We start from the raw sequence: 288,358 nt of genomic DNA on the forward strand, positions 1-288,358 counted from the left end.
TCTTTACATGTAAATTAATGTTTTTGTACAAATAATATTGCAGTAAAGTCCTTGCTGAGTAAAAAGCATCACTGTAGGAATTATTATTTGTGGCTTTATTTATAACCGGAATATTTGAATTGAATTCAGGAACTTTGGGACTGGTTTTGGGTTATAATTGCGTATAATTTAATAGATAACAGAATGTGATGCATTGCTTGTGTTGGAGTATAAAGGGCAGCCTCACGGCTTTTCTCTCAGACATGAATTAATTGGATTTACATTAATATATGGGTTTATTCTGACATTATAGTGAGAAAGAGGGAGCGCCTTTCAGCGTATTTCCGTAGTTTTCAGGCATATTGGGCAGTGGCATAAACGGCAGCAGCCCACAGAACACACACACAGCCTGGAGCCAATTATTATACCAGGTCGTGGATTTTGACATGAGTTCACTAGCTTGTGATCCAACAGCTTTAAAGAACCTTAAAGCTATGTAGTATATTACGTATATCGTCTGTCTTCACATGAACTTAAAAACAAGAACACAAAATTCTACATTGTCTTTTTATTTTCCAAATCATCATCAGCTACATTTCTTTATGCATTGAGTGGTTGTTGGTGTCACTGCAGTACTACCTGTTGTCCTCCAGGTGTGCAAAAAGAAGTGGTACGCTGACAACCCACTGTGACAAACTCTCAAAGAGGTACACAAACGTGTTGCCAGCAATCCTGACGTACAAGAAGGCCGAATGCAAATCTGACCTGGACGAGCTCAGGTAACTCCTCCACCGACATGCAAAGCAGGGGATGAGGAGATGCACCTGAAACCTGAACGTCAGCTTCTCATCCGGCACTCCCAGCAGGAGGGCCACCACTTCCAGGCTCAGTGGAGCGATATTGAATGTGTGAATGAATAGACGGTTACATAAACATAAGAGTGTGTGAAATAGGGCTTTTCCTCTTCTGTAGGTCAGGATAACTTATTGTACTCTGTCTTTGGTTTCCATGGAAACCACGTCGGCCATCACTGTCTCACACTGGACCTGTGAAGATGGGAGGGAGAGTTTCGTCATGTAAATATCTTCTCATTTTAATAATTACATTATTGTTATTTAATATATTTGTTCTACATGTTTGTGTGACCTTGCACCCTGTTCAACATTTACTGTCCCCGTTGTGTTTAACACATTTCATGACTTTATGTTTACCCGTCTCATTATTAAGTGAATCATTTTGTGAAGAGTAAAGACATATTTAAGTGAAGTATTAAAATAATTGCAATTCAAATGTTCATAAGTAGGAAATCTAATGCAATACAAGTTTGTTATTATGTCCATTAAAGTTTTAACAGAGTTGTTTACAAAGGCTTGAAGGAGTGAAAGATCTTTCCACAAAGTAACAATTTATAATAATGATTTATGAGCCTATTATGTATTGTGTACTTTTAAAATAATCCAATGTAAATCCCCTCCAGCCTTTTTATTTTTGACAAACGTTCACGTTCAAGTACTTTATGATTCAAACATGTTTCTACCAAGGACTTATTATACTACACGCACCAATCATATGAACTACGTTATTTTGCAGAATATCTGTTATATCTAACTCTACTTTTTTCTTGCCGAGGCTTCTGGTTAGCGGTCTTCTTTCATGCTCATATTTCTGACAGTAAGATAAAATGTTATATTGTTTCCTCTTGTGCACAATAGTCACATTTTCTTGTATCATGTTTCCCTTTTGTTTTGAGCGCACCGTCAAGCCAGTGTGTCTAAATCCAAGTCTTCATATCAGTTTCCTCTCCGGTTCCTTCTTGCACATCTCATTTCTCCCACTTTCCTCTGGACTCTGAACCATCGTCAGTTTCTGTCCTCCTCCCATCGCTTCTGCCACCTTTCCTCTAGCCTCTTTTAAATAATGCTTTAGCTTTCTGCTTTACGGAAATTAAATGCAACATTTCTGCAGCTGCGTTCACAAACTACACGTGACCCTGAAGTTAACGTGTTCACCACATGGGGATAATAATGCTGATTAATGTATTTTGGAGGGTTTGCTCATCAATGACCAACTCAAACATCAAGTGACATCATTGAACGCGTTTATCCTTCATGTGTTCATAAAGTAACACTGGACTTAAAATCTGCTAGTCAGGAAACACACAGCACGGTGCCGATTATTCTGACTGACCCTGAATGCATCTCCTCGTCAGCGTTTCCGTAGTGTAGTGGTTATCACGTTCGCCTCACACGCGAAAGGTCCCCGGTTCGAGACCGGGCGGAAACAATTTTTTTTTTCCCGCCACGTGATTAATTGATTATATTGGATAGATTTCCAATATTGGTGGTCTAATGCCGTGTTCACACCGGACGCGGCACGAATTTGCGGCGCGACCAGATTACATGTAAAGTCAATCCACAGACGCGCTGCGACGCGAATGGCGATTTATTCGCGCCGCGGCGAGATAGATGCGTTGGAGGCGGCGCGAACAGAAAGTTTGACCTGGGGCGAACAAAGCGAAGGACGCGGCGCGAATTCGCGTGAGTTGAATTCTCCCAACTCTGGCGGAGAAATCGCGTGACGCAAAGTTGCGGCAGCCAATCAGCGTTGAGAATCAGCGTTGAGAAGCTCCGCCCGTCACCACCGCCGTCTCCCCGTTTCTGAATGAAACTGCTGCTGCTCCGCCTGAACCAGCGCTGACAGCGGCTTCATTGAGACGCTGTTGTGGGACTACGGATAATATTATGAACCCAGACACCATGGAGTTTAATGTTCCAACATGTGGAGTTTACACAAAAAGTATAAAGCAGAACTAGTGGTTATTTCCATGGTGGATGGCATAATCGGTATCGTTTTACGGAGATACGCGAGACGCAGTTCCTGGAGGAGTCGGTGAAATTCACCAAGCTGTGTGCGGCTACGGATGATGTTATGAACCCAAATACGAGGGCGTTTCATGTTCCGACATGTTTGGGACTTCCACAACAAGTATAAAGCAGAACTAGTGGTTATTTATTCCATGGTCGATAGCGGAAATGAAAGCTTCGTCGCTTGTCTCTCACAGAGGCAAGCGACAGAGCTAAGCCACGCCCCCTTCTCGCCGCGATTTTTTGCGTTTGGTGTGAACACCCTCGTTTCACTCACGCGAGTAAACTTCCGCGGTGGACGCGGCGCGAAATTTCGCCGCGTCCGGTGTGAACACGGCATTAGGGGGAAGAAAAAGTAGAGGCAGGAAGGAAAGCGTGTGTTTGAACTCCACCTCTGGTCCTAACAGGGAGGGTCTTGCTGCTCATCTCACCCGGAAAGCTGAATGAAGCTGCAGCCACAGCAGCGGCTGAACTCCTCCAGGCTCAGCCTGTTTGGAAGACGACAACAACAAATAAGAATTACGTTTATGCATAAAAGAAGGCTACACAAAATATGACTGATAATAAAGCCAGACCAATCAAGTAATGCTGTATAGTACTAACACAAGCAACTGTTAGTTAAACAAACTACACTGATAACATGTTGTCAGTTATTTATACATGGTATTTACACACATATATATATATATATATATATATATATATATATATATATAAATAAAAGTTATACATATATACATATATATATATATATATATATATATATATATATATATATATATATATATATATATATATATATACACACACACACACATACATATATAATACAGGGCTCTCAAGTGTCACGCATTGAGCGTGACTGTCACGCATTTCGGTCTTAAGTCACGCCCTCCCGCCACACATAGTATTTCTCAAGCTGAAAAAAAACTCTAGGCTATTTAATGTGCCGCAGCGCACAAACATGACCTGGTCGCGCTGCCCTCACCATGGAGGAATCAAGCACGTCTGCCCCGAATCCCCTGCCAATCAATAAAATGAAATGGGCTACACGAATAGCCAATCAGAAAAACGGATCTGTATCTGGGTGAAATGCCGCGCCTATATATATTATTCACATTTATACTTTGTAATTATACTTTGTCTTGCGCTCGTGATTTAGCTAACATTAGTTCACATTAGCTAACGTTAGCTCACATTAGCTCATGTCAGCTCGCGTAAGCTAACGTTAGCTCGCGTAAGTTAACGTTAGCTCGCGTAAGCTAACGTTAGCTCGCGTAAGCTAACGTTAGCTCGCGTAAGCTAACGTTAGCTCGCGTAAGCTAACGTTAGCTCGCGTAAGCTAACGTTAGCTCGCGTAAGTTTACGTTAGCTCGCGTAAGCTAACGTTAGCTCGCTAGGCAAATGTACAGATGACAACAAATGACTTGATGGAAATACAAAGTGTATGACTATCGGAGAAGAGAATAAAAACGTTCAGTGTAACGGACGAGTTGTCGTGTTTGCGTGACCACTGACTGTTACACCGTTTCTCCAACATGTTATTACATGTAACCGACTTCCGGTACTTCTAGCGTAAGGTAACAACGGACGAGACATAAGTTACATAGATACGTTTACTGCTATAGAATAATACAATACACGTGCATATAATGTCAGGATATCTTACCTTTGACAGGCTGTGTCCGTCGTACGTCCAATGTCACGTGGCAGCGTGATCGTGCACGTGCTACGTCCCCCAGCTTCCTGCGCGAGACTTGGACATTGAGGTCAACTCGGCAGACACTGAAATGTCAGTGCTCCTATATGCTGACATTCACGGTAAATGCATTCAACCGACCCACATCGGGAGCGAGCGAGGGTCTTTACGAAGTTAGCGGAAAGAGCCAAGTCACACATCATCCGGTTTTCAAAATAAGATGTCGACAAATCATAATGCTTAAATTCAAACAGCTTGTATCTGATTATTTGAGGGCTTGTAAATATACTTTCTTCTTTGAGTTCCAGGAAATGACTGATACAGATGTGTTCATGACATCCCTGACGTCCACTCCACTGGCAATCAATCACTTTTACTGTACCAATTAGGATATATTTCAAAGTAAAGGTCCTACATTTTTTTCTTCTAGTCTGTTGTGTAATCTTCCAATGAGGGCTTAACCAGCATATATGGCAATGATTTGCAGTATTCGTTTGGCATTAACTCCAACAAAGAAAAATACATGCGCAAGCTTAATATTTAATCATGGTGATGATATATGAGAAAGTACCCAGAGTACAGCCGAGCACATACAAGCACAATGGTTTACATTATTACATAACTTGAAGCTTAGCAGGGCACATTGGTATAAGAAAGTTATAACATTTCATTTAATTTATTATATTATAAAATATATATTTACAGTACATTGTGTTTTTTGGTAGATTTGAAAATGTATTTAACATTTGTTTTGGTCATTAAGGACGTCATTTCTGCTCCTTGCATTAACTCAGGATACTTAAACTTAAGTAAGGATTAAGGATTTCAGAACGTGTAGAATGACTTCTTGTCGACAGGCTGCAGTTTGTTCTGCACCTTTATATTGAACTTTTCACAAAGAATTTGCTCTATCTCATCATCCGCTATGTTTTTTATGTCTAAGGCGTCAACTCCTTCGTCGGGTTTGTAGGTGGCTTCACCGTAGGTCCAGCCAATCAGGGCTCTGAATCCTGTCGGTGTTTGCAAAGAGCAGATGGACTTATTGGTGAACAGTGAAGTCTCCGTCTGAAGTTTGTTGTTGATCGCAAAGAAGTGGTCAGCCTCACGAGGCACCAAGGTGAAGCAGTAGATCAGATTGGTTTCCTTTCTGTTTACCAGACTTGAGTTGGCAAACTCTGGATTGAGAACCTGTGGCTTTCTTCCAGTTTTCTCCAGCACCCAGACGTCCCCTTTGTCTAGGAGGCGAAAGACACCCGCTGCCTGAGGTTGGTCCTTTCCAGAAACGAGCTCCAAGGGCTCCCACACTTGGAAAGACACCCCAAAGCTTACATCTGCTATATAAGCCTTTCCATCAATGACAACCTTATTGAGGAAATGACTATCAATGGGGCCAAAATCATTGAGCATACTGTTGAAAACTCTGGAGCCCAACGTTGTAGTTTCGTAGCCCATTTCTCTCAGCACCCAGCCAAACAGGTGGTTGTTCTCAAGGCACCAGCCTCCACGGCTGCTCCTCACTATCTTGTTGAAAGTGGCATCAAGGTCCATGGTGTTCCTCTCACCGCTGTGCATGCTGAGGTTTTCAAATGGGATTGACATGACATGCCGTTTGTGGATCAACTGCAGTGTTGCGAGATCAGGTTTATCAAAAGAGCCGTGGAAACCGATTCTTTGAAAGTATTCTTCCAAATTCATCTTGCCTGTGAATAAAAAAAAACAATATATGATGTCCCTTCTTAAAAAAGCCCTTATAGCTAAATAAAGCCAGTAGTTGAAGCTTAAAACCCTTATAACAGATGATGATGCCGACTAATTTAGAGGTCCCATCCACCAGTTTTATACAAAGTTGCACTACATTTTGTCATCGTTATTGTCTTTATTTTCAAACTTATGTCCATTTCCCTTAAAAGGAAAATGACAAAACGAGTTTACACTGGCACCATTGAATAATTCGGAAAAAGGGGGTAATGAAGGTACAAGATAAGATAAGATATTTCTATGCACAAAACAAAATGGCACCAGTAACCTTTACAGACTCTTACATTTGTTTTATATATATATGTTTTTTTTTAATCTTGTATTTTGTGTTTCATGTTTAAATGCTGTTTGCACCGGGGATAAGAGGGAAACGTAATTTAAATTTTCTGTATGTCTTGCACATATGGTATTTTTGATAAATAAAGTTGATTTGACTTATTAGTTGCAGTGGACATTTGCAGGATTACAGCAGCAGATGGTAAAATGCACACAAGAGGCACATAGTAAACATTAAAAGTAATATAAATAAACAGTCAAAAGAGTAATAAGAAAACTAGTTATTTATTTGTGAGAGCTTTATCGAGTTTTATCAATTGTCTTTTAGCAAACTGATTTTTTAATGTTTGTTGTTCTTCAGTAAACAATAGATACATTTTTGGAATGCAACACTAAGTCATCGTAAAACGATGGTCAAACACGGGCTGAAACCTGTGATCCTGTTTGATCGCAGTGTCCCACTGAAAATAATAAATGCACATCTAGAAATGAAAGATGCATAAGCAGTACCGAGTGACTTCCATGTTGGGGAGTATTTGAGGAAACGCTTGAAAGAAGTGAAACCTGGGTATTTCCTTCAGAGCTGTAAGCCAAATGTAGCCTCTATCAGAAATAAAACCTACTTTAACCGGAACTGAACTTAACCCTGATCCCTTATTAGATCGATCCTATGGTGAATCACCCTGGAGCAGACTTAAAACAACACTCTTACCTAAACTTCAACCGACCCACAGCGAGCAAGGGTCTTTACAAAGTTAGCGGAAAGAGCCAAGTAACACAACATCCGGTTTTCAAAATAAGATGTCGACAAATCATTATGCTTAAATTCAAACAGCTTGTATCTGATTATTTGGGGGGGGGAGGGCTTTGGTGGGCCAGCCAGTGGCAGAACTTTTTTTCAATCTACGCACATAAATAACTTGAGCGTTTACATTATACAAGCGTACAAATTTGTGTTAAATTAAAGAAAATGTATTTATGATTCCACTTTCATCATGTAAAACAAAGTGTACCTATGCTTTAAGAATACAGGTGCAGTACTTGTTTGTTTTTTTGTATTACACAATGTGCTGAATTTATTATGTGTTCTTTTTTTAATGTAATGTTATTATTAAATTGTAAAACATTATTACATTAAGCTCCAAACTGTTACATTTTAAATGACAAAACACCATGTAACCTTGCTCATGTTAAAGGTAGTTAATTTTTCCTTTTTGTTTTAGAATCAGTGTGAAGCTGTTCACACTGGTTCCACAGCCAGTGCCTAGGAATGGACACAGCAAACCTTCAAAAAGGAACAACTTCCAACTGGTATTGCTGTCTGTGTCGATAATTATTGCACAAAAAGCATGTGCAAGTCATTTTTCCATTTATTATTTTTCATTTATTGTAATTTGTGCTATATAAATTTGTTTTGGTAATTGCACTTTAAATAATCTGTAATGGACATAATTCACTGCAAAATGTGTCACTTTAATGTTCTAAAATAATTTTACTTCAATATCTTTACTTCATAACTTCATTTCCTGGAACTCAAGGGGAAACGTATATTTACAGCACCTCAAACATTTAAAAATTACTCGTTTGTCGCTAAGAAATGTAGGACCTTTACTTTGAAATATCTCTAATTGGTACAGTAAAAGTGATTGATTGCCAGTGGAGTGGGAGTCAGGGACGCCCTGAACACATCTGTATCAGTCATTCCCTGGAACTCATGGGGAACATATATTTACATGTTTATTATTTATTTTGCTCTTTGTTAAAGAGAAAGGTTTGTCTCTACACACTATACAATATTACATACACACTTTCCACTGCATGAGATTCATCAGGCCAGGAGACGTCTCACAGAGGTCACATACATCCTGTAAATCTGCCTCTGGTTCCACGACTAGAATACAGAACCTGAGCGTCTACACGTAGCTTCCGGATTACTTATCCGTGACTTGGAGACCGTAAAGTCTGAGTTCTCAATGCGGTCCTGAACGCAGCCTCAAGGCGGCGTGTTGCGGCTGCAGTGAGACGTTCCGGTCCGAAAGAACTTCCCCAAGCGACCGATTTGAGCTCCGGTGTTCGGTAAGAGCTCATATTCAGCTGAAGATCACGTTCACTTTAACCTTCACTGATCATGACTGATGAACCTGCTAGTTATGTGCGTTTTAAAAACTTCAATGCAGGACTTTCTGTGATTCAGCTCTCTAGTAAGCAGTGTGTGTTTCTGGGGCTTTTGTTGTGAAGGGACAAACGGAAAGAGAATTAATGTCCTAGTGACGAGAATACAAGTGGTTGCCATCGAGTGCAAACTACAGAGCATCATGTTGTTTTCTTAATAATGTGAAGTAAAGGCGCAAGATAAACCCTCGGCTACACTTGTGGGAAACCCATCGGGTGATAACAGCTAACGTTAAGTGTAGAAAGCGGTTCGCCGAAGTGAGCTAGTTAGCATTCACGTTAGCCACGGCTAACGGTAATGCTAACACGTTAGCCACTGCTAACACGCGCTTAGCTTAACTTGGCACAGTGTTCAGATAGTACGAGTCGGAGATTCCGAGCTGCGTCTGCCTGGAAACATCTCATACGTCATCACCTTCGTTTTTACAGAAGAGAAGAAGAAACGACAGGATGAGGTTCACAATGTGCGGAGAGGAGAGCGGCCGTTTGCCAGCAAGGTCGACCTGCCGCCGCCCTTTGCCGGGAGGAAGAACACAGCTTCCCCTGCTGGGCAGACGGTGAAGGAGGTGATTGTGAGAATGAACTGATCTTAAGGCTGTTTTCTCTTGTGGGACAGCCTAGTGTCAGCTATGTGTCTGATGTAGCGGGGCATAGAGGCTGTGACGAGAATAAACGTGGTTGCTGTCTTGTGCGAACTACAGAGCATCGAGTTGTCTTAATAATGTGACGTATAGACGCAGGATAAACCCTCAGCTACACTTTATTTATCTTAAATGAACTTTTTTTTAATGACTAACTCGTTGGTGCTGCAGCTCTTGGTGACGTGTCTGAAATGAGTGTGGTCTGATCTTTAGAAATACAGGGTTTAAACTACAATAAATGGACAAAAGCAGCATTCACATTTAGATTAATAATTAAAATGTCAACACAGCCCTAACACATATGTTGAATACATGTGATTTAAAATGAATGAAGCATCAGGAGCTCCTGTTGAGTTGTAGGATCATAAACTGTGTTCACTAACTGGAGCTTGTTGTGTTTCCTGGCAGACGAGAGAAGGGCAGCAGCAGGTGTCTGATCCTGGATACTGAGACGTTGGCCTGGAGACGGACAGGAAGTGGCCTGGAGACGGACAGGAAGTGGTCTGGAGACGGACAGGAAGTGGTCTGGAGACGGACATGAAGTGGCCTGGAGACGGACATGAAGTGGCCTGGAGACGGACAGGAAGTGGTCAGGAGACGGACATGAAGTGGCCTGGAGACGGACATGAAGTGGCCTGGAGACGGACAGGAAGTGGACTGGAGACGGACAGGAAGTGGTCTGGAGACGGACAGGAAGTGGACTGGAGACGGACAGGCACAGCACCGCCTCCACCTTGAGGTCTGGAATCAGACGGGCGGTCTGGAGTTCAGGTGAAAGGAGGAAGAGTTGATCTGTTTCTGCAGAAGAAGAGTGACGTGAGTCGAGACCAGCGGCTCCAGAACTTCTCTGGACCGGAGTTCCTCCAACGTCACACCTGGAGACGTGTCGACTTGTAACGCAGTACTTTTACTCAAGTACTGCACAATTTGAGGTACTTGTACTTTACTGGAGTCTTGTCCTGCTCCACTAGATTTATCTGACGGCTTTAGTTACTTTACAAACGTATTATGAAACACAAAACATAGTGTATAGAACGCGTTTAGTCATAAATTAATCTCAGACAGTAAATCCAAGTATGCCTGGAAATATTAGTCAATTTATCGATTTACTGAAAATGTGATGGTTGAAGTGATTTTTTTTTTCTTTCTTTCTTTTCTTCAAAAACTTAGCTGGTTACATATGTAATTAATTTTTATTAGTAATGTTGAAGGTTTTGAGTCGACTAACATTGTGACGGTATTTTTTACAAATCAATTAATGATCATTTAAAATCTGTTTTAATCCATAATGAAAATAAAATAATAAAAACAAACATTTATTGATTCCAGCGGAGAAATACAGTTGTTGTTGCAGCTCTAAATTATAAATGAATAATTAAATAAAACAATCTAGATATTAACTATAAGCACAATACAGGCTTTATCCAATCATATTTACATTTATTCTCATGCACTAATTATAATATAAGTTAAATAATGACTCTTCCTCCAGCTCAACCAGCTACAAGTGGAGCCACTGGGCTCCTGAAATAAAGTATCAGTATGGCACCTTTTGGACGTAGAAGTGATGCAGGACGTCTTCTCCCCTCTGCAGCGCTCTGGGCTGTGGCAGCTTCCTCCTGGGTCGAACCCGGCCCTAACAACACAAAGGTCATCATTTCAACCAGAGCATTTTATAATTCAGTGAAAAAAAGGTTTTTATTTTGTTGAAATAGAGATTCCTGACAAAGTCAAAAAGCCTTGATGCAATAAACACATGTGGTTCTTTTATGCATTTAAAACCTAAAACGGGTCGGCGCCGACCCTAACACAAGAGGAAGGTTAAAACATCTCACAATTTATTGAGTACAAATTCAGCCTAAATATATTTTACAGGATTAAATAATGAACCTGAAGTTTTCCATCTATTTGTATTTTTTCATTCAGATTAGACTATAGCATGAGCAAATAAAAGACGACAAACAAAACTTTAACGGCCAAGTTAAAAACTAAAAATGCTGTTATTGTATTTGGGAAACTGCAAATTAAGTAAACTCTTAATAATTAAATATTCTGTTTGTCACAGCCATTACATCTCCATCTTGCATGTGTACTGTAAAATAGTAGTGTTTTTGTAATTTTAAATACTTTTTATTCTCTGTATATAATACAGCTATTTTAGATTCTTTACTATTTTAGATTCATGTGTGTGTGTGTATATATATATTTAACGTATTTATACTTGTATGTATGTATGTATGCATGCATACATACTAATAATACATATATTAATTATACACACTAATAATGCAGATTAATGTATTTGAGGGTTTGCTCAACTCAAACATCGGTGACGTCATTGAGCAGGTTTATCTTTCATGTGTTCATAAAGTAAGTTTGTGTGTTGTCCATGAACACACCTTACCACACAGTTTCCGTAGTGTAGTGGTTATCACGTTCGCCTAACACGCGAAAGGTCCCCGGTTCGAGACCGGGCGGAAACAGTTTTTGTTTTTCAACAGAAGTCAGGATATAATATTAGTACGAACCAACGGGTTGAAATTTAAATTAAATGTTATCTGAAAATTGTGTAAAGAGACAAGTTATTTTACAACTGTAGTGACTAAACTAATTACTCCCCGTCTGGAAAAATGAGTCTCTTTTGCTTTGACATGTCTTTGTCAGGAGAACGTGATAACCACCACACTACAGGTAGAAAGACATGGTGCGTTCAGGGACCGTGGGAAAACTTGCATACAGACTCAGTGGTATGTATGAGAGCAAAACATTCATGAAGCCCATTAATTGGCTCTGATCAGTCACATGGTGGTTCTACCTCTTCCTCGTTAGTATAGTGGACAGTATCTCCGCCTGTCACGCGGAAGACCGGGGTTCGATTCCCCGACGGGGAGTACATTATTCATTTTTTGTCGTGTTTTCAGCACATTTGAATGTTTAAGACAATAACCAGGAAGCTGCTGAGCCTGTGGTGAAGGCTGGCATCTCAGTGTAAGAGCCATTTTGTTTGACATCCCACCACAAGGGGGCGTAGGGCCGCTGTCAAGTATGCATGTGTTACTAACACCTGATTACATGTGTTTGAAGTGTGTTTTGGTGTCATGTTGCTTCCCCTGCTTAGGTTAAATCTTAATGACTGGCTACTGAATATGAACCCATTCCAACATAAACACATGTGTATGAATGACGTATATTCTTTATATAATATTGTTAGAAACAGTCTGTTTCATTGGATTTGGCTGAGAAAAGCAGGTGAAATAAAGATACTTTATGCCTTTACTAACAGTAGTGTTTGTGTATTGTTAAAATATAAATAACAATTTCCGTGTGCGCGCGTGCAAGAGAGAGACTGGTGAAATTCAAAACGGCTCCACTGCGCCACTAGTGGCCAAAGATATATTACATTGGCGGCTCGCAGCACCGCCATAGACAATGAATGGAGGATCTGTTTAGAGTGTTTAGCTAAAGAAGAAAACAGCGAAACATTCATGAAGCCCATTGATTGGCTCTGATCAGTCACATGGTGGTTCTACCTCCTCCTCGTTAGTATAGTGGACAGTATCTCCGCCTGTCACGCGGAAGACCGGGGTTCGATTCCCCGACGGGGAGTACATTTATTAATTTTTGTCGTGTTTTCATTAAGTTTGAATGTTTAAGACGATAATCAGAAAGCTGTCGAGTCTGTAGTGAAGACTGACAGGAGATTGAAGCAGCAATGTTGCCGCTTTACACTAAATACACAACAAAGTGCACATGCAGCATGTTGTGTAACTGAGTTTAAACCTTGTATATACATATGTGTATATACACAGTATGTCCGTGTGTGTATATATATATATATATATATATGCACATATACACACACACACGTAAATAAACCAGCTGGCAGGTCTGTAGTCGTTTGTTGTGTCGGTGATATTCAGATCATTTAATTCAGTGAAAGTAGCAGAATATACAAATACACAATTACAAGTAAAAGTCCTGCATTAAAAATTTTCCTTATGTAAAAGTATAACAGTTTTGTGTACTGACTATCAAAAGCCAGAGTACTCATACTGAGTCTTCTATTATAGCATCCTTTGTATTTGGTGTATTAATACACAAGCAGTACCTTACTGTGGAACTTGATCGAGGTGGTGGGAATTTTAAATACTTCATACATTGCTGGGTATTTCATTCTTTAATAATCATAAACTGGTCTCATAAGAAAGTAATTAGTAACTATGGCCTTAATGACAGCTTTTAATTTTTTTTTTTTTTAATGTTGCCTAGTTTATAGATTTCATAAACCATTTGAATCCAAGTTTCCAAGTCAGTGAAGTGCTGACGTGACTTTAAAGGTTCTGTTCTCCTGAACCTGAAGGCTCTGGTGACCTGTAGAACGTAGAACCCTGAGAGACTGCTAGCTGAAGGTAGGGAACGTCATGTAGTTCCTCCCGCTGCGTCGCAGAATGAGCGCCTCCCCGTTCTTCGTCTCGTCGATCAGCAGCTCCAGGACGCCCTCGGACGCACTGGAACCAGAAGCACCGTGTTTTAACGGAAGAACCCGTAAAACGCCTGTTTGACTCTAAATGACCATCGTTTACTAAATGAACATCATGCTGTATTGAAGACTTGAAACTAGAGATTGAGACATAAACTCATGTTTACAATGTTTACTGAGGGAATAAATCAAGAGAAGTAGAGCCATTTATATAGACTTCTATACAACCAGAGGAGTCACCCCCTGGTGGTCAGGAGAGAGAATGCAGCTTTAACACATACTAATAATAAGTTTATTTATAAAGCACAGTACTATTTAAGTACAAGTGCTGTACAGGAGTCAGGAAAAAACGTGTTAGAACCAGACTGACAACAGGGGCCAAAAAACATTTCAACAGTTAAAAAACACATTAAAAGATGGAGCAGTAAAAAAAAAAAAAACACAAAACAAATGGTTAAAAAATTAATAAAAACAGATTAAAAAGCAGGTATTTAGCCAAACGCCAGTGTAAACAGGTAAGTCTTTAGTTGTTTTTTAAAAGACGTGTATGATCATCTTTTTAAAATGTACTGCTGTCCAGTCCTTAATAGCATTGACACAATCTAGCGTCGCGCCCTGGTGGTCAGGAGAGAGAATGCAGCATTAACACATGAAGCATAGACTTCTATACAACCAGAGAAGCTCACAGCTAAACAATTAAAACCATACAAATCCTCAACTCACTTCATCACCCCTTTGTCCACATATTTTTGGGTATCGGCAGCCAGTTGGGAAAATTGACCCATTCTGTCATAGATGTTGGCCAAGAGGTCGGTTTGGACGACAAACGGCGTTGAACTGAATGCCGTAGCCCGAGGCGGTGGAGGCAGCCTGGTCAACCACAAACACACACACAAAGTGAACGAAAAAAGGATGAAAAGGTCAAGCTGTTGACTAACAGCCGTCCTTACCGCCATGGCCCGAGTGAAGCCGACCACCCCGTGCTTCGTGGCCGTGTAGACCGGACAGCTCAGCAGAGGGCCGAGACCTGCAGGACGGGGGTCGGATTAGCCGCCATCTTTGTTTTGTTTTGGTTTTCGTGCCGTAATTTACCTTTAAATATAATATTCTTGCTAACTGACAAACGTGTTAAAACCTGACAGTGAGATGAAATTCGTCACGTTTGCAAATGAAAAGCTGATCTTCCTTTTTGTAAAATAATAACTATATTATAAGCCTATATTCACATCATACCAGAATGAGTCCTCGAGCTCCGCCTCCGAGCGTCACCTTTGGTTTCGCCTCCGATTCAACGCTGCAGCGGAGGAACAGAGAGTCCTGGGCTCCGTACTGCCGGTCCAGGGCTTCCTTCAAACTCTGGCCTGCAGAGTCATTCACATCCAGGAGGGCGACCTGCACAGGCAGAGCACCAGATAGAGATATATACACACACACACGGGCGTTTCCATGAATGCATTGTTTTTGGACGCCTTCCAGAGATACATTTACTGAACAGTCGACATTAATTGTCTTTTTATGACTTAAATTTAAAGAATATGTTACATATGTCACATAAAGAAATGCAGATAAATAAAGTAAAATCACGACTAACTGCCAAAAATACATTAAATAAAAGTATAATCTCATGATTTTATCTGTGTGTAGCTAGACATTGTTGAATGTTATTGACTGAAAAATACAGATTTGTAAATCAGCTCTGCTCTTTTACTCTTCACACACACTAAACTTGACCCCGTTCTGCAGCAGGATCTCCTTGATGACTCTCCCGATCCCCATCGCCGCTCACCACTGCGGTTTGACCACTTAATGCCATGTCAGCTGTTTGGTAACAAGAGGAGGAAGAGGTGGTCAGCTCTGCAGGATCTCTGCTGGAAGAACAAACAATGGCCAGAGTGAGAGGAGTTAGTGGGCTTTTTAAACGCCCGCCTCATGGGCAGAGCCGTCTGACCCACCAAGCGACCACTGATTGGCTCAATGTGGTCACGTGACTCTCTCTGCCTCTTGTCTTTATGTTTTATGTCCAACCCTAAATGCCCTCCAGGCTCTTGTCTTATGAGGTGATGTTTTATTAATAAAGTGACGCACATTGTCCATTAATGACGCAGCATCCCGTCATGAGCGTATTTACGTAAACAATGTCAGACGGCACTGAAGGCCCAGGTCCAAAATGCATGGCCCGCCACTGAAGTATATAAATGCTTATTCTTTTAATAAAACTATTGTCTCATCTTTATCATGTTGAAAGAAGTGAGTGTTTGAAAGTTTTCTGAAACCTATTCTACAATGCATAAATAAATGCATCTGATGATTTTGGAAAATAAAAGACAACGTAGAATTGTGTGTTCTTGTTTTCAAGTGCATGTACAGACAAACAATATGTTATATACTGCATAGCTTTAAGGTCTGATATAGCTGTTGGATCACAAGCTAGTGAACTTATGCCAAAATCCACTACCTGGTATAATAATTTACAGGATGCGTTTGTATTCTGTGGGCTGCTGCCGGCACCCAGATGGAAAACTGGGTCTTTATGTGCCATGAAATCCCGTTTGTGGCCAAGAAACACATGACACTGCAATCTGACTGCCCAATATGCCTGAAAACTACAGAAATACACTGAAAGACTCCCTTACTATAATGTCAGAATAAAACCATATATTAATGCAAATCCAATTAATTCATGTCCGAGAGAAAATAAATAAATAATGTATACTCTATGATGACACAAAACCAGTCCTAAAGTTGCTGAATTAAATGTAAATAGTCCAGAGATAACTAAGGCCAAAAATAATAGTATCAACAGTGATGCGTTTTACTCAGCAAGGACTTTACTGCAATCTTCTTTATCTTCAACATGGAGGACTTGAAGAGGAGCTCCTCGTTGGCATCTTTTGCGACATAGAAGTGATGCAGGACGTCCCATAAAAGCTGCTCCTTGGTGTAGGGCCCTGAAGGCAGCACAGCAGTCCCTAAAACATGGGAAATAAATTCACAGCTAAAACATCTCACAATTTATAGTGTACAAATTCACTCTAAATATGTTTTACAGTATAAAATAATCAACCTGAATGAGTTAAACGTGGTCACAACAGTCAAAAAGCTTAGTGGATTAATATACACTATGCAATGTTAGCATAAAAAACATATTTTGGAGGTTCAGAACGTCTCTGGTAAAATACATTGAACACTAGTCTAGAAAGTGAATAAAACTCATTTTTGCAAGAAGTCGTCAGGTTTGACTGGAGGTCACAAGCAGGCCATGGCGCAAAAACTTAGTTGTCTTCTTTTTTTATGTTGTCGAGAGAAGGTAGAAATGGTTAAGTGAATGTTGGATGAGCATATCAGTCTAACTTTATGGGCATGACTTGGTCCTTGAGGCGCTGGTGTTTACAGTTTTCCACACGTTGCCTTTGAGGTCCTCCAGCAGTCCCATGAAAGCTGCTCCAGCCTCTAGGACCCTGAAGGCAGCACAGCAGTCCTAAAAAAAAAAAAAAAAAAAAAAAAAAACCTGGCAAATAAATTCATGGCAGAAAACATCTCACAATTTATTGAATACAAATTCAGTCTTAATATATTTTCATATATTTTCATTTAGTATAAAATAGTCAACATGAAGTTTTCCATCTATTTTACGTGACAGATATTTGCACAAAACAGACTGCACATTCATTACGTGTTATTTGTAACAACTTTATTTCAAAGGAAAGGCAATTTGCTGACTTCCTGTTTCAACACATAAATAACAAGCGACGTTTCCACTCGCGTGGATTATTTCCCTGAAAAGACTCAACAACGTCTAGTCCGGTATGTTTTGACCAGAGACTTTAGACGAGAAGGTTAGACGTTGAACTGCAGAATTAAACAATGCGGCATTCACGAGGACAGCTACGTGTTCTCTTGCTATTCTCAACATCTGCTGCAACGACGACAACAGGAGACGCGTTCGGCCGAAAGTCGCCAGTTAACATGGTCGCCTGTTAAACCGTAACACCGGTCAGTTTCTCCTTTACTGCAGAATAGTCGGCCTCTAGCAGGCTGTCCCACAAGAGAAAAACAGCCTTAAGATCAGTTCATTCTCACAGTCACCTTCAATCACCTCCTTCACCGTCTGCCCAGCAGGGGAAGCTGTGTTCTTCCTCCCGGCAAAGGGCGGCGGCAGGTCGACCTTGCTGGCAAACGGCCGCTCTCCTCTCCGCACATTGTGAACCTCATCCTGTCGTTTCTTCTTCTCTTCTGTAAAAACGAAGGTGGTGACGTATGAGATGTTTCCAGGCAGACGCAGCTCGGAATCTCCGACTCGTACCATCTAAACACTGTACCACGTTAAGCTAGGTGCGTGTTAGCAGTGGCTAACGTGTTAGCATTAGCAGTGGCTATCGTTAGCTAACTAAGTTAGCTCACTTTGGCGAACCGCCTTCTACACTTAGCTGTCATCTCGCATCTCTCGGTTTATCTCGCACCTATACTTCACAATAATAAAACATGATGCTCTCTGTAGTTTGCACAAGATGGCAACCACGTTTATTCTCGTCACACACCCGTCACTAGAACATAAATATTTTTTTCCGTTTGTCCATTCACAATAAAAGCCCCAGAAACACACACCAGAACACTGCATCATAGAGAGCTGTTTAAGTACACAATATAATAGCTTACAAAAGACCAACAAATGTATTCTGACACAAATTTGGGTCATATCTTTTGGCATATTTTTTTAAAACGTTAAAGTACTAATACAACGCTGTAAAAATGACACAACTGTACGATTACGTACAAAGACGTTACATTACTCTGACGTCACTGAAACAGAAATAGAGAAAGTATCGTCGCCATCTGTTGGACCTTGAGTTCTATCATAAGACCGGATGTAGCTACGTGTACACATGCAGATGAATAAACCATAACGCAACTGCTGTATTTATGCCTGGATAACATGTTGATGGAGCCGTTACAATGTTAGCTTAGCACTGAGCGAACCGGACTCCATTACGAAAACAAGCATTTTAAAAGTTGATTTATTGTAGTCTTGTGGAGAAATCGGATAAAGTCTCAATTCAAACTTCTTACAAATCAGCATCATTACGTTGTTCTGCATTATTCTGTTTGAAGTGAGTTCAGTCTGTTTGCGATTAAGTCACAGAAAGTCCTGCATTGAAGTTTTTAAAAAGCACATATCTAGCAGGTTCATTAGTCATGAACAGTGAAGGTTAAAGCGAACGTTGTCTTCAGCTGAATATGAGCTCTTACCGAACACCGGAGCACAAATCGGTCACTTGGTGAAGTTCTTTCGGACCGGAACTTCTCACTGCAGCCGCAACACGCCGCCCTCGGTTTAATCACTGCAACAAAGGGAAAAAACAAACTTAAATAATTTGTCAAATGTACAAAGGTACACTATTGTTAGAAGACTGTGACCAATTTCCATCACACCAGGGCCACAGTAACTCTTCAATTAAGAGATAATAGAATGACAATTTCTATATCAATACTATCTCAGTTCTCTGAGTTCATGTTCAAATTATGGATAGAGTCAATACCTTGAGTAAACAAGGGAAGCTTGATTTAAAACCTGTGTATTAACAGGTAGTTGCATTGGATAAGGCTTTTCAGTCACCATCATAAGTAAAGTAGGGAAATTGTATTTGATACTAATATAACAACCGATAATTGCATCGAACAAGTCAATATCTTGAATAAATTCAAACAGACACGGGCCACATGAGCACTTTTTTAATTTGAATATCATAAACCTTAATCTGCCGGGGTCGGGATTTTTTTTTCTCACTTCCTTTCCCCCCCCATCTTTTTTTCTTTTCCTTCTACCCCTCTACTTTTTCTTCCCCCTAAGACCACCAATATTGGAAATCTATCCAATCTAATCAATTAATCACGTGGCGGAAATAAAAGAATTGTTTCCGCCCGGTCTCGAACCGGGGACCTTTCGCGTGTGAGGCGAACGTGATAACCACTACACTACGGAAACGCTGATGAGGAGATGTGTTCAGGGTCAGTCAGAATAATTGGCACCGCTTTGTGTGTTTCCTGACGAGCAGATTTTAAGTCCAGTGTTACTTTATGAACACATGAAAGATAAACTCGCTCAATGACATCACTTGATGTTTGAGTTGGTCATTGATGAGCAAACCCTCAAATACATTAATCAGCATTATTATCCCCATGTGGTGAACACGTTAACTTCAGGGTCACGTGTAGTTTGTGAACGCAGCTGCAGAAATGTTGCATTCAATTTCCGTAAAGCAGAAAGCTAAAGCATTATTTAAAAGAGGCTAGAGGAAAGGTGGCAGAAGCGATGGGAGGAGGACAGAAACTGACGATGGTTCAGAGTCCAGAGGAAAGTGGGAGAAATGAGATGTGCAAGAAGGAACCGGAGAGGAAACTGATATGAAGACTTGGATTTAGACACACTGGCTTGACGGTACACTCAAAACAAAAGGGAAACATGATACAAGAAAATGTGACTATTGTGCACAAGAGGAAACAATATAACATTTTATCTTACTGTCAGAAATATGAGCATGAAAGAAGACCGCTAACCAGAAGCCTCGGCAAGAAAAAAGTAGAGTTAGATATAACAGATATTCTGCAAAATAACGTAGTTCATATTATTGGTGCGTGTAGTATAATAAGTCCTTGGTAGAAACATGTTTAAATCATAAAGTACTTGAACGTGAACGTTTGTCAAAAATAAAAAGGCTGGAGGGGATTTACATTGGATTATTTTAAAAGTACACAGTACATAATAGGCTCATAAATCATTATTATAAATTGTTACTTTGTGGAAAGATCTTTCACTCCTTCAAGCCTTTGTAAACAACTCTGTTAAAACTTTAATGGACATAATAACAAACTTGTATTGCATTAGATTTCCTACTTATGAACATTTGAATTGCAATTATTTTAATACTTCACTTAAATATGTCTTTACTCTTCACAAAATGATTCACTTAATAATGAGACGGGTAAACATAAAGTCATGAAATGTGTTAAACACAACGGGGACAGTAAATGTTGAACAGGGTGCAAGGTCACACAAACACAACACAAACATGTAGAACAAATATATTAAATAACAATAGTGTAATTATTAAAATGAGAAGATATTTACATGACGAAACTCTCCCTCCCATCTTCACAGGTCCAGTGTGAGACAGCGATGGCCGACGTGGTTTCCATGGAAACCAAAGACAGAGTACAATAAGTTATCCTGACCTACAGAAGAGGAAAAGCCCTATTTCACACACTCTTATGTTTATGTAGCCGTCTATTCATTCACACATTCAATATCGCTCCACTGAGCCTGGAAGTGGTGGCCCTCCTGCTGGGAGTGCCGGATGAGAAGCTGACGTTCAGGTTTCAGGTGCATCTCCTCATCCCCTGCTTTGCATGTCGGTGGAGGAGTTACCTGAGCTCGTCCAGGACAGATTTGCATTCGGCCTTCTTGTACGTCAGGATTGCTGGCAACACGTTGGTGTACCTCTTTGAGAGTTTGTCACAGTGGGTTGTCAGCGTACCACTTCTTTTTGCACACCTGGAGGACAACAGGTAGTACTGCAGTGACACCAACAACCACTCGAGGCCTACCAACACCTGCAGAGGCCGCTGGAGGCCGGCACGACCTTCAATACACGGCAGAGTCGTCGTTCCTCATTCTGTCCACAAGGCTCTCGTTCTCTGGCTTCCATATGGGAAATGGATGGAGTTGAACGCACTTTGGGGACGGAAGATCAGAGATGCTGTCAATTAATTCTGTCTGGAAGAGGAAAACGCCACAAAGACACCTTCTTCATGAGGTTGCTCACAGCAATGTTGCCTCTTTGCACAAAATACACACAACAAAGTGCACATGCAGTATGTTGTCTAACTGAGTTTGAACCTTGGCTCTGTTTTCCAGGACTGTCTTGCTTCTCCTGTCCCCCAGCATTGCTCCAGTCACATTTAAACACTGAAAATCTTGTTTGCTGTGGGAAAACAGGAAATCTAATGTTGCATCTTTATCAAGTTTAAAGAAGTGAGTGTTTGCACATTTTCTGAAGCTCATTCTACAATGCATAAAGAAATGTAGCTGATGATAATTTTTGAAAATAAAAGACGATGTAGAATTTTGTGTTCTTGTTTTTAAGTTCATGTGAAGACAGACGATATACGTTATATACTACATAGCTTTAAGGTTCTTTAAAGCTGTTGGATCACAAGTTAGTGAACTTATGTTACTCTTCATGAGAAGCGGAGTTAATTATTTGTACAAAAATTTACAAAATGTACATGTAAAGAGATCCACAGGAGAGTAGAGAGTACATTCCTATTTTACCTTACAAACTGTATTTAAAGTATTACTGGATTTCAAATGTTCTCATTATATTCCAAAACACAAAATAACTTAATCTTGGTGTAAGAGCCATTTATTTTGTTTTGTTTGACATCCCACCACTAGGTCAGAGGTCAATATAATCAGGAGGAGCCAGATGACCTGCAGCAAACCGTCTGTGATAACAGTTGAAATGTGCAAATTCATACCGACATGTTACCTCCGTTCATAGTCACCAACGTACCTGAAAAGGAGGATAAATAATAATAAAATAAAATATATCAGTTGATTGATGGAGAAATAAAATCAGAAGATTAATGAATAGTTCAACATGAGCTCCATCAGTGGAATCCTGCTTTTACATTAATAATAATCTAATGGTGTATTATATAATTGCTAGAAGTCACAGGGGAGAATTTTATATTTTTAATATATTTCCTTATTATACTGACATACCCTTACTTAAATAACATATTCAATGCAGGACTAATAACAGAGTATTTTACAGTGTTGTAATATTACTTTTACTAAAGAAAAGGATCTAAATGCTTCCGCCAACGCTGGTTTTAAGACTCAAAACAAGTTGCTCGGCTTTATACAAATTAAAAAGGACAAGAAACCCACACATTTACATTTGATTTACACCAACCAAGTTGTATTTGTTTCCTGTTCTATTGTGTCTAATCTATTTAATTTAACTTTAGTGGTGAATTTAACTACATTTTGAAATATGATCATGTTTTAGTCTTGATTTCCCACATGAAGTTCCTTGTACCTTTTGCTTTGAAAGATCTTTTTGGGAACTTCTTTGCCTTTATTTGACTGTACAGCTGAAAGCAAAAGCCTCTATTAAAACTCCAATAGCACACATTCATTAGTAACTTATTAACACCAGTTAGCAAACACATCAAATTAATTCAAGATTATCAAACACCATTAAATACAATTAAACTACCGTACATGTGGGCCACACATAAACCAAATAAAGGCAACAAATACATAATAAATAAAATGCAAACTTTACAGCATGGAACACTGGTGGTGTGGTCACTAATCGTATCATGAACAATCTTCAGGCTGTGATTGCCATTTTACATTTCAATATCAAGCACAATATGCATGTTCTATTTGAGTTAATATTAGGCACTGTTGTTTTTATTACTGCTTATACACTTTATATTTGTACGTTTGTTTTTAATCTTATGTTATCCAAATGTACTTTTTTTTAAATGCAAGTTAAAATGATGTTGACCTCACTCTTATTGCTATTCTTTTTTGCACTGGCAACTACAAAACCACTTAATCCCTATTACTATACATTATGCACAATATATAAGAGTATTTTAACTATTGTAATATTTCATAAATCTCTGGCACAATCAGTACAATCATTTCTATAAAAATCGATTAGTAATGATTGCAACATCTGTCTTAGTAACGCTCCTGAGCCTCATTGACTGCGGCACAGCGCCCCCAAGCGGCGGGAGGTTCAACAGAACAGAAAGATGCTCCTTCTGCTGGCAGCTTCCTGTTACTGAAGGAGCTCTTTTTATAGAGTTTAATTATAATCACAATATGCTTTTTGTAGTCCGACTTTGTACTTTCAGGGTGTCAGCACAGTACTGTCTGGTCGCAGCTCTGGCCATGACCATTCTGATGGGCGTTATTTACGACACTTCACATCGGAAGCCGGCCCAGGATGCCAGCGTGCTCGCAAACTTCGGCATGGGGTCTTATTTTGATGGAAGTTCTCTGCAGAAGGAGACAGCATTTCCTCGGGCACAGCAAGGCGGCCTTTCATGCACACTGCAGCGGCCTTGTGTCCCAAAGCGTTCCGTTTAGTCGTAAAATAAACCCATTAGGAGCTGCGTTCAGGTGTCCAGGAGCTACCGTGCAGCTGTCCAGGAGCTGCGTTCAGGTGTCCAGGCAAATGAGCATGTCGTCCTCCGCGATGTCTCAGAGGATGGTTTGGGTGGACCTCGAGGCAAGTCCTAGTCCTAAATAATTTAGAAGGCTACTTGATAAATTTGCTAACATAAGCTAACACATGTAGCACCCCGAGCTAACCACCCTTAGACCACGTGATGCTGGTGGGTATCCGCGTTACGTTGCATGTGTCTTGTGGGGACTGGAGCTGAAAAACGCATGCAAACTATTTTGTAGCAACGCAGCGTTAATGATGGCGAACACACAACACCAGCTGCAACTGGCCTCTTTAGCATGTTTAATATCTGCTTATGAATACTGACGTGTACACATGTGTTAGTCCATGTGGCCTATCAACTAATATGTGTTTCACTCCAATAAACTATCCAAATGTCACGTTATGTGTGACCGCAGGCTCAGAGTTCACGTGGTAGAACAAATGGTAGATGCAGGCATACTGCTGCAAAATACTACTCATGTTATAATTATCCTCAGGGTCTCTGCCAGTTGATGCTGTTTAAAAAGGAGACGAGAAGTAAAGTGATGCTGCTGCTGAGGACCAGATGCATGTTGCAGATCTATCTTTGAGAACCACGTCTGTGTGTTTCAGATGACGGGTCTGGACGTTGAGAAGGACCGCATCATTGAGATGGCCTGCATCATCACAGATGCTGACCTGAACGTTTTGGCTGAGGTAATATGACATAAACACAATTAGACTTCTGCCTGCAGGGTCCTTACAGTCATGGCATTTTAAAATGGTTATTTCCAGGCCTGGAAAAGTCCTTTAAAATCCCCCAAATTTTAGGAAAAGTCATGTAAATGTGTTATATTCATGTGTTCATGTCGTTCATTTATGCCGGGTTTGAAATAATTAATATGCTTTTAAAAGAAAGACGCTGAAAATATAAGCAGGTATATCTATACATGTTTACACCCATATTTCACAAAATGTTTGGTCATGGAAATCCGTTGGTCAGAACGTGTATGAACCCTGCGGCTGCCATGTTAATGAAACTCGTTGTTCTCCGTCCGCAGGGTCCCAACTTGATCATTAACCAGCCAACCGAGCTGCTGGAAGGGATGTCCGAGTGGTGCAAAGAGCATCATGGAAAGGTGAGCTTTCTTTGTGCTCGGTGGCTTGGAAGAATAACAATGTCAAATATTTATCTGTGCACAGATCTCTGGGTTTGTGAATGGCACATATTTTGCACTTTTGACAACAAAGAAAGTATTCTGGCCGTGACAACTGACAGGAAGCGACTGCATTTGCTTCCACTGTCCAAAGGACTCGTTTATCCATCATCCATCTTCTATGCCAGTTTACTCATGTTGACAGTCAGCTGGAAACTACCTGACATACAATGAGTGGAAGTCTGTTGGCAGATTAATGCAGAGCCAACACAGTGCTGACAGTCGAGTGCTGAACGAGGGAAACTGAACGACTGTGAATGTGCTTTTTCCTTTTTGAATGTTGTTTCTATTCTGCTGTGGTTAATGCAAACAAACTTGTCTAATTAATTGGAATATAAATCTTTGGTGGCTTCCCATTATAACTACATATCTTCACAACACTTATACAAGTGCAATATATATAATACATTTAATTACTTTCATATACTGTTTTTACTCCGTCTGTATATTTAATATTGCTATTGTATTCTTTACAGTTTTTATTACTGTTTTACTGTTTATTATATTACTTGATTTGTACTTGCTGTGTGCACTGCTGCAGGACTAATAAAGGATTATCTTATCTCATCTATCAGAACTTAAAGAGGGGGGTTTTAGCCACTAGATGGAGTAAGAAACTCAATTTAAGATAAATCTATCATTTTGTTTGTATGGATTTAACAAGGTACACGTGTTTTAGCTGTGTTTTTTTTTTTGAGATCCCGTCTCCTTGAACTCACTCATTTCTGCTCACTACCATAGTTTGCCTCAGTTGAATCCAATAAGTTGTGGGTTGTCGTTGTCATGTTGTAACCTTCAGTGTTTCCTATTAGTTAGACAGACGTCTCGGCCCGCCACAGTTTCATAATTAACTGACAATATTTTCACACTTTAATCTCCCCTCATGGAACCGTGCAATACACATTCCTACCAATGTGTTCACACTAGTCTGATGATTCACAGGTGACAGTAGTGTGCCAGCAAAGGCAGACAAGAAGATGTCTAACAAGTGTTTTATAGACTGTATCTGTTAAAAGTATCCCATGGTGTGTCTCAGTCAGGACTGACGCAGGCTGTGCAGGACAGTAAAATCTCCCTGCAGCAGGCGGAGTACGAGTTCCTGTCCTTCGTCAGACTGCACACCCCACCTGGACAGTGTCCTCTTGCCGGTGAGTTACCTTTGAGCATTATCTGCAGAATTGTGCTTTTACTTGCCTAAGTCGGCTCCTACATGAAGTCCTTTGATGCCCTTCCTGCAGGTAACTCTGTGCATGCGGACAAGGGGTTCCTGGACAAGTACATGCCACAGTTTATGTACCACCTCCACTACAGAATCATTGATGTTAGCACCATTAAGGAGCTTTGCAGGTCAGTATGTGTGTGGCTGTTTCCCAAAGTTGCATAAGGATTTGTATATTTCTTTCCCCTGTACTATTTTCTTCAGTCAGGGGACATGTCATCAAAGCCTTGTTATTTACACAACCCCCACTAATCAAATTAAAGGCCTAGTTTTAATATTGCAGTGCTGAGTAGCTTTTGTAACTCAGGGATTGTGTCTCTACTTCTCGGTACATTCAAACATGTGGTGTAGTATTCTCATTCAATGTGACTATTTGAGGTAAATGTGGGTTTGTTTTTGTTCTGTAAATACTTTCAGACGGTGGTTTCCAGAGGAATACAAAATGGTGCCTCACAAGAAAGGAGCCCACAGGTAAACAAGGTTCACAACAACAAAGTCAGACAGTCAACTTGAGTACAGTTAACAGTGCAAGTACATTTTATACAAACATTTTATTTCCTCTTTTTAATATCAGTTAAAATATCCTGGGGCTTCGTTTAAATCCTGTCTGGTTATGTTTCTCGCCTCAGCTGACTGGCTTTTAGTGATATTGTCATGTCCTAAGATTTCAGTGACTAAGCTCAAGGTTTTTATTTTGCCATTTTGTGCATAGACCAACAGTCCAGACACATTGGATTTGTTTGTGCAGAGTCCAGTTTAGGAAATAAAAACACACTATAATAAGAGAAAAAATATGAAAACACTATACATACGGTGGTATATGTATGTATGTACCAGAAAGGTATTAGATACAGTTTTTTAAAGTGTTAAACAACAGTAATAAATAGGCTGGTCCCGCGTGCTGATCCTGGATTGTGAAAAGAGTTATATGGGAATATTGCACATTTTGAGAGGTGGAAGAAAGTAATATGTGGGGATATTGCAGTTAGAATAGTTAGAATACACTTTTATCAGAAGGTATATGACACGTGACTTCACAGACAAAATATGTGAAGTGAGGTAATGTTTGGTTATTGTTACACATATTTCAACAGCTGTTAAGTATAATGCACATTTCTGATATCAAAAACTTGCGAAAATAAGTTCCAAGTTCAAAATGATCCTTTCAGCTTAGTTTTAGGGTTGAAAGGAATATAAATAATTCGATGAAGTGTGGTTTCCTCCCCAGAGCCCTGGATGACATCCAGGAGAGCATTAAGGAGCTGCAGTACTACAGAGCCAGCGTCTTCAAAGCCTCGCAGGAGAAGAAGCCCAAGATGGTAGAAAGCACAGGCAGCAGTACCAGTTAGCACTTCTGAAGGAGGCCATGGAGCCTTCAGTGTTGCGTTCCCTTATTTCTTCAAGAACGCAGTTTTCTCAGTCAATTCAGTTCATGTGGTTGTTTGATTTTAGTTTTCATTTATATTTTACTGCCCAATAATCCTTTGTTAAAGTATTGGCCAATGACTTAAATGTAGAAGATTCTTAAATGCAAGATTCTTATATAGAAGTTGGTAAAGCGTCAGGTTTTCATTAAAATTACATTACTGATTACTGGAAAATCAGCTGTTCTGACTATCTTTTTTTTCTTCTTTTAATCAAATCTTGGAAACTGTATTTTTTCACAAAATCCAGCAATGAGCAATTCTCGGCCTGAGACGTCTGTTGGAGCCTAAAAGGTGAACATGTAGCTGTAAACTATGTTTTCTTCCACAAAATACATTTCAGCTATTCTCAGCCTGAAACGTCTTTTGGAAGCTGTAACGGGTGTGTATGGAGAACATGGTAACAGTCTTTAATAAAGTAACACAAACAACTGGAAACCTAGCTCAATTTATTTTGTGTTGCCCAAAATTACAAATGACCCCCAGAAGGCTTTACAATCTGTACACATAGACATCCTCTGACCTTTGACCCTCACATCGGATCAGGAAAAACTCCCCAAAAAAACCTTTAAGGGGAGAAGAAACCTTCGGGAGAGCAACAGAGGAGGATCCTCTATCAGGATGGACAGAAGTACAACAGATGTCATGTGACCACAATGAACAACGTAACAGAGTTACAACACATCCAATGCATATAACAGAAATTATTCATATGAGTAGTAGGCATGATGAAACGGTTACAACTACCAACTAATAGCATTGTAACTAATAAAACAATCTCTGGTGGTCCTGCTGGGGTTGGGGTCTCTGGTGGTCCGGTTGGGGTCTCTGGTGGTCCGGTTGGGGTCTCTGGTGGTCCTGCTGGCCCCCCAGGTGAGCAGGTCCCTTCTGGAGATGTAGTTTTCACCCCCACTAGAGCCTTCCACCAGACCAGGTGGTGACCCAATTAGTCTTCCTTTTAATCTGTATATCCCCCACTTAAAGAAATGTGGCCCCATGTTTGTGTATCAGGATTCCACTTAATGTAGGTCTTTATTCTGCCTAATTGCTTGTGCCAGATGCTCTATAAAAATTGCAAATAGAGTCGGTGAAGACAACATCCTGCCTGGTGGACCGCTCTCGTGATATACTATCAGTCAGTTTATTTTTTATCCTTGCTGTTGGATTTTGGTAAAGTGTTTTAACACATTGAATAGCTTGATAGAAGTAGTTCACTAAACGTTTTGTACCACTCTGATGGTAAACCATCAGTGCCTGGGGATTTATGTGTTTTCAGTCTACTCATGGCCTTCTCTATTTCTATTTTTGTAATGGGTGAAGTCAAAAGCTCATTCTGATCTTTCCCAATTACTGGTAGGTCCAGTGTCTCTGAAAAAAATTCTAATTTGGTCCTCGTCAGCAGATGCAGGTTGGCTTTACAAATTTAGATAAAACTAAATGTTTTCAATCTCCTTGGGTTCATAGGCTATTTGATTTGTAGCTATATCCCTTATCTTATGGATTGATTGATTGGTAAGAATGTCAAATCCCGGGTATTTTTGTGTTGTTGTTCGAGTTCAAGCAATTTTTCCTTCTTTATTTCTTCTTTAACTCTCTTAATAGCTGCTGTCTTAGCAATATGTTTCCCGCTCATAACTGCTTTAAGAGTGTCCCCATTATCATTTTCTTTTTGGTATGTTTTATCTGTTTTAATCTCCTCAACAATTGATTTGTAATTTAGTAATCCAACATTTAACCTCCATCAGGTTGTTTTCTCTTGTGGTTTAAGCTTGACATTAAGATAAACTGCACAGTGGTCTGACACGTCTGCTGCTCCAATTTCACACTCCATAACTCTGTCTATGTCCTTTTTATTCATAACAAAATAATCAATTCTAGCATAACTTTTGTTAGGTGCCGAGTAGTGTGTATAGTCCCTTTTGGTGGGATGTAGCTCTCTTCAAATATCAACTATACCACATTTTTGAATACGGTATTGATTGTTTTTGTGACATGGTTAGGGGTTTTCTTATGGTTTGTTGTGTCTAGACTACTATTCATAACAATGTTAAAGTCACCTCCACATATTAGTATTCCCTCCGTTTCAATAATGCTATAAAATAAAGTTTTAAAGAAGGACTTTCTTTTTACAATGATATATCTGCCTTCTTTATCGCTGATTTCTTTAATACATTCAAATTGCACTGAGTTAGATATGAGAATAGTCACACCCCTTCTGAAATGAACTATAAAATGTATTCATTTAACCAAACCTCTTAAGCTTCTCATGTTCCTGCCTAGAGAAGTGTGTCTCCTGTAGATATATAATCAGTGCCTTATCCTTACTTAATTTTGAGGGAGGAGGGTAAAGTCCCTCTCTGCTGTAGGGGCCTCCCTCGTGGTGAAAGAATACCCACTAACCGGTATTCCACCTATACTAGAAGTGTCCAACATTCAGCGCAGACATAACGTGCTTCCTCCATCGGTTTCCTATACATATCACACTTCTACACTAAAAAATATACTAAATTCTTCAGTCAGTCTGCTGGTTAAACACACAAAGTCGGGGCCTGAGAAAACCCTTTCACAATAAAATCCCTTCCTCTTACCGTCAGAGCTTAGTCTGTGCATTTCTCAAATAAAAAATATCTTGTGTACTGTTTTGACCACATGCTTCTGTTCTGGTCTCCTCTCCAGTCATTACATCAGAGGGGGTTATTGTGTCTTTAAAAATATAAAACACATTCTAGGGCGACTTGAAATATGTGTCCCCAATCTGCATAGCCCTGGAGCAAAAGAACTCACAAATCACATCAATAGCGTAAACAGTCACAGCATAAACATAACAGATGAATTAAAGCACATTAGCTTTAACGTAAGTGTTAAACTCCTAAACAGATTTCTTGGCCTCTTGTAAACAAGGTATATATGGTATACTATATGATTCAGATTAGTCATGAGTTATTTTCAAAAAATGTAGGGGTTGCAGAATTAATATTCCTTAGGTTATGTTAATCTACTTGACCATAGAGAGGCGAAGTCCCGTAATAAGTATAATACTCAATGACAAGGGACAAATAATGATTTCATCTCGTTTTAATTGTATCATGTCCAAATAATGTTTGTCAGTTTAATTAAAAGATAACTTTGCGAGTCAAGAAAGTTGCATTTTGTCATACAGCTGTTGGAATATAAGACTTTGAAAATATGAAATTAGAAAAACACACACAAAAGTCTCGTTGGGGACATTTCTCTGAAGCATCCCTCAGTCTTGCATGCCAAGGTAACGGCTGTGCTGATGTGCATTGTGTGAGATGAGAGATTTAGTTCTGATTGGTTTCACTCTGAACTAAATAATACAACGACGAGCTGACTTAGCCTCTCTGGGAGACGGACATTAACAGTTATGTGTATGCATATATGTGCTATTAATTCATGTGTTAGGATGTTATTAGAAGAATATTAATGCATACAAAAAAAGTCCACACACCTAAGATATGTACCCTCGTTAAAAAGGAACTGTCAGCTTAAACGCATTAAGGAATAGTAAGGCGACGTTAGCTAGCTAGAGCGGAACTGTTTGAGTGCATAGCTAACGTCAGATTATCAGTCTTTTTTCTCAGAAAGGAGAGAACAAGCATGTGCTGTGATTATAATGTTACCCAGTAGTTACAGAAAAGTTAAAATAATAGACACCGTGTCAAATTCGGTTCTGCAGACAGTGTCGAGTTCACACTTTCTTTGTCCTTCGAAGAGTCTCATCAGGATACACGTCTGAGCCTCGCCTTAAGAGCTAACTTCTGTATTCATCAAGTATCTAGGAGAATTTAAATCTAAAGCATTTATTTTCAAGTCAGCTAGCCCGGCTTCCAGCACTTAATGCCTGTAGACAACTTTGCCATACCATAACCAGCAGAAATATGAATGTGATGTGATACAGTTTTATAATACAGTTTTCTGCAGTTTTGCATATAAAAAATAAGTGAGGAAAAGACAGGACGCCATTTTGTTTAACCATTCCATCGCGGACTCAGGGTTGGGAGTGAGGAGTACAGCTGAGAGAGTAGAGGAGTGGATAGCTGGCTGATTGGAGAAAGGGGGAGTCTGGGGGTGGCGGGTGAGAGGTAGGAAGGAGGATGGGGTAATAGCAGGGTAGGACATTGACATATTTTTTAGGGGGTAATTTTTGCCCCCACTGACTGAAATCCAGTGGCATTTAAAAAATAATTGGGGACACTTTTTGAAACTTGTGAAATAACATTAAACATTGTTCAAAATAATAACTATACTTTTTTCGGCTTACAGTATATGAGTAATTGTCATCAAATGGCAATAATAAGACTATTAGGCAGTAGTCTACAGATTCAAAGTGTTTTTATTAGATTTTTTTGAACAAAATAAACATAAATCAGAAAATCATATTCAATTTGATTCTTATTTCTTTGTGGTTATTTATTTTTATTAAATTTTTTAAACTACTATCAACAATTATAACTTTTTTCTTTCTTTTTATATAATTCAAAATTATGATTTTTTTTGTTGTTACCTTATTCACGTTGTACCTACTAGTAAAGGAAATACAGATAGGACAGACAAAACGAAGAACAAAAACAAACCGCAAACTGCAGTTTGATTGTATTAAGTGTGAACTGGACCAGACCAGTTCACACTGGTGAACCTATTAAAAAACAGGTTGGGAAAGATTGAATGGGGTAACATGACAAAAATATTACGACACACAACTTAGATGGCGGGTCGTTCGTATCGCCGGTAACTTCAACTTTGAGTGAAAGGATAAAAAGTTGGAGGGACGCTGTAGACATCTTAACGCTGATTGGCCAAGACTCGACACGTCACATCAAAGATGTTTTATTGCGGTGATCACGACATCAGGGGCAAAATTATATTTCTTAGGGTCAGTTTTGCTCTTTGCCCTCGTGTATTTCCGACGCTGGGTAATAGTGGGGATGGGTGACGAGAAGAGAAAGGATATTGCTTCTCCCTCTACTCACTTTCCTGATCTCTCAACTCCTTTTGTCACAACCAGGTGTGAGAAGCAGAGACTCAGGAGCAGTGGAAACAGACAGGATGCCAGGTGGAGGGGGAAATCCAAAAGGTATTTTACTAAACAAAGCCACAAATAAAGATAAAGACTGGTACAGGAAAACAAACACTAGAAAACTACAGCTTGAACGCGAAGTACATACATGGGAGACAAAGAAGTCCTTAACACCCCCATTGATCCCCAATGTCATAATATTTAATGTTCAAATTCAGTTCTGCAGAGAGGACGCCGTTTTAAAAACATTTATTACGATGTCTGAAAGCCATCATCATCCATAATTTTGGAGTTTACGCTTTGGTGCTAACGGTCAACGTCATTAGTTGTCCTGATTATTTTAGTCCACTACTGAATTAAACAGTTTCTTATACATATATACAAATCAGCTTATATTATCACTCACACTGGCGACATTCTACACATTCACACAACTGCAGGGTTCTCAAGTTTTTAAGACAGGTAAGAGTGACATGTCCTCCTTTAATTGGCTGATGAGTGGCACCGCGGCAGAACTCCAGGGGATTCGGGGGAGACGTGCTTGATTCCTCCATGGTGAGGGCAGCGCGACCAGGTCATGTTTGTGCGCTGCGGCACATTAAATAGCCTAGAGGTTTGTTTCAGCGTGAGAAATACGATGTGTGGCGGGAGGGCGTGACTTAAGACCGAAATGCGTGACACTTGAGAGCCCTGCAACTGTCATTCTCACAGGCTACAGGTGGTACTACGGTGTTTTCCCGGGCGCTAGCTAGCTAGCTAAGTGATTCATTATATCCCGACATCATGACGTTTAACTTCCAAACTGACATACATTCATATTTGCCTTCCTACATTTATACCATTTCATCACTTTAGTCTTTCACCCACCTGAAAGTACAGAAAGACACTGATCAGCCGCACCGCATACTACAGGCTATTTTAGTCCACTACTGAATAGCGCGAGCGCAACTTTTTCCCTCGCTTTCTCCCAAAGGACCCCTGAGCTGACCAATGTACCTGCCTGAACTTTAATCCTCGTAACCAACACTATCCTCTCAAATCATTCAAACCTCCCTTGCAGATAAACAAACAGATGCCAGGCGAACAAACAAAACAATTAACAATCAATAAAAATAATAAACAAATGAGAATATGGGTGGGGTTCATGTCCAGTTCTTATTACAGTGTGCAATGTTAATGTGGGTCCCACAATATTCCTGAATGAAAGTTTAAAACAATAGTTTTAAGTTTCTGATAACTGCTACAGACTATTAATAGATAGTAAAAAATGCCCAAAACGTGCAGGACACTGCAGGGAATCGAACCCCAATCCAGGAAACCAGGAGTTTAAGTTTTAAATTATTGCCTTATACGGCAAATGTTGTCAACAAATGTTTAAGTTATTCACGCGCTTGTAATGCACTACATTTGGAGATTTATCACCATGTCGTACAGTAAACTTTCTAAATTGACATCTAGTACTTTCAGAAAGTTGTTTGTCAAACTGTCTGCACTATACATGCCAACACCACGATGTTGTTGGTCCAATGTGGGGTTGTTGTTGCTGTAAGATGAACTGCAGGGACAATTATCAAATGTACAACATCCCTCCATGAACCTGAAGTGGGCAAGGAAGATTGTACCAGACCGCTCTCACCCTGGACACAAACTGTGTGAGTCCCTTCCCTCGTGCTTGGAAAATAAACGATTCTGATAAAAGCTGATTATTGGAAGGCCATCTCTTGTCTGAGTCGTTTCTAAGTCAGCAGTTTTCAAGGGTTTTATTTTGAAATGTTACATTTTTAAATCATGTATCTTCTAGCAGTGTCATACTGTAAATATACATTCTACAGTACTGTCAATTCTACGGTAATGAACTGTTTATGAACATTGCAGTAGGAACACTAAAATAACAGCATAACGTCTGTTCTATACAGTATTGTACTGTAATCATTTTTACAGTATTAAGCCGTTGTAAATTACAGGAGGTAGTGATGGCGAGATGAAGCTTCCTGAAGCATTGAAGCTTTCCATCCAATTGGTTCGCTCATGTGCTGGAGCTTCATGGAGCTTCATTTGCTCTACTGCGCCACCAAGTGGACAATAGATGTAAAACAGGCAGAGTGATCATAACGACACCATGGCTTTGGTGTGTGAAGCTTTAAATTGAATAAATTATGTTTGTGACGCCAATACATCAGTTATAAACTTATTAATATTGTGTCTATCTTTATGATATAATGGCGGGGTCAAAATCAAAACTCGAAACAAATTGGGAGAGGGTTGTGATGTGACTGTGGGTCAGTGGTTAGAATATCCGACTTTCAGTCAGAGGATCGGTGTTTTGAGCCTCGGCTCCGCTAGTCCATGTTGATGTGTCAAATTTTTTTAAAGTAAAAATATGAACTTTTCCACAGTGCTGGGCTTTTTGAGACTATATTTTGAGACTATATTTTGATAACATAAAACATATTAGAGTTATTAACCACTGGAGGGTGGCATATCTATGTCTGGAAAACCTTGCATTTGCCTCAGGCATTATTGAAAACAAATGAAATACTTTATGTACATGTGACCTCAGATAAGCACTGAAGTAGCAACACTGACTGAACAAATAGTGTTACATTCTTTAACAGAAATGCGCTCTCCACAGATGTGTTGATGTCATTTTTCATATTTCCCAGCTGTTTCCACACATACATATTCCATTCTGCATAAATGGATCCGTATGATTTACAGGGATCATTCTCATGGCTACGTGACGCTGTTGCAGAGCAGTCAGGTACTCTGTCTCCCAGACGTAAGATAACACACACAATCTGATTTATTAGTCATAGCAGACATGTAACTCTACTGCCGTCTCTGTGGGCTTTGAAAAGCTCCAGCGGCGAATCACAACGTAAAGAGAACATGATGCTCCACCACTATACGTAACGAGTGTACTTATTTTACATTCAATTCAGTTTATTTTGCATAGCCCAAAATCACAAATTTATCTCGGAGGGCTTTACGATTTGTACACAAACGACATCCCTGTCCCAGGACCTCACATCGGATCAGCAAAAACTCCCTAAAAAGTAGAAAAAAAACCTTTTAGAGGGAAAAAAGAAGAAGAACCCTTCAGGAGAGCAACAGAGGAGGATCCCTCTCCCCGGATGGACAGAAGCAATAGATGTCATGTGACCAGAATGAACAACGTAACAGAGTTACAGCACATTACATGAATATGAGAGGAATTATTCATATAATGAGTAGTAGGCATGGACCACGATCCAGATAACCACGAAGTAGAGAGGAGGGGCATCAGCAGGGCCGCCATGGCAGGAGGTAGGAGGTAGGAAGTAGGAGGCAGGAGACAGGAGACAGGACCGGCTCCAGACACAGTCACGATCCATGGAAACTTGTGGCAAATTTAGTTGGCATTTTCTTCTGATTTTCAACAAAACTAATTGTAATGACTTCACCTAATGTTGCGGGCTTGTTTTGAAAAGATACAAACAGAGTTAGATTTGGTATGTATGGATTATGCACAAAGGTTGGGACGGCTGTTTACATGTGAATAATATGTTAATAATAAGAGTTAATTATTACATGGTTTTGTTTGTTTTTGTTCTCTGTTTTTTTCCCCACATGCTTTGTATATATATATAGGACCAGATGCTATCCCATATGGGATGGCATGACAAAAAAAACATCTTTTCCCACTGGTATGTACATTGATGTAAGGCAGTAGGCCTGAGGAGGCCACTAGGTATCACTGTTGAGCTGTCTGTTTCACAGATAATTTTGTGAATCCAGCTGTTTGTCCCTTACAAATTTCTAAGAATTACAAAATTGTCTGTGAAATTTCATTTTGTAGGTTGCCATGTTTTTTACACCTCACTCTACACTACCGCATACGATCACTCATCCACTCATCCCCATTGTATTCTTTGGTTTTGGTGCTGTATTCTTATGATTGTGATCATAAATCCTTTGAAAGTTGTGCATGCTTTATTGATCCGGTTTTGAAAATCTTACCCCATCATGGTAAAATGGTGCTTCCCAGGTGTGAAATCGACCTGTTTCTCTTTTGTTATCAGTGTTGTTGTATTGATGTTGGTGGATAAGAGAAACATGTATGTGTGTATCTACTATTATAGACGTGTTGGCAATAACCATGGTTAGCATGTAGGAGAGCAGGATGAGTCATTAGCTTTTCAGTTGTCTTAACAATTAATTTGACAATTCATTGATCATTTATCGAAAGGTAAATTACATTGGTCAATTACATTGATTTGTAGTCCAAATATGTTCTTTAATTAACAGCAGTATCATGTATGAATAGCATTAGATATAACTATTGTTTCCGAGCAGCAAAGGCAAAGTTTACAAAAGCAAAGTCACCATATAAAGTATTCATTTCTCACTTGAAACCAATCTAAAATGTAAAGAAAATTAATAACGTTCCTGAGTGAAGTTAATAAAAAAATCAATCAGTTCTTTGTCCTCTGTCCTCCTCCCTCTGCTGATATACTGCTTGCAGGTACTGCTGGGAGAGAAAAGACGGCCTTTGTCTCAGCCAGCAGAGAAGTTTACGAAAGCAACAGACAGTCATCTTTTGTTTAAGCTAATAAATTAAGTACTGTTAAAAATCTCCAGTGACACCAGAGCTCCGGTCTTTAATAATTTAGGCTGTTTAATACCAGGTTTCGGTAGCCATTCCTACCGTCAGCACTCTGGAGTCAGTGTTTGGTTTGTCCATTCCGGGCTACTGTAGAAATATGGCGGTGCAAGATAGCGGACTCAGTAGAAGCTCCCTTTGTAGATTAAGCTAAAGAAGACACAACAATTCTTAGCTTCAGGTGATTGTAAACCAATGAAAGCATCGGCATGAATAATATATTCCATTTCTGGCTATAAATGCCGAAATGATACACACTGTTCCTTTAATGGTCATACAGTAGGATTAATAATATTATCATTTAACTCTCAGCAAGAAAGCAAATAAGGACATTTCCCAAAATGTCAACCTATTCATTCAACCAGATTGTTGGAGATTTTCCTCTCAGCCTGATGTGTCGTGTGATTACCCTTTAGACCACAACATGTCTGGATGCACATACACGGCTGATAACAAGGGGGCCCCTCTTTTTTGTGCCAAAGTTGTAATCTTTATGTCAAGATTCAGCTGCCACCTCAAACCTTTAATTAATCGGATTCCATAAACATGTGTCATGCACAGGCATATAACCCGTCCCGAACAAGCCGGAGCAAGACAGTAAGAACAGAGATGTCCCCTCATAACTCTGATTCCAGATCAAAATGTGCCGTGCCCTTCTTCTCACTGTGGTGAAGCTTGGCTGATCCCAGATTGGCAGCCAGAGCCAGCTATGTAGGCAGACTTCTTAGTGCAGCAACAAATCAAACTCCATAATTACACTCTGATAGAAGGCAGCTGAATTACTGCAATTAACAGGTAAAAGCCAGTGATTATCCTGCTGCTTCATGGAAAAGTATTTTTCACTGTACCTTATAATCCTGAATTAAGTTTGCTTTTACACTCTGAAAGAAGCAAGTCTGAGCTTTACTGTTTAGTGCACTTAGCCAATACCGAGGAAGAAAGGTCAGATTACATCCCCTAATTGTCTTGGCAAATGTAACCACAGACATAATTGCATCCCAAACACAAAGGGTACTACTGCATTTGCTTTTGCTAAGTCAGTGGTGTACAGTATTTGTTGGTTATGGTGATGGACTACCGGTGGTTTAGTCAGTGGATGTCTGGATGTCCATGGGGTGACCACCCGAGAGAGGTCAAGCTCAAATCGTGGCACCGGCACCTCGTTGAGGCATTTCTGGTGGCACGTCTCAGATGCCGGGGCACCTCCGAGCTGCCGGAGCAGTCGCCACTAGTTTAGAGGCAGCACTCCCGGCACGCGTTGCCGCTCATGTGCCACTAGTTTTTGAGGCAGATTCTACTATTTGAGGCAGCTGCCTCTGTTTGGGAGACAGGTGCCGCAACTTGCTTAAGGTCCTGAGAAAATCGCTGCCAAAGACCAAGGGTGCAACACAGCAATTTCTCTTGGATTCGAAAAGCTCTTACAGTAACAAGCGCTTCGTGAAAGGATTCAGAAAGAATGGCTTGTTTGATGTTCTTTGATGTTCTTTGATAGCTCTTGCGTTAGCTCATTAGTTGTTAGGGACAATACGAGTTGGTTTGGAAGAGGCAGCCTGGGAAAGCAAGATTAGCATTCATGTAGAGTAATATCTCTGGCCATCTAATGAATGTTTTATTATATATTTTTCTTTTAAAGCCTCCTGTGGACAGGTGTTGGAAATTAGCATTTTGCTATATACACTTAACACAGTGCATCTGTTTTTTTGTGTGCATAGATGTATGCTATGGATTCTATTGCCACTGTGAAATAATATATTTGCCACATCAAATAAATAAAGTCAAGTAAGTCCAATAATCACTCTTTATTGGCTCCTCTTAGCTCTGAGTGAAAAATACCTCTGGAGCTCCTAAAAGCTCTGTTCTCAAGCTAGTCACCATCTTTGTCGCGGTAGCATACATTGAGCTTTTTTTACTGAGAAGAGAAAGGGGTGAAGATGGTAAAACATTATTAAAACAATATTAATTATTGCAGCTTAAAACGTGTATGCATTGATTGTTTGCCATCAAGGGGCAATGCGACAAGTTGAAAACACAATATTGAAAAGTGAACATGGCGACAAACGATTGCATGGGGCAACATTAGCGTTCATTTGGACTCCAGGGAGGCCAATAATCACCCTTTTTTAAGCTATATTTTGGTTTCAACCAAAATATCTGTAATGTACAGTGGCTTTATCAGAACCAGGCAGCAACCTGCGGAAGTGTCTTAAACCTGCATTTGCTCTACTGACCACCAGGGGGCGACTCCTCTGGTTGTATTGAAGTCTGAGAAAATGACTCTACTTTTCTCTTGATCTATTTCCTCAGTAAACATTGTAAACATTAGTTTTAAGTCTTCTTCAATACAGCATGATGTTCATTTATTAAATGATGGTCCATTTAGAGTCAAACAGACCATAAACTGCTTTACATTGGCACTGTGATTGACAGGTCGCTGCCGCTATCAGAGAACTACACGCCGTCTCTACGTCACTCCTCTGCATTTCAAATATTGGTAAATATATGTGGTCAAGCTGTAATCCAAGTTGGCGGCGGTGAAATGGCCAAACTCGATGCTTCAAAACAGAAGTCCACAAACCAATGGGTGGCGTCACGATGACTACGTAAAAAAGTGACTAGTGCAGCTTTAAACAGAGGATTTAGAGGCATTTAGACAATTTAGGAAATGCTCAAAGTTTGATGTTCAGTAAGTGTTTTCCCCAAACTCTAATGTAACCAGGAATCTAAAGTGAAATGTAACATGATCTGCAGTGATGCCACACTGCTTAGTGAGACTCCATACTGTATATACAGGTAAGGAATAAATTGACTTTGACATGCAGTGCGTTTTTTCATAAGTATGAGCCACAAGGTCAAATTCTTGAGCTCTGCACACATGCTGACATCCGCTCGACTTGGCGCTTTGCGAAACACAAGCCAGAAGCCGACTGTCATCTGATCCTGTCAAACAATAAGCCTGAAAAAAAGTTTCCACTGCCAGCCTAATTAAAAACGTAAATGAACTGTTCCCTCCATACCTTTTAAGATGAAACAAGATAAATACCCACTGCTGTCATTTCCCCTCTGTTGCAAAGTGAATGCATCATGTTGTGCATGAGTTCCCTCTGCAGTGGATGCCACAGATCTTTAGTGGAGGATGACTCATTGACACATTGGCAGACAAGCAGCAAAGTGAGGAGCTCTGAGTGAAAGGTTAGTATTAAGAGCAGCTCATTATTTGATGAATCCTTTCTGAGAGCTGCTAATTCCACATGAATAATTTCACAGGCTTTAACAAAATACCGCCTCAGCAGATTTTGCCTGGTTGTGCAACTTAGCCTTGTAACCCTTGTTACAGAGTTTTTAGGATGTTGTATTGAAGTGTACGTAACCAATAAAACATGATAGTGTTTCTTTCTTTTCTTTTTCAAGAAAAGGACTTGTGCATAACATTTCTAGCATAAATACATACGTAACTAGGTGCACTCAGTAGAGGACAGATCTCCACCAGGTGTGTCACTGCTGTATTGTGGGATTGAATGAATACAACCAGGGCGGTAAAGCGTTGTCAAACTAACTTAATTCAAACTCAAAAACGTGGCATTGTAACATTATACAAGCTTGAAGTGGTCGTATAATACACTTTATACAATCGTGCCAGAACACAAAGGTAAACTCACCAAGCTGATTGGCTGCTTGGCAGCGGCGCTAACCAAACACACCTGTTAAAAGATAAAGGTGAGCCGCAGCGCAGCGGCCAAGAGGTACTCAGCAGAGTGTGCACTGATAGTTCTGTTTGCGGTTAGCCAAACACATGGTCCAAAAATCAAGAACAGTGAGGTGCAGAGCAGCAGCAAAGAGGTACTCAGCAGTGTGTGCACCGTTAGCTGTTGGCTAAACACGGCACCCACAACAATAACAGTGTGCCACATGTTCCCGTCCCACTGTGACTCTGGGCCCAGAGTGGCGGCTGGGGGTCGTAGACGCACTCAGCTGAGTTATGGCCCCTAGAAAAGACCATAGAGGACATAATTGCACATATTAATGAAGCACCATTTACCATGTTGGGAACCACAGTCACACACACAAGCAAGAGGAAGGCTATTACTATTCTGGAAATCTTGAAAACAACCTTCCTTTTCAATCAGGCTGAATGCTGTGATGTTTTTTTTTTGGGATAATGCGTTGATAAAATCTTAGTAGTTTCTCGTCCAAAACTTTGATAGCATGGTTGTAAAGGGTTGTTAGTGGTTTAATGGCGGCTACGGATGCCTGAGACCAAGAGGCTATGCAGTAGGACAAATGAGAGAAAATCATTGCAAGCATAACTGTTGGTGCCGTATTAAATGGTAGTGTCTGCTGGCCTTGAGGTTTGGAGGTTAGTAACTTACAGTTCTACGTTACTTTTTTTGGTGCAAAGTGTGGAAAAGCTTTTATATTCTTCATTTCAGGAACAACTGAACAAACAAAACAACAGAATTTGGTGAGTTGGAATGTGGTACTAGGTTGCAAATTAGCCCGCTTTGCAGAGTTATTTCTCTGCACAGGAATGTAGTTAATTTGAGATGAGGTGTGTGTTGATGGGGGTTGCATGTAGTTCTGCTGGAGACTGGCAGTCTGTCTTCCAGTGTTGTACTGCTGTCAGAAGGTGGTGTGGCTCTAGGCAGGAGAAGTGTGTGGGACGGGGGACGGGGGGCTGTTTGAGCTCGTTTGTGTTTTCTTTTTGCTCGTCCCCTCCCTCCCTCCCTCCCCCCTGCTCCTCTTAGGGTCAGGTAGCAGGCGTAACACACTTTCACACACACTTACACACCCTCTCGCTCTCTCTCTCTCTCTCTCTCTCTCTCTCTCCCACATACACTCCCACAGCCACAAGAGAGCACACACACACACACATGCCTCACTTCCTCCCCAGAGCCCGCTTGGGTGAAGATAACATGGACAGCTGTGAGCTGTGAGGATGGAGAAGAGAGTGTGTGTGATCCAGACTGACTTCCACCAGTACAGACCCACCATCGCTCTGCACAGCAGACCCCTGGCACATGTAAGAAGTCTGCCTCTCTTCCTCTCACACTCCCTTTGTCTCCCTTTATTTCTCTGTGTTCTTAACCTCCACTCTTCTTCTCAAGCTCCATCTTTATTTATCTTTTCATCCTGTCGAATACACTCTCCTTCAGTCTCTGTGTCACTGTGTTCTCCAGCATGGAGCGGGGCTCATCCTCCCTGCAGGCCCTCCTCTTACAATGAGGATCTGCTTATTCAACAGGGGGCGACAGAGGGCGTGTGATCAGGCATTTGTACTGATGTGGCTGTTGGATGTGATGGTGAGGTTAAATTGGCTTCAAATTTCACTTTTCCATATCTTGGAGAAGGATATTTCCTACAGTTTTCACAATTTTGAGTCTTTGGTAGAAACTGCTCACATTTCTCCATGTCAAACTTTGTGAGACAGTTATGTTTTTTTCCGACACGCCTCGCATGAACGCACAGACGGACGGACGGACGGACAGCCAGACATGCCACGGACACGTCAAGCACACACGGACATGTCACACACACACAGACACGTCACACACGCACAGACGGACAGACACGTCATGGACATGTCACGCATACACAGACACGTCACACACACACAGACACGTCACACACACACAGACACGTCACGCACGCACAGACACGTCACACACACACAGACACATCACACACGCACAGACATGTCACACACACACAGACACGTCATGGACACATCACACACGCACAGACACGTCACACACACACAGACACGTCACGCACACACAGACGGACAGATACGTCATGGACACGTCACACACGCACAGGCGGACAGACACCTCACGCATGCACGGACGGAAACCTGCATGCATGCATAGACACGTCACACACACACAGACACGTCATGGACACGTCACGCACTCACAGACATGTCACACACACACAGACACGTCACACACACACAGACACGTCATGGACATGTCACACACACACAGACACGTCATGGACACGTCACGCACTCACAGACACGTCACACACACACAGACACGTCACACACACACAGACACATCACACACACAGGCGGACAGACACGTCATGGACACGTCACGCACTCACAGACACGTCACACACACAGACACGTCACACACACACAGACACATCACACACACACAGGCGGACAGACACGTCACGGACATGTCACGCACAGACAGACACGTCACACACACACAGACACGTCACACACTCAGAGACACGTCACACACTCAGAGACACGTCACACACACACAGACACGTCTCACACACACAGACACATCACACACACACAGGCGGACAGACACCTCACGCACGGACGGAAACCTGCATGCATGCACAGACACGTCACACACAGACGGACACACACACACACACACACACACACACACACACACACACACACACACACACACACACACACACACACACTGCTTCAGCCAACAAAGACTTGAAAAGCTGTGTGGTTTTCTCCTTTGATGATGCTGTGAGCGGGTCGTCATTACACTTGTTTTCAAGGGTCAGAGAAAATCCTTTGAACCCTTTTGTGTGCGTTTTTTTTCTTATAATACATTCAAAGGTGTGAAATTGAAAGGAATTTAGTGATAATAGTATGTTAGGTCTGTTCAATTTTACATAACCTCTGTCAGTGTCTTTCATCTGCTTGCTCTGTCAGGTATTTCAATCAGCCCTCTCCGGACAGAAACTACATTGAACAGAAACCCTTCACTACTGCTATCTCCTGAAAACAATCATGTCCCCAATATGATTTATAAGCCGGTGTTATTGTACCTGACCTGCAGCCAATCAACCACATGGCTGTAAGTGAACTGTGAGGAGCTTCAGAGATCAAAGGCTGGCTGTGCCTTCCTCTGTGGCTCCAGAGTTCAGCCAGAGGCCAGGCGTCCCCCTGCAGTCCGTTCACCTGGAGCACTTTGCCCCCGACAGTTTGAACTTACTGTGCACAGTCAAACACACTCCTCTGCAGAAAAATGCAGAACGGTAACTCTGTGATCGATACGATGCACTCAAAACCAGGTCGAGCCCATTTCACAGCTAAACGCTGAACCTCTAGCGCAGGAGTGTCAAACATACAGGGAATACTGTGACGGATAGGATTTGCAATCTTTCAGCAGATTTGGAGCCAAAAGAAGCATGAAGTAAAGTCATTTGTAACCTATTCAGTTGCAATTGATGAGAGCACTGACATTACTAAAGATGTTGCTCAACTGGCCGTATTCATTCATGGTGTTGATGAGATTTTGGCGGTCACCGAGGAGTTCCTTGAGTTTATACCCATGACAGACATCACTACAGCCAATTATATTGTTAGCGCTCTCGTTGAAGCGCTGGACCCGGTCGGAGTGGCGTCACAAAGCGAGGGAATCTGCAGAGGAGAACCCAGGCAAATAAACAGTGGGCTGATGTCTGAATTTTTGGTCTTTATGTTTCTAGTTTATTGTTAAAAGACCTTAAAATGGGGCTTATCATCCAAAAACCTTCACCAATGATTTAATCATAGCGAAATATTGTCGTTATGTATGCGTTATTATGCGTTGATTTTACTGGTCTGGCCGACTTGAGATCAAAATGGGCAGAATGTGGCGCAGAACTGAAATGAGTTTGACACCCCTGCTCACCTACAGGCATGACAAGCAACAGCTGTTCAGACACTTTTATATAAGATTCCTTTTAGGGGTCTTGCCAGCAAACTAAAGGACAGTTTGCAAGCCAGTTAGCTTAAAGCTATTGTGACTGACTGCTCCCACCATGCTATCGGTTTGCTTCATATTAGCATTGAGCTTGTCAGCTGCAGTAAGTAAACTTATTCGACCTTGTGAATAGCTACTATGTCACCAAGCTTCTCACACCACCTCTCTTTCACTTTCGTCTTTGTTAAATGTGAAACCACAAACACAGACAGAGTAATCAGCAGATAGACATTTAGCTAGAGCACTCCTTGCTTGTGTCTGCAGCAACTATTCGGCTACTTTCTTTGTCTGTCGGTGGCAATATCACCATGTTTCCATCTGCGTGATTAAACCAAAGATTCTCTCCAGCAAAGATGCCGCATTGCATGCTCTGCCAATGGTTTGAAATGGTATCCACTTCCTGTCTCATAACTGGGTATGCTCATAATGTGCTTTTTGAAGTAACTAAAGGTGCCAGAGAAATGTAGTGGAGTAAAAAGTACAATATGTATCTCTGACATGCAGTGGAGGAGTGTTTAGTTTATTTTTATGGTGGATTGCAAGCTATCTTTATACCACCACCTGTTAGTCGCGTTCAAAGTATGGCTTTCTCCCAGTGGCGGGCCGTGGGTTTTCTACCTGGGCCTTCAGTGTTGCGGTGAAAAACGGGTCCAATATGAAGCCAGTCTTTGAAGCAAAGTTTACATAGAGATCAAACATTGAAATGACATATTCTGGGTTTTGACACTTAATGAATAAATAATTTATGTGAGCATCAAGACAGTTTCTGCCTCAAAACCAACGCCACCAGAAGTGAACATTTTGCAAAGCTCTGAACCAGGATACAGACTTGCGAAGGCTGTCACAGTCACATGTTAGTAGAGACTTGACACTGAATGAGTACAATGCACAGGGAGCCTGTAGCCACTAGCAGGCGGGAATATAGAGGTCGAAATGATGAAAAGCTGCTCAAATAAAAGAAAGCATCCTATTTTATACTCACTAGAAACAGTTTAAACAGAACTGTGCTTCAGACAGACAGTCGGAAAGTGTGTGTCAGTGCAGTGTGTCTGTTTCACCCGGCCAAACGTCTCTGAGCTTCAAGTCAAAACACGAAAACTTTGCGAAAGTTGTAACTCACATTCATCATGCAAAGAGGGATTGTGCTGACACAAAGAGAGCATTGCATTTGTGAATTCTCAACAACAGCGCTGGCTTAAGAGGTTGAGCCCTGTGATCATGCTAAAGGTGAACCATTGATGTGTCACATTTATCTTCTGCTGCTTTTTTGGAATCAGTGTGCATGTTGATGTTGAGTGCGACGGTAAATCCTGCACTGACAGCTCAATATATTGTGTGTTTAAAACTGACTTCATGCAAGGGAAGTTCAGGTGTGTCAGCAGGTAGATCCTGATGGCAGTTAAAACACACATGTCCTAAATCTTATTTGGACAACATGGCAATTACCACTGCACACTTAAGAAAGACGACACCTCGTTTCCCCGCTGACAAACGTTTGAGAGGTAAACTCACTGTCAGGGTTCAGAGAGATGCGCTAACGATAGTTCTCTTTGCAACGGCACTGATGCCAGCGCTCAAGCAGCAAGAAGTTGTTCTGTGTGTGTGTGTGTGTGTGTGTGTGTGTGTGTGTCTTCCTTACAGGGATTCACAAAAAAAGATACAATTGATCTTGAAGGCTGTTTGATTTGTAAAATGCAATGTGGGTGTTTAAGGCCTCTTAACGTTACTTTGAGGATCTTTTAACTGGTTATGAAGCAGTTTCAATTTAATACTGGTGCGTCTACATGACCTATAAGTAAACGAGAGAAGATTGGCTCTTTCTATATAGTTATTCTTCATGCTTGTCATCGGTGCCACCGGGTCGATTATGTGTGAAATCAGATGAGATATGTAGAAACTACTTCAGCTCAGACTCCATCGGGGTCCAGCCTGCCGGAGTTAGACCCGGATGCATCCTTCGCCCTGCTCACCGGCAAGCTTTCCAGATATCCCCCCACCTGTGTTAAATAACCCAGTACATTATTCACAACATGTGATAAATGTCTATTTTAGCACCATCATTGATGTGTTTCATCGCAGTACAGAATGCCCAAATCTGTTTCAGGTTGGTTTTTCATCGAATGAACTGCGAACTGCCCAAGCTAGATTCTGTCATTGTTTTTTATGAATCCTGTAAGTTATATTAATAATTATATTTGTTCCTTGATTTTTGGTTGTCTATGCATTTTCCGCTATGCTGGTTGTGTTGTTGACAATACAATTTTCTTGTTCTCGCATATCTCTTTTAAAAAGAGATCAAATTCCCAATTAGACAACCTGGCTCACTAAAGTTACAGTACATAACGCTGCAAATATAAGCATTAGCACTATACCACAAAACCTCATCAGTTAGACTTACTAACTCACTGAGCGCATCGGTTAGGGTTTCATAAACAACCCCCTATCAGCTGTTTTGGATATTCTCTCATTGCTTGCAATTGAATCCCACTGTAAAAGTCCAGATGTGGTTCATGTCCCAGTGTGTACAGAACATTATTGTGTTTACATGAGCGTGTCGGGGGTTGACAGACATCTGTTTAGCTTTTGAGTCTGGTTCAATGAGGTGGACTGCTGAGGTGCTGCTGACAGGGAGAAGGAAACGCATACCAACAGCATCTTTACATTACTGTCTGCCTCTGATCAACCAAACACTGCTGGTTGACCTCTACCTTTGATCTCTGGCCGCTGTACCACGTAGTGATCGGGTCTGGGAGTAGGAGTACTTACAGTTCATAGTGCTTGTTTTAACTGGCTCAAGGTGCCGGAGTATTAACTGCAAGGAAATGCTTTAAAATGGTTCATGTGATTCAAGATAATTGTATCAAATAGATTTTCAAACTGCGAGGCTGGTTGTTTAAATGTCTCTGCATTATTTTTCCCGTCCTATTTGGAAAACCATGGTTCATCTGGTATTCAGATGAACCTGAATATTATTCTGGCACCAGCTGAAAGGTTTGGGTTAAAATGAACCGTCGACTTTTAAAAGAGTCTGATATTACAGTACCAGATTAGGGGTTTGTTAGCCATTTGGAGCGAAATACATAGTGAAACCGTTAGTGTTGGTCCTGTTTACATATTGATAATGCTTCTTTTAAATTCACTTGGAAGTGTTGTCAGAACAAAAAGATCTTTAGCACAAACCTGCAACAAGACGCTTTAGGGTGAATTACATTCTGTACATGCACTAATTTTCTTATTCATAATGAAAACATGTTGATATAATTGGGATTTTAGATTAGAACATGCAGGTTATAGAGAAATCCTTAAGATCTGTTGGTGTAAGCAGCACAAATAACATGAAATCTGACCTTTTCAATTCTGAGTACTTTCACATGTGCTCGTAAATCAGATCCAGGTCATTGCAACCTCAGTCTGAGCAGCCACATGGGAATTCATGCAACTTTTTACGTCACTCTGAATCAACATTTGTCACAATTGTCTGCTGGCGGGAGTATAAAGCCAATATCAATGACAGGTTGTGAAATAGCCATGAAAAGCAATCTTTTTCAATTAGTTTCGTGTACAGAGACACGAATTATCAGTCTTTTTTCGGACGAAAATATGGCCAAGCGCCGTAGTATTTAATATGCAAAGTGTGGATGGGTCCAACAAACACAGAACACCTTTAACCGGAGGACTGTGTTCAACACCGAGTTGTGATTTGCGTGAAACCGTAAACGCTGACTTCAGTGGCCTCCATGTTTACTTCTGTACGACAGCTTTGACCCGAACCCTTTACCGTGACGAGTTCACAGAGCCAAACAAAAACAATTTGAATTGAGCACTAAAGCTTGGACTGAAAGTAGCCATAATGAATGTATCATTGACATATTTACATTACAATGCCTTATGTTGCATTAAAACAGAAATGGCGCTTGTCATCTACCTGGCCCAACTGAAGGTGAAAAATGTAGTTTCCTCTCAGCAGCTATGCAGCAGCACAGGAAGAAAGTATCATATGTTTCAGGCCAGCAGGAGGCCGGGGGGAGGATACGTTGGCAATGTGCAATACAGTGTGTATTCATACACGCACATGGATGTCTGTCAGAGGGCAAAGTGTTGGTGGTGTGTGTGCCTGTGAGTGTCTGTCAGATGTGGATGGAGGTGGGGGGGGGAGGGGTACAGTGCAGACTCCACACAGAAGGGAACAAAAGTCAGAGACTCAGTCAGAGAGCAGTCAGAGCTGAAATATCTGTCTTTCTGTATGTGCGAGTGTTGTTCCAGGTCAGGTCTCTGCCATTACAGCAGCACATTCATACACAGCAGGCAGGGATGAGGGCGAAAGAGGAGCTGAGGAGAGCCATAGAGCAGAGTGACCGGCTCCTCTCCAAGGTCCGTGAGCTAGAGGAGCAGAACACCCATCTTAACAAGGACAGGAGTGAGGCGGCCACTCAGTACCGAGCTGTAAGTCTGCTGCTCTGCTCATCGCTCTTTGCTTCTCCTTCTCTGTTCTCATTTTTTCCCTTTACACAAGTTATTACGCTTTTGTTTCACTAACTTGATACTTTAGAACTCACAGGATTTGTGATTCAGTCTAACTTTCTGCTTGATAAGGGATTTTGTACGTGGTCATTATACCAACCCTTGATGGATGAAATTAAGTGGATAATGATACCCCAGCAGAGGCTGAGGGAGAGCGATGCAGCCACCGCAGCAGGCGCTGTGCTCAAGCTCGTTTTAATGCTGCGTGTCTTTCTGTGGGTTTTTACTGCTGTGTTGACCATTTTCCAGCTGATCGTTTTATTGAGAGAGCAGAGTGTGTTTTTTACTAAGACTGCTGTCATAGTTCCTTGGGGCACCAAGCTGTTTCCTGGCCTGAGGTGCGCTGTGTGATTGATTGGTTCACTGGCGACGACGACTGTTTGAGTGGCACATCCCGTTTGGGTGGAAGGAGGTGTTACCACAAGTCTTAGTGTGTGAAATACAATCCCACATTGTTCTCACAGCGTTCCACAAGGTCCTGATACATCCACTGCATACCACCAAATGGCAGACAGATGCGTTTAGAGACTAGCTTGTGAGCAGTGTAGCATCTAGTAGCTTAGGAGCCAGACATTTCCCTCAGCGGTTGGTAGGGACCAAAGCAGAGCTAAAGGGAGGGAGAGCATTGGACTTGGATCTTCCACAAACATGAGTCTAAATTAATGTTAATGTTTCATGTTTATGTGTTAATATCAGTGGTGTATAAAGTACCCAAAAACCATACTTGAGTAAAAGTAAAGATACCTTAATGTAAAAGTGAAAGTCACCTATTAGAATACTACTTGAGTAAAAGTCTTAAAGTATCTGATATTTACTGTACTTAAGTATCAAAAGTAATTTTCTGATATTAAATGTACTTCAGTATTGAAAGTAAAAGTACAAGTAAATGCTTTTAATGAAAAAGCAAAGGGTCAGAATTTTGAGAAATATGAAGTTTATTCTTTTAAGTCCTGTGGCCACCATGACCAAGGACAAGAAGTTGTGTTGGCTGTGATCATCCAGGAGCTTTCTCTGAAACAGTGAGAGAAATACATTTTGTTAGCATAAAAACCTTAGCTAGCCCCATTTGCTACACACGCTTGCATGCATCTCCAACATCGACCCGGTTCAAATCGTATTGCTGCACTCTCGCGACTGCAGTCAATCCTATGATGCGGTGGCTAGCTAACATTAAGTTAGCTAACGTTAGCCAACTAGTGCTGCAATTATTATAGCTAAGATGACTCAAATCAACAAAATCTCACAACTGTCAACACGTCCTCAGCTCACTAACTCACTGGCAATCTGTCTACTACACTAAATGTCTCATTTGATTTATGATAGCTAGTGAACGTTAGCCTAACATAAACTATGTATAGCTAAATAAGAAGATCAGACACCTGTCTCCTCCCCTGCCAAATATATATTCCAATCCTGTGGGAAACACTGCTAGATATCTTAACAGGTTTATGCTAATTATGATAGCAAAACATTAACGTTGCGGCTCATGTGATTAATCTTAATTTACCTCAATGTATTTCCTGAGGTTGGATGGCTAGTTTTTGAATGTCAATATTTCAGTCGCTTTGGGTAAGCATAAGAGGCACTCCAACATGAGAAAATATTTCTCGCAAATGTCCACGGGTGTTGGTCTTCGTCACCACCGTCGTTTGTTGCGGGAGTATCAGTCATCGTAGAGTCATGTAGTTGCTAGCTAGCTAGCTAGCATCCAGACTTAAGTACAGTAACGAAGTATTTCTACTTTGTTACAAAACACCACCGGTTAATATGAAACCGTTTACTCACACATTTCCCCCAAGTTTATGATAATGTCTTAATATGTCAATATTGAGTTACACTTTTTTTTTTACTGCCCAAAAGTGACCAAATGGTATAAATAAATGCAGCTTGAGCGTATTATTAAATATATATGTGCTATATGACGGTGTTTAACTGTTTTTGTAAATGATTTGTGACTGAACAGATGGGCTTGGAGATGAGTACCACAGACAGGATGCCAATGTCAGAAGTGATGAGGGACTTGAAACGAGCACTGTTTGTTTTGCTTGGTGAAGCAAGTTCACACTACACTACTTCCAAAGTCGTCACAGTGCACAACGTTGTCGTGTTTTTCACACTGCATGACTGACCTGTTAGCACCGCTAGGTGCGAGCCACCTGCTCAGCCGTATTGATAGCCGAGGATAGGCAATAGAAATGCTCCCAATCTTATATTTAGCGCCTTAAAAAAATATATTTATATGACCATTTAACATACATAAAAAACTAACTTCAAGGAAAGTGAAATTAAGATAATTTCTACGGTGATGATAAGGATACGCTTTTTTTTCAAAAGTGAGTGAATCTCCCATTTTAGAGTGCATCTCTCCAGAAGGCAGAGGATTTAGTGTGAAGCGAGGAGCAGCACTGCTGTGGTCAGTGTTTGTGGAGAGCGCTCCAGTGTTGCCCACGGGATTTGGTCATGATGCTGAGTGTCTTAGCAGACTCTTCAGATGGCTTTGAACTAAATAAAATCGCCTCGAGGAGTTGGACTGCTGCTCGTCCCGCTGCATTTCACTGCTGTCTGGATATGGCAAATTCATGTGTCACGGTTGATTTGTCTGAATGTGCCTTTGTATTATCTGCACTGACAGTTTATTTCATCAGATTTATAGTGAAGTATGTGATTCTGGACAAAGTCATTTAGGTGATGATCATAAACCAAACAACTACTGTACTTTCAAAAGTCACTTAACTTAAGCGTCTACCTTACTGGCATTATAAAAAGTGAGTCTAAAATGTGGATTAATAGATGTTTGCTAATCAGTTTTTCTTCTACAACCTACACTCATCCAGATACTTATTTTATACGTACAGTCTTTTGTTTCAAGAGAGGTCAATTGATTACTCCTCATTCCTTTTTTAGTCCTCTTTTTTTCACACCAGGTGTGCTCTGTCTCCGACTGTGTATTTTCATCACTGCTTCGATTAGCCAACCATAAATCATGAAGTTCATTTGTGGAGGAGACAGATCAGTCGGCATAATTCATACCTTGGAGCCCTTCTGATTTTATTCGAGTGAGAAATGTGACCCCTTGTCAGAGCTATTTAGTGCTGCCTGTAGGAAGCCTTCCAGCTTTCCAGGGGAAACAATTAGCACACCTCACACATCTTTCATCAGGGGTAGGATGAATTCCTACCTCTTAATCACCCTTAATGCACTTCTGCACTGCTAGATCAACACTGTCCTGACAGACCAACGTTCTTTTGATTTACTTTTTTTTTTTTAAATGTGCTCAAAGTTATTAATTCTATCTCCAAGGAAGAGATAGAATATAACAAAATAAAATGTTTTCACATAGCTACTCCCAGTCTCGGTCCCTAGGTGTTATGTAGTAGTAGAAGTAGATATGTCGCTCTCTGGTTTACTCAAAGCATCACATTTTTCTATTTTTGTATTTCGAAAAGAAGAGGTGGGTAGTTAACATAACATGCTTTAAATTAAATGCCAACACTAAAGCAACATCCTTGCAGTGCTCATACCTTTCCGTCCATAGTTGTTGAGAAACAATTGCAAAAGTCATCAGAATACACAATGCCTGACTACCATTGCAATCCCAACTATGAAAAAAAAGATGTGTCAGTACCACCCACTCTGTGCAGTGAAAAAACACCATTAAAAGCAATTAGAGGAATTACAGGATTAGCACTACAAGAAGGGGAAAAGAACATATTTTAATTTGCTTCAACTAACTTCAACCCACTTTAGTTCAAATGAATATAAAGAGAGAAAAGTCCACTATTTACCCCTCAATTACTGCTAATGGGAAATAAATGTGGAACCTTCCTGCAGAGCTATCCAGATGCCCGAGTTCTGCATGTGGAAAAACTTTCAGTCTGGACCGGCTCTGAAGTTTCTGGGGCCCAAGGCATGCTGTGGGACAAAAGACTGGCAGGGAGAGATGAATGAGGGTGGAGAGGGGATAGAGACAAGGGTGAAGAGAGGCTAGGGAATGGAAGACTGATCTGATGTTCAAGGGCAAGGCGAAGGAAGCAAATGAATGTATGTACAAATTGGTCTTGAGAGATTCATTTTGAGGTGAGCATCTGGTAACAGTCTGTCAGATTGACCGCGTGGGTAATAGGACGCTACTGACAGCTATGTGGTTCAAATAACCAAACGTTTTATATTCTCTCCTGTGCCCTGCTTTGGGCTTTAGTGGGGTCATAAAAATAGAAGCGTTCTTGCTCAGATGGTGCTTTGTTGAGTATCTAGTTTTTTATGTTTTTTTGCCATGCCACCATGACATATGTTATTTGTTTTTCGATATGGCTCATGTCCGTTTGGATAATCTGAATTATGCTGTTTTCCGACTAAAACAAGAGGGATATGCCGATATTATTTGGGTTTTAGGAACATTTTTCGGACAAGTATACAATACAGCACATTCGAAATATGCGTCTCGATCAGGTTTTTTATGCCACAACAGCTCTGTATGTTGTACACAAACAACAAGCCAGGAGTTTGCAAAGCTGGAGTAGAGTTGCATGACCAAAATAAAAGCCCACATTTCTGGTGGGATGGAGAAACACACCTATTTTTAAGCGTTATGTTGCCGCCACAAGGGCTATTTGAATAAGTTCAAAAGGTATTATATAAAGAAAACACTTGTGATACTAGTTTAGAGGTTCATATAGCAGTATATGTGTTAGTGGTTTATTGGTTGATGATAGAACACAGGAAAGGAAAAAATTTAAAATAAATTCCAGAATGATTTCCTCATTCAAATGATGCATATATATAGTATTTATACTATATATAGCACTATGTGTTAACAGTATCTCTGCAAAGTTTGACTTTGATTAAGTGAAGTTAAATATTTTGAGTAATTCATTTAGTGCACATTTCGTGAACCGTAGTTTTAGATCCGCTGAGAGCCAAAATGCCCTAACTTTCTTCCTGGACATTGAACGCCTCTTGTTCCACAACAGAGGGGCTCTGCTCAAGCAGATGCACCAATATATACCAAGCAAGGCCGTGTGGAATATCGGCCTTGGAATATAACGTCACCCATTGGTTTGTGGACTGATTCTTTGAAGCTCCGAGTTCTGCGTTTTGGATGTTGCCATCTTGGCTTTTTTACGATTGAACACAAGTGACCACCGGCAGAGGAGTGACGCACAGACGCCCTATATAGCTCTGTTAGGGTAGTGACCTGTCAATCCCAAGGTAGTCCCGCCCTAAAGCATACTCCGCTTTATGAGTCTATTTTACTCTAAATGGAACCATAATTTTACTCGGCAGAACCAGAGTTTGCCTCCTGGGCTGGACCAAGGGCTGGGAGGCGGGGTTAAAGGAAACACTAGCACGCATATGCAATTCAATTTGATTTATTTTGTATAGCCCAAAATCACAAATTACAAATTTGCTTCAGTGGGCTTTACAATCGGTATACAACATCCCTGCCTCGGGACCTAATCGAGACCTAATCGGATCAGGAAAAACACCACCCAAAAAAACACCTTTCACTGGGAGAAAAAGGGAAGAAACCTTAGGGAGAGCAACAGAAGATGATCCCTCTATCAGGATGGACAGAAGTACAATAGATGTCATGTGTACCCAATGAACAACAGAGTTACAGCACATCCAATGAATATGAAAGAAATGATTCATATAATGAGAGTAGTAGGCATGATGAAAAAGTTACAACTACCAAAAGTAGCAGCAACAGTGGATGTAAACAAATGATACAATTAGCAGTATTGGAAATACTAATAGCAATGCAAATAATGCTAATAATTTGCATTGGCCCATGGATGCAAAAGATTGTTGGAAATGTTGGTATTTCGTCTGAATTCTACATTTTAAAACTGCGCCACAGCAATTTTCCTAGGCATGAACAATGCTGTATCTAGTTTTCTGTACAAAACCATACGGTATTATACCGAGGCAACGCTGGAACTATGCCACACTAGAACTAGTGACATTCCCCTCAACCTGATCTGTACTTTGTGTGATAGCAAACAAAGACAGAGAACATGCTAAACATCAGAATGTTGACTTCACCAATGTAAGCAAGTTGCTTTAGTAGCATTAGCATTTAGCTCAAAAGCACTGTGTCTAAGTACAGCCTCACAGAGCTTCTAGCATGACAGCAGACTCTTAGTCTTGTCTTTACAAGACTCCATGGTAGTTATCATACTATGGGCTAAAAACATCCGGCTGCTGAACCCGCAACCTCCTCTCCCCCTGTGTTATCACTCATCTCTCCTTTAGGATGTTAAAAGGCAGCCGGCAATTAAATGGCAGGTTTGGAAGGCGTTCTACCTCATAGGGGTACTTTGACTCTCTGAATATGGGTTGCTTTTGACATGGAGCAGCCAAACATAATCTAATCTTTTCTGTGTAACCGAAGGGCTTTCCTGCAATGCCTTCATCTCCAGTAACTATGTTGTTTTGTTACCTCATTAACTGCAATCATCTTGGTAAATTAATGAATTAAAAACAGCAGTGTAAACATGAAACTGGCCTTCATAGCGTCTCGTGGTTCCAAGCCTTAGAGTTGGTATGATGAGAATCTGATGAGTACGCAACTTTGTGCATATCTGAATCCCTGGCAACCTTCCTGTCAGATATGAGTGTTAGTGTTGGACGTAAGTGGTGTCTGGAGAAGCAGCTCTGCGTCTCCGGCTTCTCCAGCTCACGTGGGAGTTACATGAACAGATATCTCTGTGCTGCCTCGCCACACAAGAACCCAGACCACATTGTCCAAAAATGAATTCTCAGAAATCTTATGTTTTTTTGTTGTTTTTTTGGGCTGGATGTCTTCTACGGCTCAGTGGCACTGGCGGAGTGCTTATCCTTGCTCATATAACTGTGTCCTCTTTTGGGCAGATTTAGAATCAGTGTTATTCTAGCTTTATGTATTTTGGAAAGGTCATGTATGGTTGCTTTTCCACAGCCTCTTGGTCCTCATCAGCAGACGACGTGTATTCTGTTGTCATACTTAGGTCACATGCATCCATCATGTAAAGGCATGATGAAGGCCAGAAGGTGTGGGGAAAACCCCTGAAAATGGTAGTGAGGGGATGTTGAATGGAGATGTTTTATTTATTTATGTTGACAAAAATTCCCAACAAAATCTACATCATGACATCAGAGCGAACTCTATCTGACAATGAAGACCGTGTGATATGGTTTTCTTATTTAAAGAAAGTTTTCAGAGGTCAGGGACGAACTTTCAGAAGCAAGAATGTTCAAATACCTCTATATAATTAGTTCATATTGTAATGGACATATTTCCTATGAGATCCATCCCTGAATTATCGGCATATTATGTAAAGCGGGCGCGCTTCATTTCAGACCGCGATAATAAATACATATTTTTGTAATCATCAGGCCATCTGTGACCCTGCTTGATGTTAACTCTAGATATGGAAATGCTTTGACCAGTCTTTGTGCGTCTTCATTCAAGAAAAACATCCACACTTGTATCTAAAGCACAATATGCCTCATTATTCTTGCTGGAATGAATGCTGTGGCATTGTGGGGGACTGTGTGGGCGTGGTTGCACGAGACATTTATGTCAATTACAATGTAGACCGAGAGAAGAAAAGGCATTTTTGACTCTGGAGCACTGCCCTTGTTTTCTTGTCTTTCTGTGGCGTGGCTTTGATTGCACAGCTGAGGGTTGTGTTTCTGTGAAAGAACGGCACAACGCTCTATGCTTTTCTCTGGATCTGACATGCTACACCAACCACCATCCCTGTGGGACACCTTTGGATCCCCTGAGAGTTGGGAGAGCCACCTGTTTCTGGGGGGAGGAGACTACATTGAAGAAAGAAGGCTGGAGAGGTTTTCGCTGTGGTAAAACTCAGTCAAGAGTGGACAGAGCTACCTGCATCGGGTTACTAGCAGCAGTAGGAGGCTGTGAGCAAACTCGGAGTACGTCCGGAGGAATCTTTGGATTTCAGTAGCGTATACCAGCGCATCCTAAAATGAAACATAAATGAAAGCTTGGTTGAGAGGAGAGAGAGAGCAAAAAAAGTCTCACAGAGAGGATTAGGGGAAAAAAAGACTCTTAATAGGGAAAGGAAGGCAAGAAAAGAAAGGTGAGCAGAGCAGCTTATTGCAAAACAGAGAATCTGCTGGGAGAGTACAGACTGGAGCGCCATCAGTGGGTTGATTCACTTCCTCCTGCTGAAACCCACCTGGGACAGAGCAGGCGGGCAAGTTGCTGCATCGTCAAACAGGTGAAGTCTGTGAAGAGACTGGAGGAATGATGTCTGCTCAGCGCCACCAGCGTTGCCACTCCCTCTCTGATGACTCTGAGGAAGCCAATGGGAACCATGCAGATCCTGGACCAGAACCGGAACCTGAAGAACTTGATTGGGATAGCTATAGCACCACACTGGAGCACAGATTAGCAGCTGTGGGTAACTCTTGCTAACTTATAATTACTAGTATCTACATACTGTGTATTTCTCAGAAGCTCAATTGGTCTTTTTACAGCAGACATTTTGATTTAGGAAAAGCAGGTAACAGTAATTAACGATGGTTCTTTAAGCTCTGTAAGCTGTGATAGTGTGACCCAAGCTAAATGGAATACAGCCATTCATTTAGTTATTTTCTCCACCAGAAAGTGCCGGTGTCTGTCCACGGTTAATCTCTCATTCTGCTGCAACAAACTGCATACTATTGTGGGTGGCCAGTTATGGCTGTGGGCTCAAGGACCTCTCGTATAGCTGGTGCCAAAACGGCCAAACATTTGAGTATGAATGCTGAAATGTTGAAAAAGTTATGGATATTTCAACTAATTTATTACAATGACATACATTATCTAAAGATTGAGACTCCTAAATTGCATTCATCTATCTTTATGTTATTGATTCCCCTGCATTTACTTTGCTAAGAGCGGGAAAATAGCAAAAAAATAGCATCAGCGCTGACACCTCAGTGTTTACCTGACCTGCCGTGGGTCGCTGTCTGAGAGCAGTGCAGAGCGGTGGGCACTAGCTAGCCAATGGGCACGCTCACATGCACTAACATGCACTAAAGCATGTGGGCCCGGCTCCATCAACAAGGCGCAGAGAAGCTCTGAGAACAACACACACAGAGGGAGAGAGACTCCAGTTGCTGCTCATGGAGACATTGCTCCACTTTATCTTTCAGTAAGTGTGTAATTTAGTTAACATGTGTGTGCAGGTGAGTCATCTTCTTGTCATACCTGCCAGCAACTGCTCAGTTATCACCAGGTGAAAGTGATAAAGGTGCAAATAACTTGACACCAGAATGAAAATGATGTGGTGGTTTCAGAAAAGGAAAGGAAAGAGCTCAAACCAAGTGCTGTTATGGAAATATGCAGATGGAAATGTGGTGGTCTGATCATTTCTCAAATGCCCAGTTATTTGGGTATGCTATTATATTAGCTCACGCCAAATGCCTTGCCCATGATGACTGGTCCATAAGAAAGTAACCAGAGCAGGTTCTCACAATCGGGTCTTTTCAGTCCTGTTCTGGATGGCTGTTGAATAAGTCATCTGCTGTTTGGTAGAACTTGCTTATCAAGTCATACTGTACGTCACTGTGTTGCCTCTTCAGCTGTGATATTATAAGGGAACTGCAAATGAACAAAGGGAAGGTTTCTTCTGACTTGAGGGAAGATAAGTTTCATCTTGTGGCGGTAAGATCCTCTTTCTATGAACAAATTGCCTCTCAGTGCTTCAGACGCTTTTATTCAGCTAATCCTTTAGGATTAATGCTTTATCCATCAGCCTTTTACTCCTTTTTACAAATATGTTTTTTTCACTCTCTTTCCTTTAACGGTTAGGTTTGTCAACCCACTAAAAATACAGTATATTTACAGGTTGTTAGAGTCGTGTTAGTGCTTTTAAAAAGCTGACAAGCTAAATATTAATATTTTATCAATGGTAATTACTCATAAAGAAAAGGTTTTAAAGATGGAAATGTTTTTTCTAAGCCTGTGAGAGATATCTATCATAAACACAGATAAGCAGGAACTCGATGGGCTCCACAGATTCACAGAAAGTTGTGCAAAATACAACGGGATATCTGATAAAGAATCACGAATATGTCCACCACAAATTAATTCTTGACAAACCAAAATCTGATATATATGGATCAAGAAAATAAGAAAAATAATTAGGAAAACAAAAACAAAAGTACTGTTTGACATGAACACAGCTGTATCTCTACCTCTCTTTGTGTTTGTGTACCTCCAGGAGCAGGAGAGTGCCCAGGCATCCGAGCAGCGCAGCGTCCAGCTGGATAAGGCCCGGCACGAGCTGGAGCGGCAGCTGTCCGGCCTGTCCGGCCGTCTGGAGGACGAGGAGGTCTGCTCAGCCCAGCTGGCCCTCCACAGGGACAGACTGGAGGCGGAGTGCAGCAGCCTCAGGAGAGACCTGGACGACTTGGAGAGCAGCCTGACCGTGGCTGATCGAGATAAACAGGTAGAGCATCATGTGATCCTCCTGGCCGACGGTTGCTACTTAAAAGGCACTGAGAGTGTTATGTCAACCGGGACTCTTGGTTTCACGTGGGACACGTACAGGGGTCTCCTGTGTGAAAGTCCAGCCGCCACCCCAAACAGGCTTTGTGGCAGCTCACCTGACTTCATGCTCATAGTTATCACGGCCAGTAGAGAGGGAAGTTGTTCCATTCATAGACTGATGGCAGCGGTTAAGGAGCCACCTGCTTATTCAGACACACACTACGGGTGCAATTAGAGGTTAAGTGTCTTGCCCAAGGACTCATCGTCATGGGCTAGCGGGGATCGAACCGCCGATCCTCTGATTGAAGGACGATCCTGCTCACCACTGAGCCACAGTCAGTCAATGAGAGTAGTAGGTATGATGAAAAAGTTACAACTACCAAAAAGGATCAAGGAGTTGATTGCAGTGCTAGCTAGCTAGTGTGCAATATGTCTAAGTTGAAAATATGTCTACTTCCGCAGCTGGCACAACCCAACGTTATTTTATCACAATCTCATGAATATGTATTGGCTTGGCACGAATACATAAACTGGTACAGCCCGATAAACTACGGAAGGTAGTATCATAAACATGGGTTCCCTGGGATATCTGTGTTTGATAATTCCAGCTTGAACTCCTGAAGGAGGACCTTTTCCATGTCGCCTCTCTCTTCTGTGTAGACACTAAACGCAGAGGCGGCTCTGACATCTCCGTTACCCCACCTCACAAACCCCTTTATCTGTTTAATTGAGGTGCCTTAAAGGATTAAGATGCTATCTTTGTTCAGGAATGCCACAAGAATGTACTGTACTCACAACACTGCAGATTGTGACAAAGAGAAGCAGGGTGGAGTAGATTTAACCTCGACAACTTCACACTGATTAATTTGATCTGGGTCATGGTGTTAACGGTTCTACTTATGCTTCAGAGCATTAGTATAGCAGCAAGCTATTTGAAGTGTAAATGTATAGCGGTGTGATGTCTGCCAGCGCAGAGAATTAAGTTGTTGTTGTTGATCCGAGCTTCTCTGTGCTTTGTTTAAATCTGGAATTGTAGGTCTCTTTGTTGTGTACTCATTCGGCAGTTACCGCTGATGTCATCCCGACCCACGGTGTCCACGCAGAAGCACGTCTGGTTCCTCGCTCAGGGAAACACTGTGCATGCTGTTAGCGCCGCTAGTGGTTATTTACATGGTGGATAGCGGAAACGGTAACTGTTTTCACGGAGTTAAGCCACGGGAAAGCCACGCCCCCTTTTCACCGCGAAAAGGCGAATGACATAACCACATAAAGTCGAGCGAATAAACTCAGGCGAAAAAGCATTGCGAAAAATTCGTTTTTTGCAACCATTTGCATCTGTGCATTGACTTACATGTAATCTACTCAAGCAAATTTTCACAACGCTTTTGGTGTGAACGCAGCATCAGCTGTGTTGAGAGCCGCGTGGAAGCAATAGATCTGCTCTAAATACCACACTGAGCACCTTTAAGGACTTGATCCTCTGGCTTCATGAAGAATGTCTTGACTAATTGGTCTCCCACGTTGTGAAGTGTGAGAAGAGTGGAGGCAACAAGACCAGACCCGTGTTATGAGTTAACACAGGGCTTTAAAAAAAAAATGACGTGACCGTGTCTAATATTTGCGGAATGCTGTCATAACATTCATTAAAACTGAACATGATGTGTTTGATCCAAAGCAGCAGAAGTTTACCGCAGAATTAACTCATCTGTCCGTTCTGAAATAATTGTATAACAAACTGACTCCATAATATATCTTTCCTCCAGTCTGCTGGGTCACATTTGCAGTCCATTACCAGAGCCAGGATTTCACATGCAAATACAGCTTTGATGTCCATAAGAGAGAGGCAGAAATAATGACGTCTGTTTCGGTCATGTAAGGCGATAAAGCAAAGTCAGAGCTGCAGATGGAAACCGCTGTATTCACGAGCCATCATGGCGGCTTGCCCAAGAGGAACTCCTTCATAACCACAGAAAGAAGGCTTTCAGCGGCGATCAGATCAGCATCTTGAAAATGAAGACAAACGTTATGCTTAACATGCTTTGTGATTAATTTGGTGATTCAGAATGTCACAGCAATGATATATTTCTAAAATTGAATTTTTGTGTATGACCCTTGTTCTCTCTATTCAGACAAAAGACCGTGAGGTGAGCAGGCTGTTGGAAGAGCTTTTTCAGAAGGACGAGGCTGTGCAGAAGCTCCAGCAGGAGAAAGACCATCTGGTGGAGCTCAGCCAGGTGAGAGCTCACTGAGTGCTGTTCAGGTTCAGGGTAGGATGTTGGTGTTCAGTATGAGACCAAAGCTATGTTTACATGCAGTGTTTCTCACCACACAATGTACGTGTCATTGAAGTCTAACAAATCTCTTGAAAAAATGCATTTTGTCCTCCAGAATTAAAACATATATTTTTGAATGATGCACATACCACACAATACAAAAACAATACAAAAACAAAGACTGTATATAAGAAGTGGACAGAGTCATATTCACGTCACCCATTTGTGGACTTCCGTTTTAAAGCCTTGACTTCGCAATCTTGGCTTTACTGCAACCAGTGAACAGGAAGTGACCATATTTGGATGACGGAGGAGTGCCGTATACGTCTCTGGCCTGTCAATAACCTGGTAGCCCCGCCCTAAAGCGTCCCCTGCTTTATGGTCTGTTTGACTCTAAATGACCATAATTTACTAAATGAACATCATGCTGTATTGAAGAAGACTTGAAACTAGAGATTGAAACATAAACTCATGCTTACAATGTTTACTGAGGGACTAAATCAAGAGAAGTAGAGTCATTTTCTCATCGTCTTCTATACAATCAGACTTGATGGACGATTGTCAGCTGAGAGAGTGCAGGTTTAAGACACTTCTCTCTAACTCTTCAGAACTGGAGTTTGTTGCCTGGTTTAATACCCTAATAGCCAGAAACTCCACATAATACTGTACAATATCTTTTATTACAATAATTAAAAACTCTTTTTTTTTTTATGTGTGAGATATCACAGCATGCACAAAACAAGTTATTTTCAGTCAGGAGGTTTTGACTGGCTCAAGTCATTCGTTCCATAAACTTTGACATGAACAGTTTCAGTCCATGCTCATCAGTCTTATTCCAGTTCCAGGGACTGTGGTGACTCGAATGTCTCAAACATATACATGTAGAGATTTCAATCAAGTTTGAGTCTTGCTTCAAACTGTGATTTTGTTTTTGTTGCTACATAGTCGTCGACCCCCCTGAGAACGAAGCATCAGTTTAGAAGAACAGAACCATATGGCCTGTGGACCTGCCAAAAGTGGCACTCATGATAAATGTGCTCCCCATCAGACACACTTTGAAAAGTGAAACAGATGCTTTGAAATCTAAATGAATCTTAACCCTCAACAACCTCATCATACCCTATGGCAGAAGGGATTTCTCCCAGATGCTTTGACCAACAGTAGCAGTCTGCATCATTGCGTATTCTGTGGGAGCAATTTCTCTTCAGGCCTCCCTATCGTCCTGCTATTCGGTGAACATGTTCTCGATTATGGATTTAGTCTGGACTACAAAGAAAAAGAGGAAGATGAATTGCCTTAGAATTAGATCCGTTCCAGTATGTTCAGGCACAGAGGCACTGGTGTTTCAAGGCTTGTATTCCCAGTTGACGGGAAGACGGAGAGAAAATGTCTGATCCAATAGATCAAACTGGGGATCACTTTTGACATTTTCTTTCGCAACCAAACAACTATTATTCCCGAGCCCCAATGTGGCAGACAGATGGAGGTGAGGCAACGCCTCAGTGATGAAGGGACATGTGCAGCCCAGCCTCAAACGTCTTGTTTCGCCCCGACAGCAGACCATCGAGGACCTGCAGAGTGAAGAGGAGAAGGTGAACCTGCTGACCAAAGAGAAAGCCAAGCTACTGATGCAAGCTGAAGATGTAAGTTCATATGCACGGACTACATTTCTCACACTGTGTACAATAATTATTTTTTCTGCACATGTTTATGTCAACAAAGGATCAAGTTCATAGGGTGTGTTATGTGGAAAGGGAGGCCCCTAGTGACCCACTATTTTCAATTAAGTCAATTAAAAGTAGTATTGATCTAACCTTTGCATCCAAAGGAAGAATGAATGCTGCTCACATTAAATAATGTATTAATGTTAAGGTCATGAACCAACTATTTGACAATAATATTAAGGAATGGAAACTTAAGGTTATTGGACTTAATTGTAACCCAGTCAGCCAAGACGCCTCGGCATATCTGTGGAAACATTGAATACATGTAATTTCATGCATCAATTCAGTTCAGTTTATTCACAAACAGTTAAAATACTCCTCAAGTATAATACATTGTCAACAAAAAAGAGATAGATTACTAGCACAACATGTCAGTGGATACGATCCACTATTTTACAGTTAAACGCTACTTCCAACTAAACCTTTTGCAGCTGTTACATTATGGCTGTATTGTGTGGATTGTCCATCATGTTACGTTGTCCGTGTGCAGTTGGAGTACCAGCTGGAGCAGGAGCGCTGTCAGCGTGGTGATCTGGAGAAGAGCCGGAGGAAGCTGGAGGGTGACACCAGATCTACACAGGAGAGTCTGGGAGAGATGGAGAAGAACAGGAGTGGACTGGAAGACCTCATCAAAAGGTGAAAGACTCGCCCACTAACGTCATAGATTTTACAGTATGTGAAAAAATCAAGTGTTGTTATTAAGCCGCATAACAAAATGGGGCGGCAAAAGATAAGATAAGAACCTGGCAGCCAGCTCAACTACTATTAGGGCCGACACAGCAAAATTAAATTGTGGTTTCGGCCAATGTGAAAGCATTTGTTAGCTCGCGATTGCAGTATCGGTTCGTCAACAATTAGATTTCGTCCAGTTATCTCTATCCTGGAGGATGTGTGCTAATGACTTTGCTGATCAACTGGCTTTGCAAGTTTTTACAAACAGCAATGGTTCCCAAACAGTGGATTCTCATAGTGCTTTTCATGAGGTCGGCATTTTTTGTACTACTTGATGGATTTCCGTGAAATGTGGTTCAGACATTTATGTTCCCCTCGGGATGAATTGACATAACTTTGGGCATTACTAAACTTTTCATCATCATGTCAAAATAGCAGCAAAACAAATGATCTTCCCATCAGCTGAACATTCTAACATGTTAACATGCTAACATGCTAAATGACCATGGTGACCTGCATGTTAGATAGATAGATAGATAGATTGAAATTGCACGTATGTGCAACTTACAGAGCTGCTAGCACTCTCAGTCTCCCTTTTCACTTTGAAATTCTTTGCTATTAAATGATAACAGATTGTAAACAATAGCCTGCTGCGTATGATTTACTCAGCCACATTAATCGATGTCTTTTCTTTTCTTTTTTCTGAGGTTCACGTCATCATTATTCTGGGGAATTCTCTGTAACTTGTAATCAGTCATGAAGTGGTAAAAGAAAGACGAGCACCCAGCAGTCAGTGGTCATACGTGACCAACAGAAACACTGACATTTTCAGGTCGACATTTATGCCGACTATGATCTATGCTTTAAAGTTACCCCATAAACATTTATATCAGTCTACAAAAAACACACAGTGAAATGATTTTCATGAGCTTTTCCTCAGTAATACTAGAGCTCATGCATGTGACGACAGGCCTTATCCACAGCCGCCTGAAATCTGAGCTGCTGTGATCATACGTAGAGGCAAAGTGATAGACTCCAAAATGTTCTTGACATTGTGATTTGATGCTGGGCCAGAAGGGCTGCACTGTGAGGCTGAAACATGTAATATACCTGCCGCACGGTCCAGTTAACTCCACTTTGAATGTGCGGACCCCCAGGCATCCAATAACATCCTAACATGTTGCTGTCTGCCCTCAGTAAGATGAGAGCAAATCATTCACTGTACTTTACCTTGCAGCAACAATCAAATGGAGACAAGAACCAACACACACACACACAATAAGCACACTGATCCCTGAATAATTCTTTCTCCAATATGAAGTTTTATTTGGCAGTAATATTTGCATTTCTCAGTGAGCATCAATAATGTGAGTGACTCACCTTGTTGCTTAGGCGCTGTGTTTTCCAAACAATCAGTAGAGAATATTAAGTCTGTCACTCAAAAGAAGCTTTATTCACATCATGTTTTGATTAAAAAGCATATAGACTACGATGCAATGAATACGTAAATAATTGTGAAGTACAATCTATGGAATGAAATAACTGGTTACTGATAACATATAAAAACATCCTGCATGACTTGTTTCTTGGGATTGATGACATTGTCTTTGAAGTGTATTTGTTTGATCGCATTGGTTAAATGAACGTAGAGTTGAATATCTGCTTCTCTCTGAAGGAAGGACACGGAGATCAGCAGTACCAGCTCCAAGCTGGAAGCAGAAGAGGCCCTCAACATTGGGCTGCAGAGAAAGAGCAAGGAGCAGCAGGTCAGACCCTTTTATCTGTGTACATGTACTGCTTAGTACAGTAAACATAGTATCAGGTGTGTGTATTACTCCGGCTGAACAAAGACCAGTTTACCTGCACCAAACATTTATTTTATTTACATTCAAGTTACAGTTGGGCAACACATGATACAAAGACAGGAGGAAACGGGGCATTTGCTGCTCTATGGAACAGAAGAAGAAGATATATCAGGCTTTGGATACACACACAATACTTGTAAGGACTCCTTGTCATTTGAAGCTGTTTATAAAATGCACAGTCCTTCTCTTTTTGTATGATAGTCATCTACTAGGTATGTGCCTTCCATCTGCAGCCTCTAATTTCAGAGACGTGAACACTCTCAATGAGCTGTGCAGTTACATACATCACATCCAATACCCGTACCTTGATACAATCTTGCTCGACCTGCAGCTGGCTTTCGAGGTTAATCAGTGCAATCCATCAGGAGTACCGATAGTTGTGTCTGGAGGATATATTGGACACAGCTTCATGGAAAGAAAACACAAAAGTAGCATGTATAGTGACAGCGCAAAGGTTGTTTCTTTCCCCTCAATCCGAAAGGAATAACAAATCAGTAATTATTACATTTGGCTTGAAGGACAACCAAGATTGGTTTCTTAAAAGCACATGCAGGGATGTCAGCTGTAGCTCACGGCAGAGAGAGATGCATTCCTGCCTTTCAACAGAGCGGCTGGGCTCTGCTCCGTGATTGGAGCAGTCCCTCCAAGCAGGAGACGGTCAAACATACCTGCTACACCCAGGCTGATAACATCTCCTGCTTCCCTCTGATGGAGGAGCTGGGAGCAGTCGGGTTAGCTGCAGTCAGCATTCCTGTTGCTTTGACAGTTGTTACCACTCTGAACATCTTCAGGTCTGTGGTTCTATTTCTCTTTTTAACATGGAAGTTTCTAGCTCAAAGGATGAGTGGGTGTTGGTGTCAGCCTTATATGACCATGTGACATGCTTAGTGTGTTTTAGTATTAATTCCACTGTGAGTTTAGTTAGTGATGAGATGGCTGCTGCCTGTTAATCGGGAACATTTTGCAGTAACATGACGTATGTGAGCTTTCTAGAGACAGAGATAATCGTATGAATTGAAGCAATTGAGGATGAACTACATTTTAGACCCAAAGTATGAGTTGATAAACCCTTTTCTTACCTTTAGCTTGATCATGTTTTCACCGTTGTCTCCTGGCAACAAGTCACATGAAACAATAGCAAACAGGAAGTGAAGGTAAGGACTAATATTGCATTTCTCTCTAGGGTTCTTTCCTTATAATAACAATTTGAGCCAGTCAGTGCAGAACATTACTGCCTGACGTCTGCAGCGTTCTCCCTCAATACGGCAACCTATTTAAAACATTATTGTCCCCATTAGTCTCTCAGACTGAAAAACATCCAGGTCTAAAATGACCGACGTTACCGTTTCCTTTTTCCCTCCCTGACATCATCGTTGGGAAAGCTCCTCCAGAGCCACAGAAGACATTGTACAACTGTTTGCACTGGCGGTTCTCATGAGGAGTGAGCTGAACTTCATGTGGAGTTTCCCCCACCACCCACTGCAGTAGTGGCCACACATTATAAAGAAGTCATTTTTGGTGTGTGCAGTGGAAAAACACAGCAACGACCGCCTGCCAACAAAGATAAGATAAGATAAGATAACCCTTTATTAGTCCCGCAGTGGGGAAATTGCAGGATTATAGCAGCAGTGCACACAGAGACACATAGTAGTAAAAAAATCAAGTAATATAAATAAACATTAAAACACTAAAGAAGAATGCAATAGCAATATTAAATATACAGATGGAGTAAAAACATATATGAAAAGTATTTAAATGTATTATATATTGCACCAGATGATGAACGTAATTAAAGTGGCCTAAAGTGATTAAAGTGTTTAAGTGTTTCTGGTCTACTGCGAGCTCAGCTTGTTATGTGGCTTATTATGCAGCCTGACAGCAGCGGGAAGGAAGGACTTTTCTGTACCTCTCCTTAAGACACCGGGGATGAATCAGCTATCTTCACGATTACGCTTTTGAACAGCACATAGTCGCTGTTTCATTTCGATCAGGGGAGCATTAAGTCCACCACTTACTGGTGTTTAGTCTGCCTGTGGACGGAGCGCTGACGAGACTGTGAAGTTCATACTGAGGTTTCCCAGTGTCGTCCAGATAGAATCAAACGGAGAGCGTTAATGTGTGCAGATCATGTGTTGTGTCTGCCCTCCGATGGAGCGAGTGAGATGAGAGGCTGCTGGGAGTGAGACATGCTATCAAAGTTCAGGTGGGGCTTCTTGGCTCTGCGGTTGCCTCAGGGAGCCTGATGTTTCCTCCAGTGGTTTGGAAGAGGAACGATAAAGAGCGCCTTTGTCTCTGACAGGAGGGGGGAAAGACGATCCGTGTGTTTTATGGGCATGTTGTCACGTTTACTGTAGCTTTGGCATTCTCCCTATCTCACAATGAGGCCATTATACGCGTCCCTCTGTGTGCCTGCATGGTCTGGACTGAGCTGCAGGTGGACAGGCAGCCAGCTGACTCCTCTTTCACCCACTCACTGTTGGTTGTGACGTAAAGGTCACATGAATGCGTCCACAAACTTGAGTGGAATCAAAGCGATAGCTTTGTCCATCTGTAATGATGCAGCCGCCTCTTCCTCCCCAGTGTTCTGTGAGTTAAAGCAGTTGGCTTGAAGGGAGAGGATTGGGGGTCGCACGCCTGCAGTGCTGATATCCTAGTGGTTTTATTACATGGTTGTAAAGCAGTTATACTCAGACTCAAAGGGTCATCGCTATCTGAGCGGATGAAGCTCCGTCTTGGCCTGCGGTCTGTTTGGTTGATGCCAGATGTTTTACCGGAGGTGTTAGAAGACTTCTGCTTTCTCCCCAAACAGATGGAGGTGAATTCTGTTGGTGTTGCTCATGGCCATAAATCCAGCACCAGATGATCCATCACCAGCTTTTGTAGGGACTATTTATTTGATAGGAAGTTTGTCAATTACAATGTTTACATTTTTTCTAATTAGGATGAATTTGCGTTAAAACTGGATCTTTTTTTTCTTCTATTTGAGATAAGCACAGCAAGATATAATCTCAACACTTACATTTATCTCTACAGAAGAGTTTATTTGTATACAAGACCAAATGTTATTCAGAAAACAGCATATTTGACATTTTCTTTCCAGTAATTGTACTCTCGACAATACAAATGTAAGAGTGGGTGAATTTATACTTGGACTGAGTTAAAGGTGCCATGTGCAGGGTTCGTACCATCATGGAAAACCTGGAAAAGTCATGGAATTTTAAAATTGTTATTTCCAGGCCTGGAAAAGTCCTTTGAAAAAAATGGAATCCCCAAAGTTTTGGAAAAGTCATGTAAATGTGTTATATTCATGTGTTCAGGTCGTTCATTTGCGCTGAGTTTTGAAATAATGAATATGCTTTGAAAAGAAAGAACAGCATACTCGCGGCGCAAATTATTCGCGCTGCGAGTAGTTTAAATACTACATTTTCTCACTTTTTCATGTATACATGAAAAAAGGAAAGTTTGGTCATGGAAATTTGGTTTAAAGTCATGGAAAAGTCATGAAAAAGTCATGGAAATCCATTGGTCAAAATGTGTATGAACCCTGCATGTGTATGATTTAGGAGGATCTATTCGCAGAAATCATATATCAGTATGTACCGTAAAAGTCGGGTTACAAGCCGCTCCTACCACCGGTCAGTGTCCCCGCTGTAGCTAGCTAGCAGCAGCGCAAGCTAGCTCACCGCTGCTGCTGCTACTGCCCGCGTCCCCGCTGCCCACGTCGGATGTCGAGTCGGGGCTGGTCCCGCTACCTTCGGTGGTTGTCGAGGAGCTAGCGGAACGCTAGCTGGAACGCTAGCTGGAGCGCTAGCTGGAGCGCTAGCTGGCTACAGTGGGGAGCTAACGGGGACACTGACCGAAGGTAGTAGCGGCTTGTAACCCAACTTTTACGGTAGTACCGTATGGTCAACTGAAAATAAGAATGGTGTCTTCGTTACCCCAGAATGTGCTGCTTATATCTACATATGCAGCGGCTCGTCTTCACCGAGCTGCTCGCTGCGTTTCTACCGAAGCCCTGAACGGACAAACCAAACACTGCTCGAGCGAAAGCCTTTTGCCTTTTTGTGTTTCCATGTCGGCCCCCGTAGTTCTCCTTGGCACACGGTCAGGAGAAGTTTCAGATGGAGGCAATCTGCAATCTGATTGCTCGACGCCACCAAGTCCGACCCAACAGACCTTTAGAAGAACGGATGGAAGCACCAATCTCCACCTCTGAGCCACAGCCGCTGGAAGCAGAGGAACTGCTATTATTTTAGTTTGAAGGGTAGCTGCCTGCTGAGACTCTTTGCAGATAAACATCAACTAGACAGAGCCAGACCAGCTGTTTCCCCATGCTTCCAGTCTTTATGCTAAGCTAAGCTAATTGCTTCTGACTCTGGAGTTGTTTCAGGCGCATTTTTCAGTTTTCCGCCTCACAAAAATAATCAGAGTTTCCAAAACAGCGAGCCGTCCACGCAGCTCTGGACCGGACCATCAGAAACACCCCCTGGTTTTATTCAACCCTCAATACTGTCCCGAAATGACCAAATTTCCTCTCTGTTGCTGTTTTTAACCTCATCTGTGTGCAATGTGCTCCAGTGACCTGGGAGGAGCACTGGGATCTGTAACACATTTAAGGAGTGTATTGTAATGATGCATTTCCTGCAGTTGATTTTTGAAAACTTTTGAAGACAATGTGAAACTTGATTTTCTGTAATCACGCTGCCAAGTCATGTGTATCTCATCCAAAACATCTTCATCTCTCTTGTACAACCATCAGGGATCACATATTTTTTTTGAATACCACTGATTTGACCTTGCGTCATCCTCAGCATAGAGCTCTGACCGGGTCAACAGGACCTGTCACCACCCGGCCAGTCAAACCGCCGTAACTTTCACTGTTCAAAGCTGCACTCGGCCATCTGAAGGCATTTAGGAAGAACAAAGCAGCAGGGCCCTGAAGAATGTGAGCATGTGTGGACAGTGTGGTGGACCGGCAGCAGCAGGGGGTCTGGTGCAGAGGCAGGGCTTGAAATGGTTTGGCCCTTGTTTTCCCTTTCAGATGACACGGGGGTCACAGGATATAACTGCCCACGTTGCTGAATATCCCCTCAGACACAAGGGACGAGACATCGGCTTATGAGGCCACATCTGACTGCAATTTATGGTCGATTATTATATTTTCAGTGTGCAGAAGGAAAGAATAACTTTAGGCACTTGCAATTATGGAGATACAACCCTGCAACCCTTCTCAGCAATGATGGACTCATTGTGTTACTCCATCTGTGCTCCTCAATAGAACGCTAGTGTGGATCATTTAATTTAGGAGAATGCACAAAGTCATTGTATAAACTCTTTTTCTGCCATCCGGCCGTCCACATTGTGTTAATCCGTGCAGTCTGGCTCCGACATCTTAACACTGTTAGTGCACTCTGCTTTCTACAATTGTATTAGAGCCACAATATTTATTTTGAGGCTGTGGAAAGTAGGAATTTAACAAGAAACAGATATCTGAGTGGGAAACTGAGAGAAAAAAGGCTGTGCATGCACAAGGGGGTGTGGACAGTAGAATGCCGCAGGGGATCAACAGTGAAGCTGTGTGTGTGTGTGAGTGTGTGTGTGTGTGTGTGTGTGTGTGTGTGTGTGTGTGAGAGCGTGTGTGTGTGGGACAGTCAGTCAGTCAGTCAGTTGGGCTGCTGCTGCCTCACCATGGCTGTTCTCTCTGCAGAGGTCCTACGCTGGCATGTGAGTTTTTATTCCACTTTTTATGGCTCTCTGGTTGTGCTGCACATTTAAAAATCCTGTGGAGAAATGTATGAAGTTAGTTGTTGCATCGGGGTATGAGTATTTGGGACATTTCTGAGAGATTTAGACAAACCTCCCTTGCATTAATAATGAATCAAAGAGGGTACAACGGCAGGATGATTCCCTGTCCGTGTGTGTTCCTTTTGTCCTTAATATGTGATAGTGTTGGGGAGCTTTGGGAGCCGGTGAGCCGGTGAGCCGGTGAGCGGCTTTCACCACGTCCCTGAGTGGAGGTGTTGTTGCTGTGGATGGCTCTGGGCCACATGCCATGTCAGACACACTTCCTGACATAGATAGAAGCTGCAGATAGCGCAGAACATGACACAACTTGGAAGGCTTCTGCCATGTCGGGGAACTGAACGGAAATGTATGGGAGATTTATTAATGTTACATCTTTCTCATTGTTTTTGATGGTTGGAGCAGAATTAATCAGATTAATATGAGGAGCATTTAACACATATAGGGCTGTGCTATTCCTATACCCATCAAGTAAATGTAGGAGCACATGAGGAAATGTACTTAGAGTATGATAACCACCAGCAGTGTATTTTTGATTTGCAAGGCTGAAAAATGTGTTTTCTCATTTGGTTTATAAAAATATAGAAAACAAGGTATTATAACCCCACTATTTGCCATTTAACATCAATGTATTAACACTGAATTAATGCTTTATAACATGTTTAAGTTATCAAGTGTTAAACAATGTATTTGTCAACTATATATATATGTGTGTGTATATATATATATATATATATATATATATATATATATATATATATATATATATATGCATATATGTATATATATATATATATTTATACATGTTTATATATACATATATATGTGTGTGTGTATATATATATGTATATATGTGTATATATTTATATATATATATACATATGTATATGTGTGTGTATATATGTGTATATTTATTTATACATATTTATATATACATATGTATATATATATACTGTATATATAAATATATATAAAATAAATTGTATAACACTTGATGTAACTTGTCATGTGAATTGAATGCGTGTGAAATGACAATCATTTGAACCCCCACCGTGCTGCTGCTTGTGAAACTCTCGCTGACCTCCAGGCCAGGAGCCAGGACTGTGAAACCAAGAAAAAGCAAAAACACAACACAAATTCCTCGAATGTCATGCAAACGGCCCCCGGTGCGTCCTGCTCTCTGCAGCGGACCGGCCCGGGTCAGAACGCAGATAATGACGGTGGCTTTGGACATTCTTGCTCTAAAATTGCTACCTGAGGAAAAAGCCCGGGGCGTTCCAAATCCCTGGAGCGAGGAGGGAATGGAACTCACCGCCACACAAGCGCTGCAGCCCTGAAATAGCAAACACTCTGCGGAGGGCTCGCCTCATCTGTCCTCTGTCAGAATGATACGGGCGCTGTGGAAGCACAGGATATTCAGTTGTCATATTTCATACTCTAGCGAAAGCAGACTGTTATTCTTGTATCCGTCCCACTGAAACCATGTGGACTTTCTCTCTCTCTCTTCAGGCTCGCATTGAGGAGCTGGAGGAGGAGCTGGAAGCTGAGCGGGCCATCAGAGCCAAGGTAGGGTCCACACTGAAGGCCCGGTACCACATCTCCCTCTCCCTGAAACACGGTACCACATCTCCCTCTCCCTGAAACACGGTACCACATCTCCCTCTCCCTGAAACACGGTACCACATCTCCCTCTCCCTGAAACACGGTACCACATCTCCCTCTCCCTGAAACACGGTACCACATCTCCCTCTCCCTGAAACACGGTACCACATCTCCCTCTCCCTGAAACACGGTACCACATCTCCCTCTCCCTGAAACACGGTACCACATCTCCCTCTCCCTGAAACACGGTACCACATCTCCCTCTCCCTGAAACACGGTACCACATCTCCCTCTCCCTGAAACACGGTACCACATCTCCCTCTCCCTGAAACACGGTACCACATCTCCCTCTCCCTGAAACACGGTACCACATCTCCCTCTCCCTGAAACACGGTACCACATCTCCCTCTCCGTGAAACACGGTACCACATCTCCCTCTCCCTGAAACACGGTACCACATCTCCCTCTCCCTGAAACACGGAGCAGATGAGCCTCGCGAGGCAGATAAGAGGAGGCCAAGCAGCTCTGGGACGAGCTCGGCTCGGCTCCACTTTCAGGCCCGTGGTGTTGAGAGCCTTTTTTCTGTTGAGGACTGAACGAGAGGAAAAAGAAAGAAAAAAGATTGCTGATCTGTTGGCAGCCGGTGGGATGTGTGTGTTGCTGCTGCGCCTCTGGTCACCCCAAACTATCTGCACCTGTGATAATAAACTTAGGGGGGAAGGACCTTGTGTTAGTAGTTAGTAACACACGGGGCAACCCGGAGGCTGAGAGGGAGCTCAGCACACACACACACACACACACAAACACACACGCACACACACACACACACACACACACACACACACACACACACACACACACACGCACACGCACACACAGACACACACATACACACACACACACACACAAAGACACACACATACACACACACATACACACAAAGACACACATACACACACACACATAGACACACACACACACATAGACACACGCACACACACATACACACACATATACACACACACACCCACATACACATAGACACACGCGCGCGCACACACACACACAGTCACACACATAGACACACATACAGACAGACACGCACACACACGTGCGCACACGCACACAAACACACATAGACACACACACACAGACACACGCACACACACACGCATAGACACACACACATAGACACAAACGCACGCACACACACACACATATATACACACACAGGCACACACACGCATGCACACACACACACACGCATGCACACACACACACAGACACAAACGCACACACACGCACGCGCACACAAACACACACGCACATAGACACACACAGACACACACACACACGCATAGACACATGCACATAGACACACACACACACACACACACACACACACACACACACACACACACACACACACACACACACACACACCTCACTTTTAGAAGCAAATGGAGACGTCTTTGTTTGTTCCCGTCCTCTTCGGCTCAGCAGCGTTTCCAGGACGTCTCCTCTGTAAAGTGAAGCGTTTGGAACGGCATGCCTGCTTCACATGAAGCTAATCTGCCGGTGGGCGCTTTAAGTGCTTGTTGTTTCAAACCAGACGCTCTTAAAGCGTGTGTGCATAAGCCACAGAACCTGGTTGCCCCTCTTAAGACCCGTTACAGTAGGCAGAACTGCACAGGGACATATTTCACCTGAGTGTTGAATGGAGGGACAGTGGGCCCGAGGGCGTGTTTTGCACAGTTCTCCCCGCTCTGGGTGGCATTCCTAATGGTCCTAAAGCCACAGAGCAATGAAAGAGGCAGGCAGAGACATGCAGGTCTTTATCTGCGTCTTCAGGAGCTCACACACAACATACCTGTGCTGCAGACAGGCCCGCCATTGTTTGACTCCTCAGGTCGCACAGGGGAGATATCATCAGCAGGTACAGGCTGACAGACGGCACTATTTTCCACGGGATCTTCTCCCAGCTGGAATGTCACACACACACACACACACACACACACACACACACACACACACACACACACACACACACACACACACACACACACACACACAGTATGTCATCTTTAGGACAAATACACACGTTTACATAAAGACATGCAGAGAGCGGAACATGTCACACACACACTTGTCTAACTTGATGATGATTTAGTGCCATATATATATTGAAGTAGCCTAGCAGTTGTATTCACATATCTTTATAGTCAACTACTGATTAACAAATAAACATTTTAAAAGTTAAATTTAATCACATTTCAAAATATTTATTGTCAGATTTCAAACTGGTTCCATGAGCTTTGGTGTACAGTATTTACAGTAGTCATGGTTAAATGCAACTTAATGGACAATTATAATGGATGTTTTTTTCACACATTCATAGTTATTTTAGGGTAGGATACCCAACCTTATGAACCTTAATAAACCTGGGTGTTTTTGATAAATGGGGACAGTGCACATTAATACAAACATTTATGTTAAATAATGAGTTATCCAAGAGGCTATTTTCCATCTGTAGTCCTAGAGGCAGATGTTAAATAACTAAAACAAACCTAAAAACAGAAAGAAAATTAAATATACAAGGATTATAAAATGTTGACGCTTTTACAATACGTGCACAACAATCAAACACAGCTAAAAAAACAATAAAAGACATGCAGGTAGATGCTGGTCGACCAGAGAAGAACCTCCATCCCGCTGGAGGCAGAGGACACGGAAGCTTCCTCCAGAGCGCTCATGCAAACACACATTGGCATGTATGCACAGGCTGAGCAGAGGCACACTCCTGCTCCTTCACACAAACCAAGAGGACCTCCCTCCTGCAGCACGGCCCGGCTGGGAGCATGTGAATGGGAGCGAGTGGGGTTGAGTGGTGCTGACCCGGAGGAGCTGTTGACTCAGTCAGTCGGGCCGAGGAGAGCGACGAGTGAGCCGAGCGCTAGGTGTCTCTACGCAGAGCCAGGCTGTAGACACACAGGGTGTGGTGTGTGTGTGTGTGTGTGTGTGTGTGTGTGTGTGTGTGTGTGTGTGTGTGTGTGTGTGTGTGTGTGTTGGGGGGGGTGAAAGAGGAGCCCCCCAGTGAGTATCATCTGTTTCCCCTTGTTCTGCCTGAGGTGTGCTGACGGCTGTGGCTCATTGCTGCTATCAGGGAGGCCGAGACTCCGGCGTTCACGGACCAGTCTCAACATCTACGGCTTCCTTAAGAACAGCTGTAAAAGATCGGTGTAAAAAACAACAAGTGCTTTTAAGTACAGAGCGCTGGCTGTTGGTCGTGTAATGGCCCCGCATTATAAACTCTCTCCATGTGTGTGTACCACGTTTGAGCGTGAGAAGGGTCTCGCTGATGACTTTGCTGAGCGGTTTATCATTCATACATTTCTGAAGCTTTACGCATGTATTTCATGCATTTATATGCAACACGTGTTGTTGGTCATTCTTCTAATGTAAGGTATAACGTTGGATTATGCTGCGTATCAAATCTTATTATACTAAGTTAGCCAGTGTGGATTTGTAGTGTGATTAGTTTGTTTTTTATTTCTTCTGAAACAGTATTGCATTCATGAGATTTCAACACATTGATTTAACTGTTATATTTGAGTGGTTAGTGTTAAAATAAAGCATACAATTGTGAGATATTTAGATATTTTTCTCTGGTGGAGACCCAGCCAGAGTTAATAGGAACAGGAAATATGCTAGCATGTTAGCCATAACGACTTAATGCTGTGATTATGACAATGTGGTGTTTACAGCTTGTTGAGCTGGAGGATGTTTATCAGTGAACGGAGTACTGGATAACTTCCACAGGAAACAGGAGTTCACAGATAATATTTGGACTGTGTGACAGCAGCTCACCCCTGCACCGCTCTGATTGGATACCAGTTACTCTGCTGGCCTCTGACCTCCAGAAAGATCCCTTCCCCTTGTGGGCTGTCAATCATGCTGATCCCCTGATGGGTAAATATCCTGTCTGAGGAGGTCGGGCTGCTTCAGGGCCAGAACAGATAAAGTCTTCTGCCTGAAGTTTGATAGTCAAACTTCATCAACAGGAATGTTACTGCATAATTAGATGCAGGGTTTTCACAGAAAGACGTATTAAAACACTATGACTTTCTCTCTATTGGAGTAATATTCATTATTGTGACTCCAGATAGAGGATCAGTCAACTCATGGATACATTGTGATCTCACATACTGACATAAATCATAATGGTTTGAACATATCACCCTAAATTTTCCATTAAGCTCCTTAAATAACAGTTAATAACCATTCTTGAACTGCTGTTTGTGGCAGGTGGAGAAGCAGAGAGCAGATCTCACCAGAGAGCTGGATGACCTCACTGACCGACTGGAGGAAGCAGGAGGGGTCACCGCCTCACAGGTAAAATATACCTGTGAAGTATATATATATATATATATATATATATATATATATATATATATATATATATATATATATATATATACATTCTAACAGATGTACACACACTCTTTGTTTTTTTAAGCTGCACTAGATTCTACACTAGATGCTTTTTTGCCAAAAGGTAGACGACAAGATCACCTTTAGCTCTCAGCTAGGCACACATAATTGTGTAAAACATGCACATACCAGCATGTGACACCAGCTAGCAATATTATTGTAACGAGTTCCCCCCAGCACCAATGACATATTGTCATATGCACATGCTGGCAGACTGTGCCTCTGCTCTCCTCTTTCCCCACAAGACAGACACCTAAACAGTTTCAGCTTGAGGCCAATTCGGCCTCATCCTGGCACCTGTTCCCTGAGCCGCTCCTCCCCTCCCCCTCCGCAGCTGAGCATAACCACACCCCTGCCACCACAATTATTTTCTGTTGATTTTAGAAATCCAAAGAAACCCGGCAATCAGAATTAGTAAATGAGGACATTTTTGGCATTCTGGTTAGGAAAATCCCTCAAAACAGAGGACTGCCAATAATTTATATACTAACAAAAAGGAAAAACCCCACCACATCTACGTCCCTGTGGGTGCCTCAGGGCATTATGCGCAGCCTTAAAAACAGAACTTGACAACCAGCCTGTGTGTGATTTACAGATGGAGGTGAACAAGAAGCGAGAGGCGGAGCTGCAGCGTCTGAGGCGAGACCTGGAGGAGACCTCCGTCCAGTCGGAAGCGCTGGCCGCATCTTTGAGGAAACGGCACGGTGACGCCATGGCAGAGCTGAGCGAGCAGTGTGAGGCTCTGCAGCGGACCAGAGCCAAGCTGGAGAAGGAGAAGCAGAACCTGAGGATGGAGGTGGATGAGCTGGCGGCTTCGCTGGAGAATCTGCAGAAAGCCAAGGTCAGGAAGTTGACAATGACCCATTTTCTATTTATTTTTGAAAATGTTTAACTCGGGTTTAACTGTGTGTTTGGTTTGTGCTGCAGATGTCTTCAGAAAGCCAGGTGAAGAAGCTGGAGGAGCAGCTGTCAGACGCCAACAGGAGAGGAGACGACCTGCAGAGGACCCAGACGGAGCTCAGCGTGGCCAGGAACAGACTCACAGGTACTGGTCACCTGCAGGTACTGTTCACCTGTCACATCAGGAACAGACTCCCAGTACAATTTAGTTTGTCATGCCGGACCCCAGAAGAGCCTGAAAAGGCAGTGTGCCCCAGTACACCCCATCTCTGACCTCACAGCACCCTCACACCCTATAATGTATAAATAGAAATTAAAGAAAATGTTTGTGGGATTACAGAAAAAGGCAGGTATTAATGAATTGTGAGCATGTGCATCAAATTGCTTTGTTGACAAAGTAATCTGCCAAAAAATACGGAAGAAGACTGCAAGCAAGCAAACATGGATGTAAACAAAGTGATATTGCAATATACAGTGGTTCCTCGTTTATTGCGGGGGATACGTTCTAAAAATAACCCCCAATAGACGAAATCCGCAAAGTAATCCGGTTTATTTTTTACAATTATTATACATGTTTTAAGGCCGTAAAACCCCTAACCACACACTTTTATACACTTTTCTCAGACAGGCATTAACATTGTCTCACATTTCTCTCTTATTTAAACACTCTCAAAGTTCAAACTTTCGTAGTACAATATTAGTGAATGAAACCAAAGATCAAAACCTGTTTTCAAGCCCAAACCTTTTTCAACAAATTTAATTTTATTGATCAATCTACGAGGTTTGACACATAAAGAAATTATTACCAGTAACTCACGCGTATTTCACGGTGCCTCTTTGTCCTGGCGCCGCTCCGCTGTAACGTCTCTGTAACGTGAGGCCTCAAGAGCACACGTAATGTGTTTCGGTTTGAAACACTGAATATTAACATGAGCTTTGTTTGAAAACTTCAGAGAGCATTTCAGAGATGTTGTGTCTATCTAGCATACAGTTTGAGGACTTGCGAGAGACAGCTGTAAAACATAATACTCACTCTTTCTTCCTATAATGGAACTCAATGCATCTTGGCGTTGCCCATGTCTTTGAAGACAAAGCCAAGAATACTCAAGTGGTGTCGCACTCATTCCTGAGAGTTGAAAGAGCTCTTCCAGGACACAGAAGGTGTTATACAACTGTAATGAGTGGCTGAGTTGTACTGCTAATGATTAGTTCCTTGACTTTGACACATAACATCAACAAAGAGCCCCTTTAACAGAATAACATGACTTTTACTTGGTTTTCAATGGAAAAAACATCAGTTTGCTGACACGGAATGAGTCACTGACGCTCCATTTAGCTCCTTTATATCCTGTGTATTTCTTCTTCTGTGGTGGTGGTGATAATCAGCTTCCTTGTGTGTCCGTCAGCTGACAATGCAGACGTGAGCCGACAGATGGAGGAGGCCGAGACCAGAGCCAGCCAGCTGAGCCGCTCCAAAGCTCTGCTCCAGTCCCAACTGGAAGAACTGAAGAAACATCTGGACGAGGAGGTCAAGGTGTGTGTGTGTGTGTGTGTGTGTGTATTTGTTTTGAACTCAGAATAGAAGTCTGAAAAAATAAAATATCCAGTATGCAAATAGATGTTAAAAGCCCCCTCGCCCTCCCACTTGTGTATTCACATGTGTCTCTGCCGCGGCTGCCAGTGTAAGCAGGCGGTCGGCAGCAGCCTGGGCTCCGTGCGGCAGGAGTGCGAGGTGCTGAAGGAGCAGCTGGAGGAGGAGCAGGAGAGCAAGCAGGAGCTGCAGCGTCTCGTCTCCAAGCTCAACAGCGAGGTGACGCACTGGAGGACCAAACACGAGTCGGATGCCATCCAGCACGCCGACGAGCTGGAGGACACCAGGTCTGTCGCGTTGACGGTGGCAGTGTCACATTTAAACCTTTCAATGTATTTCAGTGGTCCAAATAATGTGTGTGTCGCAGGAAGAAGCTGGCAACCAGACTTCAGGAGGCCGAGGAGGCTGTGGAAGCCACCCAAGCCAAATGTTCCTCGCTGGAGAAAACCAAACAGAGGCTGCAGGGAGAGGTGGAGGAGCTGTGCATGGACCTGGAGAAGGTAGGAGAGGAGGCGTGTCCTGTGAAAGCTGCCGTGCCGTCAATGTCTTCGTCGTTGTCTTTGAGCAAATATTACCTGATCCCAGGCCAGTGGCTGCGGTCAGGCTCTGGATAAGAAGCAGCGGGTCCTGGAGAAGCAGCTTGGAGACTGGAGGCAGAAGTGTGAGGAGCTGGTGTCTGAAGTGGAAGGCTGCCAGAAGGAGAGCAGGCAACACGCCAGCGAGCTCTTCAAACTCAAGACGACCCACGAAGAGTCTCTGGAGCAGATGGAGGCGCTACGCAGGGAGAACAAGGTCTACCAGGGTACGAGAGGACACGGGTGACATGTAAGGAGTAGCTGGATCGTGCCCTTGTTGAATTAGTTTAACTTGCGTGCGGCTTTTCTTTGATGACAGAGGAGGTAGCTGACCTTACAGACCAGCTCTCAGATGGAGGTAAAAGTGTCCACGAGCTCCAGAAAGCCAAGAAGAAGATTGAGATGGAGAAAGAAGAGTTACAGGCCTCACTGGAAGAGTCTGAGGCAGCTTTGGAGGTACGTTGCTCCAGTTAGCTGTGCTAGTTGGCTTACTCTTAATTCATCTTGTATCCAGTTTCATTTCATTTAATATAGTTTGGATAAAATCTCCTTCCTTCCTTCCTTGCCTCCTCCCAGGTCGAGGAGACCAAGGTGCTGAGGCTGCAGCTGGAGTTGTCTCAGGCTAAAGGAGACCTGGAGCGCAGACTTCAGGAGAAGGAGGAAGAGATGGAAGCCGCTAGGTAGCTCAGCTTTCCCTCAATCACGTTCTACTACACTGCCTGTTACACCCCAAGGCCTTGCATGCTCTGGTGCCTGAGTATATAACTGTACATGTACACTTCTAACTGCTAACTGCAGTCTATTAACTGTACAGGAGTCCAAGTTAAATTATTGAGGGGGATCAAGCGTTTGCAGTATTGTTTCCGTGGTTCTCAGCATGATGTCAGCTGGAACTGTCTCTGCTCTGAAATCTTGTATTCAACAATTAGTTTCCCTCTCCCCGGATGGACAGAAGCAATAGATGTCATGTGACCAGAATGACCAACGCACATTACATGAATATGACAGAAATGATTCATACAATGAGAGTAGTAGACATGGACCATGATCCAGATAACCAGCTGCTGGCTGTAACTTGATATTGAATGGACAGTTTATTAGAGAGGTATTGATCCTCTCATATAACTCTCAGCACAAAAGCAAATAAGTGTGTTTCTCTAAATGTTGAACTATTGTTTTGTAATTGTCTCGCTGCTTCTCATGCTCTGTCATTGTCTTGTTTTCCTACTTCTGGATATCATTGTGTGTCTTGCCTAAAAAGTTAAGATACCTATGGCACTAATGCTCTTTAATTCTTTAATTCTCTAACTCTTATTCCTTTGGTCCTGTCCTTTATCTCCCTTTATTCCTTCAACAAAGTCATAGTACATTATCTTCAGAGGTAAGGCCAGTCTCATTAAATTGCTCTATTACTGTCTCTGCGGTGCTATCAGCACAGTTCATCTGTGTAACGCCTCTTCTTTCAACCCATCCCTCTCCTCCAGAAAAGGCCACCAGAGGGCGCTGGAGTCCCTGCAGGCCAGTCTGGACGTGGAGGTGAAAGGCAAAGCAGAGGGGCTGAAGCTGAAGAAGAAACTGGAGGCGGACATCAACGAGCTGGAGCTGCAGGTGGACCTGCTCACCAAGAGCAACGCAGAGCTCAGCAAGAGCAGCAAGAAGATGCAGCAGCAGATTAAGGTCTGACGATGACGGGCCGAATGTTTTGGAATACTCTCGACTCCAAGATGCTTACCGACTGAATCCCTGTCCCAGGAGCTGCAGGCCCAGTTGGAGGAGGAGGTACGGAGCAATGAGGAGTGCAGGGAGGAGCAGGCGGCCATGGAGCGACGCTGCTCTCTATTGGTCAGCGACGGGGTGGAGACTCGTGCAGCCCTGGAGGGCACGGAGAGGGCCCGCAAGGCCCTGGAGACGGAGCTGCAGGAGGCCAGGGAGAAACACGGCGACCTGAACAACCAGGTGATGCGTCGTGTCTCTGCTTCTGGGTCCAGCGGCTAGGAATCCAACCTGTGTGGCCAGACTCTCTCAATGTTTTTTATTGTGTGCTCAGTTCCAGTTGGCTCTGAGCGGGAGGAGGAAGCTGGAGGTGGATCTCCAAACTCTACAGCAGGAGCATGAGGAGCTGCAGGGAGCGCTAAGAGGATCCACAGACAAGTCCAAGAAGGCCAGCTGTGAGGTAAAACACACACGGGGATATTGAGATATGAGAGCAGTAGAGCTACTTAAAGTCAGTGTATCTTCATTTCAAATGGCTGGTGTGACTCTTTCAGCTGGCGCGACTGGGGGAGGAGCTGCGTCTGGAGCAGGACCACTCCCTCCACCTGGAGAGGGTGAAGAAAGGCCTGGACGCTCAGATCAAAGACATGAGCGGCAGGCTGGACGAGGCCGAGCAGATGGCTCTGAAAGGAGGCAAGAAGATCATCCAGAAGTTGGAGGGAAAGGTACAGAGTCTGGTTTGTCATGCAGAGCTTGGTATGAATATGCATGACTCCTTCAGGATGCTGAGTCAGACCCCCCTGACCTTTATTTAGCACCACCATTCGGCCAAAATGTCCATGTGAACAAACATGATCAAAACCTGAAAAAATAAGAATTCCTGTGTAGCAACAAGCATTTTTCTTGGAAAAGGAAACATATTATATATTCAGTATCCATTGGGCAGACCATTGCTACGTATATTCCAGGGCCAGATCAACCTGCTAGGGGACAAATGAGCTGGGGGCCCCTAAAGACCCCCACACTGTTCAACCACTATATAACCCTTTGGTAAACACTTTCTACCTGCCTGGTTTGTGCTGTGTCACCAGGTTCATAGATTAACGAGATCAATTCAAGAAGATACAGCAGCGTAATATCAGCTGAAGTAATACAAATAGATTTTGACAAAATGCATGAGCCACCTTAAACACCTATAGTTCTTTGGTATATTACCAAATAAATGTGCAATTAATGAAATTACAACAAAAGAATCTCTGGAATGAGCACACCCCTGTTAAGGACAAACCAAACGACTGGTAAAAGCAATGTCATGATCTTATTGGTCCTGTCCAACGCTAGAGGAAATCATATTTACTTCACAGGAATATTTAACGTGACATGCCACATGTTCTTACACTGTGTCTGTGTGCAGGTGAAGGAGATGGAGCTGGAGTTGGACTCGGAGCAGAAGCGGCACGCGGAGACGGTGAAGACGCTGCGGAAGAACGAGCGCCGCCTGAAGGAGCTGCTGTTTCAGTCAGAGGAGGACCAGAAGAACCAGCAGAGGATGCAGGAGCTGGTGGAACGGCTGCAGAACAAGATGAAGGCCTACAAGAGACAAGTGGAGGAAGCTGTATGTCACCTGCTCCCCCTGCTCACTGCCGACTCGGCACATAGTGCATGTCGCTGATGATATTCTGTTTGTCGTTGCAGGAGGAGCAAGCTAACATGAACTTGGCAAAGTACAGGAAGACCGTCAATGAGCTGGATGACGCTGAGGAGCGAGCCAACATTGCTGAGTCGGCGCTCACCAAGATCAGGACCAAGAACAGAGGCAGTTTTGGGAAGGGATACTCCTCTGTAAGTACCAGCTGCATCAGCATTGTGGGATTCTGTTGTGACAAATATGGTTTATAGGGTTTTTTTGCTGTTATTAACCATCCAGGAGTTAGCAGTTAGAACATTTTCTTAATGTTGACATATCAATTTATTTTTATCCTCACAAACCACATAGCTGCCTGGTAAGTACAATGAAACCCCAGAATTACTTTGAATTACCCCTGACTTATTGATGCTTTTTTCAAGGATTAAAATTGGACACACGTTCATGTATATATACTTACCAAATACCTGCAAATCTAATTACATTCCCATCAGCCTCAGCTCTACCTTATGGTTAGAGCACATGTATGTGTGCTACGTTAGCACACATACATGGGAAATAAGAGAAAAGACCACCAAAAACAAAAGCCCCAAATATGACACCGTACCATTGAAATATATATATCAAAATGATGAGATAACTACATGATTCAGATTGTAAGAAGTCTGAATGTATGCTTCATCAAGTCTGTAGACAAGATAACTTTTAAAATGCTTGTTTTCAAAATTGAGTTTGGTTTGATCAGCGCTAGCTATGCTAACGTAGCTGCTCCATTAGCACTCACAATAAAGTCATCTAGGCCTAAATACAGCAGTAACTTTAACGATTATACCGTTGACAGTCTATGGTTTGTACACATAGATTCATACACATACATACACAGAGTCTTGAACGGCCTCTGTACAAATATGAGGTACTATTTCTGATTCAACATCAGGACGTCAGTGACGAAAGGAGGAGAACCTCAACACTGATATGCTTTCCCTACAGTGTCACAAGAATTTCCTTCTGGAGTGGAAATATTTCAATGCCAAAAACGCGAATGACACTCATTTCACACACATTGAGTGCTGTAGATTTGGTCCCCCATCACCACCATTTGAAGGGCATTATGAAGAGATCTAAAAAGACGGTATGAACAGGAAGAATTAATACACCAAGCAATTGTCTTAACCCTTTAAGCCCTAACCCTAACCCTAATAACCCTAACCTCTAATCCTATTTATGGTTTGAGTTGTGTTTAGAGGTTGTACATGGGGATTATATATTATTGTAGTCCAGATTTTTACGTTTAATTTGATACCTAACAGATTTTTTTTTTTTTAGGGGGGGATTTCTTGATTTTCCTGATATAAAATATCTGGGGACCCTAGGGCTCACATAATTGAAAAACTGATTTCAATGTACAATTACATATGTACTTGATGATGAAAATCAAAGCAAATGACTTGCAGCTTTACATCAACAATCAACTGTAATATTAGATTTTTCTTTTGCTCTGTGATTTTGAATAATGACTCTGGGGTGTGTCTGTGCTCCATCAGGGTTACAGCACTCCGTACCCCGGCCTGGTCAGGTCCCCTAGCTCTGTGGGCTCAGAGGGCAGAGGGGAGAAGATCCTCAATGACGACAACGAGTCGGTCAGCTCCCTCATCCCGGCGTATCTCAACTCTCTCAAGAAGCTCATGGTGGACTAGAAGCCGCATTTCAGAGCCAACGTCCCTCCAGCTCCGATGAAGAAGCGAAACATGGCGCAGTATGAAGTTTGAAACATCAGAGAGGCTGAAGCAACACATTCAGGTCATTAGCAAACCATTCCGTGTGTGTCACCGTTTGTGATTTGGACTTTTCTACAATGTACTCTTTCCTTCCTCTGCAGTCTGCAAGATCCCCATTTTAATAACACACTCCAACACACATTTATACAGGGCTCTCAAGTTTTTAAGACAGGTAAGAGTGACATATCCTCCCCCCCCCGGCCGCGCCTCCGCCCATGCCGTATGCCCACAGACCAGCCCCCCTACCCCCCATATTATTATTAGCTTTATTTTCATTGGTTGCTGGATTACATTTCACCCAGATACAACAGATACGTTTTTCTGATTGGCTATTCGTGTAGCCCATTTCTTTTTTTTGATTGGCTGATGAGTGGCACCTCGCGGCAAGACCTCCCGGGGGAGACGTGCTTGATTCCTCCATGGTGAGGGCAGCGCGACCAGGTCATGTTTGTGCGCTGCGGCACATTAAATAGCCTAGAGGTTTTTTTCAGCGTGAGAAATACGATGTGTGACTTAAGACCGAAATGCGTGACTGTCACGCTCAATGCGTGACACTTGAGAGCCCTGTTTATATCTACTGCATATTGTAATATTTGTATGTAAAAACTGATTGAATATGGAAAACTGTACTGTAATCGTCTTAAAAATTCCCCAAAAAGGTAGCACTTTATTTCAACCAGTTATAAATCATTTATAAGCCAGTTTATTACGAAAAATATAATTCGTAATAATTGATTTGGTAATGACTCACCTTCCCTGAATGAACAACAAAGAGAAGCTAACACTGTGCTAAATTCTAGCTCACCTCATCTGTTAGTTAGATGTCTGCCAACAGCTACGAACTGGAAGGCAGAAGTAATTACAGTTATAGTTCTGCAACTTTAAATAGCTAACTAGTATCTTTTATAGCATGTTAGCTAGTACAGGCAAACACTGAGGCTAGTGAGTATGTAGGATTTTAGACAACAAGGCTAGGCTAGCAGGTTAGCCCAGAAGTCTAACGCTAGCTTAGCTTAGCGTCAGCTTTTGCTGATTCCTGACAGTGATATTACGAAGAATACGTTTAACATTTTAAACTATAATCTACATGCTAAATACTTTATGTAGCCAATATTTCCTACCTGGCAGAAAACTATGTCAAAACCTTTTGAATTATATCAGCTACAACAGCAGCTATTATGTATTATATATACACGTGTATATATATATGATTTGTAAAGGATTAGTCATGAAATGATGATTAGTCGTTAACAAATGGCTTATAAATGACTTATCAAGTATTATTATAAGCGTTACCAAGTAAGATATGCAACAAAGTGCCATCCATACATGGGTTATTTTAGGTCAATAATAAGAAATGCAGTGTCAATGTTTTTTTAATGAAGTTAAACCCATTTTTATTATCGCTGCCTAAACCTGTAACATGGTTTGATCAAACCATTTTATCGTTGAATGTGAAAACGTGTTTTTTTTGCAAATTAAATACTTCTTTCATGTATGTGTATATATATATATATATATATGCCTTTTTCCATTTTGTGGTCATACAGAATTGTCACACAGAAAGCCAAACAACCCAGAAAGGAGAGCGTTTGAACATGACATACATATTTTCATTTTATTAATGAAAAATGCCAACCTTTAGCTGTTAATGTACAAAAGCACCTCACTCCGCTTCCTTCAAAAGTCAAGTAATACTGAGCAGTAATACCGGAGAAGACATGGCTGTAAAAGAGCATTTTGAACAACATTTGGCTTCACTGACACTGACTCTAACTGAAGCAACAGACTAACATTTCCAAATCTGTAGAATATTTTAGAGGATTGTTATTTTTGTATATATATTGCATATAAAACACTTTGTATATTCCATATATTATCAGTACCAAATTTCGGTATGCCAAGTCTTTTTTTTAAGACTCTACTATTTACTGTATTTTACATCCTCCATTGCGAATCACACATCCCGTATATTTACACCAGACTCCCTGTGAACATCACCAAAACATCCCGACTTCCATGAGGAATAAAATGTGTTACAAGTAAGTTCTCTTTAGAATACTTTTCATATGAACAGCAACTGACAGAATATTTACTAAAAATCACTTGGGTATAAAGTGCAATTGGCTGATTGTTAATTGAGAATGAAGTAAAACAATGGAGGAAATTAATTAAGAATTACATTTCTGACTTGTTTCCAAGATGTGGCCAGATTCGTGACGTTTGCTCAACCTTGACCAAGAAGTTACTCATGTAGCTTAGCATCCGTAGCTAGGCACAGCGAGCCTGTCCGGCTTTGGATTTATCAACACGCATAAACTAATAAGAGTAATATTATGTATTCAAATGTTTCGCAGGGTGGTGTCTTTTTTCAAGAACCAAAAACCCAAAGGACCAAACATTTAAGGAATGTGTGTGATTTCATTTAGGCTGTTACTACCTAACTTCAGTAGTAATCTGCCGTCATTTACAATGGAAACTTGTAAATGACTCATTTGTACATCCTTTTCTCTCATGAAAGTTAATTATACTGTGGATTTATTTGATATAATCAGCAGCATCCAAACCAAACCTACATATATAACAAACACCATTTTGGGGTTGATGGTTGGTGGAGCTGAGGCGGGTCCTTAAAGCAGCCACGCCCTTAAATGTGCTCGACATTAAGCCCTACATATAATATTAATTCTGTTTGAAGACCTATTGTTTCACAAAGATATCATTGGGTTTTTGTAAACTCAATATGTGCCACAGGCTAAGCAACAGTAGCAAGGGTGGGCGGGGCTCAGCAAACAGTCAATAGCTGGATATTAGTATTAAAATACTTTAGTCTCATTCTGGTACACAGTAATAACACCCTTAGGTCAGAATGCATTTTGCTTAGCAGCATCTGTTAAATCATTTTTGCAGTCACATGTGACTCAGAGAATTGCCTCACAGAGCAAAAGCACAAACGACACAGCTGCATGACATCAAGCTCATCAACATCTACAGGTGTTAAATGCTCATCGTAGCTTCTTAGTCATTTGCTTCAATTCACACTCATTGTGTCCATTTCCCTGTGCCATCGCATCAACACCTGTCATCCTCTGACATCTTCATTCATCGCGTATGGTTCTCACAATACTCCCCAAACACTGAGTCCACCTTCAGCAGTGAGCACTGACTGATCTGCCGTCAGTCTGGTGGGAGTCACAAGTGGAGCATCCATCTCCGAGTCAGTCCTCAGGCGTGTGGCCTCAGAGTGTCTGAGTGTGCATGTGCAGAGCTGCCAGACAGCGCTGAGGTCAGATCTCTATGTCCACAGGCCTGATCTCTCCCGTCATATTCTCCCGCACCCAAAGCTCTCTGTCTTTGGCTGGGTCCACACACTGCAGCAGCTGGTCCACCGGCTCCATCGTCTGGACAAAGAAAGAAGAGGTCAAGCATCGCCCGGGGGATATCCAGTGTTATATGAATGGGGTGGAGCGACTTCCCACTGTCACATTGACTCTAACCAGATACATGTTGAGTGACAGAGGGTAGGGTAGTAGCTGTAATACTGAGGCGAGTACTTACACGTAGAGAACCAACAGGGACTGGGGAGTGCTTTTTCTTAGTAGTTGCAACAGGGTTCATACACATTCTGACCAATGGATTTCATGACTTTTTCATGACTTTAAACCAAATTTCCATGAGAAACCATTTTGTGAAATCTGGGCGTAAACATGAAAAAGTGAGTAAATGTAGTATTTAAACTAACAATGAGAATACAAAGCATACAGTAAACCTTAAATGACTCAAATGAATGAGACAATAGTTTGATTAAAAGAATAAACATTTATATAGATGCCTGTATGTATGCCTGCTTATATTTTGAGCGTCTTTCTTTTAAAAGCATATTAATTAATTAATCTCAAACTCAGCGTAAATGAACGTCATGAACACATGAATATAACACATTTACATGACTTTTACTAAACCTTTGGGGCTTTATTTTTTTCAAGGACTTTTCCAGGCCTGGAAATAATCATTTTAAAATTCCATGACCGTAAGAACCCTGCACATGGCACCTTTAACTCAGTCCAAGTATAAATTCACTCACTCCTACACATTTGTATTGTCGGGAGTACAATTACTGGAAAGAAAATGTCAAATGTGCTGTTTTCTGAATAACATTTGGTCTTGTATACAAATAAACTTTTTCTGTAGAGATAAAAGTGGTGTATAACCATTTTTAAATTCCATGACTTCTCCAGGTTTTCCATGACCGTGAGAACCCTGTTGTAACACTGAGTTACACTCATACTTACACTTTGGTTGAACATGTCGGTCTCGTGGCGAAGGGTGGTGTACTGACACAGATGCTGTCTGATCACCTCCACCCGCTCCACCTCCAGCCGCTCCAGCTCCTGAGGAGAGGAGCGGTTAGTAATGAGAGATCTCTCGTCTCCCATCTGTCGACGCTGAGCGGACGAGTCTGCAACGCTATTGTGACTTCATAAATTCCACCTGAGGAAAACTCAGACACTGAACTCTTTTAAGACTGGCCTAAAAACCTTTTTATTCAGGAAGGAATTTTTTACCTTGAGTTAATTTATTGGCAGCTATTACATTCTTATTTTTATTTTTATGGGTTGCTTTATCTATGTTTTAAATCGGTTTTATTTGTTTTTACTATATGTGTGGCACTCTGGGATTCTTTGAAGGAAGAGTGCGATAAAAATGAAATGCATTATTATTATTATTATTAAATTCCCCGTTTGGAAAAACTGTAAAATGTTCACACATTCCATGGAAGCGGTTAACGGTGAAGTCTGTAAAACATCAGAGGGAGCCCGGGTGCTTTGCTTTTTTGGAAAGTTCCCAAAAGACATGCTGTGTTCACATTGCGAGTCTCCAAGTCCTTTTCCTATGGAAGACGGGCATGAAGCTGCAAACTGTCAATCACTGTGTGACGGTCGTGATGCAATACAAATCCAACAAATCACATGTTTTAGTTTCACCCCGTTCTATTTCGTCTAGAAACCTGCTGTCAGCCACTTCCATGTGTTTTACAGGTATGCACGACACAACATTACACTTTAATGTAACACTCATTGGGCTTTAGAGGAGTTTCTCTAAAATACTGTTTCACAGAGTTTGTAGGTGCATTTTGTGTATGTAGATAATTATAAGGGTCCATCAATTGTCCAAATGAAGAATAAAAATATTCACAGTATTGCAGTAGTGATATAAACAGTATTGTAAAACACCAGATGCTACCAGGTTTGGACTCATCACTAAACAAAAAAGATCTGTATCAAACTAACTTGTGTATCAGGCGATTTACATTATTTGTTTGACACATGAAAAATATGCTAAAGCAATTGTAAAACACTATATGTTGAGCACATGACTTCTTACCAGACTTGTGGTGACCATCTCCTCAAACCATTTGGACTGGGACTGGTTGTACAGGTCCACGCAGCGCATCAGGTCGTCTCCTGTGAGAGAGATGAGCAGAAGAAGCAGAAGAAATGAGACCTGAACAGCGTTTCTCTGGGTGCACCGCTCCTTAAAACTGCACCAATTCTCCACTAGGTGGCGATACGTCCCAACTATTCACACCTGGCTGATGCGTAACCACAACACTCATGTACAGTATTTTGTCAGCTGATGCGATTATCCCAAACAGTGCAGATGATCTGGGCTGATAATAGATTCCATTATGATAACATCAGCAATGATAAAAGGAAAAGTCTAATCCGTTACCGCCTGTACGCAGTGACAGCAAAACAAACACTAATCATCTGAGATTGCATCAGGGAGGAAATGATGCGGCTCATTCTGCAGATGACTCTCAATCTTCTGCAATCAGCGTCTGCTGATACATCTGCTTATTTTTTATTCACATTAATACTGTACTTTTTAAGTGTGAATGCTAAACAGCTCTCAGCTAGTGTAGGAGAGTGTTTCTCAAAGTGGAGTCTGGGGACCAAAAAGTTTGAGGCACTTTCAACTGTCTATCAGCTCGTCTCAGGCTAAATAATGCCTCTTTATAACCTACAGAAATCTACTTCTCTAGTTATTCTTTATGCTTGTCTAAACTACTCGGAAACACTACCACGTTCGTCCACAAGCGCCGACAAAATATCCACAAAATGGAAGTTTCTTGTTAGCTTTAAACAGGTCAGCTAGCCACTGCTGTCCCGAGCTACACACGGCCACACATGGTGACAGGCGTGGGTGAGATGGACGCAGCGGACAGGATGTCATACGCCAACTTAATCAGAATATTTCAGGAAGCGTATTGGCTTCAATGTCAACAGAGAATGATGCTGGAGGGAAATGTCAGCACCGAGGCGGCTGTTAAATCAGAAGACTAGAAAGGTTGTATAAATCCATTTAGCATTTACCATTACTGATGTAAAGCATTCCTATAAAATACATATTTAACTCCTTCACATGTAGTTACTTTAGACTAGATTGTATTCTATGATTCATTTACTTCACCAACATGATGATCTTTCACCTTTTATCGCTGATTTTTGACACTAATATATTTGGGATCTTTGTAAACTGCTAGAATAACTCAAATAAATCAGCTTTGTGTGGTTGAACCAAGTTCGTCTGTACAGCGTGATGTCACAGTGACAGGCCTACTGGGGGCTGTGTGGGATTTAAGGTCAAAAGGAACATACATTTAATTTTATGAGGACCGTGTGCTCTGGCACATCAAAACGGGGTCGTGTTTTCTGCTGCTACAGTAAACAGGGTCTTCAGGTCAGCTCAGAATATGCTTCTATAAATAGAAAGGGAAGTAAAATGGGAAGAAAATGCAAAAGAGCCGCTGTGTACAGCCTCCCAAATCTTAAAAAGACACAATCAATAAATTCCCTTCTTTTGAAGTAAAAGCCCAAAGTAATGAGGGGTCCATAAAGGGTGATCATGGCCTTAGGTGGTTGATTTAACTGCAGAAGGAAAGCCCTGCTATCAGGAGACGTACATGATCCTGCTGTGTGCCGTCCGACGCAGCGAGAGCGCAACGCGATAATGAGTCTTTGTTATGAGCAGACAGATGCCGGGCTTTAGTTGTTTTGGCATCAGTCTCTTCTCTGCTTCCCTCAAACTGGAGTCATCATCACTTGCAGCCAGACGTTATGAGCACCGTCAACAACTGCTGCTGTTTTTCTCCCTGGTTGCATAAGCAGCACGGAGAAGGGCTGACTGTGTGTGTGTGTGAGTGTGTGTGAGGAGAGACAGTTTGGATGGAGGATTGGCACTTGTGTGACAGCATGTGGTCGTGCCTGGTTGAGTCATGACATCACACTTGGGCGGAGAGTCTACATCTGTTCCCTCTTAGCCAGTCACGTTCCTCAAGTCGCACACCTATTAAAAATGTTTCGAAACCGACCCGGCTGCTGCTAATGCCTCTTTTTCCCTGTCAGAAGCCGGTGTGTGTGTGAAGGTAGCCTGATGAGGCGGGATTGCCATGGCTCGTTCCAGGCAGCCATTTCTTTTGTTTTGGCGGGGTTATGGAGCTCTAAACCAATCAGTGCTGAGCGTTGAATCGGTCCCATCGAGGTCAGTCAACACAAGTGGTGGTAGTGGTTGTGAGTGGCACTTAAAGTTCATCATGTCAATCTAATGAGGGCATCGATTCTGAGGTCTGGAATCAGGCTAGAGTCAATGTGCACTGAAAAAAAACCTACGACCTAAAACCAGTAGATAACTATGTAACAAGCTCATATGGGGCCTCTTTTCCATATCAATGGTTATCAATACATACATTGCAATATGAATTACTATTGATATTTGTGTTTTTTTCTGTTGCTTTCAGTGCAGACACAAAAAAGTTTGATCCCAAAGACATAGCATGTGCTGCTAACTGATACCTGGTTTTGGGACAGATGCTGTCCATCCTTAAAAAGATTGGTTAGAAAATGCTTTGCTAACACGATCGGTTTATAGTTGATTGTCAAGCATCGTAGCTTATCGGCAGAATACCAAACCTTCTTCTGAGCTAACGTTAGTGACAGCGGCCACAGTTAGCGGATGATGCTACGTGTTACAGTGTAGTGACGGCACCACGAGTGCCATAAAGTGACTCAGTACTGTCAGTTACATGTCTCCGTAAAGTTTGCAAACATGAGCCACCAAACTCAAGAAATATCCTGGATCATATTTCAGGTCCCACTGGCCCATGAGCGGCACATCTGTGGTCTGGACGCCCTATAAGAGCGGAGCAGGAAACCCCACGAGTGTTTTAGTGCTCCTGATTTCAACTTCGAGAGGAAGATTGTGTTATGGCTTCTTTCAAAAGTCTCTTAATCAGAACCAAAGATGTGAACAGTCCTCTTGTTTCCAGCAGAATTGCACTCACTAAATCTGCAGAATAAGTCTAAATATCGCTGTAATAGATGAAATGACTTTGTGGGCTGGATATTTCCTTGCAGGCAGATTATGAATGTGCATGTATGTGTGTGTATGTCCCTTAGTCCACGCCCACGCCTCTCTGTGAGTCTGTCGTGAACACGAACTCGTAAGCGGAGAATGTTCCTGACCCCCCTCCTTGCCTCCTCTCCCACCCCTCTATAAAAATAAAATAAATCCCAGTCTGGCTCGAAGTGCTGATAAAGCTCATGACTCATGTGAAAAGACAAACACAGCATCTCGGTTCACAGCCGATCTCAAGTGACCGCTTCAATGAAGGGCGAAAGGAACGAGGAGGAGGACGTGGAATTATGTCCAGTGAGTTAACTATTTACTAAACTCTGGTTTATTTAGCAATTTAGATGAACACAAACGTCTGTGCAAACTCTTTGGTCAAGAGCAACATATCTTGACCAGGCCAGACTGCCGTGAAGTTCATGGTAAATGGACCGTAGTTGTCGAGCATTTTTCGAGTCTTCTGACCACTGTCCAGAGGATGACTCCCCAGAGGATGACTCCCCAGAGGATGACTCCCCAGAGGATGACTCGAGTGACTTTAAAGAACAACCAGGTCAAACTTCCACCTTTTCTCACACTTTGCTCCATGATGAGGTATCTCAGAGCTTTCACACTCGCTGTGGAAACATGGTTCTGTGCATAGTATTAAATTGGGACTTTTTCATCACCAGTTAGACACTTCTTGCAGTTACTTTAAATAAAAGCGGATGGTGGAACACAGCTAAGCTTGCATATTGCTTCCTTCACCGTCAAAACGGTTTGCTATTGATCCCAGTCTCAAGCGAGTACATGGCTTCTCACCTGTACGGCTTCACTGGATAGAAGAGTTTTAGTGACAGGTTAATTCTCTTTTAATTAAAAACTTCTCCTTGTAGAAAAATCCATTTTAAAAATAGAAATTAGAAGCCACTGAACATCGTTCCAAAAGAACATGTGGAACCAACCTGCATGATCTGTTTTAGCAGTCCGCACATACATGAGAGCTTGCTGGGCCGAGCTCCCCGCGTCCTTAGACAACAAACACCTGAGTGAGACTGTGATCCCGCAGTAAACCCTGCAGCGTGGCCTTTGACCCCTGGCTCTGACCTGCTTGTGTGGATTTCCTGCGGGCCTTCTTGATGTCTTCTTCAATCTTGTTGCTGAGTTTGATCTCCAGTTGCTGAGTCTTCAACTCCAGCTCTTTCTGTCTGTCAGTCAGAGCTTTCCGGGCCTGTTGGAGGCAGTAAGGGAGCGGAGTCAGAGACACGCTCGGATCTCACAGCTGGAAGCAGGACGCCCTCCTATTATCCTACTTTCAGTAAATGGCCTGCTTTTACATTTCTAGAGTTTCAGGCATCATACATAAACAAACATCATTATAATCAAAGTGATAGAGTTTGTAGCTCGTATAATGTTACACTCTGCTTCTATTCATCACAGTAAGAATGCCGTCTGCTATGCACCAGCTCAGTATTCATCCATTGCCGGTATCTTATTTCCTGTCCTGCTTTAAATGCTCAATTGTCCAACAGGCGAGTTTATCAGAGAGAGACTGCTTTGTCCCAGATCATCTGTCAAAGATGATGTGAGACAGATTTGCAGTTGCCTTCAGGCTTCAGCCAATTGTCTGTCATTGTATATATATATATTCAAAAAGCAGGAAACAGTCCAAGGACGGGAGAAAAGCCGTCTGCTTATGGAGATGTGGAATTTTAATCACCGGCAAATGATTCCTGAAATCCTGCTGCTGCCGAGTACAAGGACAGAACTGTGTAACATTAGAGTTGCTTGTTCTTATATATATTATATATATCTATACCTTCTCCACCGCTGCATAGCGACCGACCAGTTGCTTCCGTAGGTCGGCGATGTGATGGTCGAACCTCTTCATGTCCTTCTTAAAGTTCTCCCTGAAGGCCAGAAAAGGTTTCTCCACTTCACTCTGGAGCTGCTCAAAACAAAAAACACCAACAATTCAGCAGTGACCAGCAAAAGGTCATATAAGGTCAAGTAGAGACGTCCTTCCAGAGGACCTCAAGTAGGCTTTGGAGCAAAGTTTACATAGTGGCCAAATGGTGGAATTACGTCTGTCATGTGATACCATTCGGCCCAAAAATACTTTTTCCCATAAACTTATATTGGGAGGGAGACGTCTGTAACTGATAGGATATGTTTTTCCCAGAATGAACATTTGATTAGCCCTTTATGCCATTAGGTCCTAAAAGTTGTAAAATGCCAAATCCAGGTTTATTTGTACAGGAAACACCAATGTGCAGAATCTATGGAACTATGGATGCGAAAGATAGCCGGAATAAAATGTAATCTTAATCTCATACTCTGAAATTAAACTTTTTATGCTTCATGCTCCGCTGAGCAACTCAAATGCTGCATCCAGTTCTCTTTATACTTCCATGCCAGTTCCTCCTCAGGTAAACCCTGTTAACTCTGTCAGCACTGTTGCCTTCCTTAGAATCGTTAGCTGCAAGCTGCCGGCTCAGCCATCGCCATGTTTAGAGCCGTGAAGATTCACTAGATATGCACTGAATTTCAAAAGTAGTTCTCTCGTGTGTGCCAAAACACAGTGAAATATATGTTTTTAAATAATTGTGGTCTTATTACATCTTTGCTGCTCAGGACGAGAAGGTAGCGTCTGTAACTTTGGGGCCACGGTATCACATCATGTAACAAGCTAATCTTTGAGGCATGTTGTCATGTTAGCGCTGATACGTTGGCAAGAAGCTCAATTGGTTTTGCACCATACTGATGTTAAAATGCTAATATCAGTTACTGTAACTTCAGGGTAACTTCATTACAACAAACAAGCTAACCGTTACTTAGCTTAACATTACTTTACTGACTTCATTGACAAAAAGCTAAGCGTTAGATTCAGCTGCACTATACAGAGGTACCAAAAGCTAGTGACCGCTATTAGCTTATCCCTATGGCATTCTATACTGCTTTAGACTTTTCCTAACTCCTATCTCTTCTCTTCAGCCTGCATTCCCGTTTCTTCAGCCTAACATTGTGAAAACAGAACTCATTTTGTTAGCGAGAGCTACCGGGCGCTTGAAAGCCGGTCCCTCTGCGCTCACAGAAGCTCAGTGTGCAAAGCCCCGCCCTCGATGCAACACAGAGAACAGACGAGGAGAGAAACGAGTGGAATCACTGAGCGGGCAACTTTCATTGGAATAAATGGGGCACAATATCCAGTTCTCTAAATACATCCACGCCTCTCACTCTGGAGACCCTCCTCTTCCTCGGCCCAGTGTCCCCAAGAGTGAGGTCTGAAACGATGCAAAACACATTGTCGTGTGATAGACTCACACGATGCTGAAATAAAGTAGGCCAGGGCTGTATGTGGAGCCTCAGCTTATCACATTCAGTTGAACAGTGTCATGGGAGGCCAGCCGGTTTGCAACAGGACAAATATAGAAAAGAATTCCTTGGAAAAAACATTTCCATTCAATTCTGTTGTATTGAACCACATCGGGTGGTGGGAGAGAAAGGGAACGATAAGGTGAAGCACACAGCTGGCGTTTGGTGTCACTCAGTGTGTTTACTGTTCCTTCACATTTCTGAAAACTGAAAACAAATTGATGTGTCAGTCAGTTGATGGTGCATCCGGCGAATCTAACTCTGCTAAATGACGTGTAATCTGGCCGCAAAGTGAGGCGCAAGGGGCAAAAGGGTTGTATTCAGTCTTAACAATCACGGATATGCTTCTTACACAAATGACAACTGCATCTATTGCAACAAATGACAGCGGTGCTGCACAGTTTGTGCGTGTTTAAGATAGCGATAGATAGCTTGACAACATAAATCCCAGCAACAAGTCATGAAAAGAATGATACTCTTTTTATTTTAGTGATGATGTTTTCGACCAAAAAGGAAAATCACTTTCATCCCCCTCTCTATATATCTGATTTAATTCTCAAAAAACATAATTAGTTCCATTTCCTGAAGTCCGTTTCCACATGATGTCATCATCCTCTAACAATGAGCGAACTTAGAAGAGAAATAGTTTGATATTTGGAGCCAAACAACAACCAGAACATTATATCCCAACAGCTTTCAGATGTCTAGATTTCTGTAAGTTAAGGAAACGTAATGACACGCAGTATGACATCTTACTGCTACGGGAATGGGACGCGATGATATTATTTTTGAAATGAGAAAATTGTGGGTAACAAGCCCGTCACTGGTTATATGATCCTAATAAGCAATGTGCTGTTCTGTCCCGGCCGTCGGTGACGAAGGAGATCTACAGCTCCCTCCTGCAGTCACATTGGAAACAACCATACAGAGTTCATTTCCACTCAGATCCTTCCCTCTCCTTCAAGAACCTGGAACTGTGCCGCACATCTGTGCATCTCTGGAGGATAACATCACTGGCTCCATTTCCTCCATCGGCCCAGCTGTGATCCTGGCCGGGTCCTTTTTCGCCTTCTTTTGTCCCTCTCTCAACTTGCAAGACCAAACCACAACTTGCACTTCACAACCCTAAAATTAAGAGCAGTTCCCCTGGAAGTCAGTGGCGGTGACTTAGCATGTCTCGAAGCTCCGACTGTTATCACCGTTGTCTTGCCGTTGCTGAATCAAACTAGTACGGATAATATTATGAACCCAGACACGATGGAGTTTGATGTTCCGACGTATGTGGAATTTACACAACAAGTACAAAGCAGAACTAGTGGTTATTTCCATGGTGGATGGCGGAAACGGTAACTGTTTTTACGGAGAAAAGCCACGGAGAAAAGCCACGGAGATAAGCCACGGAGAAAAGCCACGGAGATAAGCCACGGAGATAAGCCACGGAGATAAGCCACGCCCCCTGTCAGGCGCGAGTAACATTCGCAACGCGTTTGGTGTGAACGCAGCATTACTCGGCGGAACACTGAATATCAGTTTTGTACTCTAAAACGTTCTCAAATGTGATGTATTTGTTACCTTTTTCAAAGGGTTTTTTTCTGCTATTCTTTACCATTCTTGAATTTGTCGCACACTCTCTATATCAAACAGTGGGGGTGTAAATGTCATTTTTAAGGAGGACACAGCTGCTGATGTAGTTAAAGCCTGCATGTGAATTCTACAGAACATGAAGGATACTGCAGCTGGTTGAAGTATTATGGATGTACTCTTTCACTGGATCCAAATCAGTTTATACTGTTGAGTTGTCTTCATTCTATGAACATGACCCCATTGAGCTCCTCACAGAGAGGTATAGGATTCTCAGTATCAGCAAACCCTAAAAATTCCAGTTATGTAAAAATAATGATGAACCGAAGAAAGGGGGATGTCACATTTTCATTTCTTTTTCCTTGTATCTTCTTTGCACTTTCGTGCCAAATGTTGTGATGAATTGAAGTCATTAATTTTTACATGACCCTTGTATTTTTTGACTTGTTGCATGTCTGGAGACAGAACACACAGCAACATTTAGAGATGCATAAAGTCGAAGTGGACACCAAGAGATCCACTGAGCAGTGTAAATAACGCACAGTCAAATTAATGTTGTGGAGGAAATGTGCTTCACATTCAATCTACAGATTTGCATGAACATCATTTTAGGTGTGATGAATGACCTTTGAGGAGAACTTTAGGTGAACCTCTGCTTCGTCTGCCAGGCTCCTCTTCAGCTGGGCCCAAGCCTCCCCCAGAGTCCTGAGACCAGATAAGAAGGAGGCTGTTTAATATCTCACACAAGAAAGGACCACACACACGTTTACATAAAGACATGCAGGAAGAGCAGAACGTGTCACACACACACTCACACAACACACACACACACACACACACGGGGTTCAGCAACAGTGTCAGTGCAAAAGTTCACAGATACACAAGTAACCAGTAAATCTAGAGAGCTGGCTTGAGGTCCACAGCCAGTTCAACTGATGATTAGGATGTATGGGACATGAGATACGGCGCTCGGCTTTTCAACACAGCTGGGGGCAATAACACAGAGAGGGCTTGCATTGTGTTGTAGATAAACATTAAAATGAAGTTAGCCGACGCACATTGCGTAATAATGATACATAACTTGTCTTTTAAATAGGCAACATGTCTGTTTGGGTTTTAAGAAAGTGAATGATTGATAATTAGCTCTGAGCACAGGTGGCCTGTAAAACAACCATCCAGCAGGAACAGTCTCAGCCAGCAGGCTTTAGGTCCAGGACCGCCGGTGCTTATGGGTAAGCGGGTTACTTCAAAGCATCGCTCTGAATGGAGGACATGTGTGGAATTCCCTCAGACTGACACCCAAAACATTCCTGACACAGTATAAAGTCTAGCACACATCAGAAATGGGTCTAAAAGATTGTGAAATATTTTTCACATCCTCTGGGCGATTATTGCCTTTTGTAAACCTGAAGGGAACAAGATATTTTACAATACAGTCAGACTAAAAGTGCCCAGGACAATTAAACAAAGTCAGATTTAGTTGTCACTGACAGGTTCATAACTGGTGCTAACTTCAGTGTCACACAGTGTTTCCTGCTTTATTCACTCAGACACAGAGAACACACTGTTGTATTCATTTGTGCACGATGAATCTCTTCTCATATTCATGTTTTTTAACATACCTGCAGATTCTTTTTTCTACAATTATTTTCAACACATTCATAAACTTGATTTTTTTGTTTGCCTGTTCATACATTCAGGTCCAAATGTGATATGCAAATGTGACATTCTTTCCGATAATGTTAATATTTTAGACCTCTTTGACCTTCCATGCTTACACAGCACAATAAGGACAGCCAGATGAGAGACTTGCATATGCATTTGTGGTGTGCAGTGACATTTATCTTTTTGCAGAACACCATGTAAATGGTAAATGGTACCGTACTTGTATATTTCTTTTCTCGTCTTCCGATCACTCAAAGCACTTTAACACTACATGACATCATTCACCCATTCATACACCGATGAGAGGAGCGACCATGCAAGGTGCCACATCAGAATTATCTAAAATTCATACACCGTAGGCACAGCTACTGGAGCAATTTAAGGACAAGTGTCTTAACATGGGCTAGCAGAGCTGGGGATTGAACCGTCGATCCTCTGATTGAAGGACGACACTGCTCACCACTGAGCCACAGTCACCTATGAAGTCATTTCTCACTCGCGGACTGTTCTGACTGTTCCACCTCTCCTCCAGTCTCCCCGTCTCTCACTCAAGCCTTATCCGAATACGCATATTTGATTGGCCGAGAAGCATCACGTGATGTGATTTACATGCACGTAATTGGTCGGTGTGTTTCCTGGACCGCTAAATGAGTGCCGTAAAGCCTGGAAAAACTGCGGCGGTTAAAATATAAGCGCTCTGTCAACTTTGAATAATTCTTAATTATCGATCGGTCATTGGTCCAGAGTCCAGATACAACGGCGCCTGTGTCCGGATCGCGGTCCGTCTGTTAGTAACCCGTGTTCTAGGCCCAGAAAACCTCCGAAATTAATTATCAAACTATATAGTTTCTCTTGATGGCATCGCTCTGGCATCCAGCACCACCGTAAGGAATCTCAGAGTCTGATCAGGACTTGTCCTTTAACTCCCACGTAAAACAAATCTCAAGGACGTCCTTTTTTCACCTACGTAACAGTTACAGACGATGTTGTATGTGAACAGAGTGTAAAGCCCTCTGAGGCCAATTAGTGATTTGAGATATTGGCCGATACAAAATAAATTATTCCTTCTTCAACATTTTCAAAGTCACTTTTTCCTAAATTCAACATTTTAAGCCTGTGATGTTATTTCATGCCATCTATAATGTGTTTTATCTCGGGCCGATTTTTTTTTAAAGGTACAGTACAATATGTTCTCTCCCTAAAAAACATGAGGAAAGAAAACCTTTTTGTTTAGTTCTCATGATTCCAAGCTGCAAAAGTTGCACCAAGCTGCAAAAGTTGCACCAATCTACATGCTATTCACACAGTTACATCCGTCATGTCTCCACTGCCTCATGGGCCCCAGTTACACACTTTAAAAAAATACTACTCTAATCTCCTGCCGTGTTCTCCCTGGATTTAACAGAAGTTGTACATTGGTAACAAACAAATGGTAACTTCAGGAATAAATAGACTGGTTTTGGACTTGGTTTTGGGCTGCGGCCGGTCCGATGGTAGGAACTGAGCAACAAAACAACGATTGTCCTGCCTGACAACAGAGCTGGCCTGAGGGAGAGAATAATGAAAGGATTGTGTTGCACTTTGCTGGGTGTGGGCAGACTGAGCCGGATGGCATAATCTGGATTCTATATAGGACAATTCCATCCCACTCTAGTCCTCTATTACCATGCTAATATGAACAGGGGGTGTTCTATATGCATGTAAACAGTGCAGGGGAGGGTAAGCCGAGCTAAAGCTTGTTTGCACGCTGTCTCATTTGCACGTTCGCCCACTTTCTTGGTTTTACAGAAATGTTAAGTGAACAAACTCCTCTTTTCACTGAAGTTAAAGTGAGCCAAAGTAACTTTAGCTGAAATCAGAATGCACCACCATGTAAAAGGAGTGCTAGCTAACATTAGCCACCATGTGGTGGCAAGCAAAAGCATATGGCCTGTTTATTAAACTGCAATCATTCTATTCATTCTTAACGTATATTTCCACATGTAAGCACATTATTAGGAATAACGTTATGGCTTTTCCTCTTGAAACTGGTTCTAGTCTGATGTTGTGATGCTGCAACGACATTTTGTCCCGTTGCTATGCACCCTCACTGTGCCCTGAAGGAATCTCTTAATAAAGATAAGTTTAATAACGGCGTCCGTACAAATCACAGCGTCTTCTCTTTAGCGGCCGGCTCAGCTTCCCGTTAGCTTGCGTTCCATGTTCCTGCGTTCCCTCAGAGAAGCAGACAAAGACTTGCCCTCAGCATGATATCCCTCTGCTGTCAGACTGGAGACAAGAGGAGAGGTAGCAAGCTCTTTCTCCCTGCAGGGTTTCCCTTCATTCCCTTTCCCCTGCAACCCCCAACACACACAACTAAATGTCTGCCTCATCTTCACTCTTCCTCTCCGCCTTTATTCTGTACCTCCTCTGCTTTCTCTTAATAGCTGAAGTATGCTGCAGGACAGAGATCAAAGCATCTAGTGATTTACAGGAAGGCCATGCTGTTTCACAGCGTCACTGACAGGCCCTCCAGACCCTCTCTCACACCAGGAAGTCTCGCCTGGTTGTCTAGTTGACTGGCAAGCTCGCCGAGGGGCTTTCTGCCCGACCGGCGAATTGACCGACTAATTTGACATTGGTGTTTATTTCCATCGAGAAACTTCTAAAAGAGGAAATGACAAATTCTTCCTCTTTTAAGTTGTATTCCTGAGCATTGCACACTGCTTTAGACTGACTAGTTTATGCTCATGTTCCTTTTCTAAAGCAGGTGTGTACGATTCATGAAACTAGAATAGCCCAAACTAGAATACATTACCCAGGGGCACTGTGCTACATGACGCAAGCTAGCGTTTCTGTTTTCATTCTTGCTTTGTCTGAAGGGCTACAGTAAAAGATGTTTGTTTATTCCCAACCAGCGCTAAATACAGACTGGGAGCAATCTATAAAGCTCATGTTTTTATGTGTAATGTAATCAAGCACTACCCTTTGCAGCAAGAGCTTATTGATGTGGCTTTTAAAGCTACGTGTAGCCTACAGTTAGCATGTGAGTTTTTTTGCTCTAGGAAGCTCTTCACCTAGTTGTGAAGACCCATCTGACCCCGAGAGCTGCTGCAGCCTTTTCTAAATACTTGTATTCTTCTCTTGAAAATACATTTATGTGATGAACATCAAGAAAAATCTCCTTGTATCTTTAATTTTCTACAGAAATGTAGGACTACGATAATGTGAGAAAAAGTACTGACTGTTTTTTTTCCACTTTGAGCAATGTGTGTAACTGACATCATTTAGCCAGTTTGCTGACTTTATGACTTCTTCTAGAATTCCTAATGATCCTGTAACTCTCCCGTTATTATAAATCCCACTGCTTTTGTTGGCAAGACCCGCCCTGCGTAGCATTCAAGAGCTTGGCCAGGGTTCATGCTCGTGCGAGGAAACCATGTTTGATTACACATCCAATTAAGGCAACAAAGATTCTATGACAACGATTTATTGATTACTCCATAATGTATTTCAAAGTCAGCAATCAAGATGAATTCAGCTGGATAATGAAGGGAACTCTTGCTGATCTGTGGACTCACTGTATGGGTTATTCTGCTGCAGCAGAGCTGTAAAAGCCAACCCTCTTGCATGAGCATGGACTCTGGCCGATCCTGGCGCTTGCATGCTAAGCAGTGGGCTTCAATAGAAAACAGAATTGTAACTCGCACAGTGCCCATTGTTCAGCAAAAGCTGCAAGGTCACTTGATTGGAAAGAACCAGCTGCATTATGTCTATGATTGAACAATCTTTCAACAACATTTCCAGATTAAATGGGAGGTTGATCAAAATAATAATGTCCAAAAATAGAAGGAAAATGGCTCAAAAGAGCTAATTTGACTAAACTACAATCCAAAACATATTACATCTGCAATGAAACACAGAAGCAATTCTCACACTTTTGTGCTTTGTTTCTTTCCAGCCTTCTATACATTTCCCAGGTTGTCAATCATCTGATACTGAATCTCCACTGCTTCATAGCTGTTGTTCTGCAGCTGACCCTGACCTTTGACCCTCCTGGAAATAAATATGCCCTCTATGGTGCAGTAAAGTATCACGTTCATATTATTACAAAATACGCTGTCGAGGTAGAAGCTCAAAAACACATAATTTACAGCCCCTTCATCTCCAAAGCGTCTGTGGAAATATTTATTTTTCAAGAGGTGACGTGTCGTTTTGTACATTTTTGGATGTTGATTGAAATTATACTAAAGCGGCCATGTGTGTGCCAAGCTACTCTACGATGAGACGGGCTTCTCTCCTTCACTCACCCTTCCTCCTGGCTCGCTAGAGGGATCTGCGAGAGCTTGGAGAGATTCTTGGCGTACTCCTCTTCTATCTTTATCCTGAGAGGGAAGTAAAGAGTTTCATTAGCAAAAAGCCTTTGCGCAATCTGACTGTCTCCAAGTGCGCTTCCTGTGTTGTGCAAAACAGTGATGGCCATGAATGAGCACTGAAAAGGGGAAATGGTTTGTTGTAATGACAGCTGTAGGGTTTCCATGGTACTCTGAGGGTGAAGTGTGTAAAAAGAGCAGGGCGGACGGCGGATACCTTTCTCGTATGAACTCTGCCATCTCTTTCTGCATTTGTTTCCCCTTCAGCTGTTTTTGCAGCAAAACCTCGAATCCTGTGATGCAGCCATTGCCCTGGGGATCCTTCTTATCAGTCTGCGAGATAAACACAGCAAGCAAACGAGAAGCGCATTGAACAAACAAACACTTCGCAACACATATGAACACAACACACTGCTGCATGCTGGGAGAGAGGCTGCATTAAAGCACAATGAGGCAAGTCCATCTCTGACGTGATGGGTTTGATGTGGTGTTAACTCAATAAGGTATATTTATGTTGCCATATCAAATTCAGCAGCAGGCAGTGATACTCCCACTGGATACTATCTGTCCAGCACCAAGCCCCGGAAGAAACTTAAAAAGCTCAAATGAATATACTATTGTTGTTACATTTGTTGTCATCTATTGCTCTTCTGTCCATCCTGATAGAGGGATCCTCCTCTGTTGCTCTCCTGAAGGTTTCTTCCCCTTTTCTGCCTGTTAAAGTTTTTTTTTGAGAAGTTTTTCCCGGGACAGAGGATGTTGCATGTGTACAGATTGTAAAGCCTTCTAAGGATAATTTGTAATTTGTGATTTTGGGCTATACAAAACACATTTAATTTAATTTAATTGCATGGACAGACATGCAACAAATTAATGCAAATGTTTAGTGTCTGGAAATTCTTTGCAAATACGTATTAGATGATAATAAGTCATTGTTGTGTTTTCAGTTCGTTCCACCGCCCCCAAGAAAAGCCCAGAAGTATCTCACTTGTACGGTTAACCTGTTTAAAATAACTCACCCAGAATCCTAGATACAACTTTGCGTCAGTACCAGTTTTAGTTTAATGAAATCATTCTGAATGAAAAGACCGCTCTTAAGCACTAAACCCCGTTACTGTAAACCCAGTTACTATGGCCCTCATACAGGACAACAGGGTTTTCCTGAAATCAAGCTATGCTAACCAAATCTCTCTAACCCCAATAATGTGTTTCTTGTTCTACTTGATTAAACCAAATCTAATGCAGTAAGGCAACAGTAAAGTAGTTATTTATTATTTATGATTGTAAGTCCAGTCGTGAGCACAGAGGCCAGAAGCAGCCGGTTTGAGAGCGACTGGGCTGCCACTCCCTGCTCTGGTGTCCACTTCCCCGGCTCACTCCTCCTCTCAACATATCACCTCAGTGTGGACGACTCCGCCACACCTGCTAGAGATTACACTGCAGGGGTGGGAGATGTCCAACCAGAGCAGCAGAGGCCAGCTGGCTCTCTGCTCTCCAGACAGTTGCATGTAATGTATTAACCTACTGGATCTTATTAAAGCCATGCAGACTCTCAGCGTGCAGCACAGGCAGCCTGAGATCAATATGGAGTCCTGTTTGAAAATGAAAAGGATTGTTTTCATTCACATAGACTCATTTAGGGATTTACAGGGGAGAGCAGCAATGTCAGCAGAGGTAAATCCCCCTTTGCCGTTTGAAAGGCTTGCTTTTCTTTCTTTTGGTTAGTTATTCTAATTCAAAAGTTCTCTTAAAGAGTGTCCTCATCGAGATCTTTCCTTCATCCTCTTCCCTCTGTTTCGTCATTATTGTAGTTTGAGGAATTCTTGTTCCAAAAACTAAATTGTGGCTTTTTAAGTACTGTAATGTTTCACTTAACCCTCCTGTTATGTTCGTTTCTTAGGTACAGCAATGATGTGCGTGTTGAATCATCCACAAGTTGGCAGAAACCAACAAATCCTAATAAATATAGTTTGTACCTCATCACCAACACCATTACTAACAATTAAATCAGTTTTTAGTGGAATGGAGTTATTCACCCCTTCATAGATCATAGTTCAATTAGGCTAACTCACTCGTTTTAATAAAAAATACATGTTCAAACAATTGTTTAGGTACATTGGAAAAACCTAGACATAAATTGCATTAGTCTACCATTATATGCATTTTTTCTTAAATTTTAAACAAACTTAGTTTTAACTAAGTTAAACTATTATTTAAGCGTTAGGTTTATAATTCATCCAATTGTAGCACAGATATTTAGAATATAAAATGAATATCCTTGCATTCAGTTTTTTTGTACACATTTACATGTGCAGCACTTCCTCGATGGTTCCTGCCATGCGTTGGGTGATCTAAGCCTGGGAGTAGTGCATGTACACCATGCTTTTAGCTTATATTTGCACTGTGACAATGGATGTACAGACAAAAATCACATGCATTATTTCTGAAAGATAAAGAAAACTGATATAATTGGAAAGTTGCACTGATTCCAGCAGCATGTGTTCGGCCATGACTTGGGTCTCCTCAGAAATACTCAAGCGTTAGCCTCAACTAAATGCTTACCCAGAAGAAGTCACAGTAGCTCCATTCGTTTGGCTTCAGCAGCTGTTGCTCCGGCATGCATGAAAGGGACGGGAACGTCACACAGTTTATCTGAGAGAGAGAGAGAGAGAGAGAGAGAGAGAGAGAGAGAGAGAGAGAGAGAGAGAGAGAGAGAGAGAGAGAGAGAGAGAGAGAGAGATAATCAGATGGGGAACATTATAGTATCATGATGCCACTATACTGTACAGCAGGTGCTGACAGACTTATGCTATTCAAGGAAGTCTGCACGCGGTTGCTCTGGCAACACTCTCTGCAGCTCCGCACCAAACACACCAAACACACCAAACTAAAGACGACATTTCCAGTGGACCAGTATTGTCGATTCACGTTTCTATCCGGGACACCTGTCTCTGCAGAGCCTTCGTGGTTCTCAGCTCTCTATCACAACACTCTGAACTTCTGCTGCGGCAATCAGCACAGTGATTCCCAAAGATTGCCTTTAATTATCTTGATGCAGTTAATTGTGTGCTCACTCCGCCGGCAGCAGTGATGTTGAGTGTGTTGGCTGCAGGTCTCCCCGCTGTGAGCTGCTGGGTTCCGCTCTGGGGTTGCACTCAATAAGTCTGAACACAATGCGTGTCACGCCCCCCTGTGCTCGGCTGTCGGAGCACTGCTTTTCTATCAAATACTCAAATCAAAGCCAATACAAATACACACACGGCTCGGGTTGGACAAGGCATTGCTTCCAGGCTTAGCAGAGCAAAACCTCTGGTCTACCATTAAAATGCAGAAGTTGCTGTGCAGATTCTTCAGCGGCCAATTCAATTTGTCGTGACAAGGAAAAAAGAAACGGGTGAAGGAAATGAAAGGAAAGGAGCCACACATCGCATGAAGAAAATGAATCAAAAGCTACGTCTTCACAATACAGATACAGACAGGGACCAGGTTTAGCAAAGACTCCAGGGCAAAAAAAGGTTTCTCGCTTTCTCTTCTCTGACATTCATTCCAATTAACCTCAGGAGAGGAGAGCCTGCAGCCTGTTTCTATTAAAACAACTTCAGAGGCACCAGAGAGTCTAACGCCAAAGACTCGTCTTTCAAAGCAGATCGACAAATATGGTTCTGCTGATGACTCTTCCAGAGCCAATATTCAGATTGAAATACAAGAAGAAGAAAAAGGCTTCTAATTCAACCGTATCTTGGATTATGAAGCCTATAATTTGTTGGCTTCCTGTTAAATCACTGCTGAGGTCCAGAGGTTGGCAGCTAGAGGAGCTATACACTGACCCCTGCTTCCTTTGGTGAAGATGAGCGGAAGGCTACTTCCATGAGTCTCCAAAGAAAGCGTTCACACACTGCATTCGGCACTTTGTTTCCTGACCTTCAGTCCTCTCGATCAACTGGCCATCCACCAAACCGCTCCTCAGAGTGTTGGACATCCAAACTTTAGCGTAACAAGGCACAGCAGGCCTGCCCGGCTTTGGTTGCCCAAATGCTGCTAACTAGCTAACCTACACTATAACAATGCTTCTGCATGACTTGTTGCTTGGGACATGGAGGGTAACTTTAGCCTCAGTCTCGTAGCACATATGCAGCTCCAAAGATGACTGTTAAGACCCTCTTACAGGGTTCTTGTTTTTAAAAGAGATGGTGCCTAACCACATGAAAGTAAAGGCACACAAAACAAATTGAGGTCAGATTGTGATCCGATTGACTCATTGTAGTACAAAGTACAAATGTACTTGCGTCGGCAGTCTGGATGGTTCCCATACAAGGTCGGGTGGGTGTGGGTATTAAAAACATTTGAGCTGGACAGAGGGATCGGATCTGCAGGTGTAAATGTAATCCCATCGAGAGACAGTGTGGATATGAGGTGCAATTAAGCGCCATGTGCAAAGGCGGTCAGATTTAACGTTAGCTAAAGCTGAGCAAAGCTGACAGTGACAGGCGTCTTTTCAGTGAGCAAAATCAACAGACTAAAAACGAGAAGCTGATTTTGTCTACTTCTGTTTGAAATCAAGTAAATCCACCACATATGTGCCGTACCCAAGGGTCACATGACCTCTTCGAGTCTTGACCTTTAGCTCACAGTATAAGCAGCAGTTCAGGTGGTACCAGAGCAGTTCTCCTCACCTCTCTGTGTTTCCTCTTATATCCATCTGCTTATCAATAGCATCACCCTGGTTACTATGGAAGCACCTCTTTACCGCAAGCTTGTAGTTATAAATGTACACGAAGAAAAGAAATCTTGAGAAAATAAAAGTGAGAAATCCATAATGCCACAGCAGCAGCAGTACAGTGGCCCAACAGGATGCAATGACCTGACAACCGAGCAGAAACCATGTGGATGCTGAACAGGATGATGAAATGTAACGTATTTACTGCTGTCCTATATATGTGCATTCATGTATTTTATGCCCACAACTGATGCAGCAAACATGTATCTGGACTAATTAAATCCCACCTGGATAATCTACACTCGGAGCCGTGGTGAGTTCATGGTCAGTTAAGAGTTCCGTTAGTTTCCCCACTCACCGTGACCGTGGTCTCCTTGTTCTGTTTCCTGGTGGGAGACGTTGGCGCTGGGCTCTGCGGAGAGAAGAAGGATGCTCCGTCAAAACCTCCGTCCTCCGTGTCGGACATGACTCCTCAACACACACACACACACTGGCACGCACACCAAAACAGTTGTTTTCCTGACGAGTGCTGTTGCCTCTGTCTGATGCGCTGTCTCTCTGCTGCTGCTGCTGCTGCTGGTGTGTGTGTGTGTGTGTGTGTGTGTGTGTGTGTAGGGAGGATAGTTCTGCAGAGCAAAGCAAAGCATGGCTGGCTTTCTCTCTCTTTGTGTGGGAGTGTGGATGTATGTGTGTCCTAAATTAACCACCAGTGATAACGTATGGAGGGGAAAGAAATGATGAGAGAACAAATAAATATATAACAGGATCAAAAGTAGAAAGGGGATTCTACAAAAAATTAAAGATCGAGATAAGAATTTGCATTAATTTACGTATAATAATAGGAATTCGCTTATTTACATTTTTTTAATGACTGTGTGTGTGTGTGTGTGTGTACGAGAGTTAGAGGCAGCCAAGGAGAAAAGGGAGGATACAGAGTGAACAAGTGGTGGGTGGATAACTGCCCCCTGACTGCCTGGTTAATTATGATCAACGGAACAGATACTGGAGGAGGGATCAATCTGCTCCAACGGCCATCAGCCTCTTCATTAATGATGAGAGAGATCTGAAATGTGGAAGGACTACCTCATACGTCTTTGGTATCAGACACAGACACATTTTTATGACTCTATAAAGATGCTATGATAAAGCTGAACTAATCAATAGTTGTAATATTTACAATGGATTAAATGACTACATGTAATAGGAAAGGGGAATCATCAGTTCCCCTGACGCCGTAGCCTGTTGGTTCTATGGCCCGCTGGAAAGACTTTATGTTTCGACTCACTCTCTCAAAGCTCTCATCAACTTTGTTTCCAGGAGAGTCTGACTGCAGCCGTATCGTGGGACACAAGAACGCCCACTTCCACTTCTTCTCTCTTTGCTCAATGCACAGCCAGCTGAGGTATACTGGGTGTGCTAGCCTGCTAACGCTATATCCGGAGTCTCATTTGTGGTTTGATAAACTGTTGCTAACTGTTACATCAGTATATCCATGTACCATCCTTCATATGGAGCTTTATTTATATTTAGTGACACTGGTCAAATAGTTTGTAGGCTATGGAAGGACATTATCACATTAGCATCAATGAATGTTGAATTGCTAGCTTGATTGGTTGGTGGACAGTTAGCATAAATGACTTATGTTCATGTCACACTATAGTTAGCTTAGTTTGCCTCACATGTTTCATCAAAGTCACATGATGGCAACATTATTTTTGAATATAATAAAAAGGTGTTAGAACTGAATGCATAGCCACCATTTCAATGCATATGGAGTTCTGGATAACTGGTCTGGTCGTTCCTGTTCTACATAAACCATTGATCTAAGTACGCGGCCACAATCAGACCCGTCTTCGCGCCCGATGCACTTAGATTTAGTATTAGCAGCTAACCGCAGACAAGTGTGTCAAATGTGTCATTTCTAGCTTATTGATCCAAAGTAGCCCCAAAACAGAATAAGCTTTAAAACTCCTGGTACAGATTAAAATGACGGAAGATACGAAGTAGACCCTACCGCCAGGGTCTAAAATTAGCAGCCGACAAAATGTGGGTAAAAGGTATCAGTGGATAGAGCTACACAATACACAGCTAGAGGCTGTACGACCTTAATGGTTTTGATTGACTGTTGACGTCACTCTGAGGTCATCGGTGCACTAATTTAGCTTGTTCAAACTTCTGCAATCATGCTCTTCTCAGCGCTCTCTCTCTGCTGCTGTTACTTTGTTGACATCATCAGGGGTTATCTCAGTTTGTTCCTATGCAAAAGATGAGCTCTGTGCATGAGGAATGGCGTTGGTGTAAAACAGGAAGTAGTATGACGCGGACATGGCCAGAGTTTATGCTGACTATGTTTGTGACTGCGGCTGATGTGTAAAATGCTGTAAAGGAATAGGAACAACAGTCAGACAGCTTTACCTGTGGCTCTGTGCTGCTCTTCCTAACCAGACTGTTGTGTGAATGTTCCACATGATGCAAGGGACTACCACCTGAGTGAAATCCATTCACTGGAGGGAAATAAGAGAAGGAGGGAGAGATCAGGACAGAGAGAGAGAGAGAGAGAGAGAGAGATTTCATTAGTTCTTTGGTGTCTGCAGATGGGCTGTAAACTTGTGCTGATCCCAGGAGAATTCACTTATCTTTATGAGGGAAACCAAGCCAGTGATGAACTGTCATTTAGTTTTTGTAGCTAGATAAATGTCTTTAATGCGGCAGACACAGATAGTAAAAAACAGAGCTTTGGATTGGTTTAAGCTAGCTTTACATAAATCATCACTAAGTTTGTGTGTCAAGTCCTTCCTAAATTAATTGATTGCAGTTTTAAACTTAAATAATTCATGTCTTAGCTACTAAAGATTATAGTATGCAGTAACATCACAAGCTGTTTCATAAATGAACTGTAGATAACGATATCTTAAATGTAAATACCATGAGTTAGAGTAGGAAATGTCTAATTATGCTAAGCTAGCTAACTTTATATTATTTACATTGCTTAAAGTTTAGTAATTTGAGCCATATTGTATTATTTTTGCAGCATACGAGGTGAAATTTAAAATCTTCCCATTTGGCATCATTATCAACCGTCAACTGTATTCCACGTCAGCTTCCTCTTCACTCTTCACACTAACGGATGGGTCACATATTAGCAAGCTACCGTTGTTAGTTGGTTCAGTTGCTGTGACAACATCAGTTGGCTACACAGCAGTTACTAGACATATTAGTGACAACTAACCTCTACATAAGAACTGGTTCTATTTCAAAGTGTCTCAGTATTTATGAGACGCGTTGCCGTACCTCTGGTGGGACACGTCACACAAATCTGACTGTCTCTCTTTTTTTATCTGTCTTTAGAACCAGAGCCTAAAGAAAGACAGACAGGCCTTAGTGCTGCATTTGAACTTCTAGATAAAATGAGTCACAGGAAGTGTGTTTGGTGCGCATGAGTGTTTGCTTTGTTCCACTGTGGAATTTTAGGGGAAGTCACAGCCCCAGGGTCTAATACTTGAGGAAGGTGAAGTGACAGCGAATTGGGATGAAGAGAGATAGATTTGTGGAACCTGTCGGCAGGGAGTTCTTGTGTCGGATGGAGGTCCTGGGGGTCCCGGGTGCACTGGACGGCCTCTCCCACGTCGTCTCTGATGGAGTGGGAAGGACAAAGGGATGACATTAGGAGAGCAGTAGCAATTCTCATAATCTTTTCGTCGTTATGTAAACAGTGTTGGAACTTTTTGTTCCCTTTGGGCAACAATAAGAAGAAGTGATTCCATCTGCGAGCGCAAACTAGGCACTTGTTAGCGGTGAAAGTAGAAAAAAAATGGTGTGTTGGAATTTTGTTTGAACCAATCAGCTGCGAGTCCACAGCCGTTGTTTTGTGTCAGAAGTGGCAGCGTTTTCTAGAAACACTTCTGCCAATACGATCAGGAAAACATGTCAGTGTAAGAGTTGCAATGTTGCCGGGTTAATTCACAATGTTCCCATTGTTGTGGTTAGTTTTCCTTCGTTAGCTAAGTAGCTTTTGTAGGAAGAAGATTCTTAATCCAGCCTAAAAGGCTCAGATTGGTTCAACCTGCTGATAGATCCACCAATGAGGACAAGACAATCAGAATCAGAATCAGAAACCGTTTATTGCCAGGAATGTTTGCACAAACGAGGAATTTAGTTAGGCGGAAGGTGCATACATTAGACATTAGACGAGACAAACAACAATCAGCGACAGCAACAGTGCAATGATGTTTAAATCAGATAAGGATAAAGTGCTCAGACAACAGATAACATTAATATAAGTGTATGTTAAAGGGACGTGTGTGTTTAAGTTAAAGTTAAGTGTATGTGGCATGAGTGTTTAAGTATGAAGTGTGCAGTGGAGTGACCGGTAAGAGGAGAGAAAGGAAGAAAAATAAATGGTCCAAAAGAATTGTCCGAGAATAGTCCTGTGATGGTAGTCAGTCAGTGGGGAACTCGGGCTCTGTTGATGAGCCCGACTGCCGACGGGAAGAAACTGTTGGTGTGGCGTGAGGTCTTAGTCCTGATGGACCTCAACCTCCTGCCAGAGGGGAGGGACACGAACAGGTTGTGTCCAGGGTGAGAGAGGTCAGCTACAATCTTTCTTGCCTGCTTCAGTGTCCTGGAAGTGGACAAGACCTTGAGGGACGGCAGATTGCAGCCAATCACCCTCTCCGCAGAGCGGATGATGCGCTGCAGCCCGGCCTTGTCCTTGGCAGTGGCTGCAGCATGCCAGACGGTGATGGAGGAGCAGAGGATGGACTCAACGATGGCAGTGTAGAACTGCACCATCATTTTCTTTGGCAGGTTGAATTTCCTCAGCTGCCTCAGGAAGAACATCCTCTGCTGGGCCTTCTTTGTGATGGAGCTGATGTTCAGCTCCCACTTGAGGTCCTGGGAAATGATGGAGTCCAGGAAGCGTAAGGACTCCACAGCGTTGACGGGGGAGTCACACAGGGTGAGAGGGGTGGGTGGGGCTGCATTCTTTCTGAAGTCCACAACCATCTTCACTGTCTTCAGAGCGTTGAGCTCCAGGTTGTTCTGGCTGCACCAGGTCTCCAGGTGGTCAGTCTCCCACCTGTAGGCGGACTCGTCCGCACCAGTGATGAGTTCAATGAGGGTGGTGTCATCCGCGAACTTCAGGAGCTTGACGGACTGGTGACTGGAGGTGCAGCTGTTGGTGTACAGGGAGAAGAGCAGAGGGGAAAGAACGCAGCCTTGGGGGGAACCGGTGCTGATGGTCCGAGAGCCTGAGACGTGTTTCCCCAGCTTCACGTGCTGCTTCCTGTCAGTCAGGAAGTCTGTGATCCACCTGCAGGTGGAGTCGGGCACGTGCAGCTGGGAGAGCTTGTCCTGCAGCAGAGACGGGATGATGGTGTTGAAGGCAGAGCTGAAGTCCACGAACAGGATCCTGGCGTAGGTTCCTGGGGAGTCCAGATGCTGGAGGATGTGGTGGAGGGCCATGTTGCCTGCATCGTCTACAGACCTGTTGGCCGTGTAGGCGAACTGCAGAGGGTCCAGGAGTGGGTCAGTCAGGGTTTTGAGGTGGGACAGGACCAGGCGCTCAAAGGACTTCATGACCACAGAGGTCAGGGCGATGGGCCTGTAGTCATTGAGTCCTGTGATCCTGGGTTTCTTGGGGACAGGGATGATGGTGGAGGCCTTGAAGCAGGCTGGAACGTGGCATGTCTCCATGGAGGTGTTGAAGATCCCTGTGAACACCGGAGACAGCTGATCAGCACAGTGCTTCAGGGTGGAGGGGGAGACTGAGTCCGGGCCCGCTGCTTTGCGGGGGTTTTGTTTTTTAAACAGTCTGTTGACGTCCCTCTTCAGAATAGTGAGGGTCGTCACTGGGGAGGGCGGTGGTAGAGGCGTGAGCCCCTGATGGACTGGGGGAGGGTGGGCTGATGGGTTGTGGCTGGCTGATGGGCCCGTGGGGGATGGCGTCAGGACTGCTCCATTGTCTATTAAAGCGACAGTAGAACTCGTTCAGCTCGTCTGCCAGGCGGAGGTCGTTCATGGCGTGGGGGGTTTTCGGCTTGTAGCTGGTAATCTGCCTGAGCAGACACTTCAGGGACAGATCTGGAACCAAGGAGGACATAACTCTGGCTCCCTAATCCCTCAACTTTTCTTTAACAGGCCGACAGCATCTGACTAACATTTTCTACAACAGTCAAGTTAAAACAATCATCATGAAACCAACTAGCTGTGTGCTATTTTTTGCTATAAATGTTTTGTTTGTTTCATTTGTCCGTTTGTGTGTCGTCATGGATGGCTGGTTATGTTTATCATTATTATTTGCACCGATTTTAGGATTTGAAACTGTAACGTGTGACTAAAGATTCCTTAAACTATCAAAGGACTGGTGCTGGAAAGGATCTTCTATACAGGTGATCAGTACTTCTGTTACTGTCAGGGTTTCTCTGGACTTGCCCCTTACAGATTAACAAATGAATAAATAACAAATAAATAAATAACTGAATGAATTATATCTCAAGAAAATAAGTGACAGCAAATGTCTAGACACTTATCCACTAACATTGCATAACATTGAAAAAAACAGCTGGTCACCATCATGACGAAAAGCTGGTTAAAATATCCAAGTCCCAATTCTATGAGGTTTTTCTGTGCTTCAAGATGAGTCATTAAAACTATGTTGACATTGTACAAGAAAGAGGATAATTTCTATATTTATGAAATATTTAGCATGCAGTAACTGCACTGTGTCCTTAATAAAAATGTGTTTTGGGATATGTGAACTTGATTGACAGGTGTTTCGGCCCATGTCAGTCACATGGTGGTTGTCACATGTCCAATGTGCTCAGACTTGTATTTTATCAGGCCAACTAAACCCAACAGGTACAAGCTTTTCAGCAAATAGAGGGAAAGATGCTTCCATGTAAAGTTGAATCGAGCTACATTGTGGCACTGATACTTCTCCATCGTCTGTCCTCATTTGACTTCTGCCGGTAATGATGCTGCAGAACGGGGACACGAAAAGCATGGCCGACCAAGACCCTAACGCGCTTTGATTTAATACTCCCCGGTGTTCATTCTCACCACAGCACCGGGCGTAATGAGCCTTTACTGCCTGCAAAGAAAGAAGAGGCACGGACATGTAAAGGGCTCCTATTTCATTTGGGTCTTTGTGACCGGCTCTGCTCTGTTTGGCGCTGCTGAGCAGAGACAACTGAGCCAAGCCCATCAGCTCCAATGACACGCATGGAGGGGATCACTGGCAGCCGGCTCATGGAGAGCGTTTGATGTACAACACCGGCCTTCACTCACTGGCCCTAAATGCCTCAATTTCTCTCCGTTAGCTTGTCATAAACAAATCAATACTGTGAGAAATATAGGATATTAATGCCAAAAATACAGCATAATCTACTTATCTCAGGGAAATTGTCTGTTATTATGACAAAAGGATATCAGTGAAACTCCCATTTAAGAAGATTTATATTACATTTAGCATGAGGATGATACCCAGTTTGCCAGATTGAAAGCACTCAGTTGACCATATTGATATCATTTCTAATGTAACATGTCCTTTAAAAGTGGAACATCCTTTTGTATGTTTTGTTCATGTGACTGGAGGTGTGAGGTGTGGAATCCCAAATGTTTTCCTCGATGTCAGACACCTGAGTGGAACAGGTTGAGTTTTTCGGCAACTGGCTCCTGAATTGCAGATTGTTGATCATTTCTGTCAAGCAGGCCTTCACACAGGTGAGGGATCAGACTTGGCACCTGCCACAGTCAGAGCTCCAGGTGCAGTGATGCATATGCAGCAGCAGCAGGAGGAAGGATTCTCATCACAGACGAGCGGAAGTCGAAAAAGTTGCCACTTACTCAGCTCAATTAAGCCACTTTAGCCTTTGTGGAATAGCTCATCCGCCCTTTTCAGGCCTGACATGGATCTTAATGATGTGAATGCATGATATCAACACAAGTTTGTGCTTCTCTCATTCACCAAAGTCAGTCACATTTCATTCTGCATGCATCTGCGGTGCAGTCAGCAGAGTGTAGCGGCGCTTCAGCGGCTGACGACTGGAGACAGTTGCTGCATTGTGGCAGATGTGTGTGTATAAGTGGATGTATGAATGAAAACAGTCAACAGCAGGTCGAAAAACAAAAACCCTGGCATGAGCTCTCTGCCCGCCAGCGTCGCCACAAGTGAGGCAAGACATGCCCGATTCCGAACGGGGAGATGCAGAGAGTGGCCTAGTTATGGCTTTGACACAGCGATATTTTATTCATGACCATATGACACTTGGCCTTGATGCATTAGCTACCTCCTGTCTCTGATTGTGATCAGTCAAAACAGATCATTCAAACTCTGCATCGTCCCAAATAGTAAAGACTGTGTTGAAGGATCTCCTCTCATACAGCAGCACCAGTGCCTGTGATGGCAGACTGCTGCAGCGTTTTAATGACAGCTGAGCCAACAGTGGCATTGAGACCATATTCTGCGATTATTCAGAATATGACAATATTCTGAATTTGAGATGGCTCCTGTATCCATGCTATTCTGTTTGGATGTTCTGAATTAGGCCATATTCCGAATGGAGCATTTCCCATTTTAGACATGGGGGACATGCTGTTATTATTATTCAGGTTTTAGGAGCATGTATCCTTTGGACATGTACACAGCACATACGAAATATGCCTCTCAATAGTTTTTTTTTTTTACAGATCTTTGCCTCGGTGATGAGGATGTGGCGTGGGGGTGCTAATACTGGAATATACATTTTTATTAGCCATGAGCTTATTCGGAAAATTGTCTTTTTTGGAATAAGGGGAAAAAAAAGAATATTTGGTGCATGTTAACAATGTCAATGTCAACAACTGACCCATTGACTTCCTCTTTGAATCAGCTTCAACATGACGAGCAAAACGACGACCCTCATCCCTTCATCCCTTAACCTACATCATTTCACCCACTACATCCCTCCATCCCTTACCCTACATACTTTCATCCCTTCTTTCCCTACATCCTTTCACCCCAACATCCTACATCCCACAACCCTTATCCCTCCATCGCTTACCCTCCATCCTCATCCCTTCATCCCCTACATCCCTCCATCCCTTATCCTACATCCTTTCATCCCTTCATTCCGTACCCTACATCTTTTCATCCCATACGCTCATCCCTTCATCCTCTACATCCCTTACCCGACATCCTTTCATCCCTAAATCCCTTACCCTACATCATTTCAACCCTTCATCCCCTACATCCCTCCATCCCTTATTCTACACCCTTTCATCCTTTCATTCCGTACCCTACGTCCTTTCATCCTATACGCTCATCCCTTCATCCCCTACATCCCTCTATCCCTTATCCTACATCCTTTCATCCCTACATCCCTTACCTCCCATCATTTCATCCCTTACCCTCATCCCTTCATCCTCTTCCCTCCATTCCTTCCAATCCCATGACCTTCATCTCTTCATCCCTTACCTTACATCCCCTACATCCCTTCATCCCTTCATCCCACAGCTCTCATCCCTTCCTTCATCAACTACCTTTTGTTCACACAGTCCATCCCTCTCACTTCAACATGCATCAAACCCTTTGAACTCCTTCTCATTATTAGGGTGGTCTTAGTCAATGAAACCTCTCCTGGACTCTGGCTTACCAGTGAAAGACATGTTATCATTTAAGAGAAGCACCGCCATTCAGAATCTTCAGAATCTTCAGAACTGATCTGGACATTTGCAGGAAAAAGAGCTGAATTGAACCATCTGGGTCCTGCTCCAGAAGAAAGAAACCACTAATCCAGCCATGCAGTGTAACACCATGATGGAATATTGTGATTCATGTTTAGTTTTTTTTCTTTCTATTTTCCTGTTCCCACCTGCGTGGGTTAAAGGTCACCAATGTGACAGAGTGACAGGATGTGCACTTTCACGCTGGTTAAAAAAAAAAGCTAACAAATTATTGATTGACGTTTGCTCGATGAAAACAAACTTAAATATAAATGTCTCTTCTAAATATACAGATGTTGTGTCAAAAAGTTATTTACAGGACATATATGTCAGACTTCATTAAAAAATACCTGGAAACTGAAGGGCTGGTGTGTGTGCTGTACGTCTACAGTATGTGTGCTGGGACTGGTGAGGACTTGTGTGTTTTTAAAGCAGCCCACTGGTCATGCTGGGATGAGTGGAGGGTGCAGACCACAGCACCCTGTACCGCTGCACCCAGCAACACAGGAAGGAAAAGCAACACAAAAAAACCCGCCCTGACGCAAGGACATGCAGCCCTCACCCACGCACACGGCTGTTACTATAGCGATGCAGAATCATAAACACACAGGCAGGGCCGTTTCTAATCTTGCTTGAACTTTACAACAACAAAAGGCTTTCAGCAAAAATAGCAGAGATGCTATAAATACCAGTAGTTTGAGCAAAACTGTTATCAGATGGGTTTGTTTGGAGACGGTTGCCGGGCAGCTGAATGGACAGAGTGTGTTTCATTTAGTCATGTTGCAGCAGAAACACAGAGCACAAGTCCTGGAGGTTGTTGTGTGCCCTCAGAGACCCGTTTCACTACCACAGCCACCATCTTTAGGAGCCCAGATACAGATGTGTTATGAAAAATGAATCATTCTCCCTACGTGGACTCCTTTGTTGCAGCATGCTTCTCTTATCATTTCTGACTATGTCCCTCTGGAATATGATCAGTTTTACAGCAATAGATAAGCCTGTCACATGAAGACAAAACAGATCTGTCGACTCCACCACCGGAATAACTTGGAGACTAAAGGGGAGGAGTCAAGATGGTCAAAAGAGCCTAAAGAGTCTGGTTTGTTTCCAACTTGTTGACATCGCATTTGATCTATATGGAGAAGAAGAGGAGGAAGAGGAGCGACTCCCCTCGCCTTGTTCTAGATCCCCTCTTATGGCCACGGTGTGACCATCGCAACCACAAGCAGAGATGTACATGATGTGCAGCCACAATCCCGGTCTGTCAAAGTCCATGTGCTTTCTCTCATTTTAGCATTGTATTATATTCCACTCATATGACTCAAACGAGTACGGCTCACAGCACAGTAGGATGAGATGAAGTGCATTTAAAACAGCATAATCATTCATATCCATGGAAGGAACAGATTAGCTTGCAGGTACAAAGTACATCTTAAAAAGAGATTTGCATTGAGTTCCACTTTGATTAACTTTGACATGCATAGTTGCTTTGTTGACCAATAACAACCCACCTGGACCAAACTGCCCTTTGAGGGAACCGAGAGATGGAGAGTTCAAAATGGAGGAAGCTCTCGTAGCTCATTAGCTGTGTTGCATCGTCCGCTTTTAAACCCTGCAGACTAATTATAAACTGCTCCACAAATGGTGGAAAGCTCCCAGAAAGTTTTGAGACTCGAGTCGAGGGTGCAATACATCTTTTGAATGAAGTGAAAAAGCTCTTCAATAAAAGCTTTGTTGAATGAATGATGTAGAAACCTGAGAACTAAATGCGAGGTGGGAATAAACGGCACAATTCAGGGAAAACAGGAAGCAGCCATCGTGTCCTAGCCTGTCGGCAGTGAGCTGACCACCCAGTGAGAGGTACATACTTCAATGTGCCTTAAGAGTACCAAACTGTTGATAGAAAATGGACCTGCGTTTATATATAGCGGCCTTTCTCGTCTTCTGACCGCTCCACACTGTCAACCTCCTCCCATCCACACATCCAGGATCGAACCGCCAATCAAGGTAAATGGACTGTACACCTCTTTTCTAGTCTTCCGATCACTCAAAGTGCTTTAACGCAACATGACATCATTCACCCATTTATACACGGAGGGCTAAGTTATTACGTTCTGAAGTCAAACACGACAAGATATTAGAGTCATCAGTCAGGTTCTGCAGGGAGTTCACTCAGGGATAGTAAAGGCAGGCGTTGCTGCTGTAGAACAGAGGAGGTATTAAGCTGTCTCTGTACCACTGTGTGTGTGTGTGTGTGTGTGTGTGTGTGTGTGTGTGTGTGTGTGTGTGTGTGTGTGTGTGTGTGTGTGGATGGGACACACTGAGCAGGGCTTGTGTGCACAGAGACAAGGCCCTATCAGCAGTATCAGTTCTTCTGCGCCCTCTGTCTCTCACTGGTACCATCGCTGCTGTACAGGCACAGAGGATGTTTCCTCCGTTCCTAACATATCACATGTCATTCTTATGATGAGTACAAGCTCCTCGATGGAAAGCTCCTTCATGAAAGATATTGCCCTATTTTCAATAGTGGGAGGAAACCTCACAGAAACCTGTTTTCACTTATTTGTTTGCATGTGTCCCTGCATGTGTCACTGTGATGGGAATGAATCACTGTCATACCAGATCACAAGGAAAGTACAACATGCCCAATGAAAAACAGCACTAAGTATATATATCTGTAATATCTGATGCAAATACAATAACCTTTGACATGTCAATTCTGGATTTGGTTATGACTAGCCAGAATGACGTTCTATATCTTAATACAACATTTGGAGAAGTCATCTTTGCATATTGACTTGGAATTACAACACAAATATAACATCTGTAATTGAGTATGAATACAAGTCAATGGTAAAAGGAATTAAGTTACTGATTTAGGCAAAGCTGAAACCCCATTTCTTCAGTCTAAAACGTGGATGTTCTGCCTCTTACTTAAATATACAAATCATATAAAGTGAAAACTTGATGCATCTTGATTACAGGGTTCATACACATTCTGACCAATGGATTTCATGACTTTTCCATGACCTTAAACCAAATTTCCATGACAAAACATTTTGTGAAATCTGGGTGTAAACAGTAAAAAGTGAATAAATGTAGTATTTAAACTAACAATGAAATAATAATAACAAATAACAAATAACAAAGCATACAGTAAACCTTAAATGACACAAATGAATGAGAGACAATAGTTTGATTAAAAGAATAAACATTTATATAGATGCCTGTATGTATGCCTGCTTATATTTTGAGTCCTTCTTTTAAAAGCATATTCACTATTTCAAACTCAGCGTAAATGAACGTCATGAACACATGAATACAACACATTTACATGACTTTTACAAAACCTTTGGGATTTTATATTTTTCAAGGACTTTTCCAGGCCTGGAAATAACCATTTTAAAATTCCATGACTTCTCCAAGTTTTCCATGACCATAAGAACCCTGTGTTTACTTAACAGGAGCAGAATGTAAAAACGTAAGAGCTTTGTTTTAGGGACTGGGTCTTAGACTGCTGCATTCCATTGGCTCTTACCGTTGCTTGTGGTGTTGACGTAGTATCGCCGCCCTTGTGGAGACATGTAGCATCTCCATTGAGCGGGCAGCGGGTCTTTGAGGTCCTCAACAGGGAGCTGACTCAAAGAGGCTGTCCTCTGTCAAAACAGACAAAGCAAGTTTGTGTCAGTAACCACAAACAGACTCATCAGCGCAGTGCAGGTGAATTGAAACAACATGTTGGATCAGCAGACAAAGATTCATTTCTCAAGGCTCTGTCATTGAAATAGTTGCTGGAGATGAACAGATAAAAGAAGATCAAAGAAAACCAGGGAAGATCCTGCACAAGAGTTGTAGGAGAAATGTGCAGCGCGCAGCTCGGGTTCAATGAGGTTCTCATTTCCTCAACTATTTCACAACCGGCAACCAATGACATCATAGCGGAGCCGGCTGCGTTACCACTGCTGCCACACAAAGAACAACAAAGTGCCTCTGAGACCCTGTGCTCCAGAGTCAGCGCTATGTGCTCACAGCATACAGCTGAAGAACACAGGAGAGCGAGTCGGCAAACGGCGCACATCTGCTCCTGATTAGCAGGAAAACAACAGGCTGAGGCCACTGTAACACATTGTGGGGATGCTGTTTGGAGACTTGGGAGAGCCAAATGAAATTCCATATCAGCTACAGTTTGGTTATCGGGGTCCATGCCAAGTCACTGAAGCATCTAGAAGAGGTTAGTGTAACTGCAAATCAGCCCAGTGTCTGCAGGCTGGATATGAATTTAACAGAGTAGAGGAGGAGATGGAGGAGGCTATGCAGCCGTCATGGACACAAATGATTGTTCGCTAAACCCCCATCTCTGAGCAGCCATTGTCCAATCATAGCTTTACAACCATAACTCGGCTTGGAGGGTCTGCCAAAAGCCTTTCCCAACCCCAAAACACAAGTAGTAAAAGTGCAAGGAATGGATTCGATGTGCGTGTGTCTGCACTAACGTGAGCCTCAAATGTTAGCGTGTTTTGCAGAAGTAACATTACTTCCAAGAAACATTTACATTTACATTTACTACTTCTTTTTCTGGGTTACAGGTTACACTACAACCTTAGACATTCACTGTGTGCAAGCTGGTCTTGGATGATATCAGAGTGCAGTTTAGTGCACAGAATACACAGAATAATGAAATAAGAGTCTGATCTTACATTTCCTTTTCCAATACTAGAAGCAGCTCCTGTGCCCTAAAAAGCATTTCCCCCATAGATCCCTGTGTTTGCTGCACTGCTGCCACACAGACTTAAAAGCTCACGCCTTAGTTTTCTACAGGTTACACGTAGAAGTTAATTGTCTTCTCATTGACTGTGTTGACCTTTTGACCTCATGCACATTGCACATACATCAGCAAATTAAATAAATAAATTCTGGAACAGAGCTTTGATTCATACATCATACTCCCATGATATATATTTGTTGGCAGTACATTGGTTTCTATTTGCAGTGCACATATTTAGCTATCTTCTGTACAGTCAAAGTTTAGATTGTCTTTAGATAAGTTTGTCCCGACTGTGAATGGTAGGTCTTTAAGGCGCTAATGATTTAATAAAGGGATATCCAAGTGTTCGTACTGGGACGTTGATTCACCGATCAGCTGATTTACAGACGTCTTTTCCCAATGTAAGTCTATGGGAAAATCTTTTTTTGGGGCACAAAATCCAAATATGCTATCAGCATCAATATCGATGCATCTCTGCTACAAACAAGGCCAATTAATACTTTGTAATATACATTATTATTGTAAAACTTTCTCAGAGTATAAAAAATGTGCAGCAGGCAACACAGATGCAAACATGGCGCCAACTTAAAGTCCAGTATTCAGTTTGTATACATCCATGAGTTTAAGCTTCAGCTTGTTAGCACAGTATGTGTGTGTAGCCAGCTATTATATACAAATCTATATATATATATATATATATATATATATATATATATATATATATATATATATATATATATGTGTGTGTGTGTGTGTGTATTTTCTTTTTACAAATCACCTGGAAGCACTAAAAAGTCAGGCACAGCTTTTTCAGCCAACTCATGGATTTATGAAATGTAGCTTAATTAGCTTGCTAGCTATGGCTGATACAATTTGCCTGTAACAGTTTTCATTCCAGCCGTGAAACTTGAGATGAGAAGCCAGCTTTCGTCTTCCTCTGACTGACCGCAAGGTCCCATTGTTTCAAAAAACTACGAGTGGAGAATCCTCCCTAGTAAACTCGAGAACAGAAAGTGTGACAGACGCAGCAACAGTTGCTAAGGCTCAGCATGGCGATGCGTTTGAACGTGAGATGAGGTTTAAACCAGAGCTATCGGATGTTCCCAAAGTCTCTGAGAGACTCCCAGGGGTCTTGGGAGGCCACACATCAGCTCAAAGCAAACCTTTCTTTAATGGATATTATCTGTAGCTTTGCCTCCGTAGTGATAATCAAGCAGCACTGAGGACTGATTGAGGCACAAAATGTTCAGCTGCGTCACTTAAGAAGAAAGTTATTGTCTTCCCTCGCTGAAAGACAGGACTAGAGAGTATGCATCCATGTCCGCCCTGGGTGACCTCTGGCTGCATGTAATTACACGGCCTCTGACAGCGCTGCAGCCATGTTTTCCCTTTGATGGTCCCGTGGTCATCGTTATATTTGTCCTTCGTATGCTTTGAGGAACTGATTTGCTTGAATGGTCAGTCATGTCCAACAGCAGTGAAAAGTAGTCATGGATCTAACAATTGCTAAACTCCAACATGCCGTTAAAGAAATATGAGCTTTTTTCAATCATGTCAGTGACACAGGATTTCATGTTAATGTAGGGAAGGAAATGGAGAGAGAGAACGTCAATATGAATGCCAAACCACAGCAGCTAAGTGCTACAGTACATGTATGTGTGCAGAGGCCAGGCACCCTCAGTTGTTGTTGTTAATTCAACATTTAACATGGTTTATTACACATTTATATTTCACTGTATTAAGGTATAGCTGGGTTCAAACAGTTCGCAATAGCCACGTCTCCATGAGCTTATTTCATGTCCACTTTGAAGCTTTCGAACAGCTGTATGGAACGTGCAGAATTAGCTTCCTTAAGCGAGAAGTAGAGAGCATACGACCTGGATTATACTACGAGTTGTGTGAGGGTGTGTGAATGGATGTGTGCATATAGTGTTGCCTCTGTTGAACCTCTCTTGAACCTCTCGTTAGCGCGTTAGCGACATCGGCACTGTTAGCTACGAGCTGCCGGCTCAGGCCTCAACCATGTTGAGAGCCTTTAAGAGGCAATCAAAATGCTCCTAATCTCAAATATTGCACCTCCTTTTGAATATTGTGAAATATGTGAATGTTTCCTAAACTTTTTACCCTCTCTCAGAATCAGTATGGTACAGATCTTCCTGCCACCAGGGGTTTTACATGCTACTTTACATGCACTGATCTTAAGACACCTGAATCAATTTGAAACCTTGTGTTATTTTGCTTAGAGGTCTCTAAGAGCATTCAGTGAGTTTTAGGATGGGTGATATGGACAAAATACTCTAGTATGGTATTTTTATTGTGATATTGAATTATTGACAGGTACTTAATCGCATTGATGCAAAAATAGATAGTAAATTCATTTATTCGTGGCGGCCCACTACAATATTAACAGCCCCTCCTCTCTGTGTACACTGGGAATCAAAACATGACGATGATGTGCTGGGGGAACATTGCTGCTATTTAATAATGAATGAAAGAAAGCGTGGCTGTAGTTTGGTCACATGTCACACTAGGGCTGGGCGGTATGGCCAAAAATTCACATCACGGTATTTTGTAAGATTCTGGCAGTTTCACGGTATATCACGGTATCTTTTTTTGAGTAAACACATCCTTCATTGACGCTGAAAAGGACCGCCGGCCAACTGAAAAGCTGTTGTGAGTGGTGAGCAGCTGTTTTTACGTTGGTACATAGAGGGTGTTAGGAAGCTAAACCTGGAGGGACTTAGGACCCAGGGGAATGTATGTGAAAAAAACTTCCGGTCTTTCTCTTCCTGCTACGGAGTTTCTTCTTGTTATGATAGTGGGCGAGCTGTGCCCAGCATGCAGTTCGGCGGTGTAATTTTATAAATGTACAATTATTAGTGTTACAAATCGTTTATGTGTCACAAACTGTGTCGTGATGTTTTACCCTGATAAAGAGCGGTAGTTGTGGGTTATTAATTGTTGTTATAAAGTTTTAACCATGACTAAAGTTATAACCATGACACACGTTATAACCATGACACATGTTATAACCATGACTAAAGTTTTAACCATGACTAAAGTTTTAACCATGACTAAAGTTTTAACCATGACTAAAGTTTTAACCACGTCACGTAAGTAGTTCCGACTGTTGCGCCCCTAGTGGTGAAAAATAAATGATGCTGCCTGCCGAAGAGCGACAACAGTTGTTACGGCTATGCTATGGTATGACGGTATATGAAACATTCATATAGAAATTTGAAACTGGTAACCGGTAATGTCAACACATTCTCACTCCTAACTCCTCAAATACCGACGCTTGGTCTGTGGCCCTGAGATCTAAGCTAGGACGCTCCAGCTTATCAGGAGCAGGCCAAACAAGTGGGAGTGGACCGCCGGTAGTCCGGAGCACACGGATGATGCAACAAACTCTGGGACATGGAGATATTTAGGCTTGTTGACGTGGTTCATTCCAGTGCTACGATTTAAAAGAACTCAAAGTAGCTCTTTGTCTCCAGAGTAAGTTTCTGCCTCAAAGCTTTGCCTGAACAGTGTTGAGTCACATGTGACAGTCCTGTCACACACACACAAAACGAAACAGACGTGAGTGAGAGAATGGGAGCACCTTGGTGGTGGAGAGCACGACGGAGCTCAGAGCCAAGCTCGTCTCGCCATATGCAACATTAAATAATGCACCATTCCAGCTGGTTCACCTTCTAAACCCCAGACTGCCTTTGGCTCCACATTCGCAGGACGCCAGAAAAGCCCCTGGCAGAGAACCGAGGGACTCATGGATGACCGAGGAGACGCCACAACAACGGGTGCTGCTGAATGTGAGGATGAACCTGCATTAGTCATTAGCGGTCCATTGAGACGCATGAAGATAAGAAAAGTCGGTTTTAACCAACGGATTGTGAGCTGGGAAATGTGTCACCATCAGATACGAAATATGATGAATGTGGTTTTTCATTATGTCCAGTTTGTACGCCACTGCACAAGCAAAAGTTGTGATCTATAAAATCAAATAAACGGCAGAGTGTGCGCAACCGGCAGTGTTATTCGTGGAAGTGAGCCATAACTATGATACAAAAGATATCAAAGCTCAAATCAAATCCAGCTCAATAGTTCATCTACGCTGAAAAAAAAGGAACTCTAATGTACATTAGCAAGTGCTAATATGTCAGCTTTGTGTTTGCAGCTCCTTGCACTGTTCTGCAGGTTTAAAGTTGAAACTTTTTATGCACCCACTGCATAAAAAAAAGAGTCTGAGAGGAGGATGAGGAAGATGGAGCTGCTCAGTGACTGATTAACTCTCATTGCTGATCTAACTTTCGTTAGCCGCTCACTCTACGCCGCGACGAGCTGCGGCTGAAGAGGAACTGAACGATATGTCAAATGTTTATGATGGTATTATATCTCTCTCAGATTACAGACATTCACCACACACTCCAAACACAGGCAGCATCTCTTATCATGGAAAACAAAATACCTCATGGTCTCTCTATTCCAGTGACACTGGCTCGCTGCCTGGAAACCCCAGAAACACGAGTTCAATTCCCGCAAGGAACGAGAATAACAGTGATTTTAACAGCCTCAGCTGAGACCTGCAGGAAGGGTTCTGCTCTTTCCCCCTTTACAGACATTAAAGGAAGTTCAAACCCAGGGCATCATCTAACTTCTGGTGGAAATTCTGGCATGATTTAAGTAATTAACTTTACAATAGGGGAGCGAGGAGAGAAGCTCACTGAGAAAGAACGGTGCGACTGAAAGGTCAGTAGCGGGAAAACAGAAGAAAAAGCCAATTACTGGATCCTGAAACGAGTCAAATGAGTCCAAACATAAACATAACTTGTGAGTAGCTATGGAATAATAGAATCAATCCCAACGTTGGCTCACTGCAACATAGAATAACCTTATTAAGTTCTTCCCCTGACGTCAAGAAACAATCCCTTTCAGCCGTGAAGATTGGGAGCCGTGTCCAGCTTTGAGCAACAACTGAGTCAGAGTTTTCAGCAGGTTACAGACACCTATTGTGCCTGAAAAGGTGAGTCATGGGATGCACCGCCGCTGTCTGAGGTCACCCACTCACTGGCTGTGTGGAGGAGGACCAGCGTGCAGCCGTACTGACGTTTAGTCGTCCTCACACATGCATGAGTGACTCAGTGTGTGTGTGTGTGTGTGTGTGAGTGTGGTTGGTACTGTAGTACTGTATCTTGCTATCAGTGTCCACTGAACCTGACCTCTAGTGAGCCCTGCGGAAACATCTGGATTTGAGAAGAGGAGGGTCTGTCAGCTGACCATGAGGATGAGGAAGTGTCCCTAGACTACCACACCAGGGTCCATGTATTCACACGCTCTTTATACAGAATAGATGTATTCTAGTGGATACTCCAGGTACAATCTATCAAATACTCGCCTTCCGTCACAAACAAAAATATGTCCAAACCTCTGAAGAAACTTTTAATATACTTCTTCTGAGTCACCTCCTCACGGCTCTGAAGCTCTGCTCTAAGTTATAAGTACATATCTCGCAATTTTTTGGCAAATTTTGGGCAGAAAAATGGATTAGGCTGAGGTGGTTTGACAAGTTCCTGTCGGTATTTTGATAGACTTTTTGCCCTTCGTGTCCACTGTCATGGGATGTGAGGACAAGCAGATACAGGATAAAGATAGCTATGTTTCAGCCCATGGAGGAAGTGAGTATTTGATATTCAAAAGACATATTTCTATGAGTGTTCATCTCTTTGTATCACCTCGGTTTAAGAGACTAAATTGTGTCCTTTGCAGCTGTGAACTATGAACTTTATTTCAAGATTCAAGATGTTTTTACTGTCATATGCATAGATAACAGACAGTTATTCTGGGTCCTCCTAACACACAGAATTAGAATAAACTTAAGGTAAAAAATAAATAAAAATAAGGCACAAAATATAAAAGATTACAAGATTATTTGACGCCATAAGGACCCAGACTACACTGCATGGCACCCATGAAGGCCGCTCTTGATTGCTGGGTGTGATGATTGCTGTGAAGTATGAACAAATTCTAACTTAAATGTAATTTGTTTGAATCAATTTTTGAATTTGAACGCAACCCACAAAGCCGTGAAGCGCCTCACCTTTATCGGACACACGCTACTCCTCAGGTGGTCTGGTGCTTGTAAAGTAAGATTGTTTCATTTGAACAGGCGGTTTCTAATAAAGTCCTGTTTGAGCGCTAGTTCTAATAAATAATACGTCTCCAAAGACAAAAGTACGAGGCGGCATGAGGTTGACATGAAATGGTTGAAGAGATCAGTGCTTCGTGATAACGGAGGGTCCCGTAATTAACAAGCAGCTTTTCAAACGAGGCCCCCGAGAGAACTGCAAGATGTTCTTAGAGCAAACTTAATTCTGTCTTCACTTCATTGCATTCCGTCTTTCCTGAACAAATACAGTATGCTGGTCTCCTTCACTGTGAAGACATTCCACGCTGTAGACGAGCACGTCTTGTAAACAGACTCCAGCTGTATATATACTGCAGCAGAGCTGGAAGCAGCCGCAAACAAGCAAACGGCTTTTTCATGATGAGACGCAGACGGAGAGCGTGGGCCACCTCCAGCCCGGAGTTTCTCCCAGTAGAGCAGTGGGTGTCTGAACTGGGATGCGGTGTTCCCTCCAGCTCGGGGACAGAGGTGTGGCAGGCAGGCAGAGGAAGTGTCTGTTTCCTATTATTCCCTCCTAAGTACCTCCACCTTCCCTTCGAGGGGCGGCACGGTCATCTCTGCTCTCTGCTGGTCACACACATGCTGCTGTTTGTGCTGGAGTCAGCACTTTCACACAGGAGACCTTCATCGTCTCTAATACTGACATCTGAGGCCTGTTGAATCTCCACTTATTATAGAACTATGAGGTTATCAGCTAAGCTTAGACTACCTGACATTGTGGGTTTGTTTTTTCAGTTATGATATTTAAAAACTATGTATTGTCATTTAAATATATTCAATTGTATCTTTATTTTAGGCAACCTCATTGGTGGCCCTGCCCATGTTTCCCACACTACATGCTGTATATAGTTCCATACACGTTCACGGCCCCGGTGTGACGTGGCATCCTGATATCCACAAAAATATGAACTAAGAAGCTAAAAAACAGCCTTCCTGGCTCCAGACCACGCCCGCTAGCTTGTTAGCTCATTCCATTCAATTCCAGTTTAGAGGTTATCTCGACACACTTTCATGTCGAGCAGGTCGAGACCCTACGCTATCATTTACTAACAAGAATGTGTGCTCACATTATCTCTATTTACTGTTTCCAACACACTCGGGTCCAATCCCAGTCTCCACCTCACGGACTTTGGGGCTCCGTTAACTCCGTGAGGGTTTGGTTCTGTCCCACTGTCACATCGTGGAGTGTTTGAGTCTCGCAGACATTTTGAGCCCTTTATGAACCCTTTAGTAAGTCAGCATTAGATGCCGACTTTGCTCAAGGGAATTACCCACAGTTCATAGCAATGTGACGTTAAACACGCAGTTCCCAATGGAAGAAAAAGGTAAACAAAGAGGCACGTGATAAAATACCTTTACACTACAACATTACGGATTTAAAGATAGAACATGAAAACACATGAAATCAGAGGAATGCAAGCAGAAATGATATATATAATATTTGTTACATAATTTTTTCCATTCATCAAACATTTTGTTTTGACAAAAACAAGTAAGTAGATAATTTAAAATGACTTCTCATCTCGTAAGGAAGACGTTCAAATCAGAGAATAAAAAGTGTAAAATAAATACACAATTGTACACAATATTGTTTCATGTAGTCACGTGGTATGTTGCAGCAAAGTGCCGTCCCATCATAGGGTTCAGGGTTTGAGGGTTTAGGGTGGAGATTGGGATTGAGCCATTATATTTAGCAGAAGTTACTTAGACTCTCTTTAAACCCACTTTATAGAGCTTTAGATGCGGATCAAGTAAGGTGTGCCTCTCTATGAACATAAGAGCTGAAACAATAAGTTGATTAATTGAATCAGTTGAGCAGAAACTCTTCCAATACTAGATATATATTCAAGTTATTCCTCTGGCTTTGTGACGGCATAGTCTATATGAGTGTATATGTATAGACTCCAGTGAAGCCCTCAAACAAGGACACCAACTAAACTAGAACCTCTTGAGAGCAGCAGAACTACATCTCATCGCCACAGTTATCGATAGGCCTCGCTAACCTCTTTCCCCGGAGGTCTGAGGCCGAGCCACGAGTTCCCAACTCATGTGAGGAATACAGCCGGGGAGAAGTTTCTCACATGTTGTCTAGGCCACTAACTACCAGACCCAGAGAGAAGAATGTGTCAAGATATGGCAAGACTGGAAATGGAGGAGGAGGAGAGAAAGAATGAAGCAGTCCCCAGAGGGAGACGGGGAGAGGGGGAGAGAGCGATGGGGGCTGTGGACCGTATCTTTATTTGGGAGACATTGTTTTAGTTTGGGCAGATGTGGGAGCCTGAAGCAAAGCCACATTCTCAGATGTAGAGACACTGCAGACACTCAGAGAGGAGGAGGGATGCACATGCGTATTAAAGCATGCACTCAGTCACACACACACATATATATATATATACTGTACATATGCTCACACACGTAATGACTGTCTGCGAGTGTGTGTGAGTGCGAGTGTGTGTGGCCAGCTCAGCGAACAAAGCCTGCTCTGTTGCACCCCGCCCCGTCCTCGATGTGAATATCTCAAGCCTGGTTTGCCTCAGCTTCTACATGACGTGACTCAGACAGGACCACTGTGACACACACTGTGTGGCCTCGTATGTGCAGGTCCCATCTGCACAGGCCTGCTTATGTTCTCAGGATCAGAGATGGCAGCATGTCGGTCCTCTCTTCTGCTTCCAACTTTTCTAAACTCCATTGTCAGTATTGATACCATGGGCTTCAAGTACCAGCCCAAGTAACCAGAATCTGATACCAGTGTTTAATAAGCTGCCTCACTGTGTGGAGGAGACTGTAATCAGTCCTCAATGTGGAGGGCATTACCAGGCGGGACTTAAAATACAATTTGAAGTGTCATTAAAGTCTTTAATGAGGCAACAAATTGGTTAAAACAGGTCGTTTTGTCGCCTCTATCAGCTGAGATCGCTGCATCCCTCAAAGTAAAGTCTTCAAAGCCGGACTGCTTCTCCTCCTGGTTGGATCCTCGGTGCAGCCTAACTATTAGGTGTGCATAAGAAATATAGACTTGTAGACTTCTGGGGGTACATTGATCTGGGTTTTTTTCACCTGATCTGGATTTCCCCTCCAAACGTCTCCCTTCTTCTTTAAGCACGAAGCTCGTTGGAAGTTATGAATCACATTCTTTGACGTATGGATTCTTCCGATTTATGTTCATTGGACATCAGGATCTCACATGAGTTTCCAGATGATGGAGCTCTGCTGGTCTTCGTCAACGTGTGACCTCCAAGACGCTCGGGAGCAGTTCACAGCTGACTGTGAAGCAGCTGGGAGGAGAGGACGCACCCCCAGGTGCTCTGCCAGGAAATGGAGGATTGGGAACTGAGTTGTCGCCAAAAAGTGAAGGACTATAAATATCTCAGTCTTGTGTTCTCAGTTAGGGTTAAATGTAGCATCAGGTCGCAGGCAGATGGGTTGTGGTGAGAGAGGGAGCTCACCATGCAGGCCAAGTGGTTATACACTCATCGTGGTCATGAGACTGAAAGAATCAAATCATTGAGAAACAGACTGGGAGTTAACCCTTGTGTTGTCTTGGGGGTCAAAATGACCCGTGTACGAGTGTATATGTATGTGTGTTGATGGGTCATTTTGACCCCAAGACAACACGAGGGATAAGTGTGTAGCAGGTCGTGGGACCTATTGGCACAAATGGAATGAATGAGGATGTTTTCTTTAGTGTACGATCACATGATCCACATCTCCACATAGAGCGGGTCCTCATCAAGTAGCCGGCCACCATGGCTCTAGTCGGGATAGTATCTTATCAGTTTGCAGAAGAGCCTTGGTCTAAATCCAAGGGCTTGGTTGAACATCTGGTGGGAAATGTAAACTTTAAGGAAGGGCTGCTGCTAAACAAAACGTCGCTCACGTCTGCCTCCTTAGCGCCAGAGATCAAGCGCTCGAGCAGCTGTATTTCAACACATTTGACCTTATTTAAATACGCTGATGGTACGGCTCTCTTCGGCCTCCTGCCTGAAGAACACTGCAGGGGAAAGTCTGTCCTGGTGTTTCTCACCATGTGAAAGCAGGATGGTGACGTTTTAATGTACACTCACACAAAGCTAATTTTCACTGAACAGCCTGAACGTGTCATAATGTAACTGAGAGGATATATATATTCTTTTTTTAAAGCTACTTTAATTCTATAGATTGTGTTTTTTAATAATTTATTTTTGAAGATTACACCAACTCTTATATCTTTCTATATATATTCACCCTCATTGAATTTTCTCATTGTACTATTTATAATAAGCCTACTAGACTATATTTGATTGCAAATCATTGAACTATAAGGTCTCCGAATGTTTTAACTGATTCTCACTGCTGTCCCACTTTGGAACTCTAAAGACAATTTTCCGAATTGTGAACAATGACGTTTCCAACTAAGCCCTGATGGGACACACACACACTTAATACACTCACTATCACCAACACCACTTCAGCCAAGTGGTTGTTCAGCGTATAAGTCTGATTCATACCGGGAGCAGAACTGATGGATCATTGTTGCCCCTTTCAACCGTATTTAAGTCCAGTGAACCTGCAAGTTAAGATTTACAGAGCTCTACGGAGGAGTATTTTAATAGACTTTGGCTCACTAGTCCACTGGTGTGAAGGAAAAAAAGGAAAAACGAGGCCCAAGTTGAAAATAACTGTAATTACTCTTAAACTGAGCTAATGTTTCTCAAGCTATAACTCAAAATAGCTACAGCGGTGCAGACTAGGCCCGGAGAGATTACAGTCTGAAATAGTTCTCTCTGCCACCATAACCTACATCTGTTAACAACATGACCTTATTGTATTAATCATGCACACTTTAAATGTTCCTAAAATGTCTTGTTAAAGCACTTCTCCTTTCCTCTGCCTGCCGCCATGTGCTGAGGCGTTACTTCTACACATTTTTCCGAAGCCGCTCTCTGACATCTCTGCAGCAGACGTGTGAAAACCTCCAACCTCTTCCTCAGCGTGGAATCAAGCAGCAGATTGCGGTTAACGCTGCTTCAGCTGATATTTCACAGGGCTGACGTTCCACGAGAAGAAATGACTGTACTCTGGAGTGACGTCGGCACAGGAGGCGGTGTGGATCTCCAGCGAGACGGGGAAGCACCTGGCTGAGTGCTGGGGCCTCTGCAGCATTCCACTGCAGGGCTGATGCCAGGTTAGATCACATCCAACCCTCTGCTGGAAGCCCCTCACACACACACAGCTCTACAGTTTCATAATAAACACAGCTGACGCTCTACCAGGAGAAGCAAAGTGGTGCTCTACATTACAGCTCACGGTGCTGTAATGCTTACAGGAGTTCCCTGGCTGCAGAGACATAATGGCCCATGGCAATTCCCACCGAAAAGAAACATTACATGAAGCTGGAATGATCGTAATATTGTGAGCCTCCACATTAAAACCAGGGAAAACCACTTTACTGTACAGGACCTGGCAACCTGCCCTCTACATATTTCATCCCCATGAAGTCAGGGGTCTCCCTGCAGGTGGCCCCGGGCCCCTGGCACCCAGCTGCAGGGCTTCTGTTACTCATAAATGGCCATGTTGATATTTCAACACTGATTTGTAATGGGAATGTCATATTTAGCCGACACAGCAGCCCTCTGATCAGTCGACAGAGGCGGTAACTCAGTGTGTGTCTTCTTGACAACACGTACTGCACTTACATTCACTAATTAGCAACTGTTGCATGTTTATTAATAAATGAAAATAAGCACATTTTCTTTCCAGCCATGAGCCTAAAACCGAGGAACTTGCAGGACTTCACAGCGTTGAAGATCTGCCTGGAAACAGTGAGGCCGGCTCCAGACTGCTGGGTGGCTGGCATTCTTTTCGGGCTAAAGGGTTGATTGATTGAATGAGTCCATTCATTTGCTGATGAAAAGCTCGCAGACATTAAAACATGTGTGTCTGTTTTGGACATTATGTTCTTCAGAAGGAGAAACCAGGCAGAAAGTCCCTGATGGCTCTCAGCTGCTGCTCTGACTCCTTTTTGTTCTGCTTTCTGCTCATCCGGTGAACAGTGAGCGCTAAGAGGCCCAACACTGATAGGACTCTGTCATTATGAGTCACGGCGGCCATGGTTACTGGAGTGGATGAGAGCACCTTTCACACAGTCCAGTACACAATACTCACTCATGTGATATCTGATCATATCTGATAATCTGAGAAACATCACCTGGAAGGAGACAAGGACAGCGATGACCTCATACATACGATACCGATATGAGGTCATCGCTCTCATACCCACCTGGGTAGAGTAGCCGAAAGCTGTATTCAAGTAAAAGTACTGTTACTTTGAAAAAACAAGTCGCCAAGTACAAGTCAAAGTAGTCATAAAATAACTACTTTAGAAAGAGTACAAAGGTATTTTCTGAAAAAGATTACTAGAGTAGCGGGTCACTTATTAGATAATTTACTCAGATAAAGTTCAACAAGTCATCACGTACCTGTATTTATTATTTACTAGAACCCTCGTTTGGAACAGAAAGTCATAAAATTGGAGAACTAACTGAGAAATGACAGTTAATCTGCAATAAAGTTTGCCGACCCATGATAAAATACCAGTCATACAGAGTAAGTATGAATTCACTTTTGGGTTTGAAGAGGAACAAAGTGTTGCGCAACGTGCAGTGCGATGCACCGGCAGCAACAGGTTGTGTCTGATTCATTCTGCTGAGAAGAATGAAGCGTTTGTAGAACAAAGCCACAGCATGAGGATGACAACATCAGAGCTGCATTGTTCTCTGTGCCAGTCGTACACATCCCTGTGTGGTGATTAATGCCCCAGCCTCCACTTATGATCCTTTATCATTATGAAAGTCAGCTGTGGTGAGGATTTCCTGACAGCCCCTCTGACTTCAGTGAAGTACCAGGAAGAGGAAAATAGAGAAGTGTTGGTTTCACAATCGGTCATGCCATTGTGCCATCCTCCCCTCCGCCTCATCCACCTCCATCTTCCAGATTGGATGTTGGCTGACTACTCTTCAAGTAAGATTCCCCATCAGTATCGGCCCCTCCTCTTCACCTCCTCTTCATCCTCTACTTGCTCCCGCTTGGCAACATCATACATCACCACGGTCTCCATATCCACCGCTACGCCGACGACACCCAGCTCTACATCTCCACCGGATCCTCACCCCCACTACCTGCTCCACCATCAGCAACCGCCTCCCAGGTCTCAACACCTGAAGCAAGTCAACTTCTAACTCAACAGCAACTAATCTGAAATCCTCATCATCGGCCCCAAAATCACTCAACAAATCCCACAGCAGCACGTCACAAAAACCGCCTTCTTTCATCTTAAAAGCATCGCTCATCTAACCTCAGATCTGCTTTTAACCCGTGAAACTAGTTTCTGATCTGTTTCTCACTATTGTCACCTTTCTTGTTTTATTGCTCCTTCTATATTGTTTGTCTTTACCATGTAAAGTGCCTTGAGTACCTTTTTAAAGCGCTATCCAAATAAAATGTATTATTATTATAAACATCTTTCAGCTTAGCACAAAGCGGGAATAGGAGAACCCATAGCTTTGGGTACTCGGCCCAGTTCTACAATCTGAGCTGTGACTTCCTGGGACCAGTTCAGACCGGTATGAGCTGTAACTCTAACATTGCCTGGTGAAACAGGTCGGTGATGATGCAACACTGACCCAACCAAACACAATGAGCTGCCACAACCCTCTCCCCAGCTCCTCCACCACCGTGTCACTCGTCTGCTCTGCTTATTTTCTGACGGAGAACCGCGGAGAGCGGCAGGAGAGCGGGTTAGTGGTGGAGCCGAGGCCTGAACCCACAGCGCCGCAAACATCCGACGCGATCTATCTGTGATTAAGTCGCCCGCATCAGATAAGCGCGTTGCCGTGGCTTCATCCAGCCTCGCCGCAGGGCCGAGCCTTTATCTAGCTTAGCATCGGTTTGAGAAAGAACGGGCCGTGACCACATGGAGATCAAACCCAGCCTCATGCGCATCTCCTCGGGCATCTCATGCGTGTCCTCTCCATTAGCTGCAGCACACACACACTTCTTACTCTCAATTAATGAGTGTGACGTTGGAGCTCGGCAGCAGCAGTTTGTGAATGTTCATCGCTTGTGCCAGAGCTCAAGGTGATGTCATAGCCTGACTGATGATGGATTTGGAGGCGGATATAGATATATAGAGCGATTTAAGACTACAATACTGAGCGAGCGGAACATTCTGCAGTTACAAAATAAACCTAAAAACATGCATTAGCACCACTGCTCCAAAAGGACCAAAGACAGAAGGCCTTCTTGCACATTGACATTAATACCAGTAGATGACCAGTGGGTTTACTTCTTCTTCCAAATGTCTTATTTTGTCTGACTGAGATATTCAATAAATCAGAGAAAAGCTGCAAAATCCTCACATGAAGGAGGCAGAACTTTTCACAATTTTGTTAGGAAATCATCCAAATAGTTTGATGTACTTTCTGACTCGTGATCTTTTCAGCTTTCCATGAGAGGCGGACCAGTACTGGGTTTTCAAGGATGATAATAATATGAATATTTGTAAGTACCAAGTATCAGGGTTCATACACATTCTGACCAGTGGATTTTCATGACTTTAAACCAAATTTCCATGACCAAAAATGTTGTGAAATCTCTGTGTGAACATAAAAAAAGTGAGTAAATGTAGTATTTAAACTAACAATGAGAATACAAAGCATACAGTAAACCTTAAATGACACAAATGAATGAGACAATAGTTTGATTAAAAGAATAAACATTTATGTAGATGCCTGTATGTATGCCTGCTTATATTTTGAGCGTCTTTCTTTTAAAAGCGTATTAATTATTTAAAACTCAGCATAAATGAACGACATGAACACATGAATATAACATATTTACATGACTTTTACAACACTTTGGGGATTTTATTTGTGTCAAGGACTTTTCCAGGCCTTTAATATAATCATTTTAAAATTCCATGACTTTTCCAGGTTTTCCGTGACCGTAAGAAGAACCCTGAAGTATCCACTAATGATGTGTCACACACACACACACACACACACACACACACACACACACACACACACACACACACACACACATACACACACACACACACACACACACACACACACACACACACACACACATACACACACGAAGGGACCAGGGAGGGGCTGCGCGCCCCGTGCGTCCAGGAGACCTGAGGATTTCACAGGAATGTGTGTGGAATGAGGAAGTGTGCAGCCACTGGGAATGCTGGGACGTTCCCAGTTAATCTGATGAGCGCAGCACGGGGAACCCATTATGAGTGCGCGTGTCAATGCGCTCTGTATCTTCAGGTGTGTGCGCGTGTCCGCTTAAACCTTCTACCCGTGTGACTTTGAGTGTGAGTCAGAGAGAATAGATCATACTAAATATTGCTTTTCATAAGGAACACATGTATTAAAAAAAAGTCAACGTCACCAGAGCAATTAAGATCCACTTTGTTGCGTTTCTCTTACCTCGAGGACCTGCACGTAGCTGGAGGGGAACCATCCCGTGGCTCCATCCCGCTCCCCCTCCCACCAGCCTCCGGGCAGAGCCTGGACCACCTTGATAATGTCCCCGGCCTCGAAGCCCAGACCCTGCTGGTGCTGCTCCCCGCTGAACGGGTACAAACTTCTGCAGTACGACCCAGACATCGCCAGCGCGCGCCTTTCCGTCTCCGTCTCTCTCACGCGCAGTGATGAGGACACTGCGCTCCTCTCAACAAGCAAAATAACAAATCAAACTTTGTGCCTGAGGAACTTGGGGTCCTGGTCCGGTCTCAGCGCGAGGTGATTTGGGTGAAACTGGTGAACAGGTTCTCCTCCTGCGCTCTGCTCCTCCAGCCTGCACGCGCGCCTCCGTCTGTGCGCCGCGAGAGCAGCGTCAAGCCGCATGGAGCGAGAGGGAGGAACCGGATGTGTGATGAATCTCCCTTCAAAATAAAAGCACAATGTGTTTTAAGCGTAGTGTATGGTTCTCCGTCGCTGAGCATTCGAAGTTCTGCAATTAACCGCCATGCCGCCAGGGGGGTGTGCCAAGAATGTGACAAGAATGAACTTTTAACTCAACATTTGAAGCTATTTTCAGAAGACTATTACTATTGGCTCATCGCCCATAGGCTCCAATAAAACATCTGTCAGTGTGTCACAGTTACAAGCTATTGATTGTGCGACATAAATACTTCAACTATGAATTTATACACAGCATCATAATGATCATGAAGAAGAACTGACAGCTCCCATTATATGTCCTATGTAAGAATTATTCCTAATGATTTAATAACATCTTTATTTATTTTTTCTTGTCATGTGGTTTTTATACAACGCTGCTTTTTAAGTTTTAGTTTGTAAGATTCTACCGGAAGTTCAGTCTGTTATTATAGTGGACTTAACTTAACTTGCATTTGTCAGAATCTGCAGCTCCCCCTGCTCTTCTTTACTATACCATACACTCGTTTTATATGATGATGATGATGATGATGATGATGGGGATTTACTGTCGAAACATTTTATAATTCCCTCTCATGGCCTCATTTATATTAATATAAGTAATGATGCTGTTCATTTAATCTTGGTTTATGTATTCAGTTGTTATAATATAAAACAAATAAAAACAACTTTTATTAGGGCTTCTGTGACTGTTTGTTTTGGGATATAAGACAGAGGTGTTGATGATGATGATGGTGATGATGATGATGATGATCAAGATGATGATCATATCATCTAGTTGGTCAAACAGAACTAATTCAGAGACTAAAGTCAGGGTGAAATAAGCACACAGTGTTCTCTTTGCTGTCCTGTTATTTAAGTGAAGACTCGCAGATGGAATCTCATTTCGTTATCTTATTCAAAGAACAGCTTTGAGTCAAAGTTGACTCAAACTGGAACAACTGGAACTTTGCCCACACACACAAAAGCTCAAGAGTTCCTCATTTCCCTGTTGCTTGGTATCGTGACTCATCGCAGTCTATTCATAACGACAGATTGAAGCCACAGAGAGATGGCTTATTAATGTGGCTGCAACGAAGATCAAATACTGATTGGATGGAATCAATAAGAGCGATCACAACATGGTGTTTTACAGCTGACCAGAATGACCACCAGGTGGCGCTATCATCTTTCATCAAACCATGGTTCATGAGAGACATTGTTTTGAGATAACTTGACTTGGAGTCCCCCATGAGTTCAAAAAGCTCCACTTCCTCTCACGCTACTTGACCCTTGACCCTCCCTGATTCAATAACGAGTACACTGATCGGGATGTATGAAGGCAATGCAATGTCGTTATTCAAAGATTGTTCATTTTACTCTCTCTCTGCCTAACTAGTTAGGTGAAGGTGGCTGAACTAGGTAAAAATTACTAACGTTTGGAAAAGTCTCAAAGTCTCTTTTACTCAGGTATCGATGGCTGTGATACTGGAAGCAGCATCCAGGGTCTCCTTGAAGACGGAGCAGATGAGAAGGATGGAGGACTACAGGACCAGATGAGAAGGATGGAGGACTACAGGACCAGATGAGAAGGATGGAGGACTACAGGACCAGATGAGGAGGATGGAGGACTACAGGACCAGATGAGAAGGATGGAGGACTACAGGACCAGATGAGGAGGATGGAGGACTACAGGACCAGATGAGGAGGATGGAGGACTACAGGACCAGATGAGGAGGATGGAGGACTACAGGACCAGATGAGAAGGATGGAGGACTACAGGACCAGATGAGAAGGATGGAGGACTACAGGACCAGATGAGAAGGATGGAGGACTACAGGACCAGATGAGGAGGATGGAGGACTACAGGACCAGATGAGGAGGATGGAGGACTACAGGACCAGATGAGGAGGATGGACGACTACAGGACCAGATGAGGAGGATGGAGGACTACAGGACCAGATGAGGAGGATGGAGGACTACAGGACCAGATGAGGAGGATGGAGGACTACAGGACCAGATGAGGAGGATGGAGGACTACAGGACCAGATGAGGAGGATGGAGGACTACAGGACCAGATGAGGGTACGAGGAGCGTCCCGCCCCCACCAGCACAGAGGACGTAGTTTGTCTCCATCTGCTTCTTCTGTGCTGGTGGGTTCAGAAAGCTCCTCCCACCCACAGGAAGCTCCTCCCACCCACAGGAAGCTCCTCCCACATAAGGGAAGCTGTCAGCAGCTGTTCATCTGCCCAGAAATCAAGAAGGAGACTGACGGTTCAGGCTGAAAAATAAATAATCATTCTGAAAGCTATAAAGTAATTAATTTGTCACCTTGAATGCAGTATGTTTATGTAAACTGTATGTACAGTATTTATACGTATAGTGTTTATTTACTGAGTAGCACAGTTAAATACATGTTCAATGTTCTTCTAGATATGTTGTTATAATAGAAACAATATCATAATATTTCTGATATAATTAAGCTAGCTTATTTCAAAATGATCATATAGAATTTACCAACACTGGAGAGGCTTAACAAAATGAACAAATACATAGAAATATATCTACAAGGTACATTTGTGTTTCTACTTTGCAACAACCAAGTGTGTAGCATTGTCAGGTACACACTGTCGGCCTAAAGAGATCAATGAAACATTTGAGAGTCATTGCACAATATCAAAAATGAAATTATGAGATGACAGTTCAGGTGAACGTGATACTCAGTCAGTAGTCTGTAAGTATTACAGACAGTCCGATGTCGCCCCCTGCTGGTCGCTCCGGAGGCTGCGCATCCTGCTGGGGTTCATTTCAGGTAACATGCAGCCGTGTTAATAAAGAGGGCCGGCTCAGAACACTTTAAAATGTGCTCAGTTACTGAATGCACATCACATGGAGATTTATGAAATGTAACGTCCAAATGTCCACATGTAAAAAGGGTCTGCACTTATCCACAAGATGGCCTCATTATCTCAGTTTGTTTTCTCTTATGATATGTTGTGCCACCATTACCACTAATAAGAATGATAATACATGTGTGTGTAAATGTATTGTGAGATCTGTGTACTGCTTATAAACTACAAATCATATAGTCTCGTCTGTACAATATTGCACGTCACTGTTTTGATGAACAAAAGAAAGAGCCACAGACACGCCTCGGCATGGTGGGGGTTCTAATTGTACCGGGCCGATTCTCACGAGACAAGAAGCGTCCTACAAAGACGTTCTCTGTTTCTGTGGAAACCAAGGCAACAGGTCAGAGGTCAGGGGTCAACTGCAAAACATCTGGTGTACAGTCTGATGCAACAACGAAGAGAAACTAACTCCTTTTCCACAGTGAGACGTTAACACAGATCAGATATTGTTGACATGATCAATGTCAGACATGAGTCCAAACAAATATATAACACCTACATTTCACTAAAGCATATTCAGAATCTGTATCTGAATTAAAAATACTCATTATCAAAATATAGTTTGTTAGATTAGAACAAAATAATATCCTGTACATGTAATAGTCAGTAAGGAGCCAGGACAGGATGATTTTTGTTAACTTTCAGAGTTTAAACCAGTTTCACAGAGAGCATGACAGCACAGATACAACATCATGCACTGAGTCAACACCATTTCAGGAACTTGAGGAATGTTACGAGCACAGAGCACGTTTTCCTTCCACAACAGTGCAAATGCAGTGAAAACAGTGAATATCAACTACCGAGCACAGAGACAGAGACCATCACTTATGAGTGTCACGACCTGACAAAAGATGCTAATCAAAAACATGACTGAAGAGCTCGTCAGTTCAACCCTTTCATCAAAGCTTCTGAAGGCAAATGCAAGAGTTATAGATGATGCATGATCGTTTGTTCTCGTCAACGGCCGAATGGATGCGTCACTTTAAATGTTGCCGCCGCAAGGAATTGTGGGTCGCCATTATCTCCTAGAGGAGCTAAGTTAGGAAGCATTGAAGCTTTTTTCCTTTTGCGTTTAGAGAATTCGACGAGAACTTATCATGGCGGCCACTTAGGTTTTCACTCAAGATCTCAAGGTCTATTCCACCGCAGTGATGAGGACGCAACAGTGACCTCTGTGGGTTGAAGTCCTTGAAGTCTCCTCTGTGTTTGACACAATTCAACTAAACATTTGGACCAGTAGGCCTTTAGAACAATTTCACAAGTAACCCTCTGGGACTCTTGACTATTTAACAATGAGGACACAAGAAGTGAGGCGAAATTAAATTCAGTTTCATCTCCTGCAAACCAAATCTACCTGAACCTGACACTGCTTATATTCCACAATAAAAAGGTTTAAAAATGGTCCTGGAACAATGTATTTCTGGAACATTGCTTTTGGAGACCCATGTGAACTTATTTATATTATAGTTGAGTATCGGCTGTTACAGGATGTTTGCTGCCTGGATATTATTAGGTATTATACCTCCATGTCAGGCCTTAACTTCTCACCTGGGTTCCTGTGACGATGAGGCCTTTGAGACACTGACAGAGATGTAAATGTAAATGTCATTCTGCGGGATCTGCCCTGATCTCTGCAAACAGATGCTCAAAGTAAGCGACTCGCTCTCCTTCTACCCAACTGATTATCCTCTTCTCTGACTGGCTCGTTAGCACTGCACCGCTACTAATCTTTAATACAGCAAGAGCTGATCAGCATCCATTCATTGTATTCAGGAACATGTCTGGCTGTGCAGTATATCTAATGAAAGAAAAACAACGCCAGACAAAGCTAATGCTTCACAAAACTTTATTCTGCTTACATCTCACAGAAAAGCTACTCTGAGGAGTCTCTACTAACAAGAACTTAGCATAGAGGAGGTCTTCTGTGTCATCGCTGGTCTACTGCGACTCAACCGCCTAGGGGAGGGGAGAGGTACAAAGTAACACGGAAAATGAGTTCATTCATTTAACTATGATGTCAATTAAAAAAAGCGGTTTGTCCAAAGCTACTTTGGATACAAAAAAGGAAAGAGTGTTGTTGTGATTAATCTGGGAGCTTTGTGATAATTGATATACATTTGTTTTTACCGATATGATGTTTTTTTAAATGTATTTCTTTGATTTAGTTTCTTGTTTTATTAACACCATGTTCTAAATAATTGTACTGCTCTGACCCAGGAAGCCAAAAGGGTCCCCAATAAACCAAAGTCAACACAAACGTGTCTCCTGTTACCTTTCCAAACTCTCTGCTCCTGCTTCTCATCTTGTTGACCTGGGACTCAGCGATGTCTGCCCTCTCCTGCGCCGCCTCCAGCTCATGCTGCAGCTTCCTTAGCTTAGCAAGCTGAGTGATGGCCTGCTCCTCCTGTTGGAACGGAAGAGCAGTGAGCTATCATCGTAATAAAAACAATAGTTCTTGGCTGTTCTTCTGACATTCAACAAAGATCTTACAGCTTCTTCATTCTGCCGTTTGTAGGCCTTGACTTTGAGCTGCAGCTTGTCCACGAGGCCTTGCACCCTCAAGACGTTCTTCTTGTCCTCTTCAGTCTGGTAAGTGAGCTCCTTCACTCGCCGCTCATATTTACGGATTCCCTTGACTGTATCGGCAGCTGTTCTCTGTTCACGCTCCACTTCAGCCTCCAGTTCACGCACCTAGAGAAAGCCCAACCCCACAAACAAAGCCTCAGGTGGGATTTCTTCTGCCAATAATGCTGCATTACTCTATGTGAACAAGTGTGGTACCCGAGCTTCCAGTTTCTGGAGCTGTTTCTTGCCCCCCTTCAAAGCCAGGCTCTCCGCCTCATCCAGGCGGTGCTGCAGATCCTTCACAGAGACCTCCAGGTTCTTCTTCATCCTCTCCAGATGACTGCTGGTGTCCTGCTCTTTCTTCAGCTCCTCTGCAATCATGGCTGACTGCAACAACACAGCAAGTTAAATGATTGTACATGATCAAGCCGGACCTGACAGGAACGGAAAAGAAAGAGTTTGTATGTGGTATTTTCCTGGATCTCTCAAAAGCATTCAACGTTGTCTTGAAGTGGTGAGTTGTGTTTGCAGAGCAATATGTTAACATCAATGCTATAGAATCTAAAAGAGCAATGGTACAGTTAGATTAAACATTGGCAGTGAAGAAATGACTTGAGTTGCATTAACTGGATTTCTTATGATCTTAGTTGATGAAAAACTTACTTGGAAAATGTATTCGTTTTGTTTGCTACAAGGTACTAATGTCGGACATTCTCCAAATGTGAACCTTTATCTTGAAAGTGAAGTACACAGGTAGAGATTTTCCAGGAAACTTAAAAAAGGTTGTATTTCTTCCTCACCTGCACATTTTATTTCCTATTTAATTTTTCTGTCCGGCCTTTTCTTTTAATAAAAAAAGTGCAAATAATACAAACAAAGAACAGGCGACATAATAATCATCACTGTTTCTTATAGTTATTAATCACGCTGTATAAAGCTGTAAGATAGATATAATTAGAGGTAAAAGTAGAAATGTGTAATATTTACATCAGTGATGGCCTTCTTGGCTTTTTCCTCTGCATTGCGAGCCTCTTGGATTGCATCCGCCACCTCGCCCTGCAGCTGGCTCACATCTGCATCCAGCTTCTTCTTGGAGTTGAGGAGACTGGTGTTCTGTAGCCAAAGGACAACTGAAGCTAGGCTTTGTAATGTCTAGAAACCAGCAAGAGTACACTAGTTTTTTATAAATGATTTGTTTGTTACCAACTCTTTTCCAATGAAAGTAGCGAGCAGCACTAGCTACAAAAGTTGCTTAATCTAGCGATCTGAGCTTGTGGAAGACTCTGGTGAAACACAATGAGTCCACTGGCAGAGTGCGATCAGACAGGCAGGCACATAGCCCGTCTAATGAGTAATGCTAATAATAATACAGTCCTGTGACGGCCACAGATACCAGAGTATTTTCTTTTCATGTCAGAGTGTGTGATTTATTGATTGCTGTCTAGAGACATCAGGCAACCTCCGGCTCTGCTGAAGCCAACGCGAAAGTGCCTTAAACTTGCATTATCTCAAATGACCAGCAGGGGGCTACTCCTCCGGTTGCAAAAAGAAGTCTGGTTGTATAGAAGTCTATGTAAATGACTCTACTTCTCTCTTGATTTATTCCCTCAGTAAACATTGTAAACATGAGTTTAAGTCTCAATCTCAAGTTCCAAGTCTTCTTCAATACAGCATGATGTTCATTTAGTAAATGATGGTCAAACAGACTATACAGCAGGGGATGCTTTAGGGCGGGGCTTACTGTGATTGACAAATTGGCACCGCTACCAGAGACGTATACAGCCTCTCTAGGTCACTCCGCATTCAAACTATGATAACTTCCGTTCATCGTTTGCAAAAACAACAACATACCGACAGCCATAATCCAAGATGGAGTCCATGGGTTACATCTCGATGACTATGTCCACTTCTTATACACAGTCTATGTCGATAAATCGTAAATAAAAGGTGACTTACTTACGTACTTCACAAAGTTATGTCACATTAGCATTTGTTTGGAGTTCAGTATTGCCTGTGAACAGACACATTCTACAATTCCCTCTCTTTTCCCTCTGTTTTGGTCTCAACCAACCTGGCTCTCATTGATACGTCGTAATACTGCTGCTCACCTGAGAGTGCAGTAGCCCTACTCGCTCACAGGCATCCATCAGTTCTTGTTCAGCTAATTTGCGGTTTCTTTCCGACTGTTCCAGAGCAGCTCTGAGCTCCTCCATCTCTGCCTGCATCAGGTTGCTCCTGCGCTCCACAATGGCCACCTGGTCCTTCAGGTCCTCCTGGCTCCGCAGTGCTTCGTCCAGGTGAAGGGTTTGTTCCTGCAGAGAGACCAGCAGGAAAAGGTTGATCTACCCAGAATATATTTTAGGAGCTAATAACCCTGAAGCTGCCCATGCACAATGTTTCACTTTGAGGTGGGCCTGAATGTTCCTCAGCTGCTTCTGGGCTTCAGCTGCCTGTCGATTGGCATGGCTCAGCTGGATCTCCATCTCATTGAGGTCACTCTCCATCTTCTTCCTGATTCTCATGGCATCGTTCTTGCTGCGTGTCTCTGCATCTAAGGCGGACTGAAGAGTTTCTACAATGCGCTGGTGGTTATGTTTCTGCTGCTCAAGCTCCTCATCCTTCTCCGCCAGCCTGCGATCGACCTCTCCTTTGATTTGAGTGAGCTCCAGCTGGATACGCAGAATTTTGGTTTCCTCATGTTCCAGTGAAGCCTTGGGTACAGATAAGATTAAGATAAGAATACATCAAGAAACAAGCATTAGCCAAAGAATTATATATACCATAAAAGTCGGGTTACAAGCCGCTCGTACCTCCGGTCAGTGTCCCCGCTGTAGCAAGCTAAGAGCAGCGCTAGCTAGCGCTGTTGCTAGTGCTACTGCTAGCTCTGCTGCTAGCGCTGCTGCTAGCTCCCCGCTGCTGCTGCTACTCCCCGCAGAATATATATATATATATCAGAATATCTTTTTAATATTACGTGAAGTTACCTCAGCTTCTTCCAAAGCAGTCTGGATCTCTGTCTTCTCAGTCTCAGTTTGCTTCTTGATCTTCTCCAGCTCATGGATGGCTTTGCCATTCTCTCCAATTTGTTCAGTCAAATCAGAGATTTCCTCTAAAAACACAACGATTCTTTTCAATGTAACAACTAAATAATTAGACAAAAGAATAATAGCTCTTATCATATTCACTCGTGGACAACCGTCTAGTCTTTCCCTTGTAAGCATTATAGAAAGCATTATTATTTTTACGGTAATGCGCGTACGTTGCAGGTTTTTATTCTCTCGTTTGAGGACCTCGAGGTGCTCCAAAGCTTCCTCATAAGAGTTCTTCATCTTGAAGAGCTCAGTGCCGAGCGAGCGAGCCTCTTTCTGTGATCCATCCAGCTCAGCCTGACTCTCTTCGTACTTCTGCTTCCACTCAGACAGAATCTAAGAAGACACAAAAGAATGGTTTGGATAAAGATGATTTGTCTGATTCTAAGGATGTTGTAGGGATCATAGCTATCATTGCTCATGCTCATAACCTGGTTATTCTGTATTGCAGACACACTTCTGTTGCTGCATGAAGCAGTCACCCAACATCATTACTTCATGACCTACACATAGCAGATCTTTAAAGCAGCGAAAACCAAAGCTTTCATTACTGGGTAGACTCACTGGTATGTTGGCTTATATAAATCAACTATCACAACAAGTACCACAGACTGAGCGGCAATGTGGCTGACTGTTGGCATCTGAGGCTTGTTGTGAGTTTTTAGCACCATTCACTTGCTGTTACCTTATCAAAGCTCCTCTGCTTTTTGTCCAGGCCAGCTGCTTGAGCGTTTGCCCGTTCCACATCAGCCATGAGGTCCTCCACCTCTCCTTGCAGCCTTTGCTTCGTCTTCTCCAAAGATGAGCACTTGGCATTCACAGCCTCGACGGCCTCCTCAGCCTCCTGCAGACGTTGTGCAAGCTTTTTCCTGAGCAAAACAAAATAAAGTGTGAGCCAATATTGTCGTTTTCTTACGTTGCAAATGTCCCATTTCTTATGTTTGTATAAGAACAACTCTCACTTGGCCTCCTCCAGTTCATCATTGCGCTGGATGGCATCGGTCTCATATTTGGTTCTCCACTGGGCCACCTCGCTGTTGGCCTTTGACATCGCTCTCTGTAGCTCGGCCTTGGCCTCCTGCTCCTCCTCAAACTGCTCCCTCAGCAGATCACAGTCATGACGGACAGATTGGAGAGCGTGAGCGAGGGCATTCTTCGCCTAAAAGAGAGGCCGATGTGACTTTTAGACGAAGAATAATTTGTTAAAATCAGAATTTATCTGGTGGCTCTTATGCTAAGCTAAAGTAATCTACCATAAAAGTTGGGTTACACGCCGCTACTGCCTTCAGTCAGTGTCCCCTTTTGCTCTCCGGTGTAGCCAGCTGGCCATCATGCTAGTTCCCCGCTAACTTCTGCTAGCTTTCCGCTAACTTCCGCTAGCTCCCCGACAACCACCGAAGGTAGCGGGACCAGACCCGGCTTGACACCCGACTTGGGCAGAGGGGACGTGGGCAGTAGCAGCGGGGAGCTAGCTTGCTACAGCGGGACACTGACCGGAGGTAGGAGCGGCTTGTAACCCGACTTTTACGGTACTGGTGAATTCCACAAATGTCTGACTATTCATTTAAACTTCCCTGGTGGCCACGAGTGTGATACCCAGTGAAAAAGGCCAAATCTGTTCGCCTCGCTGAGCCCACGATTTCAAACGCCCTATAAGCTTCTGGCTTCCTCGGTAAGACAATTAATGTCACACGCGTTGTTTAGTTGTACACCAATGAAACAAACCTTTGTTTCTTCTTCAACGTGCCTCTTCAGCTCCTCAACTTGCTGAGTGAAGGCAAGCTTAGCCCTCGACATCTGAGAGAGTATCGCTTCCTTCTCGTCGAGCAGGCGGGAGAACTCGCCTGATCGAGGGGTTTTAGAAAACAAGGTAAGAAAAGAGAGGAAAGAGTTGAACTATTTCAAACCATTTGACTCCATACCATTCTCATTCTGAAGTCTTTCCCTTTGAGCATTCATTTCAGTGATCAGACGAGTGTTCTCATCATATTTCGTCTTGTAGTCACTCAGTTGGTCTTCCAGAGAGTGACACAGTTTCTCATTATTAACCTGTAGTATTGATAACAGTAATTAATGAAAAGTGATTTACGATGTTGACTCTTTCTATACTGGTCTAGCTTACCTTTGCCTTGACCATGGCCTCTATGTTGCTGGATAGGTCATCAATCTCCATCTTGCACTCATTCTTCTCCTTCTCCAGCTTCTGTTTGACTCTCTGGAGGTTGTCAATCTGCTCTCCCAGCTCAGCCACACCGTCAGCATGTTTCTTTCTTAAAACGGCAGCGGTGGCCTCGTGGTGAAGGGTCTCGTCTTCCAGGTCTCGTCTCAGTTTCTGAAACTCGACCTCTCGCTTTTTGTTCATCTCTATCTGAGTGGCGGTGGATCCTCCAGCCTCCTCCAGCCTCTCGCTGATCTCCTCCAGCTCCCTGGAGAGGTCCGACCTTTGCTTTTCCACCTTGGCCCGAGCGACCCGCTCCACTTCAATCTCCTCTTCCAGCTCTTCAATGCGGGCCTTGGTAAAGCAACAAATAACTGAAATCATTTATTGGCTTGCAGTACATTTTCAGTTCACCCTCCAGTTGTTTAATTACCTGAAGCTCCTTGATCCTCTTCTGAGATTGCACAGCCGCACTCAGCTCGTCCTCAAGTTTGGACACAAGTTGGCTGAATTCAAAGTCTTTCCTGTCCCGCAAAACCACACCATATAGTTAGAGCATATGTTATATACATGTTATATGTTATGTGGCACTTATCAATACGCTTAGACACTGCTGCACCAGTCCATACTTTTTAAGGTGCTCCTCCCGTTGTTGCTTGTCATTTTCCAAATCTATTATGGATTCTTGAGTTAGTTTCAGATCTCCTTCAAGCTTTCTTTTGGCTCTCTCGACTTCCAACCGGATCTTCTTCTCTTGTTCCAGAGAGCCTTCAAGCTATCACATAGAGAGTCAAATTAGTAAAGCATATGCTTTATATATGCATATATATATGCTATCATTTCAAAGAGGTACTGTCCATAGCTTACATCATCAACTTGTTGCTCCAGCTTGATCTTGGCTTTGGCCAGACAGTTGACTTTGTCTTCCTCTGCTTGCAGGTCATCCATTGTCTGCTGGTGGGCCTCTTGCAGGGCCAGCTTCTCCTTGGATAACTTGCAGATGGCATCATCAAGAGATGACATTTCTTCTGTCAGATTCTTCACCTGAATGTGTAAAAAGAAGTAAATGTGTTAGTAATTGTTGGGTGTCTGGGTTTGATGTTCAGATAACAACCAAGCAGAAACACGCCTTGTTTTCAGTGGCATGTTTTTCCTTCTCCACTTTCGCCAGGGTGAGCTCCAAGTCATCGATGTCTTTCTTTAACTCAGAGCACTCGTCCTCCAGCTTCCTCTTCTTGGCGGTCAGTTCGGCGTTCACCTCCTCCTCATCCTCCAGTCTCTCGCTGAGTTCTTTGGTTTTGGTTTCCAACAAAATCTTGTTCTTAATCAGACCCTCACATCTTTCCTCTGCATCTGCCAGACTCTCACTTTCCTGTGCAATAAAAGAAACACAATTTGCATTCATGTTGCATGCAGTTCTACTTTCTTACGACTTACTTGACCAGATGTTTAAGTACGTGTCTTCTCTACTCACAGAGTGAATCTGCAGACACAAGTCATTCTTCTCCTGAAGCAGGGAAACCATTTTGGCTTCCAGTTCCTTCCTCTTAGCCTCAGCTTTGGTTAAATCCTCCTTACACTTGGCAAACTCCACCTTCATGTTGGCCATCTCCTTCTCAGTCTCAGCACTCCTCAAGAGTGGCTTGATCTTGAAGTAAAGCTTCATCCATGGCCAGTGTTTTACATTCATGAAAGAGCGAATGTTGTACTGGACAATGTATATAGATTCTCTGAAAAGATGGAGCTTGTTCTTAGTTTTTCAAAGTAATATACATACATGCATTGCAACTAAGCAGCAAACATGTAATGTAGTTTGACCGACAGTCCTTGATGTACATGTGACTGATGATCTGTGACCCGAAGCAAAATTCTGATTACCTCCTTTCCGTCATTTTCTGTAAGTCCTTCCTTTTGAGAAAGCCACGACACAAGGCTTGAGTAATGGTGATGAGAGAGGCCAGTTTTTCATCCCTCATCTCTTCCAGTAAACCCAAGAGCCCTGCTTTAAAGAACACCTACAGGAAATATACATTTGGGTATATGCTCAGCTCAGATACTCTTTGATACTCCATCAATAAACCAGTTTTTACATCACTTTTTATGTAACAGCTCCAGCATGCTTGAAACGATTACGGTAGTATGTTTCGGTAGTCGGGTAGTAACACATTGAGGCCCTCCAATTGAAAACAAATTACCTTAGTATGCCCAAACTTATACTGTGTGTGATCCACATCAATTGACCCCAAGAGCTTCTCAGCAGCTTTCTTGTTGTCAATGAATTGTCCCTCAGGTATCACACTAGCATTCAGTACTTTGTATCTACAAGAAGAAAGAGAGAAAAGTCAGTTGTTTGTATTTGTCACAGTCTCATTCTACCGCTTCTTACCTTTGCTTGAAATCCCCATACAGGATCCTACTCGGGTAGCCCTTCCTGCAGATCCTGATTCCTTCCAGCACGCCGTTACATCGCAGCTGATGGATAACCAGATGATGTTCCATAATCCCTAAAAGTCAGCCAGAGCCACAAGTATAACCATGGTGCTTGAAATACTATTGAAATTCTCTGATAACGAGTGTTTGTAACATGAACTGAAATACCTGGAGTTTTAGTTTCATTTGGAATCAGACACCTAACAAAGTGAGGATGGGTGCTCTTGAGATTTGTCATGAGCTTTCCCAGGTTCTCCTGTTAATATAAAATAGAATATCAGTGTCAATAGTTTATTATAGCCATTGTATCAAAAATAAATCATTTTCCACAAAATGTCATGCTATTTTACTATAGTTACCCTGAAGAGGGCTGACACAGTCTGGAAGGATGAGCCCTTCTTCTTTGTTGCTCTCTTTACGGTTCCACCACTTCCTCCACTAGGATGTTCTAAAGGAACACATGTTTTATGAACATTTATAACGGTAAGACTGTAGTAAACATTCAGAACATTAATATAGCAGCAAACTATTATTATCTATGTAAATATATAGCAGAATAATATCTACCTGAACATGATTTTAGTACATTGCCTCCGCACGGCTCTCAACATGGTGACTGGCTAGCAGCTAATGGCGCTAATGGCATGGACCTTGCGGACAGAGCTACGACACGGTCGCTTTTAGGACCGCGTTATTAGAGGTAACAGTGCAGAGCAACGAGCTAGCCAGTGGACACACATGAAGCTTGGACTACAACACACACAGAGGGTGTGACTCAGGTCGACATTACTCCACTATATCTTAACATATATTGTGTATCACAACAGTTCTCACCATCAGATGCAGAATAGGTCGAATAGAGGGAAGCCAGTAGTTTGAGGCTGGCCTTCTGGTAGAGCTGGACTACAGTGTCATTTAGAGGGTCCTTGTTCTTGTCCAACCAGCCCGTGATGCTGTAGTCCACAGTGGCGGCGTAGTGCACCAGGGAGAAGTGAGCCTCAGCCTTGCCTTTGACAGGCTTGGGCTTCTGAAAGTTGTTTGATTTTCCAAGATGTTGGTCATACAGCTTGTTTTTGAAGGTGGTGTCTGATGCCTTGGGAAACATACACTCCTCTTCAAGGATGGAGAAGATGCCCATTGGCTGTTGAGGAAAGTCAAGACATACGTAACAGAAAAAACACTGAGCATTCTTTTCATAACGTTGCGTTTAATACTTGAATAAACCAACCTTTTCAATAAGTTCTATACAGGCAGCCAAGTCCATTCCAAAGTCAATGAACTCCCACTCGATGCCTTCCTTCTTGTACTCCTCTTGCTCCAGCACAAACATGTGATGGTTGAAAAACTGTTGCAGTTTCTCATTGGTGAAATTGATACACAGCTGTTCCAGACTGTTGTACTGCAAAACAAACCATTTACCGTCGAGCATGTATTTATTTTAAAATCACAGAGTTGATGCACTGCTTAATGCAAACTTACATCAAATATTTCAAACCCGGCGATGTCCAAGACTCCGATAAAGAACTGCCTGGGTTGCTTGGTGTCGAGCATCTGATTAATGCGGATGACCATCCACATGAACATCTTCTCATAGACGGATTTGGCCAAAGCGCCGTTAGAATTGTAGACCTGGACAATGACAAGTGGCAGTGAGATCCCAATACATCCAATAAATCATGTCTTTAACGGATATACAATATTGGAATACATTATTGTTGGATGCTGATATTTCTTTTCACGTTAGAGCAGAATCATTTCCATAGCTGATTTATTATCACCTCGTGCACTTATGCTGAGCATAAGCAGCATTCTACATATCCAGTAGAATATTATCATTCATTTGGAGTTCTAACTTTTTGTCTATTAGCCAACTGTTATGACGCAGGTAGAGTTTTTCATTAAGCTGGTTTTAGGTGAGCAGAATTCAACTAAAACAGCGTTTAGTTCTCTGTGGACTTTGGTGATAATTCTCTGCAGGTTCGTCACTTCTAGCGTTTGCTTGCACATTACACATCGGAAATTGATCGATAGTTAAAAAGATAAATATGAAAGGCCCAGTTAAATGAAAAATGTATTTTCCCAGTTGTATTCCCGTATTTATTTCTTAATTGTTAATGTATCCATAAGCCCCGTATGGACCTATATAGGTCATTTTTTAAAATTTTAATTAAACTGTGTAAAACATTACAATAATCATGAACAAATATATTGATGCTACACATCAAATTAAACAAGAGAACCTGGGCTACAATAATTAGTCAGCCATTTCAACACAACTCAAACACCAACTAAAATAATTATTAAAATAAAATAGTTATAATTTTGTCACGAGTCAGCCCACTCTGCATGTTTCCGGAACTAGCAGCCCGTAGCTTGGTGCTATCAGAAAAAGACAAATAGCAAAAAGCAAGACAATTCCACACAGATTCCAAATCTATTCACCAAATCCCTCTGCTGCAAAGCATCACCGAGATACGAGCCAAAGAACACAGCAACATAAATCGCTGAGTCAGCACATTTTGAAACTTTATTTTTTTTTGTTGAAAAAATGCATTTCCCTCAGTAAATCCACACTGATACAAGTTTATTTAACACCATAAGTCATATGAAAGTGAAATATAAGGTTTGCTACATGAAAAAATTCAAATGTCACAGATGCGCGAAAATATGCGCAAATGTGCCGAAATGCAAATTTTGGAAACCTCGCCTGAATTCTCTCTGTACTTTACCCAATCTGACTTTGTTCTGCTTCACTTTTTCAAGTGAAAACAGTGCAGAGAGACTGTTCACATATTGTATTATATTATATTTTTATGATTTGGGAGAGTTTCAGGGCTTGAAGCATCATTTCAAGGAGATAATCATCCTGAAAGTGCTTTTTTCTATAGGCGGACCTGGAACTTCTATTTGTTCTGTGTTTCAATCTTTATTTACTCTTAGCCAGCAACATATATACTAATATTTACACATCTGACCAAAATCTCACAAGGGTTGCCTTTATTATAACACCAGAATTATTCAAATAGCCCTTGTGGTTGCAGAGATACACCCTTTTTAGTTTGGGTATGCTATTTCTAGCTAAATCCTAAAAAATGCCTTGGGGCTTTAAAGGTTAAATGCGAAACATGTGTTTAAAAAAAAAATCTATATCAGAATATAAACTCTGTGTCAAACACAAGTTTATAACACTGAAATATTTTGTTCAGAAAAATATTCTTCAAGGATTTTTGAAGCGTAAATAAAAGTGAAAAGGTAACTTTAGTCGGCACCTACATGGCTTTACTTTACCACCACTCAGCTAAGGGCGGACTGGTGATTGGCGTGATGACATTGTGCCGTCTCATTGAGCCACTTGTGAGCATCCACCTTTTTTAAGACACATAAAAGCTTCACATTTCACAAGAGAGGTATTAACTGGACTATTTTATACCGTAGAACAAAATTGGAAAGGATTTTATTTCAATCCCTCTTGTAACTGCACACCGCTCCTATGTTCAGTTTCCCTGTGAAATCCGTTACAGTGCAGAAGCTAAAGACACTTTAACTTCTATTTCACTGGGGATTTAAAGGAAAGAGGGCATTTTCCATTTTTGTACTGAAAATAGTTTCTAAATTTGGAATTCCTGGCCAGAATTGAAAAAGGGAACAATTGCAGCAATGCGTAAACATTGTTAAGCATTATTTTAAGACAGACTTTACCACAACTAAATGATGTGATGGTTATCTGCATGCATGTTCCAGTTTTACAGTAAGCAAATACACTTGTGCATGTGCATAAATAATGCAAAAGTCTTCATTCTAACCCGAACATACCTGCTGAACAGTCTGTCCTTTGGTCACATACTCATTCCCAACCTTCACTCTCGGGTAACACAGGGCTTTCAGCAGGTCTGCAGAGTTCAGACCCATCAGGTACGCTGCTTTGTCAGCCACTGAGCAAAGAAAAAGATGAAGTTAGAAAACTATACAGCAGAGTGCGATACAACAGAAGAAAAGTCTCCAACTGGGGATAATGTGGAGTGGGGGATGGAGCACTTTGAGGACGCCTGAACTCGACCAGCAAGTCCTTTTGGAGGCGGCAGACTTATGCACATCCCTGGCTAAGGTGGTCAAAAAGCTCCCCAGATTCATGTTTATCATCTTCAATGTTCAATATAATTAACTGGACCACAGATGAAGGATTCAAATAAAGTGTCACCTCAAATGGGGACATATGTTTGAATTGTACATGGTATGTTTTAAATAAAGAGAAGAACAAAAAGACTAAAGAAATCTGAAGATTGAGGCAGAATCTGAAGAATAACAGTTACCTTCTGTCCCATCTGGCTCTGCCTGCTCTTCTCTCTGCTTCTGCTTGAACTTCATATTCCCATAATGCATCACAGCACCTGTTAGCTTATAGATGCCAATCCTCTCATCTGCAGAGAAGCCGAGTGTGTCGATAGCGCTCTGAAAGTAGATCGTAACCGGTCTGATGTCAGTCTCAGTGCATGTGTGCAGGGATGAGAAAGGAAAAGGTTCAGAGGACGACTCACATCCGTGGCCATGAGTTCTTCACTGTCATCAATACTGGCCACGCTGATCTCCCCTTGGCTAACAAATGGGTAGTCGTAGGGGTTGGTGGAGATGAGGAGAGTCTCTGGATGGAAAATAATGTACAAGTCAAATCCAAGCCTCACATTAAACAATACATTTGCTCAAACTGTCACACTATCCTTCAACATGTCACCTATGAGCTCAGGCTTCTTGTTGGACATGACCTGGTAGAAAATATGGTAACTCCTCTCTGCGGACAGCTGAAACGTGACTCTGGATTTTTCCAACAAATCTACAAAAAAGAGAACAAGACTGACTTAAACTGAAGACTCTCACTAAATATTACCCATCTCCATTGTATTATAACTCACAAGTTTCAATATCAGCGGAAGCCAGTTTTCCTGAGGTTGCAAAGTGGATTCTTATGAATTTGCCCTGAAAAAAATAATATAATAATGCTATATATAATCATTGACAAAGAAATGATCATCGACAAAGTTCTATCTTTTCACTCACAAAACGTGAGGAATTATCATTTCTGAGAGTTTTTGCATTTCCAAAAGCCTCAAGCAGTGGGTTAGCAGAGATGATCTGGTCCTCCAGGTTCCCCTACAGCAACAGAAAGAACCAAATACAATATGAAAAATGCAGATAAATCCATCTCAAATATACATATGAGATGGAAAGTTATTAGTAGACCACTTGTAATACTAGTTGAAACACTATAAAATCGTTATAATCATGAATTCATTTAATTACGTGTAATTTTCCAGAGGCAGCAGCATCTTTTTTCCTGTCCCCACACCCTGCGATTGTCGCAAAGTACTGGATGACCCGTTTGGTGTTGACAGTTTTTCCTGCACCAGATTCTCCACTACACCACGAGAGACACACAGCAGAAGAGTTTAATTTATTCTGTGAACTAAAAGCCTCAAAGATGTAGCATTTGCATCAACATGCAGCTTACGTGATAAGGATGGACTGGTTTTCTCTATCTACAACAAATAACACCACAGTCATATTAGAGAGGTACCGAGCTGAAGACTGAATGTAGCAATGACTGTGTTCAGTTTACCAGTAAGCATGAACTGATAGGCGTTGTCGGAGATGGAGAAGATGTGGGGCGGAGCCTCCTGGCGCTTCTTGCCCCTGTAGGCCACCACCACTTCTTGGTTGTACACCGGGAGCCACTTGTAAGGGTTCACCGTGACGCAGAACAGCCCAGAGTAGGTCTAAAACACATGGAATCCTTTTTGATTTGCAGGTTAAAAGAAGTTTAGAAGCCTCAAAGTTACTTTTGAGACATTCACATTACATCTTGGAATCCTTAGGTAGGACAAGAGGGCCCAATTCATGCCTATAAGCATTAGTTAACTCTCTCATCTCCTTTGTTCAGGGTTTTCTTGTCATTTGTCATGTGTCCAGCCCAGTATCACCACCATTATGTCAAAGCCACTCCTTAATAAATAAAAACACATGTTTATTGTTGTTATCAACACAGGACAACGTCTAAATGAGACAAAAGACACGCTTTATGTGGCTTTAGTTGGCTGGGCGTTCACACAGACCTCTTATATATCTATTTATTAAATGTATGTTGAGTTCAGCGTCTCTCACTTTGCTCTGTCACTTTCAGTCAGTCAGTCTGTAATATGGTAAATGAATATGTTTTATTAATTACTTACATGTCACTGAATATTTTTACTTTTGTTTATTTATTCTGAAATACCTGTGGTTATAACCAGCAATAGGAACGACATTTTTTTTCATAATTATTACATTTTATTATTATTGTATTGTATTATAGCTACTGTCTGTATGTTACCTGTAGAAGGTGTTTCAGCAGCATTTGAATTACTATATTTCATTTGTAGTTGGGACCTGCTTCTCATTAAATTATATCAATAGTGCAAATTTTAAATAAACTTCAATAATGCCCACTTTCCAGACTAATTTAGCTGGTTCTAATCTCAAAATCTACATTCAATTCTAATTTATAGCTCAAAATCACAAATAAAAATATTGGACTTATACCATCAAATCCATGTCTACTATGTGCAACATGTATTGTCACACTTGGAAAACTGTATCTCCTTCCCTGGAAATGTAATACAACGTGAACCACAGTATGCAAATTATGTGCCGAATGGATCTCAATAGCGACTTCTTCAGATTCAATTTATTTAACATCACACTGTAATGTGAACGCCCCAAAAACACTGCTGAACTTTCAGATAGCTACAGATAATAACTGTCTAATATAATCATATTCCTGATATTTGGCACTGAAAGTGCATAAAAAGTATGCCTTTGTCCAGGCACACATACACCACAAACCCACATGTTGGTGTACGTGGTGTCGGTTGAGCAACAGCTCCTCTGGTTCTGTGTGGGAATGATTATCATCAGCTACAGTAAATCTTGCATTACTCACATAGATCATCCACGCTGCGTAGCGCTCTTTGAGGTTGTACAGCACAGCGGCCTCATTGAGGTGGGTCATCATGGCCATGTCCTCAATCTTGTCAAACTTGGGTGGGTTCATGGGGAAGTATTCTTCTTCCTTTGCTATCACGACCTGCGACGAGAGATGTGCCCTTCATCAGCAGAACAATATGGAGAGCATTTGGGTGATTTGTCTCATCCACAAACGACGTACCTGTCCTGCAATAGTTTTAATGGTCGCTTTGCTGCCATCTCTCCCTTGCAGAGTGCCTTTAACAAACAGCTCCTTGGAATCCACCACATACACTGCGGTTTTAGCATCAAAGGGCCTATTTTGGGATTCGATCCTCTCTCGTTCGGGTCTCCTCAGGTACGGGGCAGCCGTCCCAAACACACTCATTTCAGCATCAGAACTCATCTCTGCAACACACCCCAGAGGAGACTGAAAGGTCCAGGGTTAAAGGTTAGAATTGTGGCTCTAATAACTGTAGAATAATGGATATCAGTCATCATAATCAATATCAATTCTTACCTCTGTGGGTTACAACAAGTCTGCTAGTGTATTCTCCACCTAGACACCTGAATCAAAAAGAAGACGACAGCCTAACAGTTAAGTCAGTCACTATCACACCCAAACAACTGTGAAACAGGAGCAAGTCCTACCAGCAGAAGTTCCAGCTGAGAAATGTGGACGCTTGGAACAATATTGCTTTTATAAGGTCCCTCATGGTAAATTAGGAGATACAGCAAACCCCTATATTTAGGTCAAAGCCTCTAATGAATGTGGGTGGAGAGAAGTGATTACTTTGGTATGTGATATCATGGGGATGTCACCAAGCTTTTGTTAGAAATTCGTAGCGGGGAGCAACAGCAGCTCAAGAAAAGAATTAATGTCAAAGGAGGGTGACCTCTGCCAGAGCTCCAGCGCTCACATGGATGCTGAAACGCTCCGAGCATGCGGAGACTGACACAGTGTTTGTTTAGCATCTTCATCGCTGTGTTTGGAAGATTAGAACCAAACAGTACGATGCATCTCTACAATTAGCAGCTGTTATACATTTTTAAACTAACAATTCTTTATATGTTCACACTGGTCTATGACACGGCTTATCAGGCACAGGAAAAAGAGTTCTGTAGATAATACAATATATTTTTTTGTGTTAAAATGTGTTATTTATACATAAATCAACACAGAACATCCACAGAATGAAAAAAAACAAAAGGCCTGGAAGACATTCAGTCCGTAAAATGTCCTTGACTCTGTTTCAAGTAATCTAAATAAGAAAGTGTTGGCCTAATACATTTTCTGTCTTTCTGAGTGACATGACCATCTCATGTCTGTGCGTGAAGTACAAAGTTAGCATCACATGCTGAAACCCACCAAGACATTGTTCACACATAACCTCCCCTGAAAGACAATATAAATGTATTAATCACATTGTGCTGCCAATGTAAGAACAGATTGTGGACCATAACGAAAACACTGAAACCTTCCTTGACTTTCTCTGTTGCCTATAACATATGTGGACTGATTTATATGTAAAGGACTCGGGTGTTCCAGAGTGTTCCTCTTTTCAGCTCCCTAGTGTGTGTAGCTAACGGACAAAAATCATGTCTTGAGTGGATAACGTCATGTAATTCATTCAGACTCTCTGGGCTGACCTTGTTGGTAAATTGGCTAGCGTGCTTTTAGCAAATTACTTTATTTTTACTTTACTTGAAGCAACCAGTGCCAGATCTCTGCAGCATAGCTAAATAATGGTGAGCTGACTAACCTTAGCTTGCTCGCTAATGTAATCACCAGCTAAATACTTTCTGAGTGGATACATTAATCAGCTAGCTTGCCAAATGTGTTTCACCATCTCATGTGATCCATGATACTAATTATTTTATGACAACCGTTTTGATTTTAGCCAACAACAACTGATGACGATACAAAGCAAAGATGTACAACTAATGATTTCTTTCTACTAGCCAAGAGCAATGCAAGGCAAATAGCTGTTACTGTAACCTCAGTTAAGCTAAGCTTAGCCAGCTAGCTACACAGCATGGATCTGGCATTCGTTGCTTCTTAACATTAACGAATAAAATACAAACTGTTAATTTTTTAGGGCATTGGAAATTTTTGTTTTTGTCTCCCTGTGTCCCAAGTTTTCAGACTTTATGCTTAGGCTAGGCTAACCATGCATTTTTTTATGGAATGGTTATTGAGTTAAAATGCATTTCAGTTTGTGCAATATGCAATAGCACTGCCTCTGAGGCCTATTTAGTATTTATTACACAAAATACATCCACAACTCTTGTGTTTTTGTTCCGGCATCTGGGATTCGGGCCCCACATGGGCCGGTACAATTTTGCTAGCTGGGTTGTGATTGCCATGACAGGCTTATAGATAAAGGCATAGCTGATGAACCCCTCAATAGAAATTCCCCCAGGATCCTCCTGACGGCTTTAGAGATTACAGCGGACTAATGTTGTGTCAGAGATTTAGAGTCCTCTCTTTTCCTCTGCCTCATCTCCCAAAGAGGGACACCGGAGACAGCAAGGGAAATAATGACCTGTTGGAACACAAGACTGGCAGAGGGAGAGGTTGCAATGTCAGAAGCTTTGAAACAGGACAGTGAAGAATGGCAAGAATAGCGCAAAAGAAAACCCAAAAGAGCTGGAGCTAGGATATGATTAGCCTAGCTTAAGCATACAGAGTGGAGGAAGAGAGCAAGCCTGTGTCCACAGTTAGATACATACCAACTCCTCTAAAGTTCACTCATTAACATGTTGGTACAAAGAAAAACAAAAAAAACACTATTTATGATTTTAGTGCTGGACCTTTGGTAAGAGACAAGCCGTTTCCCGGAGCATTCAGTCTTTAAACTAAACTCATAGTTAAGCTCATAGTTAAACTCATAGTTAAGCTTTTGGGCCGGCCATGAATAGACCTGACCTATATATATATATATATATATATATATATATATATATATATACATTATTATTATTGTTATTATTATTATTATATATTTGGATTATCTTTTCTCAAGTTCTGTATTAGAGTGACTTTATTCTCTGCTTAGGTAGACATCATACCACCTTATCTTTACATAACTGATAGTTGTTTGCAGCTAATACTCTGAATATTCTAAAGACAACCTTTGCATTTTTACTATTTACTATTGTTTCTATGTCTTTTTTATGTTCTCTTCAGCCATTATTCGACCCAGACCAGGACCATTGAATGGCTGTTCAGATGAGACAGTTCAGTCTCCTGTGAAGTGTTTCTGTAATATAGTTGTCACAGTGTGTTGTGTTGTCTGTCATAGTGTGTCTGGTAGTGTTGATGGTTTGCTTCATACACTGCATTGAATTATTGTAGTCTGACCATTTCTCATTGTGTGTTTCATAGTTTACTCTTACTGTAAACTGATTATCTGACACAGTCAGTCAGTTAGCCAATACTATCAGTCGGCCTGCAATGTGGTTTATTACGGTTACCATGGTCAAAATACATGAAACATTTGCCCACCTTTTTTATTTCATTTTGTATTTTATTTATATATTGACCACCCAACTGAAAATGGCCCTTGTTTATAATTTCAGAAATCTGGTCACTTTAACAAGACATCAAAATGTGTCTTTAAACTGTCAGTCATTTGTAATTCTGGTGTCACGAGAGAGAGATTAGATGGCTGTAAACTGACAAGAAGGGTGCTAAATCATGAACAAGCAGCCAGTGAACCCACATGTAACCCTGCCTCCATCTTCGACATGGGCTACTTCAGGGAATTCATCAGGAACGAGATATTCTTAGGGACTGCCCTCAAGGGGACAATGATACTCTGTGGAAGGACATGCAGTGGATTATCACTGCAGCCACAAAATGCCTTTCATTTGCCATTTTTAACTGGCACGTGTTTCTATTGATTGAATAACTGCTTCAGACATTTTGAATATTGTCTCCTCATGAGTCTCAGAAAGCCAAATTGAATGCAACGGATTACAAGCAGACTTCTTTCTAATCTTTAATGCAACAGATGGTAAAATCTCGTGGCTTATGAGTTAATGTCAAGTCAAGTTCAAGTTGTCTAAATAAAGGGCTGCTATATAGAGGTATTATCTGCACTTTGATCATTTGATGGACAGCTGATGGACAATTGCTCCTCCCTGAGCAACAACTCAGTCATTATTATTAATAATTCCACCAAGCAATACATCTTGATATGTTGAATAGTTTCTGATGTGTAAAAATGAATTCATACATTCTGTTTATCCAATCAAAAGATTAGTCAACTTTTGCATGCACATACTTCTGTTGGATACTGGATGGTCTTGAGTTTTTATTGTTAAAGACGAGGAGATTTCGGCAAATTGTAACAAACCTATGATTAAAATCTTTTTTTGCAATGTAGATTATTTTCAGTTTATGAATCTGTTTATGAATCTTGGCAAAATGTGGTCCCGCAATGCTAAATGAACGGTAGCAGAGATGTGTTTGTTGCCTGTACTTGATTTTGTACTATTATTATTTAGCCCAAAACATTTGTATTACTACAAATATAAAATCGACTTCAATAAAAACTTGAATGTAAAAGTTACATGACTGTGGTTCAGTGGTAGAGCAGGTGTGTCCTTCGATCAGAGGAGCGGCGGTTCGATCCCTGGCTCCACTAGTCCATGTCGATTTGTCCTTGGTCAAGACACTTAACCCCTAACCTCCCACAGGCTATTCATATGAATGTTAGTTACTCCTGATGGGCAGGCGGCACCTTGCATGGCAGTCCCTGTCATCAGAATGATATGAATGGCTGACATGTAAAAAAAAGTACAGTCCAAGTATTTATCTGTAAACAATTAATTCAATACAACATCAAATATTGTTGTCATCTTAAGGACATCTTGTTGTCTTACTTAGAGACATACACGTTTCACTTTGTGTGAACATAGTGTTGTAAATTTTTTTTTTTTCTACATTCAAATATTAGTCTAATATTATAGTCTAGGCCTGTAGCAGCATAGGGGCTGGTCCAAGGCACGCTGAGTGTGTCTTGGACCAGTGTTAATAAGAGTTATCAAAGAGGGAGGTCTTAAATCTAATGGTACATGTGGTGAGTGTGTGTGAAGGAAACTGGAAGCTGGTTCCACAGGAGAGGATAGCATCTCATAAATATGAGATATTAAGTCATAATTTTAAGATAGAATTTCATAATTATGACTTAGTATCTCCAAATGATGACTTAATATCTCATAATGATGAGATAGTGAGTCGTAATTATGAGATGCTCAGTCATAATTATAAGATGCTAAGTCATAATTTTGAGATAGTGACTCAGGATGAGAGATGGGCTTCTATACAGGTTATCAATTCAGTTTTTTTTGTATAATTTATAGTGAATTGTTTAGTTTATTGTAGATATTATATATTGTATAGTTTATTATAGATTCTCCAGAATCACAAATTATCCTCAGAGGGCTTTATAATCTGTACACATACGTCATCCCTGTCCCGGGACCTCACATCGGATCAAAGCTCCTCCAATGCAGCTTTTTGCAACTCCTGGTCACGGGGGACTGACCGTTGTCACGGCAACCGTAAACAAGCGGCGCACACCACCCGTCCAGGTATTACCGGGACACCTTCAGCTTCACACGGGACCTGAGGATGTCGGATGTGGGATCTGATGAGTTTGACGACGAGCACAGTAAACTCGGGGTGAGCGGAAAGAAATACATACACTTGTTCGGTGACGTTGACCGGCTGAAGCTAACGGCTGAGGCTAACGGCTGAAGCTAACGGGAGCGTGTGGTACTCTGTTCGGTTTCACGGGCAGGAATATGAAGGGGACCGGAATGAAGCAGGTGAAAGGCACGGAGCCGGTAAAGCCGTTCTGCCCAATGGAGACGTCTACCAGGGCCGGTACGAGAACGGCGCAAGGCACGGACAGGTATGCTAACTAGGTAGCTAACTAGGTAACTAGCAGGGAGCGTTACGCCCTCAGGTCCCGGTGCGGACCACACACAGCCAACCGAGTCCCACGTTCACACACAGAGAGCAGTATTCACATCCCCCGCCAGGGGGCGCTGTTGTACTGAACACGAGGACACACAGCGCAGGTTGTTCAGCGTTCACACCATTACTCCATGTATGGTGAGGAAACCTGTGGACACACGTTTGAAAACATTGAAAACATTCCACCACATGAAAAGAAGACATTTTAGCCTCCAGATGTGGTGAGAGTACATTCTCACCACATGTTGTGCTTATGCAAAGTCTACACTGACGTCTTATGAAGCTGTTTATTCTATACATATTCAGTGTCTGTTACTGCCATCAAGGTTAACATTAAGTTACATGAAGAGAAAAAAATAGTGTATTTGACAACTAACTTATATGTATCTTATATTTTGTCTAACAGGGGACATATTGGTTCAAGACCGGGGCGAGATATGTGGGGAACTATTACCAGAACAAGAAACATGGACAGGGCATCTTCTACTACCCCGATGGCTCACGATATGAAGGTACAATACAGTTAAAGCACTGAGTCCAGACAGCTGTAGAGCTGTAGTCCAGCTGGAGCGGCGACAGGAACCAACTCTCCCTGTTGTCTGTCAGGGTCGTGGGCCGATGACCTGAGGCAGGGTCACGGCGTCTATACTTACCCCAACGAAGACACGTACGACGGAGAGTGGCTGGATCACATGAGGTAGGACCACAGTTTTAAAATCACATGCGTCCCTGAGCTGTTTAGTAGTTTTGGTTTCAGAAAGCACACACTCATCCTGAGCCTTCTGGATTTACAGCCTGCTTGGTTTCTTTTAATGATACAGAGAAATGCACAGGGTTCATACGGTCATGGTAAACCTGGAAGAGTCATGGAATTTTAAAATGGATATTTCCAGGCCTGGAAAAGTCCTTGAAACAAATAAAATCTCAAAAGTTTTGGAAAAGTCATGGAAATGTGTTATATTCATGTGTTCATGTCGTTCATTTACGCTGAGTTTGAAATCATTAATACGCTTTTAAAAGAAAGACACTCACAATATAAGCAGGCATACATACAGGCATCTATATAAATGTTTATTATTTTAACCAAACTATTGTCTGAAATTTGGTTTAAAGTCATGGAAATCCATTAGTCAAAATGTGTATGAACCCTGAATGCAGGAGAATGGGAATTATCTTGGCAAGTCACTGCTGTAGGAAACAGAAATATGTTGGAAGTGTGGATTTGCTGATTTTCAGGTCAAACAACATCGATGATGATGAGGCTGTGTTTCAAAAAGGCTATATTTAAATATACAACATAATCTATTTATATATTAAAAATACAGACACAGAAAAGCTGTTAAAATAACAGTTGTAAATCTGTGCCAAAGCGTAGTTTCAACATGGACGTCTTATAACCTGACCACCTCCATTGGAATGAGGTCCAGTCATGGTGTCATGTGATCACCAGGCATGGGCAGGGCCTGTACTGCTACAAAGACACCGGCTCCCAGTACATGGGCTCATGGGCCAATGGCACCATGGAGTCGGCTGGAAAGTACATCCACTCTAACCACAGATACGAGGGGAACTTTGTCGACAGCATGGTAAGTTCTCCTTTGATTACTGCTTGGAAATGATGATCCTCTTCCACTGGAGCCTGGGTAGTTGCAGGGGACAATAACAGTGGAGCTTTGCTCATTTATGCCAGGCCAGATCATTCTCTGTCAGAGAGGTCACAGTGGAGATGGTTTCATATAATATAGCAGTGGTTATATCCTCTCAGCTTTCATTAAAGTACATATTTGATGGTGAAATCAAGATCAATTTGTCTGTCTCTCTAAATTCAGTTCCTCTACATTCCATCAGTATCAGAAACAAAAGCCATAATGGTTGCTCATAGAAAACAACAGTTTATTACAACTCGGGATTCACCTCGGAAGCTACGGCCATCAATGATAACATTGTGATTGCTAAGATTTCATAAATGCCGGGAAGTTGCTAAAAATAGATCCAATCTGACAGGAGACATGTCTGATGATCAGACCGGTTACAGTGTATTTATTGGACATAACCTCCAAGCTACTCTGGCGAAGCTGTTGTCTACAACCTGGCGACTGCTCGTGGTCCCGTCCCACATCTCAGCCAACCTTCATTCTTATTTTGCAGCCCCACGGTCTGGGGAAGTACGTGTTCGACCTCGGGTGTGAGCAGCATGGTGAATACCATCCAATGGAGCAGGTAATGCAGCAGCGGCACGTCGCGGTAATCTGGAAAAAAACTGAACTTTGTCAGGGCACACGGAATGAATACCTGTCCTGATGGGACACCCAGTGAGACACACCTCTCTTCACTGAAAGCAGCCATGGGCTGATGAGGAGATGGGTAAACATGTCCAAACACAGAAGGCGGCCTACACAGACGGTTATCTGCCCTCAGGAGGATCACAGGAGGTGCAGCCGCCTTCATACGCAGCCTGCAGTCAGTAGCATGAGTCCCTCAGCCACAGCATGAGGAGGAAGACCAGAGTGTCGTGTCTTGCTGTTGATGAGCATACTAGAAGTATTCTTATTCTCTGTGCACGTTTGACTTTATATGCATGATGTGATTGGTGGTGTTGAGCGACTATGTCAGCACTTCAGGATACATGCTAAGAGCTGTAAGCGTGTTGGAGAGCAGTGTGTGCCATCTTTAGTGACCTCGCTCCACACAGTCATGCTGCTTCTTTGCTTCCTACCTATGCCTGCCTTCTGCTTGCCTTGTTCCATGTTCAAGTGGATTCCCAAGTGTGTCACGGGGCTGACGCTGTGGACTCCAGACCAGGATGCTTCAGGTGAACTTTCTTCAAGTTATTGATACAAATACAACATACCTGCAGTAAACAGGGTTCGTACGGTCATGGGAAACCTGGAGAAGTCATGGAATGTTAAAATGGTTATTTCTAGGCCTGGAAAAGTCCTTGAAAGAAATAAAAGCCCAAAAGCCCCTGAAAATATAGCTCAGTCTGTGCTTGTTGTTGTTGTTTCTGGGGCATACATACTTTGAAGAAATAAACATTGTTAAATGCCTCAAAGAGGCCAGACGGGATGAATGAGTCCTCAAAGTGTGTGAAGAGATGAGGGATCACAATCTGCTCTTCTGTGAATGAGTTTGTCTGTTTTTCTTTGGTCAGGTGGGGAAAAGGAACACGCTTCAGCAGAGGACGGAGCAGAGAGCTGACCTGTGAGATCAATCCACAACCCTTCAAGACGACATAAATACGCTCATAAATATTGAAATAAATCTGTTAAGCTTGTGTTTTCCCATGAAGATGTGTGGTTGTTGTCGCAACGGGGAACTTTCCATTGCCGACTGTAATAAACTGTGGATGTATACAGTGTGCACTTTTCATACACTGTGGAAATTTACAGAACAACATGTATTGTCTCATGTGAGAAGGGAAAATTATCCTAATAATGAAACCAAAAGTAAGTGTAACCTCAGTACAAGCAGCTCGTACATTTTTTATTTGTATATTGCCAAATCACAACAGAAAGTATGAGACTTTTCGAAAGAGCAGCTCTTAAACATTTCCCCATGAGCAAGCAGCTGCCAAGAAGAAACCTGGAACCGAACCAGGCTCTGAGTGGGCACTGAGTTTACTTAATGCGCCTCAGACCGCTGTGATTCCAAGAACTGCAATCCTCATCCTTCCTTCTGTTCAATACGCTTCTCTCTGGGTTACATTCTGAAAAACATTTGTGAGTGAAAGCATCAGGAGTGAGAATGCTCTCGGACAACTTATAATATATGCTTTGTTATGATTAGGTTCCATCAAATGCATGGTATGAAATTGTGCTGAAACTAGCATGTACGTGTGCTCAGAGAAATGTAGGAGAGGATTCATTGTTTAGAAGAGCTGATTTTGTAGCTGCTAAGCCATTCTTTATTATTTCAGCCACCTAAGAACCAGAGGGGGAATGTTATATTTGTGACACTCATTTCTCTGCCGGACACCACATTATCAGATCCATCTCCACAGCTGTATCAGGAAAATAAGATAATTGCATGAGCAAGTTGCTTTGATGCGTTCTGTCAGAAATCTCCTTCAGTTCAGGCAGCAAACATAGTTACTTAGTTTTAGGAACATATCACGATGTGGGTTAAAATAAACCCTCTTTGGCAGACTTCTCCCATCTGCCTCTACCAGAGCCACTTGTTCCCTACATCCGGTCTTTCTAACAGCTTTATTTTGAAGGCTACAACCGGAAGTCATAGCGTTGATTGTCCTGCTCATCGCTAGCGTCACAGACCCCGTTGTGGGACGACACAGGACATTGAGCACGACAACAAACCAAACCGGCCTGGCTGGATTTCATCATGTGCGGAAGTTGAGAGTACCGGTGTTACGGTTTACCTGGCGACCTTTCAGCCGAACGCGTCCGTTGTTGTCATAGTTACGACAGCCGTGTCGAAAAATAGGAAAGCGAACGCCTATAACTAGCTGTCCTCGTGAATGCCGCTTTGTTTAGTTTTTTAATACAGTGTCAAACCCTCTCATATACATAATAATATATAATAATACAAATTAAACAATGCGGCATTCACAAGGGCAGCTACGTCTTTCTCTTCCTATTCTCAAACAGCTGTCTGCCTGTAACTACGACAACAACGGTCGCGTTCGGATGAAAGTCTCCAGTTAACACGGTCGCGTATTACTCCGTAACACCGGGCCCGGTTCGCGGCTCCCGTGTGCTCGACTCTGACGTCACACCCAGCGAGCGTACAGCGGCGACAGTTACTCCGAAGCTCGAGAATGGACGACCGTCCTCGCGGGCCGCCGCTGTTTACATTCGGTGTGATAGCGGACATCCAGTACGCGGACATCGACGACGGATACAACTACACCCGCACGAGGAGGCGCTACTACCGGAGCAGCCTGCAGCTGCTGAGAAACGCCCAGAAAAGTTGGTCCGAGGCGGCTGTCAAGCCGGAGTTCATCCTCCAGCTGGGAGACATTATCGACGGCTTCAACAAGAGCCACGGCGCCTCGGACCGCGCGCTGGACGCCGTGCTGACGGAGTTCGGCTCCGGTCGCGTGGAGGTCCACCACGTGTGGGGGAACCACGAGTTTTATAACTTCAGCCGCAGCGCGCTGCTGAGCTCGCGGCTCAACAGCACGCTCCACTCGGAGAGGCGCCTGAGCGGAGTCCCGGCTGGCAGCGAGACGTACGCCTACCACTTCAGCCCGGTGCCCGGCTTCACCTTCGTGGTGCTGGACGCGTACGACGTGAGCCTGCTGGGCAGAGACGCGTCCAGCCAGCAGTACAGCGCCGCCATGAGCGTGGTGCGGGAGCACAACCACAACCAGGACCTCAACTGTCCGCCAGGTACTGCGTCGTGTTGAGTGTTATGTTCACAGCATAGCACGAAGAACAGGCGGAAGTGGGTTTAAACTAGATTACAACTTTAGTGAGAACGTGTTCCTTTGACAGGAGACATTTAATTCATAATAAATCCAATGCACCGTTGCTTTATTGATTAAAATCAGGGGGTTTGTTGGGTAAAGACTCACTGAAGGACAAGAAGCTCAAGAGCTTCTCAAGGCAAAGAAATGGAACATTCTTCAATGGCCGAGTCAGTCACCTGGTCTCAACCCAAGTGAGCTTGTCATTTCCTTCAGATAAAAGTGAAACCGAAAGACCCACAAACCAGCTGCAGCTGAAGGAGGCTGCAGTAAAGGCCTGCAAAGCATCTCAAGGGAGGAGACCCAGCGTTGGGTGATGACTAAGGGTGAAGACTTCAGGCAATCATTGACTGCAAAGGATCTACCTCCAAGTATTACACATGATCATTATATTCATTATATGTTAGTTTGTCCAATAGTCTGAGCCTCTGAACATGTGGGGCACTGTGTGCAAATGGCTGTAATTCATAGACCATATTTGTGTTATGCACAGTGAAATAAAGCTGAACGTCTACACTTCAACCTTTATTTAAAATCCATTGCAGGACAACATAGAAAAATTGTGTCACAGTCCAAGTCCTTCTGTCCCTGACTGTCAATGCTTCACTAGTTGTTCACCGTCTGCTCACAGGCTACTCGTGCATCTCCCACAAGTCAACCTGTGAAAGGAACATTAAGGATCTCATTTCTGTTTGTACACCGCCAACACACGTTGTGAAACTGGTGTTAGTGCTCGGTACTCTAGTAAAAGCCTGGTGCGGATTTAACCAGTTTCACCATTCTGAAGCTTCATTGTAAAACACATCGAGACACTTCCCTTTTAGCTGCGAATCAGAAGCCAACCTAGCTATTCTGTTGTTTTTTTCAAGGACGTCTACTAAGCAAGTATTTCATTCTTCAGAGACTCTCAATTACGACCATAGTGTCCACTGGAGCAGTTTAATGGTGCCTTGCTAACGGGCAGAGGAGACCCCGTTACCAGGAGGGCTCTGTTGCAGCATGGTGTGTTACACCGTGAAGAGCGGCTGGATCCAGGAGTTCATGTTTGGTGTTGTTGTTGTTTCAGTGTCTGGCGGCCTGCTGCAGAGGTTCACCATGTTCAACGGGGCCTTCGGTAAGGAGCAGCTGGACTGGCTGGGTTCGGTTCTGTCCTGGGCCGACGACAAACGGGAACGAGTCACAATAGTCAGTAAGTAACGCATTGTTTTTGATTCCTTACGTCTTCCAGGTGGGCCGTTGATGGAGCGTGATCAGAGGCCAGGTCAGCCCTGGGACGAGCCTCCACTCATCCAGTCTCTAGAGCCACTCGGAGACTGACAGAATACATATTGTGCATGCTGATAGTTGGACGTCCCGCTTCCTTCCTGAGAGGATTAGTTTAGCCCCGCCCACCCCTTTTGCTGAGCTGTTATTACCTATTTCCTAGTCCTGGCCAGAGAAGATGTCCCTTTGGCATTTTTCACTTTCTTTGTGTTTTCTAGACTAAATAATCCTGTAAAGGATTGGCGGTAAATGAATGCTAAGACATCTCCGCCTGCTCTCCCTCCCAGGTCACCTCCCCGTCCACCCCAGCTCCACCGACGTCATCTGCCTCGCCTGGAACTTCGACGAGCTCCTGGCCCTCATCCGGTCCCACCGCAGCGTGGTGTGTTTCATGGCGGGACACGACCACGACGGCGGCTACCACCAGGACCAGGACACGGGGGTGCACCACGTGACGCTACCCGGCGTGATCGAGACGCCGCCCAACAGCGACGCCTTCGGCACCGTCTCCGTGTACGAGGACAGGATGTTGCTGGAGGGGAGCGGGAGGATCACGGGCCGAGTACTCCTGTTCCAGCCCACTCCGGGTGACGCAGAACCTGCGGCCATATGACACATATAGTCACATATATAGAGTAGGAAATATTGGTGCAATGTCTCTGGATTTGGAGCGTTATCCTGTGTGGCTCATTCACCGGATGGTGGTTCCATCCTCTGGAGAAGAATTTCACAATGGTCACTTTAAAGATGAAAATCATTCACAGATGTTACTCAGTTGGACGTACTATAATGTTTCATTATTTTAGTCCTAAGAAGGGCACTGTGAATGTGAAGCACTGACTACTATTGCTCCAGAAACACTTTCTGTGTTTTCAGATGCACTTTCCTCAGCAGAGCAAATGCAGTACCTCATATACGTGATTGCACGTGATAAGAGTATTATTTATTAACTTGACAACGTGTGAAGTATATCTTACACACTGGTTGTGTTTTAAGTTTGAGTTCAAATGATAGCACTTGTATATTTATACTTTATTGCCTTTTTATGCCTTTTTTGCAGATTTTTTTTGGGTGCTTTTCCCCCCCTGATTTTCTTTTATTGTTAATTGCAAAGCAATTTGTTGTGATTTGATCGGTGCAGTGTATTGATAACTATAACTGATATAAATCCAGTTTTTAGTTTTCAGTTCTGCACTGGATGAGTGCCAAGCTGTATGAATTACAAAAACGATATAACGAGTAATAAAAATATCAGTTCTGAGCCCATTTAAACATCTGATGCTGCATTCAAGTTCCGTTGGGAAAGTGGCTGATTCACGCTTTCTGTTACTGGAGTTTTTGCTGTTTTTATGCTATTGAACCTGAGGGATACACATATGTGAAGTAACAATCTTAACTCAAGGTCAATTTACCAGCTTTTTCTGTAGCATTTCAGTCTTCACCAGCAGATGCAGGGTGGAAAATCTGGAAAAGTCATGGAATTATGCTTTTAATATTCATAATTAAGAATATGCTTTTAAAAGAAAGACGCTCACAATAAAAGCAGGCATACATACAGGCATCTATATAAATGTTTATTCTTTTAATCAAACTATTGTCTCATTCATTTGTGTCATTTAAGGTTTACTGTGTATGCTTTGTATTCTCATTGTTAGTTTAAATACTACATTTACTCACTTTTTCATGTTTACACCCAGATTTCACAACATGTTTGGTCATGGAAATTTGGTTTAAAGTCATGAAAAAGTCATGGAAATCCATTGGTCAAACTGATTTAACGTAAACTTAACTTTAACTAGTAAAATAACCTTGAGCTAAGGCTATTTTTTAACTACTATTTCAAAGTGCAATAATCTAAATGCTCCCTTTGACATATCTAATAGTGACAAGAATGCAACAATTACAGTTGCACGCACTCTTTTGTGTTGACTATTTGGTTGAAAGTAGGGATTTGAGTTGCTATAGTGCAGACAACAGAGATATAATGTGCATAAGTCATAACAATGTGTCAACCATTGCGTTGGGAAGTCGCGATAGCTTTATTTCCGGCGGCTCTTGAATGCAACTGCAGCACGGACGTGGCCACGGCGCGGCTGCTGCGTTCAAGTGGCGCAGTGTCCCGTCCGGAGACTGAGAGGAAGTTCTGCTGCCGGGAATCCAACACAACAATGGCGACTCCCAGTCCTGACAGCAACTTCACAAGCTCCAGCAACAACAGCAACATTGCAGGATCCGCTTCGCAACATTTCCACCAGCAGACACACAGCAGCAGCATGCAAGGTAGGCGGCCATGCCTTTGTTTCACCGCTTTTCTTTCCCTACGGAAGATAGGGGGTTAGTAGGAGAAGGTAGCTCGTAGCTTCCCAGAAACAGAAAAAAAACAGTCAATTGCGACAGAAAGAGTGAGGGTTTCCGGTCCAAATTTTCAAAATAAGATCCGTGTTGTCAGGATAAACGATTACTTATTTAGTTCATGTTTAAGGAATGTGAACACAGGATGGCCTGCTAATTTACATTTAAAATGCTGACTTTGGAATGATTTTTATAAAGAATTGTAAACAATTTTATATTCTCAATTGTTATTAGAAAATGTAGCGGGCTACTGTGGATGAGCACAACCTCACTCATCACTACTTTTCAATTTGATTGTGGCATGTTATTAACAAATACTGGATACTACTACTTATCGTTACAGCATTAGTGTTTCACATTTCAGTCAGTGTTGACATGATACACACAGCAAGCCTAAATATTTGAATATGCTACGCCTTTATTTTGAAGGCCGAATGGCGCAGTTTCCGCTTACGCTCCAGCTTGACTAGCTTAGCTTGAGTCTGAAAGTACACGGCTACCAGTTTAGCAGTGGTGTTTGTCTGAAGAACCGACAAACTTATATGTAACAGAAGAAGTGTCTTCAGCCCCACACGGTTCTCCAAAGAGACGAAACGTCCATCATTTAATCGTGACGCTACGTGTGGCGTCGTAAAGATGCATTCAATGAACGCGTAGTTCCCCGATATTATTAGCACCTGGCTGCTAACTTCCAAGTAACGTTTCCACCAAGGCCTCTAGTTGAGTGTTTCACTCTCCTCCTCCAGGCCGCCGTCTCTGACCAATAATGATGCCCATGATGCAGTTAGAGTTGGACATAATAATGATATTCATCTCTTATTAAACCTTGTTGATGGATTTGCTTCCGTGGCCTGACAACGTCACGCAGGTCCTTCTGGTTTAGGAAGTTGTGAACATTATTTCGGTCGACGTTTCGTCAGATACCGTGAAGGCTCAGTCTTTAACACTTCTGCTGCTGAAACAACATGTCTGCCCTTTTGTTTTTTTTAAGTTGACTCTGTGACGGTCCACTTCAATAACTTCCTCTGAGTCCATTATCTAGCCGAGCCCACAGCTAGCTACGAATCGTTTGGACCGCTTCATCCGGATAAGTCACCGGTTTACACACGGTTCTGTCCGATAATGGACGTGGGGATGCTAGTAAGGCTTCATTGGTTGGTCAATGTATTTCTGACTACTGTTTTATCTCAACCCTACAGAAAGCAACACCTGCTGGAGATGTCAGAATGAAACAGGTATTCACACTTATCTCACTAGGCCACTTCTTTTTCATGTAAAATAGATCACGTTACAAATGCATGTTGTGCTTCCTCTGATCTCGACAAGCGCTTGAGATGACCTGAAGGTCGTAGACTGGATCTTAAAATCCTGTTTTCTCCTCACAGTCTCTCCCCTCAGTGGGCCGTGCATGTGGTGTGACTCTCTTTGTCCCGCCAGGTAAACGTAAAGCTCTGAAGCTGAACTTCGCCAACCCTCCAGTGAAACCAGCCTCCAGGCTGCCGCTCCACCCGACGCCTCCCTCCTTCCAGAACCCTCACATGTGAGTAACAGCTGGGGATGGGACCCGTGTTCTTTTAGACTTTACATGTTGGCCGGTGAAGGAGTACGTCTTCTCAAACGTGGGAACACGACAATAAGGAAATAATGACAACAAGATATTTAGGGGAGGTAAGTTAGTCTTTAAAACATCATCCCAATGCAGCAGCTCAACTGTGTTCATTATTATTAATAGTGTGGGTATTTAATATTCGTTGGCAACTCAATAAAGAGCTGCTGGCCTGTCGCCAACACATGACCGGAGTAGAACGACCACGTCGGACTTCAGTACCTTGGCATCATTGATCATTTGTGTTAAAATGTTATTTTCACATACATTCAACAATACATGTTAGATATTTAAAAAAAAATATATAAAAATGAGCAAATATAAATGATCCATCCAGTAAAATGTGTTTTTGAAGTGTAAAAATGATGAATGATGATGATTTTTACACTAACTTTGTACTTTCAAATCAGCGCGTCCCATCGGAGAGTCCAATCCCATAAGAAAACTCAGATTACAAAGAACCTGTTAAACGTTTCACTTTCACAGAAGCTTGGGGGTTAACTGATTCCATATTGATCATATCCACATCCATCTATAATGCCCGTTCCTCCATTGGCTCTTTCTCCTCCTCCCACTTCCTGTACTCCTGTCCTCGTCCAATCCCGTCTCTTCCCGTCTCATCCCGCCCTCCAGAGAGCGTCTGCGGACACACAGCATCGAGTCGTCGGGGAAGCTGAAGATCTCTCCGGAGCAGCACTGCGACTTCACGGCAGAGGACCTGAGAGACCTCGGGGAGATCGGCCGCGGGGCGTACGGCTCCGTCAACAAGATGGTCCACAAACCCACGGGCCAGATCATGGCTGTCAAGGCAAGGAATCCGCTCAACGCGCTCAAGAAGATGAATTTCACCCATCTGGGATTGAAGCATGTAAACGTAAACTGTGTGTGTGTGTGTGTGTGTCTCAGAGGATCCGCTCCACCGTGGACGAGAAGGAGCAGAAGCAGCTGCTGATGGACCTCGACGTGGTGATGAGGAGCAGTGACTGTCCCTACATTGTTCAGTTCTACGGCGCTCTCTTCAGAGAGGTCTGACTACGATTCACTGACCTCAAACGCACCATCTGATGTTGCATGTGTTTGTATGTAACCGCTCCCTCTTCGTTGCAGGGGGACTGTTGGATTTGTATGGAACTTATGGCTACCTCATTAGACAAATTCTACAAATATGTATATTGTGCATTAGACGACGTCATTCCAGAGGCAATATTAGGCAAAATAACATTAGCGGTGAGTGGACCGTTCACTTTTCCTCTATTCGTTTGGATGTTAGCAACGCATAGCTCACGTGTTTGATTTTGTCTTCAACAGACTGTTAAAGCACTGAATCACTTAAAAGAAAACTTGAAAATAATTCACAGAGGTAAGTCTTTTTCTTAAATAGTAAACTCATTATAATTGATTAAAATTATTTTTAAAAGTATTTAACGTCGGCACTAAATATTGGCAATTCGAAGCATTAATATTGGCAATTGGATGAATTTTGTGTGATTTCTTCTCATGGTTTCAGACATCAAGCCTTCCAACATTCTCATGGACCGACTGGGTAACATCAAGCTGTGTGACTTTGGCATCAGCGGTCAGCTGGTGGACTCCATAGCCAAGACCAGGGACGCCGGCTGCAGGCCGTACATGGCGGTAAGCATCCGGCAGATACTTCACTAATATATCATATCATATTGACGAACAGTGTTTAAACAGGTAAAGGGTGTTAACTGAAATCGAATGGGTAAAATATATTTTTTGGGAAAATTCATATGCTTCCACTTGAATAGTCATATTTTATTTAGTTCTACAAAAAAAAAAATACAGACTGGGGAAAACATTTGATATCTTAAGAAACAAAACAATTAGACTCAAACAAGACAGGGGTTTAGGGTTTTAACCCTGACCTTTGACCTCCCCGTGAAAGGAGAGCTCAGTCCGGTGGGTTGGTGACGCGTCTCGGACTCACTGTGTGTGTGTGTGTGTGTGTGTTTCAGCCTGAAAGGATCGACCCCAGCGCCTCCAGGCAGGGCTATGACGTGCGCTCTGACGTGTGGAGCTTGGGCATCACCCTGGTGAGGCTCCAACAGGAAGTCTAACATCTAGTTTGTCTCCGCTCGGTTGGCTAGTTTGGTCCATCACAGTTTCGTTTGCTTTCAGTACGAGCTGGCCACAGGACGCTTCCCCTACCCCAAGTGGAACAGTGTTTTTGATCAGCTGACCCAGGTGGTGAAGGGGGAACCTCCCCACCTCAGCAACTCAGAGGAGAGGCAGTTCTCCCCCAAGTTCATCAACTTCGTTAACCTCTGGTAAGCACCAGCAGCACCCAGACATGCAGACCACACACGTCATGGTCCTCATGAAGACCATGAAAGCACTCCGTCTGCCACTGAGCACTGGCACCCGATCTGATGCAGATTCTGTCTGTCCCTCTTCCCCTCGGTCCAGCCTCACGAAGGACGAATCCAAGCGGCCAAAGTACAAGGAGCTTCTGGTAAGTTCTTGGACTGTTCTTCAGTTTTTACGCCGTCTCTCAAGTCACTCCTTCAGGTCAAGAGCACACGGAGTGTAGGCAGTGTTCTGGTGCTGGTTGTGAAACGGCTGTGGATGGACAGTGTTCATGCGTTGAGTTAAAGAAGACTGCTGACACAACGTGAACAACGACGGCGGCGGTCCTTTTAAAAAATACCGTGATATACCGCGAAACCGCCAGAATCTTACAAAATACCGTGATATGAGTTTTTGGCCCTAACTGACACCCTGTGCTGTACCCATGTGACATGCTGTTAACGGATCGTTACTATGTATTTGTCTGTGTCAGTTTAAATTACATTTGGCCAAGAAATCCATTCCTCAATTCCTACACTCATGAACCTGCAGCACAAACTATGTTTTTATGTAAACAATGGATCCATTGTTCATTAATATAATAATAATAATAATATTAAAGTGGTCAGCTCATTGTTTTTTTTAATTTATCTAGTTTAAATCAATGCAGCTTTAACTTTAAGCAAAGATAAATATATTCTCCCAAATGAAGTGTTGGCTTTTCTATCCTGCTGCCTCCATCATTTGTGTTTATGTCAAATACACCAGTTATGTATCGTATTCCCCTGGCAACCAGTTCATTTCTCAGGAGTTTTGTCATCGCAGATCTTTTCATGAAACAAAAGCTCACTGTGTCTTTCCTCCAGAAACGTCCCTTCATCCTGATGTACGAGGAGCGTTTCGTGGACGTCGCCAGCTACGTGTGCCGCATCCTGGACCAGTTCCCCACCTCCCCCATGTCCCCGATGTACGTGGACTGATGAGTCAGGCCGGGGGGAGGAGGGGGGGGGGGGGCTTCATGTCGCAATGCTTGACATGTTAGACTTACGTAGGATCACCTGTTTATTCACACGTTCCAAAGAACAAAGGAACTCAGTCCTCATTGCCCGGTGCAATGAGACCATTGTTGTCCAGCAAACCTTTACCTATATATATATATATATATATATATATATATATATATATATATATATATATATATATATATATATATATATATATATATATATATATATATATATATATATATATATTAGTACACAAATACAGAATCTACCAAATACAATGTTGATTAGTGACACTGATGACGTATGAACAAAAATATCCACCTATTGTGGACTTATGTATGCATAAGTGTGTGTTCACCTCTGAATTGTTGACATGTACAGATGTATGCTCACACACACACACACACACACACACACACACACACACACACTCTCACTCTCTCTATCTTCACACAGTTTGGTGTGGGCACCTTATCTCATGGTTAACTAAGTATGCAAAAGTGTTTCCCTGTGGAGAGCTCATGGATTCGGTAGCGTGGCTTTACTTCCTTCGTCTTGTTAATATGCAATCTGTGAGTGTGTGTGTGTGTGTGTGTGTGTGTGTGTGTGTGTGTGTGTCCTGCACACAGTTCTCACACCTGATGTCGGGCCACAGTTTGTAGCTTTCACGTGTCATCGTCACACAGAAGTCCCTAAACCCAGGAGAGCATTCACACCACTTCTCACAGTTCTCAAGTTGTTTTGCAGACTTGCTTGAACCCCCTTCTCTCTGGGGGTCCCGGCTGCTCAGCGCTCCATGTATCAAGGCTGAGACCGTACTGCAGGGGCCGGGGTTCGATTCCAGCCCGAGCCCTTTGCTCCACGTCGTCCCATCTCGACCTCTCTACAAGCTGTCACTATCCAATAAAGCAGCAATGCTGAAAACATCTTTTTTCAAACCCTCTTCTGTCCATCTGGATCCAACTATATTTAGCCCAATGCTCAGTAAATAAACAATTTAACACATTTCCCAGTCGCAAAATACATAAATCGTGATATTGTAAAACCATCAGGACTACAGTTATAGTGAACAACCTTCTAGTTAGTTGTCTTCTCTTAGCTCTGTCACTCAAACATCATAAAGAGCTCAAACTGGGGCCGGATGTAAAGCTGGAGGACATTCTGTTAATGTGTGTGTATGTCGTGCATCTGATCTGCTGTTCCTGCAGGTTCTGCTCGACAGAGAGGAGTCTGTATGTTTCAGTTTGAGGACGAGTCCTGCTGCTCCTCCTCAGCCTTAGCACTGTACGGTTACTACTCATCCACTGGTCACAGGTCCACCTGCAGGCAGACAGTGACGACACTTCTAAAAGTCCTGGCATGCGTTTCCTTCGAGAGAAATGACACTTTGAAATGCTGCTAAATGACAAGATGTCCACCTGTGTAGCGACCACCAACCACACAGCTGTCCTCACGCCGTCACTGCGCTCTGACTCTTAAGGCCAGCTGGACTCTGCATGTCTGCTCACACTGATGATGGAGCGTTTCCCACGCCTCAGCGGTCTCCCTCTCCACAGATGGAGGGCAGGGTGCACGGAGACAACAGAGACCCACGCCCCCCAGGGGAGTGAAGCTAGAGGGCGCTACGTAACCAAACCGTTCCTCCAGAGCCGGGACACTGCAGAGACTTGTGATGTAATGACTTCAATGGATACGGATGGCGTTATTTATGTTTTCTTTTGTCGACAAATCCCATAAATGTAACGTAATATTGCCAGCCTTTTCTTTTAACCTAGCAATACTAATAATGTAAAGTCATTCTATGTAACATCGGAGAGGCAACAGGTGTACAGTGACTTGATGGTCAGATGGATGTATTACTATTGTTATTTTAGCCTAATGTGAAACAATACATGTGTTTTGATCAACATTGCTATGTTTGGCTCCCCACTTTATTACATTTAGCTTCATTACGTTGAAGTAGTTGTACTTAAAGGGCCACGCCAGCTTTTTACGGTAGGACTGATCCAGTTGGGAGCGGTTTTAAAAATAGAAAGATCCAAATTGATGCAGCAAAGGCTGATATGTTCTGATTATTGGTCCTGATATGGAGAAAGCTTCAGAGCCAAAAAGAATAATCCTGATGGGGTATCAGGATATCATCAGGGTAGTTTCTCCGACTTGCCTGTTTTCAGAGACTGACTAGAACTCCTGAGGATTCTAAATTGCTAAATGTAGCGTTTGCTGCAGTTTCCTTTTATTTTATTTAAAGTTCTACGTCATTGGCTACAGATGTCAGCCACCATCATCCAGATGTGTTGGGGAGTTTGGGCTCATTCGTTAAAACTCAAAGCAGACCTGTTGCGTACGTGACAAGCAAGCGCACACACACACACACACACACACACACACACACACACTCTCTGGATGAAGCCGTTATCTGAAATGGTGAGAAAACCCAGCGGCCCGTTACTGTGTTCTTTATTATGGGATACATCTCCAGGAAGCTAACTTACCACTGGTAGATACGCATCTCCAGATACATGTCATGTAAATTGCAATTTAATAGGATGTTCATATTAGATTATATGATATTAAGGGCAATGGATATTATATTGTATCTTTCGAGGATTACAAATAAACTTTCCATGGAAAATATTGAAAACCTGTGTATTTGTGCTTCTTGTGGATTGAAGATAGATAAAAAAGGAAATGCAGAAATGATTTTGCTGTGATAAGTTTATTGCTCTTCTTTCTGTTGTATACAGGGATGCAGACAAATACTGGTTTTATTTTTACAATAGTAAAGCAAGTCAGTGGCCAAGCAACATGGAAGCTTCTGTCAGATGTGACGCTGACGACATGAAGTTCATTTTCTTATTACAGAAGACATGAAGCTCTGTCATATATTCAAGATGGGCATCCATAGCCTCCATGTAACCATAGAAACCCTTTAACAAGTGCAACACTTCATAAGTAACAGGAAAAAACAAGATTTGGTCGAACAGAACACACAGTGAGACCCAAGTTTACAGACAACAGAAATAGGTTGGAAATGTATAAGTCTGATAATTTGGGAAATATATGCATTTGCTTTCTTCACAATGGTTAGATGAGAAGATAAAAACATTGATCTTCTCATCTAACGCCTTCCTAGAGTTTACATGTCACAGAAAAAAGGACATTTAGGGACCAGAACTAGGAACCCTGGAGGAGTTCTGGCTCTGACTTCCTGTCTGCAGTGGACCTGCTGTGTGTACCTGTATGCTGTGTTGTATGCAGTGTTCACAGTAAGGATCTGAATATATTACATTTTCCTATTCACAAGTGCTAATAATGGACGAATGTCCACGTCATAGGATTCTTTAAAGAAAGGTGATTTAAGAAAGCATGGCTTCTGGAAGTGGTTCCTTCATGTTGTGTCACATTTTTAAGAGAATTGATAGACTAAGAAATGTTCCTGGTCAAAATGGCAGCACTGGAGTTTTCCCATTAAATCAAAGCGCCCCAATCTATGAGAAAGGAATGTCAGTATAAATACAGGATAAAGTATAAATATAAAAACACAAAATAAATAACTGTGGCCTGGGAATAGAAAGGGTGGAATTTGTAAGGACAAAACACTACTTATTAAGAACAAATAGAGATGCAGTTGAATTTTTCATTTCATTTTTTTTTTCATTTGTCTGAAAAACTGATGTTGACTTATGTTGGCTTTATCTATATTAATATCTGTCAACAGCTTTCAGGGAATAGCAAATACAGTGGGCTTATACATCGTATTAAAGGGGAAACTGGTATAAAAATGGGAATAAAAAGCTGCTGCAAAGGCACATTTGGTCTGCCGATTAAAACTGATAAGACGGAAGGTTTGTCTCCTGAATGTCATCGTGAGGTTCAACACGCCAAATAGAGAAAACTTGTTTAAAAAAAAGCTCCTTCAAAAGGAATGCCGACCGTTTCTACACACACACGGAAGCTCAAGCAAACGGTGACGAGTGTTTTCAGCTAGAGGTGCACAGTGAGATAATGTTGACATATTTACACCATTTGATGAACCGATTACATAATTTGTGGTTTGTGTCTTCTCCTGCGCCACTGACAAAATATGCAGACTGGTCTCCGTCAGTACAGAAAGTTAAGATATTTACAAAATGGCCGTACCAAGCAATCCTATTCAACTTGTAATTCCTTTCTGTTTTTTAGTTTTTTTCCAGTAATACAAACAAAGACTCCGAAAATATACAATGATCGTCAAAATGTGTCTTCAAGTCTAGGTGGCGTAACACTGATATTGCATGACGTGTTGGTATGAAGCTGTAACCGTGTAACCATTACCGAGGAAAGCCTTCGGCAGTTGTGCGCATCCTCGTCCAAATGGATTCTGGGTAAAAAGGCAACACCAGAACCTCATTTCTCAGAAGCGGAGGGAATAAGTCAATATAGAATTCTGTAGTTCAACTAAGCCGTCAATCTTTGGACTGCATTATAACAAGAGGCACATTGTGGTGCTGGGCTGAAGCGGTTCGGGGAGAAGTCCATAGTTCTTCGGCGTGGCCACAGCGGACATCAGCGCTGACGGCTGGCACGTGGCGCTGTTGCGTTCACCAGTGTTCCAGGTGAAGGTCCATGGCAGAGTTCAAGTTAATGTCTGTGACATCCAGGAACTCTGTGTTGAAGATGCTGGGCCCACTGGGAGGAGCGATACTGAAGGCCGTGGCCGAGCTGGGCGGCGTCAGGTCCAGCCACTCCATCGTCTCCCACGGCGTCTCGCTGAAAGTCATGCTGACCATCCCCTGCACCTCGGAGACGGCGGACACCTTGGAGCTGATGGGTGACAGGGGCGTGTCCATCAGATCTCTGTTGGTCAGAAGTTTGTCCTGTTGGGGATGGTGAGGCAGGCGGTGGTGGTGGTTGTGTGGGCTCCCGTACCCGTCGCCGTCTCCGTTCCCTTCATCTTCCTGCCCTCCGTCCTCGGCGGCCATTTTAAGAAGAGACGCCTCCCCTCCCCGGCCAATTGGACTTCCCAGCAGATTCTCCAGGTGGCTCTCGGTGAGGTGATTGGCCGAGTGGTTGTAAGGGAGCTGGGTGGGGGACAGGTGTTCGTAGTGTCTGTGGAACCTAGGGATGAGGAGGCCGGGACACCCTGGGGACACAGTAATGTGAGGCACAACTTTGGTTACAGAGGCCCTCTCCCTCTCTTCTCTGGCGTTAGCTGGCATCTCTTGAAGAGAAAGAGGAGAGGAGGGAGGGTCACAGCAGGCACTGGGATCCCAAACCAAATGTGTGGGGCAACACTGTCAAACCAATGCTTCGCTACGATCTCTTACCTCCACTCTCTATGAGCACATCCAAAAGTTCATCCATCTGCTGACTTCTGGTCAGCTGCTGTAACAGGAAAGTGATTATTTTTATCAGTTGAACAATGTTTTAACAATTCAAATTGTAATCCAATTATTTTAAATTTGTACATAAATAATATGCAAGCTTTCAAGCAGTCTAGAAAGACTTACAGAATGGAGTTTTGGTATCACAAACTGTAGCTGGAGGCAGATCAGGTTATTGGTTGAGATGCAACGAGCTTACGGCCAAGAAGACACTTTCTCTAAAAAACATATTCCATTTCCATCCGCTGTGAGACGTCTCAGAGACTGAATCACCAAAACATCTTCCAACACTACACCTCATTTAGGTGACCTTAATGTCAGCATTTATAGGTTAGCTAGTGTGTGTGTCTGTTCATTGCTCCTGTTTATTTACACCTCACACACTTCATATAAACATACATACTTTGCATTTTTGCACTTCTATTGTTTAATTTAACTCTTTTTTTTTGCTGTACATATCTTTCATCCCAGCTATTTGTATAACCAGCTACTACGTTCGGTGTGTGTCCCCGCTAGTTCCCCGCTGTAGCCAGCTAGCGCTGCTGCTAGTTCCCCGCTAACTTCCGCCAGTTCCCCGACAACCACCGAAGGTAGCGGGACCAGCCGCTTGACGCCCGACTCGCAGAGGGTACGCGGGCAGTAGCAGCAGCAGCGAGCTAGCAGCAGCGCTAGCTTGCTACAGCGGGGACAACTACCGACGGTAGTAGCGGCTTGTAACCCGGCTTTTACGGTGTATGTATGTATGTATGTATGTATGTATGTATGTATGTATGTATATATATATACATGTTGTAGTGCAACACAGTAAAGGGCTTTATGAATGCATTTACCATTTAGTAGGCTTAAAAATCCAATAACAATATATTAGCCAATATTTGAATTGTTGAGTTTTCGTTTGAAGTATTGTGACCAAGATACATGGTGAGGACAGTTGACAAATAAACTGTTATAGAGACACTGTTTCTAAAGGACCTGAAACGGACTGACATGTCTACCAGCCGTAAGCTACAGTTGCATCTGCCTCCAGAACACGTTTGTACGACTAAAACAGCCATCGGCTTCAGACTTGGTAAAGGGTGGAAAGTTAGTGCAGTGGAAAAAGCGAATGGATGAATAAAAGAGGTGCAATACAGGTGATGGACTGGAGAGACAAAAAAGAGGAGACAGGAGGGAGAGTGGAATTAGAGCGACGCCGAAAGGTCAAATAAAATCTCTGGCCAGCCATGATCTAGCGAATCTTAGCATGAGTTTCAGTTTACCTGCTTGACTGCATCCTCATAGCGTGGGGGCTGTCTTATGTCTGATGCATCTGAATCTGAGCTACTGAAGGCAGGGGGAGAGACCTGGCACTTTTGGGCAACATGCCGAGGAGAGGGCACTACTGACATCTATATGAGACATAGTGAAAAGTGACATTAGCCCACCGATTAGAATAGGGAAGCTTTCCCAATGTGAGCGTATTCCAGACTTAAAAAAAAAAAGCAAAAAGAACTATGAATGAGGCCCTCGAGGTGGAATAATCTCATCACATTAAACATTTCATGTTGAGAAAAGGGTTGGCCTTGTGATCTTGTAGAGGAAAAGTCACCAACATGTGAAGGAATGTGTGATGAAAACAGAGGGACTGGGAGATATGACAAGAGTGACAATGCACCTCAAACAAAAAGACAATCATAGAGACAGATCACAAACGGATAGAAAAGAGAAAAAAACAACCCGGTTACGTGAATGTGAGGTGTTACAGATGAAGGAATGACAGACATGACGACATGCTGCGTACCTTTGGGAGCATGTTGTGGTGGTCCGGCTTGGCTGAGCCGCTGTGGCCACAATCTGTGGAGCTGAAGACTCCCTGAAGGCCTCTTTGGTCGGAGGGATAAGAGCAGTTCACCTGGCCGCCGTTCTTCTGCTGCATCTGGAGAGCCACACAAGTAAAACCATCAGATGCATGAACGCCACATCAAAAAATACAGTGGACATTTGGTACTGATATTCACACTTTCTATATGACTAAATGCTAGAAAAAGGTTGGGTTAGCATGCCAGCTAAATAATAAATAGTCAGGTTACCACATTTATTCTCCCAACCGTGATATTATTTAACACATAAGAATGATCTTTCTGTCCTTGAACACATCATACCTGCATGTTGCGTGCTCTGTTGTTGGCCTGAGGGTGGACCTGTGGGTGGGCGTGGGCCTGTGGGTGGGGGTGTGGGTGGGCGTGGGCCTGAGGGTGACCGCAGCCGTCTCTTCCCAGCAAGTAGGGGTTATTGGGAGACGAAGGCTGGGGGCTACTGGAAGGCTTTCCGATGGGGGAGTCTTGTGGCGAGCAATGGGGACTGAGGAAAGCCGACATTGCGGAGGGGCTGCCAGAGGAAGTGTCCATACATTGTGGCCCTCCGGGGCCCCCCATATTGGAGAGGGGGTTGTTGCAGTGTCCCATATCCTCCATGCAGCTGCCAGCAGAGCTCTTCAGCTGTTTGGGAGAGGACAGGGGGCAGCTGGGGGACAAGGACATGGGCTCTTGCTTGATGGTCACCCCAAAGAAGTGCTGGCCCATCATGGCTGGAGCCTGCTGGTGGTGCATGGAGGGGTGAGAGGGAGGCGGGGCGGAGTCCTGCGTGGCTCCATAGCAGCGCTTCCTCTTGTGGAGCTGCAGCCTCAGCTCCTCAACCTAGAGAGCGGGGTGACAGAGGGAAAATATATGTAATATTAATAGTTGTGAAAACCTTTCAAACCGTTTCATCTTTGTTCTGACAACCAACTATTGTTTTTCTTGACTGAAATGTTTTTTTCCATCATCCTTTTTGCCATTTTCTTTTTCAAATGCTGAAAGATTAGGTCCTCTCATCAGTGTGTGAATGGGTGAATGATGTATATACAAGTATGGGTCCATTTACCATTTACAATAAGGCCTTGAGAAGACACCTGTTGTTGCCGCCACTGATTCTTCTACATTTGTCATATTAATGCATTTCATATTTCATGGTGCACGGCTGGTTACTCACCTGTCTCTGCTCCTGGTGCAGCTTCCACGTCAGCTCCTCAATCACCTTCTGCTTCTCCACCAGCATCTTATCTTTCTCAGCCTCCTCCCCATCCATCCCTCCGCCCTCCCCCGCCCTCGGGCCTCCCCCGCCCAGGCCGTCCTCCAAGCCCAGCTGGGCCGGAGACGGCTGCAGGGCGAACTGCGTCGGCGAGGACATGGGCACGTCGCTGAAGCTGTCGGGGAGAGAGCCGCTGAGGGACAGCTCGGAGGAGGCGGGGGAGATGGGAGGGGTGGAGGAGGTGCTGGGGTACGGGTAGTAGCCTCCCTGGGACAGGACGCTGGAGGAGGACGGGGACTGGTAGGAGGACAGGGATCCTGTGGGTGTGACGGGGAAGGTCACTGTGGTGATGTCAGAGGAGCCAGAGGGCGAGGAGCCGGCGTTGGAGTCCTTGAAGGGTCGCAGGCGCTCGATGAGGGCCGTCTTGGTGCCGGAGACGGGCATGCCACGAATACGCAGGTGCTGCCTGAGCTCCGATACCTGACACAGAGAACGCACGTTAACATCTCTTAGTGTGTCTAGTGTCGTTATTTTCTTATGATAATTGGACTTTGTGTCCCCTACTTTGAGGTCATCCAGATTAGCCGGCAGGGGCCCGGGTTGGACCGGCGAGATGTTGCTTTGGCTGGCGTAAGAGTTCTTGACCGGGGAGGAGGAGTTGCTGTTGGCTTGGCTGGATGGACCGCTGGAGCCACACGCCGACAGCTGCTCACCGGCTCCTCTTCAGAGGCAGAGAGAAGCGGGTTAGTCACAGCGTAAACGTGGGACAACTTTCTCATAAGGCACCTTTATGAATGGATTATACATGGTCACAAATGGCTTCATTCATAAGTCATCCACTCATGCTTTATAGATCAAAGTTTACCAATTCATTAGAAAGTGAAAAACTCATGATCCTTTATTAATTACTTATTAATAATGGAAGATTTCTTACTTTCGAAGCCATCCAGTATACAGATATACATATTAGTAAGGCATTAATAAAGGGTCATGGTATAACTTTCTAATACACTAAAATATCGTTACCTTCCTAAAATAATGGCCTACGTCATTTTTTGACAAAAATGATGTTCTTGCCTAAATCATCTCCTCATGATACTGGCCACCTCTGGTAAAACCGCCTACATCCTCAGTTGAACAGATCATGTGATTCCACCCCTGTAGTATAACTCTGTCAAGAGTGTGACTTTGGCCATTTTACAAGCTTTTCAAGAGGGCAGATTGAAGGTAGCATTTAAGCTAGCAATTTAGTTAGCAGTCAAAGTCAAAAGACCTATGTGACTAAGGCCATTTTACAAGCTTTTCAAGAGGGCAGTTTGAAGGTAGCATTTAAGCTAGCAATTTAGTTAGCAGTCAAAGTCAAAAGACCTATGTGACTAAGGCCATTTTACAAGCTTTTCAAGAGGGCAGTTTGAAGGTAGCATTTAAGCTAGCAATTTAGTTAGCAGTCAAAGTCAAAAGACCTATGTGACTAAGGCCATTTTACAAGCTTTTCATGAGGGCAGTTTGAGCTGGCATTTAAGCTAACAATTTAGTTAGCATTTTTGTCAATGAAAATCTCACTGGAACATAATATTTGTAATCATAACATAATTTGACCGTTATTACAGTATGCCTGTTGTGCACCCTGACATTTGTTCAATTGTTTTGTGTTTTCTGAAAAAATGAATTTTTATTAGGATTATTTTAGGATGGTGACGATATGAAAAAATGTTTTACTATGAACCTAAGCAAACTCTGTCCCATGATGAAGACTGTGAAATCATGTGTTCAAAGCTCCAGAACATGCTAGCAAGGAGACCTTGAGTGACTCACTTCTGGGTTTGGGGGGCCGGGTGCGGCTGGTAGCTGAAAGAGGGCTGCCGCTGCTGAGCCTGGGCCTGGGCCTGTGTCTGTGGAGTGTGTGTGTGCGAGTGCTGCTGCGACTGCGGGTGTGTGTGAGCGTGTTTCTGCTGGCTGAGGATCTGCAGCTGCAGGAAGAGCTGCTGTTGCTGGAGGAGTCGGGCGTAGGCCGAGTCCATGGGCGGAGGGGACTTCTCCGCCTTCTGGTCCGGAGGAATGTACTGGTGGTACTTGAGCTTCTTCACCTTCGGCTTCACATCTTTGGGCTTCTTGTGTCGGTTCTTGTCTGAGGTCTTGGACTGTTCGGAGGAAGGAGGGCAATGAGACTCACCACACGATAAAGCAAAGGGAAGCTGAACGTTCATTAAATGTTGCTGACCTTGACAATAGCAGGCACAGGTATTGGCGGGGAGGCCTGGCTGTTGGCGCCAGACAGCCCTTCATCCTGGCCTTGGTCAGGTGGGTCTCTGGTGGCACCTCCCTGTTCACAAAGCAGACGGCACACTGAATACTGTCCACTCAAACACAAATATACACATTCCTAAATGGAATAACTTTGGCTTCTGGAGCTCCGGGTGGGAAAAAAACAGACATTTGAAGATGCCATCTGTGGTTCTTTCACTATGTTTTGCACATTTATAGGTTGAACAGGCTACAGCCATGCTAGCAGCTCTGTGAGGCTCTAAGCTAACATTCTCACATGATAATGCTAACATACTGATAATGCAAAGGTAAAAGGGGAACCATGCTCTCTCTCTTGGTTCCGCGTGTCAGAGAGAGTCAGATGTGTCAATCAGCACCAAGGATGATGGGAATGTCTCAATGCTTCATTTGTTCAACAGATGACGCCATTTTGTTTCCAGTTATTTGGTTCAGTTGGAACATTTCAGGGACAGAAGTCTGGGTCAAATTCATGCCAGTACAGGATTGTTTGTATCAATCACGTGACTGTTGCTGATGGGCATGAGGTCATCCTGAGGTCAAGCAGCTGTGCCGGAAAGAAAGGCTCTGAGCAAAGGAAGGTGCCTCCTGCCTCCTTCAACTCAGTCCAACGGTCAGTGGAAACCAGAGGAGGCTGAGGATGGAGGTGCAGTTCACTCTGTCGCCACAAGAGGGCAGAAGAAGCAAAGCAGTGGAAACAACTGCTGGTCTGCGCAACAACGTCAGGCAGATGAAGACGGAGCAGAGGAAACGCTGTCAGGAGAGAGTCTTACCTGTCGTGGGCTGGTTAGGGCAGGTGAGGAGGAGGAGGAGGGCGTACTGCCCACAGCCTCCGATGAAGGGCAGGCGGAGCCCTGGGACTCATCACTGTGGTGCTGCTCTGGAGACAGACTCTCACTGCTGCTGTCTTCCTCGAACGCATACGAGTCCTCCTGCTTCGGGAACTTACCATGGTTTACTGCAAGAGGAGAAGAGGGAGACGGGGGTCAGTACGCTTCACCTCCAGAGATGTAGTTTCTTACAACTGGGCTTTTATTGGAGTTGTCCAGACATACTGTTGATGCATTGTGTCATTACATCCTGCTCACTCAATGCACTGCTGAGACCCAAACGACTACAGTCGGATGATCAGGCCGGTTTATTCAGATTGTCTGGTAAAAGTAAGGGAGCACATCCAAAATGTCGCCAATACTCCTTCATTGTGTGCACATCTAAAGCGAACGCAACAGTGTGTGTGTAAGATCTAAATTTATGATTTTAGGGCTACACAAAATAAATTGAAAAAGGTCAACATTATTGGTTGATGAGAAACAAACCCTTGGAAGCCGTAGCCTGCCTGCAGGTAACATGGGAGAGGACAATGCATGTGTGTTTGTGTGGACCTGTTAGTGGGCAACACAATGTGTGTGACCAGTGGTGCTCACACACTGCCGTCTGTCACTGACACCTCGTACCACACTCAGCCGGAGGTGTTACGCTGTGTGGGTGAGACGCCGCCACTTTACGTCCGCCTCGCTCCTGATTGGCCGGGCTGATAGGGAGCGCAGCTTTAATTGGATGAGCTAAGAGTGGCTATCTTACAGAGCTGGAGGGACACAGCCAGGGGAGGGAGGTGGTTGGTGTGTGTGTGTGTACAGAGGTATAAGATTCTCTTTTTGTTTCCAACATGTGACAGGCAGGAACAGAACCTGGCTTCAATCACAGCACCAGGCTCAATCTGTGCTACTCTGTGACCTCGCAACACACACACACACACACACACACACACACACAGCTTAGCGCACGGCATTGTGCTAAATGCCATTTCCTCCCACCTGTTCATGTTTAACTCATTCACTCCCCAACATTGGGTCATCTATGATGCTGGTCCTGCTGCGTCTGCTGTTTCCATGAGTCTTTAAGTCAATTTGATGTCAGCGGGAGATTGAGGTGGCAGAATTGCAGGAAATCTGCAAGCCGTGTGCACTTCCGCTTTTCAAGTGGCTGGTTGAGAAGCTACAGCGGGTCACATAGTTTTCTAAATGACATAGGTTAAAACAATCTCTGGGAGTGTTGTGCAAAGGGAGATGGAGCTTTAAGGTGAGGGGTTAATGCTGCAGACGAGGGAGCACAGCAGCCTGGTCCCGTCACGGCTTTGTAGGTGGCTGACTGGAGCCATGGAGGCCAGTTAAAGCCGAGCCCAAAGGAGGGAGGACAGGAGGTAGGCACAAACACACACACACACACACACACACACACAGGTACGCCCACACAAGGATGCACTCAAACTCAAATGCTCACCGCCACTTCGAAAGAAAAAGGGTGGAACCAAATACAGCTGCTGTTCATCTCAATAAACGGCGCTCCCCTCCTCCTGCAGAGGTAGTGTAAACCAGCCGTGTCCTTTACGCAACATGTTTACTGGAAGCTCAAGGGGGCAAACATAAAACCTCTAAAGCACCAGAGTCTGAAAAACACTGGTCACACTGCCAAGAATGATATAGAGGGAGTGAGTAACGTGTTGAGGATTAGAAGACAAACAGAGCGAGGCCTGAGCGGCGCAGTGGGACGGCCCGACGCGGCGCTAAATCAATGCACAGTGTATAAGCATGCAGGTTGTGTACTTCCTTAAATCAAACGGCTCAGGAGGGCTCCTCATGCGCTCAAGTCTACATTGTGCGTTTGTAAAGTTGCCATTGAATCTTTTCAGCGAATATGTAGGCAAAGTTCTCTGTGCAAATAGTTTGTCCTGCTCTGAAACAGGAAATAAGCAGTGAAAGAGTCTACTTAAATATAAAAAAAGGTGTAAAGAATGACCTTTTTTCTACATTTTCTGGTCCCATTTTCTAAAAAGTCACCTGTTATGAATCAATAGTTAATACATACTCACGCTTTATAGATCTGGTATCTATTAATAACTAATGTGGGGTTGTGGAGGGGCTGCTTTTCATTATTTCTATTTGGTTATAATGCCGTTATAAATGTCGGTAACCCATTAATGTATGATCATGGGGTCAATAGGTCATTGATTGATAGCGTTTTAATCTCTCATGTCTGTAACAGTTTGTGTTATTAGCCGTTAATAAATAGATTGTGCTCCAGCCACTCAAAGCCTGGACAGTGGTTTGATAATAAAAAGGCCCACAAACACAGACTCCTCCTCCCGGATGCTGGCAGCAGACACGCAGTGAGAGGCGTCTTCCACTCCAGCAGCAGCTCAATGAGATACCCGTCATTGTGGCAGCGGCATCTAGAGGAATGATATTCTTTTGCACCAGCTTCTCATTCAGGTCCTCACTTCAGCCTCATCGGGCCTCCAGAGAGGAGCCGCCGGAGGCCGGGGCTGCTCATCACACAGCGGGACCCAGCAGGGGAACGCTGCTTATACTCACTGGAAGTACACTTTGACAAGATGCATACTCACTGGAAGTACACTTTGACAAGATGCATACTCACTGGAAGTACACTTTGACAAGATGCATACTCACTGGAAGTACACTTTGACAAGATGCATACTCACTGGAAGTACACTTTGACAAGATGCATACTCACTGGTAGTACACTTTGACAAGATGCATACTCCCTGGAAGTACGGGTTACTCTGAGTTCCCCAGCTTTATACACTTCAATTCCACACCATTCATTTGAAAGACTGCAGTTACCAGTTATTAAAAAATACATATTTGGACCATATGAAACAGTAGCTTATATGAGTGAGCGTATGAGTACTTCAAATATCCTCCACTGGTCCACTATAGAGACAACAATTACTGTACATGCTGCTTACACATTGATGTGATAATAAATTTGTAATTTATTTCAAATTAAATCAACAAATCACAAAGCCTCATCTTAAAATGAAACAGTGCAGAGGTCACACTGGATTTTTGAGAATTAAATTCTCGATGTTTTTGGCACCTTGACTGTGCAAGATGCAATCACGACACTTCCCAGGTGTGTAGTTTGTAGCGCGCTTATTATTGTTGTATTCAGTTGTCATTTCCTCAACAATCACTATTCACATGGCCTCCCTCAGCCTTCAATAATCAATATTTCTGTCTTGGATCCGTTCCACCATCTGCCCGGCTGCTCCTCTCCCCCTTCAGCAGACACTTTGAGTACTAGAACAATAAATGGAGCGGCTGTAATTAAAGGCTGCAGCGGGAGAGATTTTCCACCTTCCACAATCGGGCTCCGTTAAATCCAGAATAAATAACCAGAGCGGAGCCAACCTGCTTGGTCTCCAATCTGTCCGCAGCACCACAGGACTGATAAGCCGGCAGAGAGGAGCACACCATACACTCCAGCACTTATTTGGTCAAATATAATGCTAGTGGGATATTAGTGATGACACAGTGCCAAAATAAAAGCAATGATATTGAGCTTTGTGCTGCGCAACGTCGGTCGATTTTTATCATCTGATGAAAAATGGATTTGAAATATCAGAAATTTGGAGAGGTATGTAATTGGAGGGGGATGAAGGAACGGGTAAAACACAGGAGGAGGAAGAATAACTTTTTGTGAAGGAGATAAATATGAAAGACAAAATGAAGAAAGGAGAAGAAAAATAGGTTGATGAAGACGAAGAAGGAAAGAGAAAAGTAAAAAAAGAATGGGTTGAAAGATGAGCCGAGGGAGGACAGTTTTCTTTATTTGAGAATCAAAGAGAGTGAAATGAGTTTAAGTTGAACTAAAAACTAATCAGGGAGAAAGAAAAGGGAGGAAAGAAATGAAAGAATTCATGGAGGAAGGAAGGTAGAAGGGCAGAATATAGGAAAGTATAAAAACTATTTATAAAAGAAGAGTGGAAAAGAAGGAACAGGCCAGTGAAGGGCTGAATGCCACTCAGATGACCCGGGATGCCAGCCTGGATCCAGTGGGGAAAGACCAGCTGCCGGTCCGTGGTCACGTTGGACCGCCCTCGCCTTCCAGCAGCAGGATGACATCATCATCTATTTATAAGTCGGCTGCCCACTGAGCCGGCCCCGCTGTCTCACACTCTGCTCCCTCACCTGTCACCTGATTTAAGACCCGATTGGACATCACAGGGACACACAGAGCTTTAAGTGTGTTTAAACTGTGGAACCAAACTGCCCGAAAAACGCGTCCGACCGTGGCTGCACGGGCCCACTGGGGCAGAATGTAACACGATCCAGTGAGTCTGAAGCTGGCTTACAGACTTTTAAACATTCTGCAGCAGTATTAAAAACATAGGACGCACTTTAAACCTATTGCAAAGCATATACCTGCTGACCGTATCTGTCAAACGTAAACACTACACTAAGAGGCAAGACGTATAGTGCATTAAGCCGGAATAATTCCCTTTGTGTTTCCATCCACTGAGGATTAAAGCACCGCTGCTGTGGGAATGGGAATGCGTGTGTTTTTTTTGTGTGCATGAAAAAGCACAGTAAACCTGCAGCTACAGCCCTATTATCTTTATGAGGAAATATTAGATTGTATGTGTGTGTGTGTGTATATTCAGACCCGTGGCCCGGCAGGCAGACAGTGTGCTCCTATGCAGGCCACACGCCAGTCAGGCCCGAGAGGCTGGGGCGGATTCACCGACAGCCTAATAAACACCAGATGTTCCCTGGGTAATATATACACAGACCCTGTGCCGTGTCCATCTCTCCAGCAGGAATAACACAGCCAGCATCTCAAGGATCTGCAGCAGCAGAAGAGGAGGGTGCTGTGACGCCCTGAGAAATCGCTTGTTTTTATGACATGAAGAGCTGGAAGAACAAACAGCGCTGCCGAGTGATAAGACATCGAGTGCATTTGGGTGAGAACGCGTCGACCCACGAAATCCAAGCCTATGCGACCGCTCTTCCATGTGCGCCACCGCCTGCAATCAAGAGATAAACGGCCAATTGAAATTTCTTTTTTGAAAAGCGCTTGGCCAATTGCGTTCCTCCTTGCTGCCTTATCTGTGACAGACTCCTAGAAACTGATAGGGCCTCGCCGGGCCTCTGGATTCCGTTCCCCCGCACACTTACCAGCAGTTTATCTGGAGGCTGGAGCCTCTGTGAAATGGCAAACGGTGCCAGAGATATCATTCAACAAATCCCTGGCCTGCATTTCAAGTCCCCCAGTCCCCTGTTGTTCCTGCCGACACACACTGCACACTGGCATCGCTCAGGGCCGAGACGACACAGCGCTGCTTTAAGGAAGCGATACGATCTTAGTTTATAAGTGTCTATCTGCCCGGAGCTGTCTCAAGCTTAACAAACTTTAGGTTTCTCATGAATATTTGAAAAGTAATCCTGTAAATGGCAGCCAAAATACATGTCTGACATTTGTGGCCTGTGGTGTGTTGGCCACGTTACGGCCTGGAGACCACCAGAGGCCATTAATCGCAGCAGCAGTAATATGAGAGAACGCTCCGTGCACTCAGGTCTCCTTGTTCTCATCGCGATGTGACATTGAAAGTACAAGGCGTCTGTCTTGTGAAAGGCAGCTCATGCTCCATGTTGTTTGGGCGCGCCTCTCTGCACTCGGTGCTGTAAACAGGTACCGGCTCTGTGAATCTGTTTCTTCCTCTTCCAGCACAAGAGCATTCCTGGGCGGTCACTCAGCGACCTGTCTGCCTGCGCGCTGGCTGCCTGTCTGCCTGCCTGCCTGCCTGCCTGCCTGTCTGCCTGCCTGCCTGCCGGGTGCATATATCCACCTGCTTCCCCGACGTGAGGCCGTTGTATCCGTCTCTGGAGTCCGGATCTGCTTCTCTTTGGAGCATCTGTCATCTTGACTGTTTTCTTTTCTTCTGAACTGTGTCTCCGTGTCTGTGCTTTAATCTGCAGTGTAAGTCTTTCGTTCAAAGAATCTTCACTACGAACACTTTGAGTCCAAAAATGTCATCAGTGGATTCATCTGCTGATTCCTGAGTCTCTCCCTCCTTCATTCAATCTTGTTTCTTCTTCCTTTACAAGCAGCTGGCATCTGAACTGCATGATAATGTCACGATACATGTCAGACTCAATGATCTGATTCTTGTGAAATGATGCTCCTGTGTTCCAAGACTCCAATCCAAGATTTCTGATTGAGCCAAGGAGACCGGCAATTACAGGGCAAATTTGAAAAAGGCAATAACCGCTCATATTTCCCACAGTGAGCTGGATGTTACATCCATGTTGCTCTCTTTAGACTTTTTACTGTACGACATTACTTTAAAAAGTCTGTTCTTCATTGGTTTTTTCATAGCTGAATTTGTGAATTTAAAGCTGAAAACTTTTCTTTTTTTTTGATAAACAATTGAACAAATGAGAAAAGAGTGCACACTATCTGCCCAGCACCCAACAGACCAAGATAGAAACTAGCTGGTAAACAGAGGAGCATTTAGCAGCGAGGAGTTGATGAATGCTAATGCTGCTCCGGGCCCTGCTGGAATGTTTGCTAACATGTTAGCCATGTCACCTTTATAAAGGGATAATATGTCAGTGTTGTTTACAGTTGGTTCCGCTGCCCCCAAGTGGCCAAAAATAGAATTACCATAACTAAATGTTGGCATTGTTCGGTTGTGCAAATCCCAGATAAGTTAAAAGTGGACACTTTCTCATTAAGGTGACGTAGCACAACCAGCAACCGCTCCGCTAAAGTGCAGTTCACTGGGTCACGCTTCAAGAGGACTGATCTAACTGGCCTGATGCTAACAGCTAACTAGCCTTCCTCCCATTGACATGAGAAAACATGCTCCGTTGTCTACAGTGTACGGTTCAGTTTGTCGTTTGCTAAGCGGTCGTTATTCATAGAGAGCCGGTCTCCAATAGTCCTACCTTTGCGTGCAAATCAAGAGAGTAAGAATTCCCCATCTGGAAGAAACAAGTAGTGAGGAGTCAGCAGTAACGGTAACAAAATGTCTTTTCAAAAAGTGTGAATCACCGCAATGAGGTCCTTGAGCATACAGTCATGAATGCGCAGCAACAGTATCAAGCTAACGGGTCCAGCAGAAGTCGAGAGGAGCCGATAGACGCAGACACGCGACCAAACTCATAACTAAGCCTGGGGGAGATAATAAAGGTCACGGTAACACCATTTTCCTTGACTTGTGGTGCCAGAGCAGCCAAATAAAACACATTTCCCAACTTCCCCCTAGTATCTGGTATCTAACCATGACGATGGGTTTGGTTTTATGTGTCAGGGCTTTTGGCCGTGGCGCTCGCTGCAGTAAAATCATCTTCATAAAATGTAACGGCCACAGCTCGTCTCAGAAACCATGTCCCTGTATAACCCACAACACAAGTTTCTGTTACGCTACGTCTTCAATAAGACGTACTCAAGTGAAATCGGTTCACAGCATGTTCTGTGGATTACGCCCAGTAACACGGACATTGTTTCTGAAAACATAGGTCAATGTGGAATTGTTTTATGTTGCCTAATTTTGTTTATGCATTGGGATGAGGCAGACATCTTAAAAGCTGGACAAATAAAACCCAAACTATATACATCCACCACAAGAGGTCAGTGAGAAAATATGTACGGATGATGTGTCCCATGCTTGTTCATTGTGTTCATATACCGTAAATAGTACTTTAATAACATTGCTACCCATAAGTAATTTTAGCATTAATGCAGTGTTTTTTAATCTTCATTGTACAATGCCAAATTCATAAAACAAGATTGATTTTCCCTTTCCTAATTTGTCCCTTTCTCTCCGTCTTAATCACACTGCATCTAAAAGCAGTTAAGTGGAAGAGTGTGTGTGTGCGTGTGGCAGCTTGTGTTGGAAGGCGTTACTCACGAGGCATGATGCCTTGGTCTGCCAGCTGCTCTCGTGCCCTCCTCTGCTGAAGTCTTAACTGGAGGACTGAAGTGGGAGGGAGGAGGAGGAGGGGAGAGTAAGAAGAAGGGGGAAAGATGAGAAAGATGTGGAAAGACAGGTAAGAGACAGACCAAAAGCAGGAAGAGACTGAGAACTCAACCCATTTACATGCCGTTTCAGTTTCATCATTCTACCTGGCAGTGTGACGCTCCACTATGTTGAGTTCAAACGAAAACACTTGCTTAGGTTTACAACAGAAGCACGACTGGCTTAAAAAATACCACGTTTGTAAAGTGAAAGAGGAACTTAATGTTCCAAAGGCAAAAAGCAGAGCACTGGTTTTAACAGGAGCAGCGGTCTCCTGGGTGAAGGTCCTAAAGGTTCCTTAGGCTACGGACGGTCTGTACTGCGTCATCACACCACTGGAGCGCTCAATAACAACGCAGAGGCGTTTACTTTGAAGCTACTTGAAAGCCCAGTGCGTTGCATACAGACACTAAAGGGGCGTCGGCATCAGACGGCGAGGGCCGTGACAAAACATCACCATCTGACATCGCAGGTTCCACTGTGTCCAATGGGGTTAGGAGGATCACAGAGAAAGCAGGTCCTTTAAAAATACACAGGGATGTACCAGAATGCCATGAAATGATACAGAGAGCTACCCTGGAATATGAATATATATATATATATATATATATATATATATATCATTTATAAGATTCTGCTTTTTATCATTTATAAGATTCCGCTTTTATTTACTCTGGAACAGGCCAGCCCATTTTTTGGGTAAAATAGTCTCTGAATAAATAATATACTTAGTAGTTTAAGAACTATGAAAAAAACAATTCAATTAAAAGAATAACTTTGTATTTTCTTTGGTATTTGTGCGTTGATGATTTCATACACATGGCAATTTTGCCCCAATAATCTCTCTTTGATGTGACGATACAATACGATGGTGTGTGTGTGTGTGTGTGTGTGTGTGTGCGTTTCATAACTGGTAACTAGCGTGCACTAGGGCCCGTCATAACTACCTCACGCCACTGCTTTCACTAAACCTACAGGCAGAAATAAAAAGGAGGCACATGCGTGTGTATGTTTTTATACATACACACGCATGTGTACGTATAAATACATATGCATACGGAAAACACGGGGGGGGGGAAACAACGCTGCTTGCTCACAAATATTTCTGTGAGCAGGATGTAGGGAATGATAAACACAGCTCCTGGCTTTTAAACAGATCTGCTAGCCAGTGTGTGGTCCGCAGCGTGTGTGCACGTTTCTGCTGTGTGTGTGTGTGTGTGTGTGTGTGTGTGTGTGTGTGTGTGTGTGTGTGTGTGTGTGTGTGTGTGTGTGTGTGTGTGTGTGTGTGTGTACGAGGTCTAGGTGGGAGTGCGGGGTCATAAACATAGAGCCTCCCCCATGTCTGTTGGTCTGCTTGTGTCTGTGGCTCTTTTGCTTTCCTTTCTTTGTCGGTGTGTGTTTTTCCTCCTTGCTGTTATCTGAAGGCCTCTCCACGAGATCCTGGATCTGACACACAAGTATGATATGTTCCTCCTTTGCTGCAGGGCCCTAATCACTTTCTTCTTGTCTTCCTTTTGGTTAATCATCTCCCCCAGGTGGTTCATCTTACAGCTAAGCATTTGATGAATTCCCTCAAACCTTCCGGCTTTAATGTCATGACTTTTCTACCCGTTATAAGCACTGATGACCGAAAGCGGACCAATACTCTGTGAAAGGATCCGTCATCCCCTACAATAGTGAGCACCCATCCATGTATACAGGCACACACAAGTACATGCAGGTGTCATAGAGAAAGCAAGGGGAACATGAAACGTACACCCTTTGATTTGGGATGGCAATCAATAAATCTCACGGAAAAAGCACTTTCTCTTAAAATGCTTCTCACACAGCTTTAAAGTACGCCGTTATCAATCTTTCTGTTTGGCACAGCTCTGCCATCTGCTCTTTCAAAGAAGAAAGACACAATGCTGCACGTAGCATGAATTCTACCACAACCCACATGCACGTTACCGTCATCTAGTTCATTTGCAGTTCTGTCAAGCTAGCATAGGCTAGCACAACAAGCTAACGCGACGGTAGGGTAGCCGCCTTTGAAGTCAGCTAAAAGCCTTCATTCTATCCATATAAATGCAGATTGCATGCCATAATTCTGCAGAGCGTCTTATGAACTCTTCAGTGCTCTATGTTTTCCAAAAGGTTATCAATAATTCGGTCTGAAAAAGCACAGCAGCTGCCATGTAATCTGCTCTTTCTCCTAAAAAGCTTGGGCCTGATTGCAGAGTGAACATGTTGGAGGAAGAGGACCCCAGCCCGGCTGCGTAATCACAGATCACTGAACCGTACGCTACTCTGCTGACTTTCAAACTAAATACACTCGTTTCAACTTGGGCTTTCTTGACAACGAAGAACATACAAATCCACTGCAACATTTACAAGTTTTCAGATTTATAGTGTCAATAAATGATCATTTGGCCTGCTTTGCACTGGTGAAGTGGTGATAAGTAAGCAGGCCAGTGGAGTGCTATTATCCTCCCGTGACTCGCGCATTCAAAGCCACCACACAAGAAAGAAACGGTCTGATAATAATAATAATAATAATAATAATAATAATAATACCACACACTTCAACGGCAACAACTTGGATGCTGGCAGGATTTGTTACGTTCACTCGGCACAAGCAGGAATGTGTTCATGACGATGTAAGAGCGTGACTGTATACAATCTAATAAACAGGTATTCCTGAATGAAGAATTAGGTTCATTTTAGTCTAGTACCGCTGCGTAAAGTGAAAATCCACCTTCAAAACAGAACTGGCATGTTTGATCTCTGTGGTCTTGAACAGTTAGACGCAGGTTTGTGAACGTGAGCCAGATGAGGGAGAGCCAACACTCCACCATTAAGATACAGCCCCATTCACTATGACTTATAATCAACAGTGGGATAGTAGGCTGATGTTGATTTGTGTTGAAGAAGAAAAATAAGGAGTCACTTGAGCTCAAAAGCCAACCCATTCCTCAGGTAAGTGCTTTTTTTTATCTGTTGCCAGAGCGCCACTCATTGTCAGTGGAGTGTGTCTGAGTTTTGTCTCTCATATTATAAGTCTTGTCAAAAATATTCCCATATCTGCAAGGGTCCTTAAAGTCTTATCAAGATAGGCACAATAGGTTGAGTCAAACAATAAAGTTCAAACACATTCCAACATAACTCATTCTAAATAATTCATTTGAATTAATCACAAGCTTAGTCCTACACTGTGGTGAATTGCCGTTCTCTTCCCCGCTTGATAGCAAGCTAAATGTGACAAGCTGCTCTGTTAAGAGTTATGTCTACAGTAAGACATCTGTACTTTAAGTCAAATAACTCTTGATCTGATCTGGGATTTTTCCCTTTACAGCGTCCAATCCCAATCCTCTCAGTAACTCACCAAACAAGCCGCGGCATTAGGCTCCACACAGTGTGGGCTGGGTGTGGCTGCTGATAGGAAACAGGTGTGCGTTGCTGATTTCATGTTCACCTCATCAAGCGGTTGACACCTTGTAGCATTGATCCAACTCATATTTGACGCCTCTGTCGTGACGTCACGGCAGAGAGCTTGGGAGCGCGGACCGCAGCCCCTTGAGCCGTTAATGTAATCGGCATGAGAACTAGTCAGTAACACACACTCACGAAACATTTGGCGGTCCACGGGGAGCACTTAAGTGTGATCTTTATCTTTCCTTTAGCTTCAACCACGCAGCAGCAGTTCCCATGGCTTTGATAACGTCGTCACAGAAGGAGCAACAGTTGCTGGTTTTCACGCGGCACTTTCACTGAGCTGCTGCAGCTTAAAGAAAACTGTAAATCCTGGACAAGCAGATCGCCTAAAACTCCCCCCTGTCCTCAGCAGTTATCTCCGAGAGATTTACGGTCATTTTCACTTCTTACGCAAAACGTTTCACTCATAAGTTCACGGTTGCACCTTGTATCACCCAACATCAATCCCTCCGACGTTAACATCAAGCAGACGCGTGTGAAGACGACTGTTATTGCAGTGGAGACAGTATCTACAGCGGTGCTGTATTAAGCAGCAGAGCACGTGGGTTAGAGCGCCACAGAACATGAGCCTCTTGGTGAGAAGCCTCCCGCCTCCCTGCCGTGTTCCCCGGAGCACCGGGGCTCATTTCCCACCCTGCTCTAAACAACTCGAAAAAGGAAAAGCGTCATTTACTCCTGCCATTTGTGGAAGGCAATTACAGCTCACAGGCAAACTGCCAGTGAGGGCTGAAGCCACCGGTCTGAACATTCACAGCAGTATCGCCTTCAGAAGCCGTCCAGCACGTCAAGATGGAGAGCAGAGAGCCGCTGGTGCCACCATCAGTTACAGCTTCCTCAGGGAGGTGGCAGTGTTGATCAGACTACACATACTGCCACACACACGCACACACACACGCACACACACAGTATGAAGGAGATAGGTGGATACAAAGCCCAACAGCTGCTGTGTGTTAAGGGGGAGTTTAAACCAGTGCTGTAGTCCGTGCCCGTCCTCCCTCTTTGATATGCCCAGGCACACACACACACACACACAGACACACACACACACACACACACAGCTTCCAATTCAGCCACATTGAGATAACCTCTGACCCCTCGCTAGTGTCCACTCTCCCTTTATCAGCGTGCACACAGAGCCACAGCGGCAGGTTCGCGACCGGCATGCAACAAGTGCACTAACCTGCACGAGACATCACAGTAATATATGGTGCTTTTTGGAGGAGAACGCTCACAGCCGGTGTGACCGGCTCGTCCTCAGAGCTCTGACTTGTGCTGGCCTCCCTCGTACCGTCACACGCCCACAGTATGTTACACCTGTCCCTTTGCTGGTGTCCCTGAAGAGCACATTGCGAGTGCCAACACGACTCATCCGAGACAGATGAGTGACACAGTGTACACAGACTCGCCTAGAAATGCCATGTGACAGACAAAGTGTCGGCAGGGCTCTAAAGAATAAACACAGCTGAACACAGCAACTGTCAGATGCAGAGGAGTCACGTGTCACGACTTACCTGATCTAAACTTGCTTCGTATCAGAATGGAGTGTTCAGAGCTCAGAAGAGTCATAATGCTTACAGTACAGTTCCAGTGTTCAAAAGTTGCAAAATAAAGTCACACACTCTGGAGAAGCGGTACACACTCGGACCCCACCGGTCACCTCTGGACTCCAGGCTGAGATGAGATGGAGTGGACCCGGCCTGCCTCATCCACAGCTCTGGAGATGAACGGGCTTCCTTGTGGTATCTCTCTCCGCCAGTGTGCACACTAGCTGCAGCCCGCTGCTCTCTGCTCCCTTCTCTCCTCTCCTCTGCTCTCGCTCTCTCCCGGGGCTGATGTGGGAGTGTGGGAGTCTGCGGGCCAGTGAAGCTTTGGTCCCATCTAGCTGAGAACTCTGAGCAGGGCCAGGGACAGCAGGGAGATATGCCCCGCTCAGGGAGGGGCCACCCGGCCAGGGTTTCCTCTAAGCCCCGCCTGCCACAGCCGGAGGCTGGACAGCGCTTCCTCCCCGGCCACCAGTGTAAATATATCTGCCTATCAGCCCTGCTGACTGTCATTAGAGCGGAGGGGAAGATCAAGATAGAGACAGAGGCTGATAGTGGAGCAGCAGTACAGCCAGGAGGGATCAAGTAGGAAAAGCAGGGATGCAACAAGTTTCACAACGTCAGCATGCCCACGGCTAAAATACTGCACAATAAGTCTCCTCTGGACAGATCCTCTGATTAATCAACAGCAATAGCCTTGGCACCACTTTTGTTGTTTGTTACTCACTGTACATGTTTATATACACACTACACATACATGCATTTTTGCACTCTCTATTGTTTAAATGTAATACTCTCTGCGCTGTGTGTGTGTGTATGTATATATATATATATATATATATATATATATATATATATATATATCTCATCCCTGTTATGTTTGTGTCTGTAAGCTGCTACTTCAACAGCAAATTTCCCCTTGGGGATGAATAAAGTATTCATCCATCCACATCTCACTGCTTTAAATTCCACATATAATAATAACAACACTGAACATAATAATTACAACAAAAGTTGGTTCCATTCTCGTTTACTCTGCTTGGATATTTTCTGGTCTAGATCAGGAAAACCTTCTGCCTAAAGACCGTATTTTAGCAGTTCAGTCCTGGTTGATTTTGCCTTTCTATTTGTCTGAGAGCACAGGAGTAGTGCTCATACGTTCACACCACAGCAACACGAGCACAGCGTGGCCAGCTGCATAGTTAGCGAGTCGCCTTTAAAGTGTTGCTGAAGCGCTTGCTGGCGTCGTCATATCATTAAATAGGAGCGGTGAAAACAGCTCAACTTACATTTCTTTGCACACATTGTGTATGGCCTCATTTTAGACTTTCATGTCACCGGCTTCCATTAAAAAAAGAGACTTGTAGAGTCTTTCTGATGATACACGAGCAGCAATACAACATTTTCCTGGATGTATCACTACAGACACAATCATTCATCAGTCTCAAATCTTTGAGATTGCACTAATCAATATCTTATACTGAGAATAAATGAAAGGTATCACGTGATGTGACAAACCTTCAGAGGACTCCAGCAGCATGGGCCTGTTCCAGGTACACATCACTACTGCTCAGCACCGACCAGCATTTAGCAGCTACAGAGAGACTTTTCCTCACATTGGGCGTAAGCTACACTACGGTTTACATGAATGTCTCACTGCTTTTCTCTCTTTATCTACTGTTCTATATGCTTTGGAAAAACAAATAAGAAAAATGACTGGTCACCATGAAAGTCTGTCAGATAAGCTTTTGTCAAATGTAATATGCCTTTAAAGTAAGATAACAAAAACGTCAGGGATACACAGTCTCAAAGTGTGCTTCATGTAATATCGAGTCAGCTGAAATAAACTCTTTACGGCCCTTTTAAGCATCAAACTGGTCTTTTTCTACTGTGATGTATTGCTGTACGCTGCAATAAGTGATCAGTTGAGTGCAGTCAGTCACCCGGCAGCTGAGGCGCAGGAGGTTTATCTTCTCCTGTATTCAACACGGCATCCCTTCCTCCAGCTCCCACATACCAGACGGACGTTTGTCAGAGTTGAATAAGCTTTGTGCCCGCTCTCCTCGGGGGGCGGATCCTATACGTCCGTCAACACGGGACGTCAGCTGGACAGCACAAGGCTTGTTGCGGTTGTTTATTGCCAGGCTTAGTTTGAACATATTATGGAATGTGACGCAGGGCTCGGAACTAGGCACAGTAGAGACAATATCAAAATCCAACACAGTAGGAATGTTGGGGGAATGTCATTTAAGTATCCTGGTTTTCGTTGCACAGAAGGTGTCAGAGTCCATGAGGGCTACTGTCCCACTGAAGCCACAATAAAGTTACAGCTGAGAATGTGAGGAAGCGAATACGTGTCCATGTACCAGCAGCAAGTGAAGAAAGTTACAAGATTAAGATGTCATTAGCTCACTTAACTGGTTCATGTGTTCAAAGCAAGATATGTAATATATATATATATATATATATATATATATATATATATATATCTATATATCTATATATATATATATATATATATATATATATATATATATATATATATATATATATATATATATATATCTATCTCTATCTATCAGGTGAATAGAAGCAGGTCTGAAAGGTGGATTGCACCAATATACTAAACATCTGTTAAAGGAAGGTAAGACGATGTGACCGACACCACTTTCATGTCTGTATGCTAAGCATGGAGCGAGAGCCAGGATACAGTTAGCTTAGCTTAGCATTAAGACTGGAGGTAGAACGTAGCTAATCTGGCTCAGTCCAGTTCAAAAACACACGCCAACTCCTGTAAAGCGTACTTCTTTGTAAAGCTTGTTGCTATTTTCACTTTTTTGTACAGATGAAAACAAAACACATATTACTGAGCTTTAGAGCTTAGAGGTTCTGTGCTCCGACCTCAGGGTTCTGTGCTCCGACCTCAGGGTTCTGTGCTCCGACCTCAGGGTTCTGTGCTTTGACCTCAAGGTTCTATGCTCTGACCTAAGGTTCTCTGATCTCAGGGTACTATGCTCTGACCTAAGGTTCTCTGATCTCAGGGTACTATGCTCTGACCTAAGGTTCTCTGATCTCAGGGTACTATGCTCTGACCACAAGCTTCTCTTTTTTAATGGTTCTATACTCTGACCTTGGGGTTCTATGCTCTGACCTCACGGGTCTCTGTTCTCAGGGTTCTATGCTTTTGCTGCAAGACATATCTTAATCTTATCCAGAGCCAGGATTGCTCGCCACCGGCCTCCGGTCTTTATGCTAAGCTAGGCTAATGTCTTCCTGGCACTCACTCAACATTAATCATGAGAGAAGTACCGATCTCCTAATCTAACTTTACTTCAACGTGTTCACCCATTTCTTAAAAAGACAGCTGGGTTACTTTGCTTAAATTAATCTTAAAACCAGACAAAACAACCTCACTTATTCTTTTATTTTGCTGGCTTAAATAGAGATACTACAGTCTTTAATCCAAAAACTAAATATGTAAGAAAGAAGACTTAAACTGGCTTCACTGTCATTCTCTATAAATCGCTTGAAGACGTCCAGAGAAGAGTTCTTCAGAAGCTCTGCTGAAGACAAAGCTCGTCTAATGTTTTCAGGTTTGACTGCACAGACCAGGGTTCACTTCCTGGTGCACTGATGCACGACATCAATAAATTAATTCATGTTTTATTTTCAAAACCCTTTCCCATGCTTTTGTCTCATTTTAAACCCTTTATAGTAGTTTTGAGAGGGTGTTCCATAGTGGCCTGATTGCTATGCCATTGAGAAAACTCCCCATTATAAAGTCATTGTGTTTTCCCCACTGGCAGGCAGATGTATCTAGATGACACAACATATAGCGTGTTCAGAATGGAAGTGTGTGCATTGCTCCCTCTCTCCCTATCTGAATTCTTCCCTCCATTTGATTTGAATGGCTTCACCTTCCCTCTTTCTTTCCACCTTGTTTATCCCTACGAGCCCATCTCCGGCTGGACTTTGTCCCAAAGTTATTATTCTCTTAAAATATCCACCAATTTCCTACCATGCCAGTTTGCTACTGTAAACAAAACGGCTACCAAAAAAAGAAGTGTGTGATCGCCACGGGCCTTTTCTCCACATTGTGTAAAACCTGCAGTGACACAGCACTAATCAGTCATTGAGAGCTTTGTCCAGCAACAGCTCACTGCTTCTGCCTCGCCGCTATCCATTTTAATCTCTTCACACCATAAACACTGCTCGGCTTTTGTTGCAGAGGAACCGTTGCACACAGCAGGGCGATGCTCACACCAAAACATAGAACGCTCCAGTGTAATAAATGACACGGCCGATCTGTTTGCCGTAGTTCGTGCGCTGACGTTGGCTGGAGCGAGCGCCGAAAAAAGCCGCACAGCGCTCAAGTCAAATATTTACAGAGCGGCTCCTCGGGCTGCAAATCTTTTGCGGACATTCGCAGCTACATTTGTCTTGTATGTGCGGTGAATGAACATACACACACAAATTACACGGATATAAATGCACACACACACACACACACACACACACACACACACAACAGTCCTGCGTCTTAATTAGCAGGTGAAAGTGCTTATTAAAAGGGAAGGTCTGTCAGAGGGTTTGACAGTGTACACACAGCGTCTCACAGAGATTCCTGGAGAGGTCACCCAGCCCTGGCTTAATCCTCCCCTTTAATTGGGCCCTATGTCAACGGATGTGACAAGTCTCATCTGAACTGTCTGGAGCTGTATGTGTGTGTGTGTGTGTGTGTGTGTTGGAGATCACGCTCATACACCAATTAGACAGATTCGAGTGCACATTTTGTACATAGTAAAGCGACGGGTCACAGTCCGGTTCCTTTCGCTTTGCAATGCATACGACACATGCAATAAGTCATATGACTTTGCATAGAGCATGTTCAAAACACACATTCCACACTGCAACCAGTGCACTGTGTGTTTATTGGCCGACTGCACAGACATCTAGATCAAAAAATGACTGTTAGTGTTTTGTGTGATTTCTGGTGTTTTAGATAAAGCAGATGTTGAAATGCCCGAACTGCACAAAATATCATAAAAATTAATTCCACGTTCAGAGAGGGAATTACAAACACTTAAGATGTGTTTGGAATTTCTTTTTACGAGATCGTCGTCACATTGCGATGCCATAAGTTGCAATAAAAGATGAATCAGTGGTATTTGAAATGCTCTGAATATCACTGCTCATGTGCCACGTGTCGAATCCAGCTGTCCATCCAGAAGCCATCTGCTTGAGACTGTGACACAGGAGGAAGTGTACTATGAACTGTCCGATGACGTTTGAATGGAACATGTGCTGGACACCATGGAGCTGCCTGTGCTCAGCTGTTATACTTCCTTCAAACAAGAGGGAACCCACCAAAAGTGGGCACCACCAAATCCCCAGGTTTACTGCTCATCAAGTGGTTTTTGGTAACTGGCTCGTCCATTTAACCCGTAGGGGAGGATTAGAGGAGAGACTATGAAGGTAAATGAAATGTAATAAAAGCATGGACTGGACAGCTGGCAGAGGTGTGTGTGTGTGTGTGTGGGATGAGGCGAGGATGGGACAGAGGCGGGTAAAGACTTTGTTTGATGACGAGCGGTGAGGTTGTCAGGAGTGCACATGATATGGGTGGGGGGTCCAGGAGGGCGCTGTGTTGTAAAGGGACAGACAGAGTGGCCCCCGGCAGCAGCTGTGTGGTGTCAGTCTGAGTGCCGTCTTGCTGCTGTGTCTCAGATAGCAGCTCACGGGCCGGTGCTGGGTGGCCTTCAGGTAAACGCGAACAATTCAACAAGCAGTCAGCGTGCCGGAGAAGGAGTCCTGCACACAGGCTGTATATAAGAAGAGGTTTGTGGACTGCCGTTACGAAGCCTTGACTTTTGCTGTCGCCATCTTGGAATACAGCCGTCGCTATGTTGTTTTTTTGCAGCCAATGAACAGAAGTAAAACTCATGTTTACAATGTTTACCGAGGTAATAAATCAAGAGAGAAGTAGAGTCATTTATATAGACTTCTATACAACCAGAGGAGTTGCCCCCTTGTGGTCAGTGGAGGGAATGCACATTTTTAAAGACACAGAACCCGAGGTTGCCGCCTGGTCCTGCACCAGCGAGGCCCAAAACCACAAAACCACCGCAGCAAAAGTGTGAGTAACGGGTTGAACAATGTTTTTATCTGCTGTTGCATTAGTGCAATTTATAGCATGTTCAGCTAACTAGCCTACTACCTGTAGCATTAACTGAGCATCATTAGCTTTAACCATGTTGTCTTGTGCTGCACTTGTTTAGCTCAACCAGAGCGTCTTCTTGTAATGTTATAAAGGGACATTGTGTAACCGTTCGTCCTATTTCACTTATCTTTCTTTTCATAACCAATCAGCTGTACATTGTAATATTAATTTCAACCATCTCACAGGGCCAACATTAGCTCATAAAAGCTCAGTTTGCTTTTCAGGCGGCAAAAACGACAGAAACTTGATGATGAATATTCCACCATTATTGGTGTAAATTAGACCTGTGCTGGACCAGAACGGAAAGATTTACAGGTTTATCAACGGTAGTTAAGTGGCAGCTCAGTGAACTAGACTTTGATTTGCGTGTAAAATTCCCAGCACTCTCCTTGATGTGTTTCGCATCAAGTGTTTAAGTGAACTTGAAGCTATGTTTTTGTTAGCTATCGTTGATCATTTAGCTCCAGTGTAAAACATGTAGGAAGTCATCGGCGTGAGATGATGGAAGTCGGATTCGTCAACAGAGAGACTTGAGAACGATTCGGTGCTTTATCTGCACCCAATCAGTCTTATCAGGAAACTGAGGGGTTTCTCACGCTGAACACAAAACGACGAGAGAAAAGCAGAGGCCGTGGAATGCAAACAAAGTGAATGACATCTAAAGAATATAAGAGAACAGAGAGAGGGAAAGAGGGCATGGCGTCTGAACGAGGGTGGAGGGGCCAGACGGTTTCTGTGAGGAGGGAAGGAGGCTGGGAAGGAGAGACGGAGCCAGACAGAGTCAGGTCCAGCGCTGTGAGCTGTGGTTCATAATGAAGAAGTTCCAGGGGGAGCGAGCCGGACCCAAACCAGAAGTGACAGAAAGACGGGCCCGAGCCAACAACCTCCCCCCTCTCTCTCCATCTTTATCTGCTCTCTCTCTCTCTCCTCGGGCCTCCGCGGGTCGGAGCGGCGCTCGTCCGACGCCAGGCGGTAAATGTCCGCGTGTTAGAGAGACAGCGGCGCTGCAAGCCATCCGAGCGGAGGAACGCGAGCGACATGGAGCGTCTCCACGTCACGTAAAACCCCCAAAACACAGGGGGAGATACCGTTTTGTGTTATTGTGGTTGTTTAGATTTCGGCAATTGACTTTGCCTCCGCCAGTCTGCAGGCGATGGAGGAGGGGGGGTGATGTCTGTGAGGCTTCAACACAGAGACGGGCCTGCATCAGCCCAGCTTAACTCTAACTCCTGCCTATTACCAAGGGCTATGGGCTGGCTTTATGTGGTATTCCCGAAACTTCGCTATCAGAAATTTAATAACTCAAAGTCTACTTTGTTGTTGTTAATGTGTGTGTCCGTGACTAACGGCCCAGATGAAAGGCACATCAAGAGGAACGGCCATCTATGCCAGACAAACGTCTTCCATCGTGCTTGACGGAGTTATAAAGAGAAAACAATTAAGTCAAAATTTGTGAAATTGACAAAAAAATCACTGAGTATTAGTTGTAATAATTCCCGGACAAACAGTATGGATTACATCGTCAGGCTGGTTTCGTTACGCCGGCTGTTGAGAGATGATCTTCAACTTTCTAACAAGGAAGCAGAACCTGATTCACATTCACAGCTCTCCTCACAGCAGGGACTCACACAGACAATGTCTCGTAGTGTGAGAGCATCAAATACGTTTCATAATATCGGCTTATTTTGTTGTTGTATAGCTGGTCATATTGGAGCTACCTTTAACTGCTTGTTCACGTTGTAATTTACATGTTTTGTGGTGTATTCTTCCTTTAAATATGTTGATTTTTTTATGTGATCAGGAGTCACATGCAAGCAGGCAGGTAAAGACAGTGTGTGTGTCTGTGTGTGTGTGTGTGTGTGCGCGCCACGATATGTATGTCACTATAGCCGTCTCACTAATGTTTAAGGAGTAAAAAGTAGAACTTATTTCTCCCTGAGTTTCTTACAATGGAAATAATCAAATAATGTGCAAGCACTTGAGTAAATGTAGCTAGGTACTTCACTGCAGTGCCAACAGGAACTGTTACAATTAGAAATAATGGCAATGTTATACTTCCTGTTTACATCTACCAAAACATGAAGCTTTAATTCTCATAAAAAGAACACGTATAGTGCCACTAACAGGCATCTCCGAGTAGCCAACTTATCCTGAAAATAACATACATGTCAGGACTTTCCATCAGCCTGTAAATAAAGAGCGAGGACTGAAGGGGTCAAACGTTGAAACAATGGCGGACAAACAGTAGATCTGCATGTCCGTCTCATGACTTTGTCAGCGAGTCACGGTGATGCAGGCCCACCACAGCATCAATGCAGAACTAATAGGACATAAAGAAAAGACCCAATTGTGCAAATATTTAGTTATCTGGATCTCCAGAGCTGGTCTAGCACTTCCAAATGGCCTGGCTGAAACGGCCTGTCAGCCAGCACATTCTTTCTCTCAGTGAGCGCCGAGCGGAGCCATGTTTTTGTTGGTATGACCCCACCCCGCACCCCACAGCCCTCCTTCCACCGCTGACGTCTATTTGACGGAGTAAAACGCGCTGCTCCAGACGCTGATACCAGGTCAGATTTTCTTTTGTTTTTGTTGTGGTTCCGCCGCTGTGATCTGATCTGGGTGCAGCGTGAGGCGGCTGAAAGACGGAGAGCAGACTCAGGGGTGATCTCTGGGCACAGAGACTCTACTTGACCCCGCAGGACCAAAGACTTATATATAGGGCTGTGTCTTGCTGCATGTACATGTGTTTATCTTCCTCCGTGTGCACGTGTGTCCCATGTGTTAGAGCGGAGTACGTCTTATCGGCGCATTCGGCAGGGGGGACATGTTCTGTCATCCTCCGTTCAAACCAAAACACATCGCTACATGTGCTATCTCCACTCTGCGGGACGTTGAGAGGCCTGACTTATGCGGCCTGTCAGTAAGAGCTAACGCCATCGTCACGCCGACCCATTGATTCGGTACGTTGCCTTTTTTTATTATTCTTCCTGCGATTGGTAACTTGGTCAGACAAACCTTTCTTTCTTCCTTGCCCGATTCTGAAAGCTGAAACAACAACGGTTCACCAACAGCTACACGGTCCTGCTTGCTTTTAACACCCCAGGGACGCTCAGTGGGTGATGATCGAATGTTGTTCTAGGGTTCTGAAAGGGGCTGCATTTCTATATGTGTGTGTTTCTTGCTGTCTTTTTTCCTATCTTTGTAGTGTGTGTGTGAAGCCCAGAACACCTTTCCAGGCTCGCTAGGTTGGAAACTTGTAGAACTGTCGTGATTGAGAGTAATAGGATAAAGCGAAGCTGATGCTGTTGACTCAACTAACAGGATTGTGGAAAACTATTGCCTTTACCACATTGGTTATGGCAATTTTCATGGCCTGGAGGCAGCCTGGGTTCGGAGTGGGGTGGGCGGGGAATATATGGATAAGACAAAACAAACAGAAATGTTACAGGAAAACGTAATGGTCCACTTCCGAGGTTTTTTCAGGGCTTTCAACCACAGACCTCTGGATCTGAAAAGTGGAGCCAACAAGGAAGTGCCTGAAACCTGCATTGTCTCTCATGGCCATGAAGGTACGACTCTCTGGTTGCTGAAAGAAGCCGGATTGTATAGAAGAAACAATTCCCTCAGTCAACATGAGTTTATGTCTCAATCTCTAGTTTCAAGTCTTCTACAGCGTGATGTTCATTTAGTAAATTATGGGTCTGTTTAGAGTCGAACAGACCATAAAGCAGGGAATGCTTTAGGGCGGGGCTACAAGGTGATTGACAGGTCACCGCAGTTGTCCGGTCAGTGGGTCGTCCAGGTTTTTGACTTCACTTTCACAGTGCGTTTTTATTCATAAAGTTTAAGTGAAACCTCTTTGGTCGAAGAAAAAAAGAGAAGTCTCATTCCCTTCTGGTTGCCAAAAAGCTAAGATGGTGATGGCAAACCGATATGGCCAAAAGGCCTAGCGTAAAAGACGGGTTACAAGCCGCTACTAGATTCAGTGTGTGTCCCCGCTAGTTCCCTGCTTTAGCCAGATAGCGCTGCTGCTAGCTCTCCGCTAGCTCCGACAACCACCGAAAGTAGCGGGACCAGCCCCGGCTCGACGCCCGACTCGGGCAGAGGGGGTGCGGGCAGTAGCGGCAGCAGCGGGGAGCTAGCAGCAGCGCTAGCTAGCTTGCTACAGCGGGGACAACCACCGAAGGTAGTAGCGGCTTGTAACCCGGCTTTTACGGTAATTCAAGGCTTTAAAACAGAAGCCAACAAACCAACGGATGACATCACGGTGACTGAGTCTACTCAGAGTCTATGGTTGGAACTGAGACATCAAGGGATGTGAAGTATGGATATAAAGTATGATCGCATACACAAGCAGAGCAGATCAATGCTCCGACACAGGAAACACAAGTCTGTACTCCCGAAAAGTAGTTTGAGCTTTTCCACCCAACTGAGCTTTCCTTCATTTCAGCGTAGACAGCTTTGAAACACCGAGGCTCCTATATTCGGTGATGATCACCCAGTGTACGGTCACCGTGTCCACAGTGTTTGCTCAGATCATTGCTATGGATTTAATGTCGTGCTATGACAAACGACTTTAAATGTCACACAGATTAGAGATGAGAGGCTTGGCTGGCTTGTTATTTGCTTTTGTATATGCAAACACACAGAAGGAAATGCTCCAAGATTCTGTTTATAATCAGTCTGACTTTAGAAAGTCTTTCTCCTTCAAAGCATCAGGTGCTTTTTTACTGCAGTTGGCATCAAATATTCTCCGGAATGCATTCAATAATGATAATTAGCTTCTTTGTGTGACTTAAGTATGAAAACAACAAAGAAGAAAACACAAAGGACTCACAGATGAAGGGATTAGCAGAACAACAAACGCAGTACAGAGCGGACTCAGAGTGCAGACTGGTGGGTGAGACAGATAGTGTGTCACAGTGACCAGAGGCGTCACTTTCCGCCTCCCCCCCCCACACACACACACACACACACACACACACACACGTATGATGTCATTGGCTGCCTGTCCGCTGAGTCGTGGACCAGGGCCATGATCACAGGCTGAACGACTCAGGCTCCAACCGAGCCGGGAGGACGAGGGGGAGAACATGGTAGGAAAGACGGTAGAAGACAACTCCAGTGTCCTCGACTGCAGAGGAATGGCTCTGGAATCAGAGACGCCGGTTGTTGAAAATGTACTATGTTTTGAATGGTATGTGGGGTTTCTATGTTTGACAAACAATCCAAACTCAAGTCCACTTACTAGCTTTTTCTAGAGGGCTCTTCACGTCGTGGCAAGCTCCATCTGCTAATGACGGCAGGGAGAAGGGATTGGGTGCATCCCAAGTCTCTAAATTGCATCCCTGTTTCCCTCACTTGCGTCCTTTCCTTGCGTCTTAGTCCCTCCCACCAGGGATACATGGAGAGATGCAAGGAAACCACGCGAGGAGAGAAGACGCAAGGAAACATGTTTAATAGACATGAGACGTCCTTTCCTCTGAAGCGTCACGTGAAGCGACGTCGGTTTCTGATGACTGCGACCGACTGACAGCGGATCAGCTGATCAGCTGTTAGTCGCTTTAACAGCTGACGGAGTTTTGTCTGGAGAGTTTTTAGCGAACATTCCAATAAAAATGCACTTAAAATATTGATAACAATTATCGTATGTTTTCAGTTGATTTAATGGTGTTAAACTACAATTCATATTAATAAAGACACAGTTATCATGAGTGTCAGAGTGGAGATGTTTTCTCTGTCGTCTGTTACCGTTTAATAATCTGCATTGAGTATTTATATACTGTGATGTGTCTTGCTTATACGCGCAGGATCCATTTCTACCGGCGGAATGAGTCTGATTTATTTATTTATTATTTACGTCGGTATGTTTTGAAATTCTGATTGTGACATAAAATAACCCACAATATAAATGTTTTCTCTTCATTATGTGTTGTTAAAAGTATGTTCTCAAGCTCTCTCTGATTTTAATTACATAAATAAAAGTTATTGAGGGAAACAACAGATCAAATCTTAGAAGACAGTTGTTTGTGGTTCTTTTGTTGTTCAGACCTACAATGAACATATTTTAACCAGATGGTGAATAAGAAAACAGATCTAATATATAACTTGAGTTTAATCTGTGATCGTCTCTGGTATGAAACTCCAGCGATCAGTCCGCTCAGCTGCAGCGTCCAATCACATAACAGATGAACAGCGAGGGGGCGTGTCCAGCGTTAAAACACTTCCTGGAAGCTCGCTCTCGGGGGTCCTCGATCATGGCTCCGCCGAGCAGAATAAGAGCTTTGGGACGGCAGTCAAGATGGCGGCGCAGAACCACTTCTGGTTCAATCGAGGAGATGACAATTTAGGGACTTGGGATGTACCCACTGAAAGTATTTCTGAGGTCAAAAGTAAACTGTCCTGCTTAGTCAGCTTTGTTCTTCACAAGAGTTATCGAAATACCAATAAAAGAAAATAACTACGGTCCGTTTCAGAAAAGTGCCAGTGGAAATGTCAAGTTTTGTAAATGGACACAATCTGACTCCTCGTCAGTTGTGTCATGCTAAATATTAATAAGAATAGTTGCATACACACACACTGAGTCAACAGTCACGTCTCCACAGTTGTCTGAGAACAACTCTGCCGGAGCCCGGATGAAAACACGTCCACGTATGCATCCACACGCAGCCCCGTCAGCTCCGCTGCGTGTGCGTGTGCGTGTGCGTGTGCCGCCTCAGCGCTACACCGACACTTTCCCTCTCTGCATTCTTCCCACCAGCCTGTGAACTGTCCACCGGTCCCTCAACTGCTCACCAGGTTGACTGACAGCTCGGAAACGTTTGGGCTTCTCGACATGTCCGAGGTCGCAATTTGTCAGATAAACAACTCTCACGCGCAGACTCTGCTAGGAGGACAGACAGCGACGTGGAGGAGGCGAACGCAGACAGACAGGTTATCTCCGTCAGCGTGTCCTTTTCACTAATCAGGCCATTAGTGAAACAGATAACAGGAATCTTGCTTTCTTTCTCTGGGCTTCTGAGTGTTTTCACAGTTTCACTCCTTTCTTAATGAAACAAACATAACAGGTAGTCTTGTGTCACCATGCTGTAAAAGCTTTAAAGTAAACCTGAAGGGAATGCCAGACATGGATGTGAGATGTCAAAAAGTCTACTGGGAAAAATCAGCAGAGTGAATTTGGCGAGGGAGCCTCATTTCCCAGTGTGACCTTGGACTGCAGGATTTGGCTGCATGGCGTTTGGGAACGTGCTGCCTGGTGACTCTTATCATTCCTGTCTGTCAGAGACGGGAACACTCATGGCTTGTGGGGATGGCTGCTTGAAATTCCCCGGAGAGGTCGGCTCTCAGAGAGCACATACCAGGAGGACAGGACGGCCGAGGTCGTACTACCGGGTCGCCGTTTCATTTACAGAGAAAAACAGTACGACGGATTCAAACGTGCCGGACAGGTGAAACAATATGCTGGTCAATTTCCCCATGACAAGTGAGGGAGCGCAGCACAAAAGGGGAGGTGGGAATAATATAAACGTGATAATGGATTAGGAAAAAGTTGTGCCCCAGGAAAACAAATGTGATTCACATTTAAAAATGTGCAAGAGAGAGAGAAGCGGTGGTTGAGCGAGCTAGAAGGTGAATGAGAAACGTCGTCCGTCAGGCCTGTGACAGAGCAGCGGTGAACACAAAGAGAACATCAGGCAGAGTGCAGATAGAGCGCAGGGTCTCTGGAGATAAAGACACCAGCACACGGGTCAGACGTGATGAGTGACATGAATGATGGGTGTAGCGGTCCTTACAATGTTTTTTTAGGAAAGTGTTGCATACAATACTTTTAAAATGAATTACAGGTGATTATTGATCAGTTCAGTATCCCAAGGAACCAAGATCCTGTTGGAGAATTCTGCACCGAATAGCTCATAACTTCTGTGCCAACTTTCAGTGCCCACACACACACACACACACACACTCACAGCATACTTTACACATTACACTACAATGCATTTTGGGTGATTGATTACAATCAGATAGTGACCACATGAAGGTACTAAATTCACCCAAAACACATGGAGGACGGATTGTGATCCGACGGGCCAAACCAGACGTACGGATCTCCATGTGGACACAAATATTAATACCAGGTATAAATCATATCTGCATACAATCTAGATATGAGACACATTTTAATGGCAGGTGTAAAAGGAGGTCATATAATGTCGTTAATGCAGTGAGTCATGACAAAGTAAAGGTCCCATTGCTTCAAACTAAGAGCTTGGTGGAGTTTCCAAACTCAGTTTGTAGTGTCAAAGCAATGTCTGGTCTTGTGTCATCTTTCATTAATATTAGAGCTGTCAAATTGATGCATTAGCCATGGGATTAAATAGTCCACATTGGTCCTTGAGTCATGAGTTTATGATCATTTCCTAATAAGAAAAAAAGATCTTTGTCACATTTTAGGACAAGTGATGAGTTTGTTTGATGATAAAAAGAAAAAAAAAAAATGACATAAAGACAGACATAACATTGGAAGTAACACAATTCATTGATTTCTAAATTGGCCTTTCTATTCAATGCTTGACTTGCGGGCCATGTTCATGGTTTTTAAAATATTTTCATTTAGGGGCTTTGCTATCAAATATTGTTAGAACCGATTCATTGCAGTTGATGAGAATAATAAATCAGCATTTCTTGTAAATAATTTGATATAAAGAATAATTGATTGACATCTTAAGTCATTTTGCATGCTCGATAGGTTTTTGCGGGTCTTTTCACGTCATTTGGTTTGCAATGACTACGATATCAAGCCAGCCGTAGGAATAAGCTACGCTCACAGCAAGAGACAGAATACGGCAGTGTAACAATCAAGTGACGTCATATGAAAAAGACAACTTGTGGATGTGTCCAACAAACACAGGACCTGGACCCAGGAGACCGGTGTTGATCTCCCCAGAGAAAACTAAAGTCTTGTTGTCTCATTAGTGACGTTTGTGGTGCATTTAAAATCAAACCATGATGTTTATCCTTACCTTAAGTAGTTTAGTTGCCCATCAACACGCTAAACTGTTTGACGTTAATGACGTAACGGGTGTGGTAAGCACCCAGAAGCAGTACGACGGACACACGCAACAGTGGAACGAAGCTTTAATCCTGGAAGAACACACAGCGAGCAAACAGTCTGGGATCAGCTCACGTGGAGAAATCCACCGGGTGGAACGCCAAGCCATCAGGGGAGAAGGCAGACAGAACCCAGAGGGCGCAAAGGATATTCTCGTGGTCGGGGATAGAAGACTGAGTGGTTTGCCGGGGCGGAGGCAAGGCGGGGAAGTCCAAACAGGCAGGGTCGGCAACGGGAGAGCAGTCTGAGGGTAAAGGCGGGAAAGTCTGGCATAATGCTGGGAACAATCTGGCAGTGAGAGAGTGTGAGACTGGGGTTTAAATACTAAAGGGAGAAGGTGCAGCAGAGAGTGAATGAGCTGATGAGGTGGGTGTGGCTAACAGGTGTGAGTGAGCTGATGAGGTGGGTGTGGCTAACAGGCGTGAGTGAGCTGATGAGGTGGGTGTGGCTAACAGGTGTGAGTGAGCTGATGAGGTGGGTGTGGATAGAGTGGCAGGAGAGAAGTTGCAGCGCTGTGAGGTGGGCGTGGCTGAGAGGTGAGTGTGACGCAGAGTGACAGGAGTATGGAAGCTGAACTGTGACAGACGTGGCATTCAATGACATGCATGAAATGAAACATGAAAAGCTTCAGATGTGTATCATAAGAGCAGAATGTCCATCACCAGCTGACACACCTCCAGTGAAGCCTCTCCTCTGATTCTGTTTACACCGAGTTACATTTACATTTCATTGACTATGAATGAAGTGCTGGGTTTGCTGATTGTAATACTAAATGTCCTGCGTGTTAGAGAAATATCACATGTACTTTCAGAAAGGTTTTATGTGATAACTCTGTTGAAGAAGATTACATGAAAACCCTTTTTAGATTCATGCATGTAATATAGAAGGAGACCTGGTCCATTTAACATCCTGACTGTAACATGTAATCCTGAACTACAGGTAGTGAATAGTGACCGTAAGCAACACAACACCTTTATCTGTTTCACAGTCAAACTTTATTACAGTGCTTGACAGATTACAATATGAATGATATAATATCCTCTACAGTATGTCTGATCATCTGCAGCTTCGATAAAGTGCCTTTCTGACGACAAGTGTTAATATGACACACTCTGCTACGCACACGCTAACACCTAACCTCTGCCTCTCTTCACAACAGAGTCTTCATCTCACAAGTGTACCTGTAAAGACAAACGGTTTATTACATAACATTATGTGACATAATGAAATGCAGTGGGATTCATAAATAGGTGACAGGGATATAAATAGCAGTATTACCTGAGGAAACCTGTAATCCTGGTTGTCGATGTGGTTGCCTTTTGTATTTTGGGACGTATTTTCTGTGGAAGCGGTTATCGTGGCCTCGGTAGAAGTGCAGCTTAACTCCGTTAAAGTGGTTTCCGGGCTGCAGTAATGCCGACTGGGCTTTTTGGGAGGGAGGCCTCTCAGAGACAGCCACTAAAACGGAGTGTTTCAGACAGACGGTGACTGAGAAGAGGGCAGGCAGGCACTACGAGAAACATAAAGCTATCTTCTTTAGCATGTAAACATGTTCTAGTAGAAAACCAAAATAAAAGTATGGATCTGAGGTTTTGCAGAATCGTCTGCAAAACAACCATTTCATCCTAAAAGTGTAGAAATGTATGAACTGGTTATGAAGGCAGAAGACTAAACATCTGACTCTGGGCGGACAACATAGTTGATGTAAATAAGATAAAGACTATCTTGCTAGGAAGGCTCTACTATAATTATCAGTTTCCAACATTTCCTCCTTAAGATTCCATAAATAGACAAAGAAGATATAGTTTATTTATTTTTCTGTATTAACATACAATATAAAATACTTTTTTCACCTCTCTCTCCCTTTCTTATTGGACGTAAAGTCTCTCTTTGCCCAGTCTTTCCAGTTTGTAAGCACAGTGCTTGGTATCATTCGACGGCCGTCTACATCAAACTAAAGCAAACAGCGGACCAAAAGCCCGACACCTGATGTAGCTCTTCTTCATTTTAATGAAATTTCCAAGGTGTATTGAAAATGGACAACGTACATAAACAGAGAATGATCGGACTAGATCGCTGTCCTGAGCGTTAATTGAAGAACATCTGTAATGAACACATACTTGACCCTGATAGGATCTCCATTCAATTGGCTGGAGCGTGATCTCAATATAAAAGTCTGTATTCTGTTGTTTTTGCTAAAGCTGATTCCCATAGCTTCTGGGATGTCAGCTTTTAAAAATATGACCCTGGGTGCCATGTTATACTTGGCCTTTGGGATAAGCAGCATCTAGGAGACATTTGGAGGTAACACCTGATGGATTCTCTACTCCACACTTTAATGAAGAGCGTTTCTAGAACTAAGAGGCTTATCGCTCACAACACTCTGAATGAAGCACGCTATGTCATGGGGAGCTGGGTTTATCTTTTGGTGCTGTGTACCAATGTGTTGGCTCACTGCAGTTTATCACTGGCTATTTACAGAAACAGGTTGCTGGTGGAGTAAATTTGGCTGCAGCATTTTGTTTGCCTCTAAACGGCTCTCAACATGGCGACACCTGAGCAGGTGCTGCAGCTAACGGTGCTAAGATCGCTAAAAGTGCAAACAACAGTAAAAGTGCTGACAGAGCTGTTAGGAGGGGCTACGCCTCAGCAACGACGGCGTGGGTCTGGATGGCGTTACCAGCTAGCCGCCGTATGAGAGCTAACCAGTGGAGCACACTAACATGCACTAACATGCTCAGGTAACATGTGTATTGCTCCTTTTAGATATGTCGACTACTGCTCACATCCTCCAAGGACGATATTTTTTGGTTGGATTTGTTCGGTGGCAGGATTCCTCATTATTCTTCACTAAATAGCTTCTTCTCTATCAACTTTCCCCTCCCCTCATTTAGCTGTTTAGTAGCATTGTCAAGATCTACTAAAGGATTTTAATGTGTGTTCTTAAACACAGCATATGTCTCTTCCGTAAGCCTGTCCATCAGCCTGTTCTCTGGATCGTATGCATGTTTTCTCCACTAGCCCAGCCCACAGTGGGGTTCTGTCATCTCCAGCATGGCCCTAATCACAACCAGGTGCCTCCCATTCAAATTAACATATGGTTCTAACTTTCCCCCTATTTTGACAAATGCATACCTGAGTTGCTGACTAGTAAAACCATAAAATGAATCCTTTTTCTTATTATTCACAACACATGAGGACGGTTGAGAGAGCAAGGTGGAGCAAAGCTGAATGATTTCACCTTGCATGCAACCCTCCTCTGCCGGTACCGTGTACCTTGAGACACGACTGGATCACAGTTATTAGAAGCAGGACCTATTGTTCTTGGCTGATCCGAGGGCTTTTTTTTCATCCGTGTGTTATTTTGGTTATTGGTTATATTTAAAGAGCGCAATAACACAAAAGGCTTTAATGTGATATTTTCATGATCTGCGATTGCAGTTAAACAGGTATGTTAACAAAAACAAAGCTGCAGCACTGCAAATGGAAAAGTTTGAATGTCAACACAGATGCATCAGTGCTCAGCACACAGTGTGCTCTGGTTCCTCTGCAGTTTAGTCCCAGGTGAGATGTCTAAGTCCCAAATCAAGACAGTTTAGTTCCAGGTGAGATGTCTAAGTCCCAAATCAAGACAGTTTAGTTCCAGGTGAGACGTCTAAGTCCCAAATCAAGACAGTTTAGTCCCAGGTGAGACGTCTAAGTCCCAAGTCAAGACAGTTTAGTCCCAGGTAAAACGTCTAAATCCCGAGTCAAGATAGTTTAGTTCCAGGTGAGACGTCTAAGTCCCAAGTCAAGACAGTTTAGTTCCAGGTGAGACGTCTAAGTCCCAAGTCAAGACAGTTTAGTCCCAGGTGAGATATCTAAGTCCCAAATCAAGACAGTTTAGTCCCAGGTGAGATGTCTAAGTCCCAAATCAAGACAGTTTAATCCCAGGTGAGACGTCTAAGTCCCAAATCAAGACAGTTTAGTCCCAGGTGAGACGTTTAAATCCCAAGTCAAGACAGTTTAGTCCCAGGTGAGATGTCTAAGTCCCAAGTCAAGACAGTTTAGTCCCAGGTGAAACGTCTAAGTCCCAAGTCAAGACAGTTTAGTCCCAGGTATCAACCCATTCTTGCTCTAGTTAAGGTGAAGAGCTACTCAAATCACTACCAAGTGACAACCGGAGCCATCACACCTAGCGGCCCGACGCAGACTCTCATGGACTTTAGTCTACAGGTGTCATCAGTGTCATTGAGAACATCTTTCCCAAATCCTTGTCTGTGGAGCAGTTCTACACTTTATACTCAATGACATCACACATGTGAGTGTTAGCATAGCTTGGGAATTTGTGAGATAATTGTTCATCCATCCATCCATCCATCCATCATCAACCGCTTATCCGGGGTCGGGTCTCGGTGGCAGCAGGCCCAGCAGGCTGACCCAGGCTTCCCTCTCACCCCAACACTTTCCAGCTCATTCTGGGGAACTAAGGCCAGCCGGGAGATATAATCCCTCCAGCGTGTCCTTGGTCTTCCCCGGGGTCTCCTACCTGTTGGACGTGCCCGGAAAACCTCTAATGGGAGGCGTCCAAGAGGCATCCTGACTAGATGTTAGATAGTTGTTCATCTTTACTAATATTTCTGGGACTGTCTGAGACCAGAGGAATACATTGTATGAATTATGAAAATGGCTGTAGTTCCCCTTTAAGTCCTCACCTCCACCTCATATGAAGAAAGAGATTGGCGAACTAAGTCCAGTGTTGCAGCTCCACTGTGTCATTTAGCCTGAAACAGTGAAGAATAATTTCTCATAAAAATCTAAAGCGCACGTGTCAGCTTTAATCTGAGCCAATGAAAGCAACAGCGGATGACTAACAGTCGAGGAAAGTGCTGATGATGACAGACCAATAAGTAAAAGATTAAAGGACGGACTAAGATGTCTCTTTCATTGATATTTATGTCAGGTAGTCAGACAGTGTTATTTAAAGGTTGAGGGGTAAAAGGGTTGTGAAAACCAGTAAAACATTTTCACTAACTCAAATAGCTCCCGTGGGAATGCGTGACCTTGACGCTCTGGAGGCCCCATTCACATAAACGCCATACATGTGATCGATATAAGAGAACGATCCGGAGCCGTCTTCTTCTGCCGCTTGGCTCTCGGGTCTGGAATGCTCTCCTGCTCTCGCATCTGAGCCGTGAGCCGGATCAGAGCTCTATATTGTGTTACTGTTTTCATTTCTACCGTGAGGATTTCTCCCCTTGGTAAAAATTCACCACCCAAAGCTCTTGTATCCACAATACAACACCTGGAAAAAGAAACTCTTCATTAATCTCCGCAGCCCTAAGAATCTGTGGTTTTAAGCACTCCTGTTTCCAAACCACATGTGAGGCGGCACAGCGGCTGGTCGGCAGAGCCTTTGTTTTAGAATAACTCTGGGTTATTTTCAGGTCATTGTGGGCGAGTGGTTTCTTAATTGAATTTCTAAGCGTTTTGTTTAATATGCCACAGTTAAGGGCTCTAAAAATAGCCCCCGAGATGCAATGACCTAATCTTTTCCGGAGTTTGGAGAGATAGATAATCCTAAAGGGTCTTTATCTCTCGGACTAACAGCTGATGAATGAATTATTACAGAGGACCACAGATTAGATCACTGTCAGTGTTGTTGTAAACTTGAGAGTTCTGAGTCACGTGGACTGATTACAGATACCTCCGGTTTCTTTTTCCTGTCTCCCTCAATGTGTGTTACTCTATCCACACTAATTCCAGAGAAGCTTTTAAAGCTTTTATAATAAATATGGCTGGTATCTGTGGTGACAGATGAAAGAGGGCACTCCTTTAATTGAAGACTGTAACGAATAATGAAAACTTTGAATGGAAGCTTCTGGAGTAAGCCCTTTAATTCCCTCTATATTACATTTGTCCTTGCTCATATCCACAGTGCATATTAGCGACAATAACGGAAAGTTTAATAGCCGCCCAGCTGAGTTTTTGTTTCCAGTGGACAGTAGCTTCAAATCTGAAAATCCTTCTCATAATAATAAAAGCCATGAAATCATAATAACATCTATTTTCCCTCCTAAAATCTGTCCAAATGTGAGTCAACCAATGAGATTGTACAATGCCATTTCTGCTGCCTAAATATGGAGCCCAAATGTGTGCAATCCTACAAATATAGTAATTCAGCATCATATTAAAACAGAACCAATAACTAGAACTAACTAACTAACTAACTAACCCATTAAAACTTGTCGCTTATGCAATTCAGGGTCGCAGTGTGAAGGCCAGTTTTTGTCCTGGAGGCTGACATAGTCACCACTTAAGACTTAAGACTTTCCTCTTTGATAACACTTATAGTTAGGACTGGCTCAGGTTTATAGTTAAGGCTGACTCAGGTTTATAGTTAGGGCTGGCTCAGGTTTATAGTTAAGGCTGACTCAGGTTTATAGTTAGGGCTGACCCAGGTTTATAGTTAGGGCTGGCTCAGGTTTATAGTTAGGGCTGGCTCAGGTTTATAGTTAGGGCTGGCTCAGGTTTATAGTTAGGGCTGGCTCAGGTTTATAGTTAAGGCTGACTCAGGTTTATAGTTAGGGCTGTAGATCAGGTTTATAGTTAGGGCTGACTCAGGTTTATAGTTAGGGCTGTAGATCAGGTTTATAGTCAGGGCTGACTCAGGTTTATAGTTAGGGCTGGCTCAGGTTTATAGTTAGGACTGACTCAGGTTTATAGTTAAGGCTGGTTCAGGTTTATAGTTAGGGCTGGCTCAGGTTTATAGTTAAGGCTGGTTCAGGTTTATAGTTAGGGCTGGCTCAGGTTTATAGTTAAGGCTGGTTCAGGTTTATAGTTAGGGCTGACTAGGGTTTATAGTTAGGGCTGGCTCAGGTTTATAGTTAAGGCTGGTTCAGGTTTATAGTTAGGACTGACTCAGGTTTATAGTTAGGGCTGGCTCAGGTTTATAGTTAGGACTGACTCAGGTTTATAGTTAAGGCTGGTTCAGGTTTATAGTTAGGGCTGGCTCAGGTTTATAGTTAGGGCTGGCTCAGGTTTATAGTTAAGGCTGGTTCAGGTTTATAGTTAGGGCTGACTAGGGTTTATAGTTAGGGCTGGCTCAGGTTTATAGTTAAGGCTGGTTCAGGTTTATAGTTAGGGCTGACTAGGGTTTATAGTTAGGGCTGACTAGGGTTTATAGTTAGGGCTGACTAGGGTTTATAGTTAAGGCTGACTCAGGTCTATAATTAGGGCTGACTCAGGTTTATAGTTAAGGCTGGCTCAGGTTTATAGTTAAGGCTGGCTCAGGTTTATAGTTAGGGCTGTAGATCAGGTTTATAGTCAGGGCTGACTCAGGTCTATAATTAGGGCTGGCTCAGGTTTACAGTTAAGGCTGGTTCAGGTTTATAGTTAAGGCTGGTTCAGGTTTATAGTTAAGGCTGGTTCAGGTTTATAGTTAAGGCTGACTCAGGTCTATAATTAGGGCTGGCTCAGGTTTACAGTTAAGGCTGGTTCAGGTTTATAGTTAAGGCTGGTTCAGGTTTATAGTTAAGGCTGACTCAGGTCTATAATTAGGGCTGGCTCAGGTTTACAGTTAAGGCTGGTTCAGGTTTATAGTTAAGGCTGGTTCAGGTTTACAGTTAAGGCTGGTTCAGGTTTATAGTTAAGGCTGGTTCAGGTTTATAGTTAAGGCTGGTTCAGGTTTATAGTTAAGGCTGGTTCAGGTTTATAGTTAAGGCTGACTCAGGTCTATAATTAGGGCTGGCTCAGGTTTATAGTTAAGGCTGGCTCAGGTCTATAGTTAGGGCTGGCTCAGGTTTATAGTTAGGGCTGGCTCAGGTTTATAGTTAAGGCTGGCTCAGGTTTATAGTTAGGGCTGACTCAGGTTTATAGTTAGGGCTGTAGATCAGGTTTATAGTTAGGACTGATTTAGGTTTATAGTTAAGGCTGGTTCAGGTTTATAGTTAGGGCTGACTAGGGTTTATAGTTAGGGCTGACTCAGGTTTATAGTTAAGGCTGGCTCAGGTCTATAGTTAAGGCTGGCTCAGGTCTATAGTTAAGGCTGGCTCAGGTTTATAGTTAGGGCTGGCTCAGGTTTATAGTTAGGGCTGACTCAGGTTTATAGTTAAGGCTGGCTCAGGTTTATAGTTAAGGCTGGCTCAGGTTTATAGTTAAGGCTGGCTCAGGTTTATAGTTAAGGCTGGCTCAGGTCTATAGTTAAGGCTGGCTCAGGTCTATAGTTAGGGCTGGCTCAGGTTTATAGTTAGGGCTGGCTCAGGTTTATAGTTAAGGCTGGCTCAGGTTTATAGTTAGGGCTGACTCAGGTTTATAGTTAGGGCTGTAGATCAGGTTTATAGTCAGGGCTGACTCAGGTTTATAGTTAGGGCTGGCTCAGGTTTATAGTTAGGACTGATTTAGGTTTATAGTTAAGGCTGGTTCAGGTTTATAGTTAGGGCTGACTAGGGTTTATAGTTAGGGCTGACTGAGGTTTATAGTTAAGGCTGGCTCAGGTCTATAGTTAAGGCTGGCTCAGGTCTATAGTTAAGGCTGGCTCAGGTTTATAGTTAGGGCTGGCTCAGGTTTATAGTTAGGGCTGACTCAGGTTTATAGTTAAGGCTGGTTCAGGTTTATAGTTAAGGCTGGCTCAGGTTTATAGTTAAGGCTGGTTCAGGTTTATAGTTAAGGCTGGTTCAGGTTTATAGTTAGGGCTGGCTCAGGTTTATAGTTAAGGCTGGCTCAGGTTTATAGTTAAGGCTGGCTCAGGTTTATAGTTAAGGCTGGCTCAGGTCTATAGTTAAGGCTGGCTCAGGTTTATAGTTAAGGCTGGCTCAGGTTTATAGTTAAGGCTGGCTCAGGTCTATAGTTAGGGCTGGCTCAGGTTTATAGTTAAGGCTGGCTCAGGTTTATAGTTAAGGCTGGCTCAGGTCTATAGTTAGGGCTGGCTCAGGTTTATAGTTAGGGCTGGCTCAGGTTTATAGTTAAGGCTGGCTCAGGTTTATAGTTAGGGCTGACTCAGGTTTATAGTTAGGGCTGTAGATCAGGTTTATAGTCAGGGCTGACTCAGGTTTATAGTTAGGGCTGGCTCAGGTTTATAGTTAGGACTGATTTAGGTTTATAGTTAAGGCTGGTTCAGGTTTATAGTTAGGGCTGACTAGGGTTTATAGTTAGGGCTGACTCAGGTTTATAGTTAAGGCTGGCTCAGGTCTATAGTTAAGGCTGGCTCAGGTCTATAGTTAAGGCTGGCTCAGGTTTATAGTTAGGGCTGGCTCAGGTTTATAGTTAGGGCTGACTCAGGTTTATAGTTAAGGCTGGTTCAGGTTTATAGTTAAGGCTGGCTCAGGTTAATAGTTAAGGCTGGTTCAGGTTTATAGTTAAGGCTGGTTCAGGTTTATAGTTAGGGCTGGCTCAGGTTTATAGTTAAGGCTGGCTCAGGTTTATAGTTAAGGCTGGCTCAGGTTTATAGTTAAGGCTGGCTCAGGTCTATAGTTAAGGCTGGCTCAGGTTTATAGTTAAGGCTGGCTCAGGTTTATAGTTAAGGCTGGCTCAGGTCTATAGTTAGGGCTGGCTCAGGTTTATAGTTAAGGCTGGCTCAGGTTTATAGTTAAGGCTGGCTCAGGTCTATAGTTAGGGCTGGTTCAGGTTTATTGTTCGAACTGGCTCAGGTCTATAGTTAGGGCTGGCTCAGGTTTCCCTGGTCCAGCCCCTAGAGATGCTGCTATAGGCCTAGACTGCTGGGGGACATCTTAGGACACACTGTAAGGAGGATTAGCGATGAGCTGCTAGTTTGGAGACGACCCTCTCATCCTCTCGTTGCCTTGGCTGGACAAACTAACTCTCACTTTTGTTTCGCAGCTGGAATTGTCACAGGTCACGTCTGCAGTAGTATAGCAGAGGACACAGTAAAGCTGGTAGTTTTCTTTTTCCTTTTGAGTGGGTCAGAGGGCCGAGGTTTGCTATTAAATGAGTTATTTAAATGTAGTTAAATAGTGAGTTGCTGATGAGTAGGTAAGTATATATAAATATCACATAAATATACTAATTATAGCTGATTTAAGCGAGGCCAGTAACAACTGTTAAATGATATTCTGAAATACAATGTGGGTGTTTCTTCATTTTAACTCCAATTTGGCTCTGTAGAAATAAAACTTATAATATTTCAGACTGATGTGTCAAGTTGAAACTAAATTGTTGGTTGTACTTGACACACTGTATTCATGTGGTTATGTATTTGATAATGACTTCATTGTCTTTTTGAAACGGAGCTCGTTGGGCTCTAAACGTAGCTAACAGACGAAAGGAGGCTCACTGAGATGCAGTGATGTGTTCTCAATGGTGACCTCATCTTCTTAATTACTTGTCAGTGATGGAGGGCAGCAGCGGAACACACACGCTCACTTACAGATTCATCAACATAAAAGCTAACACGGCCACCTTTTACTTCACTGGAAGAGCCGTGACTAAGAGTTGCTTGCACTCCACACAAGGGCCTGCCATCTCTCTGCACTACAACAGCCGCGGCCTGTATTTATATTAGCTGCAAAGCAATTTTAACTGTACATTCCAGATAGGTGAACAGCACTTGGCCCAGGCAGGCGAATATTTCAAAGCTTACAACCCCCCAAAAAAAAGAATCAGCCATCAATGTCCAGTCAACTTGGCATGAGGATGTGTGCAGCTTTTTGCAACAAAGGTAACAGATTTATTTACGTGTCTGAGCTCACAGAACTCTGGTCCACCTTTCAATAACTTTTACTGTAGTATAACTAAATATGAAACCAATTACAAACTCGGGTCGGCACTACAAACAGGCCCTGGGTTTCTATTCTTTCTAACCTTCCTATTGAACACAAGTATTTATTTCATGCTTTTTCATCACGTCACACAGACTGGTTTGATAAATAATAAATCTGTTTACTGCCCGTGTGGACTGAGGTAATATTGACCCTCAGTAAATGTTCTATCCATCAACTGGTTCCTGTTGCTCTGGGCTTCGCTCGGATGATGAATGAACATGTGAGTAATTTCACGGATGAATTAGGAGCTAAAAACAACAGCAGGAAAAGACCGGCACACATTCCACCTGTTGTTAAAATGCTGGCTTTTGTTATGGCGTTGAGGTTTTTTAGCTGATCGTGGCTAAGATAGAGAGCGCTTTAGATAATGAGGAGAGTCAGGTAAACATTTGGGTCTCGCTGTATTTACAGAACAGGCCGTTTTTTGATCATGTCCACGGTAATATCTGTAATAACATTCATTTCAGATCGTCGGGCATGTCGTTAAAGCTTTTGTGCAATGCATGATTGTCCATAATCAGACAGCTAAGTCCATTTCCTCTGATGGAAGTCAGAGCGAGCCGCGCGGGGCCGATGTCAAACTGCATGAAATGATCAAGTGTCAGGCCGATCATGTCTTTCAGCATCGCTGACTAATCTCCTCCAGATGAGGGTAATCTCCACAACTCTGACCACCATCAAATCAGTGCGGAATCCACGAGGTGCTGCACGAAAAGCCAGACTTGAGCAATAAGAGCTGTTTTTACTGCAGGTGTTGGGGAGTCCTGAGCTGCCAAACAACGCTCTTACCCACTCGGACCGCTCCTCCGCTCCCATCGGACTAAATGAAAAGAGCGTTGCCCAGAACCGTATCGGGTAAATCTCTGCTTTCATGTTAAACCCGGGGAGGAATTACAGTGGTGCTGGGGCCACTTCAGCTGAACGCTACCCAATCAACATCTGTGATGTGAGGCCAGTGAAGTCTGCTCGCATGCGGACTGAGACTTGCTCATTAAAACGTTTGAGACCAAAAGACGATCCAGATAGAGATCAATCAGTGAACCTCAGAATGATTTTTAAATCAAGGATAAATATATTGCATTGTTTCATTTCTTCCCTGCCTCTCTATTATGCCTGGTACTGTGATGGTACATAACATGATTATTTCAAAATGAATGTTCCATTGACAAGCTCATGGAAATAGGAGCGCAAAGATGAGGAAAACCAGGGTTCTTTTGAGGAATACTGCCCAACCCAAAAGGAGTAAGACCAGTACCTGCAAAACAAAACTGTGTTCCTGATGCCATCGAGTGGACTCGTATAAAGCTCTAGGGCTCTGGTAGCGTGGAGATGTACAGACATCATCACCAGGTACTGTTCACAAACGTATATTAATAAAGCAGAAAGGTAGAGTGAATATCATCCACCGAGAGAACACGTCCCTGTAAAGAGAAACCAGCTCAACAGCTCCTGGAAAACAACCAAGACTGAACTCTTCTGTTTACACACACACACACACACACACACACACACACACACACACACACACACACACACACACACACACACACACACACACACACAAGCAATGAGCAAGTGGAGCAATGAAAGGAGGCATTTCTGTCTGAGGGTGAATGTGTTGACAGAAATGCAGCGAAGCCCCCGGCTCTCGTTGGGAGGAGACGTGGCCAACGTCTAGAAGCCAAATATCGATTCTGTACATGTTGTACACTCATGTTGACTTAGCCGACTGACATGATGGTTTAAAAAGGCTATACATTGGTGACGGACTATTTCAACAAGCAACTATCGACAACAACAATTACAATGTTAGAAATAGTGATTCATATTAAAATCTGTTTATTTATTTTCTATAGTTTACTTATTCATTTACAAATGCATTAATTTATGTTTGATTTATGTTCACTTAAACATATTCACATATATTAGAAGATTACAATTAGCCTTTTACATGCCAATCATATTTAAATCTTTAGAACATCTCCAGGCTATTCAAATAAATTCCCAAATTCCCATGACCTTATTGTCCTTTAACGTACCTAGCTTTATGGCCCGATCTATTCTATCGTTTCTGTTTATTATGAACTTATATGGACTGGATCTTTACAATATATTTCTGTTAACTGTTTAAAATCATTGTTGTAATTCTTATAGAGTGTTCATTTTATATAATTTATAAATCAGGATTTTTCTTCCAAACTTAAATATATTAAATATCCAAACTTATTCACATCGATACCGACCTAATGACCCAGTATCAGCTAGGCTCTATAGACAGTATATAGACAGTATATAGACAATGTATATACACAGTATATATACAGTGTATATACACAGAGACATTATATAGCCAGTATATAGACAGTATATAGGCTATAGACAGTGATACCGACCTGATGACCCTAATGAGAGCTAGGCTCTATAGACCGTGTATATATACAGTGTATAGGCAGTGTATAGGCAGTGTGTATAGGCAGTGTATAGGCAGTGTATAGGCAGTGTATAGACAGTATATAGACAGTGTATATACAGTGTATAGACAGTGTATATATGCAGTATATAGGCAGTGTATAGACAGTGTATATAGGCAGTGTATAGGCAGTGTATAGACAGTGTATAGGCAGTGTATATACAGTGTATAGGCAGTGTATATAGACAGTATATAGACAGTGTATAGACAGTGTATAGACAGTATATATACAGCATATAGACGGTATATAGACAGTTTATAGGCAGTGTATATGTAGTATATAGACAGTATATAGACAGTGTATAGGCAGTGTATAGACAGTGTATATATACAGTGTATAGGCAGTGTATAGACAGTGTATATATACAGTGTATAGGCAGTGTATATATAGTATATATACAGTGTATAGGCAGTGTATAGACAGTGTATATACAGTGTATAGGTAGTGTATATACAGTGTATAGGCAGTGTATATAGACAGTACATATACAGTGTATAGACAGTGTATACACAGTGTATAGACAGTATATATACAGCATATAGACAGTATATATACAGCATATAGACAGTATATAGACAGTATATAGACAGTTTATAGGCAGTGTATATGTAGTATATAGACAGTATATAGACAGTGTATAGGCAGTGTATAGACAGTGTATATATACAGTGTATAGGCAGTGTATATACAGTATATATACAGTGTATAGGCAGTGTATAGACAGTGTATAGACAGTGTTAGGCCTGCCGGCTGACTTAATGATGTGCTCATTCTGGGTGTCTACTGTATTCGTGACAGTCTTATCTTCTGTGTTTGGAGCCTTTGGCAGGAACACTTGTTTTGTTGCTCTCGTCCCTGACGTCTACAGGCTGTTTGGGAGAATGAGGCGATTGAATGAATGGCTGAATTTGAGGAGATTCCAGTTTATGTTCATCTGCCTCTTCAATTAGTCTCACTCCCGCGCCACACATGACATCATGGAAAACTTTGTAGGGTCTCGGAGTGCGGAGGGAAACGCTGTGTGTTGCTCTCGCTATCTCAAGAGTCCGCGGGGATACATCGGTCTAAAAATAGAGATTTAAATCACAGGATTCCTGGGATACTTTCACCTTCAGCCCTGTGGTGCGAGTGGCATTTAAGCCAGCTTGATTTGGGCTGTGAAGCTGAGAAGCAGAGATATTTCACAATGGATTAATCATCAGGTGGATTCAATAAAATGTTCAAACAACCTTGTTATATCTGGCCCGGGGACTCTCTTGGCAGAGATGAGTGACTTGCATACTTACCTACTTACCTGCTGTATGTACGTTGGCTTGAAATGAGACTTTTCATTAAAAAAAAAAGACAAAACGATAATGCTCGTATCAAATCGAGGTGAGCTTGTTTTTGTTTTCTCTCTGCTTTTTCAACCGATTCAGACAACTTCATCAATCACTTGAAGGCTACTATTACTGTCCTTGAAACAGAATGCCCAAAACAACAACACTTCTCAACCGAGAAGTGCTCTTGGTTCTTTTAAATGTCAACAGCAAACATGAGCTCTGTTTCACATCCAAGTGATTCCTTTCCTTAGAGGCACCGATGGCAGAGAAGGGCGATGAAATTAGGACTCAATGATAACGTGATAACTACTGAGACATCATAAAGTGAGGCGGTGTACTCATCTCAAACAGAGTAATCTCACAACATAATCAATCTTACCAAAACATATATTAAGGACATTTTGAAATAAATGGTGACATTTAATAATAGCATTAGTTAAGTATTCATGATTTATGAAGCATTGTTCCAACATTAACACTCATTAATAAGCTTGACTATTATGTGTTTAATGATTGGGGTTTCATACTTTATAAATGATCTATTCCCAATTTGTAAATTAAGTAATATATATTACAAACCAATTATTAAGGACTTATAGATGATTTATGAGATAATTTATAAAGTGTTAGTAAATTATTAAAAAAATGATTTAAATGTAATTTATTCATGAATTTATTTATACATATAATGATTTAGGGACTATGTTAACATGTGCTTTATGAACATGTTTTAATACTGCAATTCATGATTAATGCAGGTAGTACGTATTATTAGTTAGTTAAGTATGTTCTGTGACCTGATCTAAAGTGAGGACTATCTATGCTTTACAAAGCATTAATACATGTCATAATTAATGGCGCCCAGCTGTTAAACAGCTGATCCACTGAAGGCACAGGTAGAAAATCCATGGCCCGCCACCACGTGGAGAACCCAGGCCTCGAGTCGAAAAGGGAGCGCAGAACCCGGGCCAGAAAGAACGCCGGCCAGGTGATGGGTCGATGCCCGCCATGTTCTTTATCACTTTGTGTTGTGTCTATTTACCTTTTCTGTTGAGAAGATAACTGGGACTTGTGTTAGCTTTGAGGCGCTGCTGGCCTTTCAATGTCATTTATAAATGTAAGGTAAAGCATAGATAGTCCTCACTTTAGATGAGGTCACACAAAATACTTAACTAATACTTAACTAAGGAGTAGTAACTACCTGAATTAATCATGAATTGCAGTATTAAAACATGTTTATAAAGCACATGTTAACATAGTCCCTAACCATTAGTGCATATCTAAATCACTATTTGTATAAATAAATGCATGAATAATTGATATTTAAATCCTTTTTATCATTTACTAACACTTATAACATTATTTCATAAAGTCCTCAATAATTGGTTTACAATATATATTACTTAATTGGTTTGTAATATATATATTACTTAATTTACAAATGGGGAATCCATCATTTATAAAGTATGAAAACCAATCACGAAACAAAAAATAGCAAGCTTATTACTCAAGAATACAATATTTATAACTGTGTTTATGAATTGCATACTAATGAGTGTTAATGTTGGAACAATGCTTTATAAATGATGAACTGTTTACTCATACTTAACTAATGCTAAATAGCGTGTAGTTATTATAAAGTGTTACCAATATAAATGTATGAAGTTGGTTATTACATAATCCCTACATGATGACTCAGCATTCTTTGCCCTATAAGCCTGTTTACTGTTGGACCTGCGTATGTTTATAGTCTTTGTTCAGCAGTGTGTTCAACACGTGTTCAGATCTCCAGACACGTTTCCTTCATTGAAGAGCCAAACGTTTGAGATAACATCATTTTTAAACCAGTAATGGAAACACAAAAAAAATACTAATAAGCATTATGAGTATGACGTGTTTGACAAAACGCTTTCCATTGTGAAGAATGGATTTTGGCATAATTGTATACAGTTGGATAAAAAAGAGAAATAGCTTTGGTTATATTTGAGTTGTACTAGTAAATTATAAAAGTCCGATTGATCAATAAAGTCATTTAGCTGGATGTTTAAGATCAAAATTAACATTCTAATCTCTAAACTGAGTTTAAAAAAAAAAAAAAAATATCCTTGGAATTATTTCTGTGACATTAAATATCCATAACTAAATGAGCTACAATCAAAGTTACAGTTCAGGAAATAAAACATGGTAGTTCTGAATATAATGTGTGGTTCAGTCACATGACAGCTTGACAGCGTGGAGACGTGAGACACACAGAAACCTCTCCAGTTAACGCTTCTAAACTGTGTGTTCAGGGTGAGAAGCCTATTGACATGAACGTGAACCACTGAGTAGCTGCCGTGGCGTCGAGTACGATCACATGATCGACACTCAGCCAATCACACGGAAGGAATCGGCTTTGTCTCTCCAGAATCAGCATTCCTGTATTCTAAAATTTCGCTCACGTCTTCAAAGACTTGCGTCTGGAGACTCGGCGGAGTGGGAGAAAAGAAGAGCTTACCTCTCCGGCCCTGTGTTGGTGGCAGCTGCTGCTTCGCTGCGTGGCTTCTCCTCTCGTGTGCGGGGCGCCGTCTGTCCTCTGGACCGTTGACCGGGACCTCGTCGCGTTGCACAGCGCTCATGGCCCGCACTTCACTCCCGGCTGGACGGCATCTCTTGCTCGGGTCGCCTCGACTCCCCTTTCAAAGAGAACGGGACCCAATGAGAGAGCATCCTGCGATCACATCAAAGTGAGAGCTTGACTCTCCGGCTGCTCCCTCAGTCGGCCGTAACAGTTTGAGAGCCAACACTAATTGAGTTTGAACCGGCACCAAAGACGCGGCAAACGGCCATTTCAATGTTTGCGTTTGAAAAACCCTCGACGGTGGAGCTGGAGCGAAGCCATGTTAGTGTTTGCAGAATACAACGTGAGTTCCAGATTTTGTATTGTTTCTTCTCAGAGGTCCATCTGAGAGCAGAGCGCGTGTCTGTTTGTTTACAGAGCTTTAAGCCTCGCGCATGCATCCCTCCATCAGCCACCGTCCTCCGCTGCAGCCAACTTATCAATTTACACAATTTACAAAGAGCAGACCTCCCTACCTCCTGAGCAAATATTAAACACATCGACTCTGTGGATTCAGTAGCTTAGAGAGCCCCCACAAGGTGTCGATGTGAAAAATGAGCCTCTTACTCAGACCCCAGACAAGCCAAGTCTTCTGCAGCCTGTCGCTCCGTCCACTCCATCATCTCCTGAGGCCTGCACCGCAGGGCACCACAAACATACATGACTGTTTTCTTTAATAAGCTCTGTTTGGAGAAGCGCTCATACACTTACAGGACAATAAAACTCTCATAAATGTAGCGGCTTATAAAAATAGCATGTATTAGAGCGATTGGTTGGGATTTATACTTCGGTATTCAGAATATAGAAATGTGCCGAGGATTAAATCCAAGGGAGGCTCCCAATGTAATCATCACACTTTGAATTATTATGTGCGGCATGTTGTGAGAGCCACCGAGATCCGTTTCAACATATGATTTCCTGTCACTCGTCCGGCCAAAAACGGGCCTTCAGGTTTCTAACTCAAGGTGATTTTCGGGCCACCAGATCAGTGTTTTTCAACCGTTTTTGAGCCACGGCACATTTTCTACAATAAAAAAATCCTGTGGCACGCCAACAACCAAAAAAGTTACAAAATGTCACATTGTAGCATAATACAGCATTTATGGTAGGTAATTATTGCGCTACCTAATGGCATGGAAGAGTATTTAATTACTAGGCCAGCCACTATATTGCAGGCTCAGATGCTCAACAATGGAAAATTACTTGCGGCAAATAAATAATATATTTTTTGACCGATTAAGTGAAATTGGACATTTTCCCACGGCACACCAGACTCTCTCTCACGACAGGGTCAATATCACTATAAGGTGACTTTGGGACTAAATTATGCAAATAATGTCACCCTGTAATGGAAAACCTGCGGACAGGGTAGACAATGACAGAGTTGTCATTTTTGGCTAATGTTAGCATTTAATGAGCACATGATGGACCTTCAGTTAGCAACATGATTCAGTTAGCAAGGTGACTGTGTACTGTTTAACAAATAGATTTTGAATTTCTGAAAGGTTTTTATATTAATTGATATTTCACTATGACAGAGTTGACATGATAACCTTAACAACATAACACTGCACACGTTAATAGGATGAAAACTACGATATCAAAGTATAAATACGTAGTCTGCAACATGCCACTGTTTGAGCCTCCAGTGAGAAAGACACATTGGTGGTAGTGATGTCACTGAAAGCATCAGAGGTTTTCTTAAAGGGGAAGTTTCCCCATAATGACAGGGTGGACAGCAATGTCAGGGTCACGTGAAAAATGTTCAATATGATTATGAAAATAGAATATACATGATCAAAATGACTCATTTTATCAAATAACTTGTTGTGGACAATAAAACCACATACATTTTTGGGGGATTTAATATCATTTAACCATCTATTACACACACACACTCTAGTTAGCAGAGCAGTGTGTGGGACATGCCCAAATCACATACAGCCAATGAAACAAAACAGTATAAAATAATGAAAACACATTTTAAGAGACTGATCATTGTATTGATATGTGTGGAAATGTTTGGCCATTTATAAAAGCACCTCAGTTTCATTATTCTGTTACATTTTCATAATAACTGAGTGATTCTGATGAGGACACCAAAGGTTACTTAATCGTGATATTGACCACGGCACGGTGGTTAAAAATCACTGCACCAGATCCCAGACGTACGGAGGCCAGAGGTGGTCCGGTCGGAGCCGGCTGCCTGGGTATCTGCCCACATGCAGAACGGCTCCATTAACTGCCAAGATGTTGGGAAACCCAAAACCCAAATCCAGGATTTTGACCTCACAAATTTATGCTGCCATGCGGTTGAAAAAAATCTGTTTTTCTGGGATTCCAGTCGCCTTTTCTAGAAGACAACAGTGAAGACACTGCGTCTCCTCAAGCCGTATCTTGACACACAGATTACATGTAGTGTGGTTGAAGGAACAAAAAGGGGTCGCATGCTTTACTGTACATAAACATCAGCCGGGCAAACAATAACACACGGGTGCATTTACTGTTACAAACCCCAGTCTGTTGAAAGGCTGGAGGAGACTGGGACTTCTCCCTGGAGCATCAGGAGAAACCACTTTAATGAAGCCTTAACTGATGGGCATGGCTTTAAAGCCCACCCACAGACAGAAAGGGCCTTCTCTGACAATTTATACCACAGTGACAACCCCTCTGTAAAATAGGAGGAGATAGGCCGAGGAAAACAGACACCGAGAGGACAACAATGATGATGTTTCATATTAGCTCATACCACGATAAGCTATCAGCGAATCTGCTGGTTTTACAACACGAGAGTGGCGGAAGAAAAATGCCCATTTACTGAAAGGCTTGAAGGGAAAAGTGTGGATGAAAGAAGAAGAAAAGGAAAACAAGGCTGTCTTCAAAAGAGCCAGGTTATAGTCCGATGCTATCTGAGGTGGCCAGTATCTCTGTGTCAACACAATGAGAGCCGGGACACGTGGCACTCGGAGCTCCATCGAGATGAGCTGATAGGAGATTCCACTTAACAGTTGTCCTCTTACTGATTGCCTCGGTTGAGCCAAATGCTTGTTGTATTATCTGCCCTTCTCCCTAATGACTCGCAGATTAAGGAGTGACTGGAAAGGCCGACGGCCATTTGCCTGGGATGTTTACGACCCTCCTATATCCTCTGCATGGTGGGATGTTAATCTTTATTACCTGTTTGACTTATTGCTCACAGAACTTGTTTGTGTGATGTCACACTTAAACGTCTGGCCACTGAGCCCGCGGTTTCGCGTGGTGACATTCGAAACGTTTCTCTAAGTTTCTAAAATATTCACAGCACCGCGATTATACATCGCAGAAATATAATTTTACGTCTGGCGGAAAGAGGAGACTTCCTGCTTCCGGGTGCCTCTCCAGGCAGAGCCCAGCATCGTTTGAACATCATCATGCAAGCCAAAGGGCAGCAGTGTGTCATCTGACGCTGGTAAAAAAAAAACTAAAATCCTTCTCTGTGATTTGTTGAATCATATGTCCGTCGCCATTTTGTGAACTAAACACCCAATGTACACTCAGGAAGTGTCAAAGCACTACCCACCTGAGCATATACACACGCTACAGGTTTTAGTCAGAGAAAAGCGACATCATGAGGACAAAGAGATTCAACACGGAGGAAGCAAGACGCATGATTCTGGAGAGCAGCGAGGAGGAGGAGGACATGGCATCCTCATCAGAGCTCGAAGGCTTCAGTTCTTCTGAGGAAGATGGTAAGTGTAGTTACTAAACTTTGTTACGTGTCTGTAAGACTGCATGGTGCAGACTAGTAATGTGTACACTGTGCACGAGAGCACGCCACGCGGTGCACACTGCTGCTCACGTTACTGCCACAGTAAATTTGTCAGAGTGAATTTTACTCAAATTGAAAAAAAAAAAAATTACTCTAGAAAACATAACATTTGGTCCCAGTCTAAATAGAGCAAAATCTACTCTTACCTCAGAGTTAATAATTCAGAGTAATTTTTACTCTCTTCAGTGTTTATATTTAACTCTACATGATGATAATTTACTCTATGTAGTATAAAATTAAAACAACTCTGCCATTACAGAATTGTAATTCAGAATACAGAATTACATAATAATACAGAATTGGATTCAACTCTATATACTTAAATGATTATTAAAACCCGAGACAACTTACTCTGGAAGGTTATATTTAAAACGCAACAAGTTAAATCAGATATCAGTACACTTTATTTAGAAAAGAAATACACAAGTGTACAATATATCAACAGATATTTCACAGAATACATAAGAAATATATATATATATATATATATATATATATATATATATATATATATATATATAGTAACACTTAATAATAAGTACACACTATTTAGCATTAACACTGAATTCATCATTTATAAAGCATTATTCCAACATGAACACTCATTAGTATGCAATTCATAAACCATCAATTCTTGATTAATATGCTTGGGTTTTCATACTTTATAAATGATGGATTTCCCATTTGTAAAGTAAGTATTAAGGACTTATAGATGATTAACCTCTTAACATTCCTATAAAATTTGACGAAAAACGCCTATCCAGGTATACCCAAAGTAAATTGCAAGCTGTACTTGAACTATTAGAGTAAATGCATGGTCTTGGTCTCTTTTGAAAGGTAACAATCTGAAGCTTTTTTTCCCTCAATAGTCAGAATCACTTTAAGTGCTGCTGACACTGAGCTATATGAGTTTGAACACACTAAAGTATAAGGTTTTTATTTCTGTCTGAACATTTCTTTGTAAATAGATGCCTGTAGATGACTATAAATGGGACTTATGGACTGGAAAACACAATGGGACCATAACCTGAAGCATTTTCTAGAAGTTGATAACAATATCACAGAAAATGAATATTTTACACATTTTTCTAATGAAATGTCTAGGCGTTTTTTTCATTTTGAGACTGAAAATATTCCTGATATATATACTATATACACCTATAAAAAACGCTTATAGTCTTGCAAATGCTTATATAGGTACTATTCATATGTACTACCAGTATTGCTGACAGAGAAAATGAAGTATAAATGCATTTTTATGCTAATTTACACTTCAGACTGAAGCTCTACAGCAGCTGTCTCTTCTCATCAAATTGAAGGCTCTTCCCGCCTATCTTTGTTTAGGCAATTTCATTGGCTGTCCGAAACGCCTGTCATCTGACCTGTATGACGCGACAGACGTGAGCCACGTAAGAAAATAGAGGCTGAGCCTAAACTTCAACGTAGCTTCTGGTTGGTAATGTAGCTTGTCAGTCAGGGCATGAAGCTCCTATTGGTTCAAGTGGGGTCTCATTGGAACCGTTAGATTTCGACGGACATTTTGATAGCGAGTTTGTAGCTGTGCTCCCATGCAAACATAACTTTCTGCTAAAAACAACACTACTTTCGTTCATAACTTTCAGCTGCAATGGAATGATGCAACGCCAGTTGGTGGATATTTATGGATGTAATCACGTGTTTTCGACTAAATCTTTTATGGGATTTATTTTTATTGGACCTTTACGACATAACAACGCCGTTTTTGTTGGAATATTATGGATTTATAGATCAATATGAGGCGTCATTGGTGAGTTGTCTTGATTTTCAAATCGCTTGTTTGTTTGTTGTTGTCTGACAAAAGTATTGATTGTAGCTGCTGTGGTGGTCTGATCTTGAAACTTGAGAGTGGACAGCTGGAATCACAAGAATCGTAGGTTTCCAGAAACATATGGCACTCGTACCGAACTATAAATAGATGTACAGTGTACAACGGAATGTACAGTGTATAGTTGAAATGGACGCCCGCGCGACAGCAGAATGTTAAGAGGTTAATAAAATAAGTATTAGGAAATGATAAAAGCTGCAATTCATGATTAATTCAGGTAAATATTAGTTAAGTATGTTCTGTGCAACCCTGTCTCCTAAAAATTACGCATTCTCAATTACGTTTGACTAAAACTGTATTTCCGCCCTGATTACTGATAGGTAAAGGTCTGCTTCATCTTCTCCTTGACCGTTGCTTCATCAGCTGTATGCTTCATCAGTGCAATGGCCTCACAGCACAGGCGTTCTGTGGTTAGCCAGTTTTCAACTTTGAAGGGGTCTCTTTCAGCTTTCGGGCCACCTAATAACAGTGGAACTTTCATCAATTACTGCGTTTTATACAAGACATTGTATCCTAAGATATAAGAAACAAGGCGTGGAAACCCTGCAAGGATGGCCATGCAGGCGCTTGTATCTCCAGAAGAAATGTACGATTAAATTGATGATTCAGGAAAAAAATTAATTAAGAGACAAACAGTAAAAGACAAATGTTTTCTTATGCATCATCATTATTAATATATATTAAATGATTATTCTATCATCATGTATTATGAATGAGACTTCACATACCCGTAAGTGTCTTTAACTGACTGCGGGTCTTTTGGCCCTCCGACGCTTCCTTCTGAACAAATTTCAGTCTCCATGCCAGATACCCACTCCCATCTTCTGCATTGTAATAATGCTCCTACAGCAAAAAGGGTTATTCAGTTTGAGTAAAGTTGAAATTTGTTCATCTTTTACCTAGAACTATTCCATTTCAATTAAAATGGGTAATTAGAGTTTGAATGTTAATTAATGGCAGTTGAAATATTTACATTCTAAGCATGAAAAATAAAAAAAGGTGTACGACTCCCACAGAAGTGAAAAGTAAATAGGTTAGACTCTTTAATGCACTTACATAGCCAAACTTGCTCCTACAATCGGCCAGGTATGGAAACAAGGTAGTGATGCCCCTTGCGTAGTCCTCTTTAACGCGCCTTGAAGGACTTGTCCTACACACAAACAGACTTTACTGAAGGTGCTCCAATAAAAAGAGTATTGATGTGTAAATTCCAACTGCTAAAAGAGGTGTTGTACTGTGTAAATTCAAGCCAAAAAAATGGTATAGGAGTGCAGGTATGTAATAATAACATACCCATGTTCACTTGTCATATGTGCGACCAATATTTTGACCAGATCACGTCTTCTGCCATCTGTGAGGCTTTTTGTCCGGGTGTACTCATTAATGATCCGCTCTCCTCCAGGTTTGTTCTTCAGGATGTCTTCAATCATCTAAATGGAAAGAACAAAAATAAACACAATGAAACATTTAAAACAGTAATGACTCAAGTATTATAAAGCAGAATGGCCATCATTTTACAACTTCAGTTATTTAGCACTCAACCTTCAAGTTTGGCATTTGTTCAAACCGTCTCAAAGTGTACAAGTGAAACTGCAGAGCTCACCCGAGCTAGACGACTTCCCTTCTCTCTTGTACTCGTAGCAGGACTATGTTGCAATATAATGGTGTTGTCCGAATTCCTGTCATTGTCTCCACTGAAGCTTGCAGAGGAGCAGCAAGAAGGGGTACTCAAAGAATCTAGAAATCATATCAATATTAACATTTAACATTGTGACAAACAATATAAATGCAGACATCCCTTATTACGAGAGGGTTAGAGGAATATAAATATTTTACATTGTATTATGCCCACTACAGTTCCAGAAAAGGCAGAAACAGGTGAGCACATAAACAAAGATAATTTCAAAATATCTAAATAATATCAAAACAAAAAAACTGATATATTCAATTATCTTGCATATTCAAACGATGCAAGATTGACCAAGCTGTATAGATAAATATGAAGTAGCTCACCTTCAAGATTTGAGTCTTGGGGCAAACAAATCTCCAGCACACCAAGGTCATGTTTCTTTAAAAGAAACTCAAACACCTCCTCATCAACTTCGGTTTTCGACTCATCATATACTTTTAAGTCCAAGGTTGGAAGGTCAAATTTCTTGACAACTGAAGACAAAAAAAACAAGGGACAAGCTTAGTGATGAATGCATCTATTTGCAGAAAAACATAGACAGAAGGCCATATTGTAATCCTGAATTTGTGTTCTATAGCAGACCTTTGCTTTAAGGGGAAACAACTTTCAGTTAAAAGACAAACTGACATCCCAAGTATATTGTTCCACAGATTAGTGTGTGCAATGTATTTCACTCACCACAATCCAAAAAGGATTTGAAGGTTGGTGGCGCCTCATAACAAATGTACTTCACTCGTACAGCCTGCATCCTTCATGACAAAAACAATGAAATTACTTTCATTATCAGAAACAGACAACAATTTGGTATTTTTAACAGTTACAACTCTAATTAAATATACAGAACTAGTCTGCTAACATTAGTAATACCATAGTAAACTAACATTAGAAAGACATGATGCATGGACTAATATTATGTCTCCACAGGGGTAAACTATTTAATTGTAAAATTAAGGGACATTTCAAGCACATCTTTAATACACTGTACCAACAGGTCAAAATGACCAATAAACAGAAAAGCATCAGTTATGCTAAAAAATATAAACATAAAAAGTATAATAAAAAAACAACAACTTGTATAATTGGAGGAATGTTAAAAATCTGTTCCGACCTGGATATATACTCATATAAAAGTCAATTGTCATTGTGTTATCAATTGTATTTAATTTTCATGAACAGTAATATCGACTGCCGCAGTAACCACTAATGTCAAAGCCATGTTGACTACATATTCATTGCAATACAGGACACAGCAGCCAGTTATCTTATAGCCATGCTCTATTCAGAGTGAAATACACGTTCGCGCCAACAAACTGCATTTAACAGAGCTCCCATCCGAGTAAAATACATGTTCCGTTTACTTTAAAACATGCTACAGCCACTAACCGCAGCAAAAGATGGTCCCTCCACAGTCCTCTACACAGAATCAAACCCAAGTGCACCTGCTCAGTGAAGTCTGCTGGCTACTGATGATAGCTGATACTGCTAACGTTAGCTATACTCACTGCTAGCGCTCACTGTAGCTCTCACGGCTAGCACTGCTAGCTAGCTGTTATATTGAGACTTTAATTCAGGCGTGTCGACAATCCCATCTGCCGTTATTAATGCCCATAAACTACCAAAAGCTGTGCAAATTCATGTTAATTTGCTGGAAGCTAACGTTTGACTTTGACTAGCTTATGTGAAAAAGTTAGAAGCTAATGTTAGCATCTGGCAACACCACCAATCAGAAGATATTAGGTTCATATCTGACAATGCAAATAGTGAGGAAGTTTAGCAGCAATGTTGCTAAAAAATGTACCTGACACACATGAAATTAACCAAAAATACCTTACCTGACAGGTTATTACTGTTTCTTCCTTCAGTGCTCTTCTGTCCCATAGACCGTCAGCTCCTTCAAACGTAGCGAGGGGGAGGTGTCATGGCGGCAGAAAGGGAATTTACGGAACCTTGGTGGGCGTGGTCACCCTGTTTTACTCCAATAGATTTTATTGGCCTGCTCCACATCCTCCTGCTCCACATCCTCCTGCTCCATATCCTCCTGCTCCACATCCTCCTGCTCCATATCCTCCTGCTCCACATCCTCCTGCTCCATATCCTCATGCCATGGCATGCCATGGCATGAGGATATGCCATTGAAGCAAAGCAAGCCATACTTGTATATTCTAAATAGTCTGACTATTTTTTGTTCTGTTTCTCAAAATATATTCTGTACATATATATATTTTTTTATAATACATATTTTTATTTCCAAAAAGAAATTGTGCCCATGAACAGCCCATGAAGCTTTATCTGTAGTATGAAGTCATTTCTCAGTCCCATTTTATCATTTTGGTGAAAGGTCTGAAAGACCATATTTCTACTCAAAAAACGCTAATACAAAATTTAGTTTTAGACATTTATTTACATGTATCTACCATTTTATTCATATATTTCACTGCTTTTGTGAATCTAAATCCTTTGGTAAACCAATTTCCGGAGTTACCACAAAGAGTAAAGTTAGGTTTTTTTCAAGCGATCTGAATAATTTCAAAAAATCGAGATTCCATTTTTCAGCTTTACTGTCATATTGTAAAGTTTTTCTCTTTACACTTTTGCCTTATGACAATGGTGCCTCCTTATATAGATAGCTGAGCTTGTTCTGCAATTTATGATGTAAAACATGGGTATGTATCGTATATGAAAGTGCCTTAAATGGTGAATCTAAGAAAATTATGTAAAATCGAGAAAATCGACTGAAAATGACCTCCAGTGTTCAGTGTGTTAAAGACGGCAGTTGGAGATTTTGTCAATGATGTTGAAAAATATGTAGCACGTGTGGAACATTTAAGTTGAACTTAGGTTCATATTCATTTCTGATAAGAATGATTTTTTTTGTGTTTATTTTGACTTTTGTTCTTATTTGGTCAAATGTATTTTTGTAAATACCAAAAGCAGATATTTATTTTTGTGATCAATATGATCAACAAGTGTTGTATCTGGTACTAAATAAAAAGCAAAAAGGTACAAGCCTGTGTATATAATCAGGGTAAAGTTAACCTCGACTCCCAAGGTGCATTTCGGCAAGAAGCATCCAATCACCTTCAGATTCAGTTCTGTTCTTCGCTAACAGCAGCTAACGATTAAGATGCAGAGAAAACTGATTCTAAGTCAGCTTGGATAGAATTGAGGATTTTTTACAACTGCAATGGAGAATTTGGCCCTTCTGACTGGTTCTGCTTACCAATGGCGGTTAAGGCTCATGGTAGGTTATGGTAGTTCAATAATTGAAAAAATGTAGATAATTGAAACTATGTTGGCCATAGCATTAATTAGCCTGTAAGGTTTCAAAAGCCAGTGGTCACTCCCACTTCCCAACTCGATTGGCACAACATCACTGTGGGAGGGTATTAAAATAATTTGTGTCACTGCAATTCCACTGGCCAACTCTGGGGGCAGTGTTGTCAACCAAGGAACTTCTTTTATAATATTGAGCATTTCCTGTTATAGTATTCTATGCTCTAACAAAGTCATTACACAATGTATTGTGGCATTCATGAGCAGCTTTACTGTGATTGAGCAAAACGATGCAGTGTTCTTTCTAGCCAAACATTCACACATTCAGTCGTTACTGAATCTCTCCATCAGTCCTGGTCGTCGTTCTGGTAAGCTGTATATTTGAGCACTCCAGTGTGATTCCTTTCCTTTGGTCTGGTTCCTGCTCCTCTCAGCCAGCGCGACGGGAGGCGCTCATGGCCGGGGATATTTACGTTGGGGGTTAGTCCAGGACTTCCAACTGACGATTGTGAATTTATGTTGCAATCAATATTATGATCACTCCTTCTGCTGTCGGCTGTTTCCAGATCAGATGTTAGAATACAGGTTCACTTCTTTATGAGCTCCTGACCAACACTCTTACATGGAATGCTTTTATCGTCAAGGCCGAACTCCTCCTCTCACCATTACCAGGCCAAATGGTAATCTCCCATCATTTCAGCATCAGTACTGTACCGTGTAGCTTTGCTCCAGCCGCACGCTAACACTTAGCATCGTGGAACGAGAGCCGGTATCTGCGATTGGTGACGTATTGTATTTGAATGAGACGACGTGTGGAGGTATGCTTGCGCCTCCTGTGGATCCAACATCTTCACCGTATGGCCGTGTGCGCTGGGCTCCAACCTGAGCCTTTACTCACACTGAGGCTCAAACAGGTGGTGTCTCTGGATTTGTTTGAAACGAAATAGACTTGCGAATAATGAAAAGGAATCAGCTCCATGTACAAGACGCTTCACTTTGGACAAGTTGTTATTAAATTATTTTTTAACAGAGGATTTGGCAAGATTTAGAACTTTTGCCATTCTATAATAAACAATGGCATGGCCATAATGAAAATATTTACTTAATTCTCTAAAGTGACTTATGGCAACTTTGGCCACTAAACAGAGTGTCATGAGTGTTATGGCGTCAGGTGCCACAGTCTGTATAAATACTGCCTGTACACTTGTTTATAGGAAAACCCCATCTGGCTTCAGCCAACAGTCACACACACTGGTGACCCCTAGGATTTTTCAAATGGAAAATATAACAGGACTGTTTGCTAAGCAGGGGGATAGCTGTACGGCAGTCAACTGTCAAGTGACAGACAAGACAACGTTGTAAAAGACTGCAGGCTCCACATCCCAGCCCAGCCCGTCCTCAACCTGTAAACACAGAGCCCGGCTTTTGAAGAACTTTCCAAAAAAGCCCAGTGGCCTTTTTTTCATCCCCCATTTACGGGATTCATAAACGATGACAGCGTTACAGTGCTGCGCAAACGTACAAGCTCAAGAAGGTGATAACTGAAGGAATTAGCAGAAATATAAACCAATGACAAGCAAGGGAAAACAAAACAATAAGATATGAAGATGAAATGAACCTTTTTGGCCACAGCTCTTTCTTGGATTTATTGTAGGACATGGGATTATTAAGCTTATTCATTTGAATCTGCTTTAAACAAGACTCACATTTTTTGTTACTTTTTCCTATTTTATGGCCAATGTGGTTTAGTCTAGAAGGCCCCTAAGAGCAGCGGGTGACAGGTGATGCATACACAGAGCTGCTGTAACTTATGGCAGATAGAGCGTTGGAGGGAGGTGAAAGGTCAGATGTTTCAAATAAACAAGGAAAGGATACATTGACGCTTTCTGCTGCACATTGTGAATCCACATGAGAGACGACGGTAGTTAAAGCGTTTGGTGTAATGTCACAGCTCATCTCAATTATTAGGATCTGTTTGAATGAATCAATGAAGGGCTTTCTATGCGGCGGCATGGGGCAAGGTTAGATTTTTCAATATACAAAACATCTGTAAAGTAATTTGCATGGTTGGCAGAATACAAAGACACATACCTGACCAGGACGCTCTGAAAGCTAAGAACCTTGTTTACTGCACAGTGTGTCTCTCACAGGGAACACAAGAACCTCCAGGTGTGTGACACACACTCCACATGATCTTTTTGTTGTTTTGTGAAAATCAATATAACTCGCTCTGGACAAGAATGACTGTAAATTACAGCGGCCTGGAGGGTGAATGTGACACACTTTGCTTTGCTCTGTCTCTCCCTTTTCCTATCTAATGCAGGCCAAAAGCCAAAAGATCATCTTTAAAAGAAAAAAAGTGAAAAAACTACATCCCATTTATCACAACGATTTCAACTTTAAACTAACTGTTGACGATCTACAATGACGACGGCTAACTTCTCTCAGATGTTTTCAGAACTACATTTCCGTGAACTATTTCCGTGAAATAAGAGACAGTTTCCAAACGGGTCTGTCTGTACAACGTGTGCCGTACAGCCATTACCGGGTACGTTAAACCTTTCACTGCAACAGCAAGCTCCACCAACCAGACACTTCAGGATTGTGGCATCGTTTCACGATGTATCCATCCGAGGTACCGAACCCTGATGGATGCAACATTGTGGCTAATAACCAGAACCCTCCATTCAGAACCTAACGGTTGGGCTCTATTTGAGGAAGACGAAAAAGCATCTAGAGAAAACCTTGAGCAACTGCTGTTTGAAGTTGCACAGACCTCCATGTGACATCATAAACTACACGCGTCATGCCTCCTTGCTGGATGCTGTTGTCCTAATCAGACACCAGGAACACATTGTGCAAACACAGCACGTCTGCAGGCTCTCAGTTTGGTGATGTATATGTCTTTGTTGCAGAGCTAGAAGACTCGGACAGATCATTTGTTTGTTTTTACTTAAAAAATCCAGCATATTGTGGCTCCGACACGTCTTCCAAACTTCTGTCAGATGGCTGCAGTAAGTGTGTGAATGTAGTGATTAGTATGAGAGGGTAAGTGAGGAGCTGCAGTCAGCCCGATGTTTCTGCTCCTGTCAATGCAGCTGGGCTTCTAGTATTCCCCTCCTTCAAACTGTTTAGCTTGACGGCCTTTATCCACATCAATCACACGAGGAATCGAGCCACGGGCGTTTCATCGACGCTTTTCACAGTGAAAACAGTGGAAGATGTCCCAGACCCACTTACACACACGTTTAACAGCAATGAGCTGGAATGGTGCGCAGCAGCACGGTGTCTTGTCTGGTCACACATGCCAAGAGAGATTAAGATATTCCAGAAAAGAGGATCCGTTAGTATTTTACAGTTCACCAGATGTGTTAGGAAAAACACACTCTCTATGAATACATCATCTTCCACGCCTGCTCCTCAGAACTCACCGAATACTTCAAAGGCGGTGGCTCGTGGTGGATGAGGAAATATTACTTCAACGTTAGGAGCCCTGAGCACATTCCCCTGCGTGTCCCTCTCACCACTGGAGCTGCAGAGGAAACCAACCAACCTGAGGAGGTCAGAGGTCACAATAAGCCCAGGATCAATACTGGACCTACATATTTTGATGTGGCTGTAAAAATACCAAATGTTAATGGTATAAAGGACATTTCAAAGCACATTCGTTGTCTTTCACAAACCAAGAGAGAGAGGAGGTGAAACTACAAGATGAAAAATGGAAACCAGGAGGAGAAGTGACCATGACCTGGTCTGAACCGGCCTAAAGCGGATCCAACACTCAGGAACACAGAGAACCCACTTTAAGAGCTTCGGGGCTCGTGCAGGAAACCTCTGACAGGATTTACGCTCCTCGGCCAAACTGATAATTTTCAGGGTCGTCCAGAAACTGTAACTTCCGTCAGCATCAGCATCATGGATACGGTGTTCTGGTGTTTGGAGCTCGACAATCAATCTTTATTCCATGTTTCATTATTTACTGTGCATGACTGGGCATTTCATCAGCAGTTCATCAACAGTACTAAAGATTAACAACAAGGCAATACAATGTGTCGATTCAAAGAAATCGTATATACAGTGGTCCCTCGTTTATCTCGGGGGATACGTTCTAAAAATAACCCGCAGCAATAGACGAAATCCGTGGAGTAATCAGCTTTATTTTTTACAATTATTATACATGCTTTAAGGCCGTAAAACCCCTAACCACACACTTGTATACACTTTTCAACCCTTTTTGCATCCCTGTTAAAACGTATTGCTGCTGTCGTCCTTATGTTATTTTCCTCCTTTATGTAACGAACCGAAGATTCATTTATTCCGTAATGGCGCCATACAGCCGCGTAACTTCTACCTTTTTTTAGCATGTCCAGAAGTCCAACTTTTTCTGCGATGGTTAGCATCGTCCTCTGCCTTTTGGGTGCGACCGCAGGTGCCTTTTTCGTTGCAGTTCGTTTCATCGACATTATGTTTTTTTTCGGTTAGAAAACTTACAAACATACAGCACTTCAGAGTCACACTGCTAGCGATTGAACATGTATGTAAATCTGGCTAGCCGAACGCATTCTGTACTGTACAGGAGACGCTGCACGGAGGAGATTGGTTGACAATGGTGTACAGTACAGTCCCTTAGCCAATCAGGACTCCAGAACACAATGCACGTTCATACTGTACACTGTAAAAAAAATCATGCAAAATAAAAATTAAAAAAATCATGCAAAATAAAATTTTAAAAAATCATGCAAAATTACAACAAAAAAATTCCACGAAACCGCGTTATAGTGAGGGACAACTGTATTTAATATTAATATTTTCAGTAGTTACATTAGCCTGATCTAGGTTTATGTTATATATGAAATATCTCTGACTTTTGGACGGTTGGTCAGCTCGATGGAACTGTCCCCTCTTTTAAATCTTTTATGGTTGTTTATGTTTATTACATATATGTGTTTAATGATGTTTTGTTCCAGACACAGTGGCATGCAGCACGTTGCACCTGCTATGCAACTGAGTCTGCTTTGTCCTTTCCCTGGATAATAAACAGAACAATGAAGCTATGTATATATATATTAGTGGTAGTCTGTGTGTGCTCAGGCTCTGTAGAGAAGGTAACCCCACCAGGTTTGGCCGTGAGCTCTGGGTGCTGTGATTCCAGGCTCTGCAATAATTCATCACTGAGCTCTGATTATATATTTATCTAATTATTTTACAAGCGGCAGTGTTTATTAGTGAGTTGGTGGTGTTCCAACCTATCCTTCAATAACCTCTGTGACATCACTGCTCCTGCAGGCTGCTGAACAGGCTCCCTGCTGGCACCATGAATGATGGCCTGTGTGTTTAACCTGCTCAATACAAAGAAGCCATGTAATCTAAATACATAAGGCAATATAAATACAAAGGAGCCGTAGTCGGAGTGTGTGTGGACCGTGTGTGTGCGACGGGGACATTTTGGCTGTGCCTCCTGCTCCGTCTCTGGTTGGTAGGCTGGCACTCTCAGTGTTTAAAAAGCTCCCGGAAAGTTTACAGAGAGTGTACTTCTGCTGGGCTTTGTGTGACAAGCTTTAACGCACCATACCCATCAGCAGCAAAACAGCCACGGACCTCCCTGGAATCCACTCTGCCACTTTCCATTCAAGCATTTCCATGCATTCCCCAGCTTCCTTTAGTGTCCCGTCTCAAAAAAGAAGACTGTGTTGACAATTCATACAGGCGTTGTTTGTCAGGCTGCAGGCTACCAGGCTACCGTGTCTTCGCCTGGCGTTGGTCCTGCCGTGTGTCGCCACGGCAATCGGACCGATCCGAGTTGGAAAGGAAGACTTTTGCACAGGAAAGGCTCTTGGTTTGATCTCCCTCACATGTGTTAATGATAGAAAAGTGGTGCATTTGTCCTTTAACTACCCAGAGAGCGCTCCACACCACAGAGTGGGTCTGTTATGACGACCAGCGTGTGATGGTCAGCGCTCCTCGCCTCTGATGCTGACGCATGGAGGCGGTGTTTAGCGTCCGCACTCCACTGCAAACACACCTGCATCATTATTACTGACCGAATATGAAGACATTAAAACAACTCACCTGACAAAATGTCAATATTTACATTGACATATTGTCAGGTGAGTGTTCCATCAACCACGCTCTAATCCTGAACCTCACTCAGTCGTTTTGGTGCCTGGAACTAACTTCCTGCGAAATCAGACGTTTGTAATTGAGATTTTTCTATAAGTATGAAATGAACTGATCTGAAATAACACAACAAAGTCAATCTTCTCTGCGGAGCTGATCTCTAACACAAGGTCTGATCCAGGTACATTAGTCTGCTGACCGAAAGCCGCCCAACAAGCCTTCAAACGTCAGCTCTCAGTTTGTTCACATTGCTCTTTCCTCTCTGTCTGCTGAGGCTTTTAAAACAATCGATACAGAGGAAGCAACAGGAGAAGATCATTTCTTTCTGAAAATCTTTGTTCCTTTAATCACTGACTGCTTAACTCAAATCTTCAAACAAAGTATTTATACTGGATCATCCCGAAGGTCTGGGAGCAGTCTGTGTGAAGACTCTTAATAAAGCTGCAGATAAGTCTGTCGACATAACGGCCCTTCCCTTTCAGACGTCCTCGAATCGCTAGTCAATAACCAGCTGAAATGTTATTTACCAAATAATATATATATGTATATATATATATATATATATATATATATATATATATATATATATATATATATATATATATATATATATATATATATATGTATATATACATCAATCCTGTTTGGGAACAGAACAGCGGCCCTCGTCCTGAATGGTTTTGTATCCTGGTCGACACTCTGTGCTTTGTTCAGCTCTGTTGATCATCTCACACGCCTCCATAGACGTATACAGATGGTTATGGACTCAAACTCTTTGATTGGTTTAGTAACTACACAAACAGACGTTAGTGGACAAAAGTGAGTAATGTTAAGTCTTAAAATGAGTTTTTTCAATGGCTCAAGGCGTTCCACAGGGTTCCCTCCCGGGTCCAGTGTTAATCACAGATTCAATTAATGACGTTTTCATGTCCTTCAACACAGATCATTATTTTGTATGCAGCTCAGTAAACCATAATTAACATTAATTAACGATGCACCTGTTTCCTATTTTATTGTAGGAAAAGGATTGTGGAACAACATTTCTCACTGTATTGTTAATGTTTTATGAAGATGTTGTTTAAAGACATGCTCCTATATGGCTCACCTTAACCTTTTTAGCCCTAAGCCCCCCAGTTTAAAAAAACCTGAAACTTAATTATCTCCGCAACCAAAGGGTTGTTTAACTTCATTTAAATTGCTACAATACTATACAAATTAAAGTAACCGTTAAGTTGAAGTACTTACGTAAACTATGTAAACTTGCAGCGGCAACCGTAAAGTTGAACTAAATCCTACTTCAGTACCCCTTACAAAGACGGATGTCAATAAAACACACATCCCTGCAACCCTACGGGCTCGTGGGAGTCTAAGGACCACAATCCTTATGAACCCCTAGTAGTACCTGTAATGTCACAAAACGTCTGGAGTCTTATTTGTCTTTTTTCCGGCGCACGTTTCTGAGTCCTGAGTCCTCCCTGGTCCGCCCACATTTCTAAAACCGCGTCATAAACCACATGCGCAGCTCCTGAACATTTCAATACCCAGCATGCCTGAATCGACCAATGATTTGGCTTAAAATAAGTAATATTATCAATTTTTAACCGAATGACGCAGTTTTTTGACTGAAACTCCTTCCTAACATGCCAATGCTTTGTTTTATTGTGATCGTTGTTACATATTCCAATTCTTTAGGTCCTAATCTTTCCATAAAGGTGTCTTATTCGTATGTCGGCTGTTGTTAAGGCCCTGAACCATACTGTTTGAAAAACTCGGGCACCGCTCGAGGAGGCATTTTTGGGGAATCTGGCTCATATCATGCTGGATGTTCATAGTTATGATCAAAATATGGTATAAAAGTGTTATATATATATATATATATATATATATATATATATATATATATATATATATATATATATATATATATATATATTGTTTCGCAAAAGAAATCTGAAAAAAATCATATAAACTAACACAACTATTATAACTCATTTGGGGTTCCTACGACTACTGGAACACGGGGAAAGAGACGCCGTCCATCACTCAGCTTCATAAAGTACCACCTTATTTCTTGTCACTCCTGTGGACATTATACATATAACACTGGCTCTCCGGTCCCTGCAGAAACAACTAGCCTTGGAAAGACAGCCTTGAGATATGTATTATATAGTACTTTTTATTTTAATTTTAAATTAAATGAATGTATTTATTTTGTACTTGTAGATGAAACGATGTGACTTCCTGATTCAATGAAGTATATTAAAATGCATTTTAATGGTCTGAGTTGTAGAGGACGCTGGTGACATGTATCACTCTCAAACTAAGCACAACAATATGGATGACTGGTTCATTGTTTCAGATCATTATTAAGCCAAAATGCCAAAACATGTGCTGGATCCAGCTTCTCACATTCATATCTAACTGTACAATGCAGGAATCTGCTAGATTAGAAGATCTGAGAAGATGGAAATGAAGTCAAATGATTGCACCACGAGATTTATAATAAATGAGCTTCAAAGTGTGAAACAAACACAACTTCTCTGTCTATTAATATCCTATTAAAGACTCGCTGGCCGTGTGTCAGTGGAGCCAATGTGAAGAAAAGGAATCTCTATGTTTGTGATCCGGGAGGTAAGTCTTTTTACAGACTTCAGACATGCCTCTTGTAGGACATTGAGTAGAACTATAATAAACATTTGAAATGAAGGAACAGGATACAGGTCTTTGTCGTTGTTTGATATTATGATCTCGCTCTAAAGAGTCAGAAGTCTTGTCACTTGAAACACAGCTTTAGTTTTTGTCTCGTTCAGCTAATATTTTAGAAAGTGCACCGCTAGCCAAAACATGTCAACTGTCATATTCACAGACACAGGATATTTCATTTAACATTTGTATTACTTCAGGAATGATAATAACACGATTTGGGTATTCAAATAAAGTTGTGTGCGTTCATGAGACTTCATTTTAAGTGAAAGTGATCAATGTTTTGTTTGTGTTTGGAAGGGGAAAAGGCCCGAATGCTCCTCATGCACTCTGTGACCGGAGGACGAGAGCAGATAGCACATCATCGATCTGTTATTGTAACTCACGGTGAATTTGCTATTAATACTTTACGTCTCCAGTCAGTTCTAGGAAGCCACATCCCTCAGAAGCAATATTTACATTACACGAGGTGCTTGGGAGTCAAAAAGTATTCTGGGTAATGATGAACAGTCGGGAAAATGAAAGTACCGTCGGACAACACAGAGACGTGAGTTACCAGTGAAGAACATCCATATGTCATGGGGGAATCTTTGATTACATAATCCAGGAGTAAATGAGTGAGACACACACACACACACACACACACACACACACACGCTCCTTTTGTGTTTCAGAGCTACGTCTACTTGATAGTGGGCTGAACACGTGCAGCTCATATACTACCTTTGAGAATGGAAAGAAATGAAATCCCAGACATAATGTAAACATCTGCTTCATGTCAACTGTAGTCTAAAACACAGACTCTTCACCAAAAGGGAATTTCTTAGTGACACAGAATGCAGGTTTTTCTCTCTTTCGTGACCCTTTTTTTTTTTTTAAACCCATCAGTTTGGAACGTCTGTGGGAGCGCCCTGCTTTCATTCGATCACTTCTCCAACATGGAGCGCGTGTCGGGCAGATTCCTGGAGGCGCTGGGCGATGATGTAACGCTCCTCTGAAATGCATTTAGAGGAGAAAACAAACTGAAGTGGTCCAGGAAACGGCAGCGCTGGGGTGACTGTAATTATGAGTGGCAGCCAACACATTTGCCGCCTGCTCGCGTCCTCTCGTGTTAAGATGTGAGCTCCAGAACGAGCACTGGCAGCTCCAGCAGCCATTACCTCACTGCTCCTACACGACAGCCTCATTCCCACAACAACGCTCCTTCTAACGCTTTCCTCTTCACAGGTTGACCTCGCTCGTTCAACTCGGAAATATGCATTATGAAAAAGATTGAGGACAGTGAGACGATCACGGGTACATTGTTCAGAGTTCATACACATTTTGACTTTTCCATGACTTTAAACCAAATTTCCATGACCAAACATGTTGTGAAATCTACATGAAAAAGTGAGTAAATGTAGTATTTAAACTAACAATGAGAATACAAAGCATACAGTAAACCTTAAATGACACAAATGAATGAGACAATAGTTTGATTAAAAGAATAAACATTTATATAGATGCCTGTATGTATGCCTGCTTATATTTTGAGTCTTTCTTTTAAAAGCATATTCATTATTTCAAACTCAGCGTAAATGAACGTCATGAACACATGAATATAACACATTTACATGACTTTTAAAAAACTTTCGGGATTTTATTTTTTTCACTGACTTTTCCAGGCCTGGGAATAACCATTTTAAAATCCCTTTTTTTTTCCAGGTTTTCCATGACCGTAAGAACTCTGATTGTTTTAATAGCTGAGATGCAGCTGTTGCTGTATAGCCCACTTTTGATAAATTTGCATGAATACGAGAAGATTCCACACAACAGTTTAAATCCACGTCATTTTAGGCTTTTAGCCATGATTACCAATCACTTTATTTGGTGGGAGGGCCAAAAGTGAGTGCACCCAAAAGCCCTCATTGCACCATGTGGCAGGAGCAGAGTAGTCTGTTACCTGTGATGTGTTCACGGACAGGTTGGGTAACTCTCATCCCCAAACTCATCCGAGACTGCACTGTCCTCTCCACATTCAAATCACAAATCAAAACCCACCTCTTCAGAACTGCTTTTAATGTATGACTGTGTGCTCTTATTGTTTTTATTTATTTTGTATCTGTTTTATTATTCAACTTGTTTTATTGCATACTTTTTAGGACATTGTAATGTTGTGTAAAGTGACTTTGAGTACTAAGAAAAGCGCTATATAAATTAAATACATTATTATTATTATTTAATAATCCCACCGCTCCGTTTCTTTCCTCTCTTCCACAGCTTCGTTCTGATTCTCTGACTCCTTGTATTTCTTGCCATGTCCAACTTATTTTTTATTATGTTGCTGAGTTTCCAGATCCCGGCATTGAAATGATGGACAAGCTATGAAAATAAATTGGGTTATCTTTTCATTTCAAGAGCCAGTGCAAACACATACTGGTGTAATGGGCGGTCACAACAGGGATATTTGACACATTGATCCATTCAATGCAGAACATGAGAATATTGAACGTGTGCAGAGTATGATATATAGTTACTGTGAGGACCTTTTAACTGCTTTTGAGTCTCAATTTGATCCTGGTGCCTCTACATGACACCCATCAGTAAACAAGCCCATCAGAAAGATTATTCTTATTGCAGGTCAGATTCTACACGCAAAGAGAGAACCAGAACCAGGACGGAGGGCAGACCCTGCTGCAGTAAAAAAAAAAGGTTTTCTAAAAAGGGAACCGTGTTGCCTCTACAATGAAAAAGGAAAATGCTAACCAACTAAAAATCCACCGTGATCCCTTAAATAATGACTCATAAATCATTTAAGATGAATAAATCAATGCAGTTGACAATGATACAGCGATGTTTCTCCGTGCAGTTGGAAGGTAGCGGGACAACCTGTGCTGTGACAAAGCATTTCATGACTAAGTGTCCCATTCCACTGTGACCTTTTATCACAAGTGGAGCAGCAGACACGCGGAGCAGAGATACACACCAGGACATTCCTGCACCCAAACATTGGACCGTGACACGCTGCAGGAGCGCCTCGCCCCGACGCCACTCTGTGGAGCTGCTTGACGAGGGCCATGTGTGGAATTCTTTACTTTTTTTTTTGTTGCTAAATGTCCTTTTTTTTCTCCAGGAGGTTATGAATAGATGTATATCTCCAAATGGTGAACAAGGAATTGATGGGTCTGGGTCCCTGTGCCGGCCTCATCACACACGCAGCACTAAAAGGAGACGAGCTAAATGCTGCTCTTGTTTAATAGGTGTCACATCAGCTTTAAAACACCAGCACAGACGGCCAAAAAGCCTCATCCCTGAGGTTCCAGATCAATGAAGCCTGTGTACTTTCACTGTTTTATAAAAGCACAGACTGTAAGAGAAACACGGAGACAATGTCTCCTGTTAAAGACGTGGTGTTCGGTGTATAATGTGCACGACTTGATGGCTGCTCAGTATTTAGCGCACGCCTTCACAGATCCAAATAGTTCAAAATACAAACCGCATCGACTGCATCACTTTGTTATATTTATTCAAGAGGAAATCATTCTGCATCTCTGAGTGTTTACAGAGATCTAATGCAGATAAGTGCAGTCGGAATTTCAAATGAATGATGTCATCTAAATTGAAGCCTGCTGTTTCAATTGTATAATATAATAAATAGCTGTACTCTGGACACAGAGCTCGAAAAATATCTATTTGTGATGAGTGCAGATCATGAGGACTAATATGGTAATTGTGTTGTGTCTAATTGGCAAGGCTCAAAGATTCGCAAACTGTAAAGTATGTGCTTCTTTTCCTCTTTGTTCCACGCCGTGTCCCGCTATCTCGCCAAAGGAGTGAGGCGGGTACGGGGAAGTGATACCATCCTGAGGAGGACAGCAGCAGGGTGTGAGGAGAGACCTGCGTTCATGAAAGAAAGCCATAAAGACCAAGGAGGGCCTGACGCGCTGTCACATGTTTAATGAGCTCTTGCTATTTGGAAAATAAAAGGAGGGCTCTGACGCGTGTAACATCTTATCTCCTTTGCTCTTTTCCATTGTGATTTCTGTTGTCTTTCCAAGACAAGCAAAGTCAGCGCCAGTGGAATTTGATGCAGCTTGGATGAGCCCTCTTGGGAAGCAGCACCCAAATAAGCCCTCCGAAGCCCGGGGGGGAAGACGAGGGAGAAGGAGAGAGGAGAGGAGAGAAGAGAAGAAAGGGAGGAAAAGACGAGAGCGATCACATGGAGCTGTGAGAAACTGTAATCTGGCCGTACAGAGATGTGATGTGATGAGATGTGATGTGGCGATGATGTTTAAGATGTCAGAAAGACATTTTACTTTTGTGTTTTATTGGTCTGGTTCTATCATTTCTATAATAAAATTACAAGCGTTTGCCAAAGGATCTTTCTGAGGATGCAGTGGATACTTATTTTAAGCATAAAACATATTGAATGTACGTTTTAAGACCTGTTTTTATGATTTGCTTCAGTTAGTTAGTTGTTCTTTATTTGTGTGCAGCCCACATAACACCAACAACACAAAACATAACTCCTGACATGCAACATACATTCTCTCCTGTCTCAAATACACAAATACAATCTGCCATCCGAGGTTCCTCCCGAAAAACGTAGTCCTATTATAGTAATATAAACCGAGCAGAACTCATATTCCTAAAACGTGCGGCCCTTGAATCATCTGATAACGAGCAAGATACATCTCCCCTGAATCACATGGCACACAGGCTGTTCGCTTCAGGGAGACCGTCACAATGAAAAGAATGAATATTAAAACCTAGGATGTAACAGATGCAGCAGATTTGTATTTCATGCATTCTTCTTCCTTATGCCTACATTACCCACAGTGCAACTTGTCCCACAACAGTTCAGTTGGAGATTCTTGTGAGTTATGCTAGTCCTGCAGCAGAGGTCAGAGGTCACCACTTTCTAACTCTACACCTCCACTTTTGATTTCAGACCCAACCGACACCGACTCGAGTGACATCACTTGAGGACACGGATCAGGCTTCACACACTCCGTCTGGAGACACTAAAGGTCTACAAGGTTTACATCCAACCTTTTTCACTCCCCAACACCATTAAAGAGACGCTGACGTTGCCCTTCATGTGCTTTTCTCCACATGAATGTGACTGTTCCCAGTTACAGCCTCTCTGTGTGGGCTGATGCTGCCCACACTGTCCAGCTTTGATTACGGCACTTACTTCTAACTCAAGTCCACCCCGACAGTCCCTGAGGCGGCTCATGACAAGATACAGTAAAGGTCCTGCTCAACAATACTTCACCCAGAACAACTAGTGTGAATCAGCTGATCGCCCCGTGTTCCTGTCATATATTTAGAAACTCCCACTCAACTCAGTCTGTTTAGCCTTTTGAAGCAAAGGTGCGTGTGTTTGGGAAGTAGTGCGCATGTCTTTATCATATTCTGCACCAGTTGTGTGAGAGTTTGAAACCAGATGTTTCCATATAGGCTTGCTGCTGTTTAAAGAGGCCCCTCTGCTTTTTGGATTCTCCGTGGACCGCGGAGGCAAGAGAGAGCTCATTGATATACACATGGGGGGAAGTGTTCCTTTAAGCAGGCGCGACCAAACATGTTACTACATGACATGTTCAATTCAAACTAAGATGAATATGAATACATTCCCAGTTTGTTAAACTCACTAAACCAAACCAGATATGTTCCAATATGAGCATGAATGCATGATTAAGCTGCTGTCTAAGGTTCAGAAGTTTAAAAAATAAAGGGTTGAGTAAAGGATATCATGTTGATGATTATTTTATAATCTGATTATGTTCTAATCAGTTTTACTTACAAATATGACAAGAGAAAAACACAAGTAAACACAGCAGATCATATAACACCAGTCTTATTGGAATCAGTTAAATCGAAGCTTTCCTGTTGGATTTATCTCATTTGAAGCATATTAAGCGACACTAAGCACTCGTCGTGCATGTGTGTGTGTGTGTCTGTGCGTGTGTGTGTGTGTGTCATGTGAAGGCCCTCTGTGTTTACAGGGCCGTGAGCAGCGATCCACAGCATAGCCATGGATACTGGTGTGGGGTCACATGGGTGCTGCACACTGACCAGCAGGAAACAAACAGTGGGGCGTCACGCTGAACCTTCAGCTTTCTAATTGGCTGCTAATTAGCAAACGAGTCTGACCTGCTGCTTCTTGCTCTGCTGTGAGAACCCTGTCACACACACACACACACACACACACACACACACACACACACACACACACACACACACACACACACATTTCCATCGCCACTCCACTTGAAACTGTCTCTCCCATTAATACATGAACCCAAGAAATGCTCTTCTAACATTTGCTAATTTAGATGATTGTCGGGAAACATATGAATACTACAAATAATATTGTACTGCACTTTAATACAGCAACATAAATATTAAAAAAACATGTTTAGATTTGCATGTAAGGGTGCTAAATATTTCAAAGCCCCTGCTTGGAACACAGCGTTTCAACAACTTCATTACTCCAAGTAATGCTCGAGTTCCTGGCTCTGCTTTCCCCTTCTGAAGCCAAAATTATAAAGAACAACATGCACATAGTTGTACGTGGAAGAATGTTGTGTATAACATTCTAGTGTTGAGAGTCCTCCGAGGCGGCCCGCCAGAGAGGGAGACTTGTTCCTCCACTCTGTGTGTTCCAATGAATTCAGATATTTAAACACAGAATCAGACGACAACACGTTGGAATCAAAGACTCTGTGAGTCTGTCGGGTGTTTGGAGACTCACCGGTCTCCACCGCGCTCAGCACATACACACACACACACACACACACACACACACACACGCTGTTGTCACCTGATTTTTCACAGAGGACTCTTTTCTCAGCAGAAAGCGTTTGGACGTCTGTGACGGTGCAACGTGCCGAATATCTGGCTTCTGACTTCTGAAACACTCACATCTTCATCCAAAAGGCCCACAAAGCCTCTGTTGACTTCATGAGAAATGTTTCTAGTGAACTTTTGAAACACAATATTTGGCTCAAATAAAGTGGTTTCTGAGCTTCACTCTGACTTGGAAGCTCTGAAGTGTCTCAGGAGGTGAACACTGTCTAATGATCCACCTATGTTATTGAGCATTTTGTCAGGACTTTTATTATGAAGTTATTAAGTTCTGCTCTTCTTAAGTTCAGAATTCATTTTTCTAAATACCAAACATTGTCAAGTCTAGTTCAAGTTCCAGTATCAATAACTTCTAAATGTGACTTTCAGATAAGTTCAGTCTTTAAAAGACAAATTCAGAAACTCATAAAAGAAAAATAGTTCTCCAGAGAGGCCCTAATTCTGACTTAAGAAATGTGATATTCTATATTTACCTCTGGGGTCTGAGGTCATTTTCTCGCTTTTACATTATTTCTTAAATTCCCTTTTTATAGGCACTTGCATATCAGATATATACCCATGTGTTACATACAAAATTGCAGAACAATCAGAGCTCTCTATATAATGAGGCACCATTGTCCTAAGGCACAAGGGTGAAGAGATAATATGGCCCTGAAGCTGAAAAATTGAAGCTCGATTTTTGAAATGATTCATATCTCTTTACTCATGTGGATACACTGATTTAGTGATGGAAATTGGTTCACCAAAGGTCTTTGGTTCACACAAGCAGTGGAATATATGAATACAATTTCAGATGAATGTAAATAAATGTCTAATGCCAAATGTTTTATTATCGTTTTTTGAGAAGAAGTGTTGTGTGTAACTACTTCCACCAAAATGAAAAAGGGACTGAGATAAAATGGGACTGAGGAATGACTTCATACTACAGACCAAGATTCATGGGGTGTGTGCAAATGAAAAATTAATATTAAAAAGGTGTCATCTTGGTTCGCAGTGAATTTGGCAAAAGTTGTAAATTCAACATTTACCATCAGTCATGAGCATGACCTTAAAACACAAACCAACATGAGTGTTTTTTTGTCAATACAATGAGGAAACAATTGTAATGAAAGTATCTGTTCACCTGCAACATATTGGATTGTTTTCTCTCCAATATTCACTAGTGTATCAGTAAAAGGTTTCATATGTAGTCTCCCAGCTGTTGGCTAGGGAGCTACGGAACATGTGAGACAGCTTGTGTTTACTTTATTGTGAAAGTGAAACAACAATCTGAACCAAAGCAGCGAAACGTAACAACTGTGACTGAGTGTTCAATCAGCTGCAGTGAAGCGCCAACAACAACGTGTCACGTTCCACTTGCTGCCTGAGCATGATGCATGGAGCTATTACATGTCTCTGAAAACACAACTGGCAACAGATAGTTTATGCTGGAGCGTAGATGCGATTTGAAAGAGGCAGGGATCAGGATTAGAAACAGCGTAATTGCAACTAGAAATAGAAACTGTAAATTCAAATAAATACTTCAACATATGGATATTTTTTGCGTTAATTTGGAGTCAATAAAAGTGACAATTCTAATTTGGTCAAACTCAAAGGTTTTCCATCCCAGTGTGAACGTGAAGTCACATGTCAGTGGAGTTCCCCCTCTGTACTGCAGCTTCTCAGCAGACTGTAATAGCACATATTCAAACATAGCCATGTCACAATGTCATCTGTGCTGCTGTCGGTTCTGGGACAATGGAAGTGAAAAGCAACAGTTGTGTCTTTGATTAATGTGCCGCTTCAATGTTTATTTTCTCTCATTCTACACAACCAAATAAACAGCATTGCTCCACTTCATGAGTACTCAAAATAAATGTTCACTCCTCACAGTGAGGCTGGAGTCAGTGCACATGTCCGTCAGTACTTAGTGAGTCCATGCAGCTACAAGTCAGAGAGGAAAAAAGTCTTTCCCAACAACTCCCATACCTATCAGTCAACTTTTAGAAGTAAATAAATATAATTTAAGGAATTATTTACAAAAACAAACCTTCATAAAACAAATGATCACAATGATGTTGATGATTATTGAGCTTCATGGCTGTTTGCTCTTGAGCAATCCTCAGGTTCTTCACACAGGATTAAACTCTTTCCCTGGAATGATTGTTGTCTGTTAGTGACATGCTCATGAAGCTCAGAAAGAGAATTATTACTGCTTGTACTGATGACGTTTAGATTGGCTTTGGAAATAAAGACAATACACATGTGATGGTATATAAGTAAGTCATCACTCAATGCCACACAGATCACAGGTAACAAACAGGACAAAAACCAAGGCTAGACTTCACCATTATGAATGAAATATGAAACATGGTGTCACTGTTTGTAAGTTACTACAGAAGATGAGATGATGACAATGTAACTTTAGGTCAAAGATTTTATAGTCCAGCTGGGAGAGAAAACACATGAAAGTGGTGAGTTACCGTAAAATGTGGATTATAAGGCGAACCCTTTTATGAGCCTTTTATGAGCTCAAACAGTGCAGGGTAGCAGCTGCTAGCGCCTCTCACCTGCCACCCCGCTTTGCTCTCCGCCGGCACCCACCGACAATGGCACCACGCTCACCAAAGGAGGCGCGATGGAAAACACGTCTGACGCGAGCTAGCAGCACAAGTTAGCCTCTCCCACCACCTCCACAGCGCGAGTTAGCAGCGAGCTAGCAGCGAGTGCTCTCCCACCACCTCCACAGCGCGATCTAGCAGCGAGCTAGCAGCGAGCGCTCTCTCATCACCTCCACAGCGCGAGCTAGCAGTGCGAGCTAGCGCTGTGGAGGTGATGGGAGAGGCTAACTCGCACTGCTAGCTCGCGCTGCTAGCTCACGCTGCTAGCTTGCGCTGCTAGCTCGCTAGCTAGCGCTGTGGAGGTGGTGTGAGAGGCTAACTTGTGCTGCTGGCTCGCGCTGCTGGCTCGCGCTGCTACTTCGCGCTGCTAGTCGCGCTGCTAGTCGCGCTGCTAGTCGCGCTGCTAGTCGCGCTGCTCGCTTGCGACGTGTAGCGCAGACCTGCTTTCCATCGCGCCTCCTCGGGTGAGTGTGGTGGCATCGTCGGAGGGTGCCGGCGGAGAGCCAACCGGGGTGAGAGGCGCCGCGGGGCGGGGAGGACAGCAGGGAGTTTGGCTGCTGCTGTGGAGAGGACCCTGTTTTACAGTGAGAACACTCGTGAAGGGGATTTGGGAATATTTAACGTGAATTTTGTATGTCTCTGCTAAATTTTGAATCAGAAAATTCACAAATCAGCCACACGGGTCAAAGTTGAGTAGCGGCTTATAACCCAAATTTTACATTATACGTTTTAATACCACAGATAACTAAATTTAATACCTGTTTCATAATCATAAAAGTATGATGGAAAAGCAGTCAGGTTGACATGGCTTTGAACTGCCCCATCACATTTTTCAGTTCTTCCTGGCACCATATAATAATATCTCCTTTTGAATAAGAATGAATGAAGGAGCAGAACCTGGGCCTCTGAAGCAACAGGACATGAATGGGTTAATGATGAATGATTATAGCTCATTCGAGGCCTCACTGAAATCCATCTGAGTCTGTAGCCACAGGAGTGACTGCACACCTCCACTGTCAGGCGGTCTGAGTGACCTCCAGGGTCCACCATTACAGCCTGTGGCAGACACACCGTTAACATGTAGAGTTCAGGCGCCTTTGAGGAAACCGCTTTTGAGCTTTCCGACACTTTCCAAGACCTGTGGTGATGGAGCACTGTCAGCTGTCACTGCACGCTGCCTTTATGAAGGCATGAAACCCGGCTAACATGTGTGACCTCGAGCTAAAGCGAGAGAGGGATGAAAGAGGAGAAGAATGGAGCTCAGACATCACCACGGTGACGTGTGTTTATCACCGTCTCACAGCCCATAATACGCTGTTCCCGCGGCTCATCGTGACACTTGTGTTTTGACGGAGTACACCGAAGCCTGCTGCCCGGGTAATCCCAGATTTCCTATGGCACAGCTCTGAGCTTAGCAGAGGGCTTGACTAATAGCTTTCTTTTCAAATGATCGCTTTGCTACACGACTTCAGAAGAAGGCAGCGAGCGTGAAATTCAATTATGGCGCACACGCTCCGCAGCCCCGTCCCGAGCTGTCCACTTTAATCCCTCGTTTGCCCTCAAGGATTCTCAACCTCTTTCAGCTGGACCTCTTCTCCCAGTTCTCTCCTGCGCTCCTCCTCTCCTGTTGGCCTGTACATCGTGGCCTGAGAGGCTCCCACCCTGCTCTGCTGCGTATGTGCCCTCCCTGACCTCTGCGAGAACATCCCTCTCACCCACATCGGCCTTTCCCCTTCCCTCATAAGCTGCTATATTTATTGTGTCAATGTAAAGGAGAACTATACTTCCCAAGAAAAAAGGCAGCATCAGTCAAATGTGCAAATGTCTGATATGAATAAGACATAACGTTTTCCTAACAAGGACCACGAGGTGGAAGACGTTGTTATAAAGTCTGAAACCATTGTAGGAGGAGGTCAGGGTGGAGGGATGTGTCAACAAAACATTATACTATGACATATTTCTGTTTCCTAGCATTTCTTCCCCAACCTTAACCAAGTAGTTGTTCTTTCAACCATGACGACCAACGTTCCTTTACAGGCCTGAAATTGCTGTCTTTAGCTCAGACCACAACCTTTCCGCAACCCTAAGAAGATTCACCTGAAGGAAGCCAAAGCTGAAGATGGGGGATTAGTATGTGAATGCATGTTGCCATTTGCAAATACATCTGACTAGATTCTCTGAAGCCAGTGGAAGCATTTTTTCACAGGACTAATAGTGTCAATTGATACAGAAACTATGGGTATCTTCTTGATGTACACCAAGTGATGAGTCAGAATCTACGCTTGATCTTTAATGAGTCTCTGAAGCTGCAACGGCTGAAAAACATGTTTCTCCCTCCGGCAATGTGAAGGTAAATGATGCTGATTTTTAAAATACCACTGGGCCCTTTATCAGGACTATGTGCTGGCCTAAACTCTCCCTCCCTCTGATCAGCTCTGTCTGTATTTTGGTCTGAGAGGAAGGTCACTGCGAGTGAAAGCGGGGGTGCCAAACCACATATTACACCCCCAGGCCCCATTATCCATAACCTCTGACATACTTTGGTCACTATGCATTCCTAACATCCCTCACAGTCCGAGGGACAGTAGGACAGAGGGAATGTTTTGAGTCAACATGTGCAGCTGATCTTCAGCAGGAAGACACCAGTTAACATCTAAAGCTACTCAGCGCATTCAAATGAAGGTGATGTGTCAAAACCCCAAACTGGGTCTGAGTACAAACACATGGGGTCACGTTGTCAGCCAATGATGAGATCTGGACCTACTGAGAAACCTCACACACACACACACACACTAGTGTGTATAGGGAACAAGTATGAGTAATCTGTTTAATCCGCTGTAAAATATTAAGTTTAATAATAATAATATTAAAGTCATACAAGACACGTCATACAATCTTGCCAGCGCTGTGCTCAGCAGAGTCAACGACTAGTCCCATTAGCTGCTAGCTGCTAGCCAAACAAAGCCTCCAAAACACTAAAAGTGAGCAAATAGATGTTTGAGAGGCGGCGATGCGTTGAGCTGTTTTCTGACTCGCGGGCCCTGCCGTCCAGGGGCCAGTAAAGAGCAGTGAGTGAGGAGGCAGCAGGCAGTCAGTGGGAGGATGACACAGGCAATAAAAGGTGTTGTGAGAAAGAGCGAGTCGTCAAAACCGTGAGAGTTCCTTGAGCATTAAGCCATAACTGGACACGCAAAATATAATGTCGTTGAATGAGAAATGAGCCGTGGACAGAAACAGAGGTGCACACTCAGTCACGCACACACACACGTGTGGAGGAGATACAAATATCAATACAATTATTAAAATCAGTACCCAACATCAATAAACGCCGCATCAGCTGCATCTTGTCAAAATGTAACATATAATTTGCTAAATTACTACTAATAAAGCATTAATCCCACCTTGGCTTGGTCGGGAATGTTTTTCTGTAGTGAGTGAATCTCTCATAAATTGGTGAAGTAACACAGCGATATGAAACAAAAAGTCAGTCAGGGAGCTGCAGTTTACAAGCAGCTGTTGACCGCCAGCTACAGCTGATAACATCTATGCATGATGGAACGATTGACAGGAGGAGCAACAGTAGCTTCGGACGCAGGCCGTAGCAAACGGTCAGCAGTTTTCACACTGACGTTCTAAATCTTAGTGAAACCCCCTCTCCCTCCATTTGCAGAGCAAAATGTGGCTGACGGTCAAAGACTAGACGTGCAGTGGTCTGAGGGGACACGGTTTGAGGTGGGCTAACACAGACGGACGAAGCAGCCAGGACCGCCAAGAAGTGCAGGGGAGGTTTCCTTCCCCGGATCTGGGCTGGGAACATAGTTTCCCATATCCCTCTCCCCTCGTTAGAAACCCTAGAGGACGAGAGACAGAGGGGGAAATCACACTGTGTTCTTACACTCAAAATACCTCCACTGCTGAGTTTTATGTCTTCTTCCTCTCTGTCCAAATCTGACCCTCTGGCTCTGTGCCTTGGTCATCGCCTTGGACTTTCACTCTCACTCTCATTTCACTCCCTCCCCTGGCTGTGACACAGTGTCCATTTATTTCCTGTACTCTATGTGTGTGTGTGTGTGTGTGTGTGTGTGTGTGTGTGTGTGTGTGTGTGTGTGTGTGTGTGTGTGTGTGTGTGTGTGTGTGTGTGCGTGGGTCTCAGAGGGGCCGTTGTGGTCTGGCCTGTGATCAGGAACTGATTCACTGATTTGCAAAGCATAATGACATAATACTATGATTTGTGCTACAAATTGTTGAACGGCAATAATGTTCCCCCGAGTCATTCATTTTGATACATGTCTCAATCTGAGGTTATGGCGTCTGCAGAATGCAACAAGCAGCTGAAGCCAAAATAGCAAAAAAGACTTGATCTCAGGCAAGAGCCGATTCTATTATTTGTCCAATAAAAGGACATGAGAGACAGCATATGTCACAGCTCACAGGCCACCACTCAGCCATTTCACACACATCTGAAAAGGACGGGAAAGTATTGAGACACTCTACGGCTGATAAGGGACTCGACTATTCCCTTATCAGATCTGCTGCTGATGAATGTATGAGAAACCTCATGATTGTGTGATGAGGGCCGAGAGGCTGGGGACCCACAATTCACTTCTGCGAGGATCAGTCCTCTAAATCCAATATGATGTCCGGCGGCTCCACGCGAACTTTCACACTGTGTGTTTACTCGGCTCTAGAAGTCAATTATCCTGCCAGTAATGATAAAAAAAAATAAAAAGCAAAGCAAAATGCTTTTGGGTTGAAGCCAACATGAGGGGCTCCCAGTGGCTGCTGGTGTGGGGGTGGAGGACAGAGGATGGAAATAGCCTTCCAGACTGTGGGGAAAGCCCCTGTCCGGGGACGCTGACCGCAGGCCCGCCTGATGGACACGCAGACGCAGTAGTGGCGGTTATTGTAGGACTGACGTACGGGATGGGCCTTTTGGCAACACATACATACTTTGTTTGGTTCTGTTTGGGGCCCAGCAGATGGGAAACAGGCTGGGTCCATGTTCTCCAGAGCTCCTCGGGGAGCGCAGGACCAGAGGGAGCGGATTCTGAAAAAAAATGCCATGGCATGACTGAGCAATGACATGCACCCCACACCACGCAAGTAACAGAGGTTAATGAGAGGCAACATGACATCAGAGTCATAGCTCACACAATTACAGACATTCCACAGGTTGGCTAATAGGACAAATAAACTCTCACTCTATATGGAACTGATGGAACATTTGAATAATAAAGTAAAATAGAAAGCTGCACTCGTCGTGTGCAGAGCTCCCCAGTTGAGTCTGCAATGACCACTGCTGTCATGTCAGATCGAATGAATACAAAACATAACCGTCTGCACTGCAATGTGCAGCAAAAACACATCCAATCAGTCCGGAGACGCCTCTCACCCCACCACCCCGTTTGGCTCTCTGCCATCACCCACCGACAATGTCACCACACTCACCCGAGGAGGCGCGATGGAAAACAGGTCTGACGCGAGCTAGCAGCACGAGTTAGCCTCTCCCACCACCTCCACAGCGCTAGCTCGCGAGTTAGCAGCGAGCGCTCTCCCATCACCTACACAGCGTGAGCTAGCACTGTGGAGGTGGTGGGAGAGGCTAACTCGTACTGCTAGCTCGCAAGCTAGCACTGTGGAGGTGGTGGGAGAGGCTAGCTCGCGCTAGCTTTATGCTTCATTTATTCATAGCTGTCTCTGTCTCGCTCATCCCGCTCCTTCTTACTCAGATGATTATGGACGTTCACCCTTTTGATTAAACCAACTGATCTCCATCCGCCAATCAAGTCGCTGTTCTCGTCTCTGTTGCTGTCAGCTGTCATTTTAGGCCAAACCCCTCATGCCGCTCCAGCCCATTCACCTCCAGCGCCTCATCAGAAGTCCTCTCCTCATCACATCTTCTCTTCACCTCAGCACCACTAGACTGTCTAGACTCCACAGGGTGGTATGAAGCAGTCAGGAAGTGTGAAGCACTGCAACCACCAGAGGTCCTACATTGAGCATGCAGTTTTTTTTGACGGCGTATCTATATGTGCCTTCTGAAGTTGCTCTTCTTCTTTACTTTTCTGAAAAACTGAAAGAACAGTGACACCTGAAGTCAAACCATTTGCTGTTTGATCCTAATTTGACCCCACAGTGCACACACGTCATCAGCTTTATTATATTCCCAGAACTCCGTGAACTAACCAGTACTCCTATTCTGGGAATTCTACTTTAGATTGTGCTTATTGTATTGAACACAACTTCATTTGAAACAGGATTCTCCTGGACTGCATCACACGGATTGATGTGCAGCATTTCATTGTACTAACAGACGTTTCAACACTACTGCGTCTTCATCCGAGTCACAAAGACATACTTCAACAAGTCCCAACCTACAACAGGTGGGCAATTCTCACTGGAGAATCTATTGGATACGACATTCAGCTCAGGGAGTTGCCTCTTCCAAGGTGTGCACAGGAACAAGAGGCCAAAGTTATCTCTTCAAGGTACAAAGTATACTGCCTGCATCACGTGGAATACATGTAAACATAAACATGACACATTCACTTCTTTGTTTAGGCCAAAGGGTCAACTGTGTTCAGAGTGTGAATCCGAGTGTGAATCCGAGCAGCGAGTTGATGACGTCACCACCTCTGTTCCCCACAAGTTGAAAGAGGCTTCAGAGCCCAGTCATCATCCACTTTGTGTGCAGTTTGGTGTTCAGATAAACAGACCTTTAAATCTCTTTTGGTTTGTTCAACATAAACCAGAACACAGGGACATTTTAGCAAGACAACATGAGTGCTGCTGCTCTTTACCAACTATTTGATGGTGGACTTTCTTCCCCAGTAAATGGATGTATGAATAATAAAGTCTGAGGAAACAAGTGAACACAACTTAATTCCTGGCATGTCATGACATGTATCACATGAGGACATTATCACCTAAAATAAGGTATATATAAGTATACTTTCAACTACTATACATATATATATATATATATATATATATATATATATATATATATATATATATATATATATATATATATATATATATATATAAGAGGCCTCCGGAAATAATGAGCCCATAGCCAAAGTGCTGATTTTTTTGTGTGGATCGTGTGTGAATACAGCACTTGGACATACATACATACATACAGCAGCAGGCATCATGCATTACATCTGAGTTCAATCAGATCATAAAAAACAAACTTGCTTTCATGCCTAATTGCATTCACCATGTTAGTGTCGCATGGGGCCGTATACAAACTGAAATGCATTCCAAGAACACCTGTTCCCATGGTAACCACATCTAGAATAGGAATTATTTTTCCTAATATGAGACCATGTTATCTGATAATTCCCACAGTCCCTCGTGTACAGACCCACCGGCTGGCTGCGGACAACGTATATGGAACATAACAATAAGTGCAATGCACATTAAACATGGTCAAAGTGATGGAAAGCATGCTCATAACCCGAAAAATATAAAAGATATAATGGAAGATGAATCCTGAGAATGTTACAAGTATCAACACGATCAGTTCTTGGACGGAGGGCGGGGCCGCCTGGTGCAGCTGGCAGCGCCGAAAGCAAACATGGTGCCCTTCACTGAGTTATGAATCATAAGTGGGGGGAAGTTTGCAGACAGAATGTGAATGTGATGGTGTGGATATAGCTCCGGTCATGGCAGACTGTGTGGGAACACAAAGAGGGGCAGGCCGAGTCACATGGGTCGCCCCGCTCCCAAAGACAGGGCTCTCTCTCTCTCTCTCTCTCTTTCTCTCTCTCTCTCTCTCTCTCTCTAATGCATTCACACTGCTGAAGTAGGAAGAAGTATTTTGTTTTCATGTCAGAGGGAAGTCTGTATGTTTTACTACTTCATCTGAATTAAACATGAGCATAGAAAACACGTGAGGATCAAATATAATGCCTCGTTATAAGCAGCATATTATTATATTATATAAAATTACAAAGCAAACAATCAATCTCTTAATTTATAAAATAATAAACAGATGAATGCATTATAATCAGAATACATGCAGATCTGAGTACCTCATCCACCACTGGGATGTTTTAATGTTTTCTAAATGTATTATTCTCATGTACTTCCTTTATTACACACAGCACACAGTATTGGTTTCAGCAGTATTGCGCTTCAGGATATTCCTTTGAGTGAACTGACTGATTGTGTGTATACATCCCATTCTAATAAACGCTTCACTGTTTAGAATAAGCAACAGTAGTTATTAGTCATTAATGTGATTAGATTGTACAATATACAAAATCATCTCCACATGATGCGGGCCACCTCTGGTAAAATAGTTGAACAGGTCATGTGATTTTAAACCCTGTAGTATAACAGCGTATGTGAAGAGTGTGACTCTAGGAAGGTGACGCTATAGTACACAGCACATAAAAAGAGGCTCACAGGAAGACAGTGTGACCTTTTCACTGATCTTTGTTCATTTGACGTGTCTACTATATTTTCTGTAGCTCTTTGGTAAACACACAGACACCCCAGCAGTACATTCAAAGCAAAATTACAAATTGTACTATAAGTGTCAGTGGCTTCCTACATTTTTAATTATCCATCCAGTCTGCAGCTCTAAATGTTAAAAAGTTATAAGACAGCTAAAGCGGCCTTGCACAAAGCGACTGATGAAGGTCTCATCAATGTAAAGCCTGTATTGATACGACTAACAGAGCCTTTATGAAGTGGAACTGCACTTCCCTTTGTCCGGCTGACAGTTCTTCAGCAGCAACCGGTCCGCTGACATACATTAAAGATACATGTGATGATGGATATTATTAAAATTCTCCAAACAAACAAACTTAAGCATTTATGAAGCTGTTGAGTAAAAACAAATTGCACCTGTTAACAAACCACTGGCACTGTTTTCTGAGGCCGACAGGAAAGGGTCTCTAAATAGCTTTCCCATGAGCCTCTGGTCTAAAATAAAATAGAAGGGGCTGGCAGGAGCCCCCCCCCCCCCCCCCCCCCCCACTCCGGCCGCGACCCTGTCATGGGAACCGTGCTAAACTGTCTGTAGAGATTTGAGCAGAATAAATGAAACAGCCGTCCCTGAGTATCTCTATTTACATCGCTAATGCAAATGCTCATTTATCTTTAACGAATAATAAATACAGCAGAGAACGGAGGCTATTTCTATGTGTGTATATTTGTGTGTTTGCATGCGTGCCAGCGCTTGCACGCAGGTTTGACTTGTGCATGTGGAGATGCCTTGTTGACTCGTCTCAGACTCCATGAGCGAGAGGAGGAATAAGCAAATCGCATGAAAATTGTGGAAGAGAAGAGCCAATAAGGGCTGTAAACAAAAAAGGGCATGCGAGCCATTATCGCCAAAGTAAACACACGCACACGCAGCACGCCTCAACAAAAACATTTACATTAAACGCCACACAAAAGACCATTTATTAAAAGAAAACAATAATGCTTCACAACTTACAAAGCTGAAGCATCTCTGAAAACCCAAACAGGCTGCATCCACCAAAGACAAGTGAGGATTCCACTGAAATGAATCAGTTTTTTGGGGGCGCTGAAGCAGAATCGGCTTAACTGAAGCACACCAACCAGCGGCGTTCACCTTTCTCTGCTTCATTCTCAGACTGCACTCTATTTTAGGGACCTCTGATGACTCCGTCTTGGCCACATCTCCCTTTTTCCACTGTAGAAAAAAGCTATTCATAATCCTCCCAATAACTCAACACTGTTTGTCCAGTGTGATAAAGCAAAGGGAGCGTTCACAATCTAAATTTGCATTCTTCAGAAGTGAATGGCTTTGTCAGCTGGAGTAAGACAGTTTGCTTCGCCTGCCTCCCCCCGCTGCAGGGAGGCTGTTTACATGGGGACAGCTCAGAGATCCAGAGAGGAGACAACGTTCCTGTCTTCTCCCCACAAGAAAGGCCTCCGTGGGTGGGCAGCGTTTCACCCACTGATGCTCCAAGATCATCTCCGAGACGCACAAGAAGAATAAAAGTCTCTGAGGAATTGACAGATTTCGTGCCAAATAGTCCATTTTATGACACAACCCTCCTCTCAGCTACATTATCTGGACTTTAGAGCCTGTCACTTTAAAGGGGAAAGTTGAAAAATGAACCGAGATTATCCTCAAAATAGCAACAGGAGAGCGCTGAGAGAAGGAATCCCCTTTAATCTTGTCCGAGCGGTTTTGGGGAACTATAGGGTGCAGGTCAAGACCAAGAGACCAAAGGGCAGAGGTGAGGCAACTCATCTGAGGGGGTCACGGGACGGGCTTCAGATCCTGAAGTGCTCTCAGCTATCTGCGCTTAAAGTAATCAAAAACACAAGCTGGAGGGATTCCCAAAGCGTATTCCTAGATATAGTGAAGAAGCTTTGGCAGGCTGGTAATTTAGCTTTTGAGTGTGATGCACAAGTGTGAGTGTGTTGTTTTTTGTTGTGTTCTTAGGGCCGACAAACAGTTTATTTATAAGTCCAAAGTTGGGGTGGGTGGGGGGGGGGGGGGGGGGGGCATGGGTACCTGGCTGAACCTGAGAGACCTTAAAATGCAGCTCTTAATCCTTTTTAAAGTGTGGTGCAGTCTGTCCAGAGTGAGAGAGTAATCCCAATCTGACTACAAGAAGCAGCACACTAATGCAAGGGTTTATGGGTGTAAAGAAGTTGTTGACCCTTGATAGCCCGCAGAAAGTGGAGCGTTCAAAATGGATTGTGGGTAAAGCACAGCTAATCTGCATTCAGCTAGTTCCTCCTGTTTTGAACTGCTATTTTACCAAAAAATCTAAGCAGAAAATGATGATCATACAAATACATTATCGACTCTAATTACCGTAATGAAAAAGGAGACAATAACCCACACAAAACTACACACCAAGAGTCCAAGATTTTCACTGTGGTTCTTGATGAAGACAAGATATACGCAATTACATCAGCCTGACAGCTACTTCGGGTGTTTCTCAAAGTCGAGGAAAGCTCCTTCATTGGATGCTTTTCGAGGATACTTTGCAATTGAATTCAACAAAAGGACTGTTCCAATGTGGAGGATCCTTCGAATTCAAGTGACCGTTCCACAATGTTAACCACATGTTTCAACTTTAACGCAAACGTTCCACAACATTAACCACGTGTTACAACGTTAAAGTGACTGATGCACAACGTGCACCACATGTTACAACTTTAATGCAACCGACCCACAACGTTAACCACATGTTACAACGTTAACATGACCGTTCAACAACGTTAACCACATGTTACAACGTTAACATGACCGTTCATCAACGTTAACCACATGTTAAACCCAGTGTTAAATTGTTAACGCTACGTCCACAACGTTAACCGCGTTGTGACCGTTTCTCAACATTATTAAGTGTTACAACTTTCACCATGAGTGTATCACAACCTTAACCACACGCGTCTGCCACAACCTCTGCGTCAAGAATCTATCTTGTCTTCTTCTGCCCAAAATGACGAGTAGAGAAGAGAACACTTTCTAAACTTCTAAATAGCGCTAGCTGCTGACTCTGTTAGCTGTAGCTTACCAAATACAATGATTCAGGTTAAAGAAACTACTAACTGAAGAAGTGTGATATTTCTTTTAACTAACTGTATTTTCACTAATGTATTCAGTTATGTGTTTGGCTCTCTTGCTACAGAAGGCAAAGTCATATTAAACTAAAGTTTCGTTGCTTGAAATCAGATTTATTTTTTCTGACTCCCCCTGCCACCAAGATCCGGGATAAAAACAACACCATTAACACTTTGCATGCAGAGAGGATCACCTGCCAGTACAGCGTCTTATCTCCCTGCACAGCCTTGCTCTGACTAAGCTGAACTTCTGCATGACTTTATCTTTCAACAGGGAATTTATGGGCATCAAACTGAAACACTTTGTTCTTCACTCAGCCTCCTGTCTCTGTTTTCTAGAAGCGGCTCTTTTTTCTACCATCTGAACTTCATTACTCTGCCTGTTTATGACCAGGTACGTCTTGTATCTTGTCTCTCTTTTTTTTTTTTACATAATTCATGGGTCACAAAGTCAGGCTTGAACCAAGACATATATACATATTTACCCCTGAACAAGAATGTTCCACGGCTACGTTTTGGCATGGGTTCTGTCTTAGCCCCCAACTGTAAAATATAAAGAAACCACATGCATTTCATATCCTCATAGGGAACCAATCACTCCCATTTACAGGCTTGTACGTTATTCTCCAAGCTAAATTGAATTAAAAATAAGTAAGGACTTATCCATCAATCCATAAGCAATGTAAAGGGTTTGCACACTTTCCCATGATAAGGGGAAAAAGATAGATAGAGATAGTTTTCACTTAAGTAATAATACATGATATATAGTCAAAAGTAATAATGATCTTAATGTATGGACATAATTTAGTGTGTATGTGAAAGAATCAGTTGAAGCTACCATACATGGAGCTATACAAGAATTACATAGGCAGATCTTTACCCTTCCGACGAGAGGTAAAGATTGGTAAATCATACTCTCAACCCATCACCTACAACTCACTCATTTCTTTAATCCCTTCCACCCATTCCTGTATGCTTCCCTCTAAAAACTACTGTGCACATCGACATCCCTGACAGCATAGCCCTCCTCTCCATCATAGGTCAAGCAATTCACCCCGAGCAGAGGAATTAAAGAAAGCAGAGATACCTTCAGATGATAATCCCCTCTAAGATTCTGAGATACTGTGATCTCATGACATGCACTGGCCTTTTTTCAAAATGTGTTATTTGAAAGAATCTCCCCATCTAGCTGTATGGCTTGGTACAGGATGGCTTTGGGAGAAGCAGTGTGACCTCAGTTTGACCTCTGTGTTCACCTCTGACCCCGGAGGAAGTTGTAAACTGAGTAATCTGCTGTTAGTAAAAGGCAATGGCTGTTCTGGGGTCATGAAACGATGCCGGCGTGAGATCCAAAGTGCCTCTAAACTGAAAGCACCATGGTGCCGTGGGATGAGGTAAGATCGGGTGGTCGTACAGGGTGTGTCGGGGGAAGGGACCTCTGATGACTCCGTCGTGCTGCTTATCTGCGATGCTTCTTTCCAGGAAGATACTTGAACGCTAACATGAAACAAATGAACAGAAACCAGAGGGATGTTTGAGTGACACTAGTTTGATGTTGCAGGTCTCCTGACACACGGGGCTGTTTGGGAATAAGCTCCACGCTGGCGAGACTTGACAGTAAAAAGAAGCGGTGAGCCTCCCCATGACAGGCTGTAATAAATGTCACAACCTTGAACTCTTTCTCATACAGACACAAGGCACACCATCGAGCAGGTAGCGCACACAGGAGGCCTGCAAAATTGCTACTGAGTCAAACTCCTGCAGATTGACATGTAATGGTATTTTGGGAGGGGACTTTTATGGGGTGGAAAAAAGTACAAAGTCACTTTTCACGAGGGCTAGTAATGTTTAAATCCCTGCAAACTAGCCATAACAACATCAATCTGGGATGTTATATGTGTGTCAGGGCTTTTTCTATATTATATTTGTTGTGACAGAATGCAAAAACTAATAGCTCTGGCACCTTCCGTGGTCACTCTGGGAAAACAAGATAGCCTGTGGGTTATAGAGATGTTTCCACTGAGAGTCATTTTAGAACAGTGAGCTCAAGATGCAGCAACTGAAAGCTGACAGGTAGTTAAATCAGTCACAGCTCACATTGTACAAAACCAAACTACATCTGACCGGTGACAGACATTTACGTCTGGCAAAAGCATCGGCTGGAAAATGTGATACATCTTGGATGACGCAGCAGAGTTGATCCTCCAGGCACCTTTTAAAAGAAGTTGTTGCTCACATCTCAAATTAGCAACTTATTTTGGTGGTAAAGAAGAAATTTGACAATGTTTCCACAGCAACTTTAAAGCTCCAAGTTGATGTCTTAACAAAGAGCAGAATTATCATCTTCTATATAGCCTAAAAATCCCATCTGTCTCAAACTAATGGTCGCCCCTGGCAGAGCATAATGAGCAAAGCTTTTTGGACGGCTTTGCCAGGATACTCACAACATCAATCGCAAACCATTTAAAACAGAGGGGTGATGCCCTGAGCGGGTAGCTGGCCCATTGTGCCTGTCGGACTTGATTCTAATTCCTTCAAAGTACGTGTGTCTTCATCTGGCCTCGGCACTCCTCTGTTTAAATCCAAGATGCTCTCCCCCTGGGGCTGTTGGGACGGATGGAGATGACCAGATATGATCCAGGAGAGCTATTTTGAGCAATACAAAAAATCATCTTAAGGTTTATAAGATGCCAAAACACATCACAGTAACATTCTGTGAAGCTATTTCTATGATAATCATGTCATCCTCCGTCTCACTAGTCGAGAGCTAGACAGTGGAAACCATGTTCCGAAGTGATCCACTATGAATGAGTGCTTTTGTGTTATTGACCAGCACAGAGCGTTGCAGGTGATGCATTGTGTCCGTCGTTCAGATCTCAGAATTAATGCACTGTCCTGGTCTGAGGGAGGCTATAGCCGTTACTGGATGTATATTATAGACACATAGTCAAACTAAAATCTGTCTAAAATGGGCTGTGTGTGTGTGTGTGTGTGTGTGTGTGTGTGTGTGTGTGTGTGTGTGTGTGTGTGGGATTTTCTCAATCACATCTGATCAACTGTTGTATTGCTCTCTGCCAAAGGAGGTGCAGTGTAGAGCGTGAGCCCTACTCTATGGGAAAAATGTGTGTTTTTTGTTTTTTTGTTAAAGTTATTTACACTCAATAGTTCTATTACAAAATGTTGGCTGGAGAATTTAGAAGGAAAAGTTCAGTTCCGCGATCAGCTGTTAAACTAAACTGCTGGCGTAGGTACAAAATCCACGGCCCGCCACTGGCTAGTACTAATGTACTGAAATGAAATTGTTCCCATGTCAATCAATCAAAGACACACAGCTGAGAGAGACCCTACCTGTTCACTGGATGTCACTTGGCATTCCTGATTTAAGCCACAGCCTGGTGTCCTCCACCTGTAAGAGAGATATGATTATCATGCCAGACATGATCAACATTCTAATATTAGCTACACCTGCAATCTACTACAATACAATACAGCTGTTCAGCCATAACATCGACTTTATGATGCCTTTTTGTTGATATGGTCGTAGAGGTGTTTATTAAATTACATGTTGAAGCATTGAAGTGTTGGTGTACTGGCATTATGGTGAGAGATGTATTGAATATTTTGTCCACGTCATTCCTTGTGATGCAAACACAATAAATGCACCACAAGGATGTACTACTGTTGTTGGGTGTTTGTTGTGTTAAAATGGCCTACAACTGCATTAGGTTGCATCAGGATAATAAGTCATCCTTGAATCCCTTTAATTTTTGAATCAGCATCAACAACTTCATCTTCAACCTCACATCCCATCATCAACCACACTGTTCTCCATCAGCAGTGGTGGATGGGGATTTTAAAACAGCCTGCATGCGTTCACTTTCTGCCTTTGATTGACAGAGCATCAAAGCACAGCCTCTGAACGCTCCGGCGATCCCCGCGGTCATGACGCTTGGCGGGGCAACAACAACTGACAAGCAAACACGCAAGTAATCAAGCAGCCAATAAATACACCAGACTAGCACGACAAGAATGTTCACACAGCTAACGTGGATCCCACAGAGCGCCAACAGCCCTGCAGTCCCAGTGGGATCTGGGAGAGGGTACAACAGGGAAATGGCCATGTTCCAGTGAATAGAAGATGTCTTGACCCTGAGCTTATTACACAACCGTGTGGATCCAACGTCTGAAGCTGGTGCAGAGTGACATCACACCGAATCAAAGAGAGGGAACAAAGGAGGGTCCTGCGAGCTCGACTTCAGCTTGTTTGCAGAGGCGGGAACTTCATTTCTTAAGGGCTTTTGCAAGCCATCTGATTTTACTATCTTGCACAAGCAAACACACACACACACACACACACACACACACACACACACACACTCAACATATTCTTTTATGTATCTTGGAAGAATGAACAAGAGGTCAACAGATACAAATCCTCCAATAAGCCAAGAGGCTGAGATGAATTAAGATCAGCTGTATTCTGGTTTCATATCAAATCACCCGACTAGATTGCACAATAATAACCTGCGTTTCACGACTTACTTCATTAAGTTGCTGAATCACTGCAGAAACAAGGCTCGGCTGCATGGTTTAATAGATCCTGTAAACATAATTCTTTCCCATGTGATAAGAGGACATCAAAACCTTTCCAAGGAAATGATGCTGATGAAGTCATGCCCTTCCTCTCAGCTACTCTGATGACAGCATCACGTCTTCAGTGAAACAGCCAGCAACAACAGCAACAACCTCTATTTTCATGAGCAGCAGTAAGCATTGAGAGCATCTTTTGTAACCTTAAGCGTGAGAAGGAAATCATTCCTCAGCTTTACTATCAATAATCCCAAGAGAGATTAGTGACACAGAATCTATTTTCAAAGGACCGACTTGTGTTTTTTTGGAATCCTACTCATCGTTCCTCCCTTGAGCGATGGATTCGGTGTAACATCTGTTTCAAGACACAAACAACCATGCGGTAACCCAGTGGAAGAATTCACAGGCTCGTCCATGTCCATTCATCCAGACCAGTGCCCATTCTTGACAGTTTTACTTTGGTCTTTTTCAGCCCTGTTATTTTGATCTGTGTATGCAGGCTGCTCTAGGCATAGTTACACTGAGAGGATTCAAACCAAGAGAACCCAAGACTTTGACTGTTCGTACAGACTCACCGTGTACCTAAACATCACATGTCTCCTATTTCTGTACATTTCTCATTATGCATATCCTGACGTGCGGTTTGTGGATGCAGTCATTTCCTTATTCCTCCTCCTTTCAGTGTGGTGATGGTCTGTCGTCCTAGTGAATGTTTTACCACTAAACTGACATAGCTGCATTATCGATTACGTTTGAAGGGAAACATATTTTCTCCCAGATTACGTTTGTTTTCAACGTACACAACATTTTTTTCTAACAGAATATGTTGTCTACAGAAGTCCACATAGGAGGAGGTCAGTGTTGTTGCATTATTTTTTTATCTTTACTACGAGAGAAAACTTAATCGAGAATGGAGTTTAGTTGTATGGGGAGGTCATTTTGTAGGAGACAGGGTTGCATCAGCAGGTGGAGTTTGGGAGGAAAACCCAAATGCAGGTGGATTTTCAGGGAGCAGCATCAGGTCTGGGCAGGACACTCTGAGGGCACCTGGTGGACAGGTGTGGAATGACAATATCTGGAAATTGTCTGATGGTCGGTAGTGAGGCAGAGAGGGAAGGAACGTACCATGTCACCATCATAACCCTTGAATTCTAATGCTGTGATTGGCCTTTATACTGAGCACCAAAAACAGGTTGGTCCATTCATGTCCTTTATTATTTAACTGAAATACAAAAGTTCAAATTAACTCTACTTCTTCCCTGGAGCCTCTGTGCTTTCTCGCCTCAAGTTTCCATGGATCATGGCTGTGTCCTGCCTCCTGCCTCCTGCCTCCTACCCCTGCTGATGCCCCTCCTCTCTACCTCCTTCTGCTGACATGGATCGTGGTTATCTGGATCGTGGTCCATTCCTACTACTCTACTACTACTATTATATGAATAATTTCTGTCATATTCATGTAATGTGCTGTAACAATGTTACGTTGTTCATTCTGGTCACATGACATCTATTGCTTCTGCCCATCCGGGGAGAGGGATCCTCCTCTGTTGCACTCCTGAAGGTCCTGGGACAGGGATGTTGAATTTGTACAGATTGTAAAGCCCTCTGAGGATAATTTGTAATTTGTGATTCTGGGCTATACAAAATGAACTGAATTGAATAGATCAAGGCCATGATATTTTCTTCGTCATCAAAGGTAAATGAGCCCAGTAGCTCTTTGGAAAAGACACGCCATGGCTGAAGCTATTCCTCACTGTCATTCTCTCCAATGACACTTTGAGGAAACATGTAACTTCCTCATCACGGTTCACCACCAGTGTCACAAAGGTGCTGCTCAATTACCAGTGTTAGTGGCAGGGGAAGAGACCAACCATGAAGGCAACCACAAAAGATCCAGGTAGCATTCAACAGGAAACATCACCTCGGCCAATTACCCATAAGCTCATATGTTGCCAAAACAGCCATTAATCCGAGTGGTGAGCACACGGAGGACCAGTGCAGCGTCCAAAGCCTCCGCCAAGGGTGAGAGGACTCACAAGGCCAAGGACAAAGGAGGTGTGTGATATGGCCACCAGATGAATCGATCATCTAATTCTGTCTGTCTCACTGCATGTGACTGAACAGTGCAGACCTACAACTAAATCAAATGTGTTTTTTAAACCAAAAGGTCTGAAAGGGTATGAAAGAGCAAACACCTAAACATACTTTTCCAGATTTACAATTACTTTGAGCAGACTTTCCAGAAACCTTCACCACTGTCTCTCCCTGAACTGTTGTCATATTAAGAGCAAATAATACAAACCAGTTACGAGAAGAGAGCATGACATGTCGCACGCTTAGGAACGGTATGTGTAAGATGATGAATGATGAAGGCGTATACATATAAAAATGAACAGTATACACAAATGAAACCAGACTTCTAGGAGACTCATACCACACTTCAGTAGATGGAGCACAAGAATAATGGCAACAGATCTCCTGGGAGCCACGTGTCCTGTCATCAGAGAGGTCAACTGGGGAACTGGCTGAGCACATATCATCTCAAACTAGAGGGCCTCTTGAGGCAGGATCACACCGGCCACGACACTAAATCCATGCAGGTTCATTTGATCTCAGCTACACCTCAGTAAGGACTCGTGACAAGCAGCAACCAAAAATGAAGACAACGTTTCAAAAACTGCAGTTCCTCAATTGGCCACTGGACCCTAGAGCCAGTCAATCCCCTCAGACCTCCATGATAAGATCAGCCTTTTTGGACTCTGGGTCCAAAAAGTGAAGCCAATGAAGAAGTGCCTTAACTGTGCATTCTTTCTAATGACCAGCAGGGGGCGACTCCTCTGATGGTACAGAAGTCAATGAGAAAATGACTCTTCTTTCCTCTTGATTCAGTAAACATTGTAAACATGAGTTTATGGTCTCAATCTCTAGTTTCAAGTCTTCTTCCATACAGCATGATGTTCATTTAGTAAACGATAGTCCTTCCTTCCTGCTGCTGTCAGGCTGCATAACCAGCTGAGCTTGCAGTAGACCACAACATCACTTCAAAACACTTCAATCACAATTACTTCAACTGGTTGTGGATTCTTTACTGTTTTATTACAGTTTTACAGTTTATTTATATTACTTGTTTTTTATTTTATTTGACTATGTGTCTCTTGTTGCTGTCACTGCGAGACTAATAAAGGATTATCTTATCTTATTTAGAGTTTAGAAAGGGACCATAAATCAGGGTACGCTTTATGGCGGGGCTACAAGTCACGCCTCTGCAGTTCATTTAATGGTCACTTTTGTTCATTAGAAAAAACAAGATGGCGACAGCCAAAATGACAAACTTGAGACTTCAAAGTGGCTTTCAACACACCAATAGAGGACGTAACGACAACTAAGTCCTTTTTATGTACAGTCTGTGGTTAAAATGGCCAACTTTACAGCAGAAACACAGCCTGGGACAACAACAGGTTTTGGTGCCAGCAAGAAGAGGTTGGTCTTGAGCACTTCAAGGCTCCTCGGGTCTGAGCAGCTCTTATATGAATAGGTAAGCTGTTCCAGAGATTAGCAGCAGCCAATGCAGAGGCGTGGTCGCCTGGATTTGAACGTCCAAGAGGCTCTGGTTGGTCGACCTCAGTGCTCTATGATGATGGAAAAGTCATGCTAGATAAGGTGGCGCCAAGCTATAAAAGCTTCAAATCAATCCTGAAACAGACAGGAAGTCAGTGGAGGGAGGCCAAGCTGGTGTTACGTGATCAGGCTTTCTTTTCTCGGCTAAAGACGAGGGGCCTTCAGGCGACAGCAGCGCAACCGAGAGGTGTACAAGCATGACACAATGTCACAAATACACACAGTAATGTACACGAGAGGGTTTGAACCGCAGTGGTATTCAAGTAAAATTCCTTTTAGTTTTTCTACATATATCTTTTTTTAAATAAGACACACACAGTATGTGCGAGATGAAGAACTACAGAAAGTTAAACGCTGCGTAGAGCAGCACAAATGTTTATGTTTTCAGTGGGTGTGTGAGTGGCCCTTTGGGTCATTTGATTTAAATGAATAAATGCAGTTTAATATGGAGCATACAGTACGTGATGAACCGGGCTGTACTGATAGAGAAACTGTCATTTAAGATAAGATTACAATATTATTTTATGAGCATTCATTACTCCATCAGATGCTGACGCATGCTGAGGATTCATAGGAGCTGCACTGTAGTTGAACTGTAGTTATGTTTCTGTTATGTGTCGTAGGCCTGAGCAGCGCATACTGTATGCATTATCCTTTCAGACAGCAAGCAAAGTGTGCAGCAGATACTTGACTTGTCACAGCAGGTGGAACAATATTAATGTCAATGGCCTGCCAATATTAATGTAATAACATTAACAATGGCTCTCTTCTATTTCAGTGTCCCAGACATGCAACAGCATTAGGGCCATTTGAAATGTCTGCTGTGGAAAAGGCGTCAACAGAGGCAGGTGGAATGTAAGATGGCCGGGCCTCTGAGTCTCAATTTAGCAAC

The 288,358-nt window shown here is 42.8% G+C and overlaps 9 protein-coding genes and 1 pseudogene across 12 annotated transcripts; 5 read left to right on the forward strand and 5 right to left on the reverse strand.

The window, feature by feature from the left end:
- Window positions 1-5,342: 5,342 nt before the first annotated feature.
- Window positions 5,343-6,237, reverse strand: LOC306753774 (arylamine N-acetyltransferase, pineal gland isozyme NAT-10-like; the record flags this gene model as incomplete). The annotated part of the gene is made up of 1 exon (XM_079237692.1): window positions 5,343-6,237. The coding sequence occupies one exon, from the start codon at window positions 6,235-6,237 to the stop codon at window positions 5,368-5,370; it is 870 nt and encodes a 289-aa protein (XP_079093818.1). The 3' UTR covers window positions 5,343-5,367.
- A 7,551-nt stretch (window positions 6,238-13,788) lies between these two features.
- LOC306753343 (15-hydroxyprostaglandin dehydrogenase [NAD(+)]-like) lies at window positions 13,789-15,682 on the reverse strand (annotated as a pseudogene). The gene is made up of 6 exons: window positions 15,595-15,682; window positions 15,103-15,261; window positions 14,995-15,004; window positions 14,820-14,896; window positions 14,593-14,739; window positions 13,789-13,897 (listed from the first exon to the last, which is right to left on the reverse strand). The product of its transcript is annotated as a 15-hydroxyprostaglandin dehydrogenase [NAD(+)]-like (transcript).
- Window positions 15,683-24,026: 8,344 nt separating this feature from the next.
- Window positions 24,027-28,379, forward strand: smfn (small fragment nuclease). The gene is made up of 7 exons (XM_079234033.1): window positions 24,027-24,179; window positions 24,732-24,815; window positions 25,160-25,237; window positions 26,352-26,463; window positions 26,554-26,662; window positions 26,952-27,005; window positions 27,763-28,379. Exons 1-7 carry the CDS (start codon window positions 24,126-24,128, stop codon window positions 27,881-27,883), a joined length of 612 nt encoding a protein of 203 aa, XP_079090159.1. The 5' UTR covers window positions 24,027-24,125; the 3' UTR covers window positions 27,884-28,379.
- Window positions 28,380-42,571: 14,192 nt separating this feature from the next.
- LOC306753344 (uncharacterized protein) lies at window positions 42,572-86,925 on the forward strand (the record flags this gene model as incomplete). The annotated part of the gene is made up of 25 exons (XM_079237214.1): window positions 42,572-42,655; window positions 42,813-42,935; window positions 49,629-49,808; window positions 60,107-60,334; window positions 62,505-62,609; window positions 64,205-64,291; window positions 64,863-65,008; window positions 66,720-66,810; window positions 74,221-74,277; window positions 78,619-78,705; window positions 79,400-79,645; window positions 79,732-79,849; window positions 81,111-81,238; window positions 81,386-81,582; window positions 81,663-81,795; window positions 81,881-82,097; window positions 82,190-82,326; window positions 82,447-82,550; window positions 83,355-83,547; window positions 83,623-83,826; window positions 83,918-84,043; window positions 84,138-84,308; window positions 84,998-85,198; window positions 85,279-85,425; window positions 86,773-86,925. The coding sequence occupies 25 exons, from the start codon at window positions 42,572-42,574 to the stop codon at window positions 86,923-86,925; spliced, it is 3,663 nt and encodes a 1,220-aa protein (XP_079093340.1).
- A 3,368-nt stretch (window positions 86,926-90,293) lies between these two features.
- gas7b (growth arrest-specific 7b) lies at window positions 90,294-141,403 on the reverse strand (the record flags this gene model as incomplete). 2 transcript variants are annotated; one of them, XM_079237066.1, is made up of 14 exons in its annotated part: window positions 90,294-90,407; window positions 91,299-91,397; window positions 92,392-92,471; window positions 96,505-96,628; window positions 97,217-97,345; window positions 100,980-101,058; window positions 106,308-106,382; window positions 106,588-106,703; window positions 108,933-109,022; window positions 111,446-111,499; window positions 113,503-113,591; window positions 114,642-114,719; window positions 124,328-124,424; window positions 141,224-141,403. In XM_079237066.1, 14 exons carry the CDS (start codon window positions 141,401-141,403, stop codon window positions 90,294-90,296), a joined length of 1,404 nt encoding a protein of 467 aa, XP_079093192.1. The 2 variants fall into 2 exon arrangements, with proteins under 2 accessions (XP_079093192.1, XP_079093191.1); XM_079237065.1 differs by having other exon boundaries at window positions 124,328-124,445.
- Window positions 141,404-146,526: 5,123 nt separating this feature from the next.
- On the reverse strand, window positions 146,527-162,229 carry LOC306753345 (myosin heavy chain, fast skeletal muscle-like; the record flags this gene model as incomplete). Its single annotated transcript, XM_079237215.1, has 38 exons — window positions 146,527-146,544; window positions 146,861-146,992; window positions 147,079-147,279; window positions 147,370-147,540; window positions 148,141-148,266; window positions 149,262-149,465; window positions 149,556-149,864; window positions 150,138-150,262; window positions 150,413-150,578; window positions 150,928-151,111; window positions 151,205-151,401; window positions 151,968-152,086; window positions 152,165-152,291; window positions 152,365-152,754; window positions 152,834-152,924; window positions 153,030-153,175; window positions 153,268-153,444; window positions 153,530-153,772; window positions 153,875-154,130; window positions 154,279-154,415; window positions 154,596-154,719; window positions 154,787-154,904; window positions 154,999-155,086; window positions 155,190-155,278; window positions 155,665-155,971; window positions 156,059-156,229; window positions 156,310-156,459; window positions 158,644-158,762; window positions 159,141-159,279; window positions 159,366-159,469; window positions 159,560-159,658; window positions 159,738-159,801; window positions 159,883-159,975; window positions 160,126-160,240; window positions 160,334-160,361; window positions 160,442-160,598; window positions 161,801-161,944; window positions 162,026-162,229. The coding sequence occupies 38 exons, from the start codon at window positions 162,227-162,229 to the stop codon at window positions 146,527-146,529; spliced, it is 5,832 nt and encodes a 1,943-aa protein (XP_079093341.1).
- Window positions 162,230-167,410: 5,181 nt separating this feature from the next.
- rsph1 (radial spoke head component 1) lies at window positions 167,411-171,010 on the forward strand (the record flags this gene model as incomplete). Its single annotated transcript, XM_079237217.1, has 8 exons — window positions 167,411-167,515; window positions 167,634-167,747; window positions 168,219-168,324; window positions 168,419-168,509; window positions 169,263-169,398; window positions 169,961-170,032; window positions 170,567-170,624; window positions 170,964-171,010. Exons 1-8 carry the CDS (start codon window positions 167,465-167,467, stop codon window positions 171,008-171,010), a joined length of 675 nt encoding a protein of 224 aa, XP_079093343.1. The 5' UTR covers window positions 167,411-167,464.
- Window positions 171,011-172,586: 1,576 nt separating this feature from the next.
- Window positions 172,587-176,054, forward strand: adprm (ADP-ribose/CDP-alcohol diphosphatase, manganese-dependent; the record flags this gene model as incomplete). The annotated part of the gene is made up of 3 exons (XM_079237129.1): window positions 172,587-173,160; window positions 174,304-174,426; window positions 174,788-176,054. 3 exons carry the CDS (start codon window positions 172,587-172,589, stop codon window positions 175,111-175,113), a joined length of 1,023 nt encoding a protein of 340 aa, XP_079093255.1. The 3' UTR covers window positions 175,114-176,054.
- A 614-nt stretch (window positions 176,055-176,668) lies between these two features.
- On the forward strand, window positions 176,669-181,762 carry map2k4b (mitogen-activated protein kinase kinase 4b; the record flags this gene model as incomplete). Of its 2 annotated transcripts, none has more annotated exons than XM_079237071.1 (12): window positions 176,669-176,780; window positions 178,052-178,087; window positions 178,251-178,392; window positions 179,092-179,266; window positions 179,365-179,484; window positions 179,566-179,685; window positions 179,767-179,818; window positions 179,966-180,093; window positions 180,438-180,515; window positions 180,601-180,749; window positions 180,889-180,934; window positions 181,635-181,762. In XM_079237071.1, 12 exons carry the CDS (start codon window positions 176,669-176,671, stop codon window positions 181,746-181,748), a joined length of 1,272 nt encoding a protein of 423 aa, XP_079093197.1. In that variant the 3' UTR covers window positions 181,749-181,762. The 2 variants fall into 2 exon arrangements, with proteins under 2 accessions (XP_079093197.1, XP_079093198.1); XM_079237072.1 differs by having other exon boundaries at window positions 178,290-178,392.
- Window positions 181,763-186,358: 4,596 nt separating this feature from the next.
- myocd (myocardin) lies at window positions 186,359-206,336 on the reverse strand (the record flags this gene model as incomplete). Its single annotated transcript, XM_079214207.1, is given in 15 exon segments — window positions 186,359-186,978; window positions 187,085-187,142; window positions 188,401-188,529; window positions 188,922-189,056; window positions 189,283-189,816; window positions 190,151-190,669; window positions 190,754-190,910; window positions 192,005-192,330; window positions 192,411-192,512; window positions 193,246-193,430; window positions 195,681-195,748; window positions 195,750-195,762; window positions 195,765-195,794; window positions 201,189-201,254; window positions 206,282-206,336. Coding segments are annotated over 15 exon segments (2,997 nt in total).
- Window positions 206,337-288,358: the final 82,022 nt, after the last annotated feature.

Source organism: Taurulus bubalis, assembly GCF_910589615.1.
Source record: "Taurulus bubalis genome assembly, chromosome: 2".
Lineage (NCBI taxonomy): Eukaryota > Metazoa > Chordata > Actinopteri > Perciformes > Cottidae > Taurulus > Taurulus bubalis.

What these genes read in the sequence shown, in the direction of transcription:
- smfn (XM_079234033.1), top strand. Translation starts at nt 24,126, where the DNA reads ATGAGCATGTCGTCCTCCGCGATGTCTCAGAGGATGGTTTGGGTGGAC. An exon ending in ACCTGAACGTTTTGGCTGAG is followed by an intron (nt 24,816 to 25,159) that starts GTAATATGACAT and finishes CTCCGTCCGCAG; the next exon opens with GGTCCCAACTTGATCATTAA. An exon ending in TGGACAGTGTCCTCTTGCCG is followed by an intron (nt 26,464 to 26,553) that starts GTGAGTTACCTT and finishes CCCTTCCTGCAG; the next exon opens with GTAACTCTGTGCATGCGGAC.